This window comes from Pholcus phalangioides, unplaced genomic scaffold (assembly GCF_987345545.1).
Source record: "Pholcus phalangioides strain wild (caught in Gottingen) unplaced genomic scaffold, Ppha-v1.0 ptg000042l_1, whole genome shotgun sequence".
NCBI lineage: Eukaryota > Metazoa > Arthropoda > Arachnida > Araneae > Pholcidae > Pholcus > Pholcus phalangioides.
Window position 1 is genome coordinate 8,114,256 of NW_028301628.1, and position 204,826 is coordinate 8,319,081.

Consider the following 204,826-nt stretch of genomic DNA (forward strand, 5'->3'; position numbering starts at 1 on the left):
AAAAAGTTGCGGAATGGTGAAAGTTTGTTTTTGTTAACTACATTATTTTATTCCCTAACTAACTATAATACCCGGCGTTGCCCGGGTTTTCTTCAATGAGGCTTTTTGGATCACGTGATATCACCCATCATACAAACCGTGTCTAAATTAACCAATATGGCGACTTCCTGCGCGACTCATGAAATAAACAAATCTAGATTTAAAGAAACGTAAAAATGAATATTTTCCCCCCTTTTTAAGGGGCGCTAGGCATTTCGACCCCCCCCCCTCCTTGAACTTCAAATTATCCACATCTGCCTGTATCAGCTTTCAAAAATTCTTAGTTAAAGCTGTGGAATTTCTTCGATGTACTTTACGGGCCCGTAATTAATTTTAAAACAACCTAAACTATATGAATTGATGCAGTTGAGTATTAAAGGTCAATACAGACACATTTTCATTTTCAAGCTTGAGAAGATATAAATAAAAAAATTGCAATCAATGTTATATAGTATGGATATACTCAAAAGTGGGTCTGGCTCATTATTTTATATTTAATTTTCTGGGCTTCGTATATCTCTAAGCGAACTCAATATTTCAAAAATCGAGAATTCAATACAATTTTTTAAATTATTGATGTAGCAGGAAACCCCCCACTAAATTTCCGCATTTCTACAGTAAAATCAGCAATTTTAACACTGATTTCAATGGGGATCATCCTTTGCCTTACCCTCAAACTGATGATGATTATGGCATCTATTCAAAAAGTCTCATTACTGGAAGGATTGAAAAAAGTGGCAAACCATTATAAAGGCATTATACATGTTATACATACACACTGGCAGCGTTAAAGAAGTGACAAACCATTGTAAAGGCATATACACGTCTGAAACGCATTGCTAGGGAACCACGGTAACCAACGTGAACGTTCCGAAAGTGATTGTTGAAGCCCAAAAACCATTGTTGCCAGACAGTTTTTTGCCAATTTGGGGCATTTGCCCTGCTCTGATGAAATTTTAAAGTAGCCTATCGTTCAAGTCGGGTCCCATTTGATATATATGCAAAATTTGGCGATGATCGATCTAAAATTGTAGATTTGTATAAAGAACATACACGCACGCACACACAAAAAATCAATTTTATATATATAGGTTTTGGCTATTTATTTACTTCTTGAATTAATTTCCATTTTCATTAATTTGTTTAGATATTTGACACCCATTCCTGTAAACGTGAATCCCACGTCAGAACAGATGCGTATAAATTAATAATCACTAGCAATTCAGCAATTATCCTGTGATTATACTTGAATTTAAGAAACATGTATTTTACATTAAAAAAACGCGAAACTTCGAGCTGACGTAACTTTAAATAGCGTAAGTAGGGCTCTGTTACTGTACATGTCCCCTCCCCCAACTTTATTTTCTTACACGGCCGAGACTCTATTAATATCCCCCCCCCCCATCAGCCACCAACAACCCATCTGCTTTTCGGAATCACCTATCAGTTTTTCTATGGAACCGGTTTTGAGGAAAAAGAAAGCGTTTCACTTTCCGTGATGGTTTCCTTTCCGCTCACAAAATTTCACTCTTATGTCACTATAGAAGGTTCACTTCAAAAAATTATCTGCGAAATATCCCAATACAGCTGCAATAATCCCACAAGTGAAATAGAAAGCAATGTTCAAGTAATAAGACTTTATTTCCAACGTAGTTATATTTTTTTTTTTTCCAAAATGGTGGCATAAATGTAGAGAGAGAACATAATTTTTCATAATGAAAAGAAGTAAAATTCTATTTCAGTGAATATTTTATTACTCAATAATTTAGAAAAAGAAATTGCATATAGATCTATGCATAAAGATGTACAGTATTACCGAAATAATGAAAAAACATTGTACATTGGCTCGGATTTATAGCTGCGAAGATCACAATCATCAAGAGATAGAAAACTACGCCGACATTTCCAGGATGCTTTTTGTGGACAAGAGTAACTGCTGTTGAAACGTTTTTTTTTGTTGTTGTTTCCTTCTTTTTTTTCTCTCTATACAGGGTGGTTCGAATTAGAATATACCTAATCATAGCCTTTTGGAGATGTAACCACCCGGCAAAGTAGCATCGAAATTGTGCATTTGAGAATATAGAGAAATTTTTTTGTAAAAAAAAATAGTTACAAATATGGTCGTTAGGGGGAAATATAGTGCTGCGTAATAGTTTTAAGTGACGAAAATTAGATGAAAAATGTTCCATGCCTTTTTTTAAACCACGGTTCTTCAACACTTCATGCAATTTCATCGTTTACGCAATTAATTTCCATTGCCCACGAATCGGCCATTTTCGGAACTATTTTTTTTTTGCATAAAAATCGTCTCTCAATTGTCTGAGATGCATAATAACCAATTCTTCGAACTGATTCTCTCTCCAAAGGGCTCCGAACAGAGCTACACCAATTAGAACCCACCTTTTACATCTGAAAAAACTCGTTACGACCCATTATAATCCGATAACCATGGTCCACGGATGTTATTCATTGACATTTTAATTTTCTTCAAAGCTTTTGAGCATGAATTATATTTTTAGCGTCATTTGATTCCGCGCACATAATGTAAATAATGACCAAGACTGTCCAGTCCGCAGAAAAAAGAAAAAAAAAAACAGCGATAACAAACGGTAAAAATGTGTGCAAATTATCACGATGCAAATTTCAGTCTAAAGATTGCTTAAGACATTCACACGTAAAAAGCGACGCTCTCGGCAGAAAAAAAAAAATTTAATAAAGAAGCGACATAAAACAATAATTCATTTCAAAATAATTATAATAACGATGTTGTGTAATTATTATTTGTTAGTTTAGAGTTTATTTATTTTGCTTTTTTTTCCAATTGAATTATCATCAATAATTGCTGCTTGTCTCTTCCGTGACGAAAACTTGACGCACTCCTCCTGGAACCTGGCTGGTTGTGACCCAGGACCTGTGTTTCGCACGGATCATGGACAGGTTACCCTCTGCGGCTTCTGCTCTGTCCTCGGCGGCCTCGAGCTCCCTCTGGAACCTGCGCACGCGGCTCAGGCTTTGTTGAGAGATACCCTCCTAAGCAATGCGAGAAAAATTCCCATTAATTATTATGGATATGGAAATGGTTATTATTATGATTATAGAAGTGGTTATTATTATGATTATTATTATTATTATTATTATTATTATGAGAGAGAGAAACATTATAGGAGCTTTCCGTCGTGTATTATAGGAGCTTCCGTCCATATCTGTAAGGAAAAAAAACTGTGAATCAAGGGTGCACAACCTTTTGTGGAATGCGGGTCACTTGAGTAATGTGTAAACGTGGAACGGAGTGATCTTTGAGCGATCCGTATATGAGCCACGGATCACTTGAATAATCTACAAGTGTGCCATGGGTCACTGAAGTGTTCTGGAACTGTGCCGTGGGATGCTCAACTGATCTGTAAATATTCCATTGTGTTCGCTTGAGTGATCTGGGTATGTGCCGCCAACCATTTTAGGGATGTGAAACTGCATTGTGGCTCAGGTCACTTAAGTGATCTGGTTATGCGCTGCTGGGAAGGCAAGGGAATTTGAGACCACGAGCCACATCAGATGATACCGAGGGCCACATTTAGCCCGTCGGCCATAGGTTGAGCATGTATGCTTCACAGGATGCAAGCTATGACATCAATTATTCTATGGATAACTGTGGATATATATATATATATATATATATATATATATACATATATACACTCTTTCCAGCTAGAGCCGTATTTATGGTTTTGCTACCTGTGCGGCTACACAAATTTTGTCGCTCTTCTCCCAATTCTAGCATTATTTTCCTGACCGCTCTTTCCTCAAACTGGCCGTCCTGGGCTGTGGCCATCGCTCTCGACCCTAACTTCAAGTCACTCTTTTGGTCACTCACATGCACACTTTCTTGGTCACTGACCTTGCTCTCTTGGTCATTTCATGCATAGTCCTCACAAAATCAACCACCAAACTCGCTCTACAATACAATCTTTATAAATTATATTGTAGCGCCATCTTTTATCATATACAGTACATCAATTTAGAATGAGTTTTGAATAAAAAAAACTCTTTTTTTCAAGAAAATTTTGTAAAAAGAGGATATGTAATCAGACAGATATTTTAAATATGCTTTTGTTAATTAGTTTAGCTCTCAATAGGCATATGTAACGTTGGTTAATATTTAAAAAAGTAAAAAAATTATCTATAAATGTTTTCTTTAATATATGCATCTCAGATCTCGCATAACATTGCTATTTAATGAAGACGTTCTCTCATCTGTCGAGGGTTTCTATTGCATCAATTCTCCCTGGCAATCTTTGAAAGCTCAAGTTTGTTATTTTGCCAAATGGGGGGAAGAGTTGAGTTCGAACATTGTACAGAATCAGCCTCGTAGAGATAGATCTATCCCCAGGAGGTGGTGCTTGAATAGTGTTTGTAAGTCGTTACATTGGATGAAAAATAACGTGATTTTGGGGGGGGGGGGGAATTTAGAACTTATTCGTTGCAATGAAACGGTCGCATTAACGTATAGTCGTTATAACGAGCGTCAACAGTATTTGAGGTTGCCTATCATATACGCGCCGCGAATATTGTCCTACGACTCTGGTATAATCAAGCTGTATAAGGATTGAGAGGTCCAAATTAGCATCCTTTCTTGAATACTGCTAACCCGAATGCTGAATTTAAATGTGCCACGGGTCACAAGTGTTCCGGAACTATGCCGCGGGATGCTCAGTTGATCTGTAAATATGCCACGGGTCACTTACGTGATTTAGGGATGTGCCGCCGGCCACTTCAGTGATGTGGAACTGCACCGCGACTCACACTTAAGTTATCAGTAAATTTCTCGCAAGTCACACTCAAGTGATCTGGAATGTGCTGCAGGTTTACAAGTAACAATATGCCACGAGTCACTTTCGCAATTTATAGCAGTGATCCAGGACACTTAAGTGGTCTGAGAATGTGACGCGGGTCACTTAAGTGATCTGGAAGTGTACCGGGAGTCACTTTAGTGATCTGGGAATGTGATTCGGGGACACTTCAGTGGTCTAGAAATGTGCCGCGAGTCACATAATTCAAGTAAGAATGTGCCGCAAGTCCCTTGCGTAAACTAGAACAGTGTCAGACAAGTAGTAGTGCACAGAACTAGAACAGGTCACTTGAGTGACCTATCTGGTTATGTGCTGCATAGTTCATTTATACAAAATTAGATTTGAGGTCACGGACCATATCAGATGACCCGCGGGTCATAGGTTGAGCATATATGATATAAATCATCGCAGAATGATCCACCTGGGCAAAGATCGGTCATTGGTTAATCGGTTAGTTTGGAAATGGGTGAATGGTAGACTTGGACACCGTGGGTATCGTTACCTGTTCGTCCAGTTGCCTCTTGTACATCTTGACCTTTTCGGTGAGTTTCTCGACGGCATCGTTGAGCATGGTGATGGTCTTGTGGTCCTCTTCGGTCTGGAGCATGAGTTCCCTGAGGCGGAGCTCCTTCTTGCGCATGGATTTCTGAGTCTCGCTGTGGCGACGCTTCTCTTCTTCTGACTCGATTTCTACGTCCTTGATCTGTGACGAGATTCGTATGCATAACTCATGAATAGGCTAGAAATTTCTATGACATCGCATATTTTTTTTTATAATTTTGCATATTTCACTATTTTTACGCAATAGAGCTTTTTTCATATTTTTCGAGCATTATTTTGCGTAAAAAAAATGTTAATTTTTGACAACCAGGTAAGAAAGTGGTGCTTTTTATACCAGTTATTTTTTTCTTATGATCCATATAACGTATATGCTAAGTTTCAATGAAATACGTCCACCACAACGGGCGCTACATAGGCCGGAGTAGTGACAGTATAATTAAGCTGAGTAGTGTCCGTTGAAATTATACTGACATTACTCCGACCTATGTAGTGCCCGTTGTTGCGGACGTATTTCACTGAAACTTGATATATACGTTAATTGGACCATGAGGAAAAAGATAACTGCGATTTAAAAAAAAAGTCACTTCCAGGACCGTAACTAGGCTGGGGCGACCGGGGCTCCGAGCAGAATGGGAGCCTCACAAAAATGTACTCTCACTTTTCATAATTTTTTTATTTTTAAGAGCCTCCCCCACTAAGAAAATATCTGACCTGGGGTATCGAGAAGGTCTGCCCTGGTTACGCAATCGATTCCGCCCAGGTCACGTAGATAACAAGGCCTCAGTATTTTAACATTCTTTGCCGTTTACGCACAAAGCCTTAGCCGGTTGAGAAGGTGTGTTCCCCGACGCATTGACTTCACCTTTGTTACATACGATTCTGAGACATTCATGTGGTAGTAAGTAAAATAAAGAAAACTTTAGTGCAAGTAACAACTTTTTTTTTTAAATAGCATCAATTGTATTTACACACATCTCATTCACACATTATTTTCTTTAAAATAAAGTTGCCTGAAGTACAAAAGGAAGCCTTTGGGTGTTTTTTTTCTTCTGTCTTCAGTTTTTTTGAGACATATTTTTCGTTTCTTAGGACAAATTTTTTTTAGGGAATTTTCTAACAGCTTTTGAGTCATAAAAATCCTAGCCCTACTCATATGTACTATGTTTCAGAGAAAAACTCTATCACTAGATCACTTTCCTGACTCCTCAAACCGGAAGACGTATTTTTTGTTACTTTAGTCCAGTTCAAAGGTGTCGTCCTCAAAAAATGATCTAAAAAATTTAAGTACATTCATCTTACCCGGAAACACATAATAACAAAAAAAATTAGCGACGGAATGTGATTATTGAAGCCGCAAAAAATTACTAAAGGTGATGACAGTCGACTAGGCTACTCATCTCCTCTCGCGCTTCTTGTCGATATCTATTAAAAATCTTATCTTTTCACTTTCTATTCCTTTCTCTCTTCCAGTTTCTCTGTTTTAGAGAAGTAAGTTATTTCTCTTTTTTTCTCTTCCTTTGTCTGTCCTGTACTTGATTATATGTTATTTGAATGACATCACTCTATTACTCTAGGGTTGCGAGGTTTTTAAATTAATTCATTCTTGGCTTGTATTGGCGTTCAAATTATTAATACTTTCATTATTTTTTTTTAGTGACTCATAATAATTTTCCGTCGGAGTTTTTAAAAATATTTTTGTGAATACTTAAATGAATAAAATCAATTGTAACTTTTATAAAAGTTTTTTTTTAAGACTTCACCTTGGGACCCTTTTCTTGTAAGTCGGGAACAGCACACAAGCACCCGTATTTAAAATTTTCCAATTCGCGTTCAGCAAGATTTCACGTGAGTTTCCTAAGAAAAAGGTTTTGTACTGACCCTGGCTTCCAGCTTGGCAATGACTCGTCTTCCACCGGCCAGAGCGTTCGCTTCAACCTCCTCGATGCGCACCTGGAGATTATGGACTTCCATCTCTAATGACTTCTTGATGGATTCTATCTTGACCAGCCTTTCCTGTTCTTCGATCAACAGATCTTTGGTGGACTTCAGTTCGATCACGGTTCGGTTGTACTTCTCGTCCACGACCTATAAACATTGAGAGATGAGTCATTGCCTCTTTTTCTGTTTGACTGAAATATTGTTGGATTTTGAAGATACTATAGATCGGGGGTGCACAACCTCCGGCTCGCCAAGAGGTTCCATCCAACCCACGAAAAGAGTTCTAGTAAAAAAATATCAGTACACACAACACGATAAAAGCCTAGGTGACCACATTTCCCTTGCAAAAATAAGGGATATCGCCAATTATCGCAAACAAAAATTGTCAACGCCAAATAAAAATGCCAATCGCAGCCAAAAAAAAATCAATAACAAAAAAAGCTAAGGCAAGTAAGGTTGCCAATTACAGCCAAAAACATTTTCCTAAACAAGTAAGGTTCCCAATTACAGCTAAAAAAAAAATTCTCTATATGTCTTCAATTATACAATCAAAAATATTGTCTTAAGGTCAAGTAAGGATGCCAATTACAGCTAAAAATTTTGTCAAACGCATGATGTAAAGTTGCGAATTACAGCCAAAAATTTTCTTTAAGCCATCAGCTAAAGTCAGCTAAATAATCTCAATTCTGGATTTCAAGCTTCGTTGAAAATAAGGGGAAAAAATCGAACATTATATATATTATATGGAAAAATTGGGGTGACCCCAAAGTATGAAAATGTTCTGTAATATACAGGACATATGGTCACTCTATATGTATATTCAAATTTCTTTCTCGCGAGTATTAGAATTGCCTCAGTTCTGGCCCACAGACTGAAAATGTTGTGCAACCCTGATATATATGATGCTTACGTGCGATGTCTCTAATTGAAATTGGAAGTTGAAATTCATGATTTTCACAGTTATTGCTATAGAAAAATGGCTGAGCAAATACCTACCCTCAATTCCTTATGGACTTCCTCATAGTCGGACTGAAGGGTTGCAAAGTCACTTTCCAGCTTGTTTTTGGCAGCGCTGATGTTCACGTTGATAGTCGTCAACTCGTTAACTCTGGCGTGAGCTTCCTCATATTGCTGTTCGGCCTGTTTCTTCGCACGCATAGCCTATGACACCATAAAAAAAAATCACGTACAATCAGATGTGACAAAATAATGCATATCGAGACGCGAAATACAGTTCAAACTTGGTCAAAATGTCATCGAAGATTCTTTGAAATTTTGTCGTTACAACCGAGGTGACCGTTTTTTTAATCAGATGCAACCAAACTTAAACCAAAACTAGGTTATTGCCGCATGATTAGACGGACCATATTTGATCGAGAAAAATACGGGAAATTAGGGTCATAAGTACAGGGCTTTTGTCGCCAAAAATGCTGCTAATCATCCGTGAAATAGCAAGTAACTCCCTTGGTTGGGAATAAAGTGCTGCGCCAAGTCTGCAAGAAATTAAAGACTATTTTATGGAACAAATTCTCACATTATAGCCTAATTCATAAATTATGCAAATTATATGCTTCCATGATTTTAGAATTGGAATTAAAGCGCGCAAGCTTTTCGTTGAAAAAACGGGACATTTTTTTAGGAATTTTCTATGAATTTTTATGGGAAAAAGAAAACAAAGTGACGGAAAATTTATCGTTTTATCCGAGTTTATTGTGTTTTCATCGACGTTGTAAGCAAGGTTCATTAGCAATTTTCTCCGTAGGAATCTGCCGAGTCCATAAATTATGGCGGACGTTATGAGGTCGTTATAACTGAGTTTGACCGTAACAACTAGCATGAATTAAGATACACGAAATAAAATTTTTTACAAAATAATAAAAATTACAGTTCACGAAAATAAATAGTACATAATGGAATTACAAAATTTTTTTGCTAAATTTACCAGGCAGATCTATTATAAAACAGGAAAAAATAAAACACCAATAAACGAAAACCGAAAGTGATAGTTCATAAAATTGACGACAGATGACACTAGCAAACTGAAGCTAGCGCTTAATGAATCGAAACTACGAGCAGCTGTTATAGCCGTACCACGAAAACAACATAAAGGAAACTTTCGATTTAGGTACTTGGAAAGCTCAAAATTTTTATGGGGTGGGAGGGAAAGGGAGAAGAGGGGGACACAAACAGAAATCATTGTAACCTTTCTAGAAGGTAAATTTCATTTAAGGCCATTTTTTTTTTCTGGCTTTTGAATTTCACGTACTCTCGTTGCTATTAATATTTTTCAAGACATTGTTCAAGTGCTTACGCCAATGAAAGACGGATTTCCGAATAACGGTGGTCGGTTTGAAAAGATTTAACCGTATCATGCTATCGATATTTCTATACAACTAATATTATCATACTGGAGAGGGGGATGCTAGTAAATTGCCACGTGGCACCAAATCACCACGTGATTGTGGGTGTCATAGAAGAAGTGCTATGTATGAAACGTGCTGCTTCTTTCTGCGTTTTCAGGAAAATTTTCAAGACAGATTAGAGGGTGCACAACCTCCGAATCACAATCGCAATAAATTTGCAATTTAAAGCTGAGAAAATTGTCAAAGAGCAAGTAGAGTTGACACCTATCGCTGAAATTGCTGAGAAATGGCGGATGATGGGTACAAACTGCATTCAAAATTAAATTTACCAGAAATTGGTATATTTTGACAAGTATGTGAGATGAATACATTTATTTGACTATAACTAATTACGATAGAGCATAACTATAATATTATATTATCACAAAAATTAGAAAATTTGCCTGGTTTTAATTTATACAAAAATTGCCACGTTTTCAAGACAAATAAATTCATTTGGTAGAATCGGCTCTTCAATGGAGAGCCGTCATCAGGACCTCGTGGTCATAATTCACACGAATGAGTCGTGGAGGGGTGATGTTTACGTCTGGTCGTCCGAAGAGTTCGCCTTTGTATTTGCTGCGTCCGAGTGGTCTTTGGATGCGAATTGGGGAGCCATCTGTTGCAAAGTGTTGAAAGTTTTGTCACGACTGAGGTTAATAAAGCCTGTCTAAGCTGACGAAATAGGTGGCGTGTTTCTTCCATCATTAACGAGGAAATTCTTGATTAAATTCTCATTAATTCTTGATCTCAAAAACTTGTAACTACTTCTTTGAAAATTGGAGAAGAAAACGTGAGATTTTATAAAGAAATTGGGACAGCCAAAATTCCGGAATAACCCGTAAAATACGGGTCATGTGTTCACGCTTTATGAACAAGTTTCTGGCCAGCGAGTGGCAAAAATAGTGCATATCTGACCCACAGACTGAATAGGTTGTTCATCCCTGATTAAGATTACGGTTTTTAAGATATATTTCACATAAAATCTCATCGAAATAAACAAAACTGAAATCCGTGTCTGCAATACTTTTCAGTCGTAGAATTAAAACAAGATCTAGATTATGTCTTACTTGTTCGAGAGCGGATCTGATTTCATCGAGTTCCATCTGCAAAGTCTGGCAGCGGCGTTGGCAGACACCGAGCTGGTCGACAGCTTGTTGGAGCTGACGAGCAACTTCATCGTAATGGGACTGAAGCTCCTGATGAGACACAGAAAAGAAACAATCATTTTTATAAATTGGTTTCATTAGACATATCAAGTTTGAAAAAAAATATATATAGGCCTATATGTTCCCATTCATAGATATGATCACCAATGAAGGTCACCAGAGTGAGAGCATTATACGTTTTCCAAGAATGAAGTCTGGAATGAAACATACTTGGAGTTGAAGGGCTTGTTTCTTGATGGTCTTTTGCAAGTCCAAGTTCTGCTTGTGGGCGACGTCCAGGGACATCTCCAATTCCGTGATTTGGACCTGCATCTTCTTCTTGATTCGAGCCACTTCGGTCTTCAGTTTAGCTTCGGCTTCAGCGAGACGCGAGTTCAGTTGGTCTACTTCAATTTGGTATTGTTTCCTGTAATATTGGAAAAATAGGGGAATTATTTATTATCGAAAATTTGTTTATCTTGACATCGGTCAAGAGAATGCACCTCTAATCATGTTCCGCCGCATAATGTTATCACACCAGGACTCGAAGTTTCTGATAACAATAACTAATCAATTACCGTATTAAAAAAAAATCCCGGTAGTAAGTACGACGAAAGTATATCCCATTTAGTTGAATGGACTGTATGAAAACGAACTCCGTTTTTCTTCCCCACTTAACCAGTTTCAAAATGTTGAATCGTGCAATTTTTTTCCATATTGTTCTCTAAGAGGAATTTTTCCCCTTTAAACTAAATTTTTTTAAATTTCAGAAATTATGAGGAGTTAAAATGGAACTATCTAATGTGTATCTCGAATTACGATACTTTTATAATGTATGGTAAGTTCTATAGATTCCCTTTTGTGAAAGTCTTCTGGCCAAAGAAACTGCGAATGCAGTCAGTTGAAAGAAACTGACCATGAACTGAAGAAAGTGACTTCTTTTTTTTTTGCCTTCTACATGACTTTCGCAATAGGAAAGAAATTCCAAAAGAAGCGCCACACGTTCATGGATCATAATGGCTATTATCGCCCGATTAGGAAATTCTGAACGGAGTACGGAAATTCTTATCAACGAAAGGGCCTCCTGACCTCCTGCCTAGTCTTGCAAGATGATAAGATAACGTATAGACGAAAAAATGAGCCTGGTTCCACCTTAGCTTCAAAACATGCGAAAAAGAAAAAAACTCGATGAAAAGAAATTGATCTCATAAACCGAAGTCCTAATAACAAAAACGAATTCTCCCCCATGTTACAATATTGGTCCTTTTTATACTTTACAAAAAATTATAACAATATCCAAATAACAACCATTATCCGTGATTCTAAGGAGTGGCGTCAAATTTATTACTGGTGTGATGTATGTGACCTTAATCTGATCTGCCTATAGCTCTTGAAAAACCGACTTTTCTTTTGATAAAAGGATTTCAACAGTAATATTATCATGTCGGGAATTGATTCTTTTTCAAAAGCAGTAATGATTGATAAGTATAAGTTATTTTCTAAATCCTTTGATCTCGGGTGGTGATTCCCAAACTGTTGTCAAAGGTACGTACCACGAAGAGTTTTGGAATAAAATTATATTAAAAGTAATGATGGGAGGGTTGGCGATTTTCAGCTAGTGTATTTCGGCACTTTGGAGTGCCACCGAAGTTTTTTCAGATCGAGTATGACATAAAATCAAACTACTGACTAAATAGCTTGAAGGATATCGGCTCAGCGATGATTGTTCCATGTACCCTTTGAATCCGTCGAATTAAAAAAAAATCTATTTGTAGTGATTCTCTAAGATAACGAAATAGAAATACTGACCAACTTTCATACATAAGACGGGTTTTCCCAGGAGTAGAATTTCTATGCCGTGTGCAGCGTGAAAATACTGATTGGTTGAAAGCCTGAAATTCAGGTTTTTTTTTAACCAATTAGCGTTTTCACGCTACACGTGCTGTAGTAACCTGCTCCTAGGAAAACCTGGCTTTATAGCTTCAGCGGTTTCGACTCGGCGTGATGTCTCTATATAACTTTCTGACCCCCCATAACCACTTTAGGGATAGAATTTCGAAAACCCCCTTTACAGTGAGTCTTTGCATCATGAAATGTCCAGAATGCACTTACTGTGTGCATTCACAGTGTGTCCCATAAAAGAGATTAAAGACTCATAAAAATTGGAGAGGAATCGGTGTATTTGAATGTGGGGGCTTGCGAAAAAGTTTATTCTCATGAGAGGGGGAATTTTTTCTTTCCTGCAGAAAAAAAACCAATTCAAACTTGTTTTTGATAGAGGGCGTTGCAAACCAGTTCGGCATGAGTGACTGGGGGGATCGGGAGAACCTTTCCTTAATATCTTCTGCGTTCGAAACGTTGGTAAAGCTTTATCCGGTGATTCGTGACTTACGTAAAACAAATTTGCGCGAATGCGAGCCTATCATTCCGTTGAAAAGTCTCGCCATAGAGAGAAACGGGCCTACAACGGTACAAATATTCAATCACCACACTCCACTCAGAATCGAAAAAATAGATGCAGATGGCAACACTACACAGAAATAAACTTTACGTTAGGTTCTCAACGCGTGCACGCACATTTCAACATGTAACAATTCGCTAGAAGTTTCGCAGAAGAATATGGACGAGGTGTATGTGTTTTATCAGCAAGTAAAGCAAATTCACCAATGGTGCTTTATCCACCAATGTCAACGTCATAATGAAGACCTTGTGTGAGCACCAATAACAAGAGGAAAGTGTCAGTAATGAGCTGTCAAGCGCACATTCCGCATTTTATAGGACTCTGATTTATATATTCCAAGTGATGTGCTTTCGTGCAGCACCTTCTATCGATAAAAATTTGAACTAATTTTTTTCTTGTATCAGAAAAAAAATATCCCTTTCCCCTTTGTGAGAATAACTTCACCCCAAACCGTATATTCAAATCTATACAGATTCTTTCAAGTTTTTTATTTACGAATTTATGGGACACCCTGCAAATGCATGAAAGCACTTACTTCTAGTGAATGCTGGGCCCTAGAACATCATTTTACCCAAGGAAGGACGTATGGTATTGAGACGGTGCTTCAAAAAACCCCAAAGGAACCGTCACTGAATCAAGAGGGTCCAGAAATCAACTTCATTTACGAAATTCTATTTCAATATAAATTTACTAGAAAAATAATTGCAAAATATATATATAGGAAGGATATCGCTCTTTTGAGTAAAACAAAGGGACACGAGAAGAAAGTATAGTCCAATTGAGGCCACAAGTGGAAAAAAAGCGTTAAAGAACACTGGTTTAATGTACGGAGAAATTAGATGAGCTGGGGGTGCACAATCTCCGGCCCGCGGGCCGGATGCGGCGAGCGAAATCGGTTCCTGTAGAAAAGTATCAATACATTCAACACAATAAAAGCCTTGACTGACCATATCTCCTTCATAAAATACGGAATCCATACGGAATATCGCCAACTATAGCCTAAAAAATTATCAAATATAAGTGAAGTTGCCAATTATAGCAAAAGTTATCTAAAGTTGCCAGTTATAGCAAAAGTTATCTAAGACAAGTAAGGTTGTCAATTGCAGCCAAAAAATGTCTAAAGCTAATAAGGTTGCTAATTACAGCCAAAAAAGCTGTAAAAGGCAAGTAAGGTTGCCAATTTCAGTGAAAAAAGAAATGGTCAAAGTCAAATATGAAGTTGCCAATCATAGCCGAAAATATTGTCAAACGCATTAATTTATAAATCATGAGAATAATCTCAACCCTATATTTCAAACATTCAAGTAAGTTTCATTGAAAATAAGGGGGAAAAAACGGGGCAGTTTTTTTATGGAAATGTTGGAACAACCAAAATGACGGGAAAGCTTCTTAAAATATGTGTCATATGGTTATCTTATCTGTGCAAGTTTCTGGTGAGCGAGTGGCAGAAATGCCGCATATCGGAATCGCGGACTCAAAAGGTTGTGCACCCTCCAGATAGAGAGTCGGAAAAAATTTTGATCTTTTCGAAACGGGATCGGTGTTTCGCGCGTGACTCGGAAGTGCCTCCAAAGATGAGCACAGAAAGATGTCTCACCCTGCTTCTCTTTTTTTTTTTTCCTATGATCAAAAAGTAGGACATGCTAAACATAGCTGCTTCTCTCTCATGTTGCCTTCACACACAGGAAGGACCCAATTTAAGGTTCCCCCCTCCTCCATGTCTGTTTTTACACAAGATGTTTTCTGAAGGAATTTCGGAACGGATTGATGTCCTCCGTAGGGTGATGACGCTCACTTCAATGCCAGAAGTAAACGATGACGATGAAACCGGTCGATGAAAAAGATGTCACCGAATTCAGTGACAAACACGAAAGAAAACATCATTAGCGTTGTATTATTTGGCAACCCTATATAAAAGACTCTTGTTTGACATTCAGCTTTGTTTTTTTTTTTTCTTTTAAGGGCTACTCCAGTGATTACCAGATCACGAAACAACTAACGGAATATTCCCTGATTCTCCATAATGGTACATACTTAAGCAAAGCCGTCCTCAGGGGTATGTGACAGGTGTGGTCACAACGGGCCCCGCGTTTTTGGGAGCCCGGCATTTCCGGTAAAATAAATTAAAACATATATACTCAGGATAGCCTGTGAGTCCTGATTCGGCCTTTATCTCATCAACTGTTCGTCGTAGAGGCGTGGTCTAAAGCCGGATTTTCCTAGCAGTAGAATTTCTGCGTCGTGTGCAGCGTGAAAACGCTTGATTGGTTAAAAATTTGAAATTCAGGATTTTTTGACCAATCAGAGTTTTCACGCTGCACGCGCTGTAGAAATCTGCTTCTAGGAAAACCCGGCTTCACTTCCAGAAATGCTCAAAGTGTGTTCGGGAATCACGCTGTACCAGTTTCAAGAGCGTATAAATATATTTATACGGTTCCCTGTCCTCTAACTTTCAATTAGAAAACTTGCCCTGCCTTTCTTGAGCTTAAAAAAACAAAATTCCACTCTGCAATATTCGCTGAGATATTTGGATTTAAAATCTGAGAGAAGTTGGGAAAGAGCAGCATAAAAAAGGAGGAGAAAGAAGAATCGTCCGTTAGTTTCTGCTGTTCTTTCCCATCTTTTTCTCGGAGTTTTTGGGAATCAAAATCCAATCTCAGCGAATATTGCACTTAGAAGAGTGTTAGCCTCAGGAAAAACAGGGCAGTAACTTTCCAATTGCAAGTTAGAAAACAGGAGGGGGAATGTATAAACATTTAGACTTTTTTTTTACTTTATGACACACTGTATTTTCGCTCTTCAAACTGGTACAGCGTGATTTCTAAACAGGTTTTGAGCATTTTTTTTTTTTTTAAAGTAGGACCCACACCTCCACGACGAACGGTTGATGAGATAAAGGCCGAGTTAAGACTCAGAGGACACCCTGTATATCAAACATATTTTTTTGTAATGAATTTATATTGTAAGTCACTCACACATGCTTATAAATTTTCTTGGTCACTCACTGACCTTGCTGTCTGGGCAACACTTTGGTCGCTCACATGCTTATATACAGTCCCTAGGTCACAGCTTTTAGTCACTCTCATGTCTGGGCAACACTTTGGTCGCTCACATGCTTATATACAGTCCCTAGGTCACGGCTTTTAGTCACTCTCATGTCTGGGCAACACTTTGGTCGCTCACATGCTTATATACAGTCCCTAGGTCACAGCTTTTAGTCACTCTCATGTTTGCACACTCTCTAGGTCATATTTGCTTAGCACACAGCCCGTGAGCCAATGTGGCCCTCCGAGTCATCTGATGTGACCTCAAACTTAATTTTGTGAAACTGAATGGAATGGCACATATGTTACGCGGCACAGATATGTTACGCGGACCGCAGGCGCATTCCTAGATCACTTGAGTGACCCACAGCATATTTACAGACTATTTAAGTAACACGCGACACAGATTAAGATGAATTGCACGGCCCGCTGCCTCATTTACATATCACTTAAGAGGCCTGCGACAAGTTTTCAAACAAATAAAGTCGCTCGCACTCTCCTAAAGTTTGAGGACCCTTACTTTAAGTCACTCTTTTGATCTCTCACTGATTTGGTCCCTCACTCACTAGGTCACTATTTTGGTCATTCACATGCTCACACTCCCTGTTTTGGTCACTCATATGCTTGCACACGCTCTAAGTTACTCATTAGGTCACTCACTGACCTGCTCATTAGGTCACTCTTTCGATCAATCACTGACTTTGCCCGTTGTTCTCTAGGTCACTTGTTTTGTCAATCACTGAACTAGTACCTCACCCTCTAGTCAGAGGCTGATTTATGGTTTTACCCCCCCCCCCCCTGTGTGATTTACAAATTTTCCGCAAAATTAGTCTACATAAAATTATAATAATTTTCTTCACTACTCATTTCTCAAATTGGCTGCCCTTCCGAACTTGCCCCGGGCCAAGTCGCCTGAAAAAAGAACCCCTTGGCGAGAGTGGGGAAAAAAACCAGTTTTCTATTCAATTTGACGCCAAAGTTACGTCTAATTATTAAAAAAAATTCATTCAGCTATTGGTTGTAGCGATAATACTGACACTGACGTCACATTGCACATTAATGGCAGATGACGAGTCGGCCAAGTTTTATCCTGTGGCTATACCCAGGGCTACACCCCCACCCCGTAAATACGCCTCTGCATTTTACCTTTGAAGAACGTTATATTCATCCATGAACAAATTTAACATGAGTGAAATTCATGAATTCATGAGATGCAAAAACAAGCATTACACTGTATTTTGATAACATCAATGCCCATGACATAATTATGGCAAAACAGAAACGGTTTACCGTATTTCATTTTTGGATTCACCACCTGATGGATTAACGATAATGACGTCATTCTTGGCTGTCTTAACGATGACGTCGCTGGTGACGTCACCTCCGACGACCCTAACTTCGACGGGCTGTTCGGACTTGCGCAGTTCATCCATTCTCCTGGCTTCCATCTCCTTGACGTGCCTTTCATGGCGTCTGTTGTCCACGACGTTAGACACGACGGCGTTCACGATAGCGCTCATGTTTACACCTCTTTCGAGTGATGCTCTCAAATTTAACACTGGATATCCTGATTTGCGAGGGGAACTCCTTAGAGCGAATATAGAAATGCAATTTCTACCCCTCGTAAACCTTTTTTGCTTAGTCCTCGCAAACGAATCCAAACAAAACCTTTAGCTAAGCAGAAAATGATTTGCACCCTGTGCCATAAGGTGGCAGCACCGACCAGAAGTTTCGGTCTACCTGAAGTTTTGCTGAGCTAGGTTTTGAAGCAATGACGTAGCAAAGAGGTTAATCAAAGTCAAGTACGTAGTAGGCGCTCTAAAAATATTTTTCGCACGCGACGCTTCAATCGCTCCCCGATGATATGGGATCCGGAAAATTCGCTTCCAACAATTCGCCCCCGACGTTTCACTAGGATGTTTCATCCCGGTAATTTCGACCCCGCCATTTCGCTCCTGATATTTCACCACGGACAGGGCTAAGTGAGTAGGTGAGTGAGCGAGTGAGAAGTCTTTCATACATGTATTCGCTCAATCGCTCACTCATTTGCCCCACGGGATGAAATGCCATCTGGACATTTGGTCACTCACTCACCCACTTGGATCCGTCTTGGGCGAAATATGCAGGGTGAAATATCATGAAAAATGTACCGGAGACGAAACGTGGTAAATGCGAAATGTCGGGGGCCAAGTTTCCATAAATTAATGATTTTATGGCCGAAGAAAAACAATATTATAATAATTATTGTTTTTTTCTTTATTATCAAACATGTAGAACACCAAGAGGTTCTTGATATCTTATTTACCGGGGACCCATGTCCCCCACAAAGGGGGGGCTGGCAGGGCTGTAGCCCAGGGGCCCGGAACAGTTCTCATCATTTTTTTCTATTTACGCTATAAATTAACTACAGAAGGGGCCCGTGAAAAGTCTGAAAGAGGGGCCCGCAAAAGATCCCAGCCTAGGGGGCCCCGCTCCAGAATGTGGGGTCCCTGCGGGGACCCCTCTTTAAACTACCTTTTGATTTCACGGACCCATAGGATTTTTTTAACATCGTGCAACCTTTTAGATAAAAAAATATCTTTTAGTTTCCTCATAAAGAGTATTTTATTTGTGTGTAAAAGAGTAAAATTTCATATTGAACACGAGACCTTTGTAGAACCCCCCCCCCCCTCCCGTAGAAAGACGTCATGGACCCACGAGGGTCTGCGGGTCATTAGTTTAGGAAGCTCAGCCGTTTATCACAAAAATGTAAATACCAATATAAACAACGTTAAACTTCGTTGATGGATCCGAAACATTTTAGCAGAAAATTCATTTTAATGGCTATAAGGCTAGAATTGTTTTTCCGAACAATACCCTCTTGAGCATCAAATCAGCGGTCCTTGTAAATTCTTCCTGGAAAAAATCTGGAATGCCTCGAAGCTGTTCAAAATGCCAATTCATCCCATCAACTTCTTTTGTATCTGCGAATTGCCATGATTTGGTCTCTCTCCATTAGAGGAAACCAAAAAGATCACTAAGGGCCATGTCTGAACTGTTGACAAAGGCATGTTTACAGATTTATGTGAACTATAGAGATTAGGGCAGCAAGTTCGGAGGTGAGGCAAATTTGAGGAACAAAACTATGAATCAACCACTGACTACTGATGGGGGGAGGGATCAGTGAGTCAGAGCAAGAGTGCCTTAGAGAGTAAGGGACTAAGTGTGTGACCTAGAGAGTGTGCAAGCATGTGAGTGACCAGAACAGTATATAAGCATACAAGTCACCAGAACAGTACACAAGCATACAAGTGACCGGAAAAGTGTATAAGCATGCGAGTGAGCAATAAAGTATGTAAGTATGTGAGTGAGCAATGAAAGGTGTAAGTATGGGAATGAGCAATGAAGTGTGTAAGTGTGTTAGTAACCAAATAGTGACCAAGAGAGAAAAGAACCAGTTGAGTGACAAAAAGAGTGTGCAAGCATGGAAGTACCTAGAGAGCGAGGAGCGAAAACAATTTCTGAGAAAGTGTGGAAGCATTATGAGTGACCAAAGCAGTGCACAAGTATGGCAGTTACCAAATAAGTGATCTCTCACACAATCAATCAAACATAAATTTCACAATGAGGTAGCACAGTCTTTGTTTCTTGTTTGGGATTGGGGTTGTAGCCACTGGTTCAGAATTTCTAGAAAAAGAGAGGCAACCATCTTTTTTGCAGGACTTTGAAAGTGCTTCGGTGATTTGGTCACTGTATTATGAAAAATATTCGTATGAGGCTGTTGACGTCATCTCATGTCATGTTCAAATCTAGACTGGTCAATGCTGTTCGATTTCTGGATTGCTTTTCATTTACCCAAATTGAATTTCTTCCTTCATATTCCTCAACTTCATAACTCTTTACATTTTAATGCCGTCATCAAATAGTCCAGAGTAACCATCGTACTTCTCACTTGACATTCCTGGAAAACATGAGTTGAATATAGTTGTAATTTCTAATAGCGTTAGTTCTTACCTGAGAGCTTCGAGTTCTTCTTCTTTAGCCGAGAGCCTCTTCTCGTAGTCGTGTCTCATTTGGGCCAGTTCCTGGGCCAAGCGTTGAGCTTTAGCCTCTTCTTGCTTCCTGAGGGATTCGGCCTCCCGGTAGGCAGCGTTCAGCTCTTCTCTTTCGGTTTCCAGGCGCTTTATTTCCAGTTCCATCTCGTGAATCCTTCTCTGGGCATCGCTGAGAAGACCCTTGGCATCGGCCAATTCATCTTAATGGGAACAGAAAATTCATCCCATTAACAATGATCAGTAGTGAAAATTTGAAGAATTATATAAGGTACTATGCTCCATAAGAACTTATGCAACGCAGTTCATTACTTGAAATTATTTACTTTTTTTAATTATTATTACTTTATTTTATATTAATTATATTGTATTAATTTATTAATAATAATAATAATAAATTATGATATATTAATTATATTATAAAAATTAAAATTGCTTGAAATTTTTTACTTAATAATTGAGAAATCTAGTTACAGCAAAGAATATATATTTTTTTCAAAGTATCTTTCCTCAGTTGGTATACAATGGTCTTATCGTTCAATCCCGTTTTCAAAGGAAGCATAGAAGGCTTTTTCCTGGAAGCTGCCTCAGTGAACCCTGCACGAGTGAAATTTTTACCAGTTCACGACACTTTCTAGATATATGTTATCACAACTGAAACATAATATATAAATTCAATATTAAAACCATGCCGCAACCCCCCCCCCCCCTTACAGTCTGAGTTTTGAACAATGCGATTTGTTTCTGTTTCCGATGTTGAAGGAGGAACTCCGTGAGAGAATTACTACTTATTTCAGTAGTGTAGGGTTCACTCTGAGACAGCTTCCAGAAAAGCCTATCTCTATTTGCTTTGAAGAGTGGATGGAATGATAGGACCATTGCATATCATCTCATGAAATACACTTTGAAAACAAAATGCATTTTTTTCTGTACCCATATTATTCCTTGCTTTTTTTATGATTTTACTCCAAGTTCTTATAGAACGCACCTTTTATCAATAAATAAATAGGTCAATGCGCAAGCATCTTATTTGGATGAAACGTTAATGAAGTCATGTAACGCCATCGTAACCATGGACATGCATACATAGTTATTATGGTTCGTTTGGTAAATGATAGATCAGGATGTTCGCATTACCAGCTAGCTTCTTATTCTCCCTGTTGAGAGCATCTCTCTGGTCCTTAACCTTATCGTAGTCGTGCTGTAACTTCTGCAACTCGGCAACTTTGGCTCTGAAGTCCTTCTGCGCAGCTTCCAGGAGAGATATCAGTTCATCGACTTTAGACTTGAGATCGTGGTTCATCTTCTCCAGTTGCGAGCATCTCTTCTCCAGGTTCTGTGCATGCGTCGTAGCCTTTTTGTGTAAGAAAAAAAATAGTTACGGGAATCGTGTCACAACCGAATTTCCATAAAATGCAACAAACAGAAGACGAAATCTCAGGTGAGAAATGTTATATGGCGCTAACGTAGCCGGTGTTGGACGAACCACACAAACTTCTGTGACACTTGGCCGTGGAATCATGGAGAAATGAATTCCGCATGTAAATCGTTAAATTCACTAACCGAAATTTTAATAATTGCTCACGAAAACATCTAAACATTTGTTATAGTTTATAAAAAAAATCAACCGATTGATGCAAGTATGGTTTGCATTAAAATAAATACCATGTGAAATTGCAAGATGGCATGTTCCACAACTGACTGAAGTGTGTGCGGGGAAATGTTCAGCACGTGGCGTGAAATGCTGCCGTTAAGGTCAGGTAAAATTCTTGGATTGTCACGACTTACCAGACGTTTCAAATGCCCCCAAAGCCAAAAATCACATGGATTAAGGTCCGGGGATCGGGGAAGCCATAGATTAGGGAAGTGCCGGCTGATGACACGTTCTTCTGTAAAATGTGTTTTAAGAACATTCTTAATACACACACTGCAATGTGTGGAAGAGCTCCCTCTTGCGTAAAGTTTGTGTCTGCAAGGCAGTGACGTGCTTGCAGAGCCGGAACATTTCCGTTCTGTAACAGCAATGCATATCGCTTCCCGGTGATCGAACATCTCACCGGACCTATACAACGTAATTCCTCGTAGAAGTAGGGAACGAGAATAAATGATGCAATAAATCCACACCATACCGTCACTTTAGGTGAATGCAACGGAACCTCTAAGATAGCGTGCGGATTTTCTGGTTCCCAATTTCGGCAGTTGTGAGTATTAACTGCACCATCCAAGTGAAAATGCGCTTCGTCTGTCTAGAGGATATTCCAAGGGAATTTATGGGACAACCCGTATACCTTTGTGCAAGAATTCATGCAAGGGCACTCAAACATTGTTTTTTAACACTTATTTGACTCAAAAACTTCAGAGCAATGTTTTCTTTTTCCTTCAAAATTCTTTTACATCTGTGGCGTTAGTTTGGTACAACAAGTGACTGTCCAACGTTGAATCTCAAAACAAAAAATATTTCACACACCAAACAACTGTTTCGAGGCTAATAATACCCTTCACTGGTAGAAAGTCTGTTATAGTGCAGACTACTCGTTTGAACAAAACACGTGGTTGAAATATGGCAGACGTGGGATGGATGATGATGACGATATCATCATACTGTACATATTTTTATTATTATAGGTAATATATATTTAATATAAATATTAATATAAATATAATATATAAATTTAATATAACTGAAGCAATGCCTTAAATTGACAACGGTCGATATACACTGGATCGTGTACCGGTTCAAAAGTGTTACAAAAAATAGCAATGCTTTTTGAACTGGTGTTAACTAGTTGGGTGCTGAAATCAACACCCAAGAGAAGGCAAAAAATAATTGATTTTATTCATCGGAACTGAAGCAAACTCCCTCACCTTTTCGAGGTCCATGATCAAAACTTCAACTTCAGACTGCAGCCTTGACTTGTGCTTCTCCAATGCGCTGCATTTGTTCAGCAGTGACTGGAGTTGCTCCTCATACTCAGCCGTTTTCTGAGCTAATCGGCGTCTGTAGAGGGAAACAAAATTACAAAATTATACATTATTGTGCGATCAATATACAAAGGTTTAAATCACATTTGAAAAAAATCTGTAAAAATTCCTTCGAAAGAAGACTTTTGCCGCGAGAAACCGAGATCTCGTAAAATTGGTTTTCGTGTATATTGAACATAATTGCAACGAAGCCAACTTCATGCTGCTGTAAAATGATCACGTTCGCGTATGTACAGGATGCGTAGGTAGCACGGCGTATGGTATTTCACTGGTGAATCGTTGATCCTAGAGGCATACTTAAAATTAGAAAAATTATCTAAATAACGTTTAGTACTCAGATACGTTATTCATGTTTCAAAGGGTTGCATACCTATCAAAATACAAAAAAATTGAATTTTGTTACAGTCCCTTTGTGCCCTAAAACCCAGTTAAAAAGTTGTTTTCCTGTCTCTCCTGATACCAACAAAAGAAAATTCAACGTTTCTAAGTTCAATATTCATTGAGATATTTGAATTTAAAAAAACAAGAAATTTGGGAGGGGGGGGGGGAACAGCGTTAAATAAGGGTTTAACGGGGTTTTCCCGCATTTAGAGCTTTTTTCCCCAACTTTCCTCCGTTTTCGAATATCTCAGTGAATACAAGATGTGGGGAAGACTGGATGTTGTGAAGATATATTTGAGATGTTAATTTTTTTTTTAAGGAAGGAAAAACTCATCTCTGCCTCTACCGGGAGTCGAACCCGGGTCCCTCGATTTCCGGACGAGTGCTTTGGAGCTATTGGACTAGTGCTTGTCCATGAGCTATTGGCTGATCGGTTCACCGTCCATTGCACGGTTCCGTTCGGCACATATATACGCTCTAGCGAAGGAAAATCTCTATCTCCTCTGTAGCTTAGTAGTCAGAGTACTCGTCCGGTAATCGAAGGACCCGGGTTCGACTCCCGGTAGAGGCAGAGATGAGTTTATCCTTCCTTAAAAAAAAAATTAACATCTCAAATAATAAATATCTTCACAACGTCCAGTCTTCCCTATATCTTGTATTAACAAGTGAAGAGCGACATTCATGTCATCTCAGTGAATATTGTACTTAGGAACATGGAATTTTTCTTTATTTGGCATCAGGAGAGTCAGGGCAACAACTTTCTAATTGGGTTTTGGGGCACATGGGGTTTATATAAAATGATATTTTTTTTAATTTTGATAACTATACAGTCCCTTGAAACATGAATGGCATATCTGATTACTGGAGTACAGTATTTGGATATTTTCTCTAATTGGAAGTACACCTCTAAGATCAACGGTTCACCAGTAATATGCCTTACCTGTATTTGCTATGCACCCTGTATATAAATCAATGTTTCCCAACGTAGGCAATATCGCTCCCCACGGTGGATGATGGAATAGTCCAGGGAGGCGGTAGACAGGGGGTTTTGGCCTACAGGGCTTCCGAGATGGATCGTTTAATTCTATTAACAGACAGGGGCTCCTAACCTAAGCGTTGCGACCCAAACTTCATTCGCAGAGGCTTCTGAGATGGGTCGTTCGAATTCACTGACAGCCAGTGCCCCCCCCCCCCTGAGCTATGGATCGCCGGAACTACCGAAATGGGTTGTATAAATGCTCTTACATCAAGAGATTCTCGAGCAATGAGTCACAACCCGAACTTGGTTCGAAGGAACATTGAGATGGATCGTACAAATAAACTCACAGTACAATTATAAATGCGCCTGATACGTCACTGATCCCAATAATTTCGAAAAACAAACAATACCATGGGTCTCAAAGCTGATTTTTTTTTTGGTGATTTTGGGTCACGACTGAAAAAGATTAAGAACTCTCCTCCCCACAGGGGTATAGCAGAGGATCTTGTGGGCTGGCTTTTGGGGGCGATGTGGGAAAAACAATTCTGCAGAAAGTGCGCAATGAACAAAATTCATTTCATTGGAAACTTTCGTTTAAATATATGAAATTTTCATTTTTCGATTATAGATACGGCTTCCACAAACCTCAATTCGTCAACTTCGTCGGCATGAGATTGGCATTCGGCTTCGTATTTCGATTTCCACGTTGCGGCATCTCCGTTTGCTTTTTGAAGTTGGCGTTCGAGCTCCATTCTCATCTCGGTGTCCTCGTCCAGTTGAGTCTTCAAACTCTCGACCTCGACCTCCAGAGTATGAACCGTTTGCTCAAGCGATGATCTCCTCTATCGAATGAAATCAAAAGAGACATAAGTAAAAAAAAACTCCTAAAATTCATATTACTCAATTATTATGAGTTCAATTCTCAGTTCGAATTTGTTCAGTTCAATTTTAAATTATCTACAGTATACGTCGCTTATTAGAACCATGGATAATGATATCATTCGGATATTATTATCACTTTCGCTGGGTACGGAACGAACCAATATAACATGGGAAAAATCGTTTTTTGTTGCGGTTTATGATATCAATGTTTTCTTCATCGGAAGTTTTTCTTTGCTTCGCATCTTTTGAAGCTAAGGTTGAACCAGACTAATTTTTTAAGCTACAAATTTATTTAGTTTGAAAAATGTAAAGAATTCTCCGAAAACATTAGTAGCGAGAAAATAATTGGAGAAACCGAAAAAAAATTTTCGGCTTTTCCATGGGGTGTGTGTCCCTTAAATTCGTGAATAGTTTAAAAATTCATAAGAATTGAAAGAGAATTCAAATATTTGAATGTGGTTTGCGAAAAAGTTATTTTCTAAAAATTATTTTCTTGGTGCAGAAAAAAAAATTAGTTAAAATTTTGTGAATAGAGACGAAAATTCGAACTAATTTTTTTCCCCTGCACCAAAAAAAGAAAAATCCCCATTCGAAAGAATAACTTTTGCGCGCACCGCACATTCAAATACACCAATTTCTTCAATATTTTTATCAATTTTTGAACTATTTACGAATTTATGCGACACCTTGTGTATTTTTATTAATAGAAGTTATGCATTTATTATGGCCTCACCCTTTCTTCATCTTCCAATCTCCTTCGGGTCTCTTCCAGGCCTGTAGCCAGTTGACTCTTCAGATGATTCATATTGTCCAGAGAAACTTTGTACTCTTGTACCTCCTTCATGAGTTCGGAATTTTCAGAACTGAGCCTGCTTCTCTGGGCCGTGGTCTCGATCACAGTCCTGTTCAGTTCCTCGATACGGATGTTCAAGTCGTGTATCGTTATCTCCAGCTTCTCGACTGTCTTTTGAGCGGAAATCTGTTCAAGTATAGTAAAACATGAAACATCTATAGCATGTGGAGGGGGGGGGGGACTCTCATACATGCGATTCTTAAATTCTTAATATAAATGAAATACAGTTACTTGTTCAACAATAGAATCAAGTGTTGAGAATAAACATAATAAAATAACATCAAGAATAATAATCAAAAACAAAATATCAAAACTAGAGTGAAATGTAAAATATCAAGGATAAGGTGAAATGTAAAATATCAAGGATAAGGTGAAATGTAAAATATCAAGGATAAGGTGAAATGTAAAATATCGAATATAAAGAAATGTAAAATATCGAATATAAAGAAATGTAAAATATCAAGAATATAGTGAAATGTGAAATATCAAGAATATAGTGAAATGTGAAATATCAAGAATATAGTGAAATGTAAAATATCAAGAATATAGTGAAATGTAAAATATCAAGAATATAGTGAAATGTAAAATATCAAGAATATAGTGAAATGTAAAATATCAAGAATATAGTGAAATGTAAAATATCAAGAATATAGTGAAATGTAAAATATCAAGAATATAGTGAAATGTAAAATATCAAGAATATAGTGAAATGTAAAATATCAAGAATAGAGAATCAAATACAAAATTTCATCATTTATTTACCGAGTGTAACATATAACATGTTTAACAATCTAATAGTAATTATATGAATGAATTCTTCTTGACTATTTATCAAGAATAGCATAAATATAGAAAGTCAAGATTCGAGAGTAGAATAAATTTTATAATATCAAAAATAAAAAAAAAATTTAATATTAAGAGTAGAACAAAATTTAGAACATCGTAGTAGTATAAAATGTAGAACATCAAGAGTGAAATAAAAAGTAGCATATCAAGAATAGAATCAAATGCAGAACATCAAGAGTTGAGTCAAATGCAGAACATCAAGAGTTGAGTCAAATGAAGAGCACAAAAATAGAAATAAAATAAATGAAGTAATATTAAGAACAGAATACAATATATATAAAATGTATAATGTTAAGAATGAAATTAAATGTAGAGTATTAAGAAGAAATTAGATGTAGAATATTAAGAATGGAATTAAATGTAGAATATTAAGAATGGAATTAAATGTAGAATATTAAGAATAGAGTCAAGTGAAGAGTATCGAATTAGAATCAAAATAAATAACGTGATATCAAAAGCAGAATACAATAAAATGTACAAAATCAAGTATAGAATTGGTAAAAGATCAAGAAATAATTAAATATAGAATGTCAAGAATAGAATCAAGTGAAGTCTATCAAAATAGAATTAAAATAAATAAAGATTGTTAATTTGAAGATTGGAATAAAATGTAAAGTATGAGAATAGAAATACGTGCAAGAGTATCAAAAATGAGATTAAATCAAATAAAGTAATATCAGGACACAACAGAAATAAATAAAGTAATAATCAAAAGTGGAATCAAATGAAGAATATATAAGAATAGAATTGGAATAAGTTGAATATTATCACCAATAGAACTAGAATTAATAAAATATTATCAAGATTAAAATTAGAATAAATTTAATAATATCAGCAACGGAAAAGAAGAATATATCAATTATAACAAACAAAGAGATAATTACCCTATCCTTGTTGGCATTTTCAACCTGAGAAAGCAGTTCGTAAACCTCAGCCTGAAATTTTTGCTTCTCCCTTTCGATCCTGGAGAAACAGATTACAAAAAAATTAGATATAATGATCACATGTTGGGAATAAAAACTACCATAATCATTTCTATCCGTTTTAATAACAATCCATGATGTTCAGGAAATTATTTGTTATGATAATATTACTTTTTATAATGCGTATTGATAATATTAACAAAGGTTGTAAATATTTTGATTCTTTAAATTTTTCTTATTTAATCAATACGTCTTCGGTATTTTCTGGACGATAAAGGTAGGGGTATCGGTATTCTTTATGAAAGATACCAGTATGTATCTCATTCGAGCGTGATACTAACTTGGCCCTGGCCTTGTTGGCCTGGTCCAATTGGTCCTGGAGGTCGATGAGTGATTCTTGGTGCTTCTTGCGCAAATGATGGGTAGTCTCTTCACTCTCGAGGTGGACGTCCTCAAGCAACTTTCTCAGTTTCGCCAACTCCGTGTCTCTCTTCTTGTTCATCTCGATCTAGGAATAAAACATAGAAATCAGGAACCATTCCCTAATTTTTAATCCTTATCAACTACTGTAAGTAGTCTTAGGTTTGGTTTATATAATTCTAGAAACACGAGACATTTTAATGAGTTCAACCGACATTTGTCATCCTGGTTGGTAAAAGTGTGGGCTCAAAAATAACATTCGAATGAAAATTATTTTGTGGAGAAGTACCACATTTGTTGGAATAAGTACCGGAAACTGGAGAAACTGGAGAAACCTCGAGACACCCAGGCTGGAATAAGTACCAGTGAAGGAAAACATTAAAATATATTTATGAGAGTTTTAGGGAGTTATAAGGTTTATAAGAGACAACAAGAGATTTTAAGATAATCGTAATATTTTTAACTAGGTTTCCTAAAATTTTTACTTTTTTACGAGTGCTCTTAAATCGCAGGTCCGTGGGAATTTTCTGCTGATCCGCGGATATTTCCTGCCGGTCCACGAAACATTTTGTTCAATTCATGTAACCGCTGCATAATTTTGTACTTAAAGAAATAAAATGTAGTCTATATTCGTTTGTACTTTGGTCTATATTTGTGCGGTCGTGTGGGAATCATATTGGACATCATGAGGATCCAGACTCGAACTCCGTTGACACACAGTGGTGGTCGGCTGAAGATGATTTTCTGCGGCTTTCCAACTTCGAGGCGTGAATGCGAGCCGGTCTTCCAGTTGAAAAAGTCTCTACGCAGAGAACAGGCAAACCTATAACACGATACTGACATAACATGAAAATTCAAGCATTTACCATCTCTACTTCAGAATACGGAAGGCAGATGGAAATACCAGCAAGAACACGAAGCGAAGCAAGCAAAATTCTGACAACAAAAATACGTCAGGGCTATACATACGCTCAGAACACACATCCCGGCATGTACTGATTCGTTAGAAATGCCGTAGAGGAATGTGTACGAGGTGCATGTAGGCCTACAGTTACGGTTAAGTAGTAGTAGTTGTCTATGTTAGTTATCCTTTTTGTCTTAGCCATAGCAGGTCCACAAATCATTTTTCTTATCTACTTATAGGGGGTCCTCAAATGATTTCTTCTGTTTATGAATATTTTTGGCAGTCCGCAAATTATTTCTCTTACTTGTTCAGTGTTTTCGCCAGTCCTCAAACTATCTCTCTTATTTATGTATTACTTTCGCGCAGGTATGCACATTATTTCATTTATTTGTTTATTAACGTTCCTCTCAAATTATTTCTCCTGTTTATATATATTTTTGCCGGTCCGCAAACTACTTCTATTATTTATTTATTCACTTTTTTGCTGGTCTTCAAACTATTTCTCTTTACCTATGCACTTTGTGCCGGTCCGCAATTTATTTCTCGCATTTCTTTATTTTTTGCCCAGTCCGCAAAATTGTTTATTTCTCTTATTTATTCATTTTTTTATTAGTCCTCAAATCATTTTTTCAACTTCCGACGGTCCGCGAGATTTTTTAACCATATTCACCGTCCGCAAGTGTAAAAAGATTGAAGAACACTGTTTTACTCCTTCTTCAAGTGACCTTCGCCAGTTAATATCAAGTTATTAATTATTTACGTTGTTATTATCAGGGTGATGAGACTTACATTAATTGTATTAATTAATTACACATTCATTATATTATTAAAAAAACATTAATTATAATACTTAAATTGCATAATAATATTATCGGCTAACCTGGCTTTCGCTGCTGCCTTCGGCTTCCTCCAGTCTCTCGCTGATTTGCATCAAATGGATGGTCAGGTCGGATTTTTCTCTTTCGATCTGCAATTACAAATATACTTCTTCTTAAAATTGAAATCATATAATTTTATGTGAAAAAATTGAAAATTTTTACCAACTACACTATTTTAATTTTCAGCTGTCACAAAACAAAATCATACAAGGTGAAAATTGAAGTCTATTTCAGCTAAAATGTCTCGTGAACCGTATATTACAGAAACATACTTTCAATTAGAAAAAAGTATACAAATAACTTGGCCATTTTAGATACGTTATTATTTTTTACAAGGGGCCGTATATGTACGGGGATAAAAAATTGGTTTTATGCATACTCCTGTTTTTGTTCTCGTGCCCATTAATTTCCAATCAAAAAAGTTTTTTCCCCGTCTCGACTGAACTGAACCAAAAAAAAATTCTATGTTTCTAAGTGTAATATTAGTTGAGATAGTGTTTGAATTCTAAGATCACTGAAAATGAGGAGCATATACAATCGAACTCGATTAATTCGAAGTCCAAAGTGACTGGAAAAAAGTCTTCGAATTGTCCAGAATTCGAATTGTCCGATTAATCTATCCTGGATGTGTAAAATGACTACAAATTGCAACTTAATCATTAACATTCACGTAGGATGATAATTACCAATTGATAAGATGTTATCATCAGTTACGAACCTTTATCCCAAATTTTAATGATTATAATTATAATAATTGATCTTAGCTGCTGTATTATTCCACTGTTCTGGAATCAGCATCACTGCAGAATTTCTTGATCACGTTCGAAGCCTGATTTACGGAAACAATTCACGGTCATCCGTTATCAAACTGTTTCGTAAGTTTCGCTTATCATTCTTTGGCATCAAGGAATGCTATACCTTTATCTATAATGGTTGAAAAGCATAACCGGTATTAAATGGTACACAATCTCGACGCACTCCAGCTGAACAATTTTAAAATAGACATTAAAAATTGCTTCAAAAAAAGAATAGAGGAAACGCTGACTTTCCAAACTTTTATTAGTTTTTTGAAAAACTTAAAAACTAACTTATAGTTGTCAACTTGTTAGTTGTCCTTTCCGAGAATAAGTAGTAAATATGTAAGCTGTAACTTCCAGCTAAGTACGAGACTCTCCCCCAGAACACCACCTTACCTAAGGTCCTGTATATTTTTGGTTTCACAGTAGTTCATTCTCTAAAGACGTTTTTGTACGGGAATTCGTATTATAGAAGTGATTCAGCCGAACAACCAACCCGTTAAAATTCTCAATTATCGTATCACCGCTCAATTTCGTGACTGTATAGACTTTTTGACATTTTTTTCCACTAATCAGAAAGTGGTTTTTTTTTTTTTGCAAATTTGTTTAGACGTTCGGAAGCGACTTTGAACTGGCCTAACCCACGTCACGTGATCCAACAATTCTACGTATCTGTTTTGTGTAAAGTAGACATAAATGAAGCTTCAGCACCTTTTTTTTGGCGTCGAGTTAACTCGTGAAAATCTTCTTGCCTGTTGATATTATTTACGTACTTGCTACTCATAGAGAGGTTTCTTGTCTCACCTTATTGCTAACTGTATCACCCTTTCCGTTTTCTTTTTTAGAAAAAGGCGTGGTAACGCCCCCTACTCTTGGTTGACGCATATTATAGTACATCGCTCACCAATATAACACATGTTTTATTTTAGTTTTTTTTTGTTGTGAAAGAAAATACTATCTTTATATGTTCGTGTGGGAATGGGAAGTTCATCGTCAAGATGTCTAAATAGCCACTTTTTTTCGATGCCTTGGAGTTAAAAATACAACGAACTGTATCCGTCAATATACACGAGTATTCACAAAAGCGTGAACACACGCTCACCAAAGATGAATACTGGCGTCGATTTTTGGCAAACATACATCTGTCAGGCAAAACAAAATCTCCTTTCAAAAAGCAGGCCCTTCTTTTTCGGGAACCTAAAATTCACTCAAACGTGCAAGGTTGCATCTCTGTCTATAAAAGTGTTCTTTATTCTTATGTTCTTGAAGGTTTATTGGACTTCATCACCATTAACAGGCAAATACAGGGTGGTCATAAAATAACTTTTCCGATGCACAAGCCCCTAGCCTCAAAAACGAAAAAATGAAAAAAGATATTCGAGATGTAGGAGATTCAGAGTACGCGCTCGAGAATAAGATGAGAAATAAAAACTTCGCTCTTATGGTTGCAGCAATAAAATTTCGGAAAATGAGAAACCATGGCTCAGTGAGAAACCATGAATGGCGTTATAACGATATATAACATAAGCACCATAAGCACCAACGCAGACGTAGAAAAAAGATCCCACTAAAAGTTTGGTGCGCTATCTCTTCTGTGGGAGACTTTCTGCTGCAGAAACGTGATCTGCTTTGGCTGTTTCTACAGGTTTCTTGGTCTTCATCTAGCGCCAGCGTTTATCACGCTAAAGGAACCGCTCCAACGCCACATTTATGGTTTTTTTAATGCGCCGATCACTTCACAATGCATGAAAGTGAGTGTCGTCATTTGAAATTTTCGAAATTTTGTTGCTGTAGCCTCTTAACTGCGAGAGCGAAGTTTTTATTTTTCATCGCATTCTCGAGCGCATATTCTGAAACACCTATATCTCTAATATCATCAGCGTTAGGTGAATTTTACAGCCATTAGGGAGGCACGTATACCAGAAGTTATTTTATTACCCCTCTGTATGTCCAAGCACTGTATTATTTTTCTGTTTAGTATTAAGAGTCATTATGATCATTCTTATTTTCATCGTTCAACTGCCTTTACCGGGCAGATTCATTAACTTCATATAAATCGCCATCTGGCGGCAAAAATGTCAATGTATGTGTGGTATTAGAGCCGAGTTAGGCCTGACTTCCCAGGTACGGTTCTGTTCAGCGCATATAAGCCATAAGGAAAGAGGTTTGTTGCCTCTGTAGTGTAGTGGTCTAGCGCGTTCTTCCGGCATGTGAGAGGACATGCGTTCGGTTCCCCGTAGAGGAGGTTGGATTTTTTTTCCCCTGAATGATATGAGCCACCTTCACATGAAAACTTTTATATGAGCTATCGGAGAGTCACATCATCTACAGATAAGTCGCCACGTGGTAGTAAAAATGTCAATGTTTGGAAGCTATTATCGGAGTTAGGTCTGACTGTCCATGTACGGTCCCGTTCAGCGCGATATAAGCTCTAAGGGAAAAAGTTCGTTAATTCTGTATCGTAGTGGTCCAGTGCTTGCCCGGCATGCGAGAGGAGACGTGGGTTCTATTCCACGTAGAGGCAGTTGAATTTTCTTTCCTTCGCATCAGACATCGGTTAAAACCCTCGTGTGGTTAACCGGTAGTGACATCATCTTCAGCTAATATGTAGCGCCGTCATGAGCATCGATGTGTCCTTCCAAAATCACCTGGATAGTCTCCCAGTGTACTTTTTCTCCAGAGTCTTTGCCCAAGATGATTCATACAGATAGAGAGGAGGAGGAGGAGGAAGAGGAGAAATGAGCTTCTTTTTCCTCGTTAATTCTTTTTTATTTAAAACTAAGTCTTGGGGCTCATCCTAGTTTGGTCATGCCATGTAACTCGCATTGCTCGAGCCAAACGAGGGCGGCAAATAACTTTCTTTCTTACTTCAAAGATATTTCTGGAAACTTCCATCTTCATTTTTTTTTCCTCCTTTCCTCCGTCTTTCCTTTTTCTTCAACTTTGAAACACAGTTATTTATTTTTATTCTAATTCTCGCAGTTTTTTTTTCACTGTTTCTTCACCAACCATGATTAATTGTGTCATTAGTCACTAGGAATGACGGCGGTGTTTCTAATTCCTAAAAAAAAAGTAATATTACTACTCGTTTTTCACCTTTTTTTTCTCAATGAATGAAAGGTACTGATAATAATCGTCAGAGAGAAATTCACATTTTTTCTGGCCTTAATTGCTTACTCTAGGAATGAATTCGGTGCATTACGATCGAATCACACATGTCTGAAAGGGGTTGAACGTAAACATAACATTGACTTCTTAATTATCTCGACGTCGTGTCTGCGTCAATCCCGTACATTCTGATTGTGCCAAACATTGCTCAAAGAGGGGGCATCTTAATCGCTCGAGGAATGAATCTGGATTGAATTAAACATGTTTGAAAGGGGTAATTTCATTTAAAGAACGTTCCAATTCTGTGAGACTTAGATTTTCTGATGACGAAAACATGTGTGTGAAAACACACAAATGTCCAGAGCTGCCTGCGTAATCGAGGGCGCAAAAGGGTGCGGTGCACCAGCACCTTCACACGGATTAATCCGAGCGGCTGAAGTTGGTTCAACTTCGAGTCGACTTCCCAGTCAAGAAGTCTCTCCACAGTGAACACCACACCCACAACACACATATATACTGGGGTGTCATATAAGTGCTAATGCGGTGCCTTTCTCTCATCAACCGTCCGGCATGGAGGTAAGATTCCGGGTTAAAAAAATGCTCAGAAGGCGTTAAAAAATTACATTGTACCGATTGTGAGAGTGGAAATACAATGTGTCACAAAATAAAAAAATCTTCATTTTTATACGGTCTACTTGTCCCCTAACATCCAATTAGAAAGTTGTTGCCCTGTATCTCTCCTGAGGTCAACAGAAAAAATTCAATGTTTCTAAGTGCAATATTCGCCAAGATATTTGAATTCAAAAAGTTATGAAAGAACAGCGAAAACTGACGGACATACACACACAACGCCCCTTTCCCTCATATTCCCTGATGTCCTTTCCGAACTTTTCTCCAATTTGAACTCAGCACTCTGGCGTCATTTGAATACGTCGGGTACCAGGCATATGCACACTGAACACATACCGCCAATTGATTAGAAATTCTCCAGAGATTTAGTATTAGTAACTGTTGCCCGTTTACATGCACAATATTGTAGTAGCATTGAAAGTCCTGGCACCCCTTTGACGACTTTTTTTCCTCCTTCGTAGGGAAAAATGCGGGAACAGGCTTTGCCCCCTTTTCTTGCGGATCTTTGAGGGTTGTAACCTCCTTTCCAATAATTCTTTGCGCGCGAATTTCCGACGATTTCAGTAAAGTGGGTTTGAAATGCCGGTCCATTTAAATAGGTTTTAGCAAAAATCCTTGGACCCGGTTTTAAACAAGCTTTTTCCATTTCCCGTGTAAACGGGCCTTGTGTGGGCACTGGACATATTTTTCTTCTTGCAAGTGATAACCAGTTTATACGCAACAGCTCACATCAAACATGATCCAATACCTAATATCAACGTTCAGGAGCTATAAATAAAATATAGTGATACTCTGCTAATGAACACATAATTAATACCGAAATCTCATAAAAACGTTATTCCCCATAGGTTTCTATAGAAAATCGGTCAATTTTTTTACAGGCACTGCTCAAAATTTGAAATAAGTTTCAAAAAACACTAAAAAGCATTGTAGAAAAGACAAAAACTAGCCGAAGGATAAAATGAACAGCTTCAAAATTGTATAATTGAGAATTAGGGAGAGATGAGATATTGAAGATCTTTTAATATCTCTCTAAATGTCCACAACCAACTAAAGCTGGTGTTGACACAACCCAGTCGAGTTCGTAGGTGCCTTCATCCATTTGTGATTTGGTAAGGCTCATTTCTGTGTCTGAAACAAGCAGATGGAAAAGATAAGTGCTATGAAAACATAGGCACTCCCTCCCTTTTTTTTTCCCAATAAATTTTCTATAAGTTGAGTCTTTCATGTTACAGGAAATGATTTAAAAAATTTCAGAAAGTAGAGTGGAGGTACATGTGGGAAAAGATTCCGAGGTGGACATCGAGTGACAGTAATGCTGATGTCAATGTGTTGGTGCTTGGTGTTGAGCTGTGAGAGCCAGCCAATCGTGCATACCGCCTGGAGGCTCGACGGAGTCACCAAATGGTACAAACGTGTTAGCCCATGGAAATGTTCACTCGATGGACATTCCATGGGCAGAAATGAGTCACTCTTCTCTGATAAAGAAGCAGAAATAAGTAATGCTGATGACGATTGGCGCTAAAATTCAGCTCACGACGCGGCTATTTTATGTTAGCACGTCAAGAAAATGTCCGTCAGCCGAATCTATATTCGTTAGCCGAGGCATAAAAATCACAAAAAAGTCTTCGTTAGCAGAGGATATCACTGCAAAATTAGAAGCCATGATACTCATAAAATCATTCCCAATATCACTTAGAATAGAAAACAAATTTTCAACAAAATAAGCTGTTTCTCCATGCACATACCCTTTGCCTAAGTTCTCTCTCAGACTCCAGATCTTCTTGCAAAAGTCGCACTTTATCCTGGAAGAAAACAATTGATACGCATTTCAGTTCATAGCATATTCTAAAATTTCATTAATTAATTATCAAATGTTGATTTGAAATTATTTATTTCAAAGATTGTGAAATTATTTGCTTCAAAAATTCTGAAATTATTCATTTCAAAAATTCTGAAATTAATTCTTTTGAAAATTCTGAAACGATTTATTTCATTTAGTGGCTTTCAATAATTTCTGCGGAATTGTATAATTGAGTATGCTTTTTTGGCTGCCAATTTTCCCTTCATTAAATAATGCAATTGAGGGGGGTCCTCAAACACTTTCTGGGGCCACGCCAACTTGTTAGGACGACCCTGGTAATATATCAGACACCCAGCGTTAATGGTAGCGATATACGAGCTTTATCGTTTTTTCCTATTTAATCGTATTTCAATGTTTTTTTACAGTTTAATAAAACTGATCGGCGGGGCCACCGTAGGATACTCCGAGGGCCACATTTGAGCTATGTGTTGAAGACGACCTCCCCCCCCCCCCCCCCCCCCAGATAAGCACATTAACGATAAATAAGAGTCATTCGCCTGAAGAATACGTTTATAAGGTGACGCCAGCCGGTATACGAATCCATACGAATTCAAATCATTCGGAATGAGTGATGTTTGACGATGCCAAAAATTGCCGATTTGCCTGTACCTCTTTCTTTGGTATATCTCAATGAACGAATATTTTATGGCCTATTTTTGTCAGAAAAGAACTTTTGCATACGTATGCTAAGGCTGGATAGTTATTCCTTTCTCTCAACGTTGAACACGTGCGTCCCCTGCTTTTAACAAGTCGAGACATATTTTATGGGCTCTAGAGAGCCGCATTTTTTGTTCATTTCCTCGTCGATGAGAGGCAAACAACAGCTGTTACTGCTGGAAATTTTTCGAACATAGGGGGAAGCATTTTTGATCCACGCCCAAAGGCTTCCAGACTCGGCTTTCAGCCAACTTCTATTGGAAATTCACAACAGCAACGCTTATATGATAGCAGTAAAATAGAACGTTGAAATCATAGGGGAGATCCTGAAATTTATAACTCGAAATGTGCGATTAAATAAAAAAGGCGACGAGAACTTTAAAAAAATACTCGGCACAATCTGCAAAAGCCAAGTGTGGCGTATTACACAAGTAGTCTTCAGTTTTTCACTAATTGCGGGGCCACATTACAACTTTTCCCGAAGCTTTCGAGCCACCAAATTATAAATTCTGAAAATGAATTCCCCTTTCACCAAATTTAAAATTCTTTTTTTATTGATTATTTCTTACAGTTTTTCTCGAAATTATTCTGAAATGGCTTCTCAATTTAACTAATTCTAAAATTATTTCTTTCAATATTTTCAAAAATTGTTTTTCTTTTTTTTTTTTTAAATTAGCCTATATTTATCAATTACTATGAATTTATTTCTTTCAATTGTTCTGAAATTATTTCTTTCACTAATTCTGAAATTATTTCTTCCATTATAATTCTGAAATTATTTCTTCCATTATAATTCTGAAATTATTTCTTTCTTTATAATTCTGAAATTATTTTTTCAATTATTCTGAGATTAATTTTTTTTCAATTATGATGAGATTAATTTCTTTCAATAATTATGATGAGATTAATTTCTTTCAATAATTATGATGAGATTAATTTATTTCAATAATTATTATGAGATTAATTTCTTTTAATAATTATTATGAGATTAATTTCTTTCAATAATTATGATGAGATTAATTTCTTTCAATAATTATTATGAGATTAATTTCTTTCAATAATTATGATGAGATTAATTTTTTTTTCAATTATGATGAGATTAATTTTTTTTCAATTATGATGAGATTAATTTCTTTCAATAATTATTATGAGATTAATTTCTTTCAATAATTATGATGAGATTCATTTTTCTTCAATTATGATGAGATTAATTGTTTTTCAATTATTATGAGATTAATTTCTTTCAATAATTATGATGAGATTAATTGTTTTTCAATTATGATGAGATTAATTTTTTTTCAATTATGATGAGATTAATTTTTTTTCAATTATGATGAGATTAATTGTTTTTCAATTATGATGAGATTAATTTTTTTTCAATTATGATGAGATTAATTTTTTTCAATTATGATAAGATTAATTGCTTTCAATTATTCTGAAATTATTTACTTTATTAAGAGGGCTTCCAATCATCTCTAAAAAATTGGGTAATTGTTTATGCCTTTTTCGATGCTTACTGCCCCCCCCCCCCATCCTGAGAATTGCAAATAAAGCCCCCCCCCCCTCCCAAAAAGTGTTTAAGGTCTTCTCTACGTGTCAACCCTTAAACTCATAGGTTTGCTCATGTACAAAGGAACCTTCAAACAGTTCATTACTGCAGCCAGTTTGAAGATTAAAATTCAGAATTACCTTTGCACTATAGGTGTGTGAGGTCATTTTCTTCCCATTTTATACTTTGAATTTTCTGGTAGATGAACCAATTAACGACAACGACTCTTTGTTGCAGAGCGCGTGTGGCTGAGCTTTCGCTTATTTGTTAAAATATTTTGTTTGTGTATTCCTTTTCATTTTACATTGAAGTTTGCGACCTGAATTTTTTTCCCCTTACTATAGTTTTGAATCAAAAAGAAGGTAGTTAAATATGTATATATTTGGAATGTAATATTACTTCAATACATTTATTTTAAGTGCGATTTTTGAGGCTTTGCACGTTTTATAAGTACCCTGTATAAGCAGTAAAATTCGAAATAGATCGTTTTAAATGATTTTTCCGGCTTCCTATCCGTGTCATTAACTAAAAAGAATTATCAGATCGAAAAAAATTCATGCATTTAAGGGTTAAGACAGCCCTGGTAATGTATCAGATGCACAGTATTGATGGAAGTGTAAGGGGGGGGGGGGGGAGTTCGTTTTCTTTCAAATTCATTCAATCGTCTTCCGATTTTTTTTTTTAAGCTACAGTAGAACCTCATTATAACGGACTAATAGGGGGCTGAAGGTTTTCCGTTTTAATGAAAGTCCGGTTTATAACAAATTATAATTCTGATATGGGTGTAATGCAACCACACAGGTGTACATCATTGAAAGCACATAGTTGGCTATGAAAAGTGTTTATTATACAGGGTGTCCTGTAAGTGCTAATGCTGCCTTAATCTGATCAACCGTTCGAATTTCAAAAATGCTCGAATTCTTTCGAAAATTACCCTGTACCACTTTTGAGACGCAAAAACTTACAAACAACGCTTCCTTCCCCTATTTGTGTTGGGTTTCCCCCCCCCCAACTTTTATCAGATTTTTGAATTCAAATATCTCAGTAAATATTGAATTTAGGAATGTGGAATTTTGTTGTTGTTGTTGTTGTCCTCAGGAGAGACAGGGCAACATGTTTCTAATTGAAAGATAGAGAGCAGGGGGATTGTATAAAAGTTTAGTTTTTTTTTTTGTTTTTTTTTGTGACACGACGTATTTTTATTCTCAAAATTAGTACAGGATAGTTTTTGAGCGCATTTTAAGTATTTTTCAAATTGAAACCATACTTCTACGGCAAACGGTTGATGAGATAAAGACCTCGTTAGAACTTACGGGACACCCTGTATATCAGATAAAAAAATTGGGGGGGGGGGTCTTAAAAATTTTTCCAGTAGTGAGCATTAGTGCCCAAATGGCGCAAAAAGTATATGTAATTGCAGGATTTACAGAAATGCTGAAAAACTTCTAATGAAAGAAATAATTTCAGAGTTATTGAAAAAAAATAATTTCAGAGTTATTGAAAAAAAATAATTTCAGAGTTATTGAAAAAAAATAATTAATGAAAAAATAGTTTTAGAACTATATCGGGACAGTTTTAATAAAAGAAATAATTCATTAAATGAATTAATTAATGGGAGGAAGTTAAAAATTCAAATTTAATGAAAGAAATAAATTCAGAGTTAACAAAAGTGTTAATAAATCTGAGGAACTCTGTTGGATAACCGAAAAGAATACCTCGGTGTGACTTGGCGGCCCGCGGGATTCGTGGAAATGTTCAATTTCGCCCACAGTGTCTGAAATATTGAAGGCCCTGTACGTAAAGGGATGTTGCAACAATGAAGTGCCTGTTAACCCCTTACACCGAATTTAATATATTTTGTGGAGAGGGGAATCGAAAATTCAGAAAATTTAAATCAAGAAAATTCAAAATACATGCAAGAAATAATTCCAGCGTCTAGCGAAATTCAGAATAAATAAAAGAAATAATTTCAGAAAGTGAACAAAATTCAGAATAAATGGGAGAAATACCTTTAGAATTGTCGAAAACTCAGAATAAATGAAAGAAATTATTTCAGAAATTGAAGAAAATTCAGAATAAATGGCAGAAATACCTTTAGAATTGTCGAAAATTCAGAATAAATGGGAGAAATACCTTTAGAATTGTCGAAAACTCAGAATAAATGAAAGAAATTATTTCAGAAATTGAAGAAAATTCAGAATAAATGGGAGAAATACCTTTAGAATTGTCGAAAATTCAGAATAAATGAAAGAAATAATTCCAGAAATCAACAAAAATTCAGAATAAATGAAATAATTCCAGAAACTGGTGAAAATTCAGAATTCTAAAAATTATGAAAATTAAGAAATTTCCAGAATTATTTCTTTTTTGATGAATATGCAGAATTCTATACAGAATTTATGAAAGAAATTATTATTACTGTAGGTGCTGGGCCCGTTGCGACGGCACCTGTCGCACAACCCTAGGGCGGCTCTGGCAACCATATACACCACTGGAAACGCGATACTGCCATCCTTTATTTCTAGGTCAGTTACTTATAATTGATCCACGCATTTCTCCTCTTCTTAACCTTTCAATTTGATCAACCCCTTTAATTCAATAAAACACCTCTGAAACCCTCAAAATTTATAATATTCGCGTGCTATATAGAAAATGTTCACAGCCACATAATCATCGTAACTGTACACCATCAGACGAGCCGTAAAACACCAGTTGTAAAGAATATCTAGAGCCCAAAAAAAGTGAGGGTGTGTGTATCACATGCATACGTATAAATAACAAATATTCGTGGTGTGAAGGATTGAATATATATACTTTGGCATCCGACTGGCTGCCTGATGCCAAAATTAACTGCCATTTCTCTCAAAAAAATGTTCACTTCCCTGCTTCTCTCATTGGTTGATTCCGCGAATGACGTGTCTTTTTGTAACATTTGGATGCTTTTAAGAGCCTTGAGTTGAGGGAGGACGTGGGAAAGGTTCAAGCAAGATCCTATTTTTCTTGGTACATTTTTTTTTTAGGGTTTTCTTGTTATTTCTTGAGTTCTATCTTCCTGGTATTTTTACAGAAGAGCTTGTAATATTTATTCCACTTCTAAGCTGACAAGTGACATCTCTGAACTGTCACTTCAAATACTCCTTCAAGAAAGGCGTCTCGTGCGTTGAAGGGATCATTAGTTGAAATAATAACATTGAGACATAGAGAAAAGAAAGAAATATCTCTTGTGATACCTCTAAGTATTTGTTTTTTTTGTTCGTAAAGTTGTTTCGTACACGAATTCGTAAGTTGTTTGGAAATTCATAAAAATTGAAGGAAGCGGTACGTTTGAATGCGGTTTGCATAAAAGAAGTTATTCTCTCGAAAGGGGATTATTTTTGGTACAGAAGAAGAAATTAGTTAAATTTTTTTGTCGATAGAGGTTGCTGCACGAAAGCAAGTCACTGGGAATATGTAAATCAGATTCCTATAAAATGCAGGGTATACCATTAACAGCTCATTTCTGAATTTTCCTGTTACTGGAAATGTAAGGCTTATGTAAGGTGTTTTCTTTTGTGATGCTGGCCATTGATGGATAGAGAAATTTTGATGAAGTTGTGTCTTACCTCACCCACGAATCGCCGATTGAAGTTTTACGAACGTTTTGAACATGGAAGTAACTCCTGTGGAATGGCGTGCAGCGCCCTCTATCGATAAAATATCGAACTTTTTGTGTGTGATTAAAATTCCTCTTTCGTGAGATTAACTTTTTCGCAAACCGATTTCAAATATACCAATTCCTTCCATTTTCACGAATTTCAAAATTATTTGCGAAGTTCTGGGACACTCTGTACTTAATGATTAATGATGGCGGAAAAGTTTCCTGTGTCTCACTTTAATTGTTAAAACCTCACAGTTTTCTTTTTAGGAAAAGTCATGGCCAAATCCCTTCTCGTGCTAGACGCGTTATAGCATTTCATTCGCCAATATAACACGCTTTGTTATAGTTTTTTGAGTTGTGAAAGAAAATACTATCTTTATGGGAATGAGATCATCGTCAAGATGTCTAAATAGCCATTTTTTCTTCAATGCCTTGGCAGGCACAACGAATTGTATCCGTCAATATCAGGGCTGTAACTAAGGTTTTTGCCGCCCCCACAACATTGAAATTCCATAAATTTATGACGGTGTTCTTTGTTCCCACCTAAAATTGCCCCCCCCCCTGAATTTGGTCCCCCGGGGCAGTTGCTCTCTCTGCCGCCTCTCTAGTTACGCCCCTGATCAATATATACGAGTATTCACGAAAGCGTGAACACACCCTCACAAGAGATGAATACTGGTAGTTACAGTTACTAAATATAAATTAATACTGGTAAATAATATACCTGGTAAAAGGATTTACAATCATTTAATATGTCCCCCACCCACCTTTCCTCCGTTTTTCGAATTCGAATATCTCAGCGAATATTGCTCTTAAAAACACGCTTTTTTGGCATCAGGAGAGAGGGGGGGGGGGCAACAACTTTCTAATTGGGTTTTTGGGCACAGGGTGTCCGTATGAAAATTTTTTCTGTTTTAATAACTGTACGACCCCCTTGCAATATGAATGACGTATCTGAGTACTACACGATATTTGGATACTTTTTCTAATTGGAAGTACGCCTCTAGGATCAACGGTTGCTGTGCGTGCTGTTACCTATACAAACACTCACTTATAAAGAAGGGAGAGGAGGAGTCTTTTTTTCTCAGGGGGTGCTGCCTATTCACCCTGTATATAATACCCCGTGTGGTGATTGGGGTTTACTCCTGGGATAGACATCGCTTCACAGTGCTGGCAAGTAAACCATAAATTCAAATTACCACTATACAACAATTCGTTTGAATTCTTCAGAGGACTATTTATACTAGTTGCAACTACGAGATGTAGTATTCAGATGAAATAGAGTATATACTCTAAAGCGACACCCATGTTGTATCAAAACACGTTGAAATTTATACAAATACAAATACAACGCCACAACAGGCAAATTGCCCAACGAGGTGGCTGACTTAAGAACATCATGGATCCCCGAGCCATTTTTTGGAGGCCCTACCTACTACTACTACTACACCACACATGTGTCCCGCCCACACCCCCCAACGAATCGGTACATGCGGGAATGTGCGTGTACGTGTAGTGAAACCTGACGTGAAGTTTTGTTGTTTCTCTGTAATGCTTGTTATGTGTAGTGCTGCCATCTGTCACTAGTTTTTCTAACTATGAGTGAAGTGTTATGATTGAATGATTTATCGTTGTAGGACTGTTGCTGTCTGAGGCGAGACTTTTTAACGGGGAGATCGGCTCGCATTTGCGCCTTGAAGTTGGGAACCACAGAAAACCAACTTCAGCCGACCACCACCGTGGGGTTCGAACCCGGATCCTCGCATCGCGAGTCCGTCACTATAATGTTACTATACACTGTTTGTTTGTTTCGTCTTAATTTGCCTTGATCCTTCTCATTGCGTTACTCCAAACGCTTAAGGCTAGTCGTCCATTGGAAGTGACTTGAAGCGATAAACAAATCATGCGCACTTTTCTGCATTCGCTAGACCAACGGTTTTCAAAGTTGGCGATATTGGCAACTTTGGAAAACACTGCGCTAGGCTAATCCCATTTCACAGAAAGTAGGAGAATGTTGTCCACTAGAAACGATCTTTCGCAAGAGTAAACTGACCATTGACACAGCCGGCCGAATTGGGATTTTACGTGTCTTGTCGTGTCTGCGCATGCGCAATGAAATTGCTTATTTCTCCCCCCCCCCTTCCCCCAGCCACTTGTTCCGGTTTTTTCACGCGTGAACATGGAAGTACATTTTTCATAATTGCCATTAATGGGGGTGTGATGCAGTAATCGATTAATTTATTATTATTCATTTATTCGAAACACAAGTATGACCGGAGGGGGTTCTGAAATATAAGGATGTGATGATGATGATGATGATCCCTCCACAGAAGAGGGAAAGGAAAAAAAAGGCGGAGAACCAGGCCAATCAGCTGATAGCGAAAATCAACAGATCAAGGTAAAAAACCAACGGGATTGTTCAAGTCACGCCCCTCGTTGAGTGGCCTTTTTTCCCTTCTTTGTCTCGCTTCTCGAGTATGTGTGGTATAAAATAAAACGATACAGTATTATTTTCGTCGCTATTCTCTATTATGCACTCCCGTACCTCTTGGTCACCTCACCTCACTATGTGCACGGCCTTACGGTCGATTCGATTCAGCTGACGAGGTCAGATGCCCCTAGTCGTCTGATTCAATGGCGGCGGTTGTCGCCCGCGTTACTTGCCGCGTGCTCAAAAATTTCACCAGGTTCTGTACTGTAGGTGCAAAATGTTCATTCCCATTCCAATAGATTATTTACGTCCCTCCTACCAGCATCTCCTAGAGATCTATGACTAGAAGGTGCTGCTCCTACACAGTCTTGTTTCTATGGGTATTGTAAGCACAAGAGTCTGAAAAACTGTACGGTTTTTATTTTTAATAATTACATAATCCTCACATGTTCCCAAGAGATCTGTATGATCTGGTCAGGGAATTTGTTAGTGTTAGAAGGCATCCATATTCGGATCGGGGTTCGAACCGTTTAGAGGTTAGCTCCCGAACCACCCGACTACTACTACTTAATCGAAAAACCACCTCGCACCTAAGGAATTCCTATGAGGAATTTCAAACCAATGACGGTACGTGTTGTGTGATACATATGTGTGGTCCTAACATATTTATGTTGTTAGAGTTTTGATTTTTTCCCCGTGTTCTTGCTAGTGCTGCCACCTGTGTTCCATATTTTGAAGTAAATATGGAAACGTGCATGAATGTTCTTGCTATGTAAGTATCGTGTTTAAGGTCTTTGCGGAGAGACTTTTTCAAATGGGAGACTAGCCTGCATTCTCGCCTTGAAGGTGGAACCAACCAGAAAACCAACTTCAGAACACCGCCGCGGTGCGTCAATTAGGTTCAAACCTGGATCCTCGCGATGAGAGTCCAGCATGATGCTCACACGACCGCACAGCGGCTAACCACTCAACGACTACTACTTAACCGTACATGCACCTCGTACACATTCCTCTACGGAATTTTTTACGAATTGGTACATGCCGTAATGTGCTTTTACGTATTGTGAACCCATCGTAAAGTTTGTTTCTGTTTCTTTTTAATGTTTGTTATATGTAGCGCTGCCATCTGCCATTGGTTTTTCCTAACTATGAGTGAAGTGCAATGATTGAATAATTGTACCGTTGTAGGCCTGTTGCTCTCTATGGCGAGGCTTTTTACGGAGAGATCAGCTCGCATTCACGCAGTCCTCTCGACAATATATTTTATTGTAAGTTTACAATATCAAAGAGACGTGCCCATGAATGCGAATATGACTCTAGGTAGCTTTGTGCGAAACTGACATGAGTAAACTTCCTCCCCCCCCCCCCCCGAATATCGTTCAAAAACGCTTCTCTTTAGTGACAAGATTTGAAAACATGTTTGATTAGTCAGCGAATGTATATTGTTCAAATTTTGGAGGGTCTCCAAATTATGGGGGAATCCTGTGCTAATGCCTCACTTGCAACACTCACAAATCAGGCCCAGATTGATCACAGTTACAACTATTCTGTGGTCTGTGAATTAAGATAAATGAAGGGTTTCTCTGACTTACCAAAATGTCACAATGATTGTTTACTCAAGACGTCATGTAAAATGAAGTATGACCCCATTTTGGCGATGCTAAAATACACCATATACCCATATTCCGACTGCAACATTATCTACTTTACCCCTTTATTTCGGAATAAAATATACATGCGTACCAACAAAAACTATTACCTCTTCATGTCCTTACAGCAGGCATCTTCAACTTACCCAGGCAGGGACTTCAGAAAAACCACTTTGCTTGCCCGGAGGACAATAATGCCCTTAAGAGCCCGTATGCATATAATGTCAGACAGTGACTAAATGTGCATCGTTTCAAACAATGACATAGTGCCAGACTGTTTTTATATCATTGATCATTTTTGTCGCACCACGGTCATTTTCTGCACACGAGGACAAATTAGACCGGGACCTGCAGTTTATTGCCGATTCTGAACGGCAGCCTTTTTTATATTCACCGAGAGGTTGGTTCACTAACTCCCCCCCCCCCTCCAGGTGTGGGACATTCGCGGCAGCAGTCTTTTTCCATGGTCATGCCGCCGTTTCCGTTGTACTCCTGTGTAAGGAAAGTTTATGTTTTACAAGGACGAACAGAGTATCGAACTCGCAACATCTGTAAACAGACGAGATTATGATGTATTTTTACGATAAAAAACAAACCACTATCCCCCCCCCCTCATGGGATGGAAAAAAAATGAACCCCCCCCCCCCTCCTCCAGTTGAGAAAATACTGCGTACGCTACTGAGTTCCACAATAACGTACTTCGAACACTGAAATGATTTTGAGGGAAATGATTCTTCTTAAATTGTAATATTCATTACAATTATGCCCTATCAAATGAATCGGCAATCTTTGGACACCATGGTCCAAATCTGAGACAATCGTTCGGATTCATTTTAAATTTGCTTCAAGGCCGAGAAGAAATTCGACAGTTCTTGACACGCGTGCGGGACATTTCATCAATAACAGGCAACGTGATTACAGTAGAGTCTCGAACCTTCAAGGTTCTGGATTATCCGAGGTGTGGTGGAATTTTTCGGAATTCCCTTTTAACATCTCTGTTTTTCGCCAAGAACGATTTTTGTTTAACATTGTGCCAGTTTTTCGACGAATGCACATAATTTGAGTTTGAGGTGGATCTTGACTGAAAGGATGGGGGGGGGGGAGTTCTTGATCTCTAGACTGGGGTCTTCGGTGGACTCCAAGCAAAAATTGTAGTAAATTTATAATCTGGAGAAAAGGGAAGAAAGTAACATTCATATCAAGCCTTCAGGGCTCGAGTTCCTGTCAGCCTCTTTTATAAAGAGGCCATGGGTCTTGGCAGTGAATTAAGCCATTTTATTAAGGGCGAAATAGGTAAGAGTAGGTAACCTCCTCCCTCCCACACACATACATTTAAAATGTCATTTTCTGTTACTTTTCGTATAATCCGAGCTTTCAGTAATCCGAGGTGGTCTCGGTCCCGTTCACCTCGAATTACCGAGACTCTACTGTAGAATGAATCTAAAGAGACAGACGTACCTCGAGCCGAGTAAGTGCTCCGATATCCGTCCCATATTCCATGTTCAGCTCACCGGCTCCACCAGCAGTTGATCGATAAACGAATTTCGAAGTCTTCACCGAAGACATCTTGTATTCTTCTAATCAAATCCTCTCAAAAAATTGAAGACACAAAATAAGATTTTGGTTGTAGAAGTATCAGCAGCAGTAGAACCGCGACACTTTTGAAGGGGGGAATTATACGGACCACAGAGAAAGACAAGAGTCGACAACAGAAAGAGGGTGGACTGGACGTTGGCGTATGTGTATCCTCGCGCCTGAATGATACACCGTCGTTTCTACCTGGACCGAGTGAGAACGTCTGCAAAGATTCCCAAGATGCAGATGAAAAAGAATTTTCCACTGGGGGAAAAAAATTGGATGGAATCTCTTTGGAATAGAAGAAAAAAAAAACAACAAAGGTACACGGTTGTTGCCAAAATGGACCAAACCGAGCCAAGAAGATGAATAACTTGGAAGAAGATGAGGAAGACGAGATGATGATGAGAAGAAAACCCTCCACCCACGCCAAGTAATGTTTTCTTTGCACTTTCTCAGTGTTCCTTTACGGCTGTCTTCTTGTTGAAGACGTTTTCTCTTCTTTTTTTTCTTTGAAGCTTCTTTTTGAGCGACACCTCCCCCGCTTTTTCGTTCTCTGTGAATGTGCTCATGTTTCTGTTTTGAGCCTAAAAACCACGAAGTTAACGCCCCTGGCCTTTTAAGGGCGGCCGATCGCGTCTTCTTCTTTCTTGAATAGTTTTCTCCATCTCTCTCCTCTACTTCTCCCTCTCTCTTTCTCTCTCTGTGTGTGTCTCATTTTTATGTTGGTGATGAGAAACATGACTTATTTGCTAGGATACCGTCAGTTTCGCTATTACTGATGAATGCTGATTGCTTCTTTTTTTCTTTTTTTTTTTGCGTTAACGGAGAAAATGATGGTCCTACACATAGGACAGGCGCGAGCTCACCTGCCGCACGGGTGCAAATTCTCGTGCCCCGCTTCTGAAGCCGACCCTGGTTGGAGGCTGGAAGGGCTTTAGCCTTGGGGATACCCAGAAAAAAAACCGACATTTTTAGGCGTGAAAATTTGCACACTATTGTGAGCCAAACAAAATGTATTTGACCATACATCCCGTGTTAAAAAAAATTCCTGTTTTTTGGTTCAAAGTCATTTTGCCGCTCTTAATTATGGCAAATATTTCCACATTAATTCTTTTTTTATGATGAACAAAAAATCGTGGATCGTGTTTTCCCTTTCTTTTGGGGTTGAATTTTCTAATTATTCCAAATCTCCAAATGTACAGAGTTGAACCTTGCCAAGGTCAAATATATACTCCAAGGTTCCCTGGCTAGAAACTAAGAGAATGAAAGGGGACTCTGATGCTCCAAGCCTTCGGCAAGTGGACACTCGAAACTCGACTGGGAGGGGGGGGGGGGAGCACCAAAATGCACACTTGCCCCTTGTGATAGTGTCCATCCTTGTCGCGGGTATTACCACCCCACGTTTCCCTTAAGTTTTCTCACTATCATCGTTATCAAGCTCTGGTTCGGAAGAGTGGGTATGTGGTAACACACTGGGATGTCTTGTGAATTTTTATTATTCGAAAATTCAAAAATCACGTAACTAAACAAAATACTGGGCTGCCACACCTGCCTTTACCGTGATTTTGTTCTTGTTGTCGTGTGTTCCCCCCCCCCCTCCGTGGACCTAGGATAGCCTAAGGTGGGAGCTGATCCAGGATGATGTGTCGGGGGCGGGACTAGTTTTGTACGTTCGTCTAGTTTATTTTAGTACCAAAAAAAGATCCAAAACTAGTTTGTTTTGGATCGTTCTTTTATGGAGAGCCAAAATTTTTTCCATACTGTCCGGCTCTTGAAAGGGGCGATCACTTCCCCTCTTGACCATCGTCTGGTTTAGTGAGCGGATTTAACACAAGCACTGTATATATATAATTTTTTATCACATACATTGTGTGTGAGTGTGAGTGACAAGCTACAGCGATACTCGATGCAACGATAAATCCCTCTACCACGATAGTTTTTCAAATCTTGTTTGGAATTACCTATAGTCTAATGATAAATTCCTCCCGATACAACGATATCCTTCACTACGATAAATCCCTCTATACTATACTTTTAAATACATTTGAAATCATTACGAGGATATGTCTGTTATTTTTCGCTAAAAATTGCTTATATTTCTATAAATTCCTAACCAGTTTTTGTCTTCTGAGGGCCTCTATTAACATCAGTGTTTTGCGCAACGTTCCCCCGAAAGTGTTAATGAAGTTGCTCTTTGAGTAGTAACACAAAAGTACAACGCAATAAACTTCTTTACAAGGGCAAGACACTGCACAGAAAACAATGCATTTTCTGTTAGTACTAACAATGCATTTTCTGTTAGTACTAACAATGGCCACTGTGGTGGTCGAGCGGTGGTCCTAGGACACCTATCGCGAGAACCCAGGTTCGGACCCCACCGTCGCCGCATTAGTGCCCGGCTGAAGTTGGTTTTTTCTGGTTCCCAACTTCGAGGTGCGAATGCGAGCCTATTTCTCCATTAAAAAGTCTCGCCACAGAGAGCATTAGGCCCACACAACGGTGCAAATCTTCAATCATCGCACCTCACTCAGAGTTCGAAAAATAGACGTCAGATGGAAACACCACACACATAACAAGCGTTACGCAGAAACGAACTTGACGTTAGGTTCACAACACGGACACGCACATTCCAACATGCACCAATTCATTAGAAATTGCACAGACTACTATGGATGAGGTGCATGTATGGTTTAGTAGTAGTACTGACAATGCCGACTCAGAAAAGATGCCAAGAACGGCATAAATTCGGTAGCGCATGATGGTGATGTTATCTCTCCAGAGATAAAACGATAATCCCTCTGCAATGAAATTTCTTCTGGTCGACAGAGCATCGTTATATCAAGATTTCGGTTTCATTGGTGCAATTACCAATTTGGTCAATATCTAAGTTCACTGCTACCAGTGATATTGCACGGTCAATATCTAGATCCTACTCATGACCGACTAGGATGACATCGTGACCTTACACGGGGCGTTTCAAATAGTTTGTCCATAGGACTATTTCTGCAAGCGTTGACTTTAGAAGTAAACTGTCAATTACATCAAGCTTTCAAATGGCATGCGGTTTCTTAAAATGTTGTAATTTATTTGGGGGGTTCGTGAACACACAAGAAAATAGAAAATTACACTTTTCATACGGGCACCCTGTTATCAAACTTCCATTCAGAAAGTTATTTCCCTGCCTCTCCTGAGGCCAACAAATAAAAAAATCCCCACTTCTAAATGAAATATTCGCTGAAATATTTGAATTCGAAAATCGGAGGAAAGTTGGGTAAGAACAGCCCTGGGGCCCGGGACATTTTTCGTCATTTTTTGCTTTTTCACACTATAAATTAACTACAGAAGGGGCCCGTGAAAAGTCTGACCGGGGGGTTCAGCAAAAGATCCCAACCAAGGGGCCCCGCTTTGGGATGTGGGGGCCAGAGCACACAACTTTCACAAAAACAATAATTCAAATAATGGTCACAAATTTTTTTTAATACACAGTATTTTTACCTTGTCGGGGGGGGGGGCACAAAACAACCTCACGGGCCAGCTGTTCACTACCCTTGTTGTATATTAGTCTCATACTAACACGGAGAAGATACCGGTGACAATGTCTCAGCATGAATGTTCTCATATGCATTACAGATGCAAATATGATGCGCAATGTTCCATTCCAATATAAGAACATCAACATCAGTTTCGGTATAACATCCAGAAAATTCAATTACTCAGTATAAGAACAGCAGTTTGTACAGATGCCATGCTGTCGCGTTAGCATCATGATGGACTAGAATCACAAGGACCCAGGCTCGAATACCACTAACGACATAGTAATGGTTGACTGAAGTTGGTTTTCGAAGCAAGAATGCGAGTTGATCTACCATTTAAAAAAGTCTTTCCACCGACAGTAAGGTGACTACGTACCTTAGTGGGCTCATCAAGGGTGGGGGAAAACCAGTTTTTTCTGCTCAAAGGGACATCTAATCGTTAAAGAAAATAGCATGAAGAATAGTAATTGGCTTTAGTGATAATATTGGCGTCACACTGAGCATTAATGGTGGATGATGAGTCGGCCTAGATTTCCAGTGGCTGTCGCCTGCTTCATTCAAAATTCACGCATAAGGCTGCAAACAAAATAACCTGCCCCAAGCTGCTTTCTCCCAAATTCGGGAGATCGACGGGTTCCTTGTAGTTGATGCATTATGCGGACAATATATATTTTTTCATTCATCGAAATATACGTTTAGAAAATCATCCTCGTACTACAGCAGTGTTTCTCAACCGCCGGGTCCTAACACTAGTTACACCGGGCTGTGAGTGCGATTCGAAGTTTCATTTTTCCCATTAATTTCTCGTTAATGTAAAGTATATGACCGGGCCTTTCACTCACACAAAAGAGATTTGCCGGACCGCGGGCTTTCGAACGTTAAGAACCACTGTACTACAGTAATTGTGTTTGGCTTAACAGAAATGGACCAATGCTTTTTCTTTGTTGGACACGACATCCCCATACACATATTTTTACGCTGCAGCAATGATTGGAATTTCGATTGTATTTTAAATTCCCTAAATTCGTCAATTTTGTTTATTCACCAAGCCGTCAAGGTAAAAAAGTATGCTTCGTCGGAAAACGTAATTTGATCCCACGTAGATCTCACTTTTCGACTCATACGAAAGGTCACACTAACCTTAGAGGAGAAATAGAGTTATATTTCTGCATATATATATATATATATATATATATAGACATATTTCTCTTTAATGACAGTGACATCTCTTTGAAGAATTTGTAACTAATAATTCAGTTGTATATGGTTTAAAATATTATATATTTTAGCAAAAGCGTCACAAATGATAAATTCCTATTGCCAGACGTTTTTAATTATTTTTTTTTGTAGTAGAGAAACTAGTTATTTTTTAGCACTATATACATATATATACATATATATATATATAGTTTTATATAAAAAATAATTGCTTCACTTCGATAGCGTTTTCGTTTCATTCTCTTGATTTGTGATTTGGTCGATGCCTGTGAAGGCTAGGTAGCGATGGAAATATTCCATTTGTATTCATTAAGATGGGGTAAAGTCAGGGCCTTCGTGATTTTTCCCTTCTTACCGGGCCGGATGGTAAGAAGGGAAAAATCACGAAGGCCCCGATAAAGTACAGTCACGCGACGCTCGTTTTTATGACCCAAAAAACAAGCATCGTTCCGTTTAAAATAGACGTTATATCGAAAGCAGAACATAGGATGCAAGCGAGCGAGGATCCAGGACGATGTCAGGAGGGGCGAGTTGTATAAGTTATCGACAAATTTTCCCATATTATTCTGCTTTTGAGAGGGATAATCGTTCCTATCCCCCCCCCCCCACCACACTGGATCCGTGCCTGAGCGAAAGCAGCTATCTTCAGACGTGATTGGAACGGAGACAAGCATCTTTAGCTGTGAATGAAGCCGAGGCAAATATCTGCAGCTGCGAATGAAGAGGAGATAGGCATCTTCAGATTCGAATGGAGCGAAAGCAGGCATCTTCAGATTCGAATGGAGCGAAGGCAGACATGTTCAGCTGCGAATATAGCAGACTGATAACTTCAACTTCGACAAACTTCAAACATCTTCAGCTGCGAATGGAGGGGAAGTAGGTGGATCCATGGTGATGTGTTAGAGAAGTAACTCACTGTACAGGTGCATTGGATCGTACCGGATTTTGCGGGATAGACAAATTTATCCTACATTATTCCGCTCTTAGTAGGGACGATCGCCCCCTTCTCCTACTTCTTGATTCGTGCTTGATAGGATAGTCGTTATAGGAAAGAATTTGGGAATTATTCTACCGGTCACGTAATAATGTGATGCTCGCTATATCGTTGAGACATTATAACGAGTGTCGACTATAATACCTATATGAATCACCGAATACTTTTCTTCAGGGCTGGAAACACGTGCGGATCCAGAGAGAGACCTGAAACATATCTTTACAACTAGACACGCTACTGTGCTGAGTTTACTACTGGTACCGAATTTTGGCACCTACCCAAAACGGACGGAAGTAAGAGTCTAGAAGCAATGGGTTCAAAGACCCTGAAAAAAAAAAAAAAGATGGAGGAGAGGACCAGAGAGAGAAGATTAAGTGGCTGATGGAGACAACAATTGTGACAATGACACATTGACACTGGCTCAGTTGAGTTTGGAAGTTGTCGCAGAGAGACATAACACACACAACTTTCAAGTAAGGACACGTTTTGTACCTGGTTCGCCAGTTTCACGTGCTCATCGGTGGTCTATTTCAATTGATTGATTCTCTTTGATTCAAGCTTAAGTTTCCAAGGTTTGATTGATATGAAACGTAAAGGAAGATTGGCGGTCGATCAGGTCGGTAAGGATGCCTCTTCAAACACGTCCATTCTGATTCTAAACATCTTCTGATCCTATTTTTGATTCGTGATTTAACTCTCCGAATCTTGATTTTTATTGATTCTCTTTGATTCATGATTTTGATTGATTCTCTTTGATTCATGATTTTGATTGATTCTCTTTGATTCATGATTTTGATTGATTCTCTTTGATTCATGATTTTGATTGATTCTCTTTGATTCATGATTTTGATTGATTCTCTTTGATTCATGATTTTGATTGATTCTCTTTGATTCATGATTTTGATTGATTCTCTTTGATTCATGATTTTGATTGATTTTCTTTTGTGACTTTGATTTCCACTCATTCCTCCTTGATTCATTTTTGACCCATGCAAAAGTTACCGAAGTTTGATTGTCATATAAAGTAAAGGAAGATTGTGAACGAAGATTTTGAATCCCCGTGAAACCCCAGGCTGGACTTGAAAAGTCCATAAAAGAGTCCATAAAAAGCCCCAATCTTTCAGCGAAGTGCTGTGACCGAATTATCGCTATAGTCAATCGCTGTTCCCCATCCTGCTTTTTTTTAAGATTTAGACGTCACCTTGAACGAAAAACTGGTTTTGCAATGAAGAATGAGAGTCCGCCCTTCTCTCTAAACCAGTGATTCCCCCTTGGGGGAGACGGAAAGTTCCAGGGGGCTGGCAGAAGCTACGGGTGGAACATCGGTTCAATTGCGTTGAGGTGCGACGGGAAAAAAAAATTTCTGAAGAAGGGGGCGATGGGTCAAAAGGTTGGGAAACTGCTCCAGACGAATTAGGCTGAGGGGTCCATCAGGTCTGTTATATAAGATGCTTCTCATGCGTCAATTTCTATTCATAATTTTGACTAATTCCCTCTGATTTCCTTGAGATTTTGATTGCTCTGATTCGAGATTTTAATCGATTCTCCCTGATTCGATATTTTGATCGATTCTCCCTGATTCGATATTTTGATCGATTCTCCCTGATTCGATATTTTGGTCGATTCTCCCTGATTCGATATATTTGTTGATTCTCTGATTCGATATATTTGTTGATTTTCTGATTCGATATATTTGTTGATTCTCTGATTCGATATTTTGATTGATTCTCTCTTATCCGAGATTTTGACTGAATCTCTATGATTATTAATTTTTTTTTTTTTTGGTAGGGGGGGGGGGGGTTTGGTAAAGATGGCTCTTCAAAAGTAATACAGGGATTTTGTTGAACCCAGGGACTGGGTTATTCCCCTGGCTTGAGTCTCTTGATAATTTGTTGGCAGCTTGATCCAGGTGCATCCATCAACAGGGGGATCTCTGAAACCTGAAGCGGGGTGTATCTATCCTTCAACATCAATATCATACAATGTCACGCTGTCTGATTTGATGAACTCTGAATCGAAATTTCAAATCCGTCAACAGAAATCCTGTTTATCCTCCCTTTTTCCACTTCGAAATCAAGACTTGAGACTAAATTAGCCAAAATGATTGCATTGCCGTGGTTTCACGTCGTGATTCAGTCACAGCACGTAAGATGAAGTGGAGGAAAACTTTTCTCCTCCGCTTTTTTCCAACTCGAGAATGAGTCACAAGATGAGTTTTCTGAGCATTTTTCTCTCTTGTTTTTTTGAGTTTGGAGCAAATAAAAGAGTCTTAAATCGTCAATGTTGTCAGCTGAGAAGTTAGTCGTGGTAGTGATGATGATGATGATGACGACTCTCTCTCTCTCTCTCTCTTTCTGTCTGTCTTTTTTATAGGATTCCTTGGCATCATGACCGGAACGGGACACAAGAGTTCGGAGTTAAAAAACCCGAAGTTATTCCAAAAGGAAAACTTTTCGGGGAGAAAAAATAAAAATGAAGGAAACTTCTCTCCGAGATTCTCTGATGGTTAAATTTAACCCAGTCTCTTTCCGCTCAAGTTATTACCCTAGATTTGATCTCCAGTCATAACTAAGTTAAACTTCCCTTTCAGAAAAATATATCATTGGAGTAGAATAGAAACCTGACTGGAAACAAAATTCCTGATGCATCCACAGTAACATCTTCTTTTAGGTTACTTACGCACTGTAACATCTGTGCATAAGTAATTTATTTAATTTATAAGTAAGTATTTCTAAATGATATGAAGTAGATTTTAATCGCATGTATTTCAAAGACATAGCCTCCTTTTTTGAAAACTCCTATATGAACAGATAGAACCAATGAAATTCAAAATAATGTGGGAGCATGCAGCAAGATGAGACTTATACATTTTGCGGCCTGGTGTGCAAAAAGTTTTAGGGCCCTCTACTATATCTACATACGTCGTCGTCCCCAAACTCAGCGGGTTCTCTGGGCTCTAGTTCATAGACCGAGGGTTTTATTTTTATTTTTGTTTTATACATATACCTAAATTTAATTGGGGGGGGGCGCTTAAAGTTATGCAGTGAAGAGCACGATTGGTAAGATGTTCGTCTACTATCACCGTGGAGGATTTCTTCAGTTTCGCCTCTTCGATCCCAGCCACTGGTAAGGAAAGCCATTTTCCTATCGAACCTGAAATTAACTCCCATAAACGGTGCCGCACATTGTACCACCGCTGGGAGTCCCCCGTGAACAAAAACGTTTGATCAACTTTTTGCTGTTCACATGTGAGCAGAACATGTCACTCAATCTGATGTGATGAAGCTGGTTTCCTGTGGTTTCCAACTTCGAGTTGCAAATGCCATCCGGCTTCCCATTCAAAAAGCCTCGTCACAGCGTCCGGGGTGACTTAAGCAAGAGCTCAAGGAGTACGGTGCACCAGGGTTTCAGTTCGCAAGAGGCGGTAGCCTAGGCTTTTATTTAGACATAGAAATTTTTAAAATTTTGAGCAATAACAATTCACTTTAATTCTTGAATTTTACTTTGAATTCAATTACTGCCTCAGGCCCTGTCGGCAGTAATACCAGAAACAAGAATGGACTCTATCAGAAATGGTAACGGTGGAATTTTGGTGCTTCTACCCAGTAATTTTTCAAGCGCAGCGGTCAAATAAAGGTAAAGAAAGAATTCTGAACCACACTTGTTGAGGGCCTAAAACATCAGAACCTTTTCTCACATCCATAGTTTCTACCTAGAAACCTTGGAGTAGGTATTTTATTGTTTGCAAGGTTCAACTTCATGTTGGAGATTTAAGGTAAGAGATTAAGATAAAAAGCTCCACCCCCAAAAGGAAGGAATATATGATGACTCATCAATAAGAGCTCTAATGTGGAAAAAAAATTATCCGGCATAATTAAAAACGGTAAAAATAAACCTGAACCAAAAAACGAGACGTACTGCCATTGTACGGTTTCGGACTGATAAAAAAATCAGGTTTATCCCAGATTCCTCTTTGCTAACGCCCTTTCAGCCTCCCATCAGGATCGTCTTTAAAGGCGGCACATGAGGACTTGCACCCGGCGGCAGGTGAGCTCGAGTTCCCCCCCCCCCCCAGCTACAGCGATCACTAGACCCACAACACATACTGTATACATTCATACAAGGTGGTCATAAAATAATTTTTGCCGATATACGAGCCCCTAGATGCCGCAAACATGAACGAATTCGAATGAAATTCGAGATACAGGTGTATCAGAGTATGCGCCATGGGCGGAGGAATTTCCCCCCCCCCTCCACGGTGCAGTCGACTGATCTGATGTATATATGAATTGACATCATGCCCCAGACTTCCAAGTATATCTCCAAAAGGGCCGCAACTAGATACTTTTCCAGCCGGGGCAAGAACGCATTTTGGCGCCCACAAGTAACATAGAAGAAGCAGTTAAAGGGTTCATTCGGTGCCCCCTTCCGTTCAGCACCCGGGACACAAGACCCGCCTGCCCCCCCCCCCAGTTGCGGCCCCGAAGTCCGCCTATGATATGCGTTAGCGGATGTGAGCAACAACGAAACCTTAGCTCTCATGGTTACGGCGAACGAAAAATTTGAATGGTAGCACCCACTTTTATTCATTGCAAAATGATCAACGTATCAAAAAAAAACGAATAGTGTTAGAATGGTACCGGTAGCATCATAAATGTGAGTGCAAGACAAAGAAACATCTCACCAAAGGGTAGGTGAATTAGACGGTCGGTCGGAGAATTTCTTCAAATCTGCGGAAGTCCCTGACGAGCGTCAAGCGCACCAACCCCTTGGTGAGATCTTTCTTTGCCTGCGTTTTGCGCCCTCATTTTTGCTGGTACTACAGGTACCGCTCCAACGCCATTCTTTGGTTTTTCACTGCACCAATTACTTTGCAATGCAAAAAGTGGTGTTGCCTTTTTAATTTTTCAAAATTTGTTTCGGTAACTGTAAACGTGAGAGCTAGAGGCTCGTATATCAGCAAAGTTGTTTTACGACCACCCTGTATACATTACATGCCTATTTGGAAGACTAATAACTAAAACAAATATCGACTAAGACTAATAAATATCGTTACATACATAATGTTGTAGGTTCACCAATTAATTCCGACGCAACTCACTTCCTCAGATTAAAAACGGTAATAAAATGCCTTAGTAACGATCGGACCAGCGTTGTGGATGGTTTGGAAGGAAAAAGTAGGGCAGGGGGGCATGGAGAGGGGAACTCGTGTTAATGGGACTAAAAAAATTCTGAAACACCATGCATGGGGTACCAATGATTGATCTTGTATGATTTCAATTCTCCAAACAAAACTATGAATTTTCTTTTAAAAAAAAAGAACCTTCTAAAAATCTTAGCCGGGGGTTCTTTCAAAAATAAAGACTCCATTCAACGCTATGGGTTCCTGTCCACATATGTGCTCAGTAGAATTGACACATTGTTCAAAATTTTTCTACTCGATTTAATAAAAGAGTGACCTAAAGGCAGAGAGGTGGGTTTAACGGCGGGTGCACCTGGCGTGCCCAGGGACCCGACTTCTAAAGACCCCCGAAAAACACAAACTTTACACTTTTCTCTAATTTAGGGGATCCAATATTTTCTTTTGCGCTCTTGGCCCCGACCGACTTTAATCCGCCACCGCCTCAAGGGCAAGAAACCAAGTCGGTGCGAAGCCAAAAGAGTGACTTAGAACCTGTGCAAGCATGTGAGTGACCACAGAAGTTTACTAGAAGGAGAATGACCAAAAGACAACATAGGAGTGACTTAGTGCAGTGTTTACCAACCTGTGATTAGCGGACCCGTGCGGATTCTTAAATACTTTTAAGGGGTCTGCGGAATAATTTTCATTTACTGCCATTGCAATTAATGACACTTTTTGTACTGTTAAATTGTAATTTATTCAATTTTTACGATTTGCAAATTATAAAAAAAAAGTAAATTTTTCATTCATCGGAGAGTGATTTCAAAATCAAACTTCTGACTCTCCAATGGGTCCGCAAGACATTGACCTTCACAACAGGGGGTCCATGACATCACAAAGGTTGGGAAACATTGACATACAGAGTAAGTGAGCATGCGCATGACCAAGAGTGACTTAAAGGGCGCGTGATTAAGTCAGTGGGCAACCAAAAGAGTGACGTAAAGACTGGCTGGGTTAGTGAGTGACGAAAAAAGTGACTTAGGGGAATGTGTAGGCATGGGAGTGACCAAAAGAGTAACCTAGAGAATGTGTGAGAATGCATGACCAAATGAGTAACCTAGAGAGTGTGTGAGTATTGGAATGATCAAAAGAGTAACCTAGAGAGTGTGTGAGCATTGGAGTGATCAGAAGAGTCACTTACGGCCGTATTCACCAACACAGTTTAAACTACAATCGCAGTAGAAAGGATTGAAGATCGAAACGGATTGGTTAAATTGAGGATTTTAACCAATCCGTGTCGATCGCTGATCTTTTGACCTGCGATTGTAGTTTAAACTGTGTTGGTGAATACGGCCGTATATCTTTATTTCCGTTTTCTCTGAACGAAATATGGTCGGAATATGTATATGTGTTCGTAGATCCAAAATGTCGTGTTCGGTATTTTACATTTGCTCATGAGGGAGGGGAAAGATGTTTATTGATCGCAGACGACGTTAACCGCAACCGCGGACAGTCTAGCGGTTTCCTCACAAATGGCGAGCTTTCAAAGAGATCATTGGTGTTATGTTGTATTACAATGTCTCTTGTTGAACCTGTTGCTGTGCCGAAAAGGAACTTACGCAGACAAGAATAAGTATTGTAAGATTTTCGACGTGTTTCTGTCGTATGTAAATCCATGACCACGTGATCCGCCGTCAGCAAATGAGTAAAAACGCCTGGTGGATGGCCCTGCCCATTTAAATGACCTTTTCCTCCATTTCCACTGTATCAGTGTTTACTATCGAGAGATTCGTGTTTTGTTTGAGAAATATTGCAATGCGCTGGAGAAATCTTTATTATGTAGCGGGAAATTTTAATTGGATCTCTGTGTCTCTGAATTCTCTCCCGAATTCAGTGTATTTTGCTCTATTTTTTTCATCCCCCTTATATGTATTGGTGAGCGATGTTTCTCTGTATTTGAATTCATGTTGATCATATAAAACAAATTTCTAGCCAGTTCAAGAATTTTTTTCTGGCCCGTGGGATAGTTTCGTAATTGTATGATTTGTATATGTGAATGTAGATATGTACCTATATAGTGCAGGTTTCTATTCCGTGTAAGTTTCGGGCCGCTGTGGTGGTCGAGTGGTCATAGTGACGGACTCGCATCGAGGGGATCCGGGTTCGAACCCCACCGGCGCCACAGTGGTGGTCGGCTGAAGTTGGTTTTCTGTGGTTCCCAACTTCAAGGCGCAAATGTGAGCCGATCTCCCCGTTAAAAAGTCTCGCCACAGAGAGCAACAGGCCTACAACGTTACAAATATTCAATCATTACACTTCACTCACAATTTGAAGTATAGATGGCAGCACTGAAATATCAGACACAACACTAGTTACACTCTCAGACTGTTAGGTACACTCACTTTGTTCCAGACTCTGCCACGAAGCTGGGCTGGAAGAGATCTTGGCAACGGGATAAGTCCGGTGGCAGAGACCCTGGCGCTCATTCATGTGTAAGTTTCGGGCCTCAGAAAAATATTAAATTTTGGGCCTCTTATGTCATTTTTGAGGCATGTGTGGTACGCGTAAAATATATACAGCTAAACCTTGGCATAATGACGGTACTCTATGGACTAAGAAAAAAAATACCATTGTAGAAGAGTTATCATTTTATCGAGAAGTAGCATTATCAAGCGCCGCCCCTTTTATGCTGTTGGCAAGAAAATAGCCAACCAGGAAGGAAAGTGCCAAAAAATAGGAATATATACTACAGCTGTTAATCTTCTTTTTTTTTAACGGCCGTAGTATCTTCTCTAATAGGTTGTTAATAAATGGAATAGCTTGCTCCTGGAGGTAGTAAATTCTAACACAATTGACGCGTTTAAAAAGAAATACAATAAACATGGAGTAAATCGAGAAGCTATTCGTACTTAGAATTAGACAACCATAAGTATTCTTTATGGGCATTGTATACAATATTTCATCATGTGTATATATTGTTTGTAATTGAATTTTTAATTGGGTTGCAGTGTTTTTGAAATATATGACATCCATATTCGTAATGGGTATCATTTTCTCAGCCATCTCGGGTATTTTGCCTGTTGTGGCATTGTATTTGTATTATCCCTTTATAGCCGTAGCGATGTGTTGAGATTTTTTTCTGTAGCGATAAAAACGTTTAAAACCATGACTGCATTTCATTCTCAATAACTTCTTGTCGTGCTTTGGATATTTTTCTTGCCAACACATCGCTGGAAAAGGATTATACCAGTGGTCCTGAAACTTAAGTCATGTGCAACTCCCTGGAATAGTTGAATAGATATTTTCCCTTACAAAAGAACTCCAAAGTATAAATAGAGACAAAAATATCAATATTTCCACATTATCCCTGTCAAAGGTTGGCAGAAAAAGAATCGCAATGCACTTTGAGAAATAATGAATTATATTATAGTTTTTCCCTGTTGCAATCAAAAGCTACAGATGTCCCTTGCTTTATGTGGTTTTACTTTACGTTCCACACTACGAGATTTTGAAAATTGAGACTGGAAAAATTTTGTAGTTTGGTATATAGTATTATATAGTATTTGGTATGTAGTATTCTGAAAATTGGCAGTTTGGTTTTAATTCTGAAAATTGGCGTACAAATTAGAGGAATGAAATAGTGAAAATAGCAAAATCTGTTGATGTAGGTGATATGAATGTGGAAGAAATATTCAAATCAATTTCGCTAATGAACACATCGACAATGCTATCAGAATTTTAATTGAAGACAATCCTATCCTATTGAATCTAAAATTTTCATATTTGTGAGAAATATTCAGAATTCTCTAGCTTTGCTTCTAGAGGTGCGTATACATTATCGTGCAGATCATGTAATGAAAGCATTCGCAATTGGTTATTCAGTAATTTGTACAGTGTTGTGAACGGTTCTTGAACTGTTTTAAAAAACTGGACCCACATGGTATCCATTTTTTAAACGAACACAAACGAAGTTTGTGTACCCATGAGTGGATTAGAACCACTGCAAGGGGTCATGTGCTACAAGATCGCCGTGCTAGTGTATACGAGCCTTAGTTTTTTATAAAAACTGTTTTAAAAAGACTATTTTATAAAGAATCTAGACTGCTTTCATTTAAACTGTTATCAGGCTCTTCAGGAAAGAAAACATTCACACTAAAATCATTATCCAGTAACAAAGACAAACAAAAAGTGTTTATCAAGTTTATTCATGATAGCCTAAATTGATGAGATTTATAAGTTTGGATTAATTCATTCAAGAAATTTTATTGATTGTGTTATTAGCAATGCGTCACACCCAGTCAGGTGTCGCTTTTCAAGTTCATTTTCATTTGCCAAGATTTTGCCTATGTGAATTGCTACCTCATTGATGCAGCTTTGGGGATGTGATCAAAATCTTGATGGCAAATGAAATTTCCATCTTCATACAAATCTTTAACCTTCTGAAATAAAAAGGTATAGAGCCTAATGTACACCCGCATCCAGAAAGTAATGTTCTTATGCACATTGATCTGTATTTTCTGGTTAAAATAGATGGAGACTTTAACCGTGGAAAATGTAGATTGGATCAATAATTCTGCCATATCCATCAAACTTCATAGATGGTTTTGTGATATTTGACAATTGCACCTCTGGTGCTGATTCTATCCAAAAACTGTGGGATCGTGCTTAAAAAAAAGCTGATCAATTGCAAAATAAACTAGCTGCCATCATTACAATAGGGACAATCCCCAAAGCAGAATATGCGGAAATCTGTGACGTACGTCGCAATACAATCACAGGAAGAATTTTAAGAAAAAATAGGTTTTTTGCATGGAAAAAACTATGAATGAATTTTTACCAAAAATTTTCATCTGTGGGCTCATTGCAGAACAGTGTAAAACATTCTGTTTTTGGGGTGACAATGGGATTCATGGTTGAGGTCCAATCCAGATCTGTGCTGTGGAATTATCAATTTAATGTCTTGATGCACAAAATCTATGGTCAAGGCTGAAGATGGCAACAGTGCAATGTATTCATATTATATCAGAACATGTTTTCTCATGAAAAAGCTCACAAGCAAATGCACACATAATTTTGCATTTGTGAAAATGCCCTTTTGTATGTCCATAATGTTGATATGGAATCGTTCCACATATAACCAGTGAAAATATGCAACACTTATTCAAGTTAATGTAAATTTTTATGTAATAATCGGTTTCGTATTAGATATTCTAATTGTTTTAAACAAACAGGATAAAGTAATTTGGAATTTTAGGACATATTCAATCTACTTTATGCAGATTTTTATGCCAACAATGTACTCAAGAAATTCCTAGGAGCTGGAAATGCAAATTACGGCCATACTGTAAAAATTTGGGCTTTTTAAACTTGAACATTTCATGAACTGCACTCATGAATTTTTGGAACGTTCTAATTTTTTTTAATGAACGTGTATATGTATACGGTAGTTCAGTAGCCCACAAAAACAGTCCTGTGCAAAATATAGCCTGTGGGCCAAGAAGTTTTGCACCCATGGTGTAAGGGTAAACAGAATCTATGGAGAAACATGAGCTAGCATCCACTCTAAAGTCTTGAATTAGCTTGTCTTTGCTTCATGAATAGTGTGTACTTTGTTTAAATTGAAAAATTGTGCTTGTGATACAAGTTTAAAGGGAAAAAAGTGTTTTTTGGTTTGTATTTCGATCTGATAACCTTGAAATTTGTTTTACAGATCACATATCAACTTTGTGTCTGAAAGAAGGGCATCTCCATATGTATAAGAAAATTGATGGATGTGTTTTAACTTCAGAAGGAGAAGAAAACCTGGAGTGTGTTATCACATTTCAGACCGACACCATTCTGCAGAGGTTTATGCTGAAATTCGAGCAGTTGGCTCTCGATTGTAACGATCACCTCTACATTTTCGATGGTGCGCATGCCTTAGGCAATTATAAGGTAAACATCAATTCATTTTACAAGTTTCTGTGCAAATATTTATTTCATAAAAGAACAGATTCAACACATTTTACAATGTCATACAGATTTATTGAATGCTTAAATGTTTCCATTCCTTTTTCAATAGTTTTAAAGCTAAATTTGAATTTTTTACATATAAATAGAGCATCTACGGTTCTTTACTTCAAGAACTGCACATTGTGCAATGTGACCCCTACCTCCCTTTGACATGATGCAGCATATTAATCACTTTCCTCAAAATTTTAGCATTTGGGAGGAAACTTATTTTTTCTGTGCTTGTGAAAATTTTTCTGCTGACCTGAAAGGTCAGAAATGAAAAATAGTCCGGGAAAATGTGAAATATTTGGCAAAAGTCGCGTGGAAATGTGCAAATATTTGGTAAAGGTTGGGTTAAAGGTCTGTGAAGGGAAAAAACTCAAAGAACAAAAAATTTGAAATATCATAGGTTAAGGTTTTGAATTATATTTTAGTCTTCTGTAATTTTGGTCTGGGAAATTCAGGAAAGTGATCAAGCAGATTTTGCTGGAAACCTTATCTTGGTTTGAACCTGGGTTAGTCATTTTGCCAGCAGAAAGGTATTTTTGTTGGGATAGAGGTAAAAACCAGGACAAAAATGGTTTTATGCAAAAAAACATTTAAATCATAATCAGCATAACTAAGACTTGAAATCATTAAAACAATCAACTTTATAATGTACTATCTATAATACCCAGCACTGCCCGGTTTTCTTCAGTTACTGTTAGGATTGGAAAAGTGACAAACCATTATAAAGTGATAACTATTATTCATAATACTGGCAGCATTAAAGAAGTTACAAACCATTGTAAAGGCATATGCATGTCTGAAACACATTGCTAGGGAACCACAGTAAAACCAAAATAAACATTCCAAAAGTCACTGTTGTGGCTTACAAATCATTGTTGCCTGACAGTTTTTGGTCCATTTTGGGCATTTGCTCAGTAACCTATTGTTCAAGCCGAACCCAGTTTCGTATATATGCAAAATTTGGCAGTCTAAAATTGATCAGTCTAAAATTGCAGATGTGTATAGAGAACATACAAACGGAAAATCAATTTCATATATATATACACTGGTGAAATAAATTAAGAGCATTTTGCATATTTTATCGAATTTCATGAAAAGAACTGAACTGAATGTAAAACCGCTGCTTCTAGACAAAAATGCAAATCTTGTACATCAAATACGTAAGCGTACACGTGTGTGTAGGCGGAGCCAGTAGAGAAACAGGCTTTGTAAGCGCGCATAAGTTAAGACGGATGTTGTTCGCTAGCACCCCTGAGCGAATTTCTTGTAGCAATCGGTTAATTTCAAATTGTAACAGTAAAAATGAGTAACCACCAATGTTTAGATGATGGAATGAGGTGGCGAATTGTGGGGAGGCTAGAAGCGGGCCAAATCTCAAGTCCAGATTTGTAGGAAGTTCAATTTAACGCCCAGCGTCGTGTGTAACTTATGGAAACAGTTCCAGGATACCGGATCCATCGAGAGAAGGCCTGGGCAAGGTCGTTCAAGAGCCACGACGGCCAGAGAAGATCCCTATTTGTCTATTATAGCGAGGCGTAACAGGAGTATGGATCAATGGGCGACCGTTCTTTTCACTGATGAGTCCCAGTTCAGCCTAAGCACCGATTCTCGCCGTACGTTCATATGGAGAGAACCAGGGACCCTCTACCTACCCTCCAATGTCTGCGAAATCGACCATTATGGCGGAGGAAAGTTTAATGGTCTGGGCAGGCATCATGTTGGATGGCCGCACACCTCTCCATGTCTTTGAAAGAGGCACTGTGACTGGTGTGAGGTATAGGGATGAGGTCTTGGAGCCCTATGTTCATCTTTTCAGGGGTGCAGTTGTAGATCAGTTGCCATCCAGAGAATGAAAACAGCGTTGCTGAACGAGTGGGACCAATTCCCACAGGAAATGATAAACTGCCTTATTTCAAGTATGAAATCACGCTGCGAGACCTGTATATCTGTAAGAGGGGACCATACCCCCTCTTAACCCATCTATTAACCCATTTTTTTTATTTATTCTGCAACCACTGTTTCATACCTTCCGACTCAGAGTGTTACGCACGATCATGCGTGTGTATTACAATTATTGAATTTGTTTTGTATTGTATCAATGTATGTACATATCAAATTTCATAAAAATCGGTGCAGTAGTTCTAGAGATGTAGATTGTAATCTGGTTGAAAATACATTTTCAAATAAATAAAATAAACAGTCCATACTCGTTATAATGATCCCAACATTTATAGCAATCATTTCATTACAATGACCTGTAGGAAAAATCAGTAATGTTTTCCTACAGATAAAGGGTCGTTATAACAATATATGTTTTGCATCAGTTCTTTTTATGTGATACTAGATATAAATTAATGTGGAAGTATAAATTTGTTTTTATGCTTGGCAAAAACTTATTTTTCTCGAGACGTTTTTATTGTAGTTTTTCCCAGCAATAGCTAAAACTCACCAAATCAAAAATTTATCAATTCTTATATTAAAGTTTGTGTTCAGAACTATCTTATTTGCATTTAGAAAAATAATCAAATGAACAATGTTTCACATGCATAAATGGAGATCAAAAAATTGCATTCATCATAAATAAAATATCATTTATGGTCTTACATTCCATTAAAGATTTTAGATTTATTTCTATGTAGTGTTTAAAAAATAAAATATTTCATGTTAAGTTTTGTGACTTTTGGATCACTCTGTACCCTGGTTTCAGACCTGTTTTACAAAGAAAAAAGTTGAATTATTTCCCTAGTAATATTTCCCTCTTAGTTATTGCTGACTTGGATTTGCAATTTCGCTATTAACTTAAATGCTAATCTGTATATTGTTCAGATTGATGTGTTCATCAAATCTATGAATGAATCTGATTTCTTGTTATGCAAATTATATAGGCCTAAATATAATATTTTTTGACATCTGAATTTAGGCAGATTTATCTTGTCGGAGTACTCGAGCGGATGTGGGGACCATCTTTACGCAAAGCAATTATGTCACTCTCAAGTACCAGACTGATAAATGGACGCAGGCGGGGAACGGGTTTAAATTAGTTATTACAACTTTCAAGGAATCAAGTAAGCCACCTTTTTTTCACAAAAATATAATATTTGAATAATGATGTTAGAGAAAAATTTTATTTCCTTTTTATAAATATTGTCAGTATTAGTATCGTGTTGTCTTTGTAAATTTTTCTGTCTTTAAATTTACTGATTACTTTAAAGCTTGTGTTTTGCTTTCACGTTAATAGGTATTAATAGCTGCGAGTGTTTTAATTGAATACAGTAATACTCACTTTTTATTATTTTTTTAAGTACAGTACAACCTTGATAACTTGGCACATGGATAACTCGACACTTATTCTCATGGTTGGCACAATATTAAATTCAATGGGGGAGAACCTCTTACTCACATGATGACCACATCCACTTAAGTCAACTATAATTTATACTGCATTATCATGACTCATTTTCATTGTCCATATAATGAACGAACTAAAATCTTAAAACATTACTCTTGTGCATTAAAAAAAATTCTGTGTTTCATTGTTTCTACGTTTTATTATTATTAATGTGTAAGATTCTCCTCCCACAACTTTAGATACTTCCTGTTATTCCTCTGTTTGGAGCATGAGATTTCAACCTGTGGATCACAGATAGATGTGAATGGAATTTCTGAAATTTCTAAGCTAGAGATGGTCAATAAAGCTAGATCAAAATGTTTCAAGTTAGAGGAGAAAAGTTATTTTGGACAATATATCAAAATGTGTTTTTTTTTCCACTTGAGTTAATCCAAGATTATTCTCAATTCGTATTCATAGAAAATTACAGATCACACCATTAAATAAATGTGTAGATCATGGAATGCATAGTTTTTCCACAGTATACAGGCACGTATACATATATAAACAGTTTTTACGATTTCTGAAGGTGAACTGAATTCTCGCTAACGTTCGTTAAGTCATTTTTTTCTATCCCCCTTGGAATGTCGAATTATCAAGGTTTCACAGTATGGTTTGGAATTTCCGAACTCTGAGACGTAAATGTGAGCTGGATCTCCCTGTTAAAAAGTCTCGCCACAGAGAGCAACAGGCCTACAACACTACAAATCTTCAATCATTACATTTCACTCATAGTTTGAAAAATAGATGGCAGATAGCAGTTCTATAACAAGCATTACACAAAAACAAACTTCATGTTAAGTTCACGACACGGACATACACATTCCAACATTTACAAATTTGTTTGAAGTTCTTCGGAGGAATATGGACAAGGTTAATGTGTGGTTTAGTAATAGTAGTATAATTTGGACCAAATTTCCATGTCAAAAAGTTTCGTCACAAAGAACAACAGACCTACAATGGTACATTACAATTCCCTCATAGTTGGGGAAAATTGCTGGCAGCACTAAACATAAGTATTACATAGAAGCAAACTTAATGTTAGGTTCACAATACGTACATGTGCCAATTCGTTAGAAGTTCAGCAGAAGAATATGGATGAGGTGCGTGTGTGGTTTAGTAGTAGCAGTATGATTAGGAATTTCTTTTATTTGAAATATTTTTAGTGTTCAATGAAAAGAAGTATGTTTTAAAATTGAATTTCAGTTATCATCAAGAAAATTAATGAAAAATTCTTCTTTAGCTGTTGGTTGCAAAGACTTCTTCTGCCTGAATACATTCTGCATATCGAAGGATCTTACGTGTGATGGTGTCAACCATTGTGGTGACAACAGTGATGAAACTAGTCATGCCTTATGTATGGGTGAGTAAACTTTCTATCACACGTTATGGATACAACTTCTCCCATATAAATTTATAGTGAAAGAATTTATTTCCCCCTATTTGTGTAACACATACTTAAATGGAGTTAGCATCAGTTCAAAAAATTGGAGGGGGACAATGTTTCATTCAAAAGAATTGCTCTATTAAAAAATATTTGATATGAAGGGATTAAAGTTAGATTGCGTCCATGATGGATCTTACGTGCTATAACAATATTTACCCCCTTTCATACTTTTCTGTCAAAAAACATTAACAAGAGATTTCACTGCACCAATTTTAAAGTTGTAATTATGGGTTTTCCTCCTTATCAGAATTTCATGAATTCATGAGTAGAATTTCTTATTGATGGACCTAACTACTAATAAAAATATGTAATATGTCAACTTTCCAAAACAAAACTAATATATACAACAAAATATAAATACTTTGACACTAAAAAAAAATTATGCTTTCATAAATAACTCTTACGAAGGCTGTGAACATTCATCTGTTAATAATGCTGCAACGCCTGTGCCAAAGAATATGATGCTTTATTTATTGTGAATCAGGAGTATATGCACACTGTACATTACAAAGAGATGGTTGTTTCTGAGGTCTTCCTTACTGAAATTTTATCATATTTGCTAGATAACTTTATATAAGGTGTTTATGTTTCAAATAGCTTCCTCTATACTTAAAATATTAGAATTGATTTGTGAAACAGCTGATTATGAATCTTCAAGTTATGTTTATTATGAATATTTGTTTTGTTTTTCTTTTTTTCCTGTAGATGACACTGTTGGCAGTGAAATTCTGGGTATGGGTGTTGTAGTATTTGTTGTCATCGTTATCCTACTAATCATCTGTTCTATATGCGTAGCAGTGGCTGTATTTCTCATCTGTCGTAGGGCACGCCAACAAAGCCAGGAAGCTCAGCTGCAGCCCCAGAATGCCTCCACAAACCCATTGGTGTCGGGACAAATGCCTTACCCTAGTAAGAATGTTGTGTATGTTTTTGTTTTTAATTTTGTGTAAGTACCTTGTTTTTCTTAATAAGCACTATAAGGGGCAGTGAATAAATATTCAAAAACGTTTCTACTGAGGGCCATTCTTCATTTGATGAACAATTTTTTCCACCAAACAAAAATTTCAATATTGGGAGTGGAAAAATGTTATGTGGATGACAGATTTATGCTAAGTCTTAATTCATGCAATTTCACCATTGCAGTAGTATATCTGGTCTGTTAGATGGGGTATTGGCTTGATGATAAGGCTTTTTTTGTTCATCAACCTTGGCCTTCTCATCTGCAGCTGTTCTTTCAAGCTTCCCAGAAGTATGCAATTATTGACTGACCCTTTGGAAGTAGTCTATATAGATTGTCTTGAGAATCTCAAGAAATATGGTGGTTACTCTCGCTGCAGACAAGACAGCCTTTGTCTTGTTTGGTGTTGTTTCACCATGTTTTATCACTGCTCTGGCTGTTGTTTTGACTCTAGTGTACATTAGTGAATCCAGGTTCCACCCATGGTCAAAAATTGACTCCAAAGGTGTGCAGGATTATGAGCCAATATTGATGAAAATTTTTTTTTTTTTTTTTTTTTGAAATGTCTGTTGCATTTACTTTTTTTCATTTCCGATTTCTCATGGAGAATATTGTGAACCTGTTCTCTTGAGATGTCCACATCAGCAGCTATCTCAAGCACCTTTTATTTGTGATCTCCCATGATAATACTATGGACATTTTTCAATGATTTCTAGGGTGATGGCCTAAACCGGCTCTCGAGACACTCTTCTTTGGTGGATGTATAGCCCATTTAAATTCATTGATCCAAACATAAATTGTCTTTAATGATGGTATAGAGTCACCATGAACTTATTACAATTAAGCTTTGATCTGAGCAGTTTGCAACTATTTTAGATTTAAATGTTTTTGTCATTGCACAGCACTCGTTATGCATTTTCAAAATAATTGCTGCAACCTGAGCTTGGAACAACACCAAAAAAAAACCACTAAGCTCTTTGTGCTCTAACTTGTTGTGACAGGTTTTGAAAAGTCATACTTAGTTGTTGTAATGTGAAAGTGAATGTTGTTGCTGATGAATGTCGTCCTATATGTCTTAAAATGTGTCTAGGATTTTTTTTTTCACTTGTCATTTGGTTAATTGAATTTTGTGACTAATTTTTTTTATACATAAATTTTCTTTCTTTTCTGGTTTTAATTGTAGTGCCCAGATACACAGACTCTCCTGACCGACTTGGAGAAAAACCACCTCCTTATCCGGGAGGAGGTGGGTATTCCCCCAGCACTGGTATCACATACAACGTGCACGATGAAAGCATATATTACCCTACCAAATGAAGATTGGCTTTTGCTGGTGTGACCCAAGACACATCGAGAATATGTTCTATGTTTCTTAATGGAAATTTTCTGTGGTTTTTTTTCCTGCATGTGTGTGAGTATGTATGTACGTGTGTGTGTGCGTGTGCATGTGTGACTATGCGAATAAAAAGAAAGTGATGTAAAACCTATGGCATTTACATCAATTATGTGAAAAAAAAATTGCACATCTCTAGTGACTTGTGTAAAAAAAATTATCTCAAATGATTAGTTTCATGACTTGCACAATCTCATGAGTTGTTATTATTTTTTACAGAACTTGTGTGTCATTTTAAAATATCTGTGCTTTAAAAAGTTTTTATATAAAAATATCAGACAAGATAATTTTTTTTTTTAAGTAATAAAAAATAGTACTAAGTTATATGTGACTGTAAGCATCTGGAAAATGAGAAATGTAATAGAATAAATAACATGTAGGAAATTTTTGTGAAGTGAACTTTAAAATTTGCACAAATTATAAATAGAACAATCAGAAGGCATAGGAAAATTTTTGCATGCATGTTTGTAGGTTAATATGAAGAAAAAATCTAAAATTTTTCATATGCGGAATTCAATTTTTTTTTTTCTGAAAAACTACTTATTTGTGTGTGTGTGTGTAAAGTGTCATCTTTCATTTGTACAGTTTTTTATGTATCAAGGTAATGTTAAGTCTCAAGTATGAGTTTATAACATTATTTTATGTCCATAAAAAAACCATTTTCATGAATTTATGCATCGTGTATTGGTGTAAATATAAAGGCAATGCAACTGGATTGAAGCATAAAATCTCATAATGCTTGAGCTTCTGCAGTGAATTGCATGACTGCAAAACATTTCAAAAGTTGGGGCTTGTCAGCTGTAACAATGAGTCTTGAGAAAAATTTTGTTGCACAATATTTTCTTCATCTGTGTTCCTCTGTTATTGATACTTTTGATACTTATTTTGCTTTTGTTCAGAACTGCCATATTCAATTGTATACTCAAAACTAATTGCAATGGAAATGATGTGCAATGAAACTTCAGTTTACTAGCACAATTTGTTCTATGAATGTGCTCACAATCTGAATCATATATCAAAACAGATTTTTCCTTGGGAAATAATGGAAACTGGGGTGAGATACGTTCCATAATCATTCATTCGTATAAAAATAACTGATAAAAACAGCATTTAATCAATAATATAACACAATTGTAAATAAATTGTTGTATTAATAATTGAATAATTACAATAACACCATAAAGTAAACACAATGCAATAATGTTCACCAATCAACTTACTCTAAACAATGAGAGACAGAGAGACTGTTGTTTAGGATAATTTACGTTCACACTGTTATCTGCTAATTGAAAACCATCTTTTTTTTGTGTGTGTGGCTTTCAATAAGAAACCTGTCCAATGATGCTTGTTTTTGCCTCTTTTTGTGGATTTTGTGAAAATGGCTAACTACAGTCATTTGGCAGATTCATTGCTCACACTGGTACAGCTTTATTTGGGTGGCTCTTTTCTACAAAATTTTGCAAGGCTCCCCATATTTTACCCATCTTTCTCATCTCATTTGGAGTTAAAGACTTTCTCCTCTTTAGACTAAATCCCATTCATAAGCTCCTTGTTGTTTCACAAAATAGAAATCCATCAGTTCATTTGTGGTTAACTCCTGGCCATGTTCTTCCACTAGTTCTTGAATGTTGTCCTCATTCATCTCCAGCCCCATGGTCTTCCCCTAAAGACACAATCTCTTCAACAACTGGTGGCTCCTTTTCATAAGCTAATCTCTCATAAGTTGTCTAATAATAGTTTTATAATAGTTTAGTTTATTAAGAGAAGAAAAAAAATAAAACAATATATATAAATATATAAATACAGTATTCTACTCAGTGCAATCAATCTAGTTTTCTCCAAACAGAATTGAGGATTCTCTTGGTGGACTATTACAGTTTTATTACTGATCTTGAGATAGTGTGCGATGTGGAAATTTTTTTCCCATAACTCTTGAATGGTAAGATTTTATCTTTGTGGCATGCTGGACTGGAGACTACTGTAGAAGATTATCCAGAATCCCACAATACACGTTTGGGTGTAAGCGAAGAACTATTGATTAGTCAGTTGTGATCACATGAAACTGTGTGAACAAAGTGCAGTGGGCGCTGTCGCCCAGGTCGATAAGATAATCACCTAAAGTACCAAAGGATGTTTAGAGCTGTCGCGAGTTTGATACTCAGTTGGTTCTTGTCAGAAAACTTTCCTGACACGGGTACAACAGAAACAGCGAAATTACTGCAGGGAGTCCCCCATCTAGGGGTTAGCGCACCAACCTCTCAGTGAGTATAAAAACAAGCCTGCTGTTGGGAGTCTACAATAAATTGTAGGTCCTGGTCTATAATTAGCGCTCGTGTGCAGAAAATGAATGCAGTGCAACAAAAATGATCAAATGAATGAAGTGCAGTATTTTTGCTTGTAATGTGAATCACTTGTAAATGGAAGTTCTACCATATTGATATACTTGAATATTCACCATAACACATTTATTTCTGATTATCAGTTCTTTAAAATGGGAATCTGTACTGATAAAATATTGCACTTTTTTTTTCTGACATTTCGTGGCTGTTTCCTCATTAACGTGTAAAATATTGAGTTCAGGTAAAAAGTTACTCCGAACTAGAAAGTTAGTCTGGAGAAATTTGACTTCCAAACATTTCATTAAAATTGTAAGCATCTCCAGTTGTATGTGACTAAATATGTCTATCACAGTTAGTGACAAAACATGTGGAATGTCTTCTTTTTAACCATAGCTGTCGAGTCCAGAATCAATCATTTTACCTTGACTGCCACAAAAAATTATTCAGTTATGATTTCACAATTGTGTTCTCTCTAATTTTAGTAATTCAACAGACATATTTTCTCTTAACGCTTTTAAGAAAAAGGGGGTATATAGCATGGGTTTCCCCATTTCATGATACATTATTTAAGTCACGAGTTTATTATAAAATTTCATATAACCAAGCCCTTTCTTTTGAAGTGTTAGAATGACATAAATCTACCATGTTAATTGTTCTTGATTGCATGCATGTACTTGCAAAGTTCCGATGAACATGATGCTGTATACACTTAATAATTTCATATACATGAAATTATTAAGTGTGGCCAGAGGCAATGAAAAATATCAGTAACATGTTTCTCGATCACAATGATCTCAAATCCGAGGTGTATTGATTTCATGTATCGGAAGTATATTTTTAATGCGTTTATAATTAGGAGCCTGAATCTGGATTTTTTTTTCATTGAATTTTTTTTTTTTTGCACCAGTATTAACTAATATTGTAAGACCAGACGGAATATAAGCTCTTTACCCCGAGGGTTTGGACCATGCTGGAGAGATATTAACTAATACTAGTCTTTTCCCCACCTTCAGAATTATATATTTTTTTAGCATTGGGAAAAAATTTGCAGCTGTTTTTTCAATGATCTCAAATCTGAGGTGTATTGATTTCATGTTGATCAGAAGTATATTTTTAATGCATCCATAATTAGGAGTCTGAATCTATAGATTTTTTGTTTTGTTTTCAATTTTTATTGAAAAAGTTTTTGTTGTACCAGTACATTATTTAACTAATACTAGTCTTTCCCCCCACCTTCAGAATTATATATTTTTTTAGTATTTGGTAAAAATTCGCAGCTGTTCCCCCACCCCCCTCTCTAGTCTAATTGATCATCAGAATTAAGAACTCTATAAAATAAAAACTAAAGCTGAATATATAAGTGATTTCCAGCATTTAGACATTTGTTTTTCTTTGTTTGAAATTCTATAATTTTAGTTTATTATTTTGCACATTTAGTTGTCTATAATATTTTCTGATGTCATTACTTCATTTTTCTTTTATGTTTGTGACAAAATGAAAGTTTTCTGTTTATTTTTTTGTAAATCTAGTCTTTGTATGCAGTCACTATAAAATAATTATTTTCAGAGTTGGCAATGTGAGGAATTTTGAAGCTTTTTCAGTAAAAATGTTGAGAGATCTCATGAATTATATGGAGAATATTAGAGTAACAATAATGCCTACAAAAAAAATATGGATATCAAATATAGTGTTTGTGTAAACCTAATTAGAGAAGCATTAATGGGTTGATATAGTACCCATCAAGACAAACAATATTTACAATGGAACCTATGATCTTAATCCACTCAGTGTCAGAAACTTAATCTTGGGCTGGGATCACACTATAAAAGTTTGATAAAAGATATTTTTATAAAATTTGAAATAAACCAATAAGCATATTGGTTACATTTACTCAAATGTAATTGATATGCTTATTGAACTTTTCATGCTTTGTAAAAGGACTTTCATCAAACTTTTTAGTGTAATCCTGGTCTCAGAAACACGGCCAACAATCGCAAGTTCTCACTCGTGCTTGTTGGACACCACACAGAGACGTGGTTTTTGCATGGTGGAGCACATGCACACTATGCCCAACATGTCCTGAATGCCAGATGTCAAGGATGAAGGATTGGACCTGTGGCATGGTTTCCACGCTCACCAAACCTAAATCCACTGGACTTCTTGTAAGTGAGGGGGGGGGGCAAATGAAAGCATTGGTGTACGAGACACCTGTAGACGCTGCTGATAATCTCGTGGCAAGAATCCCCCTTGTTGCAGAAGACAAGACAAGATCAATACGATGCCACAACGAGGGTGCGCCAGTCTTTCATTCACCAATGTGAACTCTGTTTTGACACCCTTTAACATCAGTTTAAGCATCTCTGAGTCTTTCGCTGATATGCACAGGATTGTGCAGCTTATATTCTCTTTTTTTCACTGTTGAAACTTCCAACTTGAGCATTTACTTTATGAGTGTATTACAACCATAGGTCCCATCATAAATATTGTTCACCTTGATGAGGGTACTCTCTATCGTCCCCTCTAATTTTTTTCTAAACAGTTTATTAACATCCTCATTAAAAAATACAGCAAATCAAAATAAAATTAATTTTCCTGAAAAAATATAATATACTGCTCATAAAACTTATGGTGTCTTCATCTAAGTATGGATAGCTTCTCAAATTATCATGATATGGATATTGTATTTCTTTTTAAGTGTCATTTGTGGAAGAATTTATTATACCTGAGGGTAAGCTATCTGCCCTTGCTACCCTGTTAGAAAAAACCCTCTGACACAACCACCTGGAATTGTCCCTTACCAATCAATACTGATGGTCTCTTGTCAAAGAACTAGATAACAATGTATCAATAAGTCATGGGCTATCTTATCCATCCCTTTGAAATTTTTTAACACTTCAATCACATATCTCCCAGGCACCTGCATTCTTTAAATGTACATGGTAAAAAATTGAGTCTATTTTCATAGCTCTCAAGGCCCTGTGTACCAAAAAGAGCAACATCCATAGCTCTTCTCTGCAATCTGTCCCTCTGTAGGTATGGTCTCCAAAAATGGATAGCATATTCCAGGCCAGGACAAACTAAGCCTCGGAAAAGCAGAAGGAATGTGTCTGAATCCAAAACTAAACAGAAAATAATGTTGGGCGCACAAATCAACTAGCTGTGGATCTGCAATTATGCCTTCGATTTGTGAAACCTGAATACCATCAATAAAAAATATTTTTTCTTTGCACTGATTATATGAAAAAAATTCAGAACTTTTTCAGAATTGTGTTTCTGTGAACATATCATTTTTTAATAATAAAATGCTTATTCATGGACCAGTAAAAACAGACAAAAATTTCTAATTGTACAATGATGTGCTCAACAAGTTTTTTTTGTCATGTGATCAAAGTTTGTGCACAAAATTTCTTTGCATACAAAACCTTGAAATTTTTTGATGTCTTATGCATTTTTCTTGCATGCAATTTTTTTTACCCTTTTTTTTTTCACCTCTAAATTTATTCGGTGAAATTATGATGACATATCAGTTTTGCATTCTATCATGAGTTTACTAAAACATATATACATCAAGTATAAGCTTTTTATAATATTTTGACAGTTTCTTTTTGAAGTAAAATGATATATATATATATATACCTATATTTTTTTTTTTTTTTCCTTACTCGCAGCATTGTCTATATCATTATCTTTTCGAGAGATTATCTGAAGAATTGTTCTCTGTGAACTTTTTGAAATATTCATCTATTTGAGTAGCAGAAAAACAAATTGAAATGGTGTTTTAATTGATACTCTTATCTAAATAATTGTGATCTCTTTTATTCCCTTAGATAGTGATGTTATGAAAACTTTGCCTTTCTGTATCGGAAACTGTAAAAAAAAAGTATGTGGGACTTGAAACTGGGGCGATATGTAATTCTTGCATACGAGATACCGTAGGATAATTTTTTTTGTTTTTCTTTTACCAAGCAATATGTACTGTTCCTGTATTGTTTGGCACATTTTAGTGCTTTATGTGTTTTACATAACAAAACAGTTCTCAAAAATGGGAAATCTTTGAAAATTATTGAAACTGCTGTCATTGATTAGGGGGAAAAAATTAATTTCAACATTAAAATTACATGCATTTATCCTTTATGCTGTGTTCATATTTTTTTTTCACTTACTTTACCATAAGTTATCACCATGAAAATCTTTATTTTGAAAGATTCAACACAGGCATTTTATAACAATTCTTTTTTGAAAGGTGCCATTTTTAAAGATATTTTCAGCTTTTACTTTCACGAATAGCTTGATGAATAAAATGTGGCATTACAATCATCAGAAGAGAAAAAAAATTACAAGTCATGAGAAAAATTATGGATGTCTTCCTCCCCCCCCCCCCTGTATTCAATACAAAAACTCAATAATTCTACATTTTCAAGAAGACTCAAACTCCAGATCTTTGAATAACATTAATTCGCTCCTTTCTCGGGTAAATGAAAAGTGGTAAAACCTGACTTTGAAATCGGTGTACACTTGTTTTGCAGTCTAACCTTTACTGGACTACTAGAGCCATTTATTAGAAATATTGCAAACTAAAAAAAGTGAAAAGGCTGGGAAAATCACAGGTTTGGCATAAAAAAATAAGCTGTCAAGTGGTATCACAGTTGTAAGAAAAGCTTGCTTCTTACACAGTTGTAAGAAGATTCAAATTCGGGCAAAAACATTAGAGAAACAAGGTGTTTACAAACAAGATGCAGCCTTTATTTCCCACCCAACTACACTAGTTGAAATTGTTACATGGCAATGTATGACCGTAATTGGTGTGCGGTAAAGTAATAATAGTGGTTTATGAGCAAATCTGGGAAGTCCCCTTTCACAGCACCGAAACAGTGTTCGGGCAAAAGGGTTAAATCAAAAACTGAAATCAAGTGAAAAAAAATTCTTTCGAAAAAGTGATGCAAAGCCTCACACAACTCTTTTTGTGTGAACACGGTTTTTATAAAAATAAATACATAAGTTACATAATTTTTTTTATAGGAGTTGAAGTTGATTGTTTCAAAGTGGATTAAGAATAATCACAGACGACAAAATTCACCACAATGATTGACTGCTTTTACACAAATCAGGCATTCATGTGCATCTGACGGAGTGATTTTTTTGTGACTAGGATACATCCTTTAGAAATTCCTAAAATAATAAAAACATTCAAATTTCTGAAAAAGAAATTATAATGCATTATTTTAACTTGATCGGGAAGTGTTAATTTATATGATAATTCAATGAAAATTTATGGCACATAAATTATATTGCTTATTTCTTCTACCTTAATGCGGCCAGTTGCATTTATATGGCTTCGATGGTGGACGTTTCATGCAGTCATTCAGCTTTTCACAACCAGGTGGGGCCCAGTGCTGATCATTCAAAAAGAAAAGAAAATGCTCATTAGAAGAATGGGAAGAATAATATCAGATTTTATTGTGAATTAGTTAAGTGTGTGTAACTAATAATTGCTAATTACAATTGACGGAAAAAAAAATGTTTTTTGGACTTGTGGCCTCATTCGCTTAGGAATATTGAGGCTCTGCTATATATATTGCAAAAAAAGACGAGCAAGTTATAAGAGAGATTTGTAATCAAAGTGACGTAAAACCTTGATTAACTTAGGGTGATGTTTAGAGTCAACTCGACTAATGCGAGCCTTGGTTAAGACGTATAAAAAAATGTGGAAAAAGTCTGTGCTGATCACATATCATAGCTACTAAGCAAGTCTCCCGGATTCCCAAAACATTCCAAAAATATCTGAAATTTAATTTTGACCGTGATCACAAACAATCCTTATTTTAGGGGAGGAATTGTCCCTTAAGAATTTATCCAGAAAAAAGAAACATTGCTTCTGTTTCCCCCCCCCCCCCAAAAAAATAACATTGAAACGGGGCTGACAGAGCTTCAGCAGGGAAAACTTATCTTTTTCTCGCATCTGTCCATCAAAGATTCTAACAAAGGGGGCCACATTGCTGCCCATGAAGTCAAAAGTTCCACTTTCGGGTCTGTGGAAATTTTTGTTGGTGTGATTTTATTTGAGTATAGTAATGACAGTTACTGTAATTTAACCTACTGTTTGGCAAGGATTGGAAACTAATGCCAATTGGCCATGTCTAGCAGATTGTCATGTTTTTCCAAAGGGGGAAAAATCCCTACAATTTCTTTTATAGAAAAATTTTTATTTTTCAAAAATCCCTTGTTGTAGTATTTTTTATATGTGGAATTTGTGAATCTGTGTAAAAAATCTAATTCTCATTCTCCAAAGTTAGCAACTATGGCATATTGTAGTTACGTTTCGTTTAATATAAGTTTCACTGCATATATAGACAATTCTGTTTCTATTCAGTGTAATTTTTATATTGATTGAACTAGATTTTTCATAAAAGAAATTAGAATTACCATGACAGCTTCATCACAAATGTTTAATTGTGGCTTCCCCATCACCATATTTTTTTTATGTTCGTTCACCACAGAAAGGATGTCTTTCAAAGCCTTTTTATACTCTGAAGAATCAGGGCTAGGAAAAATAAAAAAATCAAATGTCTGAAAACTTCGTAAAATAGACTGTAAAGAAGAAATAATTTTTGTTTTTAATTTTTTATTGTATTTTAATACAGTCGCTGCTGCTTACTATAATCATGGATAATGTTATTACTGGGCTGTTGGTATTTCTTTCGCAAAGAATGGAATGAACCAATACCATAACGTGTGGGGGAAAATTAGTTTGTAGTTATCGGGACTCTGATTTATGTTATAAATTTTTTCCCATCGAAAGTTTTTTAACCAAACTTTTTTCCCCTGTAAATTATCGTTACCAGGCTGCAAAACTATGTATGAGGCTGGTAAGTGTTCTCGCCCCTCTCAGATTGACAAACATTTCCATACTTAATGTCATAATCGCGCCGTAGTTTTCGCTATGATCCGTATATGTGTGAATCTTCTTTCACAATGGCCTTCCTATAGTGAAGCAAATGTGTGGTTAAAAAGAAAAATGCCCTTTTCTTTTCGGTGCTTGGTTAGTTTCTTCCAGTTCAGATTCACAGTTTCCACCTGAAACGTAAAACACTCTCAAGATCTATGGAACGTACCATCTTATATATAAATGTGAAAGTCTGTCTGTGTATGTATGTCTGTTCTTTATACAAATCTACAGTTTTAGACCGATCGTCGCCAGGTTTTGCATAAATACCAAACAGGACCGGGATTGAACCGTAGGCTACTTTAAAAGTTCTTCAGAGCTGGGCGAATGCCCAAAATGGGCGGAAAAACTGTCAGGCAACAATGGTTTTGGGGCCTCAACAATTACTTGTTTGTGAACTAGGCTGGATAGTTAAGTTTACTATAATTAGAAAAAAATATTTTCTGTACATGAGAGCACTTGATTTTTTTTTCTCCCTGAAGGTTCAAACTTTATTTACGAAACAAAAATTTCATTCCTTTAAGCACTTATGCCATAAATTTAATTTTTTAGATCCCCATTTTTGAGAAAGAATAAAATTTAATTTTTTTTTATTTTAATGTTTCTATGGACATGTGGGCAAGTTCAAAAAACAGACTGGAAATTTTTTGGTTGATATCTCTAAAGGATTAGAAGGAATAAAACTAATATGAATCTTAATTTGGCCGGTAAAAGGTTAATATAATAAAATACCTTATTTTGAATTTTTCTCCAGGATCTCTCCCTAAATGAAAGAGCACTGGTCCAGATGTATAGTTCATTTGCTTGTGACTTGTCACACCATCTATTTGAACTCCTGGGCAAAAATCTATACCCTATAAAAAATTTTGCTGCTTTTTCACATCAGTTCATTAAATAGAAATAAATATTTCATACATTGTTTCACTGTGTGGGCAACTTACAGTTTTGAATTCTTCTAATGAGTTTGTCCAGCACCAGAAATGTGCTTTGTATAAGCCATTTCTGACAGCCATTAGTTCATTTCCACGATAGAAAAATACTGGTCTGTGAAATAAAAACAAACCTTTGGCTCAAAATCATTTTTTGGATTATTAATATAATTGAAAAAAGTGGGGTTTTTTCTCCACAACCTATTTGTTTTTTCTGCAAACCAAAATAATAATTGCAAAACTGGTATAAGCAAACCATTTTCAAATTTTTGCTCAAACATTTTGAAATGTGTTTAAAAAAATGTATCGTATCATTGGCTAGGCATGCCCACCAGAATTTGATTGAGTTCCTCATAGAGTCTTCCTTTCAGTTGTAGCCAGTCAACTATGGCATTTGTATGGAATATCTTGATCTTAAGGTGGTCATTCACGAGAAAATCTGTTTTTCTTGAATGATATGATGAATATGAAGAATGAATCTCTTTCTTTACTCTTCACCAAGATCTCCTCTGATATGACAATATGATATGAGTAGTGTGGGGGGGGGGGGAGTGACAATAGCTTGTCTCCATATTTGCAACATGAAATGAAAATGTCTGCCTTAGTCCAGTTTTGCAGTGCCACCAGATCTCTTCTGGACTCTTATCATGAGAATCCAAGTTCGAATGCTGTTGACAGCAATGGTACAGGTACACTGAAGTTGGTTTTCTGCTGTTTTCCCAACTTCAAAGCACAAATGTGAACTAGTCTTTCAACTGAAAATGTGTCTCTGCAAAGAGCAGGCAGGCCTTCAACACAATACTTGTGTAACATAAAATTTGAGAATCCGTCATTTTCACTTAAAAATATAGTAGTGTTAATTTTGCCACCACCCGTGGTTTTAAAATTTTCTATCTTGAGCTACTTTGTATTTCAAGGATTAACAAAGTATTACACATTTTATGTGCTTCGAAGTCATGTGAGTATTTCGCTTGTTTTCATGTACAGTAGAGAGCCTCTTTTAACCAGCCTAACTGCAGAAGTAGAGTGATTTCCAAGCCATGTTTTACATCCTACTGTGGCATGATAACAGTTATTAATGCTGCAAGATATTTTAAGATTACAAGATGTATGAAATTATATTCAACATAATTATCAGTTTTACTAACTCAACCAGTGTATATCATGGCACTTTCAGCTCACAGCTGAAATAACTTGAGATTCTTAAAATTCTAATATTGCTCCAAGATTATAACAGCAGACATAAAAAGTTTGAGAATCACTGATTTGGTAACATAATTAAGATATTACAAAGTATGAAATAAGATTTTTAAGGCCATTGCAGAGAAAGATACAGTTAAAGAAAGACTGGGGATATAAAACAAGTTCTATTGTATGCTCTTTATGTATGTGTACATATCATTTGTGTTCATTTTAAAAACCAACCTATTGAATGTTTTTTGAGTAATGAAGGATTGTTTCAAGCTGATTCCATCCAGCGTCTTGTTTTTAGGTCCACTTACACCAGCCAGATCCAAAGCTGTGGAAAAGAGATCCATGACAGTACCAACTTGATGTGAAACCTATTATTGTATGTGACATAGGCATGAGAATAACAGAAACCAATAACAATAAGTTTTTGAAGATTGTAATTACAAACCTAAGATGTATCGATTCTTGATACTTTGAAAGTTATAAATGGCAAATTTGAGAACTTGCTCATAGGTAAATTTTGGTGTTTTTTGAGCCATAAAATGACACATATGAGTAGGGCTTTCAGAATGGGGGAATTATTTTTGATGGTTGATGCCTCAATAATTAGACATGAATGAAGAGATGTTTTCTGACCAGAGTGCATTAACTATTAAATATTTTAGAACCCGGATATTTAAAAATTTTATAAAATGAACTTTTTAAGTGTTTCTAAAATACCAATGTGTATATTCTATCTATAAGAGAAAAAGAGCCTCACAAAAATGAGGTATAGTTGGAATTTTTGAGAATTTGCCTGGTCTCAGAAAAATCACTTGGTCCTCAGGGTCCATGATGCTCTTAAGACAGCCCTGGCATCGACTATATAACACTGGGGAACTTTTTTTTTTCTTTGTTATTCTCTGTTGCATGGAGATTTTTCAACTGATCTCGATTATTTTCTGATCACTGATTTCAAATCTGAAATCCGTTTCTCTCTGCAAGCTCTAGTTTTTATGCAATTTGATATTATACAGGGTGTGAAATTTAGTCCTTAGAGCACCCTTTATCTTTTGAACTGTTGGTTATAGATGCATGCTTTCAACTAGAAAAAGTATCCAAATAACATTTCCATCTCATATGTTATGCATTTCACTACAGGCTGTATATGTATAGAGATACCAAATTTAATTTTTTGTATTTAGTTTCCCCTGTCCTCTAAACTTCCAATTAGAAAGATGTCACTCTGTCTCTCGCAAAAAATTCCACGTTTCTAAATGCAATATTCACTGAGATACTTAAAAAAACAGAGGAAATTTGGAAAAAAAACAGCATTGAATGCAAAAAAAAAAACATTTTACCTGCATTTAAAGCAATTTTTTCCCCCATATTTCCTCTATTTTTCTAATTTGAATATCTTGGTGAATATTGCACTTGAAAACTTGAAATTTTTTTTGTTGGGATCAAAAGATACAGGGCAACACTTTTCTAATTCGACGTTGGGAGACAGGGACCGTATAAAAAAATTAAATTTTGTGCCTCAATACATATATGGCCCCAAGTAAAATAAATGGTATGTCCAAAATGGACATGTTAGTTCATATTTTTTCTATTTGAAAGCATGCTTCTATAACCAACGGTTCAAAAGATAAAGGGTGTCTAAAGACTTGACTTTACACCATGTACATTGATGTGTTTCCAATGGTCCCAGGCTATTGACTAACGACTTACACTAGCTTAGTTCTTGCAAATTAGTTGTATGTAATTGGATCACTTGCATAGACCTGAAAATGGTTAACATCCTACTTGACCAACAGAAAGGATTCACAACATTTCCATGCTTTCTTTGCGTGAAGGGAAGCTGAGCTTGAGACAAACAATAGACCCAGAATGAGTAGCCTGTCCATAAAACTCTGGAAGCAGGCATGCCAAACATTGAGAGATCCAATTGTCAGCCGAGAGAGAGATATGATCAGTTTTCCTCCATTTCACCTCAAGCTTGGATTGATGAAGTTTGTCGAGGCATTGAATGTTTCAAATGCATAGTTTCTTCTTTTCCTGCTTTGTCTTTCGAGAAGATTAAAGCAAGTGTTTGATGGACCTCAAATTCGTGCCTGTGTGTATGATCCTTAATTTGTCACAAAGATGGATGAAAAGGAGAAGTCAGCGTGCGTGTGTGTGTGGCTGTCTTTTAAGACAGTTATACAAAATTTTCTTGTTAACAGAAAGATGGGTAACTGACATTCTGATTACTAGAATTCTGGTGGTTTTTCGTAAGCTCTTGTGCAACATGAGTGTAAAGCTACATTTCCTGTTTAGTCACCTTGATCAATTCCCCCAGGAATCTTGGGGCTGTAAATGAACAGCGAGAGCACTATCATCAAGATTTCAAGACAATGGAAGAGTGCTGCTACCAAAGCTGCTAGGACAAAAATAGGATGGTGGAGCATCCTATGGTGGAGCATGAGGGAAAACTGGATTTCCCTTGTAAAGTCCAGAAATGCAAGAATTATAAGCTAAAATTCTTGCCTTCAAAGTGCCAGAAAAATAAATTCAGAAAAAAACTAAAAATGTTATTTGAAAAAAATCTAGGGCTTACAGGACAAAACCGAATTCAGATTTGAAATAGCATACACAAATTAGGTAAGATCAAGTGCTTGTACAAATGCAATAAAAATTCAAGTAATTTATTTTTAAGCATAATTAAAAATATTAAAAAATTATAATTCAGTAATCAAAATTATAATGAGTGGCGACTGCTCAACATGAGGACGAACCAATCTAAGGACTAATGTACCATTGATGATGGTGATGAAAGTTATTATACCTGACCAGCAGGAATTGTACCAGGCCACCAGGCTATTGCCGGTTCTCGCATTCCTCCTTCAAAAGTTGTCTGTTTTCCACAAAGGAAAGGTCCATTGCTTCCAGCTTTAAGAGAAAACATTTTCATTACATAAAGGAAATATGCTGAACAACGGCCAGTCCACATTCCAAAGCAGAGAAAATACAGTGCATGTCTCAAATGATACTAACAATGCAATATGTATTAATATTTTATAATACTAAGTCAGTTTGTTATATGCCCAAGACACAAGAAGTGTGTTTTATATAAAATCTTGACTGTCTTTTTTGTTCTGTATTCCTGCAAAAATGTACGCCAATCAATGCGTTGCAGGTATCTAAAAAGTCTCCAATTTGTTTATAAACTTCCATAAAACAGGAGGAGCTCAAAATTTTGTTACATTTGTAGACAATAGTTCAACAGATTAGTTGCTATATTATTCATAGCTATCTTTGAGAATAGTGGTTTGCAGGCTTTCAAAGTAGTGTAAATTTTCAAATGAAATTTAAAACTGGCAATCATGCAGTCAGGTGAGTCAGATTTTTATTCAATGAAGAATGATTTGAAAGTCTCTGCAAAATCTTTGAGGAGAGATAGAGAATTACAAGACCACATAATGCTACTGAAAGTCTATTCACACATGTTAGTGATGACCCATTTCAGTTCCAAAAGATGCATCTTGTCTCAGAGTTCAAGACATACTCTTCTTTCCTCTACTACCTTATTCATTCTCTCTAGTGCAGGTAAAAATATGATCCTAACATGTTTGATGAATTGCAAGCCTGAACAGATTTGTATATGTGAATAGACCTCTAAGCTCATGTGCTTATTGAAGAATTTTTTGAAGCTAACTGTGATACATGCTGAGAAAGTGTTATATATTCATGTGTACCTAACATATTTATGAGCATCTAAGAGAGGGCTGAACAGGGCTGCTCAGGTGCCAGATCCACTAAAAATTTGGTATTGGCACCTAAAATTTTCTTTGTGTAGTTATTAAATTACAGGCTGAAAACAGCACAAAATGTTTAGAATTTATAGCAGCATATCTGCCAACATGAAAGTGGGTCACTACGCCCTAAAAAAAGTAAAAAGAAGCATTATTTTAGACCTTTTTCTCTGGGTAAAATTTTTTTCTGGCGTCTAGATTTTTTACAATTTGTCCACCCCTGGTCTAAGATATGCATGTAATATATTCAGTGTTGTCATCTACCCTCGAAAGACATTAAGTATGGCTATTGTAATAGCTTATGTTTTTGTGGATCTTTTGCTCTCTGTGGGGAGACATTTTAAGGGAAAGGCCTGCTCAAATTCTTGCCTCAAAAGTTCAAAAAAATTCACGCCAACCACCACTGCACCTCTGGCAGAAATCAAACCTGGGACCCTAGAAATGTTACGTTATCGTGATACCTGCATGACTGCAAATGCTATTCACAGGCGATATTAGGTATGCTAAGAATGGTGGTGATACACAAGTGATTTTTGTACTGTAGTGATTGGTGTAAATTTTTGAAAATGCTTATAGTTTTGCAAATAACAGTAGTAGTGGTCATGGACTTTTTCCATCAGACCTATTTACAGTGGTAACAAGCATTTTTCCTTCACAGAAAAATCCTGTTAACAGACCAAAAGCACAGCAGCACTTCCTATAACCTTTGGGTAACATTTCCTGTTACCCTCTCCATATCTGATGGGAAATTGATTAAAAACCAACAAAACATCAATTTTTGCCTAAACACATTCTATGTATCAATATTTCACAGTAATAAAAACACAAAATAAAATGTACCCATTATCGTGCTAACAAGAGCTGCTCCATTATCGGATGTGAAAAACACAAAAGTATCATTAGCAATTCCTTGAAAATGTAGAGTTTTTAGTATCATCCCAACAGCATAATCAAGTTCCATGACAGCATCACCATAACTGGTTAGATTAGATTAAAATACAGACAACTTAGAATACAAATATAGAGCAAAAGAAAACTCTAAAATACTTTATTGTGTCAGCTTTAAAAAAAACTCCAGTGTAAGGACATATCTAAATATTTTTGGTAATTCAATTCGTGCTTGCAAATCAGAAGAAAGACTACTTCATTAAAAAAGATGTGACATTTTGAAGGAAAGTTGAATGATTTCTAATTGCCACTTAAAGGGTTAAGAACTCGAACTTGAACAAATAATTCGTAAAATGGAAAAGACATTCAAAGGCATATCATATTGTTCGGGACAGAGGACTAATCTGCAAAAACGTGTCAGTTCATGAGAGTTGTAAAATCTAGTCACAACTGTTTGTTTTACATGATGCAAAATAAATTGCCAACAAATAAATCTCAATAATACACTCGGTAGACCTGGAGTATTTATATAGGCTTGTGTAGGCAAAATATGCTTTTCAAATAGATGGTAATTAATTACTACTGATTGCCCATGCTTCTTACAAACATTCTTCCTAGAGACTTCCAGCCAACTGGTACATTCTAGGAAGTGTTATACAGTTGACAACTGTTTCTATGAACCGTGAGGACGTGGAAAAAACAGTGCGTAAAATTGAAAGTTCATAAATGGGAACAATGTTGAAAGGAATAGTATACTGTTTGGGATCAGACTATTAGTTCATAAAAGGATGTGTCAGCAACCGAGCAGTTCATAAATTGGATGTTAGTAAAATTGAGCTTCAACTGTGTGTGTGTCTGTATTCTCTAATCCATAATATAAATGTCTGAGACGTGCATTTATGTGTTCCAAATTGTAAGTGACGGTGCCAAACATTTGAATCTTTGATCATTTTAATTTTTGTGTTGCTGGGATGAGCCTGCTTTCTGTGTAGCATGAATTCTTGAGAGGCCATTCAAGTATTACATAAGCGCCGGCATGACGGGGGGGGGGGGGGCTTGTGTGCCTTTGCTTACTTTCGATAACAAGGTGGGCGGAGGAATTGAAAATATGAGCATGGAGAATTATTTTATTAATCAAAGAAAATTTATTGAATTAAAGAAAATCAAATTTAACAAGAACAAAATCCCTAGTTATAGCTCTAAATAGTTAAAGAAAAATGTTTCTTCTGATTTGACTTTTTTGATTAGCAAAGAGAGAAGTGATCATGAAAAAAAAACAATCCCCTTCCCCATTAAAATATTAATTATAAAATAGCACACACTTGTAAATTGTCTTTTTTCATTTCCATAACCTTCAATCAATAATACAAATATTTTAATGGTTATCTGAGGATTACCAGTGTTTGTGAAAATCTATAAATTATCATATATTGTTGCTCACCACTTCACTGAGCAATGCTTGAAACTAAAAGCATTTGTTAAAAACAACTATGTCTATAATCAGTTTTAATGTGAGGAAAGCGTTGGCATATAAAATAAAAGCATGTTAGTTAACTTGCTCGTGTGATCATTCATGCACAGAGATGCTCTCCTTAGCAGTGCAGCAAGGTCTCTTCTTTCAAGGGTTGATCAAGACCTTGATTTTTCTTCTGATCAATGTGTAAAAGAAAATAAGGTTTTGGGGCTTACGCAGAACTCACCTTTGGGTAGGGCAGGTTCTGGACATTTTGCAAGTGTATATATATATATATAAGCGAAAAATATTTCTGTGATAAAAAATCTTCCTTTCCCCTCAGTTTACACCCTAAAAAAACTGTCCCTTGCAGTTGGCGCCTTCTGCTGCCACGCAATCCTGCTAATTCGCAGGATTCAAGATCAATCCCTGCCTTTGGAGGCACTGTAAATCTTGAGTTATTAGCTTTTAAAAAACATTTTGAATTTGCATAAATTAAGTAAAATGACAAACAAAGGCATCTTTTATTCAACACTTCAAATTTTTTACAAAAATTATTTGAATTTGAATTTTTTTCATTCAATTTTCATCCCTTAGGTCCTCTGTGGGGTGGGAGACAATCAAAGTCTTGGTTGAGACCAGTCCAAGACCAACTTACATAATTTTGCTGACAAGTAGGGAGGGAGGGGGTCAGAGCTTTGCTTACTTTTGCTGACGGAGGGGTCAAAATAAGGTCAAATTTCTGCTTACACAGTAATTTAAGAGGTCCTAACCAGGGAACCTCAGAAAGATTTCAGGGGAATCTGAGGTTGGGTGAGAAAATAATCAACTCATTTTTATCCTCTTATTGGTGCAAAAGTCAAGAAACTGTGCTATAGGGAGAAGTTTTTAAAGGGAAGGCGATCCCGTATTCACACTTTTAAAAGTTAGAAAAAACTTCTGCCATATAGCTTATTACTCCAGACCAGCTGCTGATAGATTGAAATTTAGGTGAGTATCTTGAAAATTGTTTTAAAGCTCTTTTAGATATATGTGTATACTTGTATGTAATAGTATTAAATAGGTTTACATACAGTCCTCTCTGACTTTTGTTAAGAAATTCCTTTGAAGCATATACAGGAGCATGAGTGGCATCAGGTGTCCAATAGAGAAAGAATGGTTCTTCTTTTGTTGCTCTTTCATGTATGAAATTCAAAGCTTCCTTGAGAAGAGAAAAAAATAATCACTGTGTGAGCTTGTATTGAGACAAGGAATTAAGTTTTTTTATTTCTATTTTTTGTGTTTTATAAGTTTTTTTTAGTTCTTCCTAAAAAACCTCGAGATTCCATTAGAAAGTTTTTAAATTTTAAATAAATTTCTCATTCTCAGTTTTCCTGTGATTTCAAAATGTGTAACAATTGAAAAGTGTGGTGATTAACCCCTTGAAAATTAACTGCAATTTATTTTCAGGCAGCACTGCTCAGACAGACAATTTCATGGAGAGCTGGATTCATCATTTCAGTTAAAGGGAATACATTTAATACAGTGAAACCTCCCAACAACGACCTCTAATGGGACAAAGCAAATGTGGCCGTTATTGGAAGGTTATCATTGTTAAGAGGTTCAGTAATTTTAGAATAGATTTAAATTTTTGATACAGTGATACATGAATTTTTCATGAAATGTATTCGTGATTTTCTATTGTTAATTTCATTAAAATATTTCATGAAGGAATTGCTGTAATCCTTGTATCCTAGGACATGTATTCTTCAGATCAGATTCATTCTCCAGCTATTTTTTATTATCTAGGGCAGTAATGCACCAGTTAGCATTTGCTTGAAGGAACCTCTGGAGTTCGCGGACCACATTTTGGAAACCACTGATGTAGAAAAAAACTCATAGTTAGTTTTATGTTTGAAGGGCTCAAGGAAGAAAACATTCTTTAAAGCAAATCATTAGGGTTATTTTTCTTATGTGATAGTACATCTCTCTCATTTTTCTTTCATTCTAACTTCCAAAAGTGGCCATTATTCAGAAATTGTCATTCGGAGGTTAACCTTAATGTCAATCCAACTGGATGTATTCTGTTCCAATAAAATGTGGCCATTGTTCAGAGATTACCTATGTTTGGCGGTGACCATTATGGGAAGTTTCACTGCAATAGGGTAAGCATCAAGTGCATGTGTGACTTTATTCCAATAATAATCAAACATCACAAACAAAAATTATGTATGTTCTCATAAACTAACCTGGATTAGTATCATCGTGTAATTTGATTCTCCAGTCCGTTGATCAATTTTAAAATCCTTGTAATATCTATGGAAAGAAAGCTGTTTAAGCAGCTAGTTAATAACTATTTACATTTCAAATGTATGTATCTAAATTTATCAACGTAAAATTTTTCCATTGAAATAAAAGCATGAAGTTCATCTGGATCTGTCTTGAGAGTATTTAGAGTAAAATAACTAAGATATTCATGTGTGAATCAAAATTCAGACTTTGAAATTCGAATTCACTGAATCGAAATTCCTAGACTTTAACAGTCAAAAATTAAGATGCTAACCATTTAACAGTCAAACAGTGAAGTGGAGTAATAAATAAATACAATTCTGTATGCAATGGTACTTTTTGACTTGCAAGTTACTAAAGTTACTCATAGTAGCTGAATCATAAGTCTTGTACCTCAAAGCAAACTTTCCAATATGATATAGTGTTGGAGATTCACTAATTAAATAACAAATTATTTTCATTAATTTTTTCCTGCACTTCCAAAATATTTATACTTGAATAAAAATTAAGAAACATTTGATATTTATATATAAAGAATAAAAGGATTAAGCTCCTCATTTCATCTTGCTAGTCTGTATTTTCAAAAGGTAAAACTTTTGCTTTTGCTAAATTTATAGTTAGCAGTAAAAGTTGCTTTACAAAAGTAGAAAATAGCCCAACAGGTAGCATGTAGGAATGGTAGAAGAATATTTAAATACTATGTTTCTTGATCTCAACATTCAAGAGAGTTATCTACATTTGAATTTAGGAAATGTTCCGTTGTTAAAGAAAATTAGTGGAAATGTTACCTTTTGATTAAAATTAGAGCTGGTTCAAGTCTGAAAATTGAAAATTTTTATGTCACCTATTGACTCCAGAAGGTTTCACCTAGCCCAGGAAGTTATCCTTAAACTGTCCTCTCGTCATTAACAAAACACACAATCATCCTATAGTGGAACCTCCCATATCAGACACTTCAACTACCAGACACCTTCACTAACTGATACTTTTTTGAATAACATTGATAAGACTCAATGTATTTTACTATACATTAACAGACACTCCTTGTTAGGGGACAAAATTTCAGATCCAATGGGTGACTTTTATCGAGAGGTTGTACCAAAAAAATACTGAAGTGAATAAACAAGGTGAATATGTTCTCTTTTGGTAGAAATGGCTAACTTTATTCTAATTTTTACCAAAAGTATTTCCATTGGAATAAACTCTGCTGCATCATCCCAAAGATTCAGAAGCCGTTAGAATATGAATTTTGAAAAAAACAAAAGTTGCTTTTTGAAAAAAAAATTTTCAAATATAGTACACAAAAAGTCTAACATACCGCTGGCTTTGATTTGTTTCGAATGCCTTAGTTTTCTACATTAAGAGGCTGCTTAAAAGTCAAATATTTTTACTCTTAAGACAGAATTTTTATAGATTTTTTTTCTTTCCAAGAACATTTGGAAGTTTAGACACTTTCACTCTTATTCCAAGAGAGTAAATGTATGGAAAGACAAATGTAACAGATACTTATACAGATACAAATACAACGCCACAACAGGCGAAATGCCCAACGATGTGGCTGAGATATAAATGTATTCATTTGAAGTTCTGATCAATATTTAAAATAGTACGCAAATAAGAGGTGATCATGTGGCATATCATTAAAATGATACCTTCCAACCATTTCATTGTCCTTGAATACGGGTATATTTGGTGGTGACTTGTTATAGGGACCAAAGTGGCAATTGGGTGAGCCAAACCATTCATCAAAACCATGTTGTAAAGGGAGATACTGAAGCTGATGACCAAGGTGCCTTGAGAAAGATAGGATAGTTGGAAAAATCCATTAAAAAAATTAAATTTGAATCTTTATAAAAAGCAAAAAATCGTCAAATCTTGATTGATATTATAAACTAGAGAACTTATTATCATCATTAATGTATACTTGAGGGACTTATCACAGACAGTGAAAAAAATATTAAGAAAGAAAAGTATTGGGCCATACTTCAATAATTATATTCAAGTCAAAGCTGGGCACAGCAGCACAAGTCATTGTTTATTCTGATTTGCGCTATTACCCCCTTTCGTTTCAGTGAATGAGTTTTGGGACACCCTGTATACACTTGATTGAGATCTGTATGACCTGCTTATTAGAAAATGTGATTCACAAGTGTCTAGTATTACAATCTGTGCATATAATTTGTCTTTACCATTAAATGGGTAATTTCAATTTGACGTTTTTATTTGTTGAACTTATTTCAATTTGATTAAGCCTTTGTTTGTAATAATTCTTTGAAAAATTTCAAAATATGACATACCATTTGCCAACTATTTTTGAGTAATATCCTGCTTGCCTCAGCAGCTCAGGGAGAAGAATTTCATCTGTTATTCCACCAGCTATATCTTGAGGTGTATATGCTGTAAAAAAAAAATGTTTATTGGAAAACTACATTGAACACTACCAGGCTTTTAAAAGGACATTCAAGCACACCTCACCTCATAAACATTCTTCTGAGGAATTTCTAAAGAATTACAGTAAAACCTCCCATAACGATCACTTCCAAACAATGATAACCTCTGAAGAATTGCCACAGTTTTTGGAACAGAATGCATCCCACTGGATTAACATTAAGGTAAAACTCGAAACAACCATTTGCGAATAACAGTCATTTTTCGAATTTAAAATGAAAGAAAAATTATGCATTATTGCAAAAGAAAAATAACCCAAAGATCTACTTTAAAGAAGTTTTGCCCTTCTTGAGTCCTTTGAACATAAAAATAATTATGGGTACTTCATGTCAGTGATTTCCAAAATATGGTCCATTAACCCCAGAGGTTTCTCAAGTAGGTGCTAACAAGTACACTGGACACATTCCTGAAAGAATAAAGCTGAATTCAGGGTTAGAATCTAGCAAGTGGCTATGTCATAGAGTCCTTGTTTCCCCATGCTGTTTTTGACTAAGGGTGCCCTGTTAAGCACTAATTGAAAATACTGCCTTGGATAAACAGAAATAGCCAATTACATTGAAGGATGAATCTGATCTAAAGAATACATATCCCAGGATACAAGAATTATTGTGTAGCTGAATGCAATTTTCTTCATGAATTCTTTGAGTGAAATTAACAATAAAAAATCAGTCGAAAAAATTCAAATATCTTCAATGCGAAATAAATATCATGTGCTAAAAAACAAATTCTTCTAATTAGTTGTAGCATGAGTTGTTATAATTCTACAAGCAATTAAAAAAATGTAATATAGTTACAGAAATACACACTGAGAGAACCTCCTAACAACGGTAGCCTCAAAATAACACCCACGTTTGCTGTCTCATTAAAGGCTGTTGTTGGGAGGTTTCACTGTATTTTATACCTGAATGTGCTGTGGACCTCACATAAAATGAGTTATGTATAAGTTTGGGAAGTGGCTGCCACCTGAATTCAAAAATTTGTAGCAACAAGGAGGCAGGTTATTACCTGTATATATTGTGGGAAGACTTTAAATGATGTGGCAATTGGGTGGTCTCAATTGAAGCAGACAACTCAAATAGGAAAAAAAGAGGATGCATAGTTTTAAAACACATTTGTCAAGACATTCTCTGATAAACTCTTGGCAAGTATTATTAGTGTTACCCATATATGGGGTAACATGAATTTCTCAATATTGGCTCAAGCTGTGTGAGTGCATGATAACAACATTATCAAGGCCGCTTTGCCATATTTTAAAAAAAAAAGTATGATATGTGTGTGTGTGTGTGTTTTTAATCAACCAAAATAGCCATGAAATTTTTGTGTGTGAAGCTTAAATGAAACAAAAATTAATTGAATTAAATCAGAGGTCATATTCACTAAACATTACACTTGAAAATTTAGTTTTCAAAAACATCAGCTCCAAATGAGTATAAATTCTGATATTTTAAAAAATTCAGCAGCAAATTTTAGTTCAAGAATAGAATACATTACCATTACGAGCATGTGCATTGGTTGTATAGAATCCATTCCTTACAGGTAACCTCCCTGTTAGAAGTGCAGCTCTAGCTATATAATAAAATTGTTAGTTTATTGATCTGAAATAACATTTCATGCATGTCATATAATTTCTGTATTAGAAAGAATCATTTTGAAAAATGTCACAAAAAAACTAATAACTTTGAGAGATGGTAACCTTGTTAGTACAGCTACTTGTAGGAGAATGATGTCACTCTCCGCTCTCCATACGAAGGTTTTTAACATCTGGCTGATGCGAATATATATTTAGGAAAGAGAGGAAATTCTTCCCCGCCCAAAGACCGTTGAATTTTCTCTCTTTCCTAAATATATATTCGCATCAGCCAGCTGCTTGTAGTTATTTAAAATCCAGTTTTATAGAATAATTTTCAGTATACAAAATAACCAACGGATCGAAATTGAATAGCTAGTTTCTTAACCCAAACAAGTAAGAGAGTTGAACTATGTCGGAAGAAATTGATACACATGAAATAGCTCGACTTGTAAATTTTTAAATACATTGAGACCCCAATTATCTGAGCTAATATAGACCAGACTGAATTTGAATGGAAGGCCGGTGGCTGAATTTGAACTTTTTGAACTGAAATCTAAGATAATACAGACCTTATACAGGGTTTTGGTATTAAATTAACCCTAGAATCTAACTAAACAAAAAACTGATAAAAACTGCATGTTAACTGCCTATACCTCTGTTTCTGAGACAGAGTCAGTATTCTAGGGTTAAATAATGGCTATTTCTAATACCTGTACATTTTTTCATGGAAAAAATTGTCACTTAAAAATATTAAATGAATACAGCTATTTGGATAGTTATGTGAAGTACAGCGATACCTCAGCTATTGAATGCCTCTGCTTACAAATTTTTTGGCTAACGAATATTTTTTCAGGTTTTTTTCAGCATTGGTTCACAAATACGGATTTGGCTAATGAAGATTTTTGTCATGGTTTTTCAAACTCCAATACAAATTCGATTCAGTTAATGCACACAAAAGTTTGGGCGAGTTTTTCAAAATGAATATTATTCAATACATGAGTTTTTATATCAAACTGGAACCTATGTTTCTTTCAGAAAGCTTCTGAGCCATTTCAGGAGAAATAAATAAGTATACTAGAGAAAATGTTTCTTTTTGTTTGACTTGAGTCTTCATTGCTATGGCAAGACTTTTAGCATCCAACTGATTAGTTTTGTCATTCCAGGAGATAATGTTTTTTATGTGTAACGAGAAGCTTATTCACAAATTGGGTCATGGAAGTGTTTGGACTTATGTTCCTCACAAGGGTGGGGCTGACGGCTCTAGCCCGGGACAATTTTTTTTTTTTTTCAAATTACAAATTCACTATAGTGAAGCCTATTAAAAATCTGATCAGGGTCCCATCAAAGATCCCTAGGCTAGAGGCTCTGCTGAAGATGTATGATGGGCCATGTTCGACCCACAGTGAAAATGTATTTTAGAGGGGGGGGGGAATGTGCCTGAAAAAGGCTGTACCTCTGCTAGATAATGCTCAATGAAATGAGCTGACTCTAAGCGTTAGTTGAAGACCAATGCATAACTCCAGAACATTTAAATAAATAGCGAAGTTCAACTGAAAGATTTTGTAAATTCTCCTCCAACAGAAACAGAAGCCAGCTTACCTTGAATAGACTTAGAAAGTCTGGAAAAAACTACCGCTGTATAAGTTCGAAGTAAGAACACTATGTAAAATAGTGTGAAGTATAAAAAGATTTCGTTTTTTTTTCATATCCTCCTTTAAGTTTTCATTGTTATGAAGTTGTTCATCCCAGCTTTTGGTTGGTTAGTTGTATTTTTTATAATGATGCTTATCGTTTTATAAAATTTACTTTTAAATTTTTGGTGGCATCCGTAATGAATTAAACTATTTCATATAGAAATCTGTGGGAAATCACATTTCTGCTAATGAACATAATTTTGGAATGAATCATCTTTGTTAGCCGTGGTACCACTGAAGAACTCTCTTCTTTTCTGTTTGGTAAAGTAAAATTGAGTACAAAAAAAATTATTGAAACTTCATAAATTAGTACTTATAATACTACATTGATTACTTTCTTTTCCTTTTTTTTTTAACATTTGATATTTCACAACCAAGCTTAACTAGTGAGCCACTTAATGACCTTTTTCACTTACCAAAGATACTCTGAACATCCTAAAAATACTTACACTCCTTAAAGAAAGTCCTGCACTCGAATACTTTGTTGGACCTTTTCAGCACAAATTGCAACACGCACATGCATTGTGATGTTTTTATAAGATCATGCAATAGCTCAATACTTATTACTAACCTAATCTGTATCGCTGTTTCACTACTTTCTTTACTTAGTTATGTAGACAAGATCCTTACGAGTATCAAGAATAAAACTAGCATCTCTTCATAGTCCTCTCCAATGAGTTTATAGGCTCTCGATTGAACTTAGGTAGGGACTAGATGGTGGTCAATCCAAGTGCTGAATGATTCCTAGGGCTTTTTCAACCGACATTCAGTTTGGAATGAATGGATTAAACATGATCATTAAGTATGCTGAGAGACTCAGCAGAAGCTCCTGGAAAATCCAGGCTCGCTAATCCGCCATACCTGTGCAAAGTGTGATGTCAGTATTATCACTACAGCCAATACCTGTTTTCCCTGCATTTTTTTTTTAATGATTAGACGTCACTTAGAATAGAAAACTAGTTTTGCTATTCTAAGCCAGAGGACAATGAATCTGCTCTGTATTCTAGGCGCCTTAGACTCAGCTGCTGACTTCATTTCGTTGGTGTATAGTATTATGAATGATAGTCCATCCCAACAGAAACGACTCTGAACACAACACTTCCTCTGAGGCTTGAATAGTGGATATTGTGACCTTTCTTTTTGAGACTCAGTGCGTGTTTATCGCTCTAGACATGCTCTATGAGAAATCAGTACACTCATTACTGCTGACATACAGGGTAATGCCTCAAGTCCCTTAGCTACAAATTACTAGAGAAACCGTTGATTTAGAAGTATACTTCCAATTAAAAAATGTGTCTAAATAACATGTAGACCTCAGATATACCATTAATGTTGCAAGGGATCATATAGTTATTAAAATTTAAAAAAAAATTCATACACTGTGCGCTAAAAACCCAATTAGAAATTTGCTGCCCTGTCTCTCCCCAATGCCAAGAAAAAAAAAAAAAAATTGTTTCTAAGTGCAATATTTGCACTTTACGCTCCTCAAGAGAGCTTTAACGCTCATGTTGAGAATCACTACTCTAGATCAACAGTTTCCTCTCGTAATTTTCAGCTAAGGGACTTAAGGCATCGCCCTATATGATACAGACAGACATGACCGCTTAGAGAGATCATTTTGGATCTTTATGGTACTTGACTTGTATGATTCAGAGAAAGAAATGCTTTAGTGATACAAAATGTATAGTCACAAACTTATCAATATTCCCAGGAATCAAATTTTTATATAAATGTTCACAGTTGACAAAATTTATAGCCCATCTTTAACACATTTCTCTCAATAAGAACTTTCACTATGGTCTCTAATAAAAAACCCTACTCATCTTCCCTCACCAACTTCAAAAAGTTGATAAGAGGGCATTTTGCCTGTTGTGGCCTTGTATTTGTATAAGAGCTTCAGATTTAATTCAATGGATTCAAATAATGTCAATGACCATGAGTAGAGATTAATGAATGAATTTTACTTTTAAAATAATGTATATATTTTTTTATGTACTTACATGGTGAGCACAATGGATTTGCAGTATAGAAGTTGGGAAGTAAAAGTCCTTCTTGAGCCATCTGATCCAGATATGGTGTTTCTTTACTTGGTTCGCCAAACACTCCCAAATCACCCCATCCCATCTAATAGATATTAAAAAAATATATATATTTGATACTTTTTATTCAAGTGATCACGAAAAAAAAATCAATAGGAGAGACTTATTACCTTGGCATATCATTTTTCAAACTCATTTTTCTCAGTCAATTTTTGTGGTAAAATTTCACTAAATTCATTTTTAGTAACCGTATAAAATATTATATTAATTTTAAAGTACTAATCTTTTGTATTATTTGGCAATATATCAATGTTTCCCTCCTCAATTAAAATCAATTACATGAATTTTGTTGATAGGATTTGGTAGAAAAGTAAGAGGAAAAAAAAGTATGACAAGTGGGAGCCCTGCATATGGTAAAAGTTTTTGTTGAATGCATTCCCGCACTGTAAACTTTGTTTCTCCAACAAATGATTAGGAAAAAACCGAAGGTGAATGGAAAAGAAGAAATGGATATAGCTGAAATTTTTATATGGGAAAAGTCTAGAACTAAAATTTTAAATATAAATTTTATTTAAAACAAAAAAGTATTAAAATTTAGTGTAAGTTGAGTATTCTCCAAGATAAACTAGGAAAATTTCAAGTTTTATGCTGTTCCAAGGTACACAATGGTCTATTATTTGTGGAAAATATTAATAACTTTTTTCATGATGCTTGGTACGATTTACCAGGAAAATGTGTAGATTATAATTATTAAAAGTAGTTCACTGAATTTGAAACACAGCAAAAATAACACAATTTTTTTACTTTATGTGCCTACTTGTAAAATCTTTGTTAATGCCATAGAGGCAAAGAACTGAAATCACTTCAGTTGTAAGGTTGCATATTTCTGATTTCTGGCATTCCAAAAACATTGACTAGAAAGCAATACTGTCAAAACTATTTCTAGTGTTTCAAGGTTTACTATGGTCAAGATACAACAGTTTTCCCTATATCATTCACGAATAATTTCTCATTTATAAATATCTGAAAATTTGATGAAAATTTTCCTTTAATAATATTCAATCTGACCTTATAAAAGAGCTAAAGGAAGTTGAGAAAAAATTTTCTATATATAAAATTTGATACATCAGGCTCTCAAGAAGAGCATTTATGGCAGAAAAAATATTTGAGCAAAATGCATTACAAAATTTATCCTTTGTTGAAGTCATTATATTTATACGAAAAAACTGAAGTATATTAACCGAGATTACGCCTGATTGTTCATGCACATTATGAATAGCCAATTTACTAGAAAAACTTAAATACCAGCACACAACATAGAATCATTTATGTGAAATATGAGTAGATTGTAGTCGCTTGTCTTTCCGATCTTATTTTATGGCATCACCTAATGTTTGTCATCCTTTTTTTTATTAAATTCAATTTTAGAAACAAGTTATGCTATTTATTAGATATTATTGAAATCCTCATGTACGACTATAAGCAAAAAGCCTCCACTAGAAATGACCAGCGAAATTAACCTTATACATACATTAAAACGCCTATTTAACACTATACTCAAGAGACCATTATAAAAGGAGTTAACGTTATAGATGGAATGTATTAGCACACTATGGAAATTTTACATCAGGACCAGAGAATAATATTGTTGTGCGAGCAATTACTGATGTGAAGCTCCAAAATTTTACATGGATTCCCACATTCTATACATCTCTAATCTTATTTGAAAAGTGAGAGACTTCTCATTTCTCTCTTCCTATTCCAGAGATGAGATCTCGTCTGTAAGCTCTTACTGTTATATGCAAAGGAGATTCATCTATGGTCAACACGCACTCCTCAGCATGTTCTACCACTAATTCTTGAATGCCATCCTCGTGCACCTCCAGTCCCATAGTCTTCCCCAAAGGCACAATCTGTTTGACAAGTGTCTCGTGTTCATGAGCGAGCCCCTCAAAGTCACGCTCAAAATGCAATCAGCTCACAGTTCCTTCCATGTAGAATTTAAAAAAACCTCACATAAACGTGTTCACAATTCTGCATTTATTTTCATATTTTACACAGTCAAGCTGAAATGTATGTTTATCTTTTGAGCTGCCTGGAGACTAGGGTAAAATATCACCCACAATTCCACAGTACCTGTGTAGATGAAAGCAAAAAACCATCTGCTTAGTTATGATGGTGTGAAAATAAATTTTTCGCTCGTAATGTGAATCATCGTTATTTAACTGAGTCGAAATATTTGCTCGTTATATACGAAAATCTGTATACACTATATTTATATAATCTGATATAAATTTTATATACCGTTCTTTTCATTTATACGAGTATCATATATGTGTCCATTTCTGTAATACCGTATGAACATCTAGTTTATTCTTCTTTAATCTTCTCATTTAATAATTAAATATGATTGCATTAGGACAACTTTCATCTTTTTGAATATATATTCACTTCCAGTAGTTTGGCACGTTTTATTAATACAATATTTGTAAATAGTGCTGCAACTTTAATAACTTTTTCCCCGCACTCTGAAGTCAGAAATTCCAATAAGTCAAACTAACGATAACATGAAGTTTTTTTGTCAGACACTGCATATTCGAGTTATAAACTATATATATGTGACATTACTGAATGAACACGTCATACTTGTTATATAGGCCTTATATCATCTATACTGTATTTATTTCATTTTTAGCAATATTTTGAACAATATTCCATGCTTTGTTAAACATTCAAAGCATGTTACATGAGTTTAATAACCCTGATGAACTTGCGCTAATATTTGGTTGTTAAGTTTATACACAGTTATTCAATAAACAAAATAAAGAAGATGAATGAAATTTTTTCCATGATATTATAAAAATTAAATTATTTTTATTATTGTAGCTTACATCATCCATTAGCATTATGATGATATTTGGCGGTTTACATTCAATAAAACCGAAACAAAAGACTAAAAATGATCCAATATATATGCATGATTGAGCCATTTTTACGGGTATTGGAAAAGAAACTAAAAATCAACAATGAAAAAAAAAAAGTCATATGAGAGATAAAATGTTTGTAAACAAATGAATTGTCACAACGGCTTTGACTTCAATTTTAACAAGAAAGTTTTGTACAGCAATCGAAAAATATCATGAAATGATGCAACTTGGTATTAATCAGCCTTGAAGATGGTTTTAAAGAATATTTTTGGATTTTAGGGTCATCTCCGATTCGGAAAATTCAAAGCACGAGTCACGTCTTGTAAAACTTAATTTGAAATATAGATGGCAGCACCCCTATCATGCATGATCTCGTCCAACTATTCAGAAAAATCGACAGTGGGTTCACTTGCTGTCGTGTGTAAGGCTTTTAGAGAAGAAATAATATTTCTTCCCTTATATATAGGCTGACCATATTTCTTCGAGAGAAATACGGGACATTGGGATTCCAAATACGGGAAAATACGGGACATTGCCAATTATCGCCAAACACGACGCCAAAATCAAACGAAGTTGCCAAAAATTGCGAAAATTACGGGAAATGATGCATTACTGCGAATTGCAGTGGATCAAAATGTATTCCACGAAAAAAAAAACTTTCACCAAGGCAAATGTGGGAGATTAATATTCTCATATATAGTTGTAATTATCATAAAATAATTTATGAGTTGAAAAATAATGTCAATCTTTGACTTCAATAAAGAATAAAAATTCAAGTAGGCTTCGTGTAAAATACGGGAAAAACCGGGACACTTTTGCCAAAAAGTCGGGACGGCCAAAAAAACAGGAAATACCGGGACTGTCCCGGGAAATACGGGACGTATGGTCACCCTACTTATATATATCCCTCCTCTAAGGTGTAAGGCGACTGTATAATAAGCTATATTCTAGAGGCTATAGTGGTGTGGCATCGTGCCGGACGCTCGCCGTCATGGCTCCCACAAGAGCGGAGCTGGCTGAGGCCAGACGAATCTCATAATTTTTTGTTTTTCACGCAAAAAGAAAAGGGTCCCTGTCCGTTGTTGAAGCACGGTGGTGGTCGGCTGAAGTTGGTGGTTTTCCAATTTCAAGGTGTGAATGCGAGTCGGTCTTACATTTGAAGTGTCTCTCCGCAGATAGCAGGCAGACTTATGAAACATGAAAATTCAAGCATTTACCATCTTCAAAATATGGAAGACAGCTATACTCTGTTCGCTCTAACTTGGGTCCTGATGTAAATAAACCGCTGTACCAATTTTTGATATCACTCCGCATCCTTTATCCCTATTGGTTGTAATTTTACCCGCCCCTTCATTACGTGTTCCGAACACATGCGTTTTTTCCTCAAACGTGAGATTGTAAATTCGTTATGAAGAATTTTCTTGGAAATTTTTTTTCACTGTTCTCCAAATGTTGTTGAAATAAAAACTGTTGATAACACTAATTAAAATAGAAAGAGGTATATAGCTCCCAAGAAAAAATTCGATAAGGTATTCTGCCGTTATCATGGCACACTCCTCAAAGTTGGGATGACAGGGTTCTAGCCCGGACATTGACTGCGACAATTCTTGTCATTTTTTTATTTTTTTGCACTAAAAGTTTACTATATAGTCTGAGGGCTCGCCAAAGATCACAGCATGGGATGTCTTGCGGCAGGATGTGGGGCCATGGTCGTTACAAAAGCTTGTGCGAGTTGTTTATTATTTTACGGTAGAGATAGTAAGAAAAAATCATTTTTTCTTATTACTTTTTTTTCTTCAGAATTTTATAATTTTATTTCTGAGCTAATTTACTCCGTATGATTTTCCTGGGCCGGATATGCTACCAATTATAACGTGAACAACTTACCGTTGTGTTGCCGCTTTTTATTTTTCTTGCGGGCCTGTATAATTAAATATTTCATAATAATCCACGGGCTGTAGCAGTTCCAATTCGACGAGAGAGTCATCCACATTTACTTCAACCTGTTGTTGATATCCTGTTTTTTGTCAAGACAATTTCGGTCTTTTATCCGTGCGTAGGTTGCGAGCCATGACCCCCAACATCCAGCAGCAGGAGCCCCTGGACTGGGATCTTTAATGGGGCCCCAGGCCAGGCTTTCTTACGGGATCTATAGTGTCTGTCATAATGAGGCTAACTGAATCAAAAATGAGCATTACTCTTTCGAACCAGATTTTTCAAAACTTTACCTTCATGTCTTCGTGATAATCCTCAGACTTTTTCGGCTCGCCACCTTCGATGAAATAAATATTACTTCCTCCCAACAAGCTGCTCAAGCGGAAGTGCGAATTCTTTTGAAATGCGTATATTCACCACGAACGATAAGTGCGCCCCCCCCCCCACCCGTATCCAATGTACGTCAAAGCGTGTTGGTGAGAAAAAATCTTGTTGACAGCAACTTTGTTTCTAGGAGTCCAGAGCAACTGCAAAGAAATGAATTTTCAAATGGCTCTGCCAAACAAGATAGCCCGCATATTTCATTTATGTCATCAAACGATAAAGAAGAAAGCAAGACCTCTTGAAGAAGCGTATACAAGTGTATATCAAATCTGTTTGCGAATAGGAGTAATGATAATAAAATGAAACTTCCGCTTAAAAAGGGGACGGTAATGTTTGAGTTAGAAAGGCGTATAGTGTCAACACCCCCCCCCCCCCCTCCCCTGAAGACATAGCAGCAAAAATGCTTTGACCGATCCTTAAAAAATATTTTTACCGTCTTCCAGATAACTTTGGAATAATATGAACTAAATATTTAAAAAAAATAAAAATTTTGAGGTATTTCATTGTATGAGAGGCAAACGACAAAGCACTTTTTTTTGGCGGTGTTGCACAGTAAGAAAAGGTGAAATATTCTTCAACCAATCATTTTCGGCATCGCACACGTGCTTTTATTTACATCATTACCCAAGTTAGAACGAACAGAGAAACCATCATGAACACGAAATAAGCACAATTTTGACAACAAATACACGTTAAAATAGTGGTTCCCAACCGAGGGTGCGGGATGGGGAAAAAATTTACATGTTAACTGATATATATTGTTCAGAAAAATTAAAATGATAAAAAAAATTGAATATTTCGATTTCTAAAAAAAATACGAATTGCGTCAATATTTTGATGCCTTTTCTGATTTCTGCTCGCAGAAATCAGAAGAGGTATGAATGTGTCATACGAATTTCGCGTTGTCAAAGTTTCTTTTTTCGATTAGCGATCGTACTTTTCATTTCGGATGAGAAAAAATATCAATATTTACTTATAAAATATTTCGTGGTTTGTCTACATTGGCACCTCATGTTATTGAGGTGCATGTTGCGCTTAGATTCGATAGTGTCGTGAACGCATGACTCAGGGAAAACGTCAAAAAATTCAGTGAACCTTTTTTTTTTTCTAAATCTGAAAAAAATAGGGTTTTTTTAGTGTTTCGTTTTTTGAATTAATTTTCATAAACATGAAGCCGAAGTTAAATATCAGTCATAGCCGAAAAAGCATTAAACAATAAGTAAAAGAATTCATAGAAATTAATTATCGGATTTTTAATGTAATAAATTACATGTATAAAACGTGTTATCCAAGGAGGCGCGGGAAAGTAAGTCGCATTGCTCTGGGGGTGCGGAAAGGAAAAAGGGTTGAGAACCACTGCGTTAGAGCCACACATTCCGGCATGAACCAAGTCGTTAGAAACGCCGTAGAGGAATGTGTACAAACAGTGTCTTTATAAGATGGCGCTACCACAGTAACCAAATTTCCTTTACACTTCCACCGCTGTGATTATTGGTTTTCCTTGCATCCATAGGTGCCGGAACCTAGGGACTGAGGTCATTTGATCCCCCTAATAAATTAAAAAAAAACAATGCAATGCACCTCCCCTCTCCTGCGTACGCGGTTAAGTTTTATGGACGACCAGCAATTTTCAGCGACCCCAATGTTTTCTTCATGTCTTCGCCTCTGCTTGCATCAAATTTTTCTTCCGGGGAAAAAAATGGAATTTTTTTTTGCTTGATGCAATCCAAAAAATTTTTTTTTTCTTTCTCTGAAAACTGAAATAATCATAAAAAATAACCGTGACAAAAAATACATTTCTTGGGAATAATGGGACGTCTGGCAACAAATAATTTATGTGTGATATTCGCCATGAAGCTACGTAGTTTTTTTAACCTCCTTGGATATACGAGCCGTTAATTCTCATCAGATATTCGTTGCTCAAACTATGGAAAGCATAGTCGGAAGTAGATTTGGTAGTCTGGGCCCCCGTATCTCCGCCCATGATGGAAAGTCGCTGGGATCTTCGAAGTATGGATTGGTCAGGGATCTTTCAAGGTTGTAACATTACAACGTTAAGGAGGTTAACCTCCTTCCCCATAATCCTTTGCGCGAACCTCCGACGACTTTGGTAAAGTGGGATTTAAATGCCGGTCCACGTAAAATGGTTTTAGCGAAAATGATTTAACCCGGCTGTTAGGCTCTTTCCATGCCGCTGTAGTGGTCGAGTGGTCATAGTGACGAACACGGGGACCCGAGTTCGAGCCCCACCATCGCCACAGTGGTGCTCGGCTGAAGTTGGTTTTCTATGATTCCCGACTTTGAGGCGCAAATGCGAGACGATCTCCACGATAAAAACTGTTGAATTAGGATATCTTGCCAACATTGGCGGTTGGTGACCGGAAAATGTAGTACTGTCAAATCGGTTGGTTCGTCGCCAGTCGATATCTGTACTTGCGGAGAGTGGGTTGTGAACTGTGCATCTGCTGAGCGTCACGTAACATTTTTGTTTCTTTTTTTTGTATTTCACTTTAATACTAATTAAAATAATAATTAGGTATGAACCAATCCGTATTATTTTGCAAACTCCGTTACCAACTCTGCTACACCTTGAGTCTGAATCGCAAGAAAAGATCTCGCCACAGAGAACAACAGGCCTACAAACAGTATATATACTGTTGGCAAGATTTGATTCGAGAGTAGTAATGTTTTTAAGTATCCCTTGCAAAATGAGCCTTCGGCATTTTTCAAGTGAAATCAATATCTCACATGTTTTCTATAAATATTCAACTATGACACTTCGCTCACTTCACTTCTGAAATAAAGATAGCAGCACTGAAAAAATCAGACACAACTCTAAATACGCACTCCGACTGTTATAACAGTACCTATAGGTACTTACACTTCCGGCACAACTCACTAGGTAGTAAATCGCCCATGGCGATAGACCTCAGTTGTGCTCGGTTTGGAAGGAAGAAAGGCTTTTTCTTCATTTCCCATGCAAACGGCCTCTATTGTGATGTTGACATTATTGGATAAAACACCATGGTAAGGTGTTTTGCCTCAATCTCTAATCACCGGCTGAATCTTTACGAACGTTTCGGACTCAGAAGAGATAGGAGGAAAGTTCAGGTCCAGAATTCTGCAATTTGCTTTCGCGCGGGCTTGCATTGTCATCTATCTACAAACATTTGAACTAAACTTTTTTTTCTTTACCGAAAAAAAAAAAATCCCTGTTCGTGAGTATAACTTTTTGAAATTCGCATTCAAATATACCAATTTCTTCAAGTTATAGGAATTTTCAAACTAGTTTTACTAATTTATGGGACCACATAACGGACTCATCGTCCTCCTGTTTGACGTGACGGTTTTCTGTTCAGGGGTCGCTCAAGTATTACGTCATCATCGATGGGGGGGGGGGAGGGGGTTTCCGATTTGCTGAGAAAGAGGGGGGGGGGTCAAAAATGGCTAAAAATTTAATTACGTGATACTTGACGGCCCCTCAAAGAGAATGGTGAAAAAAAAACCGGCATTGGGGTACACCTATTGGCTGTAGCGATAATGACATCGCACTTTGCACGCAGATAGCATAGTGAGTTGCTGGATAAAACTATCCCCACGCATCATCAGCCATTAATGCGCCGGGGCTAACGAGAAAGGTCTTTCTCGTTAGCCCCGTTAATGCGCAGTGTGACGTCAGTATATTATCGCTACAGCCAATAGCTATCCCCTATGCCGTTTCTTTAAACGATCAGACGTAACTTTGTACTAAAAGCTCACTGAGCTATAAGGAAAGTTTACTTATAGTTCAGTGTAAAAGCCTTATCAAGGAAACGGGACGTCTGGCAACCAACCTAGATGCAGTTTGTACAAATCGTTAGAAATATGTTGTATACATTTGAAATTTAATTCAAAGTATACAATAACATTTTCTTTCCTTCCTTTACCTTTTTATGAGACAAACCGGTTGAAAAAAAAAAACAGAAAAAAAAACACTGCAAGAAACATTTTTGCTCTTATCCTTCTGTCCATGCCGTGTACATACATTTAATAATTGATCTTTTTTCCCCCCACTCTCGCACCTCCGGCTTCAAACAGCTGACTTCTCTTTCCCCCCCCCCCCTCCAATAAAAAGATTTTTTATTTTTTTTCATCGTCGTCGGCTTCAGTTTGCTTACATCACCAGCGCATGCGCAGACAGGTTTTTGTGGACTTAGCAGTCGCGTTGCCTTTTTGTGGTGGCATTCCGTTTCCGGTACTTGTTCAGTGAAAGAGAGAAAGCGATTTTTTTTCTGTAAGGATTTATTGTGAATTTCGGTAGCAACATGAATAATTCGGAAGAGAATGAAAGCTACCATCTTCAACCGGTGAGTTCTTCTCGATCGATTCATTCCGTTTAATTAGCTTTACGTAATGGTTGACCGATAGGAATAACAAACTAAGCGGCATGCCATTAAGTCTCTTTATTTCCAAGCAAATGGCGTCAAATTTTCTAAGTCCCGTAGTGCGGCTCTCGCCGTCGGTGGCTTTTTTTTTTTCTCGCCCGTTGTTGTGATCAAAATGGTGAAAGAAAATTTTTTTTGCTTGTTTCTAGAAATTTCTAATAATCCGCTGAATAAAATTTATTTAGTTTTTTTTAAATTAATTACAATTTATTTAGTTATCGATGTGAAAAAAAAATCCGTCTTAACCTAACACGTTTCTTATAAACCGATGTGTTTTTTTTTCTTCTTTCTTCCACTTGCAGAGTACAACGACCACCGCCGGGAATGATCTTTCAGGGAACTCGCACAGTAAGTCTTTTATTTTTAAATTTCCTGTTCAGTGGCGTCTTAACGGCTGGGCCCCCGGGAACCCCCCCCCCCCCAAACTATTAAAGAAAAGTAATACGCGTATATAATGTAAGTCCCCTAAGAAAATGCTTGGTGTCTGGAGTCCCCCTGAACTAGTTAAAGACTGCCCTGTTATTGTTGTACATGATATCTGATTTCTATTTTTACGTACAAAACTGTAGGGGTGCTACCTATTACCCCAGCAAATGGGAACCGGACCCACCAAACCGCGGATAAAACGGACGTTGTTAGATTTTAACGTTATGAAATTAATGAAGATGTATATAATAGAAATTATTGCTTTGCACAAAAAAAGTCACGTAAATTACTGTACAGTGTACTAGAAATATCAAATGACTTCGGTGTAATATTGCATCAAAGAAGTGCTGTATTGTATTTTAGATATTTATTTTATCCCCTTAACATAACGTGTAATGCTCCTGGTAGGTGCTGAGATTGTGACTGAACCTGTGCTCTTAACCAGTCTTGAGCATGGGCTTACCGGGCACCTCAAAATAATGAGATGCAAATTTAAAGAGTAAGAATGTAAATTTGTAAGGAAGCATTTTCAGTCAGGCAGGGCCTCTAAAAACTCACTTGACTTAAATGATTGATGTCCTCTATACCTTCTCAGAAAACTCACTTGGCACAGAAGCCCGTGATCCTTTTAATACGGCCCTGGGTTGAACCAGTTAGTTGTAATGTACAGTCAAATCCTGTTATAATGAACTCCAAGAGACCAGAGAAATCACTTAATCACTTTGTTATAATGAAATTTCATAAAGGAATTTCAGGTTTTTACGTTGTTTCTACGTAAACTTATCCGGGGATTAGGAAAGTGTTCATTGAAACAATTTTTTTGCTATAACGGTATTCATTAAAATTGGGATTTGACTGTATTAAGTGTTTTGTACAATTTTTACTGTACTGTACTTTTTTGGAACTTTATATGGCAAATATTGGTGAGTCGAGGGTCTACATTAAAGCTCTTGTTACATACTAAGGTTGTGGTTGAACTAGTTTTAACGTATGGGCCCAAATATCAAATGCGTACAGTATAAAATTTCATAAAAAAAGTACTGCATTGTATTTTAAACATTGCTAATTTAATTTTAATAATTCCTTCACATAATGTGTGAAGTTCTTGTTACATACCAAGTTTGTGAATAATCAGTGCTGTCTTAATGTATGAGCCTACTCATCATGCCAGGGGCCTCAAAAATAATGAAATTTTCCGGAATGAGCATCCAAATTTCATAGCTGCCAAGCCCCAAAGCAAAATGTGCGACGTACATCGCAGAACAACCAGTGCTGTTGCAGAACAATCTGGAAGAATTTTAAGAATAGTATAGAAAAATGCAATTATGTATATGCGAATTTTTACCGCAGAACATTTTCAGTCAGCTGAGGGCTCGTTGCAGAACATCGCAAAACATTCTGCTTTGGAGCTGCAGAGTCTCCCGAATTTTAGCTTAATTTCTTGATTTCCTGAAAAGTTCTTAAATTTCAAATTTTTATGAAAACCACAAAAAATCTTTAATTATCCCTAAAAATTCCCTATTTTATTTAAAAATAATCCCTGCTTCTGAAAACAATCCCTAAGAAATTTCTTGTGGTTCAAAAAGTCTTTTGACTTTCCCCCCCCCCTTTCGAAATGATGCGACACTTCGTAAAATGGGGGAATAGTGGGAAATTCCCTTTTTAAGGAAGTTTTACAAACCCTCTGATGGTAACAAGTGTCTTATCGAGCAGGGCCAATAGTCCTGGATAATAATTGAAAATTATAGTGGTGCGCATGTGGTCAAAACTTCCTCTTTTGTTGAAGTTACGTACGTGTGATAGCAAAACATGAATACTGATAAGCAAAAAAATATTTAATCAATTTTAAAGATACTTTTCCGATGCATTTTCCTTTCATCAAACATTCTAGAAAAGGGCAGACTTTTTATTTTTGTACAAGTTGTGTTAAGGATATAAACATCGGGCATGGTATGGTTAAAAGACTGACATAATCACCCATGTGAAATCAAAAAAACATCAAGCAAGTGTCACAAAAAGTGTTTTTCAAAAATTTGCTCTTTTTCCCTTCATCTTCCAATGATTTTGGGGTCATTCGTACAGAATGTTTGTTCACATCGTTTCTGATTGAACAGAATATATTTTTTTGGATCACCATTGAAGTTTTGGCCTCCAATTTCACTTGTTTTTTTGCATAGAGATTTTATTCCCAAGGTTTTAACTTCCATGAGTGTGAAATTCCTATTTTATTTGATTTCAATTTTTGAGTAGGGATTTTATTCCCTATGCTTCAACTTTTATGTGTAAAAAATCTTTATTTTATTTGAAAAAATCCCTTTTGTATTTGTTAGGGAGTGGTTTTAGTATAAAATACGCGTCAGCATGAAAATCTCTTAATTTTCATTTTTAAAAGTTGGCAGCTATGAAATTTGTAGGCAAGTATTTTTAGTCAGGTAGGGCCTCAGAGAACTCACTTGGCCTAGGGGGTCCCCATAAAGCTGTTAAGATTGCTCTCGGTTGAACCAGTTTATTTTGCAATGACCTGTTTTTTTTTGTACAATTTTCAATGTCCCTATTTTTTTTAAATTTTATATTATAAATGTTGGTTAGTTGAGGCCGTATTAAAGTTTCCACTCTAGAGTCCTCAAACTTTTTGAAGCCTCTGGTCCTCTGAACTTGTGGAGACTGTTGTTGTGGAGTGCTCTGTTGTTCTTGATATCTGATCTCTTAATTTTTGCATTTGAAGTAGTGGGACCCAGATTATCTTGACAAATGAGAACCAGACCTTACAGCTGATATTATGGATCTTATTAGATTTAAATTTTGTAGAAAATAATAAAGATGTGAATCGCTGGATTGTATGAAGAGGAAAATAAAAAAAACAGTAAAACAGTAAATAAATATTTTTAAATAGTAAAAATAAATCAGTAATTTTGATGAATAATTAAAAAAATGTTCTACGGGGTTCCGCCATACAATTTTTTTTACTTTTAAAAAGCGCTTCGCGAATCATTTTTACCCCCCCCCCCCTCCTCCAAATAATTCAAGATTTGTATACAATGTTTTTTTCAGTCTCCAGAGCCCCAGAAAAAAGACTCAGGAAAGGGTGCCCTGAACACTTGAAGATGCTCCTATACGATGCAGTAGATATCTGATCACCTATTTTTACATTCAAAATAGTGTGGCCTTGGGTCGGACAAGTTTAAAAAAATGTACACGCCTAATAATAATGCATCAAAACAATATTCTAGTTCAGCAGTTCTCAATCTTTTTTGATTCGCAGAGCGCTTTTTAATAAAAAAAATTGTATGGCGGAACCCCGTAGACCAATTTTTTAATTATTCCAAAATTACTGATTTATTTTTACTATTTAAAAATATTTATAATTTGTTTAAATTTTTCTGTTTTTTTTATTTTCCTCGAGTGGCCGCGGAGCTCCTGGAAAATGCAAAAGTCACCCCAAGGGCTCCGCAGAACACCGGTTGAGAACCGCTGCTCTAGTTAATTTTCCATAAACATGGTCAGCGCAAATGTGGCACCTTTTTTTCGCGCTAAGATATCTGCGCTTTCTTAGCAGTCAATTCAAAATGTCCAACAACGATTGCATACAATTACAAAAAAAAAAACACCTTATTATGCGAAATTGATTATCTCGTATTACCACATAGATCAATCAAAATATGCGGAAAAATACATAATATACATACACAAAAAATTGAATTAACAGTTAAATTAATGCAGTTGCCAAAACTAGCAAATACAGATCAGACTGTTAGGGTTGCCAATTTTGGTAATGAGCTCTCCGTACGTACAGAGAGCACATTAAAGAAGTGACGAATCATTATAAAAGTATAAGCATGTCTGAAACAAATTGTTTGGGAACCACAGTAACCAAAGTAAAAATTTCGAAAGTCATTGTTGAGGCGCAAGAATTATTGTTGCCTGCAGCTTTATGGTCATTTCGAGCGTTCGCCCCGCTACGAACTATCACTGAAGTCGGGCCCTGTTTTAGTGTATATGTAAAGTTTGGTGATAATCGGTCTGAAATTGTAGATGTGTAAAGAAATCACACACACACAAAATTAATTATATATTTGAAAAAGAAAGGAAGACTAATGTGAAGTGTAGACTAAAACTGTAATGCATAACAACTCCAACAATGATGGTGACCATGCTCATGGAAAATTAGCCAATATTCTACATGCATGTGGGTGAAAAAAAGCGTGCTTGGTCAAATATTTTTTATATGCCTAGGCATATCATGCAATAGATTTTTTTCCGCTCTGTTTATCTGAGAAAATAAGAACCAGATGTAACTGTTGATAATATAGACTTTATTTGATTTTAATGTTTAAAATTAATGAATGGGTGTGATAAAAATTATTGGTTTGTACAAATATAATTTTGAATCTCTATACAATGCAGTAGAAATGTCAAAAGTAGTGCAGTATAAAATTGCAGGGCTTCACAAATCAAATTTCAAGTGGCAACAAAATTTCATGAGCATTAAGTATCCCCCCCCCCCCCCCCGATAAAATCTGTCCAAAATGGTGTATTTTTTCACTAGTCTGGGACTAAAATGGTGTTTTCCTAAGATCAGAATTTTTGTGCTATGTGCAAGTTGAAAGGTGGGAATTGGTTAAAAAAAACTTGAATTTTGAATTCTACAACCTCGCGTTGCTCACACACAAAAAATCCTGCTCTATCACCTTCCCATGCTAACGAAGACCGATACGATTTCCAATAATCTCCTGTCTTCTTTAACTATATGCTCCTGTTTTGGCTGTTTTTTTTTTTGTTTCAAGATTTGATTCAAGAGTAGTAATGTTTTTAAGTATCCCATGCAAAATGAGCCTACAGCATTTTTCAAGTGAAATCAACATCTTACATGTTTTCTATTCTTTTTCAGTAATCATTTTTGTAAACTCTGATGTGATTTCTTTTAATTTCACCATGCATTACAGTTTTAGTCTACAGTCTTCACTTCACATTAGTTTTCCTTTCTTTTCCATATATATATATATATATATATATATATATAATTTTCTGTGTTTTCTTTACAAATCTACAATTTTAGACCGATTGTCACTAAATTTTGCATATATACTAAACAGGGCCCGACTGTCACTAAATTTTGCATATATACTAAACAGGGCCTGACTGTCACTAAATTTTGCATATATACTAAACAGGGCCCGACTTCAGTGATAGGCTTTTTTGATAGTTCTGCTCGAAATGGCCATAAAGCTGTCAGGCAACAATCGTTTTTGAGCCTCAACAATGACTCAGAATTTTTACTTTGGTTACCGTGGTTCCCAAACAATTTGTTTCAGACATGCTTATACTTATATAATGATTCGTCATTTTAATGTGCTCCCAGTATGTAGGGAGAGCTCAGGCAGCACAGGGCATTTTTTACTAGTGTATTATTATATTGTTGATGCAAGGTGGAAAAATTGTAAAAGTAAACCTTCTCTATCAAAGTTATAAATTAATTTAAAAGTGAATGTTAAACAATTTCTCCCACCATAAAAATTAGTGTTCAAACTTCAAATGCTTTCTTTAAAAATTGCTGTATTGAGAAATGTGTTGAAGGGAGACTATGTTTAGAAACAAAAAAAGGTATCTCTCATTTTTTAAGTTTCAAGCAGTTTTTACCAAAAATTTTTAAATAATAAACAAAGGTTTTTTCTTCTATGGATAGCTAGCAGTGGTATGTAAATTATAAATTATGGTTTAAAATTATTTGTTATTGTTCGTATATATTGTTACCTTGTAATGAAAATCGTGTGCATCTTTTTTTTCGAAAATGACTTTATGACAGTTTTACAGCGAGAACATTATAACTCGTTTTGAAGAAAAATATACAACGATCTGTTCTCTATAGAGAAAAAAAATGAACCCGTTTCATGTGTTAAGATGTCCCACCCTTTTTGCTCTTCCTGTTTTCATTATAAGGTAGCGATTATTGATTTTTTTTTTTCCATTCAGAAGAAAATTTGAAATTGCTGTCATATTATTGCTTTAAATATAAAACCTGAGAAATAAACAAAACTTAATCTAAAATCTAGGTTTTTGAGGAGTTCAAATTAGAAAGGCTCTACAGTGCCTTTTGACTCCCTTCATAAAATATTCAAGTTCAATATTTTTTTCTTCCCACATATGAAGATGCAAAACTATTTTTCCTTATAGCAAACATAAAATTTCTCAAAATAAATTTGTTTTTTGTTAGATGAAAAGCACAAACTTTCGAATTCTACTCCAAATGGCTACTCCAAAAGCAGCAGTGTTTCAAACCACAAAATCAAAGATGATCAGTCTCAACAAAAAAAGAATGACTCTGAACATTCGAAACACAAAGACAGCAATTCATTGAAGCATTCACATACTAGTTCACATTCCAAACATAAGGATGATTCGAGCAAAAGCAGTTCTCACAAGTCCAGTGATCCAACAAAGCATAGAGATCATCATCATCATGATAAACATAAGTCAAAGGATGGCTCAAACCATTCAGAGCATTCAAAGCATGTGAAAAATGACGTGGATAAAATTAAGAGTGGAGAAAAATCTCATAAGGAACACAAAAGCGAAAAGTCCAGAGATGAAAAGCATAAGGAAAAATCGAAGGAGGGTCATCACTCTTCGGATCACAAAATCAAAGACAAACACAAGGATCATGACAAGCCGAAGAAGCCTGATGGAATTAAAGATTCTGATCATGAAAAATCTAAAGACAAGACTGAAAAGTCAAAAGACAAATCAAGTGATAAACATAAGGAAAAATCGAAGGATAAATCCAAAGATAAGCTTGGTGATAAACCAAAAGAAAAATCTGGTGAGAAGTCTAAAGAAAAGCTGGACGAGAAGTTGAAATTGAAGACAGATGACAAGTCCAAAGACAAACACAAGACTGACAAGCCGAAAGACAAATCTAGTGAGAAGCTAAAAGAAAAATCGGACAAACTGAAAGAAAAGACGGAGGGGAAATCTGGAGAAAAAACTAAAGTAAAGACAGATAAGCCAAAAGATGTAATAAAGGACAAGATAAAGAAAGAAAGGGAGGATTCCCCCGAAAAGAAAGGTAAAGAAAGTGGAATAGTGATTAAGAAAGAGAGGGAGGGCTCTCCATCAAAAAAATCTGCGGAAGCCAGGGATGACTCAGACTTCAGAACTGATTCAAAACAAGACAATTCAACTGTTCTGAGAGTAAAGCAGGAAAATATTAGTCCGAGAAAATCGTATGCTGAATCACCAGACGAAGATGATGAATTCATGGTGAGTTGTGACATGTTCTATCTGTATGCGATTGTTCAGTGTGTTGTAATTGAAAATTTTTTTTTTCATTCCTTATCTCATAAAGTAGAGGATTTGGGTCAGTTTGAGAATTCTTAGGTTTGATTAAGATTCTAAAGAAAAAAAGAATCACATTTCCATGAAATTAATTAATGTGCTTTGTGTGGTTGTATTTGAAACATTAATTCCGAAACCCATTTTTGTAACAATCGGTTATAAAATTTACACTTCAATAATAAAATCAATGTTATCTGTTGTTCTTTTTGTAAAATTTAATTTTAGACTGAGAAAAAACCAAGCAAGATGGGGAAAAGAATCAAAGAAGAATCTGATTATGAAGATGAGTTTGCCCCAAGGTATGTTTGAAATCTTTAATTAAATTTATTGAGAAGAATTTGTTTTCAAAATTCCTGATTCTCACAATGATTTTTTCGATTTAAAAATATTTTTTCCATATACGTATATTTGTGACCATCTTGACTACAATTAAATGTGGATTTTATTTCCACGACTTATCTCATCACATTGGGGCTTAAGAAAGACGAGACAAACACATTTGCATGAGTTAGATTGCGAAAGAATGGGGGTTAACCTGCTTAGCAACTTTTTCCCTCGCAGGGGAGAGAAAAAGTGGAGAGATTTACACCATCTTTGGTGGGATTTTAAGTTTTGCATCCCTTTCTTCGTAATCCTTTGCCTTTTTTCTCTTGCTAAGTGAAGACCGGGATTTTTATTTTCCACTTAAATTGGGCTTTAGAGTGCGTATTCATTTTCTTTAGTATTCCTTCTAGTAATACGGTTTTCATTCTCAACAAGTGTTTCTCAGCGATTTAGAGTGCTATTGAACTGCTTCGAAGTAGGTGCCACAAAAGTAAAAAGTTTGGGTTAATCTTTTGGCTAAAGTTTTCTTTGGGAAACATTACACTAGGGAGATCAGAATAATGTTAGATTTCAAAGTTCTTAGCTGCTTATATATCTGGTCTTTAAATGATATATTTTCATTAAAATGGGAATTTCTAATCCCTAATAATATTGATTAGTTTCTTTTTTTAAAGAAATAAAATATTCATTGGTTTGAATTTATGAAATTTTTTATATTATCAAAATATATAGTATGAAGTCAAAAGCAAAAAAGCAAAAGATGGATACTTCCAAAAAAAGAAAAAAAGCTGATTTAGACTTCGAAGAGGAAAGAAAGAAGGTGGACAATTTGTATAGTTTCTTGTAAAAATCTCAATGTTGTGATTTATTTTTCTCACATTTAAAAAATTATTGATAATCCTGAACTGAATGAATGCGTTCCTTCTGGTGTTACACAGCCTGCCAAAAAGAAAAAAGAAATGAAAAAAGAAGCTGGAGAACCTGCCATTGCGAGCCCAAGAAAAAAAGGCAAGAAGGAAGAAGAACAAGATGTTTGGAAATGGTTAATTTTTATTTAAATATTTACAGGAAAAACTTATTTCAGTGGCTTTTTTTTAGTATTTGAACCATTTTGTCTTCTGTTTTTATAATTCTTAATAGTTAAACAAAAGATTGAGTGTTTAAATTCCTATATAATAGAACAAAGTGCTTATCCAGAAAAAATCATGTTTGTGATGTAAATATATGATACTGTAAAACTGTTGCGACATAAACATCCTATAGCTCAACATTTTAAATTTGATGAAGGTTAGTTGCACAAATTAGTAACATCTAAGCTCAGTATTACCTTGAATGATGTAAAAGGTTTTAGTACTAATATTATTGGATGTTATCTTACTTTAACTGGTTCAAAACATTTGACATTGGTGAGAGATTTATGTGATGTACAAAGATGGTGAGACATTACAGATGATGATGCTACAAAGCATGTCCTAATGACAGCCTTATACAGGGAAACCTGTGTGAAACGGAACGTCAATAGACTGAAATAATATTCCATTTTAGACAGATTTCTGTTTTACAAAGGTGCAAATAAAAGCACTAATCATTGAACAGACTGTATTTTGATTCTGTTTAAGATGGAGTTTCCATCTCATACAGTGTCCGTCTTAGACAGGTTTCACTATATAATGCCTGCAGGAGCTGTCTGAAGAACTCGCGACTTCCTGTGTAACCATAAAAACCAACTTCTAACCATGGGGCATTCCCATAAATTGTGGACATCTGTTTCACGTGCTTTTTTGTTGCCTATCTGCACCTACTCTACTAACTACTACTTTTGAATTAAAGTGGGAAAAAAATTTCTATGAAGTTGGTCATTTTGCTCTCCTTTCCTTATTCTTCCGATATTTTCCCTGTTAGACTTTAGTTTGTTCCACTCTATCTAATCTTCTCATTAAGAAAACCTGAGACCCCAAAGCAGAATGTTTTGCAATGTTCTGCAACGAGCCCTCAGCTGACTGAAAATGTTCTGCGGTAAAAATTCGCATATACATAATATCGTTTTTCTACACTATTCTTAAAATTCTTCCAGATTGTTCTGCAATGTACGTTGCACATTTTAGCACATTCTGCTTTGGGGACCTGAGACAAAGTTAAATGCACTCTGGTGGAATACTTGATGTCATGTTTTTCATTATTTCTATTATGGGTGAATTTATAAGGTTATTCAATTAATATAGTTTAAACCATCCATGCGAAGTATCTAGCTGATTCGGACTATGGAATTCAGATAATTCTCATGAGCAGGATGACTTGATAATAAGTAGGAAACTTTAGAAACTTGTGTTGTGGGCAGAGTGACTGTAAAAGTGATTTGACATTATGCCAACATCTTACTTTAATTGGTTATTAGTATTCATAATTCTTGGAATTTGATTTTAGGTGGGAAGAAGACAAAAAAGAAGATGGAGTTAAATGGAATACTCTGCAACATTGGGGACCTGTATTTGCACCTGCATATGAGAGAGTTCCTGCCAATGTGAAATTTTATTATGATGGTATGTTGAATGTGTATATGTTTATTTTGGCATTTCATTTGTGATTCTTATGAAAAATGTAACTAGAAAAAAAATGTCTGTACTGGATAGCAGGGTAGATGATTACAAAAAGTTGAACTCATTAGGTCAACAACAGGGTTTAAGCTGAATAAAAAATTCCTTTAGCAAAAATGGGAGGAACAGCTTTAGCAAAATGCTACAATGCTAATGATTTATGGTTGGGTGCCTTCTCGTTTCGTACCTCCTGTACGTATTTTTGCAAAAGTGGCTACTACTACTTTCGCATTCTAAGATTTTCTTTTGCATTTTGCGAAAAATGTGACTGTAGCTTAAACCCTGGTCAACAACTTCTGATTGCTCTGATTGTACCTGAAACATGCATACGCAGCACAGCTTCCTTAATTCAGAACTTCGGCAGGTGCTCCCACCATATAAACTTAGAGAAAAAAACCTAAGCTGCATTATGCAGCATTCCTTCAGCAGATATTTTTTTAGTTCTTAAATGGAAAGAAAAAAATTACTTATATAATACTATTCTGGTATCAATAGAAACATTATAAATGAGTATTTTTGTGTGTTTATTAGGTAAACATATGCAGCTAAGTGAAGAAACAGAAGAAGTTGCTGGTTTCTATGGCAGGATGTTAGATCATGAATACACTACCAAAGATGCTTTCAATACCAATTTCTTCAAAGATTGGAAAAAGGTAAAAGATTTTGTGTTATGAAAAAGTATGAAGTATGATGAGGTTGTTTTTTTTTTTTTTTTTTGCTTCCACTCATTAACTTGAGTTTGATTCTGTACGAGAATCTCTAAGAACATTGATTTTTCAATTTATTGCAAGAATAATTTTCAGTTCTTTCTATATACTTTTCATACCATCATTTTCCAAGGTATTATAGATATATCTTTTTAACTTTTTTTCCCCAAATTTTAAGCCCAAAAATTCAGGGGGTTTCTTATGGGTTTTTTTTTGAATTTTTATTTTTAGGTAATGACTTCAGAAGAGAAAGAAACCATCAGAGATTTGAAAAAGTGTAACTTTAATGCTTTTAATGATTATTACAAAATGAAGTCAGAAGAGAGGAAAAATATGACAAAGGAAGAAAAAGCTGTAAGTTTCAATGTTACATATAGAATTTAAAAAATTCCATAAAGGGGAAAACTGTTTTTGCTTTTTTTTGTTATTCATCCAGTTACTTATATTGTTAACAGGAAATTAAAAAGCAAAATGAAAAGCTCACAGAACAGTATGGTTTTTGCATCATTGATGGCCACAAACAAAAGATAGGCAACTTTAAAATTGAACCTCCTGGTTTGTTCCGTGGACGTGGAGAGCATCCAAAAATGGGGATGTTGAAAAGAAGAGTTCAACCCGAAGATGTTACAATTAACATTGGGAAGTGAGTAAATATCTTGTTGAATGTCAATCATGTTGAAAAAGCTATTTTTATTGGTCCGGTAACAGATTTTTTTTTTTGACATTTATCGAACTATTATTTAAGCTTTTAAAACAATTTGAAATTTATTACACACACACGCACACAACATATAATAGAAAATACACACAAAAACAAAAAAAAACACATACAATACAGATGCAATATACAAAAACATATATTACCATTTATGTATTAGCTCAAGGGATTACATAATCCGTCCATAGCATATTGATACTATAGTATATATTGGAGTTGACAACAGACCAATGGTGTATATAATTAAGATATAATATTTGGTCCTTTACATTCATAAAGAGAGGAAAAAAAATGCATGTATAAGTTATTATTCAGTTGCGTTGATTTTGTTTAATAGTAGTTTTTAGATTTGTGCGATGATTTTTCTGATTTTATTTTGTCACTCAATCTATTATATTCCTTAGGTGCTATGTATATGAATTGTTTTTGTATTATTATTGTTTTGTATGTAATTTTTTCACTACGTTTGCCGATATTGATTCATATTCATTCAATTCGTGAATAATGCCTGTGGTGCAATCTGTGTATTACGTATTTTTATTACGGAACAAAAATACTGTATTCCTCTACATCATAGTTCTCAATCTTTTTTGTCCCATTGTCCCCTTCAGAAATTTTTTCCTCCCATCCCCCCCCCCCCCCGAAACAATCTAACCCATATGATCCTATGTTATACTGGTAGCTTCTGCCCTTCCCCCTGGAACATTACATTTCCCACATTGGGAATCGCTGCTGTACATGCTCGAAAAATCGAGGGACACCAGACTAAGATTTTTGAATGTTGGAGGCTGGTTCTGGCATGGGGAAAACGAGGTTTAAACAACAGCACTGAATAAATTCTAAAGAATGATGTCAATTTATACTAAGTATTTAAAAAATAAATAAAGAGAATCTGAATATAAAATAATTTTTCACTGAAGCAAACATTTTAAATTGAAATTTTATGACAATGAAAATTGAACATTTACTTCCTCCTCTAATTTAATTATCAACCTAATGCAAAATATATGGATATTTCACAATTTTTTTTTCTTTCTTGCATGTTCAGAGATTGAAAAAATATGCTATGGCTTTAGCATTATATCGAGTTTTACTGTGCAATTCATTAATTTTTGGCTCTGCTAATTACAATTTCACATACATGATCAAGGAATACAAAAATGCTTTGCAGTCTACTGCATTCAACTTATCTAATCTATGCTGATAAACAGGTCTGTTGTCTAGGGTAAACTACAGAGAAACGGTGCAGTCATTTTTCTACATTTATTTCACACACTAAGATAAAACACGAGAATACATGCATCGACATAAAAATGTGGCCGCCTGCCATCTTTTCCGACACACCACACTGTTCCCCCCCACGACATATCAATTCAACCAATTCTTACTGTGTAGATATTTAAGAAATATCCACATTTGTTTCTAGAATGTCCAGGCAGGCTGGAAAATATAGATATTCCAGCATGTTGGTCTTCCTTTCTGTTTCCCGGCATACTGGCTTATGTGGGGGAATAGTAATAAATAATTCTTGATGAATAATGTGTTTACTCTTTCTGGTAAATTCACGGTTGGATTTATTGAACTTGATCGTGCAGTCTTTGTAAGATGATGTTTCTTGATAAACTAATCCTTCAGACAAATATATTTTCTCTGGATTCCTTGAAAGACTGGATATGTATTATGTGTGTGTGTGTATGTATATATATATATATACTGCTCAAAACAATTAGGGGGAGCACATGGTTTAACAAAATTACGCAAAGATGTATACCGATAAGTAACATAAAATGAATCATCCATAATTTAAAGCCTAGCAGGAAACGGAAGAAGAAAACTTCATATGCAAATCCAAGTTCATGACGTCAAAAACCAGAAAAAGGAGATAAGGGCAGAAATCGGGATGTTGCAGAAACGTCTGTTTTACTGCCGTGACTGTGAAATTCGATTGCGCAGTATTTTTTTTTGAGACAAGGTGACTTGAGGATGTCTCAACAACGTGATTTACCTGAATCCATGGCATGACGTGTTATAGGCAGACTGGAATCCGGGCAAACACAACGTAGTGTCGCGGACGCTGTTGGAGTCGCCGGAAGTGTTGTTGCAACGCTGTGGAATCGATTCCAAGAAACAGGAAATGTTAGACGTTGACCAGGGCAAGGTCGGCCACGCGCCACTACAGCAACTGATGACCGGTATATACGGTTAACAGCCCGTCGAAACAGAACCGAGAATGCTATGCAGCTGCAAAGACGGTTGCTCTTTGCAATAGGGCGAAGGGTGTCCAGCCAAACAGTACGTAATCGGCTTCATGAGGAAGGGCTCTATGCACGTAGGCCAATGGTCTGCATTCCGTTGACCCCACGCCACCGTGCGGCTCGAAGAAGATGGGCTGCTGAACATTGAGATTGGGAGCAACATGATTGTAGCCAAGTGCTGTTTACAGACGAGTCCCGATTCAGTCTGGAGTGTGACACCCGACGTGTTCTGGTATGGTGGGACAGGGGCACTCGAAATAACCCTGCATTCGTTCGTGAAATGTCACAATACAGACGAGCTGGTTGGATGGTATGGGGTGGAATCAGCATAGGCGGACGTACGGAACTGCATATCAATCGGAATGACACTTTGATGGCCCGAAGGTATGCAGACGAGATACTGTGACCTCATGTCATCCCTTACGCTGGAGCCATTGGAGATTCCTTTGTTTTCCAGGATGATAATGCCCGACCGCATAGAGCTCATCTGGTGGAGAACATGCTTGAAGCTGAAACAATACAGCGTATGGAATGGCCAACGTGCTCTCCTAACCTGAATCCAATCGAGCCTGTTTGGGACATGCTCGGACGACGCATTGCTGCGCGACCAAGGCCGCCTGTTACTGTCCGAGACTTGCAGATTGCACTTCTTGAGGAGTGGAACAGTATTCCCCAAAGTCTGATCGATAACCTCATCGCATCCATGGCAAACAGGCGTGCAGCAGTCTTAGCTGTTCGAGGAGACCACACGCCCTATTAAAACTCATGCATCATGTCTAAACATTACTTTTTTTATCGTTTGCATGTAACCAAATTGTTGCCCTAAATCATCTTTTCATGTTTTTTCCAAAAATTTGAAAGAATTAAAGCTTAATTCCAAATTTTTTTACGTCTTTTTTCTGTATTGCGCATTGATACACATGTACTATCCATTGTATGCCAATACGTGGCTATCTCGCACGGTTTCTTTTGCTTGCTCCCCTAACTGTTTTGAGCAGTGTATATATATGTGTTGAAAGGCTTCATGTGTGGGTGGCGACAGCAATAAACTAATAGCTTGTGAATGACGGGCCACCCAGATGGCGACATATTCAACCCCCCCCCCCCCCGTATTAATCGCTATTCACATGTTTTGTTCACAAATTTTAAGTTATGTGTGTTTAGAATGGTTCATTTTTCTAGTGCTACTGATAATGCTTAGAAAAGACAAAGTAAAACTTTACAAGAAAAATTCAAATATATTGACTATGCTTGGCGAAAGTAAGTCAATTGCTGCTGTGGCCCACTATTATGGAATCAACGAATCTGCAGTGAGATATATCAAGAAAAAGGAATCTGAAATTTGATCAGCTTTGGTTGTAGCTGCACCCGTGGCAGCGAAAACTTTGCATAGTCTACGGAATCCATGTGTTTCTTGTGCAAAAAATACATTTTTTTGTGGGTACAAGACTGCTTGCTACAAAAAAGGTATTCCAATTGATTGTAATATTATAATTAAAAAAGACGAAAAGTCTTTACGCTTTTGTAAAGGTAAGAGCTGGTGAAATATCTATTTCATCAGAATTTTATGCAAGTAAAGATTGGTTTCATAGGTTTAAGAAATGATTCAGATTACGTAATGTAAAAATCAGTGGTGATCAAGTTGCTTCCAACCAGGAGGAAGCTAGAAAATTTCCAAGGAGACTCAGCAGGAAATTATTGAAGAGAAGGGTTTTGCACCTTAGCAGGTGTTTAACGCTGATGAAACTGTGCTATTTTGGGAGAAAATACAGCAAAGAACATTTATCACCCAAGAAGAAAAGCGTCCCCTGATTTTAAGCCATGTTAAGGTATACTTATTATGTTTTGTGCGAATGCGTACATGATCAGAGATGCCATTGATGCACTGCAGCTTGTCAATGGCGGAAACCCGAAATCTTGGAAGAATGCATGAACCAAAAATTTGGTTCATGCATTTTTTCTTAGTTTCAAGAAGAAAAAAAGAGGGGGAAAAACCTCCCCAACTTTTTTCCATCTTCTTTGTTTCTTCTTTTCAGTCTATCATGATTGCGCGATTTCGAAAAAGTGGTTTTACACTTTCGTATACTGTAATGATATACACCCAGGTTGTTGGAGATATTTAGTTGCTTCCCTTAATGAGAGGTCATGTACAGAATTTTAAAATTTTGGATCTTTCTGTTCTCCTGCAGGTTTTCTCCCCTTTGATTACATAATGGAAATTATGGCACTTTCGCGGCTGTCTGCAGGCATTTGAAGGCAACATCTATACAGCGTAAATTCGCTTTATTCCTACATGATTGCAAATGCACATTTTTTGAAAAATCATAAAGGATTTGGAATGCCTGTTCAAAGTGTTAAACATTTTCCTAGATCTTAATGAGAATTATACTTAGAGTTGGGACCATGAAAATAAGTCGCCATACAAGGTGGAAAAGCATTCTAAATGGGAACGTTATAAGCGGGATCAACTTTATATTTCGTTTGATTTATTACATGTGTTATATTCCATATGTTAAATTCTCAGTGTTAATGGGCTTCTTTGCAAGCTTTTTCTGCTAATAGACAATGAAAGTAAATTAACCTTTAGATAGAGTATGTGTGTTTTTATAAATGAATTATTTATTTGGTTCACGGAGATGCCTCCTCCTACCCAGAACATGGCCCACCTCTCTGTCTCAATGAATAGATATAAGCATGTGATCAAAAACCTGGGGCATGCTGTAAAAAAATCCTAGAGATACCAGTGAATTATGAGGGAAGGCGAGACTTTTTTTCAAGAGGGACCCAGATTTTTTTAATACCCTGGGTCGTGAATTAGAGTCAGGGTTGGTAAAAAAACTTTTTTTTTTTGGTTTAAACCAGGTTTTTGTTTTAAATAGTATTAACATTAAAAACAATAAAATTTCTGAAAAAGCATTCAAACTTGTAATAATTAATTAAAATGAAATGTTTATTAATGTAATTAACACTATTTCCATATTAATTAATCAATATTTCTTACATTTTAACAAACTTTTGCAATTAAATCATTTTTTGCTTAACTCAATGGATTACTTCGTGTTAGAAAATTCTTTTAATGTTATTAATCATGTAATTAATATAAAGATGTTTTCTCCAGTTACTTTCAGTATACTTAATTAGGAAGCTATTTTGCAAAAACTATAACAAAAATTAGGTGAATATAATGTAATTAATGAAGCATAAATAATGCAGATTAATTAGCAATGATTTACAATATACAGGGTGATTATAACTAAGGTTCTGATTTCAAAACACTGTAAAAAAAGAATGATTGTCAGAATGACTTAAAAATTGACATGAATATTCATGAAGAAATGGAATTTTATTTGGTAAAGGGGAAAAAATATTTAAAAATGTAAAATTAATGACATCCAACATGTGGGAAATTTGCTCGCAGAATGAAAATGATAGCCAGTCATGGCAAAAAGATAACTTAATAAACGTAATCCGTAAATAAACTTAATAAACTTAATATAACTTAATAGCATTGCATGATTTCATAATTCATGGAAACATCACAAAAAAAAAAGTAATTTGAACAAATAACTACAACTTACTCAAGAAATGTTAAATATGTTGTCCACTGTATTGGCTATGAGGTGAAAGCACAAAAATTCTTGTTCAACAACAGATCAGAGTATGCCATGGCCATGATGTGGATGTGCTTGCAATTCACCTTCATTAAACCAAACGTGCCCGCAAGTTAATATTCCTGAGAAACTTCTAACATATAGGGGATGATCTGGAGATTGCAAATTCAAAGTTTGCTATCTGACCACTGTTCATAACATTTTGAGCTCGCTCTCTCTCTCTCTCTCTCTCTCTCTCCCCCCCCCCCCCCCCCCCACAGCCAGAAGTTGCAAGGGTTAGGTTGCATCCTGTTATTGTCAAAATGGGTCTTCAGCAGCTGCTTTTCTGGTATTACAATGTGCATCTTGATAAAGTTCTATCCACACACCGATGCTGTTGAAGTGCCTAAATGATGTGGTTACACAAAATTGATTATACTGCTGGCCAAGTATAGCATCATCTACTTGCACATTTTGCACTTTTTTCCTTTTGCGAAAGAAATTTCCATTGCTTCAGGAGTATCCATGTAAATTTTGAAATCATTCTGACTAGTAGTTCTTATTGTATAGTTTTGGAATCAAAACTTCAAATTATAATCACCTTGTATGACCTGATTACCTGATTTATTTTTCATAAACCTACTACTATACAGTAGAACCCTTGATTAACTGGGCTTAATCATGAAAGTATAAAAAAATACTGAATATTAAGACGGTGATATGCAGTACGAGATGTGCTACTTCTTATGGGAAAGAAAATGAAAACATTTGTGAGGTAATGTAACTACCTTTAGGGACAGCTGGTGGCTTCATTGGATTGTACCTAAGACCACCTACCCTTAGAATGACGGTGTCACTACTGTTGTGCTGCTTCTTTGTGAAGGAAAAAAGCAAAGCAAAAAAAAAACCCCTGTGAGATAATATACCACATTGAGATAATACATTTAGATGTGATGCAATCCTTATTAATGAATTTGCTAAAGATAGAGCGTCAGAATTTAGACAAAGGTTAGAACATGTATAAGAATGAGACATGATTTTGGCATTTGTATATAACTTTAAATAACTAAGATACTTCTTATGAAAAAAATATATATATGTATATTCACACACACACACACAGGACACTTTTATGAGACTTTTTGGAAAAAAAATCACTTATCTTATGCCATTTAAAGATATACCATCAGAATGTACCTCAAGAATATAAAATGTGGTAAAAATGAAAAAGTTTGGGTAATAATCAACCAATATATTTTTCAAGGAAAAATGATATTTACGTTCCTTTTTTTTGATTTTTTGAAAAAAAAAACCAAGGTTTAAACCAAACCAACCCTGGTTAGAGTACATCAGCATTTTCAAATCTATGAATCTGTTACCATTAACCCTCTGACTGCTCAATTTGTGGACCGAAATTGCTTCAAAAATTGTCTAAGTTTTTTTCACTCAAAAAGTGAAGTTTGAGCGGTAATACCACGTGCCTTCAAATGCCGTAATTTAGTGGACAACTAACGACATCTGTTGGCCAAAACATAAATGAAACGTCTAATACTGTATATAATTTATGTCAGTGGTTAAACGAAAAAAACGGGATGCGCTCCTCAATAAAGGAAGAAAAACACATGCCTGCGGAAATCCCGGGATGAGCAGATTTTGCTACATTTGAGTTGCCCGTGGAAATTGCGGGATGAGCAGATTTTGCTACATTTGAGTTGCCAGTGGAAATCGTGGGATGAGCAGTCAGAGGGTTAAAGGGAAAGGATAAGTCCCACACAGTATTTTGGATGAACAATAAGAAAGCTTGGACTATGAAAACACTTTATTTGGATTGGTTTAAATGGTGTTTTGTTCCAAAAGTCAGAAGGTACCTTGAGAGTGAAGACATGCCATTCAAAGTTCTTTTGATACTGGATAATGCTTTTGGACACCCAGATGTCAATGAGTTAAAGATGATGGTGTGGAAGTCCTTTGTGTACTTCCTAATGAACATTGATCATCTAGCCCCTTGATCAGGGGGTACTTCAAGCATTCAAAGCTCACTATACATGTCACTCAATGAAGATGATTGTGCATGCATAGAAAAAAGATACAAATGCAGAAAATGTCCTGAATTATGGAAGAATTACACTATTGCTAATGCCATTACTGTCATCACTAGAATTGCGGCAGCTGTTAAGAGAGAAACAGTCAGCTCTGGTTGGATTAACCTTTGGCCACAATGTGCGCTCCAGGACACAACTATTTCTACAGAGCCACCTGAAGAGATTATAAAAGACATTGTCACGTTAGTGAAACAGGTGGGTGGAGAAGGGTTTGATGATATAGATATGAAGTCGAACAGCTAATTAATAGCAATTCAGAGGCATTGGCCAAGGAGGAATTAATGCAGCTGACTGCTCAGGAAACAAGCGGAATCAGATGAAGATAAAGAAGTGGAAGACAAGTTCACCATGAGTAATGTAGCGGAAGGGCTTCGCAAGTTCAAATCAGCAGTAGATTATTTTCATGATATAGATCCCTCTACACTGTACATTCTTCACATGTAGAAAAATTGGTAGAGGAAGCCTTGTCAACATACCGTCATACTCCAACATACTTAATGATATGAAGAGGAAGAAACGGCAAAACGGAAATCACAATGTTCTTTCAGAAAACATTGCCAATAATTGCTTTACCCTATTTTACATTCCTGTATACCTCTGCTTCACCCTGATCATCTTATGATGTTCAATAAACGAGATAAACAAAAAAAACCTATTGTTTCGGTTATTTACAGATTTCCCCATATTTGTGGCCACCCTGCGGATACAGGGTGCGACTGTATGTAGAAATGTTCTCTCCACTTGTCAATACCTCTTTGATTTCTTTTTCATCTTTCTTCCTTGTAATCTTCATTTCCAAAAATAACCAGTCTTTCAAAGAATCTTGTATTAACAAGTGAACATTTCTACATACATGTAGCCATCTTGTGGCCTATTTCATTCACGAGCTATCAGTTGATTGATGCCGCCATCCATGTACACTGCCTTTCAACATATATACTCCAAAGAAATAAATATTCTGTTTCCATAGCTTGTATATACATATAGATTATTGAACACTTGTCTGGCAAACGGTAGACCAGGGTTTGAGTCCCCAGGTAGGGAGAGATGAATTTTCTTCCTAGTAATCATCTCTAAAAATAACCAGTCTTTCGAGGAATCTTGTATTAACAAGTGGAGAGGACATTTCTACTTATATATTTTCTCTTGTCTGCAGATGATATATCTAAGGAATATCTATGGAATATCTAAATTTAACTGTATTATTAAATCTTATTAACAGTTTATTAATTTATCATTCTTGGTGCTATCTTTCACTAATAGAGAGGCTAAAGTGCCAGAACCACCTGCTGGTCATAAGTGGAAGAAAGTTCTTCATGACAACAAAGTCACGTGGCTGGCCAGTTGGAATGAAAACATACTTAACTCCACAAAGTACATTATGCTCAATCCAAGCTCAAAGCTTAAGGTATGTTTACCACTTGATGAGATACTTTGTTAGTTTATATTGATGACTGCATAAATTTAAAATGAAATTTTAAAGCCATGAAGCTGTGGTTTATTTTCTTTACTGTGTAGAAAAACGAATGTCTCTTCTGTAAGCAAATGTGATTTTTTTTTTCCCATAAGTTCTGCACATCTCCTGTGACATTACATATGGAGGCGGATTTAACAGTGGGCACACTAGGCTCTGCAAATACCAACCATTGTTTCCTTCTGCGTCTGTAGACTCAACCGTCCTTAATCCGCTTCTTATTACATGCTAGTAGTTCTTCATAACTAATAATTTGTATTTGTTTACAAATAATTGATTTTTTTTTTTTCATAGGGTGAAAAAGATTGGCAGAAGTACGAGACAGCTCGGAAACTTAAGAACTACGCTGGTCAGATAAGAGAAACATATTCTGCAGATTTCAAATCAAAAGAAATGAAAGTTAGACAAAGAGCTGTGGCATTGTATTTCATTGATAAGGTTAGTAAGATATAGCTTACTTTGCTTCGAAGCAAATGTTTAATTTTTTCATTTTTAGCATGGCTAGAAATGAAACAAAATAGAACTTTATTCAGATTAAATAATTTATATCAAAGTGGCTGAAATTAATAAAACATTATTCCAAAAGAGTTTTATATACATATACTTCACATCAAAAATAATGAATCTATCATGCAATTAATATAAATAACATAAGATCCAATCACAATATCTTTATATTCTCAATAAACACAAGTCTAGAATCTTATATTACAACAATAATAGATCATCAAATAACATACAACAATCCATTCTAAAATCATTAAAAATATAATTACTCCTATTGATATATAATGAGAGGAAAAAAATTGTTTTCTTTGTTCATTAACAAAAAAAAAAAATGGTTTTATTAAATAAATAATAGCCAATTGATACACAATACAATAACAAGGCTGTTGCTTATCCAAGTTAACTCTTATTCACCTACTGGAAGGGCGATTAGTCCCTTGAGTTCACGTAGTGTCCGTCTCATCATGTTTGTCATTAAAAAAAATTTTTTTTTGATCACGTATTCCCAAGAGATCTTTACGATCTGTCCAGGGAATTTGTTAACGTTAGTAGACATTCATGCCCAAACTGGGATTCGAACTCAGACCTGCACAGTTAGGAGCTAGCTTCATAACTGTCTGCCAGGCTGCAAATATAGTTTTTTTTATTGTTTTCTGTTTTGATTTTCTTTCTTTTTGATGTTTATCCAATTGTTCTGAATGTATGTCTTATGTGTTGTGAACTGTTCAATTAAAATATGTATATATATTTCATTCAATCCTTGTATAATTATTCAAGCATCTATATTATTAGTTTGTATCAAGATTTTGTTATTTGATAGGACTGATGAAAGCTTAGCTGATAATTAATAAATGTCTTTATTCGCATACATATAGCTTGCTCTAAGAGCAGGAAATGAAAAGGATGAAGACACTGCAGATACAGTTGGTTGTTGTTCACTAAGGGTGGAGCACATAACTTTACATGAAGAAAAGGATGGCAAGGAGTATGTCGTTGATTTTGACTTTCTGGGTAAAGATTCCATAAGGTACCAGAATTCTGTGCCTGTGGAAAAACGAGCCTTTAAGAATCTGAATTTATTTATGGAAGGCAAGCAGCCTGGTGATGATCTCTTTGACAGACTAAATGTAATTTGGATTTTTTTAATTTTTTACTACTATCACTAAGCTTTGTAAAAATTCATACTTATATTATGTTTCATTTTTTCATACTGAATTTATGCAACTTTACATTTCATACTTTTATACTTCTCTTATGTTTTTGTATGACTGAGTTGTATTAAAATTGTAAGAAAATGTGATTTGTTTTAGTACTGTAAGTATGAACACAATAGATGAGATTTAGAGATGTTGCTTGGAGGTTGACACTTGGGTCTTTTGGAATTTCTTTTCAAAATTTCAATTTAATCCATTAATGCTGATTTCTCACTTTTCTCCTCCCACAAAAATTGTCTGAAATAATTTTTTTCCTTGCTACGTTTTTAACAATCGTTCCATAATACCGAATATAATGTTGGCAGATCACTAAAAATCTCAGTTCACTAGTTTTATGGGGGGGGGGGGATCTAGTGAAAAGTCAAGTATGTGCCAGAATAGGGGCACACATTTCAAAGCCTTCCAAGTCATTTGCGCATGAACACTGAGATGTATATAAAAGTAAATGATATTGATTGTGACATAAATCAACAATAAAGACTAGAAAATAAATAAAAACTGACTTACACGTACGTATTAAGTGTCGAGTAAGCTTTTTGTAGATACAGTAGAGTATTGATAACCAGAGGTGAATGGGACAGAGGCCAGAGAGCTCAGATTATCGAAAAAATAGAATAATCCGAAAAACAATAAAAATGCTTTAAATGTTTGTTTTACTTTGAAAAAAAAAGACAAGCAAAAGCAGTACTAGCATATATACTGTATTTTTAATTTTTCAATAAGATATAGATGTGCTTAAAAAAATTAATGTGAAAAGAGAGGGTGCAAATATATGAGTGATTTTGAGAAGAGTTGAGGATGGGCTTGATGGTGAGTGATACTGGGACGCTTTCAACTGCCTTTTCAATGATTTTACATAAGCAATTGGGGGGGGGGGGTCAATGACATTGTTCACTGCGAAGACAACGGCCAAACTAGCTCCTCTTTTTCAGCGACCCCTTGAAAGTTAAAATGGTCTACATCCATTCAAGGGAGCCTAATATTTCCTAACACCAGTTACCATTTTTGGGATGGGTGCTGTCTGGTCCTTTTTAGACTGAAATTACTATACAATAAATACGTACTATGCAGTATTCCTGCAAAAAAACAAAGGAGGTGGGTTCTTGGTAAGAAAAGAGAAAGGGGAGTCTTAAGAAGGAAATTCAAAAATTTTCAGTGCCTCGGATTATCCGGATACTTTTTGGACTTGAATTTTTATGACGCTACTCCTGAGTAGACAAAGACTACAAATACTTTAACCCAGTTTCCCAACATTTTTTGTCCCATCGCCCCCCCCCCCCTTCTTCAGAAACTTTTTCTCCTATCACCCCCCAATGCAATCTAACCCATAGAATCGTATGTTATACCCGTAACTTCTACCCCCTAACATTCTATCGCCCCCCCCCCTCCCGGGGCATTAACACCCAAATAGGGAATCACTGCTTTCACCCTTAGAAGGGTAGACATTTTTCCAAAACAATGTAAACAGGTGGTCTTGCTATGGGGACACAGTGATGGAAATGGTTAAATTCTACTTTGGTCAAACAAGGTAGAGTTACAATTTTTAGTTTCATGAGATTGCTCCTAGCCAGGCTTTTCCTGGAAACCATGAACCCTATTATACCAGCAGGTGGCAAGGCAAATAAGTTTGACTATCTAAGTTGCGATTAGGTTATCTGAAGACAATGCCAAAGCTTTTTATCTCTCTCATTTTTTGTGATTTGAAATATGCAGAATTTGTTTCTTTTATCAAGTGTATTTCTCACTAGATACTGCTAAAGAATAACTCAATTATCATAATTCAGCGTTTAGTTTCCAGGACTTTTTTTTATAAACTGATTTATTTTATTTTAACTATTTTATATGATTATTAAACATGCTTCTTCTCATGATAAGGCTTCATTCTTTTTTTAGACATCCATCCTCAACAAATACCTTAATGAATTGATGGAAGGCCTCACAGCTAAGGTCTTCCGTACTTACAATGCTTCCAAAACACTACAAGAACAGTTGGATCTCCTTACACAAGGTAAAATCTGAGAAAAAAAGTAAAATTATTTGATTCATTTACTTATGTAAAACAGGCAAATTAGGAACAATTGAGAATCCATGTGAAGTACATTGATTTAATATTTTCTGTTATAGAGGATATGTCTGTACCAGAGAAGATTCTTGCTTACAACAGAGCAAATAGGGCAGTTGCAGTCTTGTGTAACCATCAGCGTTCCATCCCAAAAACATTTTCCAAAAGCATGGAAAACTTGAAAAACAAGGTTTGCAATTATTGTTTGAAATTAATTTTTTTTAAATTTTCTAAAATCTTGTTGAATATTTTTTGTACATAAGTATTTCTTGCGCCTGTGTTTCAGTGCCATTGAATTGCCTTTAAAGTGTGGGTTTTCTGGGATATTCCATTATTTCAACTCCATCTACCCCAGACTTCCAAAAAATTTTTTAATTTCCAGAATTTTTACCATAATTGTAAAAATGCCTTTTTTTTTCCTAAGGGAAAAATTTACAAACATAAGCCCCTTCTTCCCCCTCCTCTAAAGTGATGTCACATGCAGAGTTGCCAATTGCTACGGATTGTTTGTAGTTACTATGGACAGTGACAATGAACTACGAAGCTGTGGGAAACACTCTCAATACTATGGAAATTAGTTTTAAAAAAATCGGGTCTTTGAGTTTCTTGTGATGTTTTACTTATTTTTAGAAAATTGTGTTGATCTTTACTGTAACGATGAATTCGTATATGCATGTGAGAGAGTTCAAGAGAAGATGAACTTTGAGCTGATCTGTTTTGTCTGTGCGTGGAAGGCAATCTGTAAAGCAGCATCTAAACCTGCTGCTCTACCAAGACCTTTAATAGCAGAAGCCTCAATGCAAAGCTCGTGACATCACTGAAGTCGCTCATTCCACCTATAATCATTGCATATACTGAAGAAAAAAAGTGTTCATTTATATGGTCTTGCTTTATCCAATGGCTGCAGGTGAAATGGACAATTTTAGTGACATCAAAGCTTCACGCGAAGGCTTTCTGTTATAGAAGCTCTACCAAAGCCCCTAGATGTAGTGTCTGGGTGGCTTTGGCTCTACTCAATGCCCAAACGCGCACAAACCTGTTTCCCATCAAAACTGCCCCACGCTGTGGGTGAAAAACAGGTGTTTGAATGGTTCAGAGCAGAGGGTACAGACCTGGCTTCATTTGCATAGTGCATGGTCGAGCTCATGGAAGTTGTGTTGGAAAGAATGTTTCATCGTAGTTGCCATAGGAGCTCTGATACAAAGAAAACGGGGATGGGGTCTAGGTTTGCTAGACGTCCTTATATACTATACAGCCATCAATCGTATATGCAGGTTGGGATTGCATTGAATATTCATGAATTCTGCAACCTTGGAACATTGTTTCGGGAGGGGGTTCATATGGCCTGAGCCCTCTAGGTTCCAGTGCCACTAAGGTGCTGTATTTAATGAACTTTGAATTAAAATTAAAAAATAAATTTATGAGTGATTATTTTTTATTCTACTATGATTATGTTGTCCTGTGAGGGGGTACCCCCATCACCCCTACCCATGGCAAAGCTGAACTACTGACAAACTTTAAGCCAATGTTGGCATGTCTGCACATGCATAATGTTGGATGTAATTTTTTTTTTGTTCACTCAACCATAGTTCTCAAATTTCTAGCACCTACTCTTTCCTGACAATCATTTACCTGTAATATTCCTTACTCTAGCCATGATTTATTCATTTAGCTACGAAAATAAATATAGCATTCAACTCACAAACTCCTCAAAGTGAGATTATTTTTATAAATTTTTTTCCCTTGATGCATTGGTTCAAAACTGATATTCCTGTTTCTTGTAGATGAGTGATAAATTGCAGCAAATAAAAGATGTAAAAAAAGAAGTCAAACAAGCAAAAGCTGATGCAAAAAGTTCTGGCTCTGCAAAAGACAAGATGTAAGAATATTTTGTCATAGAAAAATGATTATACTATGCCCAAAAAAAGGTTTTTTTCCCTTAATTATTCCATGCTTTGCAAAGTTACTTGAAACAAATTTAAAACTGTCTACTAATAATAAGATGTGAAAGTTGAAATTTTTTATATTTCTTTAAAAAAAATGCTGATTTTGAGAGGGGAAAAAAATCCAAAACCTTCCAATTGAGGAAAATGCTTAATTTTTTTAATTCCTGTGATTTATTTTACTTTTTACTTTGTTAAAGTGTTGTTATAGTGAGAAGCATCATTATTCACCTATATAACATAGGATAAATTTCATTTCCAAAACGAATTCCATCCATTTTAAAACTCAATGCTTATTAAAGGAATTTAAGAAATCAAATTAGTTATACTCTAGGTTGATAAATAGGTCACTGATTAGTTCTGGTGTTTTGATCATGTTTCAGAGAAAATGCTATATGGTTTGGACTGTTGATTCCCTAAAATAGATATTCACTCAATTTTCTATTTTTATGAAGAAATAAAGAGTATTTGGATTTATTCAATTATATGTGCATGTTTTATTTTATTATACCTGAGGTTTGTTTGTTTTCTTAAATACCTGAATATATCATGCAGCACCCTTGAAAAGAAGAAAAAGAAGCTACAACAACTGGAAGAACAGCTGAAGAAATTGGAAGTGGAAGCAACTGATAAAGAGGAAAACAAGCAGATTGCATTAGGAACATCCAAACTGAACTATCTTGATCCAAGGATATCTGTTGCATGGTAAATATTTATCTTCTTTACAAGAGTATTTTCCACTAACCACTCATTCGCAACATAATTTCTTGAAACAATACTTTAAGAGTAAACTATCCAAGTTTGCTCATAGTAAAATTGAATGTATCATAACAATATATTGTAAAATTCAAGCCTCAGACAATATTTAACATATTGTTTATTACAAATTTTTTTTCTGTCCCCATGAAATTGTAATACTACATTGTCAAATGGATAGGTAATTAAGATGAACTTAACATGGTAAAAGTGATCCACATTATATGGAAATGATTGGAAGATCTAGGATTGAGAAAAGTAAGAAATGGGGAAAAATAATGTTCAGAATAGAACCTTTCGGTGTACTTCAATTAGTTGTGTAAAATAAAAAAAGATAGAATGTAATACGTGGCTGTTTAAACTGCAGTTTACAGTACTGTTATGAACAATTGGTTATTAATCAGAGAAAGTTTTAATTTTCAGGAGTTTTTTTTTTATGTGCCGAGCCTTCAGATGTTTATAACACACATCTTACCAATTTTCATTTCAAACTTGTCTTTATAAAAGGATTAAGTAATTTTTGTTCAGGTGAAAGGGCATTTAAATTTGTGGTTAAAGGTGTTTCTTTTTAGATGAACAATTTGAGCAGGGCTCGGCATGGGTCACTTTTTTCACTAAAAGTCACTTTTTTAGAAACTGGTCACTTTTATTAGGTATTTTCAGGCCCAGGTCACTTTTTCCACTTTTTTAGCAAAAAAACCTTGGTCTCCATCGCTTTTCTGCTGTCTCAGTGTTTTTCTTTTCTTTAAGGAAGAACTTTACCTGTTCAATATCGCTAATTTTCTCCCTCCCTTCATTGAACTACGATCGAAGGCATCTTATCTTCCCGGGAGCATACCGTGTGATGTCAGCATAACTTGATTTCAAGGCGCTTGGAAAGAAAGCTTAACCTTGTTAAAGAATCATTTTATGGAAAAGCCGGTCGGGAAAAAAAAACTAGCATAAAAGGCATATACTTACAACAAAGAATTCCCCCCCCCCCCAACTACCATTCTTTCTTATTTCCCCATGTGCTCACTCGTTCTTTCATTTTCATCTTATTTTAAAATTGATCCTTTATTTATTTATTTTTTTGTTTTAAAAAGTTTTAGTCCTAAGGGCTGAATTCCTTTCTTGGAGCATCGAGCAAGTTACATTTGTTGTTTGTTCGATCGCTACTTTTGTTAATTTTTTCTAATGTGATTTGAAATGACGATTTAAGAGAGCCCGTGCAGATGCTAACTTACGCGCAGCGGGTGAATACCAAAGCGCGTATTATTTATACGTATTAAGCGTATTAATACACTTTGGAGAATACTCTTGTAGCTGGCCAAGGTTAAAGAAGCTTGCAGATATTTTGAATTTACTTACAATAAAAACATCCAATTGAAAATCGCGATCTATCTACAAATAAAATTCATACTATTTTTCTAACTGGATTTAAATCTCAACAAGAAACCGTAGCCCCAGGTATGATCGAAAGGAGAACTGTTTATGAAAAAATCACAGAATCCTGCAATTCAACGTTTAGTTTAACACAAGGGTTTCCAAATCAGATGAAAATTGGTCATCAGGCTGATAAAAACTCAGTTAACGTGCACACGAGCCGTAAATAGAGGCGGATTTAACGATGGGCACACCGAGCGCGCACCTTTGCCCCCCCCCCCCCTACTTTACATTTTTTTCCCTAATTTAAAGGGCCTAATATTAATTTTTTTTTATGCCCGGGCCGTCAACTGACCTTTATCCGCTTCTGGCCGTAACTTAATTTAAAGCATCTTCACGATACTGATTGTTGACTTAATATCGACATCTTGCGTGCCATTCTTGATGTGTAAAAAAAATCCCATTTTTAGACCTCGGAAGTTATTAAAATGTATTTGTCTCGAGTCGCTGTTATGACCGCAATAGGAGAGGGCGGGGGTCTGGTTCCACGGGTGTTGAACGAGGAAAGGTGCAGAGTTTACTCTTTTTCTGTTAAGAGTCTATGCCAGCCCCGGGCGATAGTAAATTTTCGACCCGGGTTGCTACATATCGTAATCAGATCTGGGGGCGGGGGGCAATGCCTTGGACGGCGTTTTTGATGGAATGGTATATTTAAGAAAACGCAATAAAAATTCCTTTGCAAAATTATCAAATTTCACAGTCAAGGGGCAGTAAAATTACGTTTCCCCTCCAGAAAAAACAATTGTATTACAGCCATGGTAAATCGGGTGGGGGCGAATTCACTGTTTTTGTTCGTTGAAAATTACGGGAGGAGTCAGCGCTAACGTGGCGACTTTTTTTCACGCTAAAATGGGTAGCCCTGACTACAGCATCCATAAACTCTGTATCAACTGCATTTATAAATCCCGTATGTTGATTCGATTTTTGTGTTCATTTTATCCTAATTTTCCGTATTTCCCGATATATATCTATCGATTTTTGCATATTGCCGTATATTAGGTTAATTCATATTATAAATTATATATTTTTTTGTAATTTTTTATGTGCCTTTTGTCAGCCATCTTGAATTGACTACCGCAAAACAGTGATTCCTTGGCGCGAAAAAAGTCGCCACGTTGGTGCTTACAAGGTTCATGGGAAATTTACCGGGGAAGGCCGCTGAGTATTACGGGGGGGGGGGGCAAAATTATACTGTTTCCAGGGGTGGGAACACTGCGCCAAAATTAACATCTTGCGCTATCCTGCTCCAATAGTGTATTTTCGTATTTTTCTGTGCCAAATAGCTAATTTTGCTTCGTATGCCCGAAATTTTGGAAAGGACGCCAAAAATTGTTGTTCCTGCTTACCGCGAAACGATTCTTTCTAAGAGCGTGTTTTATTCCACTGTACACCTTATTTAAACTATCTGCCTTTCCGTCGCGAAACTCTGATAATATCCGTGATTGTGCAACTGAAGATAGTTTGCAATGATCTTTCAGCTTTAAAGCGCAAATGCGAGTCACAGTTGCAGTTTAAAAAAAGTCCCCACTGGAAGCAGCAGAAATTACTTTAGTTGATCGTCATTGCGTCAAAAAATTTTCATTCTGGAAGTAAAAAGTGTGTTTTCGCCGAATTACGAATGCTAATTTAGAAACTTTGCCGAATAACGAGTGTCTGATCGCCAATCTCACCAAATAATGAGTACTTAATTGCCAAACGTCGTGTTGATTCTTCCGAAATTCTCTCCCATTTTGCAACAATTTCTTTCCAAGTATGAAAAAATTGAAAACTTATAGAAAATTTTTAGCCCATTTGAAGTGCTGTGGTTCCAGACAGCCAATAGTGCCCTCAGTAAGCAAAAATCATCTTAAATAGACTGGTGTGAAAAATTTTATGGCAGCCTTTCTTTCAAACGCCTGAAATACCAAAAACAAAAAACAAGCTGATGAAAAGATGTTTGATAACAAAAGACAGTGCAGTTGTTTTATTTTGAAAAGGGGTGAGGGTTAACGAAAATATTCTTGTTAATTTCCCTGCTCCAATTTATAAATATCTGCTCCAAATCCTATATTTTGCTGCTCCAAAACTGGTCCGAATCCTGAATTTTGCTGCTTCAAAGCTGTTCCGAAATGGACTTTGTCACTTCCCACCCCTGTGTTTCTGGGTAAAGGAGTAGATGTGTGGTTTTTTTGCAGGGCTGTATGTTGTGTGTAAAAAAAAAAAGAAAAAATATATATTTTTACAAATTTTTCTCTCGAAAACCAAACAATTTCAAAACTGATTTATTTTCTCCCTAACCCAAGGACAGTATTATTTTTGTGGCCCCCCCCCCCTCCCGCCTGTAAAATAGTAGACTCGCCCACTTTTCCCAGTCCAGCCATAGGTGGAGATAGACGTGAAGGTCTTCGGGGTGTGGCACGATGACAATTGATATACATCATATATATGTATAGATAGGCTCTGCCATTGACGCTGGGGGAGGGTGGATTGCTCCTCCCTCAGCGTATAATAATTAAAATAATTTAGTTAATTTAATAATTTAGTTAATTTAATAATTTAAATACTTTATTCAATTTAATAATTTAAATAATTTATTCAATTTAATAATTTAAATAATTTATAATTTAAGTAGTTTTTTTAATTTAATAATTTAAAATAATATTGCTAAAAATTTAATTTTAGTTTATAATTATTATATTAAATTTCTTAAAATTTGTTGGAACGTATTATACAAACCTAGGTATGTAAATCAAATTTGTACTAGTTAAAAAAGTTTGAGTACATTTTGTATACTGTCATTCATAGCATAACACGAATGAAAAATCCACTGGAATGTAGATGGGACAAATTCTCTTATCAAATTTTGTGTTAGTTTCATTTTTTCCCCTTCTTTTTTTTGAATGTGAAAACTTTTTCCCGTTTTGAAGTTTTCCCTGCTTAAATTGATTCTAAGATGGGTTGTGGAAAGCAACATGGGGGAAGGCATTGCTACTGTTATTCTCTCACACATAGTTGTTGATAAATTTGATAAGTTATTCAAAACTTTTCTGGTTAGCAGAATGCATTTGATTTTGATTTAATTATTTCACACTATTATGTAAAAAAGAACCAATTCCAATGAGTTCTATTGAAATGCAAAGTTGAAACTAAATTCAATTTCAATTCATTCAATTTGGTAATAATCAAAATTCATTGTTCATTTGGTGTCTTTCCAAAAATATTTTGGTTCACTATTTGGTCACTTTTTTAAAAATTTTGGTCACTAGTTTTGAGGCCATGATCCGTGCTGACCCCTGTTTGAGGAAACCCTTGAGAATTTTTAAAAATTGCGAAAATCTATCCATTCAAATGAGTTCTGATTACATGTGAATATGTGATTCCAGATTCTATTAATTAAGCATTTTGGTGTATCTAAGCATTATAAATGGCTGTAGATTAACTTTCACCTTATAGTCTTGGTTTTAACAATGCTATAATGTTGAAATAATTGTAGATCTTTTGTCAGAATTCTTTATAGAAAAAACCCCTGAGTCCTTAAATTGTACTTCAAAAAAATGAAAACTCACTAAAGAAAATTCCTCAGTTTTTATAAATGTAAGCAGACCATGTGTTTCTGCAGAAAAATATGTGAAATTGGTATTCCAAATACAGGAAATCCTCAAATACTATGCCAAAAGTGAAACAAAGTTGCCAATTACTACAAAAAAAGCCAATGGTGAGGGATCAAGCGCTACCAACAAAAAGTTTAATAAAAAGTGAATATTCAGATTTATAGTCATAATTATTATAACATAATTGTAATTTGGGAAAAAATTTGGCAAAGTAATTTTTTCCCTTCGTTCCAGTAAAAAATAAATTCAAGTAGGCTTCATTGAAAACAAGGGATATCTTTACTTTAAAAAAAAGGTTGGAACAGTTAAAATTACATGAATATCCTAGAAAAATGGGTTGTCCCAGAAAATCTGTTGATTAGAATAGAAAGATCCAGACAATTTCATTTTGAAACTTTAAATTTTCAAAAATAATGTCAATTTCCTGCTTTTACAATAACTATCACACCTGACGAATGTAAAATAATGTTGTGGTTATTTTCCTTTGTACCAATGTGCTACGAAGCTGGGCTAGAAGAGATTTCGGCAGCGGGATAAGTCCTGTGGCAACGTTCTGGTGTTCATAAGTTTTCTGGCTTGAATAAGCTTTCAAATGTTCTAAGAATGAGAACTATGTTGATCATTCAACTTCTGCATAGTAACAGGAATTATTAGAATGTTCGAGAAAAGAACATAGTATCTCCATCATTCACGTTCTTTTAAAATTACTGCCCCTTTTAAAATTATTTCCCCCTCTTGTCCGTAGCGTAGCTGCCAAGTCTTCCAGATTTCTACTCCATCTCTCCTGGATTCCTGTAAAATTCTTATATAAATTTCTACCTTTTGAAGGGAAAAAAAATTTAAAAATTTACCTGGAAAAAAAGACAGTTGCTTTTGTTTTTTACCCCCAAAAATGGCATCACAAAAAGTATTTCATCTTCTGGGTGGAAAATTAGACAAACAGCCAGTATCAACTGCCTTTCAACATCTGAAATTGGCAAGATGAATGGCAATGCTTTGTGTTTTTGTGCCTGATGGAGGTTTTTTTTTGCTGTTATTTGATTTGAGAATAGTAATAAAAGATAACGTAATGGTTGGCGAGAATTTTGACTTGGTGTTGCCGGGCGATAGCTTGCACGATGTCACATTTTTACATAGGTGAAAAATCCTTAAAATTTTACTCTTAGTAATGAAAAATCCCCCAATTTTTTTTCAAATATTTCTTTTATATTTATTTTTTTTTTCATTTATTTTTGTACAGAATTGGGATCTGCTGGAAACCTCCCTAATTCTTATTCTATAAAGTTGGCAGCTGTGCAATAGATTTTCATTTTCATAAGAGCCCAAGACTAGGTAGCCTAATACAAACTTACAGGATTCCCAGCAACCTGCACAGTCAGGGAAATGAAAAATGATCAGGGAAAAGTCTGGAAAAATGTAAAATACTTGGCAAAATTCAGAGAAATATGCAAATATTTGATGAAAGGGGAAAGTTCTGTGGAGTGAAAAAAAGAATTTGAAGAACAAAATTTATATTTACATTAATATATTTCTTTCTTCCAGAGTCATTTCTTTCTTTTAGTCAGGGAAATTGATCGAGTTGATTTTGCTAAGAACCCTGTCTCATTCCAACTTCACAGAATTCTCGCAAATCGGAATTCATCATCGACTTGATGTGAGACCACCACCTATGTCACGTCAAAGTAGTGTGTAATGTCCTTACTTTCCTGTTGTAAAGGGTTCAAGTTGTTTATTTCTTTTTCCCTCCTATCGTTTCAGGTGCAAGAAATGGGGTGTTCCTATCGAAAAAATTTACAACAAGACTCAGAGAGACAAGTTTAGATGGGCTATAGAAATGGCAGGACCTGACTTCGAGTTTTGATCCAAGGCTGTCAGCCTTTGGGACATTACAGGGGCTGACTTTATGGATAGCCGCAAAAGAGATGAACATTCATCAGCTTATTGCGCTTTCCATTTTGTACTGTTTATAGCCATTTTAGATTCGAGATCATACAGCACATCCAAATTCATTGTCTGCCGAAAAACAGGCATCTTCATTCCAAATCAATGAAAATAAAAGCCATCAAAGTTTATAGCCTTCTCGTGCATGACTTCAGTGGATTCATATCGAAGTGTTTCGTTTAGATTTTGCTGTGTGATTTTTGTGCATCCGGTCTCTCATGAATGCACTTTCTGTGTGAGGGAAGAAGGTGATGCGGTGACAGCGGTGTGTGTGTGTGGGGGGGGGGGGTGTTATTGGAAAGTATTCTGCCAAGTCAGCAATGTGATTCTTCTTGAGAGTAGCTCTGTGCAAAACTTTACTCTGTGTGTGTGTAAATGTATGTTTGTATTTGTGCTTGTTCTTCTGTGCAAACTAAAAAAATACTCTCACCAATTTTCGGATGAAAGCATTGTGGTGACGTTTTATATATATAAAAAAAGAATGAACTTTTTAATGTATTATAAACAAAAAAAATCTAAGAATTATCGACTTAATATGTATGATGTTCGATGACATGAGCATTGCTGATTTACTATATTATTGAATGGAAGAAATTGTTTTTTTACATTGAAACTTCTTAGATTACATTACAAAGATGGGTTGTTAGATTTTCTTTCGTCTTCTCTTTTTTTTGCCTTTGTGTGCTGGGGATTGCGTTTCTTCCACTGATGATACAATCTTTTTAATGTACGAAATGAATTTTGTGTAATGTAATGAATTTTTATAGTATCGCTTTTATTAGTATGATCTGTTTTATAATTACGAATTCATTGGTAATTACCATAAGATAATTACTTTTGATTCAATTTATATCGATTATAGGTCGTAAAACGATTGATTGTATGATTTCTAGTCCGAAGAAATCAAATATCCTTCCATTACCTCTTATGGGGAAATAGAATACACTGGGTTCCTCTTCTGTGAGGACGAATGAGTTTTAGTAAAATATACTTTTTTTCTTTTTTGTGCTGTTGGGGTTGGTAATGAAAGAAAAGCATTAATAGATTTGTGAACTGCCAAAAAAAAAAAAAAAAGATTAAATTTTTTTTTTTTTGAATATACCCACCTAGTACATGACTAAAGTAAGGAATTTGTCATGCCACAGGTTTTGACACTAAATTTCTGTATTTTGGCACGCCTTGTTTGAAACACATTGTTTTTGGACTAAAGAAAATATTTAACATTAAAAAGGAGGCATACACAGCTCGAATCAGCAAAATAACATTTCGATACAATGCAAATCCCTTTCCCCCTTTGTTTTAATGCAATATTGAAATTTATATAAGATTTTGAGGTTGATGTTCTTGCATTTTTTCATCAGCTTTGTAAAGGGAAAAAATATGATAATGCACAATCAACGACATTCTATTAATGCATAGTTTTACTTAGGTAACTATTTTTTCTGGATTAAAAATATAAAGGCTGTGTGTAGCTGTAAATAGGATCCAAACAATTTTGAAGATCAATATGACTAGATTGCTAGGCTTCACATTAAGCCTATCAGTACCATAAAGAGAGAATATTTCACCAGGAATTTATTCAGTATTGGCACAACAGATATCGAGGGGAAAAAACAAAATTTCATCTAATTTGCTGATTTTTTTGTTTTTTTTTGTTTTGATAAGAAATCTCTTTATGCTCTAAAAAGCAGGCACCTTCAACCATTGCTTGTGTCCGATTGCACATTCGTGAACACTTGATTAATATTCCAACTAACTACCTTATACGTTTTAGTGTATTATGAATTCTAGGATTGAAGTCATCTCCTGATTTCATGCATTTGTATGTCAAATTTTCCAAAAATAGTGCTCTTCTCTTTTGATGATGGGTACTAGCAGCGCTCGCACTTGGGGAAAAAGGTTGAAGACCTCTACTCTAAAATAACAATAACAATTGGTCAAATTCAACACATTATAACTAACAATCTAAGCTTTGGCTGTGTATCTTTCAACTACAGAAATGAAATATTACACTGCACCACGATTTGAATATATCATCTGATTATTACTATACCGACCCTGTAATATTTGTATTTGGTCTTGTTTTACTACACATTTTCGTGATTAGTTGTGAATCTAGAAAAGTTAATTTTTTTCCCCGCAATAGAATTCTCTTTAAGGGAAATATACGTGTGTTATACGTATTAATTGAATTATAGCATCGACAGTGAGCAAAACGAGTTAATCAAGCTAATGTGTATGGTATTTTTCGTCCTTGCAGGTGTAGAAAGTTTAATTTTGTAGCTATATTTATTTCTAGGCCTTTCTGTTGTTTATTGTAATAAAATTGGGGTTTTTTTTTGTTTTTAAAATGCAGAGCTTTTTCTGTGGTGCTGCCATTAAATATTTAAAAAATAGTTTTTTTATTTTGCAAAATCTTTCTTGATTAATTTAACAATGCATGGAGTGTTCAGTTTAATCAAATATAACTGCAGAAAGAAAAAAAATGTTTTGGGAAGATAATATATATGAATAAAAAAAATAATTTTTTATGTGGCGATATATTGTGAGCACCAATCTTCATTATCTGTGCGTTAATTTGTGATTCATTCTTCCTCCCGATCTGGTAATTCAGGTCGGGGAGGCAGTATTGCGAGGACTTTCGGAGACTGTCGTTGTGAATATTTCTGTCCTTAAATTATTGGGGTGTGCAGTTTTTGTACTGCGTTTTTTTTTTTTTCCTCCTTTATTTTCATTCTGAGTTGTTAACTATTTATACACCATATACCTGTATATTATGAAACGTGTTCAAAATAAAAGTAGTTTTGTTGGATCTGGGTCGATTTTTATTTTTTGAAAAGGTTTAATCTTATTGTAATGTTATCTTCGTGTGTGTTTTGGACATTTGAGCATTAATATTGTGCAGCAATTCCCAAATTCAGAGATAATTATGGTGGAAGGGACTATAAAAAGTGGATCACGACGTACTGAAGCATCACCATTATTATCTGAGACATTGGGACCTCTTTTCATATCGACTGACATAATTTCTGAAAATTTTGTGCTTACTCAGATGCTAGTTTAGTTATATCTAATATTTTAGGTGCCATTCCAATTTCTTAAGTGGACCTGGTGCCTGAGATTTGCCACGTCCTGGAAATATGATTCAAGATGAAAAGTGAAATTTATGTGAGGTTTCTATAAAGTACAATCCTCCCTATTCGATTAGTTGTACGGTCCACTGCTGATGTAGATTCAACCGAAACAGACAGTTCAAGGGACTATACAGTCGATCCCTCTTATTCGCGGGGGTTACGTTCCGGGAGTGACCTCGAATACGGAAATTTGGGAATAACCGAAACCTTACGTTTTTCACGTGTTTATTGATCATCATGAGAAAGCAAGGTGACAGAGGTAGAAGGGTATGTAAAGGAGGGGTGCCGCAATTGTTGGCGATGTTTTCTGAAAGAAAATTGTGATTTCTGTTTGCCGTTTCTTCATATCAAGTATTTAGACCATTCTGAAATCTCTCCCACTTCAACATGCCGACTTCTTGCTTATCCCTCAAGACTTTTCCACACTTTTGAAATCCCAGGCTGCGGTCTCCGGCCCTTGTGTACCACTGGGCGGACGTGCAATTCTCGCTAGTCATTTGGTTCAGCTATTCATTTTAGTCAAATGGCTTGTACGTTACATCGAGTTGATAGCTGTCTTCATGGGGAGAACGACGCGAGTGATTTGATAATTGGCAATAGAAGAGGGGGGCACTACTATAAATCTTCGTTAACTTTTTCCGACACAACCCTGCCTCTTTTGATGCTTGGCATCAGCCCGGGATTGTGAGTGGATTATCTATATAAAACCTTTTTTACGTGCATAAAATTCTGATGAAATATGGAGGTGGTAAAAGCCTCAACTTTTTACGTGAGACGTTTCACCAGTCCTTTCCTGTATAGAACTGTAAAATTTTTTCGCCTTTTCCGTTATAATATTACAATCAATTGGAATACCCTTTTGTGGCAATCTTGTATCTACAAAAAAACATTTTCTGTATGAGAAACACGTGGATCCCGTAGGCGATGGAAAGTTTTTGCTAACGAAGGCGCAGCTACAGCCACGGTTGCTCGAATTTCAGATTCTTTTTTCTTGACATGAAAAATTCAGGCACTTGCCATTTTCACTCCAATATTCTAATAAGGGATGGCAACACGAAACAAGCACAGCTCTACCAACATAAATACATTGAAAGCCACACATACTCAGAACACACATTTTGGCATGTACCAATTCTTTGGAAATTCCTCAGAGGAATGTTTACAAGGTGTCTGTGCAGTTGCTTCCATGGCCCCTAGGCTGGGATCTTTGACGGGGGGGCCCCCTTTATGATGAATTTATAGCGTGAAAAAACAAAAAAATGATTAAAATCCCCCAGGGCTGGAGCCTTGTCAGCCCACTCCTTGTGGGGGGGAGCATGGTTGCTTCAATGACCTGCCTAGAGAGTTGCACAGACATGAGTGGAGATATGCTTTCCCCCCCCCCCCTCCACCATCATCGATTATGTGCGTATTGTATGCATGGCCCCCGCAAGGGGTGGGCTGACGAGGCTCCAGCCCTAGGGCCCGGGATGATTTTCATTTTTTTTGTCATTTTTTTCACGCTATGAATTCACCATAAGGGGGGCCCGTAAAAAGTCCCAGCCTATGGGCCATGATTGTATGTACTGACATCATCTCCACTTATAGGTGCTTCATTTCCTGCCGTTTGACAATTTTTTATGGATTTCTATCTAAGCGATTTTGTTCACATTTGGCAACATTTTCAACGGCAATAAAGTTTCTTGGGAAGTATGAATATAATTATGAACAATAATTGAAGGGCGGAGAAAGATATCAAAGATGTTGTACAGGTGACCTCAAAGCCTGTTTCTCTCGAAAGGGTCCCAAAAATTCATATTTGCCCAGGTACAGGCTCTAGCAGACATACATATGTATTAACATCATCATGCCCCGAGACCTACGAGTTCGTCTTCACCCATGGACGTTTCATTTCCTGCCAAATTCTCAATTTTTTTTTTTAGATTTCTGTCGTATTTTACGGATGTGTTCACCTTTGCCATCATTTTTGGAAATAATTAGCATTTTTTTTTTTTTTTTGGCATTTGAGATCCCAAATTCCGTTGTTTCCCGCAGAAACATTGTCAGTTTAGTGGTAACGCAATCAGGCTGCAATTAGAAGGAGGAAGTGGCGGGGTATTACCCCCCCCCCCCGGTGCTTGACCAAGAAGGGTATACTGACTACAATCCTTTTCCCGTTAAACACTACGGGCAGCGGGGAAAAACACCTTCTAGAACAGAAAGTGTGCTCTAGAAGGTATTGGGGGGGCACAAAATTTCTTTCTAGTTGCGGCCATGAGTGCAATTAAACTTGAAAGTTTCAAGTCCATGTTCAAATACTGCGACTCTTGCGCCATCTATTCATTAATGAATCGCCACAGAGATATAGGACTTGTGCTGTTACCTATTATTTAGAAAGCAAACGAAAAACTCTCGAGTAGTACTATTTTTAAACCACAGATGGCAGCAATTTCATGTTTTTTTGGATCAGTTGTCTTCCCACTAAAAATTGACCAAAGGAAAGAAAAAAAACGCCAATAGTGTGTTGTCCAGAATGAACATCCTCTTTCACAAGGGCGTAGCGGGGGGGGACGACGACTTGGGGTCTGGTCCCCCCCCCCCCCGAAATGTGAGAAAATGACCGAAAAAAGGGAAAAAGATGGCCAAATCCATTGTTCTGTCACTTTGGTCCTCCCCCCCCCCCCGAACGAAATTTCTGGCTACGCCGCAGCACCTGCACCATAATCAGTTCGATTTTCTTGCATTTTCGATCGTGTCGATAGATGGCATCAATGATTAGACGTTAAATTAATATTCAAGAACGGGAAAAATATTGGTGCAGAACCCCATGATTTTGCTGATCTCAAATTTCAACAGCATGTATATTCAAGGGTGATGAACCAAATATCTCGCGATTTCTTTAAGCAAGAACGATTTTCATGTGTTAGAGGCCTACCTACACTAGGGGTTCTCATCCTTTCTTGAGTCGCGAGCACTGCCACTATACCCATCATCAAACAATGAACGCTCCTAACGGCAACTTTGACATACTCGGGCCTGAAATCTGTGGAACCTGAGAATCATTGCTCCTTAACAAATTCTTTATTTCAAGCAAAGGTCACCTGGGGCAAGATGAGGGGTACACGCTGATTATGAAAATATTGGAATGTTTTGACAGATAATTTGACAAGGGGGGACCTGCGAGTCCTTAAAATTCTGCAAGATTCGGTGAGACGCAAGCAACTAGATTTTTGGAAGGCCAATTCATAGTTCCGATAACCAGTGCCATCTTAAGGCATGGGCCCACCCGGGCACCTCTAGGTAAGAAGGGCCTCGCAAAAATGAGATCAGGTTGAAACTTGCTTTGTAGGGCCTGAAAAAAAATCACTTGGCCCGGGGGCCCATGATGCTCTTACGACGGCCCTGCCGATAACCTGTGAAAATATCGCATCTCATTACTTCCAGAAGCAGTTTATTATCCCTGCGACTTTTTCTCCTCGATGTAAGAATTTTCTTGGGGGGGGGGGGGCAAATTCTCAGGTTCCAAAGAAGCGCAACAAAGGCACTGGAGGTGTGACAAAAACAAAATCTTGCAATTTGCATCCTTGTATGAAAAATGGTAAAAATTACATAATTGCACAGGGTAGTTACTTCGAAGGAAACACTGAATAAACAAGTTCCACCTGCATTCATTCTTTTGTCATAAAATGTCTCAGAACTTTTGAATGTAGTAAACGATGGCCATTAAATGTGCTCGACTGTATGTCATAGTCATCATAATAGGTGGTCATCATTTTTTAATGATAGGCAGTGCTCGCGACACGAAATGTTGAAGACTCCAGCTGCAAAACAACACAAATCTGCAAAAAAGAAGCGCACACTCATAACATTCAATTTTATTGCAACCAAAAACATTAAAACAGTTAAATGAGAAATAGAAGGAGAGAAAACAAAAACAAATAATCTTCTGCTATAATAGAAGAAAGAAAACATCAAGCTATACTAGGTTTGTTCAAAACGTATCCGACCATGACTTTTCATGCATGAACCAATGAAGCTAGGGAGACGTGGGGATCCTAGTTGGCATGTTTGAATTTTTTTCTTTCCTGCGAAAGCTATCAGTTGCAGGCGGACCGCAATGAGTGGCATCATTTGGACAAAATGGCAGGAAACACTTGAGCATTACTGCATTGAACTTCATGCAAAGCTTGGTAATTCCTGAGTGGAAACAGACTTCTGCACATGAAACAATGGGCACTTAAGGCCGTCTCTAGAGCATCCTGGCCCTCTCAACCTGCCAAAATGATTTTTCCTGATGCCCCTACCTGGCTATAAATTTGTGCCTTGCAATTTACATGCTTACACTTGGAAATTTTAACCAGATCTTGTTTTCATGAACATAGATATATGCAGAATTTTCTAGGGGAGGGGGTTTCAGAATTCTTTCCTTCTGAAGGGGGAGGATTATATATTTTCCCTGCAAAATAACACTCATTTCATTTTCATTTCATTCCGTGCACCGCCCAGGCTCTATCGACCATTGTGCAAAATAACACTATAATCTCAGAAGCAGGGCCTCAGAAAAATAAATAGTTGGATTTTTTTGAGAATGTGCCAGGTAGCACCGCAGAAAAATCACTTGGCCCACGGCCATGAAGTTCTTAAGACCACCCGCCCTGGGTGAGCAAATGCAATAAGACGACACTAGGCACCACACAGATAAAGAAGAAGTACAACTGCTTCAAAGATGAAGAGTGAAGCATGTTCTGGTGAGTCCTCAACATACAAGAAATGAGATCATTATTGACCAGATGCAGGATCGTCGAATTACGATCAGAGAAGTTTTAGACGAGGCAAGAATTGGTTCCATTCATTCCATTTCGACTGATGATTTGGGCTTCAGGAGAATCTCAGCAACCTTCATGCCACAGCTGCTAATGGTCAAGCAGGAGCAGCTCTGTTTGCAGATCATACAGGAAATGCTTGCAGTACACACCACAACCAAGTGTACTAGTGAAACTATTCTGTGTCACAATTAAACGGGCTGCTGAAAAAAGTTAAGTAAGGCTGCCAACTTTGAAGAATGAGACCTAGGGAGGTTTTTATGTGACTCCGAATTATGCACAAAAATAAATATGTAAGGGATTTTTAAAAAACAATGCAGGGATTTTTCATTAACAAAAGTAGAATTGTAGGAATATTTCCCCCTTTACAAAATGTGACATCGTGCAAGCTATCACGCCAATTATTACCAAGCTGCCAATCATACACCAACCAATAGGCAAAAATTACCTATTGTTATTTCTCTCAAATCAAATAATGTAATAAAGAAATTGCCATCGGTCCGGAAATGGAATATACAGACACATGGCCAAGTCATTTCGCCAATTTTGGATGTTGAAAGGTCAAATTGACGCAGGTTGTTCAGCGAATTTTTGCTTTCCCCCACCCCAAGAATGGGATTATTTTGTGATTTGATGCAATGGTGACAATTTACATTACATTTGTGTCAGTTAAGCAATAAAAACAAAAGTTTCCAGATAAATTTGTCAGAAATATTTTTCCCCCAAAAGAGGGAATCCAGGAGACTTGGCAGGTACGTAATTAGCAGCTCTATCGCTATTAAACTGCCCCTCTGTCCAGTATCTCGGTACTTGGTAAACCGCAGGTCCCACACATTTGTCATGTATTTATCAGTAGTGTGATTTCCTTTTTACTGCGCCATCCTATGGATAGCCTTGGCCTCTTAGAAGGTGTCATCATAATCATTTCCTTTTGACTAAATTCCCGATTAAAAATTTTTTCTGCCATTTTGTGAAAAAACCAAAAATGTGACTGCGCTCACATTTCTCCACTCATCGGCAGTTCGGCGGCGACTGGAGGCAGGAAAAACACTTGAGCATGAGCACCAGGATTGCCTACATTGGTTTACGCACACAGAATTATAGTTGGATACTTTTTGAACAAGGAAAACCTTGTGCTATATAATATATAAATTCAAAGTGTTGCCACAAAAAAAATCTTTCTTTTTTCCAATTAAATTATTGAAACGTCGGGATTTATACAAAAATATGGTGTTTTTTTTTGCCCGATTCAGACAATTTTTTTTGTTGTCAAAATATAGTTCTTTTAACCGCTTCACTTATCACAGAGGGTTGAAAGTTCGATAATTTTCCCAGACGACTAGCACCACCAAGAAACCATTCTATGTGGATTTTTATTTATAAAGGGGGGGGGGGAAACTGCATCATCATTTTTTTTTCCTTAAATTTTAAACGATCGTGTATATATATATATAATATAGGCGTATGTACATATTCATATACGAAATTTGGCATAACGATACAACGAGGGAGGTAAAACTTTTATATATTGTATCACTTTTTTTCGCTATTTGCATAGATGTGAATCTGCACATGCTCGTAACTTTTCCACTTGGTGGGGGAGTTACGGAACGAAAGTAATTATTGCGTTGAGTTCGCTCGCCGGACGGACGCAATCACCCGTCCTTTGAAGAGTGAGACTGCAAATAGCTCGAGAGGGAGGTCAAAGCGGCCGTCGTTATAACCGAGTCGCGGAACCAGCACCTCGCGTCTTCTGCTGTCGTGCTCATCGGCGACGTCGCCTCTCTTGCTGGCGGCCAGTCTTCTTCATCATCTTCGTCGCCGTTCGATACGACTAAATTCGACATCAGGTGGGACACGGGAAGCAGGGATCCCGCAGGCACGACTAGTTGGGAAGCGTCCTCCTGCCACTGCTGCGTGCTCGAATCGAGGTGGACATCCGAGTTGACTATCATTACCTCCTGCGCCTGGGAAACGAGAACTATGACATTGTTCCCTACCAGGTTGAGGTTCTCCGCGGCTCCAACGTCAGCGACGAGTATGGGACTGTTTGCGAGATTGACAGTCTTGACGTCTTCCTGAACGAGGAGCACTTCTGTGGTGGGCACGGCGAACTGCACCTGAGCTAGGTTGATGCTGTTTGTATCTAAGATGTACGTCACCTGTCCGGATGGCGTGACAGTCATATACTTGGGAGACATTTCGTTAGACATACCCATAATGTTTTAGATCTTATCTACTGTACAATGTTCCATCTTTGACTCGGAACCTGATTTACAAAAAGAGAAGAGAGAAAAATATAAACCTTATGAAAACAAATCATCTGTAGGCTGGGATTGAACTATAAAACTTTGATAAAAGATCTTTTACAAAACCTGAAAAAAAAAACCCCCAATAAGCCTCTTGGTTACGTTCGCTCGAATGTAACTAATATGCTTATTGGTTGCACTTTCAAGTTTTATAAAAAAACTTTTATAGTGTAATCCCAGTTGTAAGGAATTTATGAATACCCAGAAAACTCAATTACTTCTCATCACAAAGTCTCAGATTATGCCAAAAAACCGATTTGTCGCCAATGTGGTTATAGATCAGGAGTATTTAAAATTTGCTCTGCAGTGCTCTGGTGCATGTCAAAGGTAGAAAAAAAGTTCTTTGAAGCGATTGCTTGTTAAGCTGCTTTGGGGAGCCGCGGATAAGCATTGATTAGAGAAGAAAAAAGGGGCGTCACAGGTGCGAAAGCCAGTTTCATACCGCCAACCACCACTGTGCTGCCAATGTGGTTCGAACTTGGATCCTCAATACGAGTCTAACACAATTCTGAGTACAGTCCCTATATAACACTACTTGGCAACTATTTTTCTTATCACCAGATCCGATTTTGTGTTGTTTGCTAGGGTTTTGGGCGGGAGGATAGTAACAACTGTGTTTCTGTGTTTTAACACCAGGGAAAATAATGCAAGCGACGTATTACTGTTTCAACATAATCAAGACCTGGCAATGAAAAAGCTTTGCAATATATTGCAGAGTTGTCTTAATGCATGAGCCCAACCAGGCGCGGCTTAGGGTCTTAAATTTAGGGGGGGGGGAGCTCATGATAACAATATTTGGTTCAAATAAGCAGGCTTTTCTAGCATGGTGGGTGTGGGGAGCTAAGAAAATCCCTAAATCGCTATAGCTACCACTATTCTGTGTGTTTCAGAAGGGGAAGGGTCTTGGCTTCCCTCTGTGTTTGACATGACCATCCCACAAGGGTGGGACCAAGCATGGATCCAGAGCGATGCGTTGGGATATTTTATGGGACGGATAAAAATTTTTCTACATTATCCTACTCTTGTGAGGGGCGATAGCTTTCTCTGCTCTGGATACGTGCATAAGCAAAGGCAGACATCTTCAGCCACGAATGAAACCAATGCAGACATCTTCATCTGTGAAAGTAGTGAAAGTACAGGTATTCAGAGCAATGTCGGGAGATGTGATAATTATGTACGTTTGTAAGAACATTCCACACTTTACGCGACACAAATATTTTCATATTATTTGGCTCTTGGGAGGGGCGATTGCTCCCATCTGCCTCCTTCATGGATTTGCCTGGGTGGCAAATACGATAATATTGCATTCAATAAATCCATTGAAAATTATTTGCATCAATGTTTTTGATTAAATAACAAATTCAAGAAATTTTTGACCAAAAATAGAAAAAACTGAGGTATTTTTTTAAAAAAAGGTGGAACAGAGAAAAAATCCTGGTAAATACAGGACCTATTCACAAAATCACCCATCCTAACACCGAGCTCTAGATCTGCTCCTGGGTGGGACCATGGGCGGAGGTACGGGGCATTGCCCACCCCCCAGAGTCAAACGTGGAGTCAACTGATCTAATGTATATATGTATAGATGAATTGACATCATCATCATCGTGCCCCCCCCCCAGACTTCCAAGTCAATCTCCGCCTATGGGTGGGACTGACAGTGCCCTTGACGATTCTGATGATTTTCTGGCTTTTCACACAAATTCCCTATAGAAGGACTTGCGGAAAATATGGCTCAGGCAGTCTTTGAGGTTCAATTACATTGGGTGAGTTTACTAGTTATTTTTCGGCAAGTAATGTAGCTGGCAAACAAACCGGTTTCAATAAGCACAGCAAATTTCAATTACAAAGGACAAGTAAAATCTCTCACCAGATGAATGAGCAACTTGTTTTTTGTTATGTGCAGTAAACCTTTTGCGAAGTTTGTTTCTATGCAATGTTTGTTATGTGTAGTGCTGCCATCCATTCTTCTAACTATGCACGAAGTGTAATGATTGAATGACATACCGTTGCAGGCCTGTTGCCCTCTGCAGCGAGATTTTTTTAACAGGAAGACTGGCTCACATTAGTACTTCGAAGTTGGGAACCACAGAAAACCAACTTCAGGCGAGCACCACTGCGGCGACAGAGGGGTTTGAACCCGGGTCCTCTCGATGCGAATCTGTCACTACGACCACCACAGCTGCAAGTTTACTTGATAACATTATTACAGAGCTACTTTAGTAGCAGCGGTAAAACCGCAAGCGAGTAGCTGGTAAACTCACCCAATGTAATTGAGTCTTAAGAGATTTGTAGGCCCTTGGCAATGCAATTTATCTCAGGCCCCCTATACCTCTCTATTAATGTGTACTTACCTATTTACATGCTTGTTATCTAAACCTTCTATGAGACCAGATCTCATTTCCAAGCAGTGGAGACTCCTGGGCCGTATACAGCTGCCCCCCCCCCCGCAAGAGATCCTAGCCTGACAGCCCCGCTGCCGGAAGTTGGATAGGTGTTAATTAAAAAAAACACTAACATTTGGCCCTACATGCAATAAACATAAGCTACTAGGGGAAAAAAATTGGCCTCCCTTCCCCCAAATTATTCCGGAGCCGGTCCCTACTCCGGTTTTTTTTTTTTACGGGGGAGGGGCCTTCATATACTGTTAAAAACAGAAATTAATTCATAGGTGTGGGGAAGGGGGCCATGGGTAAAAGCACAAAAAAAACAAAACACAAGCAAATGTAAACAAAACAAAAATTTCCCTAGGTATTGCAACAGAAACAAACGTACCTTCCATATGAGATCTCAAAACGGTGTAGCGGTAGTGTTTCCTAACTAGTGTTACGGGAGCACATGCTCTGCAAACACGGCAATAAAAAGAACACTTCGTAACGTTCTACAACAAACACACACCGAAAGAGCAAATTAAGGATCGAATTGTAACACTTATTTTTAATAGTTTATATTTTCTCTTTTTTCCTTTTAATTACTAAAGGATCTTATCGATTGCAACAAAATTAAATGAGCAAAATTAATAAAAAGAGAAACCTTACTTATCACACATTAACCTACTGCCGCCATTAAATGATTAACGTGATAATATAAAAAATGACGTCATCTGCTTTTTTTTTTTTTTTTTTGAATCTGAACAAATAATTCAGATTGACGTTATAATTTATAATTAATTCGCGACAGAGTGTTATTGATGTCAACGAAAAGACTGTAATATTTTAATGCTGCAATTTCTGTCAAATATAATTGCACCAAAACGCTTTTTGCCCCGGCGATGGTAGCGCATCAGTATGTCTACGACCTACATGACCATATTTTGCTATTTTCTTACGGTATTACTACTTGACCGTGCATGCACCTCGTTAACATTCCACTGCGGCAATTCTAACGAGTTGTTACATGCCGGAAAGTGTGTTTTGAGTGCATGCGTGGCCCTAATGTATGTATGTTCTCAGAATTCTGCGTATTTCCTCTTTTTATTAGTGCTGCTATCTGTCTTCTACACTCATGTCCATAAACTAAGGATAATGCCAGCTCCGGCAAATAAAGGTTCAGAAACAAAACAAACGTTACTTATTCATAAAGCCCATTTATTAAACAAAAGATAAAGAACAAAAACGATGGTGTATGTATGATACCATTCATAAAAACTACGATTTTTGCTCCCTGGAGCAATTGTAAAAAATATCTCCTTTACAAAAACTTACTATTACATGGTTGGTATGATGGTTAATACATTGTATGTCACTCATGAGATGAAATACAGTCCGTACAATGCCTAGGCATGCTGCGTATCAAATTATCGATCTGATCTTGGGGAAGATCACTCCACTCAGCAAGCAATGCTCTCCGAAGCAATGCTCTCCAAACGTACTTGTACATGTTGTTCCAGAATGATGTCCCGATAAATTTGGGCTTTCATGGTTCCGGTTTGAACATGCAGATCTGTTCTGGAACCCAGTATAATTCCACCCCAAACGAGCAATGCTGCACCACCGTAACGGTGTCGTTCAATGATGTTGTCTTGGTGGTAACGGGTACCTGGCGTTCTCCATATGAAAGTCCGACGTGAATCAGACTGCAAGCTAAACCTGAACTCGTCGGAAAACATCACACAAGCCCACTGTGACGATGTCCACATTGCATGTTCTCTACTCCAGGCTAATCGCTGCCGACAGTGAGTTGCCGTGAGCGGAACACATCTGACAGGCCTGCGAGCATATAGACCAATATCTCCCCAAGTAGTCGCCTGACGTCAAATATGACGTGAAAATTTGGTCATTTTCTCTGAATGACGTCAGTCAAAAAAAAATCCCGTCATTTCAAAGTAATTTAATGACCACGAACAGTAAAGAGGTCAGGAAATAACGTGATTCTTGATGACCTTAACGAAATATCAGGTCATTTCATGACCTTATTAGCCATGAAGGTCATTAAATGACGTGATTTTTTATGGCGTAAATGATTTTGCGTCATAAAAATCACGAATTTCTTTCCAACTGAAAAATTCTGTTCCGGATGAAAATATCAAAATTATCCAAAATGTTTGTCAATGAACCTTCAGAGGGTGTTTCAAAATTACCCTAGGCGTATTCATTACTGGTTGCCACAAGATAAATGAAGTATACTTTTAATTGCGATTTTGTTTTGAATGGAAATGCAAAATTTTTCAATGAGTAATTGTTCATATAAATTTATCAACACGTTATATAAATTATAATTGCATCCATATCATGTTTTTTACGGAAGATCAGAGGATCTGTGAATCTGTCAACAATTGAAAAAGACGCAACGAATTCTTTGACGTGTACGTTGAACTAAAAAAATGAATTTTTTTTAAATCTTTTTTTTTTTTTTGGATAATTATACATAACACAAATAATTATATTTATAATTATATTACTATATTTTTCAAGGAAAAAAAAATAAAAGAAAACGAAAAAATAACTGCCATCGGCTAAACTCAGCAAGAAGTTAATCGGTAATTATAATATAACTAATCAACACTTTTAAAGTCTTCATTAAATAACACCCGATGGTTACCGCTATGATAGCGCGATTGGTAGAGGCATGGTGTGAGATACCTCGGGACAATCCTCGATTGAACTGGGTTCGGATCCGACCTGCGCCAGAAAGTCATGCTTTTTTTTCCCTCCCGTCTCTTCAAATAGCGCCATCTACCTTCTGAAAGTCGAACTATTTGCAAATGGTCATTTTTTGACGTTATTTTTGACGTTTGCAAAATGGACATAATGACCATTTTATCACGTCATGTTTAAGACATTTTATGACTTCCAAAAAACGTTTTTATTGACGTCAGGCGACAACTTGGGTCCCAAACGTCTGTACACGGTTTGCCTTGAAACTGTGGCTGCAGATAGCTGACGAGACAGGTCGGATGCTGTGCTCCGTCTGCTGCTTTTGGCAGTTACTGCCAAATACCGGTTACATTCGGCGTTGTAACTCGAGGGCGACCTGTACTGTAACGTCTACTGACATTTCCGTTATCTTGGAATCATTGCCAAAGCCTAGAGATGACACTTTGGGCAATTCCAAGTTCCTCGGATACTTCCATCTGAGTACGCCCACATTCCAGGCGGCCGATAATTCTACCACGTAAAAAATCATCCACATGCGTCCTCTGTGTCATAACTATTCGCTTATGGCACTGAGCACCTTACAGAACTTTTGTGAACAATTTCACTTCTTTGCCAGAATTCCTTATATACCCCCCTCTTACACTCTTGTCATTGTGACGTACTATCGGCATCATCTGGTGGCTGAAATTTGCATATCATTCTTGCAGATGTGTGTGATAATTCTGCAGGTGAAATTTTTACTTTAGAGTTCAATTTCCGTGTGATTTTGAATTATCCTTAATTTATGGACATAAGTGTATATGAGAAACTATCTGTCTGTCTCTAATGGGAATCTATCTGTCTGTCTATCTCTAATGAGAAACGAAAGATGCTTGAATTTTCGTGTTATGCTGTGTCGTCTTAAAGGTATGCCTGTTCTTCTGCGGGGAGACTTCTTTGAATTAAAGACCAACTCCCCTTCACGCCCTAAATATGGAAAACCACAGAAAGTCAACTTCAGCTGTCCCCCACTGAGCCACCAATGGGGGGGGGGGGGGGGTCGAACCTTGATCCTCGCAGTGTGAGTCCAGCACGATGCTCAGACGATCGCGCAGCAAACGGATTTTTTTTTTCCAGCAAATATTGCTTGAAAACTGGAATGTAGGCATTTCTTGTTTTAAAGTTAATGCTTCCAAGACAATTGAAAAGGAGATTCTTAGAAAAAAGGGCTGTTGAAGGTATACGAGCTCATTTTTTCAATGTTTCTCCAACCCTTGTGGTCACATCATCAAGAAGTGTCCAAGTCGCACTGCATCATGGATTTTTCCGTTTTTTTATTGAATTTGTTTCTTATTGAATGGCAACAATAAGAGCTGTAATTACTCTGATGCACACGAACCGACATGAAAGCGTTAACCAATCGAAATAGATGTCTCATTTGGAAGAACACAAACTCTCACACGTATGATGATTTTTCATTCATCAAAAAGCCGGAAGCGCCGTTGACGTACATCGCCTGAGCGCAGCTGAAAAAAATTGGTTGTCTGCTAAAGTGTGTTGACGGGTGTTTATCCGGGTACATATTTAAAATTAGGTGATGTCGGCGAGAATTATTTGTTAACGCAATCAACGACTTGAATTAAATGCCCTCGTTTATGTTGTGCATATGGTATTTGTCCCGTAGGAGATTTGTTTATCCGAGTAGATCGAGGTAAATGTCGGCTCGATGATGGCTCGTTTTTTCCAGCGACCCCGTACCCGATGCTTGATTGCCACCGTGATCGTAGGATGCATTTCCGTTGTCCTGTTATATCACGGTCTTCTCACGAAGCACAGAACAACGACATTGCCGCCCGAGTACGTGCTAACTGCTGCGTCTAATGATGTCGATGAACAACAACAGCAACATCATCACCAGCAATCGGACGGCTTGGAGGAACCCAAGAAACAAATCCCGATGCCCTGCAATCCTGTCCCACCGCTGAAAAATGTCGACATCAGTACCCCTGAAGTGTATCCGACCCTGAACTTCAAGCCCCCTTACCGTAGCTACTGGAACTACACCTACGAGAAACGTTATTTGAAGAGGAAAGAGTCCTGGGATAAACTTCCTCTTAAGGTGAGTTATTGTTTACATGGCTGTAGTTGGACTGAAAACTATACAATTTCTTGCATTAGTGTTGCTTTCATGTTTGTACTGTCATTATGAATATTAGTTATTGTGCTTGTGGTGAAATTTTACATTTCATGATAGTGACACTCCCGTGCAGGGGTGGGACTCAAATATATTAGGCTGAAGATAGATACATGGTACAGGGCCGTCTTAAGGGCATCATGGACCCTGGGTCAAGTAGTTTTTTTGAGGCCCTACCTGGCAAATTCTAGAAAATATCAACCGGATCTCATTTTTGTGAGGTCCCGGGCGGGTCCATGTGTTAAGACACCACTGGGTACGACGGCTGAATCCTCACATGCTCGACCCGTAACCAGTGGGCCAAATGTGGTCCTCTGAGTCATCTGATGTTGCCCCACAACCTGAAACCAAATTAACAAAGCGACACATTTAGGGATTACGTAAGTCACTCGCAGTTCAGTTTTACATCACTCAAGTTGCCTGCGGCTCATTTCCAGATCACTTCAGTGACCTGCAGCACAGTTCCAGAGCACTTCAGTGACCTATGTCCAGGGCTGTAGTGTGCCTTCTCTGGGTCCCGGGGCAGACATTTTGTTGAAGGGGACCCTTAAAAGGAAAAAAATTATGCTAAATAAATGTACATTATTTGTGAGGAGCCCGGTTGCCCCAGCCTAGTTATGGCCCTGTGCCCATGTCATAGTTTCAGATCACTCAAGTGGCCTGCGACACATTTCCAAACCAATGAAGCATCCAGCACTCTCTAAAAAAATTGAGAACCCTAACTTTATTTGGCGTATGGTGGCTAATGACTTATCATATCTTTTAAAATGGAGTGTGTCATGCATTTATTAGACGTACGGCTGCTAATAGCCTACCGTATTTAAAAAAACAAAATACCCTATGCATTTATTCAGTGTACAGCTGTTGATAGCTTGTATCTTTTAAAAGACAAAGTATGCAGTGCATTAACTTGATGTATGTTGGCTAATGGCTTGTCATTCTTTCTTTCAAGTACATTCATTTGGTTTACAGCTTGCATGTAAACCTAGATATGTGCCAGCATTAAGTGCACTACATATATCTCACCAAATTTCTGCAGGTTTGTATGGGAAATGGCACAACTCATAAATGGTTGACGGCATAATATGTAAGTACCAAAGAAAACTGCTGCGAAGATAGGAAAATAAATAAAAGATTGTCAAAAACGGAGATGAAAGAGAAGAAAAAAATGAATGTTTATACAAATTAGATTCGAACCAGCGATCCTTGCAGTGTTGATCCCACATTCTACCATGGGAGCTAATTTTAGTTGCTGTGAACAGTTTTAATAAAACATTATGTACCTCAGCTCTGTCAGTAGTACAGGTGCGCATCACGTCACTTCCACTTATAGGTTTCTGCCATAGCCTTCTCAGAATAAACGTACAGTGTTGTGTATGTATCCATGAACCTGCTTGCAGCGAACCAGTTGTTAAATTTACTCAGATTAGTTCACCTGTGACACAAATGGTAATTACTAAGGTGTCCACCCTTATTATAGTTGTTATTTTAACATGTTTTCTGAACAACATCAAGCCAGGTCCACACCCACAGAACTCTGCAGTTCAAAAACTGGTTTAGGGGTGTAGCTACACAAAATTAACCATTAAAATCTTCCATGCTGTGCTAGCCAAACCTCAAAACTGGTTTCTGCGCTACTTAATTCTGCAGAGTTATGCGAGCATGGACCTGGCTTCCTATGAGTGTTCTATGCTGGTTTCTATAGGAAAAATTTTTTAGTTGGTTCCAGAAATTACCCAAACCTTCAAAGTAACTTCCATAGAGCACTAAGAAGCTCTATAAAAAAAAGAAAAAATGGACCAAAGCCTGAGATAAACAACTTCAACACAAGATAAAAAAAATCTTTGTTAGACAAGGTATTACTGTGTTTTCCCCCCTTGGGGTGTGCCTACACAGTTGCATGGGTTCGGCTATAGGCAATATAGTCAAATTCTATTCAACTATATTTGATAAATAAAATAAAATTTGACTATAGGCAATTCCAAACAAGATTTGTAAAAATGTAGTTGTAAAAGGAGCTTTTATTGCATCGAGTATCATTATAGGGTAGGTTTTACTATCATACTTAATTCAGCCTCATGACCTCCACATCCTGTTGCAGGACCCCTAGGTTGGATTCTTTTAGAGGTCGCAGCCGAACTTTTCACCAGCCCTTCTATAGTTAATTTATAGCATGAAAAAGTAAAAAAAGACGAGAATCGCCTAGGGATAGATCTGGCTGCGAACCATGGCATGTTCCTGTAACCCAGCTACTTTGGGGGCGTGAGCTGGCGAATGGGGCTTTAGGTTGGGAGTTCTAACCGCTGTGGTTCTATGTCAGTTGAGCATCCGCACTAAGCCTGATGTCGATATGGTTGCTTCAGGGAGCCCATTGTGACACGGTCAGTTTCTAAGGGTGAGAGCCCTGCCCATGTGGGGGGCCCATGCTTAGCCTATACTTGAAATACTTTTAAGCATGGTCAATAAATTATAGAATATGTATGCATTACAGTAATTTCAAGTTTTTATTTTTCTACAGGTCATTGTGATTCCTCACTCGCATAACGATCCTGGTTGGCTGAAGACATTTGATGGATATTTCATGGCTTTTACCGCACATATACTCAACAACATGGTGGACAAGCTCATACGTTATAAAGATATGACATTTGTCTGGTCAGAAATGTCTTTCTTCTCGAGGTGGTGGAATGGGTAAGTGTCTTTTTTGACCTTAACATAAAATTTGGTTTAAAAAAATTCAGTTTTCTTATAATAGTTATTGTGTTTGCCTCTCGTATTTATTTATATGAAATGTAACTATAATAGAACTGCCCTCATTTGAAATGAATAGGTCTCGTTTCGGATATGAGTAAAAAATATCTTTGTAAAGCTATAAAAGTACGAAAATAAAGGACTTCAAAGCTGTATTTTTTTAAAATCTAGATAGCATTTTTTTATGCATGAAATGTGTACAGAATACATCATCATCATCAACAACAACCATTTTCAATCCACTGCTGGATGAAGGTCTCCTCTAAATTTTTTACAGAATAAAAATTACAGCTTATTTAATACAGAATACATATGTTGTGGTAAATGCATTGAATCCAGTGATTATGCATAGTTGCCGAACACTTTGGTAAGTTTGACAAATTTTCCAAATTTATCCCATTTAACAGTGGTTACGAATAATCCCTAGCCTGTACTAGTAAATATACTTGTGACAGGCAAATTACTTGAATTTACCAGACATTATGCACAAACTTCAGTCGAGGATGATGAATTCAATTGTTAATGTTGGTTGCATTCACACATATTAATAAATGTAAAGAAAGGCAACTTTAATGACTGATAAAATTTTTCTATCTTCTCAAGACTTATTTTGATTTTTGCAACGAAATATGTGTAGTCGACCCATCATGTATGACCAAAACTAATAAGTTAAATTGAAGTGATGTTTTCATATTTATAAAACTTACTAACTTCAGGGATCATCTATCACCAATTTTCACATGTAGAAATGGGACAATTATTCCGCTACTATTATGTATATAGTGCAACGTCCCTTAAGGGAGTTGCTTGCCCGGTTCGAAATATCCAGCAATAAAGTGGCAAACGACAAGTGGAAAATGATTAGAAACAAACTTTCGCATGAAATATTATTATTTATTCAAATTAATTATATGGGTTAGTTAATTTTAACAATGGATTAGTATATCTTGGAGCCCTCTATTTGACGTTAGCAGTAAAGATACTGGCTCACCAATTGATGATCAAAAACAGTCAACCTGTGCAGCGATCGGACATCCGATGTTGTTAGCTTTTCCGTAAATACCAGAGGAGTTTTCTCAGTTGAGAACCGGAACACCTTGATCAGTTCCTGGGGGGCCTCTCGGTTGAGGGCCGGACCACCTTGCTCAGCTCCGGGGGGCCTCTCGGTTGAGGGCCGGACCACCTTGCTCAGCTCCGGGGGGCCTCTTGGTTGAGGGCTGGACCACCTTGATCAGCTCCAGGGGGCCTCTCGGTTGAGGGCCGAACCACCTTGACCAGCTCCAGGGGGCCTCTCGGTTGAGGGCCGAACCACCTTGACCAGCTCCAGGGGGCCTCTCGGTTGAGGGCCGGACCACCTCGATCAGCAATGAAGAACTTTGACTGTGAAGATTGTTTTATATTTTGATTCCGGACCTGCCGGAAAACGGATTCAAATAATGTAGATTATTGCATTTTAATAATTCAGCCTAAGGCCAATAGATACGGTAGTAAGACGGTGAACCGTCCTACTAGAGGGCTTCAGTTGAACAGAACAAGATTAGACGAACGCGGAATCAGCGCTGTTACAACGTACGGCCGGTATTTAAAGGAAAACATCCGACCGCACGTGTCTGATCAAGCCAATCGGCTTCAAGGTCACCTCATTTGCATGCGATCGCAGGCGAACATCACGATCGGCCTTGATCGTCGCCATACGATCACAGCTGCAGACTAGTAACATTTATGACAACAGATCACGTGACGGTGACTACGGACTTTTACGCCGGGGGATCATCGGCACGTTACAATAGCCTGGCCAAATAAATGCTTAGGTATTTGGCCGAATATCTGTGTAAATCTAAGTACATCAAACCAATTAAAAAAAATATTTTAATTGGAATTTTGTTGATAAATTAAAAATTTACTGATCATTATTACTTTATTGTGTGGTGTATATTCCTTTCTGTGAAATAGGTTATTAACTCAGAGAGTTGTTAGTAGGCATCAAGAGGAACAAAAATTCCAATAGAATATGGTTTCACAAACCACGTTGAGAGGTTGGAAATCGTGAAAAACGCATGCAGGCTCTGAGTCCAGAGGAGATGAAAGGTGGATGTCAGTTGATCACTGAATATGTTCACGGATTTGCTCACCATATGTGACGTAAGCAGCATCGCAAAATGCATGTGCTAGGGGTAGGATCACAGGCTGAAGATGGCGTAAATTAGTGCTATTGCAGTTATATATCCAAGGAGGTGGATTGGACGCGTGGGACCAGTTGCTTGGCCTCCAAGTATCTCAATCCGCTTGTTCTTTTCCTATGGGGGGGGGGGGGTGTCACCTTGAATCACCTGTTTATACTGTGCCTGCGGACACATCGCAGGATCTCATCGTGTGGATTGTCGTCATTGCGGCAGACATCAAAAGCATACCTGGTATCTTTGAGCGTGTTCAGGAATTGTTTTTATTTCATTGTAGACTGTGCAATGACATCAGCAGCCGCCACTTCCACCTGGCGAAACCTGCATGCGTTTTTTGCAATTTTCACTCTCTCAAGGTGGTTTGCGACACCATGTTCCATTGCAATTTTTGTTCCTCTTGATGTCTACTAACAACCCTTTGAGTTTGTCATCCCATTAACAGAACACCCTGTATATTATCATTAAATTTGATTGTCAGTATTGTGGCAGTAAAAGGCTTTCAATTGGCCGTTTTTTAATATTTTAATAACAAATTACATAATTAAAATTCAATATCAATCATTTAAAATTACAATAATTTTATTTTTAATTAACCTTTCAAGTGGAAATTAAAAATGGCTGAACCCCCCATTAAAACGCCATATCTTTTTCAATGAGGTAGGCTTTTTTCCGATTTTCAGCAGGTGCAAAGTAAGGGCTATAAGGAAAAGTCAATGCTGGCTGGTCTAAGAAGCTTTTATTGAGGCGAAATATCTCTTCATTGTTGTTTAAAGAGTTTAAAACCACCAATTTTATTTACAATGGTGATGAATTCTAGGAAAGTTGATATTCGGCTGCCTAATATTCGGTATTTGGCCAAATCACTATTCGTCCCATATCCTAATTACATATACATTGTAATGTTTTACATGCATTTTTATACTTTTTCTTTTCTGTATCATTATAGTTTGAAAAATCGTCCCCAAATGAGAGATCAAGTACGTCGCCTACTACATAACGGGCAATTAGAACTGATCACTGGTGGATGGGTGATGACAGATGAAGCTGCAGCCCATTACTATGGTATGATTGACCAGCTAGTAGAAGGGCACCAGTGGATGTGGAACAATCTCGGCATTGTCCCTAGGTCTGCATGGTCTGTGGATTCCTTTGGACATTCCGGAACTGTGCCCTATCTTCTCAGGGCATCTGGTTTGCGCAATATGGTGATCCAACGCACTCACTATGCCTGGAAAGCTTACTTGGCAGAGAGAACGCAGCTGAACTTTTGGTGGCGACAGGAGTTTGATTCTACTCCCAGGCATAACAATAGCGGGGATGTGTTGTGCCAAATGATGCCTTTTGATCTTTATAGCATAAAACACTCTTGTGGACCAGATCCAGACGTTTGCTTGCAGTTTGACTTTCGGCGCATTGCTGGTGAGTATTCAGAGAGCAGGGCATGGCCGATTACTCCTGAAAAACTCCCAGAGAGAGCGGATTTGCTGTTGGGTCAGTATGGTAGGATAGGCTCGCTCTTTCCACACAATGTGGCCCTAGTTCCTTTGGGAGATGATTTCAGGTACAACCATGACGTTGAATGGGACCAACAGTATGAGAATTATGCTAAAATAATGGAGTACATAAACTCGAGAACAGACTGGCATGCTGAGGTCAAGTTTGGCACACTGAAAGACTATTTCAACGAAGTTCACAAAAGAATGAATGTTTTAGGTTACCAAAGTATTCCTACTCTTGTTGGCGATTTCCATGCTTATGGCGATATATACGGTGAAGGTAGACCTTCATATTGGACGGGATATTTCACCAGCAGACCATATTGGAAGCACATGTGTCGTGACCTGCAACACTGGTTGAGAAGTGCAGAGATCCTGTACTCCTTGGGTCGTGCGTATGTTCAACAGCGGGGCTTGTCACATCTGTCAAAGAGATTGGATCAAGACTATGCCTATTTATCAGTTGCAAGGGACAGCCTGGGCTTGTTCCAGCACCATGATGCCATTACAGGGACTTCGAAAGAGGCAGTCATGGTGGACTATGGGATGCGACTATTTCGTGGTGTCCGTGAGACAATGGGAATTGTTGCACATTCAGCTCTTTTTATTATGGCTGAGGATGCCATTAGGCGATCAGTAGACTTGCGCCCTGCAAATCCTCTTGCATCTTATCTATATCCAGATATAGAGCAGGCAAATTTTGATAAGCTGCCCGAAAAATTACCACTCAGCGTGTCTTCTGAAGGTCGTCAGATCGTTCTGTATAATTCCAAGGCTCATAGGTCTGTCGAGCCAGTGAGAGTCAAAGTGAGAAGTGCCTTCATTAAAGTCCTCGATCCGGATGGTGAAGAGGTGCCCATCCAGGTGAATCCGGCTTGGAATGGTTCAGTCCAGGTTCTTGGTGATGTCTATGAAGTTTTATTCATTGCCCGATTACCCCCCTTGTCACTATCCACTTTTGTGCTGATGCCTTCAGAGACATCACCAAGACCGAAAACCCAAGTTTCCATTAGTCTTAATGATGCATTTGCTAAGCAACCCCGGAACTCAATATTCTCATTTCAAACCCCCACTGACACTGACATCGAGGTTAGCAGTCCTAGCTTACGAGTCAGATTTTCAAAACAGACTGGTCTTTTAGAGACCATGGAGCGAACTGATCTGGGCATCATCAATCGGGTGCGGATGGTGTACCAGGCATACAGATCTGAGGAGTTCCGAAGTGGTGCTTATCTTTTTCATCCTGTTTCATCTGAACCAGTCCAAAACGTCTCTGGTAGGTTCCCAGTCATCCGGATCGTCCGCGGCCCGATCTGTTCTGAATTGACCGCCATATACTCCAATGTGGTATCAGCAACATACAGGATATATCATGTTGAAGGGTCTTTAGGAGCATCACTCGAAATGGATACAGTTTTTGAAATAGCACAGATTCCTGATGTAAATCTTGAGCTTTTCCTGCGAGTTCAGACTGATATCGACAGTGGCGATACATTCTATACAGACTCGAATGGTTTCCAGATGGTTAAACGGCATACTTTATCGTACCTTCCATTGGAAGCTAACTTCTACCCAGCAACATCCGCTGCATATATCGAAGATACTCGCTCCAGGCTATCGGTGCTCATGTCCCATGCTCACGGCGTCGCTAGCGTCAACAGCGGTTGGCTTGAAGCCATGTTGGACCGCCGTCTCCGTAGCGATGATAATCGTGGACTTGGAGAAGGAGTTCTGGATAATAAGCGAACACTTGCACGTTTCTGGCTCGTCCTGGAAGCTATTAAAGAAAGTTTCTCTGAAGAGGTACCGAATTTGTCAGCATATGCACATGGAATTTCTTCCCTTATATCTGACCCGGTCATTGTTGTGGCCTCCAACGGAGCAGAAAAGAGGAACCTTAAGTCACGGATAGAGTTCCTGGCATTTGGTTTCCCTTGTAACATTGCGCTACTAAACTTGAGGTCCATACCTAGAAAGTCTGATTTCGACTCACCGTCCAACAGGAGCCTGGCAATCGTCCACAACAAGGGTGGTAGCTGCAGGACAAAGTCATTTGTGGATGACTTGTGTGTCAGTCAGAAGATGGATGTCCTATCTCTAGAATTACAAAATGTCCGTGTGTCCACGATGTTTCGAACATTGCTAACTGGCGTCAGTGGGATCGGAGGAAGACATAACAGCAGTTTTGCAGTACAGGTGAAACCGATGGACATATCTTCACATGTTATTGCGTTCGCAGAGAATGCATAGAAAAAGTTTCTGAGAACATATTACTCACGGGATATGGTCATGTCAGTTGCAGCTTATGTGTTTGGCTAGAACAGCACAACTAATACTGACACTTGGAATGAATTACGAAGATAAGTTTTGTGCAGTTTGTGTGCAGGAGCCTGAAGATGTTATCCTGTGACCAGTTGAATCTTAGCAATATCTGAGGCGGGACTTGATTAACATGTTTTGGTTGGTGTGGGGGAAAGTTTGTGAATGAAATTTTTGAAATCATAGGTGCAATTTATAGGGTTTTTTTAATGGCAGTAAACGCCCATTTTAACTACCTTCAAGCGGCAATAGATTTGGTTCACTATATCCAATCGAGTAAGAGAAAATTTCATGGGACGGGACCAATAATTTTATTCGTTTTACCTGGAGGTTGGTTAGAACCAGAGTTGTTCGACTGTGTAACCTGATTTATATATCTCTTATTTCTTTTAGGAATCAAATTATGATCTGATCAGAAATTATACAGTTGTAGTTGTAATTAGTTCCTTATCACCACGAAATTCAGGATGTACATCTTTTCTACATCACACTATTTTTTGTCATGCTTTTATTTCTTTTCCACAGGTGTTTTTAGTATCCTTTTTTTTATTGTATCAATTGTTTCTCAGGGATAATTACTAGCTCATCATGCCCTGTATTATATTTTTTCCCCTCACCCAACCTAATAACATTTACATTGAAATGTTTTTCTTCTTAGATATAAACACTTAAAAGAAATGCGAAGAATTTTGAAAAACTTGAAATGGTGCAAAGCATTTTGTACATCATTTTACTGCAAATATTTTTTTTAGAGTCAATTTATGAAAAGTACTTCAGATAACATGAAACTCAGATAATCGAAGCCCTACTTTATTTCCTTTATGTAACACTTTTTTTGATGAAATTGTTATATAATACTAAAATGAAACCCTGTCTGCCCAAAATGATTTTATTTGAAGGTAAAAGTTGAATTAATAGATTAGTGATTTTATTTTAAGTCAATCATTTTTGCTTACAGAAAAGGCGATTGATATTTTAAACTCATTAGTAATATGTAATAAAACACATCGATAATAGGATGTGATGTGTTATGAATAGTGTATTCTTCTACACTGGTGCCCACAGAAGTGAAGCACGCGCAGGTTATATATAACATAACACCACATTAATCTTGCCTTTCTTAATCACACAGTTAGTGAAACACATGGTACTTGGGAGTAGTTACTTCATGTGGAGCCTTCAGTGCATAGGACTGGCAGATATTGCCTTACGAAGTGATGCTGCAACCATGGGTGTAACAGTTGTGGAGGTCACTCCTTGGTTCTGCTTGGCTACTATATACTGATCATCAGAGGGGGTGGTTACCCTTTGTCGACCAGTCACAGGTCTGTGGACATCTGTTTGACTTGTTCAGAATTGTTTTCCTAATTGGGGTATATTGCTATAGCAGCCAAGCAAAACTGACGAGCGATCTCCATAAACTGAGGTCTTCAACCTTTTGCCAGTCGTGAGCACTGCCCGTACCCATCATCAAAAGAAGAGCACCTTCACGGCAAAGTTGACATACAAATGCATGAAATTAGGACGATTTCAATCCTTGAAGGCAATTGCACAACGTATTTAATTTCGTCAAGTGCTTGTGAGCACGAAATTGTACACGAGCAGTGGGTTAAAGATGCCTGTCCACATAGGGGCAGATCTATGGTGATCACCCCCCCCCCCCTTCTAAGTGAAATGATATAGTTCATGAAATTTTCAGAACTTCTATATGATATTGCAACAAAAAATTCAAGAAAACTTTGACTAAAAAAACGGGTAAAACCGGTACATTTTTCAAAACAGGGATGGAAATAAAAACAGAAAACTGGACTTTCATGGAAAAATAGGATAGAATGCTGGGCATATGGTCACCCAATGGTGAGACTGATTTTTTAGAGCTTTGTAAAATCACCCTTCTGAACCAGGGTTTAAGCTATGGTTGCATTTTTTGCAAAATGCAAAAAAAGTGGTAGCGACTTTTGCAAAAATATGTACAGGAGGTACGCAATGAGTAGACATCCAACCATCAATCATTACATTAGCATTTGCTAAAGCTTTTTCCCCTATTTTCGTTTTTTTTTGCAAAAGGAATTTTTTATCCAGCTTAAACCCTGTTCTGAACAGCGACCTCTAGATCCACCCCGTGTCCATAACTATTACATCCATGGTTGCAGTGTCACTTGGTAAGAAAATGTATCTGTCAGTACCGTGTGCCAAAAGCATAAAGTGACTATACACCTAAGTGTAACAAGTGTTTGTGTTTCACTAACCAGAGGGCAAGATTAAAGTGCAGTTGTTACGTTATATAAGTCATCATGTGCTTTACTTTTGGAAGCCATTGTTAAAACACTGCAGTGAAATGGCTAAATTTAATTTGAGACATATGACAATAGTAACTTGTTTCTTATTTTTAGAATATTCATATTTATAACAAAATTTTACAGTTTCACGGTAGGGGGAGTTGTTTTTGTACTGCAAAGTGTAAATGTTTATTATTGCGCAGCTGAGGTAGTTGTAGATGTTTATAAGTTAGCCTTGTGGAAAATATTGAAGCTGTGTTAGTTTTTTTTTAGAAATTCATGATTTGGTAACTGTATTTTTATTGAATTTTTTTTAATGAGTTTATATGGCACAATGAATCTAGTCATGTAACGAGAAAATATGTCTATGCATTTATTTACTTTTTTTTTCGCTATAGTGATTGTGAAAGATAACGTATTTGTTTCCTGCGCTATCGTTGGATTGTAATGCTAAGGTCTTTTGATCTTGCTTCAGTTTAACTTTGATGTATTCTCATTTCTAATCGAATCAGCTTTTATTTTATTAGTGGTTTTTCATATATTATTCCATGTTATTTTGCTCACTAGTATGGCTGAGCTAACAGTTTCAGATTGAAGAAAGTAGATTTCTGTTGTTGATATTTGAGGTTAAAAGTAATTAATCCTCGCTTAAGAGTGACTCCAGAAGAAATTCAACTTGATTTTTAAGCCACAACTGTCATCTTCAGTCGAAGCAGTGGCATAATCAATGCAATCTTTTTGACTGTTCAGAGCAGAGGTGCACACATCCTCCGGCCTGCAGGCCATCTTCCATCTGGCCTGTGGAAGGTGTTACGGGGGATATCAATACATATAACAAGATATGTGTACTTAGGCTGACCATATTTTCTCAAGAAAAATACAGGAAATTAGGATCCTTATGACAAAATATGAGACGTCATCCACACACACAGAAAAATTTCTAAGGATAAGCAGTTATCATTTATCACTGAAAATTTGGCAGTGGTGGGAAATTAAGTGCTATACTGGGAATTGTAGTGAATTACAAATTAGTTAATTCACTAAATTTTAATAAAATAAACATTTGACAATTGTGTAAGATGAATATTTACATGACTAATTATAATTATAGCCAATTATCATAATTTATAACCCATAAAAATCTAATAAAAATTCAAGTGCATGCTTTGTTAAAAATTTAAGGGGGGAAAAACATTTTCATTAAAAAAAAAAGCTGAAACTCAAAATTACCAGAAAATATGGGCTGTCCCATAAAATTCATCATATGGTCGCCTTATATACACACTAGTTTCTGGCCCACAAGCTGTAGTAACAATGCATGTGTGAACTGAAAAGGTTAATTACCCCTGGTTTAGAGCAGTTATGCAAACTCTGCAGACACTGTGCGTCTGCAATATACCTTCTCTGGACCACTGTTGTTTAGCTGGAAATCCTTTTTTTCTCAGGATTGTGCTATAACATCATTATATTTAAGTTAGTCATACATTGGTGTAATGTCACTGTGGAAACAGACTGAAAATGACTTCATAAGCAGATTGACTCAAAAAGTGTGAGCCAAATTGGTTAATTATAGTGGCAGTGACGTTTAAAAATTGACATAAGTTGGTGGTATTGAAAGTAATGGACGACATACAGAGATCTAACCATACTTTTAATCTGAGTAACCAGTGACTATTTCACTCAACTTGCAAATATTTTTCAGTTGTATAAGGCAGCTTTTCACAATTGAAGACTAGAATTAAAAAAGGCTGTGTCATTTTTTTCCTCAAAGAATGCAAGTTCCAACTCCATTGCAATGAAATAAGACAAAGTTGCCTGAAAATTGGTTAGTTTGTTGTAAATCCTGCTAAGTAGTGCTTGATGTATCATCCAATACATTGGTTTCCCCCTTTAAATAGATTTTCCTCGGAATTTATGTTTTGGCACTTACATTTTTTTAATTCCAGTCTTCAATTGTTATTGAAATTCTCTATAGAAAATATCCTAGCCCCTCCCCTAATATGTTATATATCCCGTCGTTAAACATTGTTTCCTATTATCTCATTCTCACATCACTTGTCCTTTATTTAAAAAAAAAGGTAATTTCTCTTGAAATGGTTGTGCTGACGCAGTGCTCCAAGCACGAGATAAGACTTGGCTGAGACACGCCACATTCGACAATTCTTTTCTTTTAAGTAAAAAAGTCATTGTGCATCAGGAATTGCTTGTTAGCAACTGAGCTATCATGTTTCATTTCTCATTGTAGAAAACAATAGAATTGTCCTACGTGAAGTGACATTGCCAAGTCCTCATCCTTGGATAAAAAAAGGAGGACTATACTTTACATAACTTCAATGATATTGAAGTAAAAGTAACCCCTGGTATGCATGTTATTGATATGTGGTAAAGTTCATAACTAAAAGAAGATCTTTGTGGTAAATATAGAGTTGAATTTAATCCCTATATGCAGTGCGGAAAGAAAACTGCTCTTTTTCTAGATTTTGTGCATGGAAAAAATTTCATAATATAGGGAATTGAACTTAGCACTTAGCTAAACTGCACTAAATATTTTCAATGCATTACAATGTGGCACTGGGGTTCTCCCAATTAGAAAACAGAGGAATTATTTTTTGTATAAAGCCTTGAATTCTGTGCCCTAATTGCTAGATGTTGTACCAACATAAATATCGTCGGGCTTTCAACTTTACTTTTTGTTTTAAAATGTTCAATTTGCTCTTTTTTTTTTACTAAAACTCATTAAATCTGTGAAAGAATAAAAATGTGCAAACTATTAAGCAACATCATGAGTCTGAAACACATCCATTAATTGTGCAAGAAACAATATTGTCAATATAGAATTTGTTTTTTATTTAGTTAATGCTGAAGTGGCCCTTTGGTTGAGCATAGAGTAAATTGAGATACCTGCACCATATGTGTGATACTGGTTTGTCACCACAAATTCACTTTAATGGGGGGGGGGGCAATTAATAAGCAGTCAGTTAATTTTAATCAAAAAAATCGGATTTAAATTTAAAAAAAAAAGATTTTTTCATACCCTGTTTTTAGCTCAGTTTTCTGGTAGTGAACCCTAAAAACAATGTTATTGAAGACGGTACAGAAAGGTAAGAGCCACAGAATTTTAATCAAATAAAACACCTGAATTGAGTAAATTCATTGTTCCCTTGAATCTCGTGCATAGTACGTATACTAACCAAAGAATCATCTTTTTTTTTTTTTTAACTATTTAGTACAAAATGAAACTAGCCTAGAACTTAGCGAGCCTTATTACTTTGAAATTGACAGTCTTTGCTTCGTTGTGAAGACGCATATAGGGAAGAAATGATATTAAATGTTGTAAAGCTTTAGTCTGCATCAGATATCTGATATGTACACACAGAGTGTATGTATATATATACTATACATATGAGCGCTAGTTCATGTTATACATGAGCTTGTGAATTGCATGCTGCTTTGCAATGTAAGCACTTCGTATTGTGTATGCGTATCTGTTTTATTTTTTTTTTGGCGGAGTGTGGAAAATTCCTTTATAAATATTATGTTGATAAATATTTATGTATTTGTTGTGTTTTGTTTCAAAAGTATGTCGGTATAAATTATTTATGTTTTTGAGACGAAAAAATTGTAAATTTATGACAATTTTTTCATAATTTATTGTGTAAATTTAAGAAAACAAGTATCAACTTTTTTTACAGTGGCAGATTTATAAATTTTCACATTTATTTCACAATTTCTTGAAGATAGTGCCTGCACGCTGGAGTTTTCACACTTTGCTTTATCTTACAGTGGATTTTGATGAGATTTTATATCGTATTACTAATATTATATTAGCGTTTCGATATTGGAACCTGGCATGTTTTGTAAAATACTAAATGAACGAGTAGATCATATGTAACACTTATATATGATGAGGATAGCTCAGTGAGAATTTACTATGGAGTTTTTAGAGTTTTGAAATTTGATGCTCGTATTGTACAAAGGTACAGCAAGGATCAAAAGGTGAGATAATTTATATGGCTTGGCTTTATAATTTTAGATTTTTAACTTGTTGTTCCTGATTTTATTCGGGTTGTGAATGAATATAAATCGGATGATTTTAATGCCATATTTTATATCATAATTCAATCTATATGTTTTGCCACATATTCACAGTGAAACCTTGTTATTTCACAGAATAAGTTTTAAACTAAAAACATATTTTGGCCTTCATATGTGTTGTTTACATGGGAAATGAAAGGCTAGTGGATTATGGGAAAGGGGTGTAAAAATCCACCAAAGGAAGAGGATGTAAATCTCTTTTTTTTCCCCAGGAGGAAAGAAGTTGCCATGCAGGTTGCCCCGATATGAAGAAAACATTGAGAGGGCTGAAAGTTGCCAATTGTTGTTGTTCATACAGAACCCAACCTCTCGTGCAGGAAGGGGAGTGGCACATTGCATTTTAGATTCATTAATCATTAGAGGGGCCTGGCACCTTTGTAAAATTTATTGAGGGAGTTCAGACCCTAGGTTCCGGTGCCTATGACTACCCTCCATTCAAACCCCAAACTTATACATATGAACTGGGCTATAATAACCCTTATTATTTCTCTTTCTTTCTTTTTAGAATCCTCATTCATTTTTTAGTAGTCATAACCTGATAGTAGGATTCCTCATGGGTGATAATAGCTTTTTATCAGACTAACCTCATGTTGATGCTCAATTATTGAATTTACTGGTTATCTATTTGTTCTGCGGATACAAGGGGGTCAACGGAAGTTGGTTTTCTGCAGTTTTCAAACTTTGAGGTGTGAATGTGAGCCAAATATGGGATTTGCCATTTTCAATTTGCACCAGTATAAAATGAAAGTGCGTGAGTGGCAATGTGGTAAGATGCTCATCTGTCACAATGAAGGTTTTTTTCAGGTTCGTGGTTTGATCCTGGGGAAAGAAGAAAGATAAGTTCTTTCCCGATAAACCTGAAGCGACCACTGATAGATGGTGCCTTTACTTCTGACCAAACTCTTATCAATAGTAAATTGCTGTATGGCGATATGAGAACAGAGTTGGTGTGTGGTAAAGTAGTACTTGTATAACATGAAACAAGTAATGAAAAATTAAAATTGTAATTATATATGACAACATAAATACATTAGAGCCATGCACATACATAAGACTTTCTGGCATATACCAATTCATTAGAAATTTAGCAGGCGAATGTTTACAAGATGCATGTACAGTTAAGTATTTGTAAGTACACCACAGTGATACCCTGGCTTATGATAGTAATTTGTTCTGAGATGTTGGTCAAGGCAAATATTCCCACTAATAATGCCCCTTGATGAGAAAGGGGGAAGCAAGATTTTTCTTTATATTTTTATCTATTAGTCATTTTGATGCAACTTTTTTTCCTAAACTTTTAAACTTCAAGAACACAACACCAAAAGCCTTCAAAATTTGCTCTGTATTTGGGAAAAAACTATTTATATAGGATAAGACGACTTAGATGTAGGCTGGCATAGGTTAGGATTACAAAAATTCAGACATCTGTTATTTTCACTGCCAATATGGAAAAAAGATTTCAGCCTTTCTCAACATGAAACATGCAAAACTCGGACATCGTAAATACCATTAGGTCCACACATACACAATACTTCAGTAGAAATTTCCCCAGATGAATGCTCATGGTATATGTGTATGGTTTAGTGGTAAATACAAGGTTAAGACCTGTTACATGCTGACAAGGGAAGATGACTTTGATCAGCTTAAGAATGCATTTCTCAAAGTATGTATCACAACTCCTAGGGGTGTCACAGGGAGTTTGAGATATTGATGTAGGTGCCTGTTTCAGCATTGAAGTTGGTTCTTTTATATTGCATGCATAATATAATTCAACTATTCTAGGGTGCCATAGATACACTAATAACTAAGGCAAGGGAGCCACAGCTGAAAAGTTTGAGAACCACTGGCTTAAGACAAGAAGTTAATGTGAAATAAATGGATGTAATATCATCCAGATTGCAAACTCATTCATTTTGCTGCTGTTAAGCAACATTTTAAAGAGACCTTCTCGGGAGGAGTTCACCAAACAACTGAACTATTTTAAGGTAAAGACGACAAAATATGGAAAAACTTTGATGAAACTGATCTATAGCACACATTTTAATTCGAAGTATCGTACTGTTAATGCACAGTACTGTAATCAGTTCATACTTGCTTAGAAAAAAACCAGTTTCATCATCCTTCCCATAGGTTATGATGACCATTAAAAAAACATGTCTAGACATTCTGAGATATAACAGGGTTTTACTGTTTCTTGTTTGTCTGGAAGCTTAACGAAAGAAAAAAAATCAGCTCTATTTATCTTATTTTAAAAATCGAATGTTTTATTAATTTAAAAAAAAAATTCATTGGAATGATCACATGAATGACATCTTAATGCTTCGTACCGAAATCTGTTTGAAATAATATTTATATGGTAAAATATCCATGATTAGGTAATGCTATTATTTGTCTACACTTACAATATTTTCTCTTTTATAACTGTTTCAGTACTGAAAGAATATATGAGAAGGGAATTATAAAAAAGTATGCATGCAAATAATTTAAAATGACAAATTGTAATTATTTTCTCATTCGATGCCAGCTGTTTTCATGTTTGGGTCTGTGTATAGCGAATGGATGCTCCTCTAAAAATTCAAAAAAGGAGAAAGATTGTGATTATATTCTTAGCAGCAAGAAAAATACATAGCTTATATATATACACACAAATAAAGATAAAATATATTAACATAGTAATTTTGAGCTATAGTTTATTGCCGAAATTTGCTTTCGTATTCAAATTATACATCATGAAAAGTGATGGTGTATTTATGAATAAATAGAAATTTGATGAGAGTAAATAGCTTACAGTTATTATTTATTTGTATTAATTTTCTTTGTACTGAGCTTCAAGTTTATCAACACATTAAGTTAAAAATAAGCGTTTTTTGTTTTTTTTGTTTTTTTGTTTATTCTATGCAGTCCTGAATTCTGCGATAGAGCCAGTCTTGAGCCAAAAAAACCTATTAAAATGCTATTACATTTCGTTGTTCCTACTGTGTCTGGAAACAATTGAGATGTGTGAAGTGGATGGTAGTGGTGGTTAGAAATTAGGGGGGAATTACCAAAATAAATGTTTGTGCTTGGAATAGGCTGCCAGTTGTCAATTTTCAAAAATTTGATTTTTGTAATTTATTTATTCTAATTTAATCAGATAATTTGTAATAAAATTCTTGATCGTTTCATCATTTTTGTCGCACCACAGCCATTTTCTGCACAGGAGGGTTAATTAGACCGGGACCTAGAATTTATTGCCGATTCCGAATGGCCCCCCCTTTGTTATACTCACCGAGAGGTTGGTGCGCTAGCCCCTCGGTGTGGGACTCCCTGCGGTAGCATTCTTTCCTGATATACCCCTGTGTCAGGAAAGTTTCTGGCGAGGACGAACCGCGCGGGTATCGAACTCGCGACACCTCTAAACATCCTTTGGTACTTTAGGTGAGTATCTTATCGACCTGGGCTACAGCGCCCAATATAATAAAATTCTTGCTGCATAAAGTCTGTATCCAAAGAAAATTTTTCATCCCGATAGAAAAAACTTCTTACACAAAATCAATATTTTCAAAATACCGGGCGTCCATAATTAAAAGACCCTATTTTAAAGTAGGCTACAGGCGAAATCAGTCATCAGAACAGTGTGGAGGACTTCATAAAGTGATGGGAATTTGTTTCGGGGGGGGGGGGGAGAAATTAGCTGCACATGTCGCCACCAGAGGACCTTTTACTTTGAATACCTGTAGTAAACGTGAATTTATGTGATTTCGTGCAGCAGCAGCTGTTATAAAACATAGAAACATTCGCGGAGATCTTGTTTTTCAATGTCTACTACCCCCCTCTCTACTATTTCTCACTTCCCTAATCTATGGCCTCCCCGGACCTAAATCCATGCGATTTTTGGCTTTGGGGACATTTGAAACATCTGGTAAGTCGTGACAATCCAAGAACTTTACCTGACCTTAAAGGCAGCATGCCACATGCTGAACATTTCCCCGCACACTCTTCAGTCAGTTGTAGAACATGCCATCTTGCGATTTCACATGGTATCTAAAAATGCTGGCCATCATGTGGAACATGTTTTGTTGCAGTAACAATTGTAAAAATGTTTAACAATTGTGTTAAAATTGTAAACGTTTGCCTAAATGTGTCATTTCTTAATGAAACGTCCACTGGTGGCGCCATGTGCAACTAATTTTTTTAACCTGAAACAAATTCATCACTTCATGATGTCCTCCACAAAATTTCTCAATTTTCCGATGACTGATTTCGCCTGTAGGCTACTTTAAAATAGGGTCTTGCAATTATGGACGCCCTGTATGTACTTGTTTTTGGCCACCTAAATGCTATATATATATTTTTACATTTGTCTGAAACACATTCAATGTAGGAAACAATTTTGTTTTGCCTAAAAAAAATGAAAGATTGACAATGCTGTTCATATGCTGCAGTGAAACTTTCATTCTGTGAAGTAAAATGTGGTGTCTATATAGTCCTCGAACCACAAGATGAGACTTGGCCACGGCACGTTATGTAATGCTGGACAACTCTGTATTTTTCTAGAAACACAAGCGAAATAAAAAAGCCAGAAAGGCAAGTGAAAGCTTAGTCACAGATGAGCTGTTTTCGATGGGTAATCACTTTATTAAAAGAAATGAATGAAAAATCGTCCGATGTGCGTGTGTGTGTGACGGGACATGATGTAGCCGTCTCATCTCGTGTTTGGAAGACTACCCCTTTCAGACCTTTGGTGCTCAAGTTGAAGTTTTATGCAGAAAATTTTGTTTTAATCAATTCTGGACAGGGTGTGCATGGGCCCCCATGTTATAAAATACTGCGGTTATTCAAGCACCCCTGGCGCCACAAATGTGTAGGTTGCTTTTTCTCACTGTAGAATTTCTTTTGACCCGAGGGAGTTAAGCCTTGACTTAAAGGATTGTGTAGGTTATTGAGTTAGAAATATATGGTGAATATATGAACTTCGAGCTTTCATCAGAGGCCAGCACTTGAAATTGAACTTTCGGGGTGGGGGTTAACATGGCTTCCAGGAAAAAGTGCCTCCGAGAATAGTGTGATTTATTCCATAAAATTTGGCAATAAAATTCTGGAAAAAATCGTATATGAAGATGAATATACCTTGCATCATCTTGGCTGAAAAAACGTGAATAAAGTGAATTATTTCTTCACAAAAAAAAAAACGAAAAAAAAAATTTAAAACAAAGATTTTTTGACATTTATGTTTTTAATTCATTTTGCCATGAGAGGTGCACATTTGGAATTTCAAATGTTGAGGTTTCAGAGAAACTGTTTTATCACAATTTGATATAAAACGGGTGTTCAGTGTTTCAGTCCAATAATAATGTTAAAAAAACTGGTTTGTTCTAGAAAATAACACGAGATATACACGCGTATACAAGGTGTCCTGTTAGTACTAATGCGGCCCGTGTCTCATCAACTGTCCTTCGCAGAGGTAGATTAAGGTAAGCTTAAAAAAATGCTTAAAATTCATTCAAAAATTACCCTGTACCAGTCTTGAAAGTGAAAATACAGTGTGTCACAAAATAAGAAATTACATTTTTATACGGTTTCCTTGTCCTCTAACTTCCGGAGGAAGGGCGTATGGTATATATATATAATTTGGATCTTTTATTTAGTGGCACACTGTATTTTTCACTATCAAAGCTGGTGCAATGTAATTTTCGTATGTCTTTCGAGCATTTTTTAAATTGAAACTAACCTCTACGTATGTCGGCTGATGAGACGAAGGCTGCATTAGCACTTGCATGATAGCCTGTATAATATATTCATAGCCTCGAGACTGAATTTGATCTCGTGAATTAAAAAACATATAGCTCTATAAATCTTACAGCTATTATGATATGAAGAGTTTGCTAAACATCGTGTCGTGTGACATCTGCAGCGTGTCCAAAATGGGAAAAATTAAGCTCGCATCCTGCGGATCAGCATCCCAGTTGCTAAAAAATAACACAGATTCTACAATTTAATGTATTTACACTAAAAAAAATCAATGTGGTTATTATGCTTAAAATTCTTACTCAATTAATATTGAGTAATTAATAAATTATACTCAAAAAATAAATAGTATTCTAGACATTTTAATTCATATGAAATTTTTTTTAAAAATGTGCATTAAAAAAAGGAATGTCTTAAATGCCAGTAAATGGGGTAAATTACACAAAAGATCTTGATCTTGATCAGTATGACTAGGATTTCTATGGTTTTACTTTATTTACGATTTTGCGTATTTCACTATTAAGGGATCTATCCCTTAATTATATCAGCATTTTGGGGAAAATTAGAATCACATAGAACATTTGTTCATGATTTTTAGTAAGTGTAAGGCATATTTACATATTTTTTTGAGCATTGTTCTATATCATCATTTTCAATGAAAATGGAATTTCCCTCAACCATTTCATTTTCAAATCACATAAGTGCTAGGAACCTGGGTGCATCTGGTTCTTCAGGTTCAGCCATCTTATTTTCCTACTTATGAAAGATTGAGATGGAAAAAGGAGTGAATCTCTCTTTTGGTATTCGGGACATCTGTACGTTCATCCTAGTCACAGATTACCGATTACTTCCCTCCCCCCCCCCTTCTTCAAGCTAAGATGTTCATTAGCAGACCTAGTGCACGTTAAGCTTGTCCTCAAGGTTACCTGGTAGTCCCTCAATGTCTCACCCTACTAATAATAGTGTGGCTTTAATGATTTAACCCAACCAATCCTTAACAGGTCACATAAATACAAATACAACGCCACAACAGGCAAACTGCCCAACGAGGTGGCTGACTGAAGAACATCATGGATCCCCGAGCCATTTTTTGGAGGCCCTACCTACTACTGCTACACCACACATGCACCCCCCCCCCCGTGGAACCCCCAACGAATCGGTACATGCGGGAGTGTACGTGTAGTGAAACCTGACGAAGTTTTATTGTTTCTCTATAACGAAGACTAAATAATTTAACTGTGTTGTTTTCAGACAAGGCCATGGCCTGTGATGGGGAGGAGGACGATCTGGAGTTCCGTTCCTAGGTACCCTCTTTGAGTCTGCGTGTGCTACCTAATGATTCTGTAATATTCATATGGAAATTAGTGAAAAAATAACTGAAAAAGGGGGAAAAGATGGCCAAAAATCTATTGTTCTATCACTGCCCCCCCCCCCCCCAAAATGCAAGTGGTTATCCTCCGAACGAAATTTCTGGCTACGGGCCTGACTTAGAACAACATGGAGAAAGAGTATGACTCAACGAAAACATTTAATATAACTGGTCAGAAACAAAGATCACAGCATTGGACATGGGACAACAGAGGTACAGTACAAATATATTTCATGCCATGAGGCATGAAGATGATTAACAGTCATTGGCTACGCAAGGGAGAGGTTTTGGGGGTTCAAACCTCTCCCTTGAGCTGAGATTTTGATGTAATTTTATGGTAAAAAAAACGTCAACCCCCCCCCCCCCAAGACCTTTCGGAAGAAAAGTTATGGAAAAACCCCACCCTTGAAAAAATCCTGTGTACGCCTACGTTCGTTCTCAGTTATAGCTATGATGGAATTAAAACATACCTTGAAATTATACCATCCAAGCATTTATTCAACTGAAACTGCAGCTGTTGTGCCTGAAAATAGAAGACCGTACTTATGAAGCAATGCTTATTACTTTATATGTGATGCATTCCCAAATTTTCTATTGCAAAAAAAAAATGTTAATATGACAATCAGCCTAATGTACTCGAGACCATCTAGACGTTGACCAAGTTTGCAACCTGCTCGGTCCTTGTTAGAATCTTCCTTGGCACAAAAGTATTACAGTCAGCCTTCTTGAACAGATATCAATAATATTGAATAAATATTGAATAATATAAATATTGAATAATCGACGTTTGCGTGTACCCAAAATTCCAAAACGAACACGGCTATACGCGTTCCGGAACTATATGAAGTTCCTTCATCAGTAGCAGAAACAAAGAAGAAAGAAAAGTATTGAAAGCAGGAGATATCAATAGTTCCTGCACACAATACCGATTATGCTGGTAACAATTCAATTGCTTTTTAATACCGTTAATATAGTTTGTATATTGAAAACCGATGAAGGATCAATATCAATAAAGCTTCTCGAATAAATCAGACATCAAAGTGAAATGAAAATTTTATATATACTGAATTGCAACAATCACAATATCTAAAATGTTTACTTTTCATTGCCAAATTTAGAGCCCTCTATGGGTTTAACTGAGAACAAAGATAAAATAATTAAATTACATACTCATGACAACTTGGATACACTGTTTCCAAAAGTCTGCGTCCTTTTTTTTCGAGCTCATACTTTTTCTCAAATTTCTAGAAAAATGCTGGACAAACCATTCTGAAATTTCGGTCACGTGAACCCTATACTTGTACTCACAATTTCCAGTGAAAATTTAGTCATGAGTGTGGTTATATATATATATATATATATATATAACCACACTCATGATACTATACCACACTATATATATATAGGGGACCGATAAAAATATAAATAAGAAAACAATGTTTTTTTTAACCACCCCTGTATGATAAAAAACTGCCAATGATCTGTAACTTTCACAAAATATTTTACTAACGTGGCACAATACTTGTGTGCATTTTCGTACGAATAGCATGTATATTCACGAAATTATAAATGTTTTCTATAAAAATTCGAATTTTCATCGCATGTTTTTCGCTTATAACACGAGTTTTTAATTGGAGTTTTCAACCAATTTTTATGAAATTCGTAGAGGAATTGGCACTACACATGAGACACCCTGTGTAGGAATTTAGAATTTGACAATTTATTACTGAATGAGATATGAGCCTTTTTAGTAAATGATTTCTAATCGCGCATGTACAAGGAAATATCGATTTTATTTTGTTCATAATTTTATTGCCAGATATATAATGCTGTCCCGCCCATAGAGGCATACAGCGGTAATGCACCTTATATAAAAATTCCAGTTGAATGTCGTGAAAATCAAGAAAGGTATATGCGATATAGTGAGCTGTAATTTATGCTACTGGCTGAGAGTGCCGGGATGATTTGGGATTTTCCACAAATTGGTATTTCGATTATCTTCAGTCATATGATTATTTTATTCATACACGTATGTTGTGTTTAAGCATTTATCTTATATAGCATCAGATGCATGTCTTTGCTCAATCGCATAAATCTGTGGGCTTATTTTTGAAATAATCAAATAACATTAAATAATTGAAATACGGATTTGTGGGAAATCTCTTATCATTCACGTACTCTCAGCCAGTAACTTAAATTACAGCTCACGATATCGCATATATCTTTCTGAATTTTCACGACATTCAACTGAATTTTTATATAGGTTGGATTATACAACTGGCAACAAAATTATGAACAAAATAAAACGATATTTTCTGTACATGAACGATTAGAAATCATTCACTAAAAATGCTCATATCTCGTTGAATAATAAATTGTCACATTCTAAATTCCTACACAGGGTATCTCATGTGTAGTGCCAATTTTTCTATGAATTTCATAAAAATTGGTTGAAAACTCCGCATGTTATAAACGAGAAACATGCGATGAAAATTTGAATTTTTATAGAGATCATTTATGTCTTTGTGAATATACATGCTATTCGTACGAATACGCACACAAGCATTGCACCATGTTAGTATAATATTTTGTGAAAGTTACAGATCATTGGCAGTTTTTTATCATGCAGGGTTGGTTAAAAAAAAAACCATTGTTTTCTTATTTATATTTTTATCGGTCCCCTAACCACATTCATGACTTAATTTCCACTGGAAATTGTGAGTACAAGTATAGGGTTCCCACAACCGAAATTTCAGGATTATTTGCCCAGCATTTTTCTAGAAATTGGGGAAAATGCCTGAGCTCAAAAAAAAAGGACGCAGACTCGTGTAATTCGAGGCTAGTACCCACTTTCAAGTCTAGGGTTTTTCCGTTTTAACTTGGTAACATATTTGTTTCAAACGTTTTATCCATAAAAATATTATATGCATAGTAGTTGATGTGTATTAAAAGTTGTCGTGTGAATCGTAATATTCGATTAAGCGGGTAACTTTAACATTGTCTCTATGGGAGAAATTCTGGTTCCAGAGGATTTTATCCGTTTAAGCAGGGTATCTATTACCCGATTAAATGGGACAGACTTTATTTCTATAAGCGTTTTCAAATGTATAATATAGATGTGGTGATACAAAAATTATCAAATGATTTGATTTGGAGCATCCCCTCCCTTTATTTTTAAACACATCATATGGGAAACGCGACATTTTAACCCTTTGGCAAGTGAGCTTAAACACCTACCTATCATAGTGAAAAAGTACATATGTGAGCATATACTGGTCAAAGGGTTAAAAAACTTACATGGAAAAAGTTTGTTATTTCTTATTGAAAAATGCACGTAATACTTCGCATAGCAACACGTCCAAATATGTCTAAAAACGGGAAAGCTCATGTGATGGTTTACATATGTATATATGTATACCTCTATCGCTCCAACTTTACCAAGCCTGACTAAACTTGCCAAAATGGTTCTCAGTCCAATGAACATAAACATTTCCAAAGTCTGAAGCTCAGAAATTCCGAGATGTCCACAAACCATACCAAAAACGATAGCCTAAAAATATCAAAGGGACATAAAATCATATGGAAATGAAATGGTACTTGAGTCTAAACTAGTAAAAGCATAAGAATTGACGTTCTCTCAAGTCTCAGCCGTTGTGCAGTAATGTGGGAATCGTGTTAGAAGCTTCATGAGGATCCAGGTTTAAACCCGATTTTCCAACTTTGAGGTGCGAATGCGAGCCGGTCTCCTATTTGTAAAAAGTTTCTCGACAGAGTGCAAGCAGACCTGCAACACGCGATACTTACATGGCGTGAAAATTTGAGTACTACCGTGTTTACTTTAAAATATAAAAGACAGATGGCAGCACAAGCAAGAATACGAAACAAGCACAACTCTGACATCATGAATAAGTTAAGGGCCACACATGCACTCAGAGCACACATTCCGATACGTACCGATTCATTAGAAATTCCGAGGAATGTGTATAAGGTGCATGTACGGTTGAGCAATAATAGTAGTTCAAGTCTCAATGCAATATACTTCTGTATACATTAGAACTTCTGAGGTTGATATCTTGAAGTAAATTTGATCTCCGTCCAAGATCATATACAGTCGTAGCTTGATTTTATAAACCGAAACATTTTTTATGAACTAGTCCTTTGGTCCACAAATAAAGAGCTGTTTCTTTGAATGCCTTTCCCATTTACAAACTTTCGATTTTACGAACTAATTGATCAAGTTTGTTACAAATTACAAGTTATTTTTCGTTTTTAAGAACGACTATTTGAAAAACTTTTGTACAAATATTATGCATTTATAGTGGTAAGAACCTTTTGCATGTTCACTATACAAAAATATGTGAAATCGAGTCAAAAACTGCTTTACCTGATGTCCATTCATCCTACCAGATTCTACCAGCTCTTGCATTTGTTCGAGACACTGAAGATCGAATGCTTCAATTGAAGCAGTGAGCAAAGTTTCTCCCTGCATCAGTGAAAACAGAACTAATAAATAAGGGGTTTTTGTATTAAGCAAGTTCAATTGCATCTATTCTGGAAAGTAGTGAAGGATAGAAATAGAAGCATAGGTTTTCAAACCTGCTGTAAACTTGCACGTTTTCCAACATGATTTGTGAGGAAAATGTCTAACAACTTGTCCAAATTTTGAAGCATATCTTGAGAATTATGATTCTGGTATGCTGCTTTTACAAATGGCAGAAAAAAAGACCCTGAAAGAACAAAAAATATGGTCACCAGTTTAAAACCGCAGTCTATTGAAAAACGTAGGGAAAATCCATCAAGCATGTGCTTGTATGATGATCAATAAAAGAAGAAGCTAGATTTAGTATACCGCTCCGACATGTTCCTTCAACCTGTATGACCCATGGAGGTATTATGGATAGACGCCATAATACCTCAATGGTATGACCAGTATAACCAGGGAGAGATGATGAAGGTGCCAAAGAATCGTGAATAGAGTTTATAGCTGCGGTTATTAACTGGGGCTCCTTGGAGAGATTTCGGTACTGAATATTATTTGTGGAAATAATATTCATTACCTGTATAATAAAACAATTATTATTTTGTAGAAATAATTTTATTGATGGGAGGGATATGTCCATGGATTTTACCTTCATAATACAGAAGGTCAGTGGATCATAAATTTAGTCACAATGAAATTCGGTCACACTATAGGTGTCAGTACTTCCAGAGTTCAAAATCTGGAAACTCTGTTATAGGAGATTACAGTCAATATTTCAACGAATAATCAATCGATGACGGACAATCACACGAATTCGTAGTTATAAAAATTTTCCACCTACCCATATTTTCTAGAGATCCTATGATGAAATGCATCAAGTGACCTACAAAAAAAAAAGAAAAAAGGAGTTATTCCTTTGTAAAACTTGAAGTTTTAATTTCAATTACTGTATTATTACGTGTGTGACATTAACCTGGACCTTATACTCCCTGCCTTTCTGAGGTACAGGGAAGTGGTAATAATGCTCTTGTGATTTCAATTGTATCTGATACCTGTCCAATGAGTACTTGTCATCTCGAGATAGGTTTTATATATATCACTACTTTTAAGATTTCGTGAACAAAAACTTGGCAACGCGTTGAATTCTTTCTAGTCAATACGCCGCCTAACATTTGAGGGGTTAGGGAATCCCGGCTAAGGCATGGATGTCTATTTACAATAACCAATTCCCTGGACAGATCGTAAAGATCTCTTGGGAATATGGGATGATCACAGTGTAAAAAAAAAATGTCCAGAGGCGCATTGTTTTCCCGCCTGCGGGCTACATGAACTTTACCGCCCTTCTCCCATTCCAGTCTAATTTTCTTGACTGCTCATTCCTCGAACTCGCCATCCTGTGCCATAACCTGCTTGGCCTACACCCCCTCCCCGCCTCCTGTACGCACACCCATGTCTCTAAGTCACTCTTTTGGTCATTCCCAAACTCACACTCTCTCTAAGTCACTCTTTTGGTCATTCCCAAACTCACACTCTCTCTAAGTCACTCTTTTGGTCATTCCCAAACTCACACTCTCTCTAAGTCACTCTTTTGGTCATTCCCAAACTCACACTCTCTCTAAGTCACTCTTTTGGTCATTCCCAAACTCACACTCTCTCTAAGTCACTCTTTTGGTCATTCCCAAACTCACACTCTCTCTAAGTCACTCTTTTAGTCAGTCGCATGCTTCACACTGTTTTGGTCAATCACATACTTGCACACGCTCTAGGTCAATATTTTGGTCGCTCATTGATATATGGTTTTTTGTTTTCTAGGTCACTCTTTTGATCATTTACACGTTTATACATCATTCTTTTGGTCATTTACATGTTTATACATCATTCTTTTGGTCATTTACATGTTTATACATCATTCTTTTGGCCATTCACATGCTTTCACACGGTCTAGGTCACTTACTGACCTGGTCCCTTACTGTCTCGGGCAGAGGTGGATTTATTTGGTGTTGTACAAATTTTGCCGTCCTTCTCCCGTTCTACTAGTTTTTTTGGCTACATATTCTTCAAATTTGCCACCCCTCTGCACTTGCAGTCCTGGACTATGGTCGCTAATCCCCCTCGCGTAAATACGCTACTGTAAATGTCCCTTTTTAATTCTCCCCCTCCCGTCCTTCTCTACTCTTCACTGTCCTTCACACAGTTTCTACATTTCTGTATTCTTCCTTGCCCTTCTCTGAGTTTCTACTCCCTTCATTGGTCTTAGATATTGCGTCCCTTGCAATTTTTCTAAATTTTATTCCTCCCTTGCCAGTTTCTGAATTTCTGCCCTCTTCCTCCCCCCCCCCCTTTTGTGAACCTTCGTCGTTTTTGAATCAAGGCCCGCACTTACTAAACACGAGGCCCGGTGCAAAATAATAGGGGGGGGGGCCCAGGTGCATCTCAGCAATTTCGGGGGCACTAAAAAATGTCAGTCCCCTTACCCTAAAAAAATTTCACTCACACAATCAAATGTAAATTAGCACAAAAAAGTGATGAAAATTCGGCAGTGAAGGTGTGATTTTAAACTAATGAGAGAAAAATTTCCCCCAAAGCGAATGAAAATTTCAGAATTGATGAAATAAAAATTAATCGAAAGAAATAATTCCAAAATCAATGAAAATTTAGAACTAAACTAATTCTAGAATCGTTAAATATTCATAATTAATGGGAGAAAAGCAATCCATAATTGATGAAAACTCAGAATTAATGTAAGAAATAATTTAATGATTGGTGAAAGCCTGCAGTAATTGACGGCGAGTGAGTGTCCCGGTGCGACCTCACCTCTTCTGCACCCCCTAAGCAGTGGCGTATTTATAGGGAGACATAGCGGGCTATAGCCCAGGACGGCAAGTTCAGAAGGGTGGCAAATTTGAGGAATGGATGGCTAAGAAAATTAGCGGAAAGGAAGAAGTTTCGGGGAAACTTGCCGTCTCTGTCCAGACAGCAAGGACTTAGGTCAGTGGGTGAGCAAAAGAGTGGCACCTAGAAAGTTTGCAAGCACGTGAATGACCAAAAGAGTGGCACCTAGAAAGTTTGCAAGCACGTGAATGACCAAAAGAGTGACACCCAGTGACTTTGTAAGCACGAAAGCGACCAAAACAATGTAATGTAAAATCATGTGAGAAACCAGAACAGTGTGTAAGCGTGGGATTGACCAAAACAGTGTGTACGCGTGAGAATGACCAAAACAGTTTGTACGCGTGGGAATGACCAAAACAGCGTGTAAGCGTGGGATTGACCAAAACAGCGTGTACGCGTGGGAATGACCAAAACAGTGTACGCGTGAGAATGACCAAAACAGCTTGTACGCGTGGGAATGACACCAAAACAGTGTGTAAGCGTGGGATTGACCAAAATAGCGTGTACGCGTGGGAATGACCAAAACAGTGTGTACGCGTGGGAATGACCAAAACAGTGTTCAAGAACGTGAATGATTAAAAGAGTGATTTACAGTGTGTGTGTATGGAAGCATTATAAATGAATATAATTGAAATTACTTTTTTGCCGTATGTAAGAATTGCCAATAGCTGCTTCAGCTCCCATGCTGTGAGAGAATCCACCAGTTGGAAAAGCTTGCAAAAAAAGAAAAAAAAAACTAAATTAACCATCTATATAATGGTCCCGTGGATATTTCAATATACATGGTCAAAGAACCCATTGTACCAATATATTTTCTCAATTATTTTTGGTATTTTATAAAGTACACAGACCACCACTTAGTTCCAAGTACCTACCAATGTCAATACTTATTTTCAAAAATCATTGTACCTTTTCTTTTATCTCATTATTACGACGCCTCTGGGTTGACTCATCAACTCACAAATAGGGCCATCTTATTAACATATGAGCCTCGGGATCTTTTAGGTGCATAAAGGGGTTGGTTATTTTAGAGGGAATATAGAAGACCTCCTATACCCAGGGCTGATTCTGGACATTTTCCAAGTGTAAGCGAATAATATTTTGGTTATAAAAAATACCCCTCCTCTTCAGTTGGCGCCCTAAAAAATCGCCCCCTTCAGTTGGTGCCGTAAAAAAATCGGCTCCCTTCAGTTGTAGCCTTCTGCAGCCGCGTAATTCGGCCTCGATAATAGATCCGGCCTGCCTATACCTCCACTAAATTGGCTATACATATCACTTGACTTTGTATTATAGCAGTGCTTCTCGACATGTGCGTATGTCGGCTCCTATGGGTGGCGTCGCGGTGAGTTGATTTGATTGACATTATTGTCCGTATTTAAGTGTGCATAGGCGATTTTCAGGTGAATTTGAAGTGGTCCTTATCTGGAAAATTCTGGGGGAGTCGTGGATAAAACGTAGATGACGTGGGCAGAGGAGTCACCAGTGGCAAAATTTTGATGAGACCATTGATATACATGCGTAATATTAGATACTTTTTCAGGACCGAAATTAAAAGACTGGGATGATTGTTATTAAAAAGGGTCAGGGCAATACTTTTTGTGAAACAAAATATATAATATGCAGTATACATATATACATATATATATGTATATAAGGGGTGGGGTATGACATGTTACTGGTGAACTGTTGGTCGATCCTAGAGGTACACTTCCAATTAGGAAAAAGTTTCCAAATAACGTGTGGTAATCAGATATGTCATTTATGGTTGCAAGAAGTTGTATAGTTATTAAAATAAAATAAAAAAATAACTTTTTATACAGCCCCGTGTGACCCCAAGACCCAAATAGGAAAGTTATTGACCTGTCTCTCCAGATGCCAACAAGGAAAAAAAAAGTTCCATGTTTCTAAGTACAATATTCACAGAGATATTTGAATTCGAAAAACGGAGGAAATTTGGGGGGAAAAACAGCTCTAAATGCGGAAAAACCCTTTCACCCGCATTTAACGCTGTTCTTTTCCCAAATTTCTTCCGTTTTTCGAATTCATATACCTCAGCGAATATCGCATTTAAAAAGATTGAATGTTTTTGGTTGGCGTCAGGAGAGACAGGTCAACAACTTTCTAATTGGAAGTTAGAGCACAAGGGACCGTATAAAAATTTAGATTTTTTTTTTATTTTGTCACACACTGTATTTTCACTGTCAAAACTGGTACAGTGTAATTTTTGAACGCCCGTTAAGCATTTAGTAAACTAGAATCATATCTCTACGACGGACGGTTGATGAGATAAAGGCCGCGCTAGCACTTACAGGACACCCTGTATGTATGCATATATTACAAAATTTATTTCACAGAAACAACACGTTATGTAACGTGTGACGGTAAATGTAATGAATCGGTTATTATGCATACTTATTAATCGTCTTTGTAAGTTTGATAAATTTATCACTTTTTGCCGGAGATAATGCATAATAACCAAAAGTCTCCTTGGTTTATTTGATAAATACTTGAAATTTATCGCCTGGAGCTGTGGTTAGAATTTCATAGATATGAAAAAATATATTCCAAATCAGCCTAGTATGTGTGATGGATGTAGTCCGACCCCGGTATAATGATAAATTTTGTGATCGTACCCGGATATAATGATACAGTACATGCATGAATTATCATGTAAATAAAATCATACAGTACATGATTTATATGCCGCTGTGATGGCCGGTTGGTCATAGTGACGGGCTCGCATCGCAGTGGCGGTCGGCCGAAGTTGGGTTTTCTGTGGTTCTTAATTTCGAGGACTCGAATGCGAGACGATATCTCCATTATAAAGTCTCGCCACAGACAGCAGCAGTCCTACAAACGGTACAAATATTATTCGTTACACTTCACTTCTAAAACATAGAAGGCAGCACTGAAAAATCAGACACAACACTAGATACGCACTCAGACTGTTAAGCACTTCCAGTTCCAGCACAACTCACTAAGTTGTAAATTACTGGAGTTGTGCCAACACCATCTATAGCAGGAGGCTTCCCACGCAAAGCTTTGACGTCACTGAAGAAGTCCATTTCACCTGTAGCCATTGGATATAGCGGGCCGACGCATGCGATACCTTTTTACCTTTTTTCTTGCAGTATATCCAATGACTATAGGTGAAATGGACTTCTTCAGTGACGTCACGAGCTTCGCGCTGAGGCTTCCTGCTATAGATGGTGTTGGGTGTGCTCTGTTTGAGAGGAAAGGACGTATTATCATGATTATCAATGACGGGACACTTGGATATTTTGCATAACCGCCGGTAAAAGCGATAATTTTTGGGGGAATTTATCAAAGTTATACTAAAATGTTGGGCGATTATGCATAATAATCGGTTGTTATGAATGATAATCGGATTCATCATATTTACCGTAACATACATGTTCAAAAAATCATGAATAAATGGAGATGGAAAAAGAGTAATTAACAGGTACCACTGTCGCACAATTGAAGCATGAGATAAACTTTGTCCTCCATCATCAACGAATAGAAATAGTCCGGCCTCCTTCTCCTCCGCCAGAGATGTGAAACTAAAAATCCTTTATGATGATCTGTTGATAGCACGTGCACTTCGAGGGCTTCAAATGTAAACGAAAATGATGTAATAATCTGATAGGTGAAGCGCCATCTGTGAGGTGTTATGGTAACTTCCGGATGAGAAAGTTATTTCGAGATCTGCCTGCATAATGTTTTGTTAAAATTTGTGAGTAATGTATGTTTTTATTTATTCTTGATCATCAGGGTGACAAAGGAAAGGGGGAGGAGCTTGGCCCCTACCCGATTGTCGGGATGTCTGGACATGGGTCCAGAGAATTTTGTTCGGGGGACCAAAGTGATAGAACAATAGATTTGACTATTTCGGTTATTTTCTCACATTTCGGGGGGACCAGAACCCCGTCTCCCCCTCCCCCATTCGCTACGGACTCCTCCAGGACTCCAGGGGCAGGAGTCCCGTGGACTTAGAATTAAAAAACAAAATTAATGATAAGTTGAAGAAAAAAAAAGTAATATAAATAAATTGCTTAAAAAAAGGAAAGTTTTAATTAACCCCTTCTTGATCGCGTGTCATGCGACGAAGAGAAGAATTTTAAAATTTGTAAAACAAAAAAGTACTTCTAAATATTGCTAAGAGATGGCGCAACTACAGACTTATTATTTTTAGGTTGTAAAACCATTTTCCTGAACTTTTTTTTTTACGTATTTTTAATAATTCTTTTTATGCAGATATTGGTCTTAAATACCTCAAAAGCAATAGATTTGATAAATATAGTATCAGAATATATTTTTTAGCAGTGCTGTCCCGTGTTCATCAGAAAGATGAACTTGAACCGACTCTATGGTTCACACTTTTATAAAAACGTGCAGAAATTTTTTTTTCGGAAAATACGCATTTAAATTATTGCTGCTTTGCCATCTTTTTAATTGAAACAATACATCAGCGCAATAGTTTTTGATAATTTTAATTATTAAAAAAGTGGATTTATTTATTATATATTAATTTAATTATTAGAGTGGATTTTTTTTTAATCCTCCAAAATGTTTGAATGAGGTTAAAATATACAGTTATCCTTGCTTTTAATTTTATAAACAGCTAAAATCTTGCCTAGCAAAGTTGAATAGTTTTTACCTTGAAATATATTTTCAATCCCTTCAGTTTTGTACGATTTCATCAATGTATGAACCCGTAAAATTTCAGTTGCTCTCAAAAAATAACACCAACAAGGAATCAACTCTTTCCAGATTTAAAAAAAAGTATTATAATATAATAAAGTATTATTATATAACAGGGGCGTAGCCAGAAATTTCGTTCGGGGGGGGACCACTTTCATTTCGGGGGGGAGACCAAAGTGACAGAACAATAGATTTGGCCATCTTTTTCCCTTTTTTCGGTCATTTTCTCACATTTCGGAGGGGGGACCAGACCCCCCATGTCCCCCCCCCCCCGGTTACGCCCTTGTTATATAATCATTATACTAAATGGGTTTTTTTGATCTTGTGTATTTGCCTGTACATCAAATATATTCAAATATAACACATGTAACCAGTGTTCTCCAATACGCATCGAAATTCAATTTTACTCCTCTAATTTTCGTTCGGGGGGAAATATACTCCGAATTTCAGGCAGTTTTTTTGAGTACTTATTCTCACTGATAAAAAAAATGTCACTCTTTTTACAAAAAATATCCTTAAAATTTTGGAGTGAAATTACTTTCCGAAATTATATTTTCCTATGACACTGCTCAGAAACGTACGGAGTTAAATTTCCATCAGAAGAGTTCATGAACTGCTTGAGAGATGGCAGCACCATCAAATGTGCACCAAAAATGTAGATGGCAGCACTAATTTTTCTGTTGCTTTTGAAACTGACCGAAGTTTTATTTAGTACAATGTATCAAGGCTGTAGGCCATAACTAGGGATTTTTTTTCGGGGGGGGGGGGGGGGGGGAAGGAAAAGACATGATTTGGCGCTTTCCCCCATTGTAAAATTCGATGATTTTATAACGGTATTTTTGATCCACTTAAAATTTTCCTTCGCTGTAAAATGGAACTTTAAACATCTATTCGTTATCTTTAATCCGGGTGCCGTAGATGAGACTATAACGGCTCATATCCCCTCTCCATCATCCGTACTTGTCATCATTACATTTTCGTCAACATGTTTTGTTAAGAGCCCTTTTGACTCACTCGAGAACTTCAGAGCAAAGATGTGCGAATGAAAGACCGAATTTGTCAAAGATTTCTTTAGAAGGATCCGACGAGTTTGTCAGAAGAAATTAAAATGCTTTGAACATTCATGAAATGAGTTTCAGTTCTATTCGCTTTCCCGTTCCGAAACTTTGGTATAGAAGAGAAATTCACAAATTTAGCTTGAAATAGAAAAAAAGTGTGTTGGATCCCCCCCCCCCCTACACACACACACACACTGACACCTATCGAGTAGACTTTAACCATTTTTTATTAATTTCTCAAACGGAATTCATTGTTGTTTTAAAAGAGTATGTAGCATGAAAATAAATGATATGCGGTATGATATCATACATTGTTCCTTCTCATGCAGCATAGTGGCGGGAATCTTATATTAATAAAGCCAAAATAGCAGTTAATGCATTTTTGACTGGGGACAAATAAATTATGTTATGTTATGTTTTATGTTTTCCGCAGCAGGGCTTAAAAAAGTCATTTTAAAGCATACATAAAAATCTAGTAACCGATATTTTACCACATACAATTTACGCAAACGTGCAGCTTAAAAATGTGTATGAATGATGTATGGTATTACACATCATATTTTTCATTTTTATGCTGTAAACCGGTTTAAAACAAAGAGCTAATTTGATTCGAGGAATTATAAGGGACAGTTCTGCTTTCATTCGACAGGTGGCAGCAGATATCCCAGTTCAATGATGTTTCTCGCATGAATAATGCATAGGCGGAGATAAACTTGGAAGTCTGGGGGGGGGGGCACGGTGTCATTATTGCTGGGGGGGGGGCAAGTCAGTCGACTCCACCTTTGACGCTGGGGAATATTCGCCCATGGAATAATGGTAGATTTGGAAATACTGTTATAATAAATAAGAGCGGTTGGAAATCTTCCTTCCACTCATTATTATTTTCCGCCGGTTCTCAAATAAACTCCCCAATTTATGGCTGTCTACGAAATTGTTCACTCAATTTCATAGGTTCGCAAGTACTGTACTAACTACTACTGAACCATATATGCACCTCGTACACATTCCTCTGCGGAATTCTAACGAATTGGTTATGTGCAGGAACGTGTTGTGAGTGAGTGCGCGCGTGTGTGTGTGTGTAAGTGTTAATGCGTTGCCCTAACGTATTCATGTTGTTAGAGTTGTGCTAGTTTCACGTTATATAAACTGGTGCTGCCATCTGTTTTCGATGTTCTGAAGTGAAGATGGTAAATGCTTGAATTGTCATATATTGTTATGTAAGCATTACGCTGATGGTGTGCCTGCTCACTGGGGTGAGACTTCTTCAAATGGAGACCGGCTCACATTCGTCACGACCGACTTAATTCAAGGCCAACGAAGCAAGAGACCACGTGACTTTATCCGTCCGATCCTCGGTCATAGCCGACTCGATGTCTTTGGTCACGTGACTTATTCTGTCTGATGCGCTGGGAATGAAGGTAAGGAATATATTTATATTCGTAGGGAATAGACTTATATTCTCATTGGGAATATATTCAATAGTAGAGAATACATTCGCTAGGCAGGACGAATAAAGTCACGTGATTCAGCTTCATTGGCCTTGTGTTGAGTCGGCCGTTCATTCGCGGCTCGAAGTTAAAAACTTCAGAAAACCAAGTTTATCTGGCAAACCTCGTCCTAACAAGATCATGGCCCGCCGTTCTGTCTCAATGGAGAGATATAAGCAGGTGGTCGAAGAAGACCTGGACCATGCTGGAAGTGGTGAGTGTATGTGTTGTGAAGTTTGTTTCCGTGTAATGCTTGTTATAGTGTTGCCATCTATGTTTCAAACCATGAGTGAAGTGTAGTGGCTAAAATTGTACCGTTGTATGCCTGTTTCAGCTGACTACCTGAGATAGAAGGATTGCACTGGTAGGGTCTCTTGCAATTTACATCCCTACTTCACCACACACCAAATCCGGCCATATCGCTTTGGTTTTCTGTAGTTCCAAATTTCGAGGAATTCCGATCTTCCCGTTGAAAATTCTTAGGGGTCGTTCAAGTATTATGTAAGCAAATTTTCACTCTTCCTCTCCCCCCCCCCTTCCCTCCTCTCCTCGTCAGCAAAAATCAGCAAAACTCTGACCCCCCTTGTCAGCAAAATTTCGTCATCAGCTCTGCCCCTCTGAATACTAACGCATATTGGTGAGATCAGAGACGTACACGGGGGGCTTGTGCCCCCGACGATCAAAAATGTATTTTTTTAATGCAAAAAAAATTTTTTTTTTAATTCAAATTTCGGAAGAAAATTCTTTTATATGTTATTATAAGCAATTTCTGTTAATTTCTATGTTATGAATTTTTAATTCAATGTTAGCTATGAGCTCAAAATTTATCTTTAATAAATTCATTGCGCGACCCACCCTCTAAGCCATATAATGATAAATCGCATAAATGTCCTTGGCCCACGAGCCAAATATAGCCCTGGGGGTTATCTGATGCGGCTTATCCTCCTCGAACCTGATTTTGTAAAAATGAACTAAGCGGCACATTTTCTTTACAGATCACTTAAGTGTCTCGTGGTACAATTCCACAGCATTTAAGCGGCCCGTGGCACATTTTCAGATCACTTAAATGACCCAGGACACAGTTCCAGAACACTGGAACTGCGTCCACCGGTTGAACTGTGCCATTTATCGGTTGTCACCTCAAGCTCGTTGGTGAAAATATATTCTTCCCCCAGATTGAACATCGGACCCTGATGGTAACCTTCACGGTGATAGACAAGCATCTTACCACCACGCAACTTGTGCGCTACAAGTTACAACAATCCAACATAAGCGTTGGGAACCACGGGAAAGATTTTACCACTAACAGGCACGACACCCTCTCTTCGAGAGAAATACATAACTACATAATGTTATTTCTCACAGAATTTCTTACTTCTAGATAAAAATCAGGAAAGGTGTTTTCTCTAATATAATGATAATGTTTTCAAAAAATAATAATAATAAGGATAGAGAAAGTGTGTGCTTATTAATATGAAAATTTACGATGCATACACGCTTCACGCTTGGTAAAGATGGTGGTGGTGATGCTTAACTTATAAGCGGACAAACGAAGAATAATGGTGAGGATCACATCCTTGACCTTAAGAGATGGCGTCTTCTCTCTCTCTCTCACTCTCTCACATAAGCATATTCTTACATATCTCTCGTGATCTACAATTACAATAATTACCGCGGTTAGTATTAATCTTTTTCTTTTAACTCTGTTTATTTTCACCTACTCCAAGTGCTCGGAAAAACTCTTTAAACATTTTGCTTTTTTTTCTCTTTTTTTCTTACAAGGGGTTGTTTGAAGAGAAATGGCGGATTTTTCTTTTTATGATGGGATACATTCGATACAGAGAGAGAGAGAAAGAGAGAGACAAGCAAAAAAATAAAAAATAAATAAAATCAACTTGCTCAAGGTTTTGCTAACGACACTTGCCAAGTGGTGTTGAATTCCACGTTGCAAAATTATATGAACACAACCGTCTTTCTACAACAGTATTCTTCAACTGCTGGTCCGCAGACCCGGTGCCGGTCCGTGGGAATGTCCTACCGGTTCGCGAAACATTCCGACCGATTCGTGTAGCCACTACATATTTTTAGATTTATTTTTCCAAATATTATACCGTATCTATAATTGATTTTAAATTTCTGCCTTCCATCAGCAGGCTGGCGAGTTATCCCCCCCCCCCAATTTTCGCCGATCAGCAAATTATTTCTACTACAGTCGGCCCTGCTTAATCGGATATGAACGATTCCGGCACACAATATCCGAGTTGAGGGTCGCATAAGCGGAGTATCCGATTAGGCGGGGAACAATTCAACTGCCATTTTACAACATTAGTATAATTTTTACATTGAAAAAATGATAAAGGATCCATATTGATAAAGCTCCTTTAATAAATCAGGCATCAAAAGTAGAATTAAAATTTTATTTTTTATTTCTGTCAATGATCATTAAAGCTCGGATTTTTATGACCCGAAGATAAAGCGTCGTTGCTGATTGGCTAAAAAATCTGAACCCTAATGAGCACAATACCTCACATTTTTACTTTTCATTAGGAAAGTAAGCGTCCTCTATTAACTCAATAGAGAACAAAAATAAAATAATTAAATGTATGTATTGAAGCCAACAACTTGAATAATCGGAGGTCAGTAACCTACTCTCGAATGTATTTATCTTAACTTAGTAACATATTTCCATTACTTACAAATGTTTCATCAAATAAAAATATTATGTCTATAGTGGTTGATATGCATTAACAGTGTGTTTTTCTTCTCTTTTATTTCGTCAGTCAATACATTATTATTTATACTGTTTTTCATTCTGTGTCGGTCTGCAAATTACTACTACCACGGCAAGGCCGTAGTGGGGTGGGGGACGACTACTTGGGGCTCTGGTGCCCCCTCCCTGAAATGTGAGAAAATGACTGAAAAAAAGGGGGGGGGATGACAAAATCTATTGTTCAATCACCTTGGCCCGCGAAATGCAAGTAGTTCCCCTCCGAAAGAAATTTCTAGCTGTGGGCCTGTACCACGGTGTTATGGACATTCAACATGTGTCTCATTGGAAATTCCAATTTGGTGTAAATTTTTATGTTTTTCCACAAGTTCAAGATGGTTTTTGGTCCTGCGATTACCTGGGAATTCGTTAAGCACACATGTGATCATTAGATTACTTTATTAGTCTTTGACTTTTTTTGGGAAGTTCTTTGTGTATTCACATTCTCTTCACTGTATATAATCCGATAAAATCTTTCTTTGAATGCTTGTCACAGAAAACGTAAGGAACCTGTTGTAGGCGTTTTAACGTAGCTGATTTTTTCATCTAGGACTGCTACAAACTATTTAATGTGTCCAGTTTTTACGTAAAATTGGCTAAAAGTACTAATGCCAAATATTCGATGCCAAAAAGTATTGATGCCACATTACTAATGTGACATTAGTACTTTTTTTTTGGGAAATCAAAATATTAAAATTTCCACAAAATACTAACATTGCATGACGCAATGCCGAAAGGCTGTGGCGGTGATTATAGCAATGGATATAAAAGAAAAATATGTGCATTTCTTGGTCTCAAATCAGCTATTTATTTTCTTTGGCGTATCTTTGGTTTTGGTAATGGGAGGCAATTAAATCTATTTGATGATTGATTAGCGATGACTGGCATACGTCCCGCTATAATGTCAATGAAATATGGTCAATCTTGAGTATCCATGATTTGTGAGATCAATAACTTACAGTTCTAGAGAAAAAACTGCTACATATCGCATTATATTTTCATGATATTTAATTACAACTCACATAGTCCGGCTTTTAAGGTATTTGACCCTAAGATAACAAAAAATTCGCTATCTTGATTGCTTAAAGCAAAGTTTAAAGGATAAAATTGCTGTATTCAGCCTTTTTTAGTCGTAAGACAAATGAGGTCTACTAACCAAAGGCAAAAATCGCGTTACGAAAGTCCCGTTTACAAGCGCAATATTGCGGTAGCATTGGGAGTTCTACCACCCACTTCACGACTTTTTTCCCTCGTAGGGAAAGAAATGAAGAGCAGGAATTCCCCCTTCTTTTTGATGGGAATACTTGGGGGAGTGGAACGTGGAACCTCCTTTAATATAATCCTTTGCGCGGCAAATTGAACCGGTCGGCTCACGTGACCTCTGACGACATCTGAAAAATTGGATTGAAGTGCCGGTCCACGTAAACGGAGGAGCGGGCATAGTGTAAATTAAAGACACATAGACGCACAAATTAGCGAGAGAATCTATATTGAACAGTTTTAATTGAAAGCTATTTACAGCATAAATTACAGGAGATTCGTTACATGAAAAAGTCGAAGAAAAAGGAAATGCACGCATGCGCAGATCATGATGATGATGATCATCATCATAAAACTAACAAATAAATTTTATAATGGAGGGGGGAAAACTTTCTTCACATATACATATATAAATTTAAACTCTAACTGTACAATACATTATCAAAACTTTTTTTCTCTCTCGAACATGGCACTTTGCATTCACAGCAATTATACAGAAATTTTCATATTTCAAGCATTTTTTTCCAAACTCGGATATAACGACCTCCGTTGTAACAGTACTCGGCTATAATGTCATAGGTTAGTGACCGTAGCTGATTCCCCTAGAGAAAAATGTTAACGAACATTGTTTCACGGCCACTCTTACTAGAAGTGGAGCCCGGTGCGAAAATAATAGTGGGACCGGAGACGTCTTGACAGTTTTGGGGCTCCTTAGCTGCCCGACATCATATATTTCAGGTAGGAGGTGGGGGGGGGAATCTCTGCATGTACAAATTCATACATCGTTACAGAATATACAGAATATATGCTGAAAATATCCCAGAAAAAGAATATAAAAACGCAATTAAATGTAAATTAACACAAAAACTGATGAAAATTTCGAATTAATGAGAATTCAGAACTGAAGAAAATTTTAAGATGATGAAACAAATAATTTCAAAATTAAAGAACATTCAGAAATAATGAAAATTAACGAAATATAAAAATTCCAGAATTGATGAAAATTCAGAATTAGTGGGGGAAATAACTTGGAGAATTAGTCGAATTCTTCAATAATTTGGAACCTTCCCCCTATTTGGTTCGGGGCTGGGTCCCTAAAAATAAAAATGGTTTTAGTCATCAGGGCAAATGCCCCCCCACCCTATGATTTTAGATGAAAAGAAAAAGGTGCATTCGGCGCCCTCAGCATCAAATACATCCACCCCCCCCCCTCCTCCGCTTCAAATTTCTGAAAAACGTCTACCTCAGTTGGAACGACACCTCGGCTACAACGACAAAATTTCGAGAAATCGTCAAAGATGTCGTTATAACCGAGTTTGACTGTATTTATGTTATGAAACGGTCACTCACAATCTCATAATTGATTCGTTCAAAACGAACAAAAAAAACAAAAAAAAGCCATCACGATACTTGTTTTTATAAAAGATTAGCAAACAGAAAGAGAGAAGAGAAAAGATTGGTGGTTGGTGCCTTTCAGCCGGACACCAACGGTTTTATTCGGCTTATTATGGTGATCAAATATCTTTATAACTGCGCACTCATAATCGCAAGGTCACGGCCGTTCCCCTCTCTCTCTCTTCCCTTTTTCTCTACGAAAAGGTTTTTGAATACACATATAACTCAACTTTTCAATATAATAGATTCGTCTATGAAATTTATACATTTTTAAACTTGATACTCAGAAACTACACTTAATAATGTCAGAGAATATTTATCATGTCCCCGTGATGTTATACAACAAATTCCGAAAAATTGACTAAGTTTAAGAATTTAAGTGAAGATTCTAGTGGAAACATGCTTACCATATAAAT

The 204,826-nt window shown here is 36.7% G+C and overlaps 7 protein-coding genes across 12 annotated transcripts; 3 read left to right on the forward strand and 4 right to left on the reverse strand.

Annotated features, from left to right (window-relative positions):
- Positions 1–2,007: 2,007 nt before the first annotated feature.
- LOC149064414 (paramyosin-like) lies at positions 2,008–48,982 on the reverse strand. Its single transcript, XM_089254657.1, has 16 exons — positions 48,300–48,982; positions 36,803–36,859; positions 30,522–30,608; positions 28,659–28,825; positions 28,279–28,357; positions 26,429–26,674; positions 25,459–25,655; positions 23,337–23,469; positions 21,609–21,825; positions 20,434–20,674; positions 11,167–11,362; positions 10,858–10,986; positions 8,382–8,546; positions 7,326–7,532; positions 5,389–5,589; positions 2,008–3,069 (listed from the first exon to the last, which is right to left on the reverse strand). The coding sequence occupies exons 1-16, from the start codon at positions 48,405–48,407 to the stop codon at positions 2,872–2,874; spliced, it is 2,628 nt and encodes an 875-aa protein (XP_089110783.1). The 5' UTR covers positions 48,408–48,982; the 3' UTR covers positions 2,008–2,871.
- An 11,818-nt stretch (positions 48,983–60,800) lies between these two features.
- On the forward strand, positions 60,801–74,579 carry LOC149064415 (uncharacterized). Of its 2 annotated transcripts, none has more exons than XM_089254655.1 (6): positions 60,801–60,924; positions 64,997–65,220; positions 68,207–68,351; positions 69,918–70,037; positions 70,827–71,030; positions 72,263–74,579. In XM_089254655.1, exons 1-6 carry the CDS (start codon positions 60,819–60,821, stop codon positions 72,394–72,396), a joined length of 933 nt encoding a protein of 310 aa, XP_089110781.1. In that variant the 5' UTR covers positions 60,801–60,818; the 3' UTR covers positions 72,397–74,579. The 2 variants fall into 2 exon arrangements, with proteins under 2 accessions (XP_089110781.1, XP_089110782.1); XM_089254656.1 differs by having other exon boundaries at positions 60,807–60,924; positions 70,827–71,043; positions 72,263–72,416.
- Positions 74,580–79,739: 5,160 nt separating this feature from the next.
- Positions 79,740–103,084, reverse strand: LOC149064416 (N-acetylgalactosamine-6-sulfatase-like). 3 transcript variants are annotated; one of them, XM_089254736.1, is made up of 15 exons: positions 102,899–103,084; positions 99,969–100,092; positions 96,196–96,270; positions 94,554–94,653; positions 93,909–94,049; positions 92,217–92,283; positions 91,062–91,189; positions 88,488–88,624; positions 86,681–86,784; positions 84,109–84,245; positions 82,696–82,798; positions 82,487–82,608; positions 81,235–81,352; positions 80,117–80,204; positions 79,748–79,980 (listed from the first exon to the last, which is right to left on the reverse strand). In XM_089254736.1, exons 1-14 carry the CDS (start codon positions 102,995–102,997, stop codon positions 80,118–80,120), a joined length of 1,542 nt encoding a protein of 513 aa, XP_089110862.1. In that variant the 5' UTR covers positions 102,998–103,084; the 3' UTR covers positions 79,748–79,980; position 80,117. The 3 variants fall into 3 exon arrangements, with proteins under 3 accessions (XP_089110864.1, XP_089110862.1, XP_089110863.1); XM_089254737.1 differs by having other exon boundaries at positions 79,775–80,006; XM_089254738.1 differs by lacking the exons at positions 82,696–82,798; positions 84,109–84,245 and having other exon boundaries at positions 79,740–79,980.
- A 6,362-nt stretch (positions 103,085–109,446) lies between these two features.
- LOC149064417 (DNA topoisomerase I, mitochondrial-like) lies at positions 109,447–147,449 on the forward strand. Its single transcript, XM_089255411.1, has 18 exons — positions 109,447–109,599; positions 109,980–110,025; positions 116,315–117,360; positions 117,661–117,734; positions 118,492–118,579; positions 118,698–118,801; positions 120,184–120,299; positions 120,885–121,006; positions 121,292–121,414; positions 121,516–121,703; positions 130,989–131,133; positions 131,494–131,637; positions 132,582–132,833; positions 134,814–134,928; positions 135,045–135,172; positions 136,767–136,861; positions 137,481–137,630; positions 144,455–147,449. Exons 1-18 carry the CDS (start codon positions 109,558–109,560, stop codon positions 144,555–144,557), a joined length of 3,081 nt encoding a protein of 1,026 aa, XP_089111537.1. The 5' UTR covers positions 109,447–109,557; the 3' UTR covers positions 144,558–147,449.
- A 4,161-nt stretch (positions 147,450–151,610) lies between these two features.
- Positions 151,611–157,962, reverse strand: LOC149064418 (uncharacterized). Of its 2 annotated transcripts, XM_089254829.1 has the most exons (3): positions 157,921–157,962; positions 157,658–157,763; positions 151,611–154,842 (listed from the first exon to the last, which is right to left on the reverse strand). In XM_089254829.1, exon 3 carries the CDS (start codon positions 154,790–154,792, stop codon positions 154,229–154,231), a length of 564 nt encoding a protein of 187 aa, XP_089110955.1. In that variant the 5' UTR covers positions 154,793–154,842; positions 157,658–157,763; positions 157,921–157,962; the 3' UTR covers positions 151,611–154,228. The 2 variants fall into 2 exon arrangements, with proteins under 2 accessions (XP_089110955.1, XP_089110956.1); XM_089254830.1 differs by lacking the exon at positions 157,658–157,763 and having other exon boundaries at positions 157,921–157,957.
- Positions 157,963–161,479: 3,517 nt separating this feature from the next.
- On the forward strand, positions 161,480–180,055 carry alpha-Man-IIb (alpha-Mannosidase class II b). Its single transcript, XM_089255383.1, has 3 exons — positions 161,480–162,076; positions 164,670–164,842; positions 168,029–180,055. Exons 1-3 carry the CDS (start codon positions 161,684–161,686, stop codon positions 170,826–170,828), a joined length of 3,366 nt encoding a protein of 1,121 aa, XP_089111509.1. The 5' UTR covers positions 161,480–161,683; the 3' UTR covers positions 170,829–180,055.
- Positions 180,056–182,473: 2,418 nt separating this feature from the next.
- LOC149064420 (uncharacterized) lies at positions 182,474–195,297 on the reverse strand. Of its 2 annotated transcripts, XM_089254856.1 has the most exons (8): positions 195,207–195,297; positions 192,378–192,452; positions 189,689–189,730; positions 188,964–189,094; positions 188,752–188,850; positions 187,786–187,917; positions 184,838–184,890; positions 182,992–183,219 (listed from the first exon to the last, which is right to left on the reverse strand). In XM_089254856.1, the coding sequence occupies exons 1-8, from the start codon at positions 195,250–195,252 to the stop codon at positions 183,117–183,119; spliced, it is 681 nt and encodes a 226-aa protein (XP_089110982.1). In that variant the 5' UTR covers positions 195,253–195,297; the 3' UTR covers positions 182,992–183,116. The 2 variants fall into 2 exon arrangements, with proteins under 2 accessions (XP_089110983.1, XP_089110982.1); XM_089254857.1 differs by lacking the exon at positions 187,786–187,917 and having other exon boundaries at positions 182,474–183,219.
- Between the last annotated feature and the right edge of the window lie 9,529 nt (positions 195,298–204,826).

Bases quoted from the DNA above. Each gene is read 5' to 3' on its own strand.
- LOC149064416 (XM_089254736.1), bottom strand. From the start codon at position 102,997: ATGGCTCAATCATGCATATATATTGGATCATTTTTAGTCTTTTGTTTC. The intron at 92,284-93,908 runs GTATCATTTTAA...TTCTTTCCATAG, and splicing joins GACAATGAAATGGTTGGAAG to ATATTACAAGGATTTTAAAA. The intron at 82,799-84,108 runs GTTGGTTTTTAA...TTTATTTCACAG, and splicing joins ACTCAAAAAACATTCAATAG to ACCAGTATTTTTCTATCGTG.
- LOC149064418 (XM_089254829.1), bottom strand. From the start codon at position 154,792: ATGGGTATGTCTAACGAAATGTCTCCCAAGTATATGACTGTCACGCCA.
- LOC149064415 (XM_089254655.1), top strand. From the start codon at position 60,819: ATGGCGAGCTTTCAAAGAGATCATTGGTGTTATGTTGTATTACAATGT. The intron at 65,221-68,206 runs GTAAACATCAAT...ATCTGAATTTAG, and splicing joins ATGCCTTAGGCAATTATAAG to GCAGATTTATCTTGTCGGAG. The intron at 68,352-69,917 runs GTAAGCCACCTT...ATTCTTCTTTAG, and splicing joins TACAACTTTCAAGGAATCAA to CTGTTGGTTGCAAAGACTTC.
- LOC149064417 (XM_089255411.1), top strand. From the start codon at position 109,558: ATGAATAATTCGGAAGAGAATGAAAGCTACCATCTTCAACCG. The intron at 132,834-134,813 runs GTAATTTGGATT...TTCTTTTTTTAG, and splicing joins ATCTCTTTGACAGACTAAAT to ACATCCATCCTCAACAAATA. The intron at 134,929-135,044 runs GTAAAATCTGAG...TTTCTGTTATAG, and splicing joins GTTGGATCTCCTTACACAAG to AGGATATGTCTGTACCAGAG.
- LOC149064420 (XM_089254856.1), bottom strand. From the start codon at position 195,252: ATGATGGAGGACAAAGTTTATCTCATGCTTCAATTGTGCGACAGTG. The intron at 192,453-195,206 runs GTACCTGTTAAT...TTTTTTTGCAAG, and splicing joins GCTTCAATTGTGCGACAGTG to CTTTTCCAACTGGTGGATTC. The intron at 189,731-192,377 runs GTAATTTCAATT...TTTTTTTTGTAG, and splicing joins TTCTTACATACGGCAAAAAA to GTCACTTGATGCATTTCATC.
- LOC149064414 (XM_089254657.1), bottom strand. From the start codon at position 48,407: ATGTCTTCGGTGAAGACTTCGAAATTCGTTTATCGATCAACTGCTGGT. The intron at 25,656-26,428 runs GTGAGGCCATAA...TTCATTCGATAG, and splicing joins GATTGGAAGATGAAGAAAGG to AGGAGATCATCGCTTGAGCA. The intron at 8,547-10,857 runs GTAAGACATAAT...ATGGTGTCATAG, and splicing joins TCAGATCCGCTCTCGAACAA to GCTATGCGTGCGAAGAAACA.
- alpha-Man-IIb (XM_089255383.1), top strand. From the start codon at position 161,684: ATGATGGCTCGTTTTTTCCAGCGACCCCGTACCCGATGCTTGATTGCC. The intron at 162,077-164,669 runs GTGAGTTATTGT...ATTTTTCTACAG, and splicing joins GGGATAAACTTCCTCTTAAG to GTCATTGTGATTCCTCACTC. The intron at 164,843-168,028 runs GTAAGTGTCTTT...GTATCATTATAG, and splicing joins TTCTCGAGGTGGTGGAATGG to TTTGAAAAATCGTCCCCAAA.